We start from the raw sequence: 288,358 nt of genomic DNA, 5'->3' as shown, positions 1-288,358 counted from the left end.
CCGCAGGCAGGGTCGTTGCACCGTGTCCGAACTCCACCGCTCACCAGCATCGTCATCCTCCACGAAGCTCCCGGCCCCTGGCTGCTGTGTTGGTGTGAAGTGCTGAATCATGGCTCCTAGAGTTACCCATCTCCCATCCTTGTCACTTTGCGTGGCAAAATGGACTTTGCAGATGTGATAAGGCTGAGGATTTGGGGCGGGAAGATTTTCCTCGATTACCCAGGAGGGCCCTAGTAGTAACCTCAGGCATTCTTATCAGAGGGAGGTTTGCTAGAGAGGGGAAAGCAGGCAGAATGAAGGCAGAGTGACTTCCTGGAGTCAGCGTGGAGGCAGTCTCCCTCTTCCGTCCCCACGCCAGTGAGCATGGCGGGACTTTCCCCAAATAGGGCCTTAGCCTTGATTGGCCATCGGTCTGACGACAGTGGCCCTTTGCAGGACCCTGCTGGGCCGATCGCAAAGCTTTAGCTCACGTTTTCTCTGCTTGACGTCCTCTTCCACGTATCACCTGGTTTCTCAAGTGTGTCTCAAACACAGCAGTAGTTATAAATGATCTCTGAGGATGCATGGAATCATGGGATTTTATAGCTATATTTTTTTCTATCACAAAGTTCTCCTTTCTTGAGAAAATTCTTCACAAAATGCTCTCTACTGAGTCATTTATATGTAATCTGATTTTGGTCCTATACCTTTTTTTTTTTTTTTTTAGTTTTAGAAAAATTTGATAAATTTTCTGAAGATCTAAATTTTTCCAGGCTAGAGTACATTGAGCTAATTACTGAAAATATTTAATGAAAAAAAGACATTCTCCAAAGCAGGCTTGCAGCATTCTGTTTCCCTATGGTTCTGTAAAAAGACCCATCTCCTCTCCCACTCAGTAAGAGAGAAGCTTCCCACGATTGTAGGGACAACCAGCATCTTAAAATCTTTACCGAATGCGTGGTTTGGAGTCACTGGGAATGTTTTCCATCAGTACTAATGGCAGCCCCGGCCTGGTGGGCCACCCACCCTGAAGATGTGCCTCTGGGAAGGGGTGCAGCCCTTATCTTCCCGGGCATGACAAGCTCCTTCCCTGGGTACTGCTTTTCTTCTGACAGTGAGTGGTTCTGAGCCTCCCCCAAGCACCACGTTCAACAACAGACACACAAAATACTGAGTGAGCTGGGCTGGGAGTAAGAGGCCAGAGCTGGAGTCGGCCTGAGTCTCACCAGTCACTGACCGACGGGCTGGGGAGGAGAGGGACCACAGTGTGAGGAGCTGCAGCCAGGTGGATGGCCGACGCCGAGACAGCAGAGGGGCCGCATGGACTTGGCAGCGGGGAGCAAGCGTGTCCCCTGCGGCCCAGGAGTGCTGGCCTGGGGGCAGCGGGGCTCGGGGAATCCTTGGGATGTATGAACAGGGAACACCCCAGAGCAACCACTGAAGGTCCTCTTGTCTGAAGGTTTAGGCACAGCTGGTTGTCACCACTGCAGAGAGCTTAGGTGGGAAATGATGGATGGAGCCGAGGTCCCAAAGCCACCCACTGTTTCTGGGTCAGGCAGCATGCACCTGACTTACTGAAAAGCTTGGGCAAGTGGCGATCATGATAATAATTCTCTACCTTTCCTACTCTTATAGCCAAAATCTTTCCAAAATACACATTACAATTTCCTGTTTTACACAATGCATGCATGCATGATGAGTCACTTCAGTCATCCGACTCTGTGCAACCCCATGGACTGCAACCCACAAGGCTCCTCTGTGCATGTGGTTCTCAGGCAAGAATACCAGAGTGGGTTGTCATGCTCTCCTTTAGGGAATCTTCCCTAACCGGGGATCAAACCTGCTTCTCTGACATGTACCTGCGTTAAGCCCCACTTTATGCAGCACTATACAGTAATTATAATATACGTATAATGTACAGTAAATATACTAAGGGCTTCCCTCGTGGCTCAGACAGTGAAGAATCAGCCTGCAATGCAGGAGACCTGGGTTCGATCCCTGGGTTGGGAAGATCCCCTGGAGGGGGACATGGCCACCCACTCCTGTATTCTTGCCTGGAGAATCCCTATGGACAGAGGAGCCAGGCAGGCTACAGTCCACGTGGTCACAAACAGTCGGACACGACTGAGTTACTGAGCAGACCACACACAGCACGTATATACCGTGTAAATACAGTTTAGTGGCTGATTCTTTGATATTTGATGACATTGAAGTTCATTAGTTTCATGTTTTAGCTGATCATTTCATTCCAAACATCAGTGATGATAGGAAGCACTGACAGGTGAATGACTTCACTAGCTACAAGTTGCCCTGGATTTTACTTTTATTTTAGGAAAACTCTGATGGAGATAATAAACCTCTTCAGTTCAGTTCAGTTCACTTCAGTCGCTCAGTCGTGTCCGACTCTCTGCGACCCTATGGACTGCAGCAGCCTCCCTGTCCATCACCAACACCTGGAGTTTACTCAAAGTCATGTCCATCGAGTCGGTGATGCCATCCAACCATCTCATCCTTTGTCCTCCCCTTCTCCTCCTGCCTTCAGTCTTTCCTTTCATCTTTCTTTTCATCAGAGTCCTTTCAAATGAATCAGCTCTTCTCATCAGGTGGCCAAAGAATTGGAGTTTCAGCTTAAGCATTAGTCCTTCCAACGAATATTCAGGACTGATCTCCTTTAGGATGGACTGGTTGGATCTCCTTGCAGTCCAAGGGACTCTCAAGAGTCCCAACGCCACAGTTCAAAGGCATCAGTTCTTTGGTGCTCAGTTTTCTTTATAAACCTCTTACAAAGGTTATTCGGTTCTTATATTCACAAAGGAGAGGAAGCTGCCTGTATCAGTCATCGCTTGCTGGTTAAAGACTCACCTCAGTCGGGATTTTGTTTATTTTCAAAGGTGTCCCTTTCTCTCTCAGCCGCACCCCACGGCTCTACCCAGTGGAAAGAAGGAGTGAAAGCCACCTGGTTTCGGCGCATCTGCAGAACTCGCTCTCTTTAAATCAGATGACAGTCTCAGGGAGAGAGTCACACGCACTCACAGATCAGGCAGAAACTGTATACTCCCAGAATAAACTGCTGGAGGGTGGGAGAAGATTTATTGGGCTTCAAGGAAAAAAAGGGAAAATTACGTTATCAAGTGAAGGATCGCAACCCACAAAAAATTGGAGAGCGCAGGACAGGGCCAGCCTCCTCCCCGGGGAGCAGCAAGGCTGGCTGACCCTTTGGATTTCCACGGTCACACATCCCGGACCTTGAGAAGGCTTCACAAGGAGGAAATTCTGGGGGTACTTTTGGGGCTCAGAACTTGGAAAGAGGCTTACCTAAACTCTCCTCCCTGAGGTCTGTGATCATTCCAAAGTAACAGAAGAAAGTTGTCAAGCCAAGGGAACGATTTCAACAGGCACGTCAGTGTTCAGGGTGGACACCATTCATTGCGAAATCTCGGGGACAGATGTGTGATGGAGAATCTGGAAGACCAGAGCCCTGGAAAACTGTGGGAGACTGCTGGTTAGCGTGCTGATTTCACGAATGAAGAACCTGGAGTCAGTGACAGAGCCAGTGCTGGCGGCCAGGTTTGGGATGCACAGGCCTGTGTGCCCCCATCTCGCTGGGCCTGAGGCTCTCAGGCTGATTCAGTGAGTGGATGGACAAGGCTGGCCTGAGGGAAAGCGACAGGGCCTTTGTCCGCTCCATCTGCATCCCTTCCCTGGGCTGCTCATCCCACCTTTCTAAGGAGCAGTCCTGCAGATCAGCACCCGAGCTGTCTGCTCCTCAGCTGAGCGACAGGCAGGCCGCCCAATTTAATCAAGAGCTTCCTGGACCGGGTTCATGGCTCATAAGGGGTCAACGTGCTCTTTGTACAGACACATGCATTATAACAGCTTTAACTGTGTCCTAGAGACAGGACTCCTTAGTGAAGGAACCTCGGGCATCATCACACCACAAAGGAAGTCAATCGATATAGAAATCAACTGACAAAAGATATAGAATGATAAATACTATAATATGTACATGTGGCTTCCCAGGTGGCTTAGTGGCAAAGAACTGCCAGAAGACAGGTTCAATTAGAACACCCAGGTTCGATCCCTGAGTCAGGAAGACCCCCTGGAGAAGGGAGTGGCTATCCACTCCAGTATTGCCTGGAGAATCCCATGGACAGAGGAGCCTGGCGGGCTACAGTCCACAGGGTTACAAAGAGTCAGACACGACTGACTATGCACACACACACACCCACATATTCACTCATATGCTACTTTCTGTAGACCCATATAATGAATCTATTCTGTCCGTGGGAAACGTGAGAGATAATAGTCTATAAATATATAAATATCTCATTAATACATTTATGTTTCCTAACCATATGATGATTCAAGTGTATTTTTATAAATATTTTTTTTCACTTAGCAACAAGTTCTAAATATAAATGTGGGTCTAGACGTGCAATATCATAGTTTTTCCTTACACTTGCAAAGTATTGCACTTTGATTCAGCCTCGTCCCCGCAGTTGGACGGTTTGGTTAGGGTTTCTCAGGCTCCGCACTGCTGGCATTTTGGGCTGGGACTGTCTTGGGTGTGGTGGTACATGGAACAGATCTCTGATCTCAGGCCACTAGAGGCCAGTAGCGGCCCCTTATAGTTGTGACAATTAAAACTGTCTTCAGACATGGCCCCAAATCTGTTAGAGGCAGACGCACCCTGGACAGAGAACCAGTGATGTATGTTTTTTTTTTTCTTCCACCAGCTCTCATTACACAAAGTTGCCTGAACTTCCTTATAGCTGTCTTCCCACCTCTATCCAATTCTATCCAGAGGGTAAATTCCTCAATGCTAAATTACTGTCTCAGAGTAGAAACATCCATCTGAGAACTTTAATATCCTTTTGCCAAATTTCTGTCAAAGTATCTTTTTTTTTTTAAGTTGAAAGCACAACTCTCAGACAAACACACAGGGAACCTGTGTCAAAGATCTCTTTGTCTCATTTAGTGAGACAACCAGCAGGACCCGGAGGCTGGTTCAGAAGGAAGTGAAGCAACGGCGCCCCGAAGCATCTCAAGGACACTGGGGAGGGGGTTATCAGTCATGCACACAAGTACGCTCTGACCTTGGGCTGTAATCCTTCCCAAGGCTACCGGCAGCATTCGTTGCTTTCTGCGCATGTGGACGCTTCCAAGGCTGTGAAATACGGTAATCAACAGATTCATGCGTGCCAGATCAGTTCAGTTGTGTCCTAGTCTTTGAGACCCTTGGGACTGTAGCCCCCCAGGCTCTTCTGTCCACGGGATTCTGCAGGCAAGAATACTGGACTGCAGTGCCATTTCCTCCTCCAGGGGATCTTCCCCGCCCAGGGATCGAGCCTGTGTCTTCTACAGCTCCTGCACTGCAGGTGGATTCTTCACCACTGAGCCACGGGGAAGCCCCAGTCAACAGGTACTAGTAGGCAAACCAAAGGTGCTTTCTCCTAAAGAATCAGGTGGATCTTAGACGACTACTGGCCAAAGTCATCCTTTAACTATTCCTGGTTTCTGATTGTCCTGCTCCTGACGTTGCCTTCCTGCAGGTTTGTAAAATGCGCTCTCATCTCAGTTGACCCAGCTCCCATAACTGTAACCAGCATGAGTAGGTGGGTTCTCAATCTTTTTTTTTTTTTTTTTTTTTACTATATTCAATCATATGGATATCTCATTACTTTCCCCCCGTCTTTATTTCACTACCTTTGAGGTCACATACTGGCCATTCATGATCTAATTTATTTGTCTGTTCAGGTCCTTTGTCCATTTTCCTTTTAGAGAAGTCAAATTTTTCTCATTCGTTTGCAGTCCATCCATCTCTTTAGAATACCAATCATGTGTCTCTTACAAATGCTAGAGATATTTTTCTAAATGTTCCTTTGCCTTTTTGTTTAGTTTCTCCTTATTGCAAAAATGTCTGTAGGGGCTTCCCTGGTGGTTCGGTGGTAAAGAATCCGCCTGTCAGTGAAGGAGATGCAAGTTCGATCTCTGATCCAGGAAGATCCCACAGGCCTCAGAGCAACTAATCCTGTGTGACGCAACTACTGAGCCTGTTCTCTAGAGCTGAGAGCTGCAGCTACTGAAGCCCACGCGCCCTGGAGTCTGTGCTCCCCTGCAGTGAAAGCCGACGCCCTGCAATTAGAGAGTAGCCCCTGCTCCATGCAACTAGAGAAAAGCCCTGGCAGCAACCAAGACCCAGCACAGCCAAAAATAAAGAAATTAAAAAAAAAAATTTTAAGAAATCTATGTATAATTGGATTGATCAGTATTTTTCTTATGATTTAACTCTGGGATTATGTTGAAACATCCTCTCTTAAATGTGGATAAAATAGTTACGCTTAGTACCCACTGGCTCTGCATCTGTGGATTCAACCAACAGTGGATCAAAAACATTTGGGACAGATAGTCCAGAAAGCTCCTAAAAGCAAAACTTAAATTTGCCGCACATGCCGTGGAACGCTTCACATAGCATTTGGTTGTATTTGCAATGATTTTCATGGAATTTACATCGCATTAAGTAGCACAAGTAACCTAGAAACGATTTAAAGTATAGGGGTGCATATGTCTGAAAGATAAAGTGTTAGTCACGCAGTCGTGTCTGACTCTTTGCAACCCCGTGAACTGCAGCCTGCCAGGCTCCCCTGTGCATGGAATTTTCCAGGCAAGAATGCTGGAGTGGGTTGCCATTCCCTCCTCCAGGGGATCTTTCCCATCCAGGGTCCCCTGCATTGCAGGCAGAGTCTTTACCATCTGAGCCACCAGGGCATATGCTTAGGTTATATACAAACACTGTGCCAGTTTTATATAAAAGACTTGAACATCAGGGAAGTTTACTAGCAAGAAAAAATAGTGCAAGAATAAGATTATGGCTCATCTGACTCCCTTTCATAAGGACTGTCGTAATTATCATCGTAAGTATTCTCACAATTATCCTCAGAAGGATTTGCATGGGACGGGGAGTGTCCTGGAACCAGTAATCAAAGGGCATAGTGGGACAGCTGTATTTAACTACACTTTCTTTCAAAAATCTAGCAGCTATTATTTTATATTTAAATTTGTATTCTACTTACAGTTCATTTTAAAATAGGATGAGAGTTGGAGATATAAGATTTCTTCCCCAAAGAGTTAGCCAGATTTCTTGAGTCCAGTTCAGTTCAGTCGCTCAGTCAAGTCCAACTCCTTGTGACCCCATGGACTGCAGCACGCCAGGCTTTCCTGTCCATCACCAACTCCTGGAGATTACTCAAACTCATGTCCATCACGTCGGTGATGCCATCCAAACATCTCATCCTCTGTCACCCCCTTCTTGACTCTAGAAACTTTAACAATTCATTTTTTTTTAAGTTCTATTGCTCATATGTGAAGCCCCCTTACAGGAGGGCCTGTTTATGGACTGTCTATTCTGGCCTCTAGATCTGCCTGTGCCTTGGCCCCAGACCATAAAACAAATCACTGTTGATATATAATAGACTTCTTTATCTGACAGAAAAGGTCTCATTTTAAACATCACAACATTCATTTGCAAATGATAGAGTGTCTACTTGTATGGCATTTAGGTAAGTAAAAAAGCATTCTTTATTTTTCTTCTAAGGACAGTGATTTTTCATTTTCTTATCAAGCTATTTTCCTATTAAAAATATATTTTCTCTTCTTAGTGAAATTTCTTCCTGTGCAATATAAGGCAATGAACCCTGTCTTAAACATTCTTACCAAAGCTCCCTTCCCTATGCCTTATTGTCTGAGAATGTTTAGGCTCAAGGTCATGGTGTGATCAGTCACTCAGTCACATCTAGCTCTTTGCAACCTTACGAACTGTAGCCTGGCCAGATCCCTCTGCCCATGAGATTCTCCAGGCAAGGATACTGGAGTGGGTTGCTGTGCCTTTTCCAGAAGATCTTCTTGACTCAAGGATTGAACACAGATCTCCTGAATTGCAGGCAGGTTCTTTATTTTCTGAGCCACCAAGCTTTAAGATCAGGGTGGGACGTCCAAAATCTGGCCAAGTGAAGGCCCCTGGGCAAAGGAAGGTGTAGACCCTCACATGCCCATGATCACACATAGCACAACCAGACTGCACACAGCACAGGGTCTGTGCATCTCTGTTTACTGCTTATTTGCCTTTATTCATCTCTGAACCAGTTTTCTTCACACTGGGCTCCTCCCTGTCCCCCCTGATTTTTCAGAGTGGCTGGAGGAAAGCGCTTTCTGGAGCAGAAGGGTTGGAAGATGCCTGGTTAAATAAACGACATTGGGCAAATTCCTTCATAGCCAGACTTCTCAGGGCTTTTAATCTGTGAACACTCTGACTCTCTGAGAGCATGATGGTCAGCAGTATTGGCATCTTCTCCAAGCAACAGCCATCAGCACGCCAGTGAACGCCAGCTTTATAAGCTCTGCAGCCCAGGCAAGCCTAGTCCCCTGATATTATAATTTTTCAAGCAAAACTGTAAAAAAAAAAAAAGAAAGAAAGAAATGATATCTCCAAGAGTGAAAATGAAAACAAGTGTAATTAACGATGCTCATTGACAAGAAGGCAACAGGATCCGCTCTATCCTGGAGGCAGTTTCCAGTCTTCCGAGCGGTCTCTGTGCATTCTCTGGGCGGCCCCCCACTCTCCCCCTAAGGGGCTGGAGGACAGGAGCCGTCATCCTTCTCTGCTGAGGTCGTTGACGTCCTGCAGCTGTGCGGTGGGGGCCTGCTCAGGAGTCAGCATCTGAACATCACCCAGCAGATTCCGTCAGCTTTCCTTTGCTGTGTAAAGTCACCAAAAGCTGCTGGAAAGAAAGCAAAAATGTAGTCACTCAGTTGTGTCCAACTCTGTGACCCCATGGACTGTAACCCACGAGGCTCCTCTGTCCATGGGATTCTCCGGGCAAGAATACCAGACTGGGTTGCCATTTCCTATTCCAGGGAATCTTCCTGACCCAGGGATTGAACCCGGCTCTCCTGCATTGCAGACAGATTCTTTACTGTCTTAGCTCATAATCTTGCAGGTCTGAAGGCCATTCTCTGCTCAGGATCCCACCTGATGAAACTGGGCTGTTGGTTGGGCTTCCTTACTTTCCGGAGGCTCAGGGAAGATTATGCTTCCAAGTCATGCAGGCTGTCGGTGGAATTCACTTCCTTATGGCTGTAGGACTGAGGACTCTGGGTCCCAGAAGCCACCCACACTCCCTGCTTTCTGAAGTCCCCGTCCATCTTTAAAGCCAGCAGCAGAGGGACCCCCTCATGCGGGTCCCCTGGTGCTTCCAACCTCTTTCTTCAGGAAGAAACTTATCCCTTGTATGGACTCACCTGATTAGGTCAGGCTCACCCTGGATACTCTCCAGCTCTTGAAGTCAATTTATTTTGGACCTGAATTCCATCAACAAGAGCCAATCACAGCAGTACTTAGGTTACTGTTTGAGTAACTTGCAGCCTATGTGTACACCGCAGGGCTGGGGGGCTGTGGTGGGAACCTGGGGGCTGTTTCAGAACTACCTCCACACTCATTGCCTTCTATTGGGGGTACCAAGACTTTGGCCTTCCCAGGTGGCTCAGTGGTAACGAATCCACCTGCCAATGCAGGAGACGCCAAAGACATGGGTTCGATCCCTGGGTCAGGAAGATCCCTGGAGAAAGAAATGGCAACCTACTCCAGTATTCTTGCCTGGGAAATCCCATGGGCAGAGAAGCCCTCGGCTACAGTCTCTGGGGTCACAAAGAGCCAGACACAACTGAGCATGCACACACATGCACACACCTGGATTGCAGTGGCTTTACACATTTTCTCTGCTACTGAGATGTCCCATGTGTGACCAGGAAGATAAAAATGAGTCAGGAGAGACTTGGCTGCCTGTGTGTGTGCTGAGTTCTGTCTGACTCTCTGTGACCCCATGGACTGTAGCCCACCAGGCTCCTCCGTCCATGGGATTCTCGAGGCAAGAACACTGGGGTGGGTGCCATGCTGTCCTCCAGGGGATCTTCCCAGCCCAGGGATCATGCCCACGGCTCCAGCATCGGCAGGCAGATTCTTTACCACTGAGCCACCTGGGAAGCCTTTGCTCTTGGCTAGGGGTAGTAGAATGCATAGGAAACCCAGAGAGCTGCCCAAGAGGCTGATGCTGACAAACTGGCAGGGTTCTGCCCGTGTCTGGCAGGGTCGCTTTCCCCACAGCTGTTTGGCCCCGTTGTTCTGCAGATGGAAAGAATCTGTGTGGGGGTCCTGAGGCTGCCTTTTCTCTGAATGCTTTAATAAGAGTCTGTTTTAAGCTTTCCTGTTATTTGTTGTTGATGAAAATGCTCAATATATCGGGGCCAATGAAATAATTCACAGCCATGGCACTCATGTCCATTATGGGGGCGTTGATGCAATTCACGTTTTGTTTGCCCTCAGTGATGCTTGGAAAGAAAGCACCCATCCCAACCCCCAAAACAGAGACTTGTTAACACAAGAAGCATCCCATGCTCCAACCCACTTTTCTCCCCAGGCTACAACCTGATCTCCTTTTCTGAGTTCTGGATCTCAAGTTTGTGAAAGTCACTTGGTAAAGTTTTCACAAAGTCTAGCAAGTGAAAGCTTTTAGCCAAACTAGGCTCCTTGGGGTTGGTGATCAGCTGGTCGCAGCTCCCCACTTTCAGCCAGTGTTGGGGGGGGGGGAGTGCTGACCCCGGAAGATGCTACAGCACTATCCCCGCTCCCTTCGCATTCACACCGAGCTCCTCTCTGCAGGAACCTCCAGCTTCCTCATCGGCTGGAGGAAGCTGCCGTTTCCCACTTCAGCATGAGACAAGCTGGGCTCCTGTGGGGCAGACGAGACAAGCCCGGCTTCACGGTGTCCTTGCTCCGGGGCTCCTGATCTGGCCAACCCCTCCGCTCTGGTGTCATTGGTACCACGAGACTGGAGACTGGGGTCGGGCTCTTCCACTCAAGCAGGGCTCACTGATGTCACTGAGCTGCCTGGTTTTAACTTTCCACCACCTCCCAGCTGTCTGTTTAGGAGTGCTGAAAGTCAAGCTCATTCATTCTTTCCACCATTTACTGGTGACCGAAGCAGTTTCATGATCATCTTATGAGGAGGAGAAAGGAATACAGATTGGGAAGAACTGCAGGGTGATGAGAAAGAGGGATTCTAAGCTGGAAGAGAAACGCAAGCTAATAAAAGTGGAACTGAAAACATCAGCTTGTACAATCGCCCTGGTGCTGGGATTGCTTAATGGGGCGGGGTGGGAAATTTAAATTTATCTCATTGCTGAGAGTCCATGAGAAATACAGTTTAGGGAAAGCTGGGGGCATTCCAGGATTTCTCAACAACTTTATCTAGCAGTTCGAAATGTGGGGAGCCGAGTGTGGGGGTGGTTTAAGGGGTTCCGCCATCCCCTTGCCGCTAAAGGAACGTTCCAGCCATGGGACAGGCTGTTGGGGTCTGCGCTGAGTGGTCTGTAGGACTTGCCCAGTCTTCCCTGACGGAGAAAGTAGAAGTGTTCCTGGACCACCTCTAATGCGGTGTCTTGTCCCGTCCACAGACTTCCTGTTTTAGAGGAGAGGTACTGGGTCAGGAGTCGGTCACTGCGGGCGCTTTCCTGCTTGGTTTACCCTTCAGCTGCCCATGTGGGTGTCCCGGGGGCATCTCATCCAGGCAACCCGAGCACAGCTGGAACCTGGCCCGTCTCGGCTGGCAGCTCCCCTCGCTGCAGCCCTCACCCCAGGAGGTGTTTGTGGGTCACTTGCGTCCTCAGCTCCAATGACAGGACGGCCTCTTGGCTTCCCCTCTTCTTCTGACCAGGCTGCTTCCCCTCCCCGCCCCACCCCCAGACCCCAGCATCTCTGCTGTCCTTCTTGCCCTCTGAGACCTGGTGTCCTCACAGGTGCCCAAGGAGTAAGCTTGAAACCTAAAGAATGTCATGTTATACCCCTGCTCACAGTCCCGCAATGGCTCCCCATGATGCTTGAAAGGAAACTTTAATATTCCGATGGCGGGCGGGCCTGTGTGCTTGGAGGCCTGCGTCTTCCTTCTCCTGCTGCTGAGAGCACACGCTCCCTTTCTGTTCACAGACTGGGCTGGGTCCCATCCCACCTGCAGACGTTTCCAGGTCCCGTCCCTCCACCTGCAGCTGCTTCCTCCAGATCACCTCGAGGACTCAGGCATCTGTTCAAGTGTTTGCTCTCCAGGGAGGCTCCCTTCCACCCCTGACTGTAGTGGGGGGCGGGGTGGAGCCTGCAGGAGCCCCTGGAGAAGGCGGCATCTAGTCTGGTACAGGTGGTCCTGCAGAGGTTTGGTGAGAAAATGGTAAGTAACTTCCCTGATGTGTGTGTGCTCGCTCAGTCCCATCCAACTCTTTGCGACCCCATGGCCTGTAGCCCGCCGGGCCCCTCTGCCCACAGGATTTCCCAGGCAAGAACACAGGAGTGGGTTGACATTTCTCCAGGGGCTCTTCCTGACCCAGGGATCAAACCCTTGTGTTCTGCCTTGGCGGGCAGTCTTCACTCCACCTGGGAAGCCCCGACATCCTTTTTACTTCCCTGATACATCAGGAAGTTTACGCACATCTGCCTGAACCCAGGTAGGCCGGTGTTCACTCCCCAGTACCCACGGATGTAAGAGAGCTATGTTGTCCAGTCTGGTCGCCACTGGCCACGTTTGGCTATCGAAACATAAACTTAAACCAGTTAACATAAAATACAATTTCCACTCATCTTCTTGGGCTTCCCTGGTGGCTCAGAGGAGACCTGCGTTCGATCCCTGGGTTGGGAAGATTCCCTGGAGAAGTAAATGACAACTCACTCCAGTATTCTTGTCTGGAGAATCCCATGGACAGAGGAGCCTGGTGGGCTAGAGTTCATGGGGTCCCAAAGAGTCGGGCACGACTGAGTGATTAACACACACACACACACACACACAATTAAATATCCAGTTCCCCCATCACACTGCGCACATTTCATACACTGTATAGTCACATGTGGCTAGTGGTTGCCTATTGTGGACTAAACGGTTTTGTCCCTCCCTGCATGCCTCCACACCCCCCCCCCCCAATTCACATCTTTAAGGTTAACCCACTGGGATGGTATTTTGAGGTGATTATGTAGAGATGAGGTCATGAGGGTGGGGCCCCTGTGATGGGATTAGTGTCCTTGTAAGAGGAAGAAGAGAATTCCTCTTCAAGAAGTTCAGAGTCTTCCAGGGAAGGACAGATGGGTGGATGCCATCTAATTAGCTCTGGGAGATATTGGCTCAGGTGCTGAGGACTTGAGCTGTGCCCAAATCCCGAGGACACAAAGGTCACAGAGATCCTGCCCTCCCTGATTCTGAGATGAGTTTTCAAGATTGAGCAGGAGCTGTCAGGTAAGACTGAGTGTAGAAATGAGGAGTTAACACTACCGAGTGTCCTGGAAGCAAATGTAAGCATCAGAGGACCTCAGGGGGGCATGCAAAGCCCTGAATACTGTGTTCACTGCCTCTCATCCTCTCCCCTTTCCTTAAAGGGAAAGAGCAGAACGCTTTTGTTGTTTGGCAAGATTGAGGTATTCAGATGGTTCCTGACTTACAATGGGTGGTTTGACTTATGATTTTTTGACTGTATGATGGCACAAAATGTCTCTATGCTCAGTAGGAGCCATACTTTGAACTTTGATCTCTTCCCGGGCTGGTGATACATATTGCAGTGCTCTCTTGTGATGTTGGCTGGTCAGGGGCTGTGAGTCATAGCTTCCAGTCGGCCTCAAAATCATGAGGATTGACAACTGATACATTGACAACCATTCTGTGCCCAGATAACTTCCAGCACAGTATTCGATAATTACATGAGACAGTCCACACGTTATTGTAACATAGCCTTTGCGTTAGATGATTTTTCACAATCATCTTTTAGCATATGTGATCTGCTCACGTTTAAGGTAGGCTAGGCTAAGCCATGCTTGGTAGAGAGGAGCAGGGGGCGACAGAGGATGAGATGGTTGGATGGCATCACCGATTATATGGACACGAGTTTGAGCGAGCTCTGGGAGATAGGGAAGGACAGGGAAGCCTGGCGTGCTATAGTTCATGGAGTGGCAAAGAGTCGGACACGACTGATACAACCTAGCATGCATGCAGACATGTGAGTGGGGTGGCAGGGGAGTGGGAGCCGTTAGAATGTAGGAGCTTCTTGGAATCTGTTGAAGAAGGAGGAGGGAGCATGACCAGCTCAGAGATGCTGGAGCTGCTTGCCCTGAGAACGGGCTCGGTACCCAACTCCCAGAGGCATCCGTGCTGCTCACGAGGAGACCAGGACAGCGCATCGTGCTTGTGTGGATCAGACGGCTTCTCCTTGCCCAGCCTGTGGGCATCTTTCACAGCCTGTGGCAGCGGTTCTGCTGCCTCTCCATGTTGGGCTGGAGGTGGTACGCCAGCTGGGCTTCGTGGGGAGGAGATGTTGGCAGTGACACCAACTCTAAATTGATATTAATGTCAGGGTTGCTTTTTATAGTTTCCCTGAAGGATTTAGCAACAATAGACAAGGCAAGCTTTGTGGTACCTGAACTGGAATCAAGTTTGCATTTTTTGGACGCGTATTTAATTTGCTTTTGGCACAGAGTCCCTGTTTTCTTGGGTTTTACATCATTATGAGGTTGCATGGATACTCTCTAACAAAACATCATCTATAATCAAATGAGGCTCACAGAAGAACAAAATGCATGCCAATTCCGACTAATCTTTGCCTTTATGGGAATAGCTGTTTGTATCAATGATTAGCCAAACATCTGTGTCAACACTTCCTGAGGTGGAGATAGAGACATTGTTAATCACCACACTTAGAGTGATATTTCTAGCTCCACAGAGGGGAAAATGCTCATCACAAACAAATGTCTCAACTAACCTCTTTGGAGTAAAATCTACTCTCCTAATTACTTATGGTGATTGAAAGACACAGACATTTGCATGGGATGCATATACATGTGTGTGTGTGTGTGTGTGTGTGTGTGTTGAGCAAATATATTTTGCTTCGTTTCACACTAAACTTTCTAAGAAAATGACCTCTAGTCACTCTTACAGGGTCATTTTAGGGAGAAAGGCATTTTCTTTTCCCCACTGCACAGAGGCAAATGGTCTCAACTACACCTCTAACCCAGGCATCACTCAGCATTTTCTGGGTTGAAAAGAGTGTTCTTTGGGGATGGTTTATGGGATTAAGGATGACAAAAATTCCAATAATTGAATTCACTGTAAAACAGTCGACATCTGCACTTCATCTTTGCACACATACGCAGCAGCTCGAAGTGTTTGTTGTGAGGAGTGTGTTTCTCCTGGTGATCACAAGCACACAGCTGCCAGACAAAGCTTCCCACCGAAGTTCAGGCTGGAACTGTGAGGGCGGGGGCTCTGTGTGAACCGTAGCTGGGGCAGATTGCTGCTCAGTCCCTGAAGTTGTGTCCGACTCGGCAACCCCACGGACCGCAGCACGCCAGGCTTCCCTGTCCCGCACTATCTCCTGGAGTTTGCTCAAACTCATGTCCCTTGAGCTGGTGATGCTATCCGGCCATCTCAGCCTCCCTCCCTCAGTCTTGCCCATCATCAGGGTCTTTCCCAGGGAGTCAGTTCTTCGCATCAGGTGGCCAAAGTATTGGAGCTTCAGCTCTAGCCTCAGTCCTTCCAAAGAATATTCAGGGTTGACTTCCTTTAGGATGGACTGGTCTGATCTCCGTGCAGTCTGAGGGACTCTCAGGAGTCTGGGAGCTGCCTTTTTGCATGCGGGCTTTGCCTCTTGCTGAGGCTGCACTCTGCCAGTGACCTGTGTGTCTGAGTGCGAATTCCTGTCCATGTGTATGATCTATTCTCTCCACTCTGACATCAGTTACTGTCGTCCATCTGCAGAATTGCCACTGCAGGAAGGTATGGCGAGAGATCTGAGCACGTGGGCAGCTGGACAACTTTCTCAAATTTAGAAGCAGCCATAGGTGGAGGTGATGGAAAGGCAGGACACGCTGCCTGGCTTCGCGGGTGAGCCTGATGTCTCTCCTCTCTGTTTTCCTGTGCCAGGGAATTCCATGCCAAGGGGGGTGATTTCTAAGCCATCTGCATCGACTGAAAGTGCCCATTGATGTGGACTCAGCAACTGTCTGTTTTGTCAGCTGCACCCTCTGCAGGCCTGGGAGGCCTCCCTAACCCTCCGAGGAGGCCAACACGAAAACTTTGAGTCATCGGATCAACTCTCTTTAAACCTAGAGACAAATTCCTGGAGTTTAATAAAATGAAGTTTTAAATAAAATGAGCTTTTCCTCTTAAATGTTTGTCCCTATTGAATCTGGCTTCCTCTTAAGACCCTGAACTGTGGTGTGGGAGAGAAGGGGATGGAGAGAGAGGAGCCCTTGCCATTCCAGCCCCTGAGTCCAGGGGATCTTTTGAGTTAACAGCGCTAATTGGACGTAATCCAGTTTCAGATTTGAGCTCACTCTGGACAAGCAGTCTTGTTTCCTCAAGTCTGCTTTTTTGTTTCATAAAAGTTCACGTATGAGGTACGTTGTGTGTGTGTGTGAGTCACTGAGTCATGTCTGACTCTTTGTGACCCCATGGACTGTAGCCCGCCAGGCTCCTCTGTCCATGGGATTCTCCAGCAAGAATACTGGAGTGGGTTGCCATTTCCTTCTCCAAGGGATCTTTCCAACCGAGGGATTGCACCTGCGTCTCCTGCATTGTAGGCGGATTCTTCACCACTGAGCCACCTGGGAAACCCCACGCGGTGTGCTTTCATGCAGCAAAACCAGGGGAAGCTGCTTGAATACATCTCGGGAGAGCCTGTGCAAGGCTTGCAAGTCTCTTCCCAAACTGCTCCTCCCCACTTGGGAGAACGCACTTGGACTGAAATCTTCTTATTTCTAACCGTGGTTGCCTTCAGCTCCTGCTCTTAGCCCAACGCTCTGGGTTTTCTCTCCTTGTGCTCATTAAAAACGTTTAGGTTTTTCTGATTGTCATATTTAACCAGGAAAACCATTTCCTTTACTGAGAGACTGAGAACTGACAGCAGAGGGGACTGGTTTCTGTTTTATTTCAACCTTGGGGAATCTGGAAGCCAGGAGACAGGCTGAGCAGCCCCAGGCCTCTTGCCTGGACGACTGTCCACCGCAGCACCAGCGCCCTAAGTGCCTGCGTTCCTACCTCGGGATGCAAGTGCTAAGCAGAAACTCAGTTCAGGGTCTCACGGAAGCAGGTGTGTGAGTCAGCTCCAAAATGACAAAAGGACAGAAATGTAGCTGGAGAGGATGCTCAAACAGGTTTCCCTGAGACGGACGCACTTGGTGTTTTTCTCAATGGTGTTGTCACCCCTCACACCACCCCCGGTGGTGGGACTCCTGCCCCCAGTCGTATTTGTGACTCCCCTGGATGTCACTGGGCAGCAGCCCCTCCCCATCCCTCTCTAGGAAGGACGGGGTGACTGTGCCCTGTGTCAAAGTGCCCCCCCATTGACTCGTAGCGCCCACCACCCCCTTACTTGGGTCCTCATAAGACGAACCTCAGAAGCCTATATCTAGTGCTCTTTCAGAGTACAGACTTGTTATTGCTTTGAAATTCTTTCTTTGGAAAATGCTATTTATTGCTCACAAACTGGTGGGCATAAGAAAACACAGTATTCTTTTTTTATTTTTAATTAATTAATTTATTTTAATTAGAGGCTAATTACTTTATAATATTGTAGTGATTTTGCCATACATTGACATGAATCAGCCATGGGTGTACATGTGATCCCCATCCTGAACCCACCTCCCTCCCCATCCCATCCCTCAGGGTCGTCCCAGTGCACCAGCCCTGAGCGCCCTGTCTCATGCATTGAACCTGGACTGGTGATCTGTTTCACATATGATAGTATACATGTTTCAATGCGATTCTCTCAGATCACCCCACCCTTGCCTTCTCCCACAGAGTCCGAAAGTCTATTCTTTACATTTGTGTCTATTTTGCTGTCTCACATATAGCTCATCTTTACCATCTTTCTAAATTCCATATATATGCGTTAATATACTATATTGGTGTTTTTCTTTCTGACTTACTTCGCTCTGTATAATAGGCTCCAGTTTGATCTACCTCATTAGAACCGATTCAAATGAATTCTTTTTAATGGCTGAGTAATATTCCATGGTGTATATGTACCACAGCTTCCTTATCCATTCGTCTGCTGATGGGCATCTAGGTTGCTTCCATGTCCTGGCTATTATAAACAGTGCTGCGATGAACATTGGGGTACAAGGGTTTCTTTTAATTCTGGTTTCCTCGGTAAAAACACAGTATCCTTTCTTGCCAAACATGTGGGTTCATTTCAACTTGTGGCAGGAATGTAAATTACTTGCTTTTGAATGAACTGAGATGGCCCTGCCATTTTTAAAGGTGAGGAAATTTTCATTTGGACTCAGTTTGCTATGACAGAAACATAAAATAAGAGTTTATTCAGTTGAGTGTCAAGTAAGAATTCCGTTACTTTGGGAGATTATATTTAAAACCCTGGGACTTTGGAGAAGCCTGGGTGAGCTGGTTGAGGGGAGTTGCCTGTCTGGGAGGGGTGTGTCTGAGCTGATGGCTGGAAATGCAGGGATGAAGAGGTGGAGGGGGTGAGATGGGTGTCTGAGGGAGGGGAAGAGCATTCACGGTGTCTGTATCCACTGTGGCCCGACCCTGATGTCTGTCAGCATCCGTTCAGGAGTCAGCCTGAGGGATCCTGGCCTGTCCTCCAGTCCCATGTGCCGACATCCCTGTAGCTGCTGCAGCGATGCTGTGGGCCCGCATGGTCTCCAGGGCCCCAGGGAGATTTAGCTGCTTCTGTCCTGGGCGTCCTCGGGCTTCCTAGATGGCACCGAGGTAAACAACCTGCCTTCTGATGCAGGAGATGCAAGAGAACGCGACTTCCACCCCTTGATTGGGAGGATCCCCTGGAGAAGGAAATTGCAACCCACTCCAGTATTGTTGCCTGAAAAATTCCATGGACAGAGGAGCCTGGTGGGTTACAGTCCATGGGGTCACAAAGAGTCAGACATGACTGATGACGGAGCACGCAACAAGCAAACAGCTCCTGGGTGTCCTCTGAGGCATCCCCCGAGGGCCCAGACCCGACCCGCTCTCACCCGCGTGCTGTGTGACGCGTGTGCCCGGCTCTCTGTGCTCACCGCTCCGCATCTCTGCTTCTCCTCCAGGCTGGGCTGTGAAGCCTCTGTCTCTGGGTGCCCTTGCATCTACTACAGAGCATAGCACATAGTAGCTGCTTGGCAGGCCTCAGCTAAGAGGATGAAAGGAATCCCAATGAGATGCCTCTTCATCGAGTCTCAAGGAGTCACGTGGTGGAGAGATGTGAGCACACTTATCCCAGAGAAAATTTGTCGACATGAGGACTCGGCATCTCATTAATCCCTTCTTGAAAATAACTGCATATTTTACAATTCACTGACTTTCCCAACCATTTCCTTTTATTAGGCTCTTCTTCTGAGACGGGAACATGACTCACTTCCGGACAGAAGCGATCCGTCCCTTCTTCTGCTGCTTTTTGTCGCCCCGGCCCCCCAGGGGCACTGGCTTCTTTTCATCTCGTGTCTTCTCTGCTCCCCAAGTACAGGGCCACTCACATCTGCTCACACGGCCTCTGCCTGTAATTGTCCTCTTTCTCTTCCACCCAGTCCCTCCCTCCCCCCTCCCACATCCACAAACACTCACATCCCTCTCCCCGGCACTTAGGCCGTCTGACTCCACACTCTCCGGCTAGTACTCCCCCGTTGCAGCTGGAGGGAGCCGGCTCATAGTTTGGGAGAGTAGGTCACCGTGGCTTGTCTACGCAGCTGGGCTTCTGGCAGGGCCCCGGAACCACTGATCCCACCCTCATGGTGGAGCCCTTAGTTTCGTCTCATATCCATTTTCCAGGCTTGCTCACCATCCTAGTAACATGACACATTCACAATCAAGCCCAAACACAAGGCGCCTAGCCCCGTAACCCAGCACCCACTTCCAAATATCTTCCTGCAGGTTCTGTAATCCCGGCGGGGGCCCTGGACTCAGGGAAAAGACCCTCATAGGTGGTGGGAGTGGCTGCCTTGTAACCATGGTAACCAGTGATGACGTGGTCTGGGAACTCAAGCCCGGCTGAGTGCATGGGGCTATTCTTGGGATTATGGGCAGTGCCTGCCACTTCAGGGCAGAGGAGCCTGGCATGCCGGCCTCTTCCTGGCCACACCTGGTGACGGCACTAGACACAACTAATATGAAATTTAATGGGTGAAGCAGGACCCAGAGATTGGGTCCAAACCCGAAGAATGTCCAAGGCATGCCAGAAGGGAGTTGGGGATTAGGTAATAGGGAGGGGAAGGGGATAGTCCACGACTGGACTCTCTGTCCATCTGTGGTCACCAACAGTCATGGTTGGCTGAGGTCGATGTGGAGGCCAGGCCAGAGCTGTCAAAATAACGTCTCTGCTTGAACACAGACCACGTGGGCATGGGGTGTCAGAGCAGAAACTGACTTCCAAGCTAGTCTAGGATTCACAGGGTCAACCAGGGCCCAAGGTCACAGAGAGTTGGGTCCCGTCTCCAAGCTCCCCTTCTTTTCAGTGGCCTTTTTCCTACTTTTAAAAAATGTTTATTTCTTTGGCCCCATCCAGTTTTACTTGTGGCACTCTGGTTCTTTTTTTTTTTAATTGCAAGATATTTAGCTGTGGCACATGGGATCTAGTTCCCCAATTAGGGACTGAACCCAGGCCCCCTGCCCTAGGAGAACAGAATCTTATCCACTAGATAACCAGGGATGTCCCCCTTTTTTTTTTAATTGCCACAGTGCAGACAGGCGAAGTTGATGCAAGGGCCATGCTGGCTGCCCCTCTACGTGCTTCACAGCTGCCCCCCATCAATCTCGGCTGGGGCTGTGATACGGTCTTGTGGCTGCTGGAAACTTCACATTCCAGGGACCCTTCGAAGACAAGAACAATTCATTTGCAGCACCTGAGCACAGTGAGCAGGCAGTCAGCCAAACGCTACTGTGTCTGAGCAGATGCGTGCAGGAGGATCTGCTTAATGCTCCCTGGACCCCCTCCTCTGCCTCCAGCCTGTCAGCTCAGAAGCTGCCCTGCTCTTTTCCGAGTGCATCTGCATGGCCCTCTCAGTTAATCCAGGGGTGGGAACCTGGTCATCTAGGACATGCTGAGTCTTTCCTGAGGGTTTTTGAGCGGGAATTCCCCAATCTGGACGCTGAACCCCAAGAGCCAAGGGCACTCTGGGTGCCAAGTTTTCTGCCCTTTGGAGGAACGGGCTAGGCTCACAGTGGCCCAGTGAGAGAAGCAAGGATGAGGTCCTGAAACTGGGAAGCCGGGCGGCATCTACATCTGGGGATCTACACCCTCTGGGGTTCAGAACCACCACTCCACTTTCAGAGGTTGGCTGTTCGACTCTTGCTTGGATTCCATTGATCAACTATTGATGTTTTGCTTATGCTCATTCAAGGCAAGTTTTCTGTTCTTGCCACCAAAGGAGTTCTATTTAACTAGGAGACTTCAATTCTAGACTCTAAGTACTCATTAAAGAGAACTCTCTTCATAGCATGGAGGTAAACCCAATAGACGTCAACTTTCTTGTTTTAGGTATAAAAGTGGCAGATCCCAGGCTTGGGGCAGAGAAAGTAGAAGATGAACTTGGGACATATTATTGTGTCAGAAAATAAGAAAAATGGTAAAACAAATGAGATGGGTCCTTGGTACAAGGACACAGAGCACAGATGCCACCGGAAGGAGGTCTCAGCAGAAACGTCTGGGTCAGTTTTCACTCTAACACCATAAAGGATGGTGATGGATTTTTTGCAAAAATCCCTGTGTCCATATTAACAATAATTGCTGTTGTTTAGTTTCTAAGCCATGTCTGACTCTTTGCAACCCATGGACTGTAGCATGCCAGGCTCCTTTGTCCATGGAATTCTCCAGAATACTACAGGGCTATGTCCTTCTCCAGGGGGATCTTCCTGACCCAGGAATCAAACCTACATCTCCTTCTTGGCAGATAGATTCTTTACCACTGAGCCACCAGGGAAACACCCAACAATAAATAGACACACAAAATAAGTAGAGGGGAAGATGAACTCTTACCTACTGTGGCATGATCGTTCAGCCGATAAAGTGGAGGGAGAGCTGGGTTGAAAGGTCTTCACTTGGTGGCTGTCACTGCACAAAGTGGTTCAGGCTAGAGTCACCAGTGATGCTCAGGAAGTCATCAATGATGCTCAGATCTCAGGGGCGGGGATGGATTTGGATGAGGAGCAGGATGTTGGCATGTCTTAACCTGCCTCCTCACAGTTACCTTGTTCAAAATCAGGGAAAAGCTAGTAACTGTGGAGTGAGAAATTGGACCACACAATCACTGGCTGAGCAAACCCTGCCTCAGCATGGAGGGCAGACCACACCCTGTGCTCTGGGTGTGATGCATGACATTCAGCGTCCCTCTCAAGGGGGCCGGTCCAGCTCTATGAGAGCAATCATTGGCGCACGGCCCATTCAAGCAAGATGGTTAGGATTCTGAACTGTCTCGGGTGAAAGGGGATTGGAAGATGGGATAACCGGATGCAGGAAATGGTCCTAGAACGGACTCCTTTCCTGGAGGGGGAAATGCCATACACGACATTACAGTAAGAGCTCTGCATACAAACCGCAAGTTGCAAGCTTTCAGAGACGCGCGTGTGCCCCTGCGTGCCAGCTGCTGTGCTGGGATCCTGTACTTCTCAAGGCGCTGTGCGTAAGATTAAAGTGTTTTCTTTATTCTTTGTGTTTGTTTTTCATGTATTATTTATGTGAAAAATATTATAAACCTGTTACCGTACAATACTATATGGCCTTTTGTTATTTTGTACCTAGGCTAAAGTTATTGGACTTACAAACAAATAGGATTTACAAACAAACGTTGCTATCAGAATGGAGCTCATTAGTATGTAGGGGATTGGATTAATTGTTGAAGTTGAAATATAGATAGTGGGCTCGATGAAGCAATTGCACCAGTGTTAAATTCACTGACTTTGATAGCTGTGCTGCTGCTGCCGCTGCTAAGTCGCTTCGGTCGTGTCCGACTCTGTGCGACCCCATAGACGGCAGCCCACCAGGCTCCCCCGTCCCTGGGAGTCTCCAGCAAGAACACTGGAGTGGGCTGCCATTGCCTTCTCCATGATAACTGTACTACAGTTATGCAAAAGCACACCCATTATTAGGGGTAAGAAGCTAGTCTCAGATGGTTCAGAATATATTATATTAATATGTACACATATATTTAAACAGAGAACAAATGCAAAAGCAGATGGGGAAAAATGGATATAAAATTTGATTCTGAGGAAAGGGCACACAAGTCTTCTGGTTCAATTTTTAAAACGTCTTCTCTAATTTCAAAATGATTTCCCAACAACAGCAGCAAAAGTGGTGCAATCTACCCCCCAGGAAGAAACTCCAGCCCGGCAGGGCCAGTGAGTCCGCGGGACACGCCGGGGCTCCCTCAGGCTCCAGATCTGCTGCTTGGTTTGGCAGGGTGGCGACAGGTTGGGCCTGAGGGGTCGCTTTTCTGCCTCCTGCTCGGTGACTTTCATCTTTTCCAGGCTGTTTGTTTCGATTAACCTCCAGGTAGCAGAGGGTGAAAACAGCCCAGCCATGTGCCAACAGGAAGGCTTGGTTCTCCTGCAGCCTCAGAAAAACTGTAAATAAACCAAAACCCAGGGGACATTATTCGATCTGGAAAAGGGTTACTTAAGTATTCCAGGATGTTGGAAACAAAAGATACTTTAAATGCCACAAGGCCTTCAAGAGTGACTTAGAGGATGTAATTCTGCCCAGTATTAGCTGAAATCATTTGGAAGGAAACCACAGCTAAGAACTTAAGCCCTGAATGTAAGAGAAAGAATTAAGGTATCCAGTGTCTTAGACCCCGAGATTTCAGGGATCTTCAGTTTTAAGTGGATGAAAATGGGATCAGCAAACATCTGAGAAGCCCTGAGCTCCTCCCTGTTACTGAGTCCAAGCTCGCTCTGCTCGCCACAGGAGAGGCCAGTGAATCTGAGAGACGAGGTGTTGAGCCAAGGAATTCAACTTCGTTCTGAAAGCTGGCTGACCAAGAAGATGGCAGACTAACCTCTCAAAATGACCATCTGGGATCCGGATGCCAGTCTCTTTCATGGATCAGAGATGGGGGAGGTGAGGAGACAAAGTGAAAAGGCCATTCAATCCTGCCCGTACCTCCTGGAATGGCAAGCCTCAGGCAGGGGGATGTCTTCATTTCCTCCTTCCTGCCATCCACAGGAGGACAGGCTTCTGGACGAGGACACACAGGCAGGGAGGGGCAGGGTGCTCTGAGGCAAACCATTCTGTGTACTAAAATAACAAAAGCAGATGGAGGCACAGATCTCGCAGGGGAGAGTCAGAACTGGCTCTTCCCTGTTACATCATGACCACATCAGCCACTCCTGTGTGCATGCTTCTGCTCCCCCACGGCAGCACGGGGAGCTGAGGGGAACTGTGTCATTGCTCTGTGGCCAGGCTAAAGGCACAACATCAGCCGTTCCCCCAGGGGGGCCCCTCGGCCAGCGGCATCGGCATCAGCCGGGAATCCGGGAGACACCAGCGTCAGGCCCCACGCAGACCTGCCAAGTCCGAGCTCTGGGTGTGTTAACAAGCCCTTGGGTGGTTCTGTGTTCACTGCAGAGTGACAGCCGCTGGGCTCCGGCTCCTTTCCAAGCTTTCATTTCCAGCGGAATGTCAGTTGCTTAAGCAGCCAGGTTTTAATTCAGTTCTATCTCTCTCTGTAAACTTGGGGAGATGAAGTCAAATTCCTGTGCCTTTTGGTAGATTTAGGGAGCTTCTCATTTTCTGTCTTCTTTTTCTTGTTATTTGTTTATTCAAAATCACATCAAACTGGACTTTATCTAATTTGAAGGGGTTTGCTCAACCTTGGAACTTGGATGCGGATGTCAGAAAAGGCTTCGCAAGGCTTGAGGAGCAAAGATACCAAAGTCGACGTCAGAAATTAGAAGCTGTGAGAGAACAAGCTAGCGTTTACCAGTGGGGGGTAGGGGGGAGGAGCTATATGGGTGGGGGACTAAGATGTACAGACCACGATGTATAGAGGGAGGGGACAGATGTACACCTCTGCGGATTCATGCTGCTGTGTGGCGGAAACTGACACATACTGTGAGGCAAGTATCTTGCAAAAACACATGCTAAAAAGAAGCAATAAAGATGTTGTACAGCAGAGGGAAATACAGCCCTTATTTTCTAATAGCTTCATTTTTTAAATTTGAATTTTTATTGGAACATAGTTGATTGACAATGCTATGTTAGTTTCAGGTGTAAAGCACAGTGGGTCACTTATATGTGTACGTGTATCTGACGTTACTTTGTCAACAAAGGTCCATAGAGTCAGAACTATAGTCAAAAAGCATGGTCTTCCCAGTGGTCATGTATGGATGTGAGAGTTGGACCATAAAGAAATCTGAGTGCTGAAGAATTGATACTTTGAACTGTGGTTTGGAGAAGGCTCTTGAGAGTCCCTTGGACGGCAAGGAGATCCAACCAGTCCATCCTAAAGGAGATCAGTCCTGGGTGTTCATTGGAAGGACTGATGCTGAAGCTGAAACTCTAATACTTTGGCCACCTCATGTGAAGAACTGACTCATTAGAAATGACCCTGATGCTGGGAAAGATTGAAGGCAGGAGGAGAAGGGGATGACAGAGGATGAGATGGATGGATGGCATCACCGACTTGTTGGACATGAGTTTGAGCAAGCTTTGGGATATGGTGAAGGACAGGGAAGCCTGGCGTGCTGCAGTCCATGGGGTCTCAAGGAGTCAGGCACAACTGAGCAACTGAACAATGACAACAATTCTTTTTAAAATTCTTTTCCCATTTATGTTATTACAGGGCAGTGAGCAGAGCTCCCTGTGCTATACAATAGGCTCTGTTGGTTATCCATTTTAAATATAGTTTTCTTCTTGTCAATTCCAGACTCATAATGTGTCTCTTCCCAAAATCCCTCCCTCCTGGTAACCATAAAGTCATTCTCCATGTCTGTGAGTCTGTTTCTGCTTTGTAAATAAGTTAATTTGTAATTTTTAAGATATTGTGAATAGAAGCAATATCATATATATTTCTCTTTGTCTGCCTTACATCTCTTAGTATGATAATCTTTAGGTCCATCCATGTCACTGCAAATGGCATTATTTCACTCTTTTTAGTGGCTGAATAATATTCCATCATGCATATGTACCACATCTTCATCAATAACTTTAAATGGAGTGTAGTCTTTAAAAATATTGAATTATTATATTGCACACCTAAAACTAACATACTGTTGCAAGTTAACTATACTTCAATAATAAAATATTAACAGAAAGCAAGTAGCAGCTGTGGAAGTCTTTGCTCCCTTGGCAGGAGGTGAAGAAGCAGTCGCTTCTCATAACATGTGTTCCTATCCCTCATTTTCACCATTGAGTTTCTTCCACCCTAAATGTAAGTGGTGTCTCTTTGCATGGCCTCTGAGCTGGGTCATGTAAGATTCTCCACAGGGAGGGACCAGTCCAGTGCTGTCCAGAGAGGAGTGCAGGTGGGTGGGGAAAGAGAATCCTGCTCTCCTGGAAAAAGCATGGCCAGCTGTTCAATAATCTGCAAAAGACGCTATGAAGAGGTGGAAGAACATGTGAAATTTTTTTCTCCAACTAAAGTTAATCTCCAGCTATAATCCATATTTCAGCGCTAAAGTGATTACTGATGGAAAATTAGTAAAAGAGGAAGCAGAAGGGAAATGAGTTACGGGGCTGAGAAAAGAGGATTCTAGGATCTAAAGAGTTCTGAAACAAGTGGGGTTGGAAGGCCATTGTGTGTATGTGTGAGTGTGCATAAATGTGTGTATGTGTATGTGCATGTTGAATGTATATGCTTGTGTGTATTCAGTATGTACAAGCATGTATGTGTGAGTACGTGTGTGTATATGTATATATGTGTGTGCACGCATGAATGTGTATGCTTGCTTACATGCTTGTGTGTGTTCCGTGTGTACACGTGTGTATGTGCGTGTGTGTATGTGCGTGTGGCTGTGAGAGCATCCATTTGCCGTGTGTGAGTGTGTGTGCACTCTCCTTGTGGCCTTCAGTCAGCAAGAGTCCTGGTGGTTACTCAGGAGTGGCAAGAAGGTGAAGGAGAGAGACGGGGAGGGGAGGGAAGAAAGAGAGGGTGGGACCTGGGTCTCGGGTGTGGTGGGGATGGCTGCGGAGGCTCAGCTGCTGAAGCAACTGAAGCACAGGCTGGAATGCTGCCCAGGCAGGTGGCAAATGTTTTATTTTATTTATTTTATTCTGCTTTTGTAAAGAACTGGCACCTTAGTCTGACAGATATGGTCATGGAAGAAAGCATTTATGATTGTCAGGAGGGCATTGGAGGCCTGGAGGCAGCTGCTATCCTGAATTCTAAACCCAGTGTCCTGCCAGCAGTGCACCTGGGATTACGGCTTCACTGCCCTGAGCCAATTCGTTTATCAATCACTGAGGATTTTAATAAGATTATGACTTCCCTGGTGGCTGAAATGGTAAAGAATCTGCCTGCAACGCAGGAGAGCTGGGTTGGGAAGATCCCCTGGAGGAGGGAAAGACTACCCACTCCAGTATTCTGGCCTGGAGAATTCCATGGACTGTAAAGTCCATGGGGTGGCAAAGAGTCGGACACGACTGAGCGACTTTCACTTTCACTTGTATATAATATATATGCATTATACACATACTAACATTACAATACATATGCCTAGGCAGTGTATTAAAAAGCAGAGACATCACTTTGCTGACAAAGATTTGTATAGTCAAAGCTATCATTTTTCCAACAGTCAACAACAGATGTGAGAGTTGGACCATAGAGAGTGCTGAATGCCAAAGATCTGATGCTTTTGAAATGTGATCCTGGGGAAGACTCTTGAGAGGTCTCTAGACAGCAAGGAAATCAAACCAGTCAATACTAAAGGAAGTCAATCCTGAATATTCATTGGAAGGACTGATGCTAAAGTTGAAGCTCCAACACTTTGGCCACCTATATGAAGAACCGACTCATTGGAAAAGTCCCTGAAGCTGGGAAAGATTGAAGGCAGGAAGAGAAGGGGGTGACAGAGGATGAGATTGTTGGATGGCATCACCGACTCGATGGACATGAGTTTGAGTAGTCTCCGGGAGCTGGTGAAGGACAGGGAGGCCTGGCGTGCTGAAGTCCATGGGATCACAAACAGTCGGACACAACTTGCTGGCTGAACAACAACAACAAATTCTGTGCTACACGCCTGCCTGCTAAGGGGCTTCAGTCGTGTCTGACTCTTTGTGACCCCCTGGACTGCAGCCCACCAGGCTCCCCAGTCCATGGAATTCTCCAGGCAAGAATGCTGGAGTGGGCTGTCATTTCCTTCACCAGGGCATCTTCCCTTCCCAGGTCTTGAACCTGCATCTCTTACGTCTCCTGCACTGGCAGGTGTGTTATTTACCACTAACGCCATCATATTGCTGTATATATGTATTATACATGATGTATGTACATAAGGCGAGAGGAGAAGGGGACGACAGAGGACGAGATGGTTGGATGGCATCACCGACTCGGTGGACATGAGTTTGAGTAAACTCTGGGAGTTGGTGATGGACAGGGAGGCCTGGCGTGCTGCAGTCCATGGGGTCACAAAGAGTTAGATGTGACTGAGCGGCTGAACTGAACTGATGTATTATACTACTGAGTTGCATTCTTGAAAATAATTACTATGGTGAATGTTATGTGAATTTTATCAAAATAAAAATTAAATAACATAAAATAAACCTCAAGAAGTAGCCTTCAGGTGAACCAGGCTCCTCGCCATTTGGGAGAGGACGCCCCCATCTTTGGGGGCATGTTGGAAATTTCCTCACAGATACCTGCCTCTCTTTCCAGGGACCCTCCACTCTTGGCTGAACAAAAACTTTCCTTTTAAGTTGACTTTGGTCTACAGAATATTCTCTGATTTCTGAAAACTAATTCCTGCTTCTTTTTTTTTTTTTTCCAAATCATTCCCTTAGTATGGACCATTCTTTTCCAGCCCCCTGGTGGCTCAGATGGCAAAGCGTCTGCCAGCAATGCAGGAGACCCAGGCTCTATCCCTGGGTCGGGAAGACCCCTGGAGAAGGAAATGGCAATCCACTCCAGTACTCTTGCCTGAAAAATTTCCATGGATGGAGGAGCGTGGTAGGCTACAGTTCATGGGGTCACAAAGAGTCAGACACAGCTGAGCGACTTCACTTTCCAGCCCCAGAAACTACACCCAGGAGTCTTCTACATGGTATTTCAGAAGAGAATGCAGATACTGGGGTCTGTTTCCTGGAACCCAAGTTCAGGAGTTCAGAGGAGACCTGACCTGAAGCCCATCACAGGCTTCTCACAGGTTCCCTGCAGCTGCCTGGGCCTCCTTGAAGGCTCTTCTTTGAGCTCATGTAGAGAAACTGCAACCTCAGCTTTGCTATATTTAAACGGGATAACCATCAAGGCCAACGCAGGAGATGCAAGAGAGACATAGGTTGGATCCCTGGATTGGGAAGATCCCCTGGAGGAGGGCAGGGCAGCCCACTCCAGTGTTCTTGCTGGAGAATCCCGTGGACAGAGGAGCCTGGCGGGCTACAGTCCATGGCGTCGCAAAGAGCCAGACACGACAGAGCACGTAGCAGAGGGAGAAGAGAAACTGTAAACACAGCCTTGCTGTACTTAAAATGGATCACCAGCAAGGACCAGCTACCGTACAACCCAGGGGACTCTGCTCAACATCATGCGGCGGCCTGGATGGGAGGGGAGCTTGGGGGAGGATGGATACGTGTGTATGTATGGCTGAGGTCCTTGGCTGTCCACCTGAAACTGTTACAACCTTGCTGATCAGCTACACTCCAATACGAAATAAAAAGTTGAAAAAATAAAATAAAATGGCACATTCTTGAAAAAAAAAAAAAAAAAAAAAAAAAACTGCTGCTTTTGCAGCAAAACTGCATCCCTGGAGATGAGCTGCCAAACCCTGGCACGTGGGTGCTGGGCTTTTCCAGATAAAGGGGAGGCCTCTTGTCCCCCACCCTCTGGTATGTGATTCTGTGTCTGCGGCCCACTTGGGGGGCATCTCCCCCTCCAGGCTGGAGGTGCAGGTCACTCCCGCCCAGAAGTCTCTGCTTTCTCATCCTTTGGGCTGCGACACCGTCTGACCTCCTGTCCATCCAGACCACTGTGTCTTCCTACTTCCCCATACTGGTTACTCATCTCTGCCGGGGAGAACGCCCCTAACCCATGAGAAGCTGGCCCACCTGTCACTGCTCCCACATGACAATGAGCTCGCTCCCCCTGCAGGAATCCCCTTAATAAAGCCCTCTCCAACCAGTCTGCACTAGTCATTAATCAGATGTTGGGCTGAAGTGGCCTCAGTGGACCATGAAAGAGCTCAGAAAATGGCCACACCGTGGCGTCCTGAAGCCTATCACCTCCCTGCAGTTGGCCCCCGGGAGGACAGGGGTGACCTGCCCGTGGGCCCTGCGACCCAGAGCTGCCCGACACCCGAGGAACCCCAAGGGCCGTGGCTATGGGGGTGGGACGTAGCCCCTGGATGTAGTCACGTAGTCACCCCGTAGGATGGAGGTCCGGAGTCACCCTCTGGGGCGGGCAGGGCTGGCATCTAGCCCAGGGAGCCTGGCAGGGAGAGTGTGCCCAGGGTGCGGGCTGCCTTCAGGGGCTCTTGGACCCCCAGGCGCACCTCTGTCTCTGGGGCTGAAGCCCGAGTTTGGGGATAACACCAGTGAAGAGCTGACCCTCTGGGAGACCGCAGCTTACAGTCTAGACGAGAAGCTGAAGCAATCAGAGGTGCACTCTGAGGTCAGTCTGAGCTGAAGGAGATCCCAGAGAAGCAGCACATACCTTCATTTTCCCTGCGGAGCAATGGAGGCCTGGTTCCTGGTGGTGGAGATGTTAAGGAGAATGAGATCAGAGTCCCAACCTCAGCTCTGGAACAGAGCTCTCTTGTCACCCACCCACATCACCTTGGGAAAGAGGAGAGTTCTCAGGCAAGATTTCATGAGAATATAGAGAAGACCTGAAAGAAAACGTGACTAGTTAGAGACACTACTCAGGGATGTTCTCCTCAAACATGATGTGTCAGGTAAAACAGTTTCGTCTGCAGCGGGCAAAACCCTGACTCAAGTTCACTTCTGCCAAAAGTGGGGAATAGTTTCACGAGGGAAAAGAGTTGCAAAGCCTTCATTTTCTTCAATAATAAAGCAGTGATTGAATCTATGAACCCGTTTCGCAAATGAAATGTCAATGAGCTTGTTGTTACTGTTCTTTAGCTGTTCAGTTGTGTCTGACTCTTGTGACCCGGTGGCCTGCCAGGTTCCTCAATCCATGGGGTTCTCCAGGCAACAGTGCTGGAGTGGGTTATCATTCCCTTCTCCAGGGGATCTTCTCGACCCGGGAACTGAACCCAAGTCTTCTGCATTAGAAGGTGGATACTTCACCGCTGAGCCACCAGGGAAGCCCCCAGTGAGCTACAGAATATTAATTTATTTTAACATTATTATAATTATATATAAGCATAAAATAATGCTATGAATTATTATAAATTTATTATTATAAGTCACTGAAAAGATTTAAAAATTGGGAAAAGTAAAGGCCAAAACAACAAATCCTGACTCTGTCTAGATTCTAATCAGTTCAGCTCAGTCACTCAGTCCAATCCAACTCTTTGCAACCCCATGGACTGCAGAATGCCAGGCCTCCCTGTCTAGCACCAACTACTGGAGTTTACTCAAACTCATGTCCATTGAGTCAGTGAGGCCATCCAACTATCTCAACCTCTGTCATCCCCTTCTCCTCCCGCCTTCAATCTTTCCCAGCATCAGGGTCTTTTCAAATGAGTCAGCTCTTCACATCAGGTGGCCAAAGTACTGGAGTTTCAGCTTCAGCACCAGTCCTTCCAATGAACATTCAGGACTGATTTCCTTTAGGATGGACTGGTTGGATCTCCTGACAGTCCAAGGGACTCTCAAGAGTCTTCTCCAATACCACAGTTCAAAAGCATCAGTTCTTTGGCTCTTAGCTTTCCTTATAGTCCAACTCTCACATCTATACATGACTACTGGAAAAACCATAGCCTTGACCAGATGGACCTTTGTAGGCAAAGTAATGTCTCTGCTTTTTAATATGCTGTCTAGGTTGGTCATAACTTTCTTTCCAAGGAGTAAGCGTCTTTTTATTTCATGGCTGCAGTCACCATCTGCCGTGATTTGGAGCCTCCCAAAATAAAGTCAGCCACTATTCCCCATCTATTTGCCATGAAGTGATGGGACCAGATGCCATGATCTTAGTTATCTGAACACTGAGTTTTAAGCCACTTTTTCACTCTCCTCTTTCACTTTCATCAAGAGGCTTTTTAGTTCTTCTTCACTTTCTGCATAAGGGTGGTGTCATCTGCATATCTGAGGTTATTGATATTTCTCCCCCCGCAATCCTGATTCCAGCTTGTGCTTCCTCCAGCCCAGTGTTTCTTATGATGGCCTCTGCATATAAGTTAAATAAGCAGGGTGACAATATACAGCCTTGACGTACTCCTTTTCCTATTTGGAACCAGTCTGCTGTTCCATGTCCGGTTGTAAGTGTTAATTCTTGACCTGCATACAGAGTTCTCAGGAGGCAGGCCAGGTGGTCTGGTATTCCCATCTCTTTAAGAATTTTCCACAGTTTTTTGTGCTCCACACAGTTCTATTTATAAACATCTCTAAAAAAGTCATTTGCTTTGTTTTTCGAATGAATGTAAATTATACATTGGATAAAACCTAATTAGTCTCATATTACACTTATATAAAGGGAACTACAATAAAATGGTCATTTTAATCTTTTTTGAATTTAAAGGAGATTTTAAGATTTTTTTTTTACTACTGCAAAGGATTATCATCTGAGACTGTTACATAAAACAATGGTTTCAAACAGTCAACCCCAAAACGCGAAAAAGAAGGCAGCTCCCCATTCAGTTGGGATGTGGTGATCCATCATTTTTATGTGAAGTCACGATACAGGGAAGAACAAAATCTGACTGGATGCTGGATCTGTCTCTTTTACTTTAACCTTTGCTTCCTGTGACTTCTGTTCATTCAAAGGATTCTGCTATCTATACATAATGGCCCGCCTCTGGGAGCGGTGCCCCTCTGCCTGAGTGTTAAACCGAAGCGCCTTTGTTCAGAGAGATATCCTGACCGTGTCCACCTGTGTATGCCTGCAAGAAAAAGGAAATTAAGACACCCCCTCCCCAGGGCTGATCATTTCAGGAGGTACGTGCAAGCCTTCTGACTGTTTTACTTTACTTCCTCACCGCCCCCTCTTCTCTTCTCTGAAAGAAGCTGTGAGCCTGCGTGCTCGGTCAAGTCCGACTCTTTGGGACCCCATGGGCTGTGGCCCACCAGGCTCCTCTGTCCGTGGGATTCCCAGGCAAGAATACTGGCGTGGGTTGCCAGGCTCTCCTCCAGGGGATCTTCCTGACCCAGAGATCCAGCTCGAGTCTCTTATGTCTCCTGCATCGACAGGCACGTTCTTTACCACTAGAGACACCTGTGAAGCCCACAACAGAATGTTACCCAGTCATTAAAAAAAAATGAAATAATGTTTTCAGCAACATGAATGGATCTGGAGATTATCATACTAAGTGGAGTAAGGCAGAGGAAGACAAGTATCATATGATACCACTTATATGTGAAAGCTAAAATCATGGTATAAATGGACTTATTCACAAAGTAGAAATAGACTTGAAACAGGGCAGGAACCTGTGGTCCTTGCCCACACACCACGTCCTCTGACTGCCTTTTGTCTGTGGAAAACTTTAGTCAAAGAATAAGGTTAACCAGAAAAGTGAGAAATGCAGAAACAGGGAAACCAGTGAAAGGAGACTAAATAATAAAAATGCAGTCATTAAGCACAGCCAAGGACTTTAGTTCTTTCTCAAGGGCTGCAGATAATCTTCTGAGCCATATCCTGTGAGCCGTCTTACAGATACTGAAATACCAGGTAGAGAAGTTAACTCTATGACGACCAGACTCTGCCCAGGACTTGAGCTCCCACAATTCTGAGAACTGACTGCAAAGAAATGGGGAAGAACGGACCCTGGAACGGAAGATTAACTGTCCCCGAAACAAGCAAGACGATGCTGGTCAGGCCATCGATGACAACTTGAACACGGCTGTTAGGGACGGCTGCTGCTTCTGCATGTAGCCCCCGCTGCTGTCTATAAAAGCCCTTGCCCACTGGTTGCCGGGGCGGGAGTCGAACTTCGGGCAGATGGCCGTCACCCTCCCCCCTTATTTGCCGGCATCTAAAGTAAAGCAAACTTTCCTTTCCACCAATCTGGCTTGTTTATTGGGTTTTAAGTGGTGAGCAACCAGACCCCACCACACACTTTCGATAACAGACTCATAGACACAGAAAACAAACCTGTGGTTATCAAACGTGAAAGGCGGAGAGGAATGAATTAGGAGTTTGGGATTAAAAGATACACACTACTGTATATAGGATAGATAAGCAATAAGAACCAACTGTCCTGCACAGAGAATTACAGTCAATATCTTGTAATAACCTATAATGAAAAAGAATCTGAAACAGTGTATATATATATACACACACACATATATATATATGTGTGTGTGTATATATATGCATAACTGAATCACTTTTCTGTACCCCTGAAACACTGTAAATCAACTGTACTTAAAAAGAGAAGAAAAAACCTTTAAAAAAAAGAGACCCCACAGAGCTCCCTCAACACTTCTGCCCTGTGAAGACACAATGAGAAGACAACCATCTATGAACCATGGAGGATTCCAGCTTCTAGAACTACAAAGAATGCATGTCTTTTGTTAATAACCTATGGTGGTCTGTTAGAGCAGCCTCAATGGAACAAGACACATAGGTAACCCATCTGCCTCGTTTGTCTTCTGGAAATATAGCTACTCACAGAAGAAGCACATTCATATCAGGAAAGAGAGGAGAGTGTATCTGACAGTCACATGACCAGGTTTTCTCCCATCTATTATTTTAATGCCTCTCTCTAGCATGACAGGAACCTGCTAGCCATGATTATAAGGACATCAGCCCAGGTTGCATCTGATCCTACAAAATGATTTTGCTACTGTAACTGAACTGCAGAGCTAAATCCAGGTTTTTAAGAGGCAGCCCAAAACATCAAAAATCTGAAATACTCATTTCATAGCATTCCCCTCCTTTATTTTCTCCTTGGAACATCAGAGGATGTGGAGGAACTTTCTTCTTGATGTGACTTGAAAGGCATTATCGCATTAGTCAGGATAATCAAATGTTTTGTATTGATTAGACATCATGATTCATTTTCCAAGCCTTCTGTCTTTATGTTGACCGGCTGCCTCCCAGGACCCTTCATCCAGACAGACTGTCCTAATTGCAGTTTCTGTGGGCCGTGTTCACTTGACTATTTCTTTCCTGACCTGCAGCAAGACAAGAAGTTGCTTAATGCTGCCTTGGTTATTCTGTGCTTTATGTTTGTGTGTTTTGGGCTGGTTTATGTTGCTTTTAGGTGTGGAACTATTCTCTGTCCAAAAGTGCGCATCTGTGTCGTTACCGGAGGCTATTTACATTTGAAAGAATTTCATGGAGTGGCGTTCACTCCAGGTTTTCAGAAATGCCCTCCTTTTTGTAATTTTATGGCCTCATCTTCAGAAAAAATGATGTTTTCTTTGGTTGGCATTCCCAGGAGATGACAAAGTGAGAGAAATTTGTATCTTTCCAAAGGTAAATGTCTCAGATCTGTGGTTTTGACATACAAGATGGATGATTATGTTTTATATTCTATGAAGAATTAATTATTAGATATTATGATCATAAGTTGTTTCTAAGAAGACACACACAAATACATACAAGTATATTCATGACTGTGGTATCCAACCTCATTGTTGAAGAATTGGGTTTTTGTTTTAAAAATGCACATCTAATTCAGAGATAATTGACAAAGCCTGAGTTAGGAGTGGCATATTCTCTGGGATTCAGTAACACTGGACTTTAATTCATCATTGTAGGAATGATTGTGGAGTTTGGTGAAATAATTTTCATAGAAAAGTAAAATATAATTTGGGGCCTCAAGTTTCTGATAATTGAGTAATTTTAGCCCCTGTGACCTTCACTCCCAGATATTTTGGCCATACTTAACAAAATAAAGCTGATTTGCCAGCAATATCAAGTTTTGAGGATATAATCACCCATCCACCCATTCACTCATCTATCCATCACTTGTGTGTGTATTTATTTTCAAAATGTTGTGAGCTGGGTTCTACTTCTGCTGTGGGGAATAATGCAGAGAATTATGTAACATTAGACACATCCACTTTACCATGACTTCATTCCTTCTGTCAGGTCAGCATTGATTTGTTTTCAAGAGTCAGAGAGAATATGTTTGTGTCAGTCGCCCAGTCATGTCCGACTCTTTGTGACCCATAGCTTGCAGCTCGCCAGGTCCCTCTGTCCAAGAAATTCTCCAGGCAAGAATACTGGAGCAGGTTGCCATTCCTTCTTCCGGGAATCTTCCCCACCCAGGGATCAAACCCGGGTCTCCTGCATTGCAGGCAGATTCTTTGCTGTCTGAGCCAGCAGGGAAGCCACAGAAAGAGCACAGAATCAGAAGAATGGTGGGAAGCTCAGAGAGTAGCTGAAGCTGAGATTACGCCTGGTCAGAAATGGGGGTGCAATGGACTGCCTCGCTTGTACCCCACGATTCACATGTTGAAGCCCTTCTTGCACTGAGACAGCATCTGGAGGTGGGGCCTTTGGGAAGTGATCAGCGTCAGATGAGGTCACGAGGGTGGAGCTTCATGAAGGGGTTGGTGCCCTTTAACCCGCCTGTGATGCAGGAGACCAGGGTTCGATCGCTGGGTTGGGAAGTGCCTCTGCAGAAGGGAATGGCAATCCACTCCAGTATTCTTGCCTAGAGAGTCCTACTGACAGAGAAGCCTGGCGAGCCACAGTCCATGGGGTTGCAAAGAGTCGGACACGACTGAGCAACTAGCACACACATGCACAAACAAAGACGAGGAAAGAAGCTACGGCTCCCTCTGAGGAGCGTGAGGATGCAGGAAGAGGATGGTGCTCTGTAAACCACGAAGAGTGCTCTCGCCAGAACCCACCACGCTGGGACCCTAATCCCACATGTCCAGCTTCCAGAGCTGTGAGGAAGCCCTGTTTGCTGCTTAAGCCACTCACCTCCAGGGCTTTCCTACAGCAGCCCCAGGGACGGAGGCAGGGGTCCCCAAGCAGACTGTCAGAACAGTGTTCTCTTGTTTCAATTAATTTTTATTGCACAGTAGCTTCACATGATGCGCTAGTTTCTGCCGCACCGCTCAATGAATCAGCCGCGTGCATATATATATATATATACCTCTTCCTTGGATTTCCTTCCCATCTAGGTCTCCACAGAGCACCGCAGAGAGCTATATTCGGTGCTATACAGTAGGTTCTCATCAGTTATATATTTCATACAGAGTATCAATAGTGAATATATGTCACTCCTAACCTCCCAGTTCACCCCACCCCCGTTTCCCCACTTGGGGTCCATATGTGTGTTCCCTACATCTGTATCTCTATTCTGCCCGGCAAAAAGTTTCATCTGTACTATCTTCCCAGACCCCACACCTATGTGTTAATCTATTCGCCTCTCTCTCTCTGACTTGCTTCACCCTGTATGACCGTCTCTAAGTCCGCCCACGTCTCTGCGAATGAGACGGTTTCATCCCTGCTCGTGGCTGACTGATGCTCCGTTGCCTCTGTGTGCCTGAACACTGCTTCTCGACAGCCTGACTCTTGCAGTCAGAGCATGATCTGGAAAGAAGGTGTGTGTCTGGACGAATCACTGCTGGTTTCTTATTCCACATGGGCTGTGAGGACCAGCTCACAGTCGTGAGACCGGCAGTGGGTCAGCGGGAGCGGCCGGTGCCTCTGCTGTGGCCAGAGTGGCCACGGGGGCTGGATCTTAGTGATGCCGGCGGCCTTTGAGACAGTCACACAGACCCAGACACTGCGGGTGGTGGTCGCAGTCAGAACAGAGATCTGCTGCGTAACAGATGGACTGCCTGGCCAGATCAGTGCCACCAACACTGTAACTAAACCACAGCAATCAGATGAAGCAATTTGTTTTTTCAAGAAAACAACGACTCAGTCTATGGGCTAAGTCCAATGTTAAGTGCACACCTTAATCCAACAAAGTGTAATATTAGTGGTTTATGACAGGTTATATAGTTCCTTTCAGTGAACCAAAAATCTAAAAGTAAAGGGCACACATATTTCTGGGCTTCACCGGGCAAGCTTTTCTCTTAAGTAATCTAAGATGAAACATAATTTTTAAAGAGCCGTGTCCATGATTTTCTTGATAATGAATAAAGAAATATCACAAACATGCACAACCCCACGACCTTTTTTAACATCAGTGGGGTTTCGTTTGCCATCCTATGACTGATGAGACATATTTGGGGGCACTGATGTGTCATTCCAGGGGGGGCAACCTTGCCAGACTGTGATTATTTACTGAAAACTTACAAGAAGTAAAGACTGCTGGGATGGTCACGAATTTACAAAGGATAGGATCACATGGGAATGGGACTTAACAGGCCGTCCAAAACCAATGTTTAGAAGAGGATAAAGGAAGCCCCAAAATGCAACAGAACACAGGCCCCTTGGCTTTTTCATTAAGATGTTTATACCGGGTGGGACCCCGTTTCCTGTCTTTTGAAGGCAAAGCCTTGGCGCTGCAGAAGGTCATCTTCTTTGGTCTGAGGCAGTCAGTGCCTTTTCTGCTGGTGGGTCTGGGGGACGTGGCCCGTGGCTCCTGCCCACCATACCTTCCGCTCGCCCAGACGTCATGCTGTGTGGATGGAGGAAGGGAGCCCCGTGTCAGTTGTGGGGGCTAGGGGTGGATACGTTAAATACATGTCAGCGGGCCCCCACCTTTTTGGCACCAGGGACTAGTTTCATGGAAGACAATTCTTCCATGGAGTGGGGTGGGTGGGGTGGGTAGGAACGGTTTAGGCTGATTCAAGTGCATTGCATTTACACTGCAGTTTGCTTCTATTTCACTATGTTGTGGTATAATGCAGTCATTGCACAACTCACCATAATGCGGAATCAGCAGGAGGCCTGAGCATGTTTACTTGCAACGACACGGTCCCATCTGGGGGTGGTGGGAGGCAGTGACACCCAAAGCGTGTTGCTTATGTCATCTACGCCATCATTTTGTTTCGGTTGCTGTCACTGCAGAAAACCCAGCTTCACAAAGACAGGATGTTGGAAATAGAAGCAGGCTTTGGGGGATTTTGTGGCACTCTCAGGATATTCCACCGTGACTTTAATCCAGGACGTAGGGAGATTTGAAATTGTCTGAAACATACTTTTAAGGCCACCATTGTTTGCAAACTCATGCGGTAATGTGAGGAAAGGGGAGTGGCTGTAAATACAGTTGGAGCTTTGTCACTTGCCGGCCACTCACCTCCTTCTGCGTGGTCTGATGGCTGGCAGGTTGGGGACCCCTGGTCTATGTGGAGACTTTGAGTCATGGTCAGCCCACAGCCAGCTGACCTCAAGATGTGTCCCCAGCCTTGCAGGAGCCTTGGAGCGCATGGGGACAGGTCCTCCGCTCAGGGCCCAAGAAGCTGCCTTAGACTGGCCCACTCTCCCCCTCCCCAAGAGGAGGCCTGGACTGGGGGTCAGTGAGACCACATCCAGGTCCAACTCTGCCTTTTACTGTTTGAACCATCCTGGGCAAACACACACTCTCTGCCTTGGTTTCCCTGTCAGTCACAGATGGAGGTGATGGAAGGCTCCACCCCCCCTTGCTCATAGGATGGTTTTGAAGATTAAATAAAGAGGTTCAGGTAAACACTCTGTCCAGGGCTGTGTAGCTATAACATGTAATAGGAAAAATAAAGGTTTTCAGTAAGCGGTGCTGGAACCATTGGATATCCATATGCCAAAAAGTGAACATCACATCTTACACATCTTACATCTTGAGGTTTGATATTTGGCGTAGGAGTCCTTTATCAGATGCTTTCGAACTGTGGTGTTGGAGAAGACTCTTGAGAGTCCCTTGGACTGCATGGAGATCAAACCAGTCAATCCTAAAAGAGATCAGTCCTGGGTGTCCATTGGAAGGACTGATGCTGAAGCTGAAGCTCCAATACTTGGCATCTGATAAGAAGAGCTGACTCATTAGAAAAGACTCTGATGCTGGGAAAGATTGAAGGCAGGAGAGAAGGGGACGACAGAGGACGAGATGGTTGGGTGGCATCATTGACTTGATGGACATGAGTTTGAGCAAGCCCCGGGAGATGGTGAAGGACAGGGAAGCCTGGTGTGCTGCAATCCATGGGGTTGCGAAGAGTCAGACACAATTGAGCGGCTGAAGAGCAACAAGACCCTTCCCAGACAGGTGCCGTGGGAGGAATTCCTTTTTGGAGCTAGTGGCCTCCATCACTATCTGTTTTATTTGAAATATCATTGATTTATTGGTTACAGTGTTGTGTGAAGTTCTGCCGTACAGCAAAGTGATTCACTTATACATTATACACACGATCTTTTTTACCCCTTCACTCTTTCACTGGGAGATTCTGTACACTCGACACCAACTGTGCAAGTTCACATTTGAGTGGAGTAGGATTCTCAACGGCACACAGTTGCAATCACAGAATTCCTCTAACAAGATTGGAAGGAGATATACAAAACATTTTAACTGTGATTATTTCCAGCTGGTGGGATCAATGAGGCTATTCCCTCCTTTTTTACCCTCCATTACCTTCTGATCGACCCAGTGTGTGTGATAACTTCCTAATCAGGGAGAAAGTGGAGTGAGCTGCATTTTGGGCACGCTGTCTCAGTCCTGGTGACCAGAGGGAGAACCACAGCCACCCCGGACTGGTGCTGACGGGGAGAGTGGACTCTCAGTGGGATGTGGACTCTCAGTGGGATGTGGACTCTCAGTGGAATGCGGCCATTACCAAAGGTTCAGCGTTGCTCCAAAGAAGTGAGAATTTTGCATTGAAGATTCTCCAAGGAGTCATTTTCCTAATGGGTAGCCAATGAACCTGCTTTCAAGAAAAGCTCTTGCTTTTCTGTTGAGTGAACTGTGAATTCTGCATCCATGCATAACCACTTCACATCTCACTAACGCAATTAAGATGCTCTGGTAACAATTAAAAGTCTACTTGGGCTGTGACGGAAGGAGGACCCTGGGGTCTCTGAACTCAGGCACTGGTTGGCGGTCCTGAGGAAGAGAGAGGGTCCCACACCACACGGAACAGCAGCAGTTCCAGGGCCAGGTCCCCGGAGGGCTCTCCTGGGGCTGGAGCAAGGATTTCAAGACAGCACTGAGAGCAGAATGATTCCAAAGATGCATCAAACCCGCCCCAAAGTGGGCAGGCACTTCTCAGCCCTCTGGGGCGGCTACACTCCGGGAAGGCTCTTCCTTCTAATGACACTTCATGGACATGGGTGTTCCTCCAGGCGAAGTGATGTAAAGGGCCCCCGGAGGACTCCCGTCCTGCCCTGGGCTCTTCAGTCACTCAGCGCTGTCCGTGATACTCTGTGACCTTGAGAGAATGTCCTAGAGGGAGAGGATGGGGCCTGTGTCAGCTTCACTGGAGTGGCGACAACAGAGGGTATTCAGAAGTGTTGCCCTCCACTTAACTATGTAAAGTCAGCCCTTCTCCCCTGTGTCCAGTGGTCTGGTCTAATGTGCCCATTAAGGCCACTGTCTGGATCACCTGTCCACTGACATAAGTGGGATGTTGAAGTCCACGGCCGTTACTGTGTTACTGCCAATTTTCCCCTTTCTGCCTGTTGTGCGGTGCTCTGCTTCGTTGCTCAGTTGCGTCTTTGGGACCCCACGGACTGTAGCCCACCAGGCACCTCGGTCTATGGGGAGTCTCTAGGCATGAATGCTGAAGTGGGTTGTCATGCCCTCCCCCAGAGGATCTTCCCAGCCCAGGGATCAAACCCACGTCTCCTGCATTTCAGGCAGATTCTTCACTGTCTGAGCCACCAGGAAAGCCCTTATGCCTGTTAGCATTTCCTTCATTTATTTGGGTGCTCCTGTACTGGGTGAATATATCTTAATGAGTGTGATATCCTCTTCTGGTATTGATCTCCCAGCATTATATAAAACCCTTCTTTATCCTTTATTGTAGACTTTGCTTCAAAATCTGCTTTGTCTGATATGAGTACTGCTACCCCAGCCTTCTTTAGAGGGCTCACCGGCTCCCATTGGAGAGTTGCAATCACTGATGACTGTGACATCCTTTCTTTACTGATATGGCAGGAAGTAGTCCACGTCTCACTGCCTACCTGGAGACAGCATCTGATGCTGCAGATTAAGGACGCTGTCTTAGGAGACTGCCCGCCCCCCCACATACTTGAGATGCCAAACACAAGTCCAGGTTTTCAGCTGTGATTCTGATTGATGGCCGTGTACTGAACCCTCTTTGGGTTTAATTTATTTGCTCGAGGGGCTCACAGAACTCAGAGGAACGGTTTGATGACTGGTTTGCCAGGTTACTATGGAAGGCTAGGACTCAGGAAGGGCTGGATAGAGGAGACGCAGCGGGCGAGGTCTGGGCAGGGCTCGGAGCTCCCACACCCGCTCCAGGAACCGATCGCCCCAGTCTCCGTGTGACCCCCTCCTGGACGCTGTCTGAGCCCCGTCCTTTTAGGTTTATATGGAGTTTTCATTATGTAGGCCAGACTGACTTAATCAGTGGCTGTTGGTGACTGATTCAACCTCCAGCCTCTCCCCTTCCTCAGAGATCAGGAAGCGGGGCTGAAAGCTCCAACCTTCCTATCACATTGTTGGATCCCCTGACAACCAGCCCCCGACCTCAGGCTACTTAGGGGTTTTCCAAAAGTCATCTCACTGACAAAAGACACATTTATTGCTCTCATCACTTAGGAAATTCCAAGGGTTTTAGGAGCTCTGTGCCAGAGTCAGGATGAAGACCAAATACACATTTCTTCTTGTTAATCAAAATATCACAGTTTTAGTTAGAATGTTGTTGTGTTACTTGCTCAGTCGTGCCCAACTCTTTGTGACCCCATGGACTGCAGCCTACCAGGCTCCTCCGTCCATGAGATTTTCCAGGCAAGGATGCTGGAGTGGGTTACCATTTCCTTCTCCAGTTTAAGATTATCCAAGTATTTAAAACTTTAGTCTCAGACCAAAAAAAGAGAAAAATTTGAGGAAGTTTTGAAATGATGTTAATTTCTTAGTCCCATCATTAAGAGACAACATTAGGTGCAGTGATTATTACTGGGGTCAACATCAGACCCAGTGGCTGGTTCCCCAGTGGCTGAGCGGTAAAGAATCTGCCTGCAACGCAGCAGCTACAGGAGATGTGCGTTTGGTCCCTGGGTTGAGAAGATCCCCTGGAGGAGGGCACGGCAACCCACTCCAGTATTCTTGCCTGGAGAATCCCATGGACAGAGGGGCCTGGCGGGCTACATACAGTCCATAGGGTAGGGTCACCAAGGGCTGGACACAAAGGAAGCAACTGAGCATGCACAGAATGTCAGATTGAGGTTCACATCTAGGGTGAAAGCAGAGAAGTCTAAGGATGTGAGAGTCCCTCCATGAGCAAGGGTATGAGATAAATGAAATTAAGTTTTAAAGAAAACTTCATGAGAGCTTATGAGAGTCACTAAGGTGTGTTGCTGAGGAAAAAGTGCACAGTTTAAAAGTTGATGATTACGTTTCATCTGGTGGACACACTGGAGACCCAGGGCTTCCCTGCTGGCTCTCAGCAGCGAAGAATCCACCTGCCAAGCAGGAGACTCGGCTTTGATCCCTGGATGGAGAAGGTCCCTTGGAGGAGGAAATGGCAAACCCACTCCAGTACTCTTGCCTGAAAAGTCCCATGGACAGAGGAGCCTGGTGGGCTACAGTTCATCAAGAGTCAGACACACCTGAACGACTCAACAGGAATAACACCTGAGACCTTAAGACTAGGAGATAGCCTTTCAGGCTCTAAGGGACTGTTCTGAAGAGGTAAGGGAGTGGCCAGGAGGAAGTGAAGTGAAGTTGCTCAGTTGTATCCGACTCTTTGTGACCCCACCCCCTCTGCCATGGACTGTAGCCCGCCAGGCTCCTTTGTCCACGGCATTCTCCAGGCAAGAGTACTGGTGTAGGTTGCCATCTCCTTCTTCAGGGGATCTTTCCAACCCAGGGATCGAACCTGGGTCTCCTGCGTTGCAGGCAGACTCTTTACTGTTTGAGCCACTAGGGAATCCCAGGGTATAGAGGAGTTTTTGCAAAAACAAACAATCAAAAAACAGGTAGTTGATCAAGAGATTCCCAATAAAAGGAAATAACCAGATATCTCAAGTTAACGAATGCAGAGCTTTCCTATGTATGAGTAGATGCAGAATCATTCCGCGGATGGGCACCTTAGCTCTCTAGGGCCAGCATCCTGCTTTTCTGCATCCTGAATCTCCTCCGGGTGCACAGCCGGGGGCGGCTGCAGTGGCTGCTGGCTTGATGGTCCCCCACCTTTTGTTTACTGACACAGCAGGTGGCATTCATCCACCCCAAGTGTTAAGGTAATACTGTGGATATGATGGGCTGCTGGCAGGCGGCCAAAGGAGATTTAAAGGCTGTCCACATTTCCCATCACGATTTCTTCCAAAGTAATTTTTGGGGGTGGGACCCAAGCTGGGTGTAGAACTCACGTTTTCGGGGTCTCCCCCGCCTTCTGCATTCCCTTGCTGTTCCTTCTGTCAGTTGAACCCTGGCTTCCTTTGGAGAGCTCACCCGTTTCCTTGGCATGCCATCATGCTTGGGCAGGTCTTCATGGACAAAGACCTCCTTCTCACCAGGTACCGGGGTTGTGCCTGGATGAAACTCCTGGGGGCTTACCTCAATGTCTGCCCTTGAAAGGGGCCATTGGAGGATTTGCCGCCCTTCCCCAGAACAGCCCTGGTGAGATGGGGACGCCACTGGGGTGTTGGGAGCACAGGCCCCACAGCAGGCACAGCAAACAGCCTCTCAACCTTGCTGGGTGGGCCGTCACAACCACAGGAAGAGAGGGAAACTGAGTCACACCTGGGAGCACAATTGAGGCTGATTCTACAGTGACAGATAACTGGCCCATCACTCCATTTGGGGAGAATGGGAAGAAATGCCATTGACTTAGCATGCATGTATGCAACCCACTCCAGTGTTCTTGCCTGGAGCATCTTGTGGATAGAGGAGCCTGGCAGGCTACAGTCCAAGGGGGCTGCAAAGAGATGGACATGACCGAGTGACTGACACTTTTTCACTTTTTCAAAAGGTATGCTTTGCAAATGTGAGGCCAGAATGGTGAGGTGAGCCAGACACAGAATTGCAGTTTGACCCCCGAGGGGCTCTGGGGGCTGTCACAATGCCCCGTGTGCCTCGGGGAGAATTGCTGCATTGGGGGGAGGTCTGCAAGGCTGAGCTTGAGTCCTGAGGGAACGAGACTGGACTTCACGTGAGAAGGGCTTGTTCCTGTGATTCCTTGGACTTTCTGTGTTCGGAGGAGGTGTGGGGGACAGCGGCCCAGGGCACGGCTCTCACCAGGCCCTCCACCTACAGCGTCCCTGCCCGCCTGGAGGGTGCCGCTCCGGTGTGCAGTGGCCTCGATGGAAGCCTGCGGGGCGCAGCTGTGGGGAGACGGTCTCCCCGCTGAGCTGTTGGGAACAGAGTGGGAGGCACCTAGAACTGCGCTGACTGGGGTCTTCTTGGCCCAGGTGGGCAGCATCCTGCAGGTGTATCCTCTCCGATACACTGGTGTGAGTCCATGCAGACCTTTATGTCACTTTCCAGATGTTTGAAGTGTTTCACAGTTGTTGTTCAGTTGCCAAGTTGTGTCCGACTCTTTGCGACTCCATGGACTGCAGCATGCCAGGACTCCCTGTCCTTCACCTTCTCCTAGAGTTTGCTCAAACTTATGTCCATTGAGTCGGTGATGCCACCCAACCATCTCATCCTCTGTCGCCCCCCTTTCCTCCCATCTTCAATCTTTCCCAGCATCAGGGTCTTTTCCATTGAGTCAGCTCTTTGCATCAGGTAAACTTTGAAAAAACGAGCTGAAGAGAAAGAAGCAAAAGCCAGAGCAGAGGAAATGGGACTGAGCTCCTCCAACTTTGAGGACCGGCCACGTGCGGGGGAGACAAAGGCCCCTGGGTGGGGACAGCAGCAGCCGGAACTCCGGGAGAGGTCAGCTGAGGACAGAGAGCAGCTGCCGGGGAGGCAGGAAGCCGCAGAGAGAAAGGGGACACTTTCTAAACACCTGATTCTCCTCTGTTTGCAAGGCCTCGTAGACAATGGTTCAAATTTACAGAAAAAGTCATCAATGAGCTTTGAGATGATTTCCTTTCCACGTCACTCTATAAAGAGATTTCCGTAGGAGAGACTTGTAGGAGCAAAGTGAGCCAGCACATCTTGGTGCCCACAGCGCGGGTTAGAACCAAAGGGTGCCCGCCTGGTGAATCCGCAGAGAGAGGCTGGGATGTCTGTCCACCAGGGGCGGAATGCCCAGGGCGGGCAGCTCCCCAGTCAGGTGGTGTATCCTCCCGTGAGGGATGAGTCACTGCACGCCCCTGGGGGCAGCAGAGAAGGGCAAAGAAAGCGCCCAGTGGCCCTGGGGCCCCGACCCCCGCCCAGGTTCAGCCCCCAGACTCAGCTCCCGCAGGGAGAGGGCTGGACAAGCGCCCCAGGGCCGTTTTCCTTACCCGGCTGCATGAACGAGCCCTGAGGCGCTTACAGCCCAGACGGAAGCATTCGGTGCTGATTCACACGTTTCTTTCAGCCTGGGGAGTCCACTTGTCACTCATCTGACAAGGGCCCTAGCTTGTCGCTGGGATCTCAGAACAAAGCGCCTGAGAAAGTGTACAGGCTTGGGAACTGTGGACACCAATAGGAAAAAAAAAAACAAAACAAACCTGCTTCAAAGCAACCATGGGCGACTCTGACTCCGTCACTCAGGGCAGTATGTTCCCCTGGAAACTCAAAAGGCCACCATTAAGCAAAGCTTGGGAAAAAATGAATCACTCCTCTGAGATGCAAGGAAATGTCGAAAAATCCTTCCCTCACGGGTGCCCTGGAGCCTGCGGGCATCCCTTCCCACTCCTCTCTCCCCCTCACCCCCAAACTCTAGCGTTCACCCCGCTGGAGGTGCCCGGGAGCCCAGGAAAGACCCCGAGTCCCAGTGAGGCGTTGGCTCACTCGCCCTCTGTCTGAGGTTTTTCTTTGCGGCATTTGCACCTACCGCGGGTGCATCCAGTCTGCCTGCGGCACCAGCACAGCGTGCTAGGAAAGACCTTCCCAGCAGGGGACACGTGGGACTGGAAACTCCGAGAGAGAAAGCGCTGCCTCTTACAATGCATTCAAAGGGGAAGATTCCTGAAAAAAGCCCCAAACCAAAAAAAGAAGAAAAGAACGACCAAGCAACTCAGAGTCAGGCATTTGGTTGTGTCCAGATTCTTCTGCTAGGCTTCCCTGGGGGCTCAGCTGGTAAAGAATCTGCCCACAATGCAGGAGACCCTGATTCGATCCCCGGGTTGGGAAGATCCCCTGGAGAAGGGAAAGGCTACCCACTCCAGTATTCTGGCCTGGAGGACTCCACAGACAGTTCATGGGGTGGTAAAGAGTCAGACATGACTGAGCGCTTTTCAGTTCTGTAGATTCTTCTTCCAGCTCTCAGTTCTCTCAAAAGGAAAATCAGGGGCTCATGTGTTCACTGAAGTCTCTCCCAACTACAGACAATTTTTTAAGGTCTTAATCTAATCTAGTTTTGTCCACTATTTTGTCCTTCTCATGGTCATGCTCAGCCACGTCCTGCTCTTGGCGACCCCATGGACTGTAGCCCACCAGACTCCTCTGTCCATGGGGTTCTCCAGGCAAGAACACTGGAGGGGGTTGCCAGTCCCTTCTCCAGTGCACCTTCCCAACCCAGGGGTTGAACCCAGGTCTCAGGCATTGCAGATGGATTCTTTTTTTTAATTTATTTATTTTAATTGGAGGCTAATTACTTTACAATATTGTAGTGGTTTTTGCCATATATTGAGGTGGATTCTTTACCGTTTGAGCCACCAGGGAAGTCCTTAAACACGGCTGCCTCAGATCAAGTTCAACCATTATATGAAGGAGACCAAGATCAGCAAATCATGGGTTGTTCTAGGACCCAGGAGGCTCCTGCAGAGGCAGTTCATAAACCATGCTTGCATTTATTCTTGCTCCCAGCCTGCTTTAGCAAAAACGGAATCATTCTGGTGGGAACAGACATCGGTGAAACGAGGGCTTCACACTCCAAGCACGTAGGATGCAGGAAAAGCATCATCCCCAGAGTGGAAGACAGTCAGGAGTGGAGGGCCTGGCCGATCAGAGCGCGTGGTTTAGAGAAAGGTGCTCAGACACGTGTCCTCACGTGAAGACTACTGCGAACCCAACAAAAGTTCTCCCCACTGGAGACTCGGCCCTGGAGCCAGCACTCTGTGATGTCTGAGAGGCAGAAGAAAACCACCCACCCAATATGTGTGGACACCAACCAGTGAATAGACTTAAGTTTCAATCATCAACCACTGTACTACTTCGAAAGGCATATGTGGGAACAGCACCCTTTCACATTATATGAGCTAATCAAGGAGAAGACATTCTTTCCTTTGGTTTCCCTGGTGGCTCAGATGGTAAAGAGTCTATCTGCAATGCGGGAGACCCAGGTTCGGTCCCTGGGTTGGAAAGATCCCCTTGAGAAAGACATGGCACCCCACTCCAGTATTCTTGCCTGGAAAATCCCATGGATGGAGGAAGGTAGTTTACAGTTCTTGGGGTCACAAAGAGTTGGACACGACTGAGCGACTTCACTTCTTACTTCTTAAAATTGAGATGATGCCTTTCAGCGCTAGGATGCCGCCTTTGAGGGAAGTGCTTACAGTGCAGTGGATACAGACCCCTGCTCGGTGCCAGCTGACTCGTCTGCGAGGTGTGTGCTAACGCTCTGCCCTCCACTCCAGCGGGGCTCCCTGCTGGGCTCCCTGAGCCCCCACTAAACAGCCCAGTCTCTCCGGGAACGGACACTTCAGGCAAGCAGCCCGGAGCTCCTCGGGGCGTGGGAGGGAGCAACCCAGCACCCCCATTTCATCACCCACAGAGCCCAGAAACGCAGGAACTGATGGGGCTCCCCGCAGGAGACCACCGGGGAAGCGCCTGGAAAACGCCTCTCTTCTGCTCGGTGAGGGGGCGCAGGGAAGGGCCTGCTTCTTGGAAAGCAGCCCCTGGGAAAGAACACATTAAACAGCTGAAAGCCTCTCTAGCACTAAGCTTTCTACCAGGAAACATTTAGGATTTCTCCCGCTTCCACAGGCATGTTTCCATCTTTTGCTTATGCTCCCTCTCTGTCACGACTCGCACAGATGGATGCTCTAAAGCTTAGGGCATGGAGCTTCGGGTCAGCAGTGCTCAACCTGCAGTGTTGGGTTCCTGTGTTTTCATGCTGAGATTAGACAGGCCAGGCTGCCAGTAGCTTCTTAGGAAGAGCTAGCTCCTTTGGTTACCTGTCTCTTAGGGGCCAGAAGAAATATCAATAGCCTCAGATATGCAGATGATACCATTCTAATGGCAGAAAGTGAAGGGGAACTAAGGCACCTCTTAATGAGGGTGAAAGAGAAGAGTGAAAAAGCTGGCTTGAAATTCAACATTAAAAAAATGAAGATTGTGGCATCTTATTCCATCAGTTCATGGGAAACAGAAGGGGGAAAAGTGGAAGTAGTGACAGATTTTATTTTCTTGGACTCCAAAATCACCTTGGATGGTGACTGTAGCCATGAAATTAATAGACACTTGCTCCCTGGGAGGAAAATGATCACAAAATGAGACAGTGTATTAAAAAGCAGAGACATCACTTTAGCAACAAAGGTCCATATAGTCAAAGCTATGGTTTATTTCTGTAGTCATGTACGGATGTGAGAGTTGGACCATAAAGAAGGCCGAGACAAAGAATTGATGCTTTCATGTTGTGTTGCTAGAGAAGACTCTTGAGAGTCCCTTGCAGACTCTTGCAGTCCAAGGGACTGCAAGGAGATCAAACCAATCAATCCTAAAGGAAATCAACCCTGAATATTCATTGGAAGGACTGATGCTGAAGCTGAAGGTCCAATCCTTTGGCCACCTGATGTGAAGAACTGACTCATTGGAAAAGACCCTGATGCTGGGAAAGATTGAAGGCAAAGGAGAAGGGGATGACAGAGGATGGGATGGTTAGATAGCATCACCTACTCAATGGACATGAGTTTGAGCAAGCCCTGGAAGATGGTGAGGGACAGGGAAGCCTGGTGTGCAGCAGTCCATGGGGTTGCAAAGAGACAGAGATGGCTTAGTGACTGAGCAACAACAGATGATATGAAAGCAGTGAATTTAATATGTTTCTCTCCCCACCACTTGGAATCTTCTAGGGTCCTTCCCTTGTTTCAGAAGCCCTAAAAAATGAATAATCTATTTTCTAAAATAAAGGTCTATTTATGTAAGTCTATGTAGATCTGTAGAGATTTTGAAGATTTTTAAAATAATAAATATAGGATTACAAAATTAACAGCTAAGGGCATCTGGGGAAAAGAACAATGAGCATAAAAAGGAGTGAAACCAGGGTTCTGAAATGAGTGGTTTATTAGACATAGGTTCCCAATTTTATTCAGTAGAAAAATTAGCAGAACAAACCATGAATGTTTACCAGTTATAGTGCCTATAAAGTTAAAAAAAAAAAAGGGCTTCCCGGTTGGCTTAGTGGAAAAGAATTTGCCTGCCAATGCAAGAGACAGAAGAGATGGGTTTGATCCCTGGGTCTGGAGAGCCCCTGGAGGAGGAAATGGTAGCCCACTCCAGTACTCCTAACTGGGAAATTCTGGGACAGAGGACCCTGGCGGCCAAAGTCCATGACTGAACAAGCATGCACGTTGTACCCAGAGCATGACTGTTCTATTTCAGTAAGTTCACTCTTTCTTCAGATATTTTGGAGACGTCTGCCACTTTCTATTCACGTGCTCTGAGTAGACCTCGTGATTACTACCCACCTTGTAGGAGGTGAGCCTGGCACATTTCACCTGTGCTCTATCTGAATCACTGCTATCCTGTTTCAGAAAGTGGAGAAGGTGGACGAATCCAGGGAGCGACTGATCGTTTGTGTGGTCTGCAGACTGCTGAGCAAAGCCAGAGAACATTGGTCAGAAAGAAACAACGGGGCAGATGAAGGGCACTGGGCAAGGAGTGTCTGATTCTTTGATATTAAATGAGCAACTTGAAGTATACATCGATTACAAGTTAATGTGCGTTACGGTGATAATTTCCTATCCATTGGCTGATCTCGCTACCATCCTCCTGAGATATTGCTGCCACTGTGGTGTACGTGTTTGCTTAAAACGATTTTCTTCTCCTTCCTGTCAAAAGTCAGTGAGTAAAAGGGATGGGAGGAATGGGTGGGTGAAGCGTCAAGTGTGATTAAATGCCAGCGTTTGGTTTTAACTGCCAAGGCCCCCAGCTTGGCCTCAGAAAAGCAAACTAAACCCACTCCAGGAATCACTGCGTATTAAGGAGAAACTGCAGCCTCCGGGGGCCAATGGGATCCAGTCTGTGACAATGCAGGGCTTTAAGGCTGTTGCATTGGAAAGAACAAGGCTTGGGGTTTTCCAGGGCAGGATGTGTGGGTTGAATTGCTTTTTATTTGATTCTATCTTAATTTCCTGACTATGCAGGCAACAGCGGTGAGCCCTGAGGGCCGGGGGTGGGAGGAGCAGAGCTGCGGTTGGGTCCCGATGCACTCAGAGAATTACAGAAGGTGGGGGCCGGGCGCTGAGGGAGGTCGTTTGTGGAACCGAGCTGGATCTGTGTCTAGCAGCGAGGCACGGAAGGGTCAGCTCCATGCTCAGGGCTGAGGCCACTTGACACGTTACGTCCAGGTGGCTGGAAAATGCTTTCTGTTTTCAGGCTGGGCTGGCCTTCCACTGGGAGGCCTTTGTTCTGCAGTTTGTATTAATACTGGGAAGGAAGGACCTTGAGGGGCTCAGGCGTGGATGTGTGATGATTTAAGACATTCTCCATTGCCGTGTGATCCAGCAATCCCCCTCGTGGGCGAGTATTCAGACAAAACTCTAATTCAAAAAGGTGCAAGGACCTTAGTGTGCATTGCAGCGATGCTTACAATGGTGAAGACAAACAACCCAAGTGTCCCTCAGCAGATGGGTGGATAAAGAAGATGTGGTACATAAACATGATGGAATATTATTCAGCTAAACAAAGGATGAAGTAATGCCATCTGCAGCAACATGGATAGACCTAGAGAGTATCATACTGAGTGAAGTAAGTCAGACAGAGAGATAAACGTATCGTTTCTATGTGGAACCTGAAGTATGACACAAATGAATGTGTCTATAAAACAGAAATAGACTCACAGGCATAGAGAAGAGACTTGTGAGGGCCAAGGGGGCCGGGCAGAGGAGGAATGGCGTGGGAGGCTGGGCTTAGCAGATTAAACTCGTACACAAAGGATGGATAGGCAACAAGATCCCAGTGAATAGCACAGGAACTATATTCAATATCCTCTGATAAACTATGATGGAAAAGAACACCAAAAAGGATGTAGAGATAGGTGTAACTGAATCACTTTGCTGTACTGCAGAAGTTATCACAATGGTGTCAATCAACTACATTGCAGTTGAGAAAGAAAGAGAGACTCCAAGAAGAAGGATCAGTCCCTTTAGGAGGTTCCAACTCCAGAGTGGCAGATACAGCATGCGTCAGTGTGCGCTGACCCCGAATCCCACACCGCGTGTCACAGCCCCGCCGCACGCCGGGCAAGGGACAGTCAGCAGGGTCATCTCGCAGCGGATGTGGCCACGGGCGGCGGGGCCGGAAGGGGAGAAGGCGGAAGTCCTCTTGCGGTGGATGCGGTCCTCTCGCGGTGGATGCGGTCATCTCGCGGTGGATGCGGTCATCTCGCGCGGATGCGGCCACAGGCAGTGGGGTCGGGAAGGGGAGAAGGCGGAAGTCCTCTTGCGGTGGATGCGGTCCTCTCGCGGTGGATGCGGTCATCTCGCGGTGGATGCGGTCATCTCGCGCGGATGCGGCCACAGGCAGTGGGGTCGGGAAGGGGAGAAGGCGGAAGTCCTCTTGCAGCGGATGCGGTCATCTCGCAGCGGATGCGGCCACAGGCGGCGGGGCCGGAAGGGGAGAAGGCGGAAGTCCTCTGCAGAAGGGTGACTGGCAGGAAGCGGGCATCGAAAGGCGTGGAGCCGCCACGGCCCTTGACCTACAGCCACACTCGACTACATCACACACTCACACACACACACACACTCACACACACACACACACACACACACACACACGCACACACGAGTGAACCCCGAGAAGGCAGGCGCTTCGTAAGGAAGAAGACACGGGGGGAAGGCTCAGGAGTCTCCTTAAATACACAGCGAGACACTTTCCATTCTGCCTGAAGTACGGGGCTTCTCTACCATGTCAGGCATTAATCTCCTGGGATTACTGAGGAAGTAATGAAATGAACTGACTTGCGTTCTGTAATGTTTTCCCTCCTCTTCTTTCCCTCCTTGAGAATCGCGGATCATCACTGAAGTCATCAGAAGCTGAAGAAAATTAAACTCTTGGAAGAAAACATAAACATACATTTTTCATGACCTTGGATCAGACACTAGTTCCTTAGATATGACACCAAAAGCACAAACAACAAAATTAAAAAACAAACAAACATAAATTGAACTTCATCAAAATTAACTTTTTCCTATTTCTTTTTATTTTTTAAATTATGAAAGTATGCTAACACATTTATGAGAGACTTGGAAAGTATAGAATAAAGCTACATTTAGTTCTACTAGATATTACAATTATTTTTAAGTGGATAAATTAAGATTTTTAGTTGGAGTTTAAATATCAAATTCTCAAAAATTAATAGAATGAACATACAGGAAAGTAGAAAGATACAATAGACCTGAAAAGCGCCAGGAACCAATTCAACATAATTAAGATTTATACAATTTTCACACAACAGTAGAATACAAATTCAAGTTCCCATGGACTACGAACTAGGAGACACTAGAACATATCCAGGGACATAAACAACATGCAAACATTCATAGTCTACAGGTATTTAAATCATAGGAGTCTGCTCTCATCACTGTGGAATCATGTTAGAAAACAACATCAAAAAAAATTTTAAAATAACCCATATATTTTCAAGTGCAATGTGACATTTACCAAGAGATCCCTTTGACTTAGCCACTGACAGCCTCAGTAAAGTTAGAAGGCTGAAAAATCACTGAGGGTGATTGCAGAGAAGAAAGTATTTACATGAGAAATTAACACCAAAGATTAACTTTTGTTCTTTAAAGGACACCATTGAGAAGGAGAAAACACAACTCTCACAATAGTAGAAAGTATGTATAAATTATGTGTCTGATAAGAGGTTTATATCCTCATACATAAAGATTTCTTATAATTCAAGAATAAAGAAACAAATAGCTAAGTTAAAAATGGGCAAAGGACTTGTATCCATTTATCCAAATCAAGTACACAAATGTTCCACGGGCGTATTCAAAGATATGCACATCATCAGTCATGAGAAAATGCAAGTCAAAACCATACTGAGAAGTGACTGCACATCCATTAGTATGGCTAACATAAAAAGAAAGAAGATAACCTTTGCTGGTGCGGATGTGACTATGGAGCCCTTAAACATTGCTGGTGGGCTTGTTAAAATGGTGCAAGTTCTTTGGAAAAGCGATTGGCATATTAGTTCCTCAACATATTAGACAGAGCGTCACCTGAGGACCTAGCTCTCTACTCCTAGCTCCAAACCTGCGAGAGATGGAAACACACGTCCACACAAAATCTTGTGCACAATTGTTCATAGTAGTATTATTCACAATGATAAAAATAAAAACAACCCAAACCTCCATCAATTGATGAATGGATAAACACAAGGTGGCATCTCTATTACCTGCAACAAGAAGGAATAACGCAGTGATGCACGCTATGATGAGGACGGACCTAGAAAAGGTGATGCTGAGTAAGAGCAGTCAGACACGACGGCCACAGAGGCAAGATTCCTTTTATAGGAAGTGGAGTCAAAGTCATACAGACAGGAAGTAAACGAGTGGCTGCCAGGAGCTGAGGACTCGACTGCGACTAGCATGGGATTCCTTTGAGGATGACAAGAGTATCCGGGAATTAAACAGCGGTGGCGGTGGCTCAGCTGTGTGACTGTATGAAAAACCGCTGAACCGTACACTTCAAAAGGATACGTTTCATCATATGGAAATTATGTCTTAATTGTTTTTTTAAAAGAGCAAAGAGGAAGGAGGCATAAGGCATGCACGAACTGTTTGTGAACAAGACAGTGGGAGTCATATTTAAAAGCCAAAGCTTTGGATCATCAAATATTTCAGCTCCCAAAGTAAACTTTTTGGGGTGTTATGGGTGATGGGTCGGTGCGTACGGCTCAGTTGAACCGGTGGGTGGATGGGCGATACATGGAGTAGGGCATGGAGTGTGGGGTGGGCCTGGCCCAACTCTTTAGGGTTTCAAGCCCAAGACCATGAGAGATCCAGCCCCACCTGGGGGTCCTGGACCTACTGCTCAATCCCAGCCTTTGACGGGTCAAGCAGCAAACAGGTGAGCCTCTCCCCACCCTCTTCTCCTCCCGACCCTTCCCCAGTACAGACCCCACCCATTAGCTGGTCCCTGTGACTGCAGGGGGCTCCTCTTGTATTTTCTTTAATTTCGGTTCAGTTCAGTCGCTCAGTCGTGTCCAGCTCTTTGTGACCCCATGGACTGCAGCACGCCAGGCCTCCCTGTCCATCACCAAGGCCTGGAGTTTACTCAAACTCATATCCATTCAGTCGGTGATGCCATCCAACCATCTCATCCTCTGTCGTCCCCTTTTCCTCCCACCTTCAATCTTTCCCAACATCAGGGCCTTTTCAAATGAGTCAGTTCTTCACATCAGGTGGCCAAGGTATTGGAGTTTCAGCTTCAACATCAGTCCTTCCAATGAACACCCAGGACTTGATGGACTGGTTGGATCTCCTTGCAGTCCAGGGGACTCTCAAGAGTCTTCTCCAACACCACAGTTCAAAAGCATCAATTCTTTTCCGCTCAGTTTTCTTTACAGTCCAACTCTTGCATCCATACATGGCTACTGGAAAAACCAAAGCCTTGACTTTAATTTGCTTACTGTTTTTGGCTGTGTGGGGTCTTCCTTGCTGTCCACGGGCTTTCTCTAGCTTCGGCGAGTGGGGGCCACTCTCTGTGGCATCCTGGAGGCTTCCCTCGCTGCAGTTCCACGGTTCTAGAGCACAGGCTCAGCAGTTGTGGTACCCGGGCTTAGCTGCCCTGTGGCATGTGGAATCTTTCAGGATCGGGCAGGGATTGAACCCATGTCCCCTGCATTGGCAGGCGGTTTCTTAAGCACTGGACCACCAGGGAAGTCCTGACTCCTCTTTGCATATGCATGTTGTGGGTGGGTGTCCGCACCCTTTCACTGCAAAGATACTTAGAGTCTCAGGATGACTCTGCCCCACAGATTCATAACGTTGGTCTGGGATGTGAACTCCAGTTTCCAGTTCTGCAGAATGGCTAGCATTCCTTGAAATTCCTCGAAACGCTCCAGTCATCGTGAAGGACTGACTATGCCGATAGAGATGGACACCCTTGTTTCTAGGCACGGAGTGGGACCCCCTAGCCGGCATCTGGGCCTGACAAGCCCCCACCCAGGCTGTGGCGAAGATAGAGTTCCATCTGCAATGGATTTTGCAGATGCCTGAAGATAAATCAATCCGAGTCCATGAGGAGAAAAAGAAAGGCAAGGGTGATCCGCTGGCCGTGTGGGGCTGTGGGGGAGCCCCAGGCCATGTGGACGTTGAGTCATGCTGAGATGAGTAATGCTAAGAGGAAACAAATGTATGGCGGGTTCCGTGAGCGGCGGGGAGGCCAGGCCTGCCCCTGGGACAGAAGGGGCTGGGAGGTCTGGGAAAAGCGCGCGGATGTTTAGCATCAGCTTTCCTGGGATTCCCTCAACACTAATTACAACCGCCTTGCTATGTAGCATCACAATAAATTTTCCTAAGTGGACTGATTATTTGCCCTTGAGGTCCTGCCCACATCTCTCACCTCCCACGCCAAGAATTTGGTTCTCTGGAGACGCATGCGTCTTTGTTCTGGCCTCAAGTCCTTCTAGGAGAGAGGAAAGTCCCAGGATGGAGCTGCCAAAGTTAATCCGCTTGACCACTAATTGTCTGAATACAAAGAAAGAGGCACTGTGAAAGCTGTTTCACGAATTTGGACTGTTTAGACACTCTGCTTGAACGTTTGGGGATTAATCATGAAACACAGCAATTAACACTAAAAGAGGCCCTGCCCTAGGAATGGCTTAATAACTTTGAGGAGGAAAGAAACTGATGTGATAGTAGATTTGCCCTTGAGTTCTCAACTCAACTCTGGGAAGCGGCTTAAAGAAATCTCCCAGGAAAAGTGAAGGGGGAATTTGGACCGCTTACTTTCAGGTCTTGGGCTTGCCAAATCAAGGAGGGAACGTGGGTGCACAGCCACCTCTGGGTGGGGAGAGAGCTTCTCTGGTTACTGAGCGCTAAGCCAGGGGGAGCCAAGGCTCTCAGGAGCCTGGAGGTGGGGGGAGAGCAGCTACCGGGGGACCACTTGCTGACTGATGCTGCCCGGGAATCCTGAAGGAGACAGGCTGCAGAAGACAGTCCCAGGCTGGCCCGGGTCCCCACAGTCGCTGGCGTTCTCTGCCTGATGAACCTGGTTCTTTCTTGACTTCTTACACAAGGGTGATGATTATTAGGCTCATAAATAGATTTCTCCAGGAGGAGAGAACTAAAACTTCCTCTCACGAAGTCTAGTGTCTTGGTGACCCTCCAGCCTGGGCTGAGCCATTATGAACAGGGACACACACATTTCTGTGTGAACACGTATCCCGTTCTCTCCTAAGAGAGAGAATGTATGCCTACACACACGTTAGAAGCAGAGCTGCCGGCTTGCACGGCGGTTCTGTGTTCAACATTTTCCAGGAGCCACCAAAGGAGTTTATCTCATCAGCAAGAGCCGAGGGTTCTAATTCATGGTTGGATGGCATCACTGGCTCCATGGACACGGCTGTGAGCAAACGCTGGGAAATAGTGGAGGACAGGGAAGCCTGGTGTGCTGCAGCCCATGGGGTCGCAAAGAGTCAGACACGACTGAGTGACATCCTCACCAGCATTGGTTATTTTGTGAGTCATTCTTTCTTCTTTCCTTTCTCTCAGAGCCATCCGAGTGAGTATGATGACCTCTCTCATTGCGGTTTCACTTCTCTCCCTGAAGACTGCTGTCCCACTGACAGAGCGGTATGTCCAAGCACACACACATGTTTCCTCTCTGCTGGGTGAGTGCCCAATCCCTGCCCCCACCAAACAAATTTGCAAGAAAACTGGAAACTATTTGGAAGATAGTCTTTGTTCTTCCACTCCGTACATGTGTGTCCATTGATGGTGTTTCTGGTCCTTTCATTTCTGGCAAAAAAGGGCCTCTACTGAGGAAGGGCTCTGTCTTCATGAAAAATGCCTTCCTCATGAAAAGCACCTTCCTCAGTAAGAGTGTGCATGTCTAAATCAGTGCGTGTCTTGCATTCAGGCTCAGTCGTGTCTGACTCTTCATGACTGTAACCTGAGAGCCTTCTCTGTCCACGGGATTTCCCAGGCAAGAACACTGGAGTGGGTTGCCATTTCCTTCTCCAGACAGAAGACTGGGACTAAGATAAAAACAATCACCACTGTCACAGAACGCCCTCCTGTTGTGGAGAGAAGGGCCACAGGAGGAGTGATGCTGTAGTTTCATCTCTTAAAGTTGAAGAACATCTCACTTGTTACATGCTGTACCCTCAGATAGGATGATAATGGAAGAATGTGTTTGCTTTCAAATTGTTCCTGCAGGCTGCTCCTTCTTGATGAACTTCTGGCAATGAACCAGAACCTGAATGCCTACCTGACTGTGAATCTCTGAAGATATCACACTTTTTTTCCTTCCTGTTGTCTTTTTCTCGTTTAAATCTGCCAAGAGTTGATTAGAGGCTAGGTGAATAAACAGCACTCATTTTAGATTATGTTGTTCATAGTTTTTGAGGTTAGGGGAAGAGAATAAAAAATAACTGGGTTGGTTTTTTTTGCAAATCTTACAGTGTTCTCCGATCTTCCCACCCAGACACGCACAGGTAAGTATGTGTGTGAGAGAGAAAGAGAGAAAGAAGGGGAGAATGAATGAATCTCTGGTGCCTCTTTGTTTTCTGAGGAGGACCGCAGCCCTGTGGGACTGTCCCGTGACCTCTTCTAACCTTAACTATCACCTCCCCCCGCCTGTCCCTCCATCTCCAAATACAGCCACCCTGGGGGTCAGCATGAATTTGAGGGGGACACAATTCAGTCCATAGCCAGCAGGGAGCTGGAGGAGGGGGTTTCGGGGTGTCCTAGGGTCTAGGAGCAACCCTGAAGGGTATAGAATGTGACGAAGTGCAGCGCTCCCCAGGACGACTGCGCTCGGCCAGAAAGTAGGGGGGAGACCTAGAGCCGCGCAGATTTGGCCCTTTTCCCCTCAGGCCCGCCCGAGTCACAGTGGGGCGCGGAGGCGCTCCCGGCTGCAGACAGACCTACAGGAGCCCGTCTGCGGGTGCAGGAGGAGTGCCCTGGGGCGGGCGGCTCTGAGACCTTCCGATCCCTGCCGGTAGGCATTTGCTGCTTGGAGGTGACCCGCGAGCGAGTGGCGGGCGTGGTAGGGATGGACACAGAGGCGTGCTGGGGAGGCACGGACTCAGCAGGCAGGCGCGCTCACCGCCTGGCGGGCCCTGGTTTCCCCCGGGAAGCCTGGCACCCTCCTCGGCTCCTGAGAAGACGGTGGTGGACAGGCGCCCGCGCAAAGCGGCAAAGCTCGCTCCCCCAACCTTTCAGGCTCCTCCTGGCAGGCGCATTGCCCCTCCCAGCCGCAGGGCACACGGGATTCAGGTTGTTTGGCTCTGCACGCCGCCGCAGACCCCCGGCTGGGATGTCAGCTGCCGGGGTCAGCTGTCCAACTGGGAGTCAGAAGCAGAGACCCCAGCCACTGAGGCTCGGGGCCGGGTGTGACCCGGGGGAGCCCTGGGCGGCCGTGCTCAGGCCTGTGACCACAGAGGCGGCCCGGCAGGCGGCTGTCAGGGCGAGCCCGGCAGGCAGGCGGGCCGGGGACGTTCCTGCTGGAGGCCCTGGCAGGAGGCGCCTCGGCCTGCTTCTTGGTGTCCTCCTTCGCCGGGTGGGCAGGCGGCCCTGGACCCCCTGATCTGTAGAGGTGGGTTCTGCTCGGCCCACCTCCAGAGCCAGTGAGTGCAGACTGTAGGTGTGAGGGTTTCCACGCATGCGTGTCGGCTTGGTGCTTCGGTCGTGCCTGACTCTTTGCGACCCTGTGGTCTGTAGCCCACCAGGCTTCTCTGTCCGTGGGATTCTCCAGGCGAGAATACTGGAGTGGATTGCCAGGTCCTCCTCCAGGGGATCTTCCTGACCCAGGCATCACGCCCGGGTCTCTTATGTCTCCTGCATTGGCTGGTGGGTTCTTTACCACCAGTGCCACCTGGGACGCCCCATATATATGGAGATATGCGTGTATCTACATGTATAACTTCTTTCACAGATTCTTTTACACTACAGTTAATTGCAAAATACTGAATATAGTTTTCCATGCTATACAGTAGGATTGTGTTGTCTATTTGGTACATAGTAGTTTGTATCTGGCAATCTGACACTCATAATTTATACCCCCCCCAAAAAAGTCAGTTTTCTATGTCTGTGACTTTATCTCTTTTGTAAATAAGCTCATTTGTATCATTTTTTTAGATACCACATATAAGTGATATCATGATATTTGTCTTTCTCTGACTCACTTCATTTAGTATGACAATCTTTAGGTTTATCCATGGTGCTGCAAATGGCATTATTTCACTTTTTATGGCTGAATAATAGTCCAGTGTATCTGTCTGTGTATTGTTGTTCAGTAGATAAATCATGTCCGACTCTTTGTGACCCCATGAATCGCAGCACGCCAGGCCTCCCTGTCCATCACCAGCTCCTGGAGCTTGCTCAAACTCGTGTCCATTGAGTCAGTGATGCCATCCAAACATCTCATCCTCTGTTGCCCCCTTCTCCTCCTGCCCTCAATCTTTCCCAGCATCAGGGTCTTGTCCAAATGAGACCACGTCTTCTTTATCCATTCATATGTCAATGGACACTAGGTTACTTCATGCCTTGAGTATTATAAATAATGCTGCTACCAGCATTGGGTGCATGTATGGATGTGATTAACATTTCAACCAGTGGGCTTTGAGTAAAGCCCATCACCCCCATAATGGGGTGGGCCTCACCCCATCAGTTGAAGGGTCCCAGAGTAACAAGCAGCGTTTCCCTGAGAAGCAGGAGTTTGGCCCCAAGACTGTACGGTAGAGACCCTGCCTCAGTTTCCAGCCTCCTGCCCTGCAGAACTGAGGCCCAAGGCTGCAGCCTCAACCCTCGCCTGGACTCCTGGAGCGCTCCCCGCCCTACAGGTGTGTGAACCGCCGGCAGCTGTGTGAGTCAGTCCCTGAAAGCAACCCCCCTCCACAGCCTACAGTGCCTGTCTCTAAACCACGCTGACTAATAAAGCAGGCTGAAGTGAAAGTCGCTCAGTCGTGTCCAACTCGTTGCAACCCTGTGGACTGTAGCCTGCCGGTCTGTCCCTGGAATTCTCCAGGCAAGAACACTGGAGTGGGTTGCCATTCCACTCTCTGGGGGGTCTTCCTGGGTCTCCCGCATAGCAGGCAGATTCCTTACCGTCTGAGCCACCGGGGAAGCCCAATGAAGCAGGGGGCGCCTTTTAACTGATTGTGGCGTCTCTAGGGGGGCTGCACCTCCCCTTGCAGATTGCAGGGGCAGAGAAAACCTGGTCCCTGGGCAGGGGGCCCCTGTGGCCCTGCCCCCTGGCGCTGATCGCCACCACCCCCGTCACCAGCCGTCCTCCCTGGAGCCGCCTCCCTCAGGGCACTGTCTCCTCGGACTGGTGCTAGCACTTTCTACCAGATTCTCAGCCCCATTTCTGCCTCTCTGAGGCCAGGTTCCCGGTTCTGTGCCTGTCCCCCGCATTTCTGAGTAAACCTCACAAAGAATCACAGCTGTTCAGGAGCACGCTGCACAATATAAAATTTATTATAAAACTTCAGCAAATATAAATATCCAGGCGCCATCTGGAATGGAGACCACACGGCAGAAAAGGGTTGAAATCTGGGGTGGGGGGAGGTTGGAGGCTCCCCTGCTGTGTAGCCTGTCACCTGGAAATCCTTGGCCTCCCTTCTGAGTGGATGTTACGAAAACAACCAAAATTTACAGGAAAAAAAACTGAAAACCCTGCAGCACATAAGAGCGAACCCGAGTGGGCCAGTCACAGCCCACAGCGCTTGGTGTAAACCCGTGGAGGCTCTAATTCGGGCCCAGCCTGTCATCCTGCCCCTTGAAGAGACAAGCATTCAGGGATGCGTTTAAATAGGAACACTCACTTGTAAATAACTGAGAAAGAGAAAAAAGGTAACGTAGGAGAATTCTCTCCTCCTTCCAACAGGCCTGAAAAGGACAGAAGCACCATAGTGGGGATTTCCTTTCCCATTTCCAGAGGCCAGGCGCCCCATCAGGATGGAGACCAGCTCACCCGCCGGGGCCCCCGGGGTCCCTGTGCAGAGAAACCGCCGCTGGGGCGGGCACGGCCGGGGGACGCAGCCCAAGGGGCTGACCCCGCCTCCCGAAGCGGTGGTCTCCAGGTGGCAGCTGGGCCGGCCCTCCTTCTCATTCCGGGCCGGCCTGCTTTGCCAGAGCTCGGCGGTTCAGGGCGAGCAGGTTGGGGAGCTCTGCCCTGACTCCACGCCTCCTCCCCACCAAGCGTGTGCCTGTGTGCCCGGGGTGAACACACACACGTGCGCGCACACACAGGCACACACGCAGTCCGGTCCAGGAGCTCCGCATGGGTTTTTCTTCTCCCGGCCTCCGTCTTCCTGGGACGCCTGCCGGTGGAGAGCCCACACGGCCAGCTGGTGCTGGCGACGGGCCCCGCGCCCGCCAGCTCACAGGTTGGACGTGGAGCAGGTCTTGCAGCACTGCTGGCCGTAGAAGCGGTGGCTGCACACGCCGTGCTGGGGCACCAGGGCGCACCAGTGGGAGCGGTCCCCGCAGGAGGCGCCTGAAAGCCAGCAGCCCCGCGTCAGGCACCGGCCGCCACCCGCGGAGACCCCGGGAATCAAGGCAAGCCTGCCGCCGCCCTGCAGCTGCTCCGCAGGGAGGGCAGCACTGCAGGTCACGCGGACCACGCGGGTCGTGCTGTTTTCACAAGACCTTTCTTGGCAGGTTCCTGCAAAGCTGGCATCTTCTGCTTTTCATGCTAAATACCCCCACGAAACCACTCAGCCACCCGAGACAACGGGTCTTCTGCGGACTGGACTCCAGTTGTCAGGTCCCTGACTGAAGCAGACCACTCACTCTCCTCCAGCCCCATTTTCTCCTCCAGAAACCTCGATAGACAGATAGACAGACAGACAGACAGACAGACAGACAGACAGGGCACGGTGCTGCAAGTCCACAAGGCACTCTGGGTGTGTGCATAGGGATCGCGTTTACTGAGCAGCCAAGGAGCAGCTGGAGGAGAAGGGGACAACAGAGGATGAGATGGCTGGATGGCATCACCAACTCGATGGGCATGAGTTCGAGTAAACTCCGGGAGTTGGTGATGGACAGGGAGGCCTGGCGTGCTGCGATTCATGGGGTCACAAAGAATCAGACATGACTGAGCGACTGAACTGGGCTGAAGGAAATCCCACGACAGAGAAGCCTAGCATGCTGCAGTCCCCGGGGTTGCAGAAGAGTGGGACGCGACTTGGCGACTGAACATCAACAACAACAGAATATGCTGGAGTCTTGTTTAACTTGGGGGCAAAAGGCTCCTTTACTCAAAACGGCCTTCCCTGAATGCAGACAGCAGCACGGAAACACAAGAGGCAAATGTGCCTGCTGAGAGCCAAATGGCTCTCCCAGCCACCTGTGTCGTTTCTGGGGAGGACGGCGTGAGCAGTGAGCGGTCTGCTCCATGGGCCTCTTCGTGGGGAAAACTGGTGGAGGTGGAGAGAGGACAGGTGGATCGGACACAAGACGCTCTAACCCGCGGGGACCCCCAGTTGCTCAGCCCTCTTAGCAACCACTCCAGAAACCCAACAGCCCCACCCAAATGGCCAAGGTCAAACCTCGGGGTGTGGGGGGTGGGTGCTCCGACACTCACCTTTCTTCTCTGCGATGGGGCAGAAGTGGGTGTTGCAGGCCTGGGAGATGGCGGGCTTCTGCAGCACGGAGCAGCCCACGGCAGGCCGGCCCCCCGCCAGGCACTGCACGGACCGCGTCTGCACGCCGCCCCCGCAGCTAGCCGTGCACTGCGGGAGACACGAGCCGCCGTCACGCTGGGCCACCCGGCCACCCAGCCACCCCTTCCTACGGGCGGTCCCCTCCTCCCAGCTCCTCAAGGCGGTCTCTCTCTCTCTCTCTCTCTCTCTCTCTCTCTCTCTCGACCGGGGTGGGGGCTAAACACAAGCTGCATATTTCCCAGGTATGGACACTGGGAAGACGGGCCCAGGAGTCTGAGTATTCTTGAATCATCAAGGGCTCGATGGACACACAAAAAGCGGCACATATCTGGGGATACAGGCTGCGGGTCCGTTACGAGATGCCCTCACAAGCCAGCCTTTCTGGTGCTCCTGACTCGGAAAAGCTTGACAAGCCAGTCCCCCCACAGAGGCGCGATGACTCTCACCTCTCCCGACCCCAAGTTTTGCAGGGACTCCAGATGCCTGGGTGTGGCCACCCCCTCCCCGGAGCGTCGCATCCCTACACTTGGGCCCCGCACTCCGAGGCTCAGAGCACAGCGGAGCCAGGGAGAGGCAGCTTGCTCAGGCTGGTCCTCACTGGCCAGCCGGGCACATACCCCAGAGACCACGGCAGTGGGTCCCCTGGAGACCCACTGCCGGTAAGAAACCGGGAGAGATGTGAGCGATCGGAGACGGAAGGGCCCCGAACCTGCAGCCATGAATCTGCCCAGAAAGAAAGCGGCTCACAGTCTAGACCGAGTTCTGTCTAGCTCATGGCATTGCTCACACAAGGCTGGGTGTCCAAGAAAGCTGTTAGGTGGGAGAGGAGCCCCTGCAGAAAGATGGGGGCAGAGAACGATCTGGAGATCCTGGTGTGCGGTGGGCTGCGTTAAACAGTCGCGTTAACACATGAGGATAAAGCTCTGCTGATTAGGAGACACACACACATAACTCAGGCTGCCGCCAAGATGTACGGACAAGACCAATGCTGGGATCCCCCTGGAGCAGAGGCCCGGGGCTGGTCTTCCACGGCCGAAACCGCCCACGGCCAGACTCTGAGGACCCGCTGCAGACAGGGCCCGGGGAGGTGGTTTTAGACCCCTCGGGAGAGAGACGCAGTGATGGGGTCAGTAGAACATCTTGGTGTGCCCCTCGACAGAGGAGAGGAGCTGGAAACAGAGTCCCCAGAGGTCATAAGCTGAAGGAATCGTTCTTTCTTCTTTTTTCCCTCTTTTGGGAAAGGACGTCTGGGCCGCTGGAGAGAGAAAACCCAGGGCTTTTTGCTGATGAGCATGTGGGTTTGGAATCCACCATGCGAGGCTGAGCCCTGCTCTTCAAAGCCAACACTGGCGAACGCCGTCAGGGCTCCGTTCAGGGCAGGACACCAGCAGCCAGGAGGAGACAGCGCCGCAGGCGGACTTGTGACCCGTCGTCAGGCCCGCCCCGCATCGAGACAGCTGTCTTCCGCAGGCTGTGTCATCTCTGAGCTTTCCAGCAGAACCGTGCTCCAGGCCTCGGGGGCCTCTGACCCGGGTCCCAGGCGCTCCCTCAGGCCCTGTCCCGGGCTGGGAACTCACTCGGGGAGACGAGGTTGAACCTCTCTGCCTCTGTGTTGAATTTCTTTCATCACCAGTGGCAGGGGCAGACTGCCACTCGCCTTTTATTTTTATTTTTTTCCACATTAAAACGTGAGTTTTAATTTAAAAAACTGTTTTCTGTAAATATAGTTATATCAACCTCTGTGCCCACAACTTGGGTTCAGATATAAACAGATATGATACATGCAGGTGTTACCTGTACCACAGAACAAAATCAGCTCAAGAATCAACTCTTGCTAAAGATACGTCCCATCAAGGTCCTGCTGTGTAGCACAGGGAACCATATTGAATATCCCGTGTTGAACCATGCTTGCACACTTAGTCACTCAGTCATGTCTGATTCTTTGTGACCCCATGGACTGTAGCCCGCCAGGCTCTGTCCATGGGATGCTCAGGCAAGGATACTCGAGTGGGTTGCCATTCCCTTCTCCAGGGGATCTTAAGGGATGGAACCCAGGTCCTCTGCATTGTAGGCGGATTCTTTACCATCTGAGCCACCAGGGAAACCCCTGATAAGCCATAATGGAAAGTAAAATAAAAAAGAATATATATATATATATATATATATATATATATATATGCATGTAACCTAGTCACTATGCTGGACAGCAGAGACTGACATTGTAAATCAGCTGATTTACTTTGATAAAAAAAAATTAAAAACAAAGAAACCAAGAGATCTGACCAGCATTTTGTGTCCCTTGGTGCCGAGCGGCTTGATTCTTTCTGTCATCGGTTCTTTGATGCACAGACGGGGATCACTGTCCTCCCCTTCCTGGGCCCAGGTCCAGGCTCCAGACGCTGAACGGTGAACACAAGCCCTCACCTTCCCTGGGGCACTTTCCGAAGTCGCCCCTCCAAGCACGGTTTCTGGCCTGGCAGCTCCGGCGGCGGCTGGGAGCCCGTCGGCACCCCTGCCTTCCCCAGGCCCCGGCTCGGCGTCCACACGGAACCCACAGTTACACAGGCAGCATGGAGCGGGGCCCTGCCGGCCACTGGCCTCTCTCAGTCCATGGACCTGCCCCGGCCACCCCGCCCTGATCACCTCTCATCTTTCAGTGTTTCATTGTCCCTGTTCCGGCCTCAGAGAAAACGTGGATGCCGCTGTACGCTGTGGGGGGGCAGGAAATTCTGTGTCTGTCTGCCGAGGGGCGAGGGGGGTCCCTCCAGCCCCCGGGGTGGGTGGTTGCAGAGCAGAGACCTCCTCTCTGGAGAGCGTGTGACCCCCTGGATGCAAAGTCCCAGGGACCCAAGTGAGTGAAGTCAGGGCTGCTGGGTGAGGCCTCGCCAAGCAGGGCCACGGAGGCCAACAGAAGCTGTACTCATCTGATTACAGACTTATCCGTCTTCCCGCAGTTGCAGGAATAACCTGTCCGGGGACAGAGCCCATCCAGGCTCAGGACACCTTTCCGCCCCAAGATTTCCCACGGCCGGAGGGCGCAGAGCCTCGGGCCCAAGAGCTCACGGCAAACGCGGCCTTAGCGTCATTCTTGCCTGACGTCGTGGAACATAGCAGATGAGTCACCCTGGATGAGATCTTCAAGCAACTTACGATGAAAATGATTTATTAGACAGGCTGGATGCTTTAGGCTGGTGCAAACCATGCCAGAAGTATTTTTAGATTCTAGGTTTGGGTTTAAATTAAACAATGGCAAACTTTGTTTTTCTTTTTCTAAATTTGCCTGAGGTCTCCCAGTTGAGCAGAGTGGGGTAAACGCTGGCCAGATTCACTCTCAGGAGCTTCGGTCTCCCCTCCCCGTGGACAGAGGGATGACGGTCTTGGGGAACCACCAGGCCTTGTGTCTGAGCCACGTTCTCAAGGGACAGAGAGAGCGAAGCACTTGCCCCAGGAACCACTCGACGCAGCCTCTTGGCTTGCCCGTCCCTTCCTCTTGCCGGAAAGCCTGCGCACTCAGAGGACAATTAAAGGGAAAATTGTGTGGCCGGAGATACTTTTGACCTACTTAAAACAGGAAAGGCTTGAAAAGGATACGGTCCCAATGTCCTGTGGTCTAGTATTTTAAATGAAACAATTTCTAATACCATTTGGGGAGGAGTTCGTGTATTTCTAAATGAAAAAGCAACGTCAGATTTGAAGATGTGCGTGCTAAGTCACTTCAGTTGTGTTCAACTCTTTGCCACTCCATGGACCTCAGCCCGCCAGGCTCCTCTGTCCGTGGGGATTCTCTAGGCAAGAATACTGGAGTGGGCTGCCATGGCCCCTCTCCAGAGGATCTTCCCCACCCAGGGACTGAACCCGTGTCTCCTATGTCTCCTGCACTGGCAGGTGGGTTCTTTACTGCTCGCACCACCTGGGAAGCCCCAGGTTTGAAGGTGAGCAGAACCAAAGGCAAAAACACAACGAGACAGCAGTGTGCAGAGTGGGTGGCAAGCAAGAACAGCCTTTGGGGGTTTAAAGATGCTGCCGCTCTACAGGGTCTGGCAACAGGGCGCACAATCCCGACGACAGTGACACCAGCATCCCCAGACAAGGGTGAAGTCCGTGCTGGAGCGGAAAGTTCTCCAGACAAGGACCAGACCTGGCTGCCCTGGGCACGCACGGATTTGCTTTTCACCTGAAATTCCACTCCCTGAACACTCAGCACGGAGCATGCGCCTTGGTAGACACCGGGGACTGTATGTATAAAACATGCATGCACGTATGTAAATGCACACACGTGTCAATGTGGAGACTACACCGCAAGACAGCAGGACACTCGCCCCAGAGCGCCAGTCTGGATGGCTGTGTATCGACTGCATCCGCTTTCAGGCGGCTCACGTCAGCGGGGCCAGCCTTGACCTCTGACGAGGCCGCAGTACGGACATTGCACGATCCTGGGACAGGAGGCGCGATTCTCCACTCCTGAGTCTGCTTTCTATCCTTGCTTCCTTTTCAGCACAGGGCGCCTGGGAAGGCCGAGGATGCGGGACGTGCTTCCCGGGAGGGCAGTCACTACCTGGGCAGGGAAGACAGTCACCTGCAGCCGCTCGGGTCATTCCTATGGCACCAGCCACGGAGCACGCCTTCTGGGAAGTGATTTGGAAAGAGACGAAGACTCCTGAAAGTTCCTTTGAAAGTGATGGGGAACAGACATCCGCCTGTGGTCCCCGGGGTCAGCCTCTGGAATCAACGTAGATCCCGCTTGCTGGTCCCGAGAGAGCTTCTGCGATGGGGGCGTCCTGGGGGCCTGGTGCCCCGTGGATCCCATATACTTGATAGGACTCCACCTCGGAGGTCCTGGAGTCAGTGTTACCTGATGCGGTTAAGAGAGCTGGCTGGCCAAGGTGGGAGCACAGAAGTTTGTGGCCATCCCCGCTATCGGGTTCACTTGCTTTCTCTGTTTTCTTGATGTGGGCCATTTCTAAAGTCCCTACCGAGTTTATTACAATATTGCTTCTGCTTTATGTTTTGTTGTTTTGGCCGTGAGGCATGTGAGATCTTCGCTCCAGGGATTGAACCCGCACCTCCTGCATTGGAAGGCCAAGTCCTAACCACTGGACCACCAGGGAAGTGGCGGTTTGCTTCTTAAAAACTGACCATCCAGACCCAAGTGCCTATGAAGACACTGGGCTCTGAGCTGCTCTTGTGCTGCCCTCGCCCACACAGAGGACAACAGGACAGGCAGAGAGGGCTTCGAGGAGCCCAAAGCTGGAAGCAGGGCCGGGAGGAGGCTGGGTCAACTGTAGTGAGCGCAGAATTCTTCCCTTACAGCCGCAGGGGACGCGGGAGGAGGAGGGAGCCGGGGACACGGAGACCCCGGGACAGACCCCGCAGCCCCTCTTGACCTGGGCTGGCCGAGCCCGGGGACTAGGCAGGTCACAGCCATTCTGGGGGCTCAACCCCCATCCTCATTTGCTCGGCTTTGCAGTTGACCCCGAACAGACTTACAATCACCTGTTTCTTCCAGATCTCGTGTTTCTTCCTCACCCACACTCACCTCTGGGGAGTTCAGCCCCGCTTTTACCCAAACCGTTACATCTTCTCACCCTCCCAGGGTGAAGGTTTAGAACAACCACGCTGTGCCGTGCGCTCAGCCGTGGCCGACTCTCGCGACCCCAGGGACTGCAGCCCGCCAGGCTCCTCTGTCCATGGGATTCTCCAGGCAAGAACACTGGAGCGGGTTGCCATTTCCTTCTCCAGGGGATCTTCCCAGTCCAGAGATCGAACCTACCAATCCTCCATCTCCTGCACTGGCAGGCTGGTTCTTCACCACTAGCGCCACCCGGGAAGCCCTAGAACAATCACAAGTGCCCTAAAAGGTTGAGTAACATGTGGAGATCACCCTCTGGAGGCCCACCCAAACCCCAACCCCCAGAAACCCAACACCACACAGGCTCTGGAGGGAAGGGCCTGAAGCTGGCTCCGTGGGCCTGGGGGCTACACTGTGGCAGAAACCTTCCCCCCAAGGCAGCCAGCAACACTGAGGAGGGGCTCCACCCGCCCCCCTTCGTCCCTACCTGAGACCAGGGTGAGGCAAACCAGCCGGCCCGCGGGGGTCCTGCAGCAGCGAACGCGGGGCGCTTGGGGCAGGGGAACGGGGCACAGGCACGCTGCAGCTCCAGCTGGGGCTGCGGCAGGTGCAGGCACTTCTTGGAGGCCAGCTCACGGTACTTCCCAGACACGTACTTCTCAGCACACTTTAAGAACCTTTTCTGGGTTCCTCTTTCACAGGTAACAGAACACTGGAAAGAAGACAACCAAGGATGTGTGTGAAAGGCATGTCTCCCTGAGTGATGGCCGTCTCTTTCACAAAATCGTTGAGTGGAGATGCCTCCTGATTACATTAGCCTGAACACTGATAGGAAAACAACAGAGTGAGGAGGATGAGAGATCTCTCCAAGAAAACTAGAGATACCAGGGGAACATTCATGCAAAGATGGGCTCAATAAAGGACAGAAGTGGTATGGACCTAACAGAAGCAGAAGATGTTAAGAAGAGGTGGCAAGAATACACAGAACTGTACAAAAAAGATCTTCACAACCCACATAATCACGATGGTGTGATCACTCACCTAGAGCCAGACATCCTGGAATGTGAAGTCAAGTGGGCCTTAGGAAGCATCACTACGAACAAAGTTAGTGGAGGTGATGGAATTCCAATTGAGTTATTTCAAATCCTAAAAGATGATGCTGGGAAGGTGCTGCACTCAATATGCCAGCAAATTTGGAAAACTCAGCAGTGACCACAGGACTGGAAAAGGTCAGTTTTCATTCAAATCCCTAAGAAGGGCAATGCCAAAGAATGCTCAAACTACTGCACAATTGCACTCATTTCACATGCTAGTAAAGTAATGCTCAAAATTCGCCAAGCCAGGCTTCAGCAATACATGGACCGTGAACTTCCAGATGTTCAAGCTGGTTTTAGAAAAGGCAGAGGAACCAGAGATCAAATTGCCAACATTCGCTGGATCATCGAAAAAGCAAGAGTTCCAGAAAAACATCTATTTCTGCTTTATTGACTATACCAAAGCCGTTGACTATGTGGATCACAATAAACTGTGGAAAATTCTGAAAGAGATGGGAATACCAGACCACCTGACCTGCCTCTTGAGAAATCTGTACGCAGGTCAGGAAGCAACAGTTAGAACTGGACATGGAACAACAGAGTGGTTCCAAATAGGAAAAGGAGTACATCAAGGCTGTATATTGTCACCCTGCTTATTTAACTTATATGCAATAGAGTACATCATGAGAAATGCTGGGCTGGAGGATGCACAAGCTGGAATCAAGATTGCTGGGAGAAATATAAAACACCTCAGATATGAAGATGACACCACCCTTATGGCAGAAAGTGAAGAAGAACTAAAGAGCCTCTTAAAGAAAGTGAAAGAGGAGAGTGAAAAAGTTGGCTTAAAGCTCAACATTCAGAAAACAAAGATCATGGCATTCAGTCCCATCACTTCATGACAAATAGACGGAGAAACAGTGGAAACAGTGGCAGACTTAATTTGTTGAAGGCTCCAAAATTACTGCAGATGGTGACTGCAGCCATGAAATAAAAAGATGCTTTCTCCTTAGAAGAAAATTTATGACCAACCTAGACAGCATACTAAAAAGCAGAGACATTACTTTGTCAACAAAGATCCATCTAGTCAAGGCTATGGTTTTTCCAGTAGTCATGTATAGATGTGAGAGTTGGACTATAAAGAAAGCTGAGTGCCAAAGAATTGATGCTTTTGAAATGTGGTGTTGCAGAAGACTCTGAGAGTCCCTTGGACTGCGAGGAGATCCAACCAGATCATCCTAAAGGAAATCTGTCCTGAATGTTCATTAGAATGACTGATGTTGAAGTTGAAACTCTAATACTTTGGCCACCTGATGTGAAGAGCTGACTCATTTGAAAAGACCCTGATGCTGGGAAAGACTGAAGGTGGGAGGAGAAGGTGATGACAGAGGATGAGATGGTTGGATGGCATCATCTACTCAATGGATATGAGTTTGAGTAAACTCCAGGCCTTGGTGATGGACAGGGAGGCCTGGTGTGCTGCAGTCCATGGGGTCACGAAGAGTTGGACACGACTGAGCAACTGAACTAAACTGAACATTTAAGGGGACGACATGGTTGGATGGCATCACCAACTCGATGGACATGAGTTTGAGCAAGCTTCGGGTTATGGTGAAGTGCAGGGAAGCCTGGTGTGCTGCAGTCTATGGGGTTGCAAGGAGTCAGACACGACCTAGCGACTGAACAACAGTCAGTGAAATTTATGGGACCTCGGCATTTTAAAATGGTGTTAACAGTATCTGCAATAAAAAAAGAAGATCTTGAGGTCTAGCACTATACACATAAGTTGGGGCAGGGCAATTACAAACCACGAAGGGAGTAATTCCGGAGCTATTGCTTCACTGGGAAATGAAGACGCTGGGGTGTAACCGATACCAGAATGCACTGGAACCTAGTGCACAAGGATGTCAGGTAAACCGCAGAGCTCCTCAGATTCACACACCCAACAGCAGCGTGATGCTGGCCTAGCACCGGGGCAGGCGGGGGAGACCCAGGGCTTCCATCTTCCCCGGGAAGCTGAGTGCTGCCCCGGACAGAGCACCGCAGGCTCATTCGCTCCCACCAGACGTGCTCTGAGCCGGGCTGTCGCTGCAGCCTCACCCTCTCGCATGGACAGCGGGGCCCTGGGCCGACCTGTGGCCGGGCGCGGCTGCAGCTTCGGGACACACAGGGATGACACAGAAGGCCGGGCAGAGCTGCACAGGCTCGGGGGTCACAGGGCAGGTCCCAGGGCTGGCATCGCTGCCGCAGGCTGGCATGTCTGCAGGTCCCATCCAGAGGAGGCTGGGTGCCCGGCGTTCCGGCCTTGCACTCAGGGTCAGGCCTGGCTTTGGGGTGTGCCTGGTGGGTCCTGCTCCCAGAACAGAGCTGGAGGGCTCCTCTGGGGGCTCGCTGGGGCCAAGCCTGAGAGCAGCTCTGGGGTGTGATGAGTGTGTGCGTGCACGCCCGGATGTGTCAGATAGTTAGGACAAGGGATTTCCACCTGGACACCTTCCAGACACTGTGTGTGTTAGCCGCTCAGTCATGTCTGACCCTTGGTGACCCCATGGACTGTAGCCCACCAGGCTCCTCTGTCCATGGGACTCTGCAGGCAAGAATACTGGAGTGGGTTGCCATGCCCTGTGCCAGGGGATCTTCCCGACCCAGGGATTGAACCCGGTCTCCTGCATCGCAGGCGGGTTCTTTACCACCGTGCCACCTTGGAAGCCCTTTCTAGGCAGACCAAGTTGCTTCCTTCCTAAGGACTCAGCCTCCAGAGATACAAATAAAATCAAATGTCCCCTAATGACTGAGTGATTCAGTCGTCTAGACACTGATGCCCTTGGTTCCAGGAGTTCTTCCTTAGCAGCAGCAGGCTTCACGCAGTAGTGATGCTGTTTTTATTTTTCAGGGGCAGACAAGTGCTGTCTCATTTGGGATAAATGTCCTGCCTGGCACACCATCACTTTATAGAGTCATTCCTGCCCCCTGGACCGGACACCACTGGCGGCCCGGGTGGGGATGGGACCTCGAGTCTGTCTCTGAGGTCCAGGGATCAGGGGGCCTTCATTCCCCAGTTCCTATGGAAACCAGCTGTGTGGGCTCCGTACATGCATGCGTCTCAGGACGCGCTGTCTGCTCCTGCAGTCACCCCCCTGCCCCACCACCTAGGCACGTCCTGGGAAATGGCTGCAGCTGCTCAGGGTGAGGTGGGTCCCCCACCCCACAGTCAGCGGGAAGAACACTCCCCACCCCGGTCGGCAACTGTTCGCCCACGCATCCACTCCACACCGAGGGAGGGATGATTGTGTGGGTGACCTGGGTGGGGTGCTCCACGGATGTGATACACAAGCCAGAGGACATGCAAGGAGTGGAGGCTGGGCATGGGGCTGAATACCAGGGGCAGTGGGACCGGAGACTTAGAGGAACGGAGCGGAAGCAGAGGAACCCAGCAAGGAGGGGTGGCCCCTAGGTGGAAGGTGGTCGACCCAGTTCCACCTGGACCCGGCACGCCTACCTACCTGGGACCAATGCGTCTACCTGGGACTAGGTACACCTACCTTGAGCCAATGCATCTACCTGGGACCTGGCACAGTCCCCTGGGAAGGTGCCCCCACCTGGGACCCAGCACACCCCCCTGGGAAGGTGCCCCCACCTGGGACCCGGCACACCCCCCTGGGAAGGTGCCCCCACCTGGCCCTGGCACACCCACCTGGGACCAGGCGGACACGAGCCACTGCAGCTTCTTGTGCTTGTGGCAGCGCCTGAGCAGACAGGCCTCGTGAGTCCTGGGCTTGGGCTCCGCGGTGCAGACGGCGTCCGGCAGCAGCTGCGCCCTGGCCGAGGGGTTGGTGCTCTTACAGGCCACCGACCTCTTCCGCCAGCCCTTCCCGCAGGTCCGCGAGCACTGCGCGCCGGGAGAGCAGAGTGTCGGCTCCCTCGAGGGGGGCTGGGACGGAGGTGGGGCTCCAGCCCTGAGCCCCGAGGCTGGGGGAGACTCCAGCTGCCCCCACACCCCTCACTGCACAGGAGGGCCCCCTTCACCCACCCCGTGCCAGCCCCCCACCCCGCTTACCTCCGCCCAGGGCCCGGTGCTCCACGCCGGGGGGCAGCTCTGAGGCTGGCAGGCCTGTCGGCTCGCGGGGGCGGGCTGTGGACACAGGCTGGCCGGGACCCGCTCCGATCTGTAGTGCGCGCGCCGCGTGCACTGGACTGCCCGGCTCTGCGTGCCCCCTCCGCACGTGCGGCTGCAGGCGCTCCAGTTCCCCGCCGACCAGCTGGGGGCACAGGGGACCCCACGGTGAGGGGCGTCACCCGGCGCACCTTCCCACCTGCGGTCTCCACCGCAGTCCTTTGCAGTCCCGCCTGCGTCTCCCAGGGCCCCGCCCCTTCTAACCTCCCGATTAGTGCTCCTGACGTCAGGCCCCCCCTCCCCTGGCTGTCAGGTTCCCCGCCCCCAGCCTTTTCCTAAAAGGAAAATTTCAGACATATACAAAAATAAAGGCCCTCCGTGTCCCTCTCCACCCAGTCTCAAAGATGATCAGTTTATGTCCCCGATCCCTATAGCATTTTGAAGCAAATTCTAGACATACTAATATTTCAATATACACCTCTAAAAGATAAGGAGTCTTAGGTTTTTCAGCCTAATTATATTGTGGCATTTGAAAATTTTAACAATAATCCCTTAACATCATTAAATATTCAGTGTTTCCAATTATGTTGTCCCTTTCAAAATTCGGCTCCCCTGGTGGCTCAGCAGATAAAGGGCCTGCCTGCCATGCAGGAGGCACAGGAGACACGGGTTCAATCCCCGGGTCGGGAAGATCCCCTGGAGCAGGAAATGGCAACCTGCTCCAGTGTTCTTGCCTGGAGTAAGTATTCCATGGACAGAGGAGCCTTGTGAGCCTCAGTCCACCGGGCCGCAAAGAGCTGGACATGAATGAGTGACTAGAACTTTCTCAAAATTTAATCTGCTTGTTGGAGTCAGAATCCAAATAAAGCTCCTGCATTTAATTGGTTGATGTGTCTTTTTTTTTTGTTTAGTCCCATAGGTTCTCTGAAATTTCATTTCGTTTTCTCTTTGTTACAGAACGACAGACAGATGGCTCACCTCACTACATCTCTACAGCTCTCCTTTTTTTTTTTTTTTTTCTGACTACAGGACTTTGCAAGCTACATCTCTGTGTATCACTTAGAAGGCTCTCTGTCCTCTGCCCTTCTTGCAATTAAGCTGTTGGATCTAAAGACTTTGTCATATTTGGGGGTTTTTGTTTTGTGGCCACAGACACTCTGAAATAGCACCGATCCTGGGGGTCCAAGCCCCCCCGATTTGCTGAACAAAACCACCAGCATGCGTCCTCAAGTTCTCAAAGGGGTCTGCGACCCAAATCATGGTCGAGCCTGTCTTTGGGTTTCTGTGTAAGGTCTAAGGACCAAGGAGGCGATGGAGGGAGGAGAGGGGAATGGATGATACTTGCTGGATCGGGAGGGGGGAGCGGCTCCACCCGGGACGGGCCAGCACTGGCACTGGGGCACCCGGGCTGAGCCGCACTGTGACATGGGATGGCACCTGCGTATCGGTAAGCAAGGATGCCACAGCTGTCCGTGATTCCGGCCCTCCCACGTGAATTTCCGAGTGAGGCCGACCAGCGGCCCCACTGCCTACACGAGGAACTTAAGGTTGTCAGGGTCATCAGCAGTTCCAGCCCTCCAGTGTGAGCCAGAAGGCCCTGAGGGAATTCAAGAGAGAGAAAAATGTCTCCTTAAATATGCAGGGTGCTGGCCCCAGATAGCCGAGATGCATATGACAGGAATGACTTCAATGATCCCAGACTCTCGCATCTTCCCATGCATAGAAGAACGCTAAATTCCTTAACTTGGTATCTGATTTTCCTTACTTAATAATCTTTGATGTTCAGACTGCCTGCCCTCCTTGTTGCAAACTGGTGTATAGCCTGACTCCCCCTCCCGCCTCCTTGGAGCAGTTTTCTCAGGGTCACTGAGATGCCATCTCCCGAGCTTCGAATCCTTAACATTCCCGCTAAATAACTCTCTACTTTCAGGTTGTGACTGTATTTTTTTTAGTCAACAGAACCATGATATGTTTACTTAGCTTTGTTTGTAGAAGCTTTGAGCTAGATTATGCCAAAGTATTTCTCATGAACAGACTCTATTATCTTTCTAAGAAAATTATTTAAAAACTGTAATGAAAAGTTTTATGCATATAGTAATAAACTATGTCAGGTTTGTAAGAAATGTTCCATATCAACTTCAGAAATGCTTCCACTTTTCAGTGTTAACAAGATTGTTGTTGTTTAGTCGCTTGACTGTGTCTGAAACCCGGGCTTTGGGCTCCTGACTGCATTGATTCTGCATCTGAAGGCTGTTCATTGCTTTTCTGTTTTTTTATGTTTCCTCCCACTTCTTAACGTTTGCCTCTCAACCCCGCAGCCTCATAAACTCTAATTGGTCAACCCCAGGGCTGCGGAGGTGTCTTGGCTGCTCCCAGGCTTTTCACCTGCCTGTGTTAAGTCCTCGGTCTCCACCATCTTAAGCTGTTCCCGTGGGGTTGGTCCATGCTCCGACCTCCTCTTAGCTGCATACCATTAAAAATGGTCCTGTGCAAAAATCGTTCTCATGGCATCTGGAGATGCCAAGTGCCTGCTTTGTTTCACAGGCATAGCTCCAGGGAAGTGTCCTGACTGCAGCTCAGGAAAGAGTCAAAATGCAGTAGCAAGCTTCTATGCTGGTGTCTGAGGGTCCATCGAGCAGAACGAGGCATGTCGGGCAGCTGATGAGCGGCCATACCTGTCCTGCTGTGGTCTGGGTTTTCAAGTCCACCAGCTGGAACAGAGCAGGCGGCTGGTATGACTCACATCAGTCGGGCGTCCCAGGCAGGGCCTGGAGCACTTGGCCACCCGGCCCCCACGGTGCTGCCCCCAGCCGAGGGGTCACCCGGCAGGACTCACCCTGCAGCTCTCAGAGCTGCCTGCACAAGTGGTGGAGCTTACAGTCGTTACTCAACAGTTTGGGCAGGGTTCCCTGGCACCATCTGCTCCGTATTCAATATCACTAATTGTCAACAGTCAGGAGCTGCTTCTCATAAAATGACTTTTGCCTTCCCATTAAAAAACAGCAACATTTTGGTTTTGGTTATTTAATATTTCCTCTGAAAATGCAACAAGGGTATTTGAAAATGCAAATTCTCAGCAAGAGTATTTGGTTTAGTGCAGTACGCTGTCGTGAAGCACTCCCCAGGCAGACTCAGGGCTGTGACCGCCTTTCAGACTCAGAGGTCACCCATGACGGGGACCAGACCTGTGGCTCACGGCCGAGCCCCACGTACATGGTCAGCTCAGGGCGGTCACAGAGTCAGCGTCAGAAACCGCTAACTTCGTTTTACAGTTGGGTTTCAGGGTCTCTTCCTGCTCCCGTCAAAGTTTTGAGACGAAGCACCCTGCCTATCCCCCTTTCAGGAGTAACTCCTGACCCGTCAGTGGAGTGGCCTTTCATAACTCAATAAGCACAAGGAGTGTCAGAACCCGGTTTCCAGAGTGAACCTAGAGAAGGCCGAGTTCTCAGCTGGATTTAGCTCCAGGGAGGTGTGAGCCGGACAGGGCAGAGGAGAGCATGCGAACACAGCTCCAGTTACAAAGTGGCCCCGCGGCGGTCAGGACTTTCACAACTGGGGTCCCTCACTTCCTTCGGGAAGGATGCTCTCAGTCACATGGCCCGCTTTTACTTTGTGACACGATCTTTAAAATCCTCTGTGACTACAGACATGGACGTTCACACGCCCCATACTCAGTGGCCTGGGACTGTGATAGCTGCCATTGTGGCCCAGTGGGCATTGTGTGGGTTTTGAAGACAGAAGGATCTTGTTTTCATGGGAAATTACAGCCACGTCACACGAGCAGCTGATTTGAGGTTTACCACACTTTTCATCTACACAGACTTGTCGACTTAAAAAACATTCCCCACCTAAGAAGCTGAGAGTTATGTTTCATTCAGTGGGAATTTTTAAGACCTAAGTCCAGGAGGCAGTATCTCAGGGAACCCTGAGGGGAGGCATCAGGTTACACAGAAGTTCTGCAACAAAGGGCAGGTAGTCTGAACATCAAAAGAATATTGTTGAAGAAAACCAGATATCTCAAGTTAAGGAGTTTAGTGTTTTTCTATATGTGGGAAGGAGCAAGAGTCTGGGCTCATTAAATTGTTCCTTTCATATGCCATTGGGGCAAGTAACCCGCGTTTTCACATCCCTAACTCCCCTGGAACTCACTGTGGGGAGTAGCCGCTGCCTGACGGCTGCTAGATCACAGGGATTCTCCTTGCTGAGCGCCCCTCAGACTCCCCGGCTCACACTGGAGGGCTGCCGTCGATGATGATGATGACACCCTTGTTGACTGATATTGCGGGAAGTACGCCACTGCTTTCAAGGTAACAATGCACATCCACAATAAACAGACCCCAGTTTGAAAAATCTGCCTTAGCCACAGGAAGAGAATGTCCTCGAACACGTTAACTTAAAGAGAGCAGACAGACTGGGAGCTGAAAGCCCAGTAGCTGAGATCAGAGGACTCGGGGTGATGAAGAGGGAGAGAAGCTGATTCCCGAGCCAATCTGGCCGCTGGCCACACATGGGCTGTTCTCTGGCCGGGCCCATCTGCTGAGTCAGGAATTACTGGTCTCTGTCAGAGGATGTTTCAATATCAGAGGGTGCCAGCTATATTCCAGGCCAGGTCCGAGGCAGAAGTCCAGTGCTGAAAGGGCCAATGATCTCGGTAGCCAATTGTGCAAGTGAGCGGTGTCAGAGGCCAGCGCTGTTGGACACACAGCTTGCACTCTGCACGCGTGCCCTGATGCCTGGAGCAAGTCCTCCTGAAGTGCAGCGGTAAGTACATTAGAAGTGACAGCAACACGCCAAACACACACGCACGTCTTCCACCATGTGTTGGCAGGGATGTGCTAGACTGGCTGTCTGCTGGATGTATTCTTCCAGAAGCAATGCTGGAGAAAGGCCTCCATGGTCGCCCCAGAACTGAAAGTCCGTTACTGATGACTGGCTGGCAAGGATGGGGGCCAGACTTCAGGAAACTGGGCACCTGGATCAAGAAGCCAGGCTCTGGGAAGCTGGCAGCTTAACAGTGACTTCATTTTGTTCAGTCTCAAAAGGCAAACTCCTTTGTTCAATGTGAAAGTGAAGGAGAGATTTATAATGAGTCATGCACAGGACTGAATTTTTTCATCGTTAAAGGCAGCATTTCTTTGCTGACTCACATGGAGCCAAACTGCAGGACCTCAAAACCTCCCCATAAAGGAGGTTCAGTGGGTGTTAATTTTATGGACTGTGAGAAGCCAAAGATATGGAGATTTTTATTATTCAGGGATTGATGTGCTATTTTTACTGAACTTTCCTGTCTCACTCCCCTGTCATCAAATGTTATCTTAAGAAGAATCAGTAAGATCTACAGAGCTTCGTTTACATGGGGGAGGCACGGGAAATGGAATTATGAGGCCAAAGAAACCTACCTCGCTGTTCTAGACAGCCTTGATAATTCCCTGTTTCAGCAAAAACCCTTCATCTGGAGGTTTTTTTCTCTGTAGACCACAGAGGGTGTGTGCATCCCATTAACTCAAATGAAAAACCCCAGCTCATAAAAGGTGAGTGGGAAATGCTTAGATTCCGAGTGACAGTGAAGGGCTGCTTCTTTGCAGGGCTGCCCCCTCTAGCCAGTTTCCATGGGAAACGGGAAGAAAGAGGCTGGGTTAGAGTTGGGAAGGGATTCAGAAATGGTCTGCTTTTCCAGCTGTATCTTATGGATGGGGAAATGGCACCTCAAGAAGCAAAGGGTCATGGAGGGAGTGGATAATGCAAACAGAATGCAGCTCAGGACTCCCCCAGGGCTGCCCTTCAACTCATCCTTGCTCTGCTGGGAAGAGTGAGCATCTTCCCATCGTGAGACGCCAACGTGGGAAGGCAGCCCCCTCCCACTCCTCTTCACCCCACTCAGCACCCAACCATCGAGTCAGTTCTGTGTCACAAACACCTCTTGTTGGCGGTACCTCCCTCCACACTCACAGGGTTTGCGCCCCAATCCTTGTGCCCCAGGGTGACCCCAAGGGGCTGAGAGGACTGCCACTCAGCCCGGGGCTGAGACAGTGTTTTCTAAACCACAGCTGCCTGGCAGGGCTTTCAACCATCCACACGTACCTGGTCTCTCCTCCGCTCTGCAGGAATCACAAATCTGCGGTGGAGAGTCAGAAATCTGAATTTTTGCAAAGCCTTCCTTCCCAGTCCAGGGAAGCAGGGCATTGTAAAAGCCCTGGAGATGACCAAGGAACAGGACATCTGCCCACGAGGGCAGTTCAGGGCTCTGGCTCCTGCAGGTGGTAACTGCCCTCGCTCCCACTTGTATTAAAGTGGTCCTGATGCTATTTTTAATGATTATGAGAACTCAGAGGTGCCAATAAAACATCAGGGGCAAAGCCTGGTGAGCAGGTTCCTCTCCAGGAGGCCATTGACCCTCACTCCCCATCACAGGAAATCAGAAAAGCCCACCCAGGCAACCCCATCGCCTGGCAGCTCCCATGCCCCGGCCACCCCAGCTTCAAGGAGCAGCCCCGCCTGTAAACACTCTTCTCTGGAGCTGGCATCTGGCCCCAGACTCAGCGACTGAGCCCCTAGGGGGCTGGCACATCATGTGGGCTTGGGCTCCTTCTGGAAGAAAGACTTCTCAGACCCAAAGGGTCAGAGCAGCTGGGTTGGAACAGAGCTGCTCCTGTGCGGCCCTTCTGACCTCAAAATGAAGCACTGAGAGAAGTAAAGGCAGACATGCCCAGTGTTGACACGCTTCCGATCCTCCCAAACAACCCAAGCTGACAGCTGGGAGGCCCCATGGAAATGCACACTTCTCTTAGGCACTGTCCACTTTAAAATGCACAATGTGCGAAGTGAGGAGACAGCACCTCAATGGCTCTGAGAAATTGCTCCAGAGAGGTTGGGGGGGCGGTGGTTGGGGCGGCCAGGAAAGTCAGTACACATGTGATTTTGGTGAAGGAAGAGTTCATGCAATTCAGCACATATTTCTCCAGAACGTTTCTGCTAGTCTCATGAAGCTTTTGCTAATCACGAGAAGCAGTTTTCACCATGAAGGATTTTGGTGCTTTTCTAGATACGGGGAGATACAAAAATTTGGCTCACAAAACTGGCTGCTGAAAGTATCTAACTCTCTAAGACCTGCCTCCAGTGTTGCCCCGAGCACAGGGTGCCTCATGTCTGCCCTCCACCCTGAACTCCTTGCGGCTTCCCTGGCGGCTTAGATAGTAAAGGAGGGAGATGTGGGCTCCATCCCTGGGTCAGGAAGATCCCCTGGAGAAGGGAATCGTAACCCACTCCAGTATTCTAGCCTGGAGAATCCCCATGGACAGAGGAGCCTGGTGGGCTACAGTCCATGGGGTTACAAAGAATGGGACATGACTGAGTGACTAACACACCGAACTCCTTTCCAGGGGTGTTGAAAGTCAGTAGCTGTAGCAGTACATGATTTAATCCTTGTAGAGATACTCAACATTCAGAAAACAAGATCATGGCATCCGGTCCTATCACTTCATGGCAAATAAATGGGGAAACAGTGGAAACAGGGAAAGGCTTTACTTTCCTGGGCTCCAAAATCACTGCAGATGGTGACTGTATCTATAAAATTAAAGGATGTTTGCTCCTTGGAAGAAAAGCTATGACCAATCTAGCAGCATATTAAAAAGCAGAGACATTACTTTGCCAACAGAGGTCCATCTAGTCAAGGGCATGGTTTTTCCAGTGGTCATGTATGGATGTGAGAGTTGGACTATAAAGAAAGCTGAGCACTGAAGAATTGATGTTTTTGAACTGTGGTGTTGGAGAAGACTCTTGAGAGTCCCTTGGACTGCAAGGAGATCCAACCAGTCCATCCTAAAGGAGCTCAGTCCTGGGTGTTTATTGGAAGGACTATGTTGAAGCTGAAACTCCAATACTTTGGCCACCTGATGTGAAGAGCTGACTCATTGGAAAAGACCCTGATGCTGGGAAAGACTGAGGGCAGGAGGAGAAGGGGGGGATGACAGAGGATGAGATGGCTGGATGGCATCACTGACTCAATGGGCATGAGTCTGAGTAAACTCCAGGAGTTAGTGATGGACAGGGAGGCCTGGCGTGCTGCGGTTCATGGGGTCGCAGAGTTGGACACGACTGAGTGACTGAACTGAACTGAGAGATACATGGCAAGTGCCAATCTGTGTCTGGCAGGATGGATGCTTGTGACATTAGGTGTATTCATAGCTGGGGACACTATTTAGGTTATAGACACCCATTTTCTACCACCCTGCCCCCTCAGTAGACAGCTGGCTTTCTACTGGGCAAGACCAATATAACTTCTGACATGAGACTCCTTCAAAGTCTTCCCCCAAGAGGACAGAACAGTGGGCGCCTCCTCCGTCAGCATCTGTCCTGGGGACGCTGGCTGTCGGTTCTGTTCTTCTCTGAACACAGACGCCCTCTGGATGGGTGCCTCCCTCTCACTGATTCATTTCCAGCATTGGGAGCAGCTCCCTGCTCTATGCTGAACTGACCCGTCAGATTCTTGGACGTCTTTTCTGCCTTGGCAAAACGGCCGGGCCGCTGCCTACGCCATGCTGAGCGCTGGGTGGGGTGAAGGGCCAGCCGTGCCCCAGGCTGTCAGCATCCTTCCCTGACACCCGGTGACACCTGGCCACACAGGAGCCAGCGGAGCCCGCCCTCAGGGCTGCCTCTGCCAGCTGAACTTGGAATCGGAATTATGTAATATAATGAGGCTTGGTGTCACTGGATGAAACATGAGCTTGGAGAAGGAGAAGCCTGTCTCTATGAACACTGAGTTGAATCTTTGGAATGACTCAGTAGAGACCCGTCATTAAATGGAACTGCTCTCAGCTTAGGTGTGGCTCAGAGAAAAATAAAGCCTGGAGAAATCATGAAAGATTTAAGATGATTTTGCACCCGGGTGAATGGGACAGGTTTCAAGTTTTTTCCTTCAAAAAACTTAAACAGCACATCACAGGTAGGGGCATATTTTATGCAAATAATCAACTTAGACCTTTAACAGGCAGATTCCTACCCAAATAAGCTTTGGCTATAACAGAAGGAGTCAGTAAATGGATGAACATTTCCATATTTTAAGTGAAAATACAGGTTCAAGGCATATGTGTACCTATGTATTTTTAGAAGAGCTTCCCTTATTTACCATTTTCATCAGTGGACTAAATGCGGGACACTCTCACCCTCTGTCTGATGAGAACCCTAACTCCCCCCAGGAAGCGTCTCACCTGCAGAGCCCTCTGCATCTCCACCACAGGACACTCCCACCTGGGGTGTGATGGGAACTCAGAGCCAGCTTCCCCACTGCGTCCCCTCTGCCCTGCATGCCCACTTCAGGGGGTGGAACCCCTCCTGGCTTCTGTCCTCTAGCTCTTCCCATGTCTCCCCCAGTCATAGATTCTATTTCCCGATTCTCCAGCAAAGCTGCTCCTTCTTGATTGTGCGTGCGTTTGTGCTAAATCGGTTTAGTCGTGTCCGACTCTTTGTGACCCCATGGACTGCAGTCAGCTAGGTTCCTCTGTCCATGGGATTCTCCAGGCAAGAATACTGGGGTGGGTAGCCATTTCCTTCTCCAGGGGATCTTCCTGACCCAGGAATCGAACCCACGTCTCTTACATCTCCTGCATTGGCAGGTGGGTTCTTCACCACTAGCACCACATGGCAAGCCCCTCTGACCAAATCCAGGTCTACGGTGGTTCATTTTATGTGTCAACTTGACTGGGTCATGGTACCCAGATATTTGCTCAAATATAATTCCAGGTGTTTCTGGGGAGGTGTTTTTTTTTTTCAGATGAGGTTAGCATTTAACTCAGGAAGTTCTGAGTGAAGTAGATCATCCCCATAACGTGGGTGGGCCTCACTCAATCAGTTGAAGTCCTTAATAGAAAAATACTGAGGTTCCCCCGAAGAAGAGAATATTCTACCAGCAGACAATCTCTGAACTTGAACCATGGCACTGACCCTCCCCTGGGTCTCCAGATTTTGGACCTGCCGGCCTCCACAATTACATGGGTCAATTTCTTAAAATCTCTCCACATACACACACACACACGTGCGCACACACACACATACACACACACGCGTGCGCACACACACATGCACACACACGCACACACACACCCCCTACTGGTTCCGTCTCTCTGAGAACCTGGCCTGGTGATCTTTGTCATTTCTCATTTGAATTGCCTCTGCATTGGCCTCCTTGCTCCTGGGTTTGGTGTGATAAAAGTCAGCCTCCAGCCTGCTACCAGGAAGTTAGTTTCAGTGCTAATATGAATGGGCCCCTTCACTACCTACCTTTCCAGTTCTGTTTCCTGGGATACATGGTTCACCACCCAGATGACCCTGCCGCATCACTGGGCTCTTTGCCTTCCTCCTCAGATACTTAAGATTTGGCAAAGTACTAGGTGCAGAGTACAAGGTGTAGCGTACAAGGTGCAGAGTACTAGGCACAGGATACTAGATGCAGAATACTAGGCTCCCAGTACTAGGTGTAGAGTACTAGGTGCACAGTACAAGGTGCAGATTGCTAGGTTAGAGTACTAGGCTCCCAGTATTAGATGCAGTGTACAAGGTGCAGAGTACTAAGCTCCATCTTAATGCAGGGTAACTCCTCCACTCCATCCTCCACCTTCCCTCTCCTTACCTGGTAGGTGAGGTCATTCACATACAGTCCAGCTGGCTCTATAAATACAGCCTATCTATTCAACATACAAGCAAAGAAGGAAAAAACATTTCCTTACTGCATCAACTGTATTTCATATGTACTTTTTGACAGTCAATGAGAAGCTGATAAGGACATACTAGTAAATATGAATTTTTAAAAAGTGAAAAAAAACCCCAAAGACATGCCCATTAATTTTGTTGCATTACTTCTAAGTGATTTTCTAATTATGGGTAAAGATCATGTACTCAAGAGATCATGCTGCTGAAAGTAAAAGAATTGCTGCTCAGAAAAGAATTATTGAGAAACGTTAGAGCTAAGTTCTAAAAATGGTGCTGGGGGAAGAATGAGGGAATATGGAAAGCAATGGTAACCTAATATATTTATTTACATCTGGAGAAAGGAAAAATGGAAACTATCTCAACTATACTCAGCTGGATTAGAGACACAGGAAAGGCCCTGTGCAGATTTTCCCATCTGTCCAGGTGCTTCTCACCTGAAAACAGAGCAAACAAAAACATAAATGGTTGTTTGTGAAGGAACATGGTGGTCTGGTTATACACTGTGAAGGTTTAGTTCCATCTTGAAACCAGTGCAACATTGTAAAGCAATTATCATAAAAAAAAAAAAAAAACAACAACAAAGAAACAAACCCTGGAAAAGAACCTGATGCTAGGAAAGAATAAAGGTAAAAGGAGAAGAAAGGAATTCAGTCCTGAATGTTCATTGGAAGGACTGATGCTGAAGCTGAAACTCCAATACTTTGGCCACCTGATGTGAAGAGCTGACTCATTTGAAAAGACCCTGATGCTGGGAAAGATTGAAGGTGGGAGGAGAAGGGGACAACAGAGGATGAGATGATTGGATGGCATCACTGACTCAATGGATATGAGTTTGAGTAAACTCTGGGAGTTGGTGATGGACAGGGAGGCCTGGCATGCTACAGTCCATGGGGTCTCAAAGAGTCAGACACGACTGAAGCAACTTAGCATGCATGCATGGATTATGCTGCTGCAATAACATGAAGGCTTCTTTTTCCCTAAAAGAGTGTGGCAGATAATAGAGATGACATTTTCTATTCAGGTACTCTTTTTGCTGAAAAAAAGCTTTAATCTAGCCCAGGAGTTGGCAAACATTTCCCTAAGGGCCAGATAGTAGTAGACAGTAGGTATTTTAGACTGGTGGCCACACGATTGCAAGTCCTCCACCTCGCTGAGGCGGGGAGAAAGCAGCCAGAGGCTGGACATGAGGACGGGCAGGGAGTGTCCCAATAAAACTTTATTCACAGAATCAGGAGGTGGGCTTCACGTGGCCCTGGGGCCGCAGTGTGCCAGCCCCAGATGTATCTGTTCCACTTGGTAAGATGAGGACTGAACATGGCTGCAGACACCAGGAATCACTGGGTGTCTGTACAACAGCCAGGATGGCTTTATGACGTCACTGTGTCAGGGTTTAGATGCAGCCTGAGTGCAGCCAAAGCAGATTACTGGGTGGAGTGGGTGGACACACTGCCTCATCGTGGGGGACCGATGTCAACAACACAACAGTGACAAGAACAGCCAGCCCCACACAACAGATCTTGAAGTTCTAGCAAAAAGAGCTGCAAATAAGACAGGGAATCAAACGCAAAGCATGTGACTTCAGTACAGGGGGGCAGGGGGCAGACCGTGGGCTCCTTGAAGGGACGGCCAGGCTGGGCTCTGAGAGCCCAGACAGCTGAGAGCTCCTGACTGTCCTGCGGTCCCGCGAGCTGGGGGCTGGTCCTCATTCCGGCTCCTGCAGGACGGGGTGAGCTCCGGAAGGCCCCACCAGCGGTGTGGGCCAGGGTTCGAGCCCAGGGTCCAGCCTGCAGGCGGGGCGCCCCCTGGCTCCCTTCCTATGCTTCCATGTTGCCCGCTTTGTGCCCTGCGCTCTCCTAAATGCTTGTGTGGATTAATCCCCTCACAGCCCCATCCGTCTAACAAGCCCAGGGAGCTGTCCGCAGAATTCTCATTTTACAGACGAGGAAACCGAGGCCCAGAAGCGGCAGAGCCTGGATGCAGCCCCTTAGGCTCTGGACAGTCAAGGTCACACAGCTGGGAAGCAGCAGGGCGGGAGGGAACGGGGGAGAGCCGCGCTCTCGGCCGCCCTGCGTTCTGCTGCTCAGGGCGTCCGGGCTTCTGCAAGGTGGGCCTTTTAGCTGGGGAATCGAATGAGGCCATTATTCAAGGTGGCTTAGCTCTAAACCAGCCCGGGATAAAGGCAGATATTGGGGGGGGGGCATTATACATCTTAAGTGGGTAGTTAAAAATTTTATGTGTATTTCTTTCACATACACGTAAGTGTGGAATTCACTAGTCAAGCTAAACAGTGTTATTTCTACTTTGTGGATAATCACCATACAGAGCACTGTTTTTTCAAAAGTGCATAATGACTCAGAATTGAATCAGTGCTACCGTTTCTCCAGTAGTCACGTATAGATGCGAGAGCTGGACCCTAAGGAAGGCTGAGTGCCAAAGAATTGATACTTTCCAACTGTGGTGCCAGAGAAGACTCTTGAGAGTCCACTGGACTGCAAGTAGATCGAATTAGCCCATCCTAAAGGAAATCAACCCTGAATATTCATTGGAGGGGTTGATGCTGAAGCTGAAGCTCCAATCCTTTGGTCACCTGATGCAAAGAGTTGACACCCTGGAAAAGTCTTTGATGCTGGGGATGACTGAGGGCAGGAGGAGAAGGGGGTGACAGAGGATGAAATGGTTGGATGGCATCACTGACTCGATGGACCTGAGTTTGAGCAAACTCCGGGAGATGGTGAGGACAGGGAAACCTGGCGTGCTGCGGTCCATGGGGTGGCAGAGTCAGACAAGACTGAGCGACTGAGCAACAACAATAACAGAAAATACTCAGGTACATGCTCTTTCCAAATAGTTTACTCCTCAGTCACCATGACATCCAGATTTTCTGTAACATCTGAAATATCTCTTCCTGCCTCTCAGGAAAATCTGTTTAGTGATGTCCTAGGGGAAAGCCTAAAAGGAATTTAAACATTTCAAAACTGGCTTAGCTTCAATTTTCTTTCTTTGAAAATGGATGACCTTCCCAGAGGAGAAGACTTAATTCATCTCTCAAGGTGCAAAATGTGATTTAAGCCATGGAAGATTCACCAAGAACCTCGCGGAGACTCACTTTCTCCAGATCCCTGTTTTCCTTGGAAGGAACGGCAGTTTCTTGTTCTAATACAGAAGGTGAACTGTCTCCACTGTGACTTCTTCCGTTTATGAGGAGGATTTTAAAAATGACGGCATCACTCCTATAGTTTTGGGCTTTGCTGGTATTTTTGCCGTAGGGTCTGTTGGATCTTCACTCCCAGATAAACACTTTGCAATGATCTTCTGCAGACACACGAGTCGGTTTCCTGAGAATGCTTTCCAGGTGGCCTCGTCCAGCACATCTGGGGGTGTGAGCCAGACCACAGCCATTCAGTCCCCAAGGATTCTGCCCTTGACCGGGACGAGGGGCCGGAGGGGTCTGGGCCAAGGCGGATCAGTCACTTAGGGCCATCATCAGAGGGTTTTATGTACCAGGGCTGCCAGGAATGGATATAAATCCAATGGGTTTTAAGAGAGAAACCAAAGAAGCAGATCGAAGTCATATTGCACACAGAGCAAGTCTGCAATCAAACTGACACCATCGATGAAATCAATGTCAACATCCTGCTCAGAGCATCAATCACACGCTTTGCTGGAAGGTAGCAAGAGACAGTGAGAACGTTACGGTCACAGGGTCACACAACCTCAGTCCACGATGGAGCCACAGAGCTTCCTGAGTGGCGGGGGTCGTTGCTGTGTAGTTCCTAAATTGTCTGACTCTTCGTGATCCCATGGGTTGTAGGCCAACAGGCTCCTCTGTCTTGGAATCTCCAGGCAGGAATGCTGCAGTGGGTTGCCATTTCCTTCTCCAGGGCATCTTCCTGACACGGGAATTGAACACACGTCTCCTGCTTGGCAGGCAGATCCTTTACCACTGAGCCACACTACTAAACAAAACTGGTAATCTCAACTCCTTCCTTAAAAAAAAATTATGAGAGCAGTAATGACAACTGACTGACCCCTGGGAATGTGAAGCATAAACCTACACAGAGGTTTGGGGTAAAGAATTTAACAGTAAAGGACGGAAATGACAGCAGACGCACGAATATTTACTGCAGTTTCCACAAAGTGACGGCAGGGTTTCTACAGTGATTTCAAAGAATCTCCAAGTTTGATGTGTTAAACTGTCAAACGGCTTCCAGACTGAGGTCCAGGTGTGAAGGCGCCCCACGCCAAGATGAGGCTTCTGACCACGGGAGGCTATTAGGCTGAGTGCCAGCCAAGAACATGTGGGTAACATTTGATGCTGGGGTCTTCTTTCTCCACAGGGCGGGAACCGTTCCATTCTCCGCAGGAAACAGACTTCTCACTGCAGTACTTTGAGGAGATTAATCGGATCCAGGAAATGAACACGTAAGAGAATGTAGAACAATATTTACGTAACCTCCTGGCTCCTGTCCCCAGGGAACTACTTTCTTAAGTTGCATTCATTCTTCTTCAAGACACTGAAGGTCACTTATTTCTGATTTTCTTACCAAGTCTTAGGTACTCATTGGTTGAACTGCGACTCATCAGCTGGGTTTCATGTATTTGTAAACTCTGAAAGGTTGTAACACTTTAAGGAATGTTTAGTTAAGTAACAATGCTGGCTATTTAGTTACTAAGTAATTAGTTAAATGCTGTTTTATTCCTCGGAATCAATTTCCTAATCTAAATGTCATATGAAACATTACAAAACTTATCACAGGATCCATGTTGTAAATGTTATATTCCTCTGTTGTTGTTTAGTCAATGAGTTGTGTCCGACTCTTTTGTGATTCCATGAACTGTAGCCCACCAGGCTCCTCTGTCCACATGATTTCCCAGATGAGAACACTGGAGTGGGTTGCCACTTCCTTCTCCAGGGGATCTTCCCAACCCAGGGATTAAATCCATGTCTTCTGCATTGGCAGGAGGATTCTTTACCCCTGAGCCATCAGGGAAGCCCCTACATTCATTCATCTACTGCTCTTAAAAGTGTTGATGCTCAGAGACTAAGGCGGTGTGAAAAGGCGTGTGTCCATACTATCCTGCTATCACATTTAATGATATATGCTGTATTGCAATTACCATGCTTGATCAGCCTATGCTACAAAAGAGCCTAATAACTCAATGCTACTTAACATTATCTATATAGACAAAAGGAAGCCCTCTATTTTATGTTTAAAAGGTTTCACATATGCTCAATATTCTTACAACAGGTTGAGGCAGAGAGAAACCCCACATGTAAAGACTTCATTCTCTAACTCGGCTGGTTTAAATGACTCAAATTGGGATAGCAGCCAAGCAGTGTAGCATTTATGATAATTTATTCCAAAATATCATATGCAGAACATGGAAACGACGTCTGGGCAGTTTAGACAGTACGATGATGTCTCTCTTTAACTGCCCGTATGATGTAAGGTCTACATCTGCACAAGTAGCCATGAGAGAATTGCCTCAGTGTCCACAGACATGGGATGGAAATCAGGGGAAAATCCGCTTCTTTGAACTAAATAAAGGACCTCCTGAGGAACAGCGAGTTAAAGGCATCAAAAAGTGCTGAGGTCAGTACGGCTCACTGTGCATCCCCATCTAACAGGCGTGGAGTGACATCTGACAGGCTGTGCAAATTTTCATTGTCCTAGAGAAACCAATAAATTTTCCAAGTCCTGAACAATCTATAGCCAGATGATTTGCGCTGATGAATCCAATGCCCAAATCCCACTAGTCTACCGGGTTCCAACAATACTAGTGATGATGGGGCGGTGGTTTAGTCACTAAGTCGTGTCCGACTCTTTGCGACCCCGTGGACTGCAGCCTGCCAGGTTCCTCTGTCTGTAGGATTCTCCAGGCAAGGATATTGGCCATTTCCTCCTCCAGGGGATCTTCCCAACCCAGGGGTTGAACCTGAGTCTATGATAGCTAGTATTCAATGAGGAGCTTTAGCTATATTAACTCTTTAATTCTCAAAACAAATTTATATTGCAGGTGTGCTTATCATGCCCACTTCAGAGAGGAGAAACTGAGGTGCAGAAATACTAGCTTAAGTGTTGAGGATATGTGGGGGCATATGATGGAGCCGGGACCCCAGAGCTGTGACTGACGCTCGCGATTCCGAAGCCATCCAGACAGATGTCACAAACACAGGTGACAGCATGGTTAGCCACCCACTCTGGCGAAGAAGTGAAGTGAAAGGCGCTCAGTCGTGTCCAAGTCTTTGTGACCTCATGGACTACACAGTCCATGGGATTCTCCAGGCCTGAATACTGGAGTGGGCAGCCTTTCCCTTCACCAGGGGATCTTCCCAACCCAGGGAGTGATCCCAGGTCTCCCACACTGCAGGCAGATCCTTTACCAGCTGAGCCACCAGGGAGGCCCACCCATCCTGGAGAAACCCCTCACAAACGTCTTTGCTGCAATCAGGATGGTGACCTTGTCTGTACAGCTGTGTGCGTGTTCAGTCACTCAGTCGTGTCCAACTCTTTGCAAACCATGGACTGTAGCCCGCCAGGCTCCTCTGTCCATGGGAGTCTCCAAGCAAGAAAACTGGAGTGGGTAGCCATTCCCTTCGCTGGGGGATCTTCCTGACCCAGGGAAGGAACTAATCTCTTCTGTCTCCTACACCGGCAGGCAGGTTCTATTGTTGATCAATAGACTGGATTTTGAGTCAATGACTTTGATAATCACAGGTGGGCCACCCAACTATTTGATGAGTATGAAAATTCTTTGAAAATTTGATAAAAAGCACATTTCCCTGAAACCTTCCTTGGTTAATTAAAAAAAAAAAATTGTACTGGAGATTTTGGGAAAGACAGTGCAAGTGAGGTAGCATAGAGATTCCTTTTCTCCAAAGCAAATAAATGGCTGAGAAGTTGTGAACATATGAAAAGAATCAAAACAGAGGGATTACTCACATTGCACATCATCCATATTTGCTCCATAAAGCCCTTGGGAAAAGTACACCACAGGAACAAGGCCAGGCAGAAGGAGATCAGCTCCATTTGGGGATGTAAAGGACTGTGATGCAAATCCCTCAGTCAGAAATGAGCTGAGAAAAAGGAACTTTATATGGAACCTAGGTGGCAACCCTCTTTCCATCAAATGCACATGCAGAAGAGATACACAGCATTCAGGAAAAAAAATAAAGAAAATCAAGTATTCTGAAAGAAGATTTACTCATCAAAAACAATTTTACAAAATAGAGCTACACCGTCAGGGAACTTAGAAGCAAGGAAGAGGTAAGACGACAGAGGATGTGAAAGGCAGCTAGGAGAGAAGCACAGAAGGAAGCTCCCAGATGGGTAAGGAGTTCCCAGGTGGCACAGCTGGTAAAGATACACCTGCCAATGCAGGAGATACAATAGGTGTGGGTTCAGTTCCTGGCTCAGGAAGGTCCCTCGGGGTAGGAAACGCAACCCACTCCAGTGTTCTGGCCTGGTAAATTCCACGGACAGAGGCACCCGGTGGGTTACAGTCCATGGGGATGTAAAGAGTCGGACATGACTGAGCACGCACTTTTTAAAAAGGAAATTCATGATTTAATTATCCTAATTGAAAACTCTCTTAGGACATATTCCTGCTGACCAGGAAAACACTGAAACTGCTAAACTCACGAATGAGAAAGCTACTGCATAAAGAAAAGACTGGTGAGGCCGCTCTGTTCGTTGTTCAGTTGCTAAGTCGTGTCCGAGTCTTTGTGTTCCCAGGGACTGCGGCACGCCAGGCTTGCCTGTCCTCCATTATCTCTGAGTTTGCTCAGACCCATGTCCATTGAGTCGGTGATGCCATCCAACCATCTCATCCTCCGTCATCCCCTTCTCCTCCTGTCCTCAATCTTTCCCAGCATCAGGGTCTCTTCCAATGAGTTGCCACTGGATCCATTTAAACAGACAGTTTCACCTAAACAACTGTGGTCACAATTGTAGCACAGAATTAATGTTCTATAATTATTGAAGTGATAGTGGTGCATGATATAAAAATATAATAATAACACTAAAGCCAAATGGAAATGAGAAACCTGCAAGCAATTGCAACAAAGATTAAAGCCTGAAGTGTGAATAGCAGAGAATGAAAGAAATAGAAATGTACTAATCACCTTATTTTGCCAAATAGGGCTTAATTATACAGATTTACATAAATATAAATATTTATAAATATACAAATATTTAATATTTATTTAATATAAATTTATATAAACCTATATATATAAATAGCTTTAATTCGTGAAGTTGATAAATCAAAAAAGAATGGCCTAAGTATATGATTTTAAACAGTACAGGCATCTAAAGTAGACTGAGAAATATACTGTATGTTTTCTAAATAAAAAGAGGGGTGAAAAGGCCATAAGTCTAAAATTGGAAAAGTAACTTCTCTGGTAGCTCAGCCGGTAAAGAATCCGCCTGCAATGCAGGAGACCTGGGTTTGATCCCTGGGTTGGGACGATCCCCTGGAGAAGGGAAAGGTACCCACTCCAGTATTTTGGTCTGGAGAATTCCATGGACTGTATAGTCCAAGGGCTCACAAAGAGTTGGACATGACTGAGCGACTTTCAACAGTAGAGAAATATTAAATAAATAAAAATAGGAAGCAAACAGATGAAATAACTACCAGATTTTATCTATTAGAAGCAGCACACAAATAAAATCCCAGACTAATGTTATGAAATGTATGAAAATCACAAAGCAATCTATATAATTAAAGCATACACAGCGATGGCTGGAGTGGCTGATGGGAGAGCAGGGGTCCCAGGCCTCGTTCATCTCAGGCTGGAGAATGAGACGTGTTTTTCTTTCCCTCACAGATTTAACATCACAAGTGTTCACTTGTTTGAATGATGAAAATGCATCCTAGTTCAAGTGTCCTCCAGTGACTTGGGGGCTGACACGGCATCACTTCCATAAACCCTCAGAACTTCAGCCGACACTCACAGAGTGTGATCCCTTGGTCCCTGTGAGTTTCCATCTTTTGCCTGTAAAGCCCAGATCCGTGTGTGTAGAGAGGGCCAACATTCTTGACCCAAGGGATAGTCACCGAGATGCTACGGCTATAAATCCTAAGGTGACCGTGTCCTGTGGGCTTCCTTGGAGGTGGGGTGGGGATAGGAAGTCGGCTCTACCAAGCGCTGCATGCAGAACCTCACAAACTTCATAAAACAGACTTGTCAGCTTCTTCTCTTAAACCCCTCCACGTCTGCCATAAAACTGCTATGTCAGGAACAAAAGGCACTGGCCAAAATTCAGTGTCTCCTGAGACAACAGAAACAAGCGGTGTTTCCAAAAGACAAACAAAGAGAAACACAATGGACAGCTTTTATCAAGTGAAGAACCAGTGCTTACTTGTAAAAATGTGGATACAGCCCAGTAGGGATCAGGAAAAAAGAAAGAACATATTTTAGTATTATTCAGAAAGCAAATGCCATTGAAATTAAAGTGGGGGTGGAGGTGAACAATAGGTCTAAATAGTAGAAAAGGAAGTCAGCATTATCACCATGACTTTATTAATATAATATTAAAATATGTTTACTACTGAAAACTTAAAAGATATAAAATTTTAGTGCCAGGTTACAAAGTTATTATTTTGTTATAGAAAAGAATAGCTAAGTAAAATATAATGGCATAAAATTATGGAATATTCAGGAAAACAAAATATATTTACTTCTGGAAATAAATCTATGAACTATTCTTAAAGAACCCAACGACTAAATGGAGTGATGAAGGAAAAAACCTTGCTTCCTGATAGGTAGCTTCTATATTTTCAAGATTCCAATTTTCAACTAATTAGGTTTAAAGTAACCCAATAATGGAAAATAACCCCAGTTGAAATGTCAAAAGAATTCCTTTATATTCTTTAACTTGACAACATGAAAACAAAATTCATCTGGAAAAAAGAATCCAAGAAAAGCCAGGAAAGTTCTAAGAAAGACAAGTGGTGAGTAAAATGCTACAGGCATCACACAGTGAGATTCTGGCACAGAAGGATAAACCAGTGAAACCAAACAGCCCTGGAGCCGGCCAAGCAATTACAGCCATGGACATGCATCGTTCCATGTCACTGGTGTGAGGTATGGATGTGAGAGCTGGGCTATAAAGAAAGCTGAGTGCTGAAGAATTGATGCTTTCTCTCATCCTCTTCAGGAGTAGGATCTGAGGGTGACTCCAGTTCTGAATATTCATTGGAAGGTCTGATGCTGAAGCTCCAATACTTAGGCCACCTGATGTGAAGAACTGACTCACTGGAAAAGACCCTGATGCTGAGAAAGATTGAGGGCAGGAGAAGAAGGGGATGACAGAGCACCAGATGTTTGGATGGCATCCCTGACTCGATGGACATGAGTTTGAGCCAGCTCCGGGAGTTGGTGATGGACAGGGAAGCCTGGCATGCTGCAGTCCATGGGGTCACAAAAAGAGCTGGACATGACTGAGCGACTGGACTGAACTGAGAGTATGAAAAACTTTCTGTGTTGTATGAATAAGATTTTACTGAAAACACAAACTTCATTGAATATAAATTTAAAAATATCATGTGATCGTTATAAGAAATGTATCTGATGAGGTCCTACAGCAAATTTTCCCAAATGATAATCTAGAGAGCAAGGGTTATATGCTGATCAACCAAACAGTTCATCATTCAAACTAGGACACTTCGGAGGGTAAAAGAGTGCTGCTACTTACAGTAGGATGGCAGGAGCTGGATAGCTGCGGATAAACGGGAACCGCTCTGGGCAATTGGAACCTGTGGGACTTCTAACTTCTGTGTCACACACACACACAGAGAAAACCAGTGAAGACAAGGAGTTGTGAGTACAGTTTCACACTGACTCACTCACATACAACAGCTGTCAGCTTGACTGAACTGCTTCCTTGATCATCTTCTTGTGTATACTCTCCAAAGCCCATCTGCATCAGTCTGCACATCTAAACCCTGGGGATGGTAACAGTATCCAGATAATAACTGAGGCTATTCTGAGGATTGATGACTTAATCTCTCATTTCAGGGAGCACTAGACTCTTGCCAGGTAGTATGATGTTATCATTATCATCATCACCATCATCGGGGAGATCTAGGTTTGGTGGGGCCTGAAGCTTACATAATTGAGGTCAACTCCTGTAAGGAGGGTAACATCAACACTGGGAAAGCAGATGGGGTCGAGAGGAGCCTTCCAGCCTCTGCTCTGGGGGCCCCACACAACCCTCCTAACCACTAACATCCCCTCAGTGACACTGCGCCTGGGTCCCTTGGGCATTTGTACTCCTCTTTGGAAAGTGATGTAGCGGTGAATACCACTGGTTATAAGCATCTGAAGAGGCATTTTCTACCATGATTCAGCCCTTACAAGTCACACAGTGGGGAAAAGGGCAGAGTGACCAGCTGCTCGGGTTGGCCTGGAACTGAGAGGGTTCCCCAGACAAGGGACTTTTGAAGTCAGGACCGTCTGGGCCATTTGGGCTGTGCTGATCACTGTAGGGATAACTTACCTTCTTTTCTTCTCAATACAGAGCTGACTTAACCATAGGCACGTGCAGAAATTTCCAATAATTTTCCTGCATATTCCCATCGCCTCGCTTCCCCTTACCGCCGCCAATAGCACAGCACTCTGCCCGTTTCGTTGTCTTACGACCGTTCAGCTGTCAATCCAACGACAGCAAACAGATGCCTCTAGTGGGACGTGGTGAACCAAGTCCGTGCGTTCACCTCTGTTGCCTCCCCCGCTGCTAGTGAAGGAAGGAGGTTTCTCTGCAGAGGCTGACGTGGGAGAACCAGGGGGCTGTTAGAATGGGAGGCTCTGAGACCCCCGGCCCAGGGCCCTTCTCTGCCCGCCCCTGACGCCTATGCATCTGTTCACAGGACCCACGGAAGAAACAGATGATTCCGGGGTAACCTCTGGCAAGCGACAGAGCTGCTGAAGAACCCGGTCTCAGCCCGGAGACTGTCTAACGAGCGTCCCGATGCTGGGACAAAGGGGGGTTGCGAGGTATCGGAGGGAGATGTCAGCACAAAAGCGAAGGAGAACCCCCCACCACACGACTGTTAGAGGGGAGCAACACAGAGGGGGTGGGGCCTGTGGGTAAGGGGGGCGCGGGGGCAGGGAGGGAGAGGGGGGCGGGACGTGAAGAGAGAGAGAGAAAGAAAAATAACGGAAGGGCAGCAATGTATAATTTTTTTTTCTTTTTCATAGAATTTTCGAAAAGAAAGAAGAATGTTTTAAGAGAGGGAACGATCAAAAACAGAAGAAGAAAAAAAAAGTGTGTGTCAGGTATTTAACAACAAGCGAAACTGTCTACAGCAGAAAACTTCAAAGGTAAAATCTTAAACATCTCCTAGAACAACAAGAGAAAGAGACGGGCATTTGAAAAGAAAACGAGCACATTAAAATCCAAGTCTAATGTGTCAAGAGTTCAGAAGGCAAGAATGTGCAGAATGAAGGGGGAGGTGATTAAACCCTTTTTTCCCCCCTAAACTGAAAGGGCCCATATGGGCTTAACAAACAAATGAGGATAGGACAACATGAAAGCAGATGGGAAAGTTGGGAATAAACAAAGACCCCAGCGATTTTATAAAAGGAGAGGTAAACATAAAAAAAACACAAAATACCCCGTTTCCAAGTAAAAGACTGAGAAGCCAATAGCAGCAGACTTCTCAGCAGGTGCAGGGGAAGGAAGAGGGTGATGTCATGCCCATAAAACTCCAAGTGAGCGTGACCTCCACCCCTGAATTCTCCTCACAAACTCTGTCATCCTGAAGCCTCAGAAAGTTCAACCCCCCCGAACACTTTCTCAGACAGTAGAAATACAGTGCCAGCCGACAGAGACAGACAATGGCCTGGCTCATCGACGTGGTAGAGAGAGAAGGGGTGTCCAGGATGACGGGCTGGACTAGAGGCGCTGGCACTGGTTCCCCCAGTGCCCAGGCCCCAGGATGAGTTCCCTGGGGAGAAGAGACTGCTCGGCATGTTTAACCAAGCGAGAGGCACGGGACAGACCTGGGACACCCTCGCCTCCGATAAACCCTGTCCACGCTTGCTCACTGAGGTCTGCCCGACACCCTGACCCTTCTGCTCCCAAGGCTCCAATCTCCTCTGCCTTGCTCTATTTTTTCCTTTATATCCACGGTTCTTATCACCTTCTAAACATGCCATTGTTTCAAAAATACACTATGTTTACTATTGACTGTCTCTTCCCCACTAAACTTCCCAAGACTTGGACCTTTATCCTGTTGATACATGCCAAGTACCCGGCACAGAGCAGACACTCAACATGTATTGGTTAAATGAATTCATGAATATGAATTGTTTTAAGGGTTTATGTAAAAAAAAATTCAGGCAATCATTAGCTTTTTAGAAAATACAACTTTGTATACAAAAGGATACAGAATCAGGATGTTCTGCTTAACAGAGAATAATAAGTAACGATGTCAACAATGAATCCCAATGAGGGATATAACCTTACTGGAAGGAAGGATGGAGGTAAAAGAACTTGGTGTGAAGACAGAGCTTAGTGATGTGAGTCATACAAAATGATGCTGAAGAGCCACAGCCTCCCCTGTGATGGATCAGAGGGTGATCTCCAGACCAACACAAAGGAAGATGATGACTACACACAATACTGAGAAACGCTGGAACAGAGCCCAGAAGAGAACCGAGGAAATGGAACTGTGCCTCCTGTTCAGTGGGGCTGGGTGGGTGGGGCAGGGAGCGTGGCCTCTCAGAGTGAGCTTTTAAAAAAATCAATTAAAATAATGGATGTAAGAAACAAAAACCAAGGTTTACTGCAAAAGCTGAGTTTTGAGAACTTAAGTGAATTATTCTCTTCAGTCCTCTTTTTTATTGTTAGATGTAATAAATGCATGAAAATGGTTAAAAATGCCAATAGTTGGAATTCTGTTTGACGCAGAAATAAAAGAAGGCTGCTATCACATGGCGGGTGGAGGCACGAGGGGGAACACGTGTGTATTCCTATGCTGCGTGGGAGCCAGACGAATCTAAGCGTTCAAGGAGACTGCAGTCTTCATGACAATTACATTCCTGGTGACCACAGTCAGAAGCATATTAGTCATTTGTCCTCTTTCAGGTCTTTGGCCCTGAACTAACATGGAACCTGTTAGTTCTAACACGGAAATCAAACTGAACACAGAAGTTTTTATTCTGTCATGTGGTCCTATTTCATCCCGCAACACCATTTCTTTGTTGAAATGAAGTCCTGTCTTGAAAGGGGTATTTTAATTGAAAATGTAGTTGACCTAAACAAATATATATGAGGATCTCTTTGACTCTGGGAATACTGTTTAAAAATTATGCATGTCTTTAAAATGCATGAATCATAAGTAATATTTATTAGAAATTATAAATAAAATTGGGACTGCTGAAGCAGGAACATTGTCAAAATAAGATGAAAAATAATATAAGATTCAATGATGACATTCATACTTGTTACAATATCTTATAGCCACATGCTAAAATTAATGACTATATCTTCTTTTTTCCTGAGACTTTAATGTTATAAGGTCACCACAGCTGGTGAATATCCTTAGCCAAATCATGTGGCTTGTAGATGACTTTGGAATGACAAGACATCAAAAGTCCATCAAAACTAACCTGAATTCTTAAGAAAATTCTATGTGAACTGCAAAATAAATGATTAAACTCCTGTATCAAATTCTAGTCAATTAGTTTGGCTGTCCTCTTAAGCTAAAACTGTTTCAAGGTTACATGAGATCACTATACTCATTTGCTCAATTTTCCTAGTCCTAGAAGGTCAGTGATTTTTTTCTTTTTAATTTAGTGAAAGTAAGTTTAAGGTGGTGGGGGTCAGGTGGGGTGGGTGAGGAAAGCAGGCAAAAAGGAGAAGGATTATGATTGGGGGGGAAGAATTTTTTTATTCCAAAATAATTCGGGTAGCTTTTCAGGGAGCAGAAAAGTGCTATGTCACACTTTACCACGTGGTATCATCTTGTAAGTTTGGTCTGAAACCTTAAAGAACCATATGGGGCCTCTATAAGTCAGAAGCCCACCCTCTGCAGAGGTTGCTATGGAGACAGATGTGAAGCTGCGCATCAGGCCAGCCTGGAGTGCAGACTTTCTAAGGGGGTGGAGGGGCGCAGCCCTTAGGAGGGCGACAGGGAGATCCACCTTTGCCTTCTTCCACTCCCTCCCCTTTGACCTGCTCAGTTTGGACTTGTGGGTTCATCTTTAGGGAAGAAATAAAGGCCAGATTCCCTCCTGCCCTTCCCAGGTTCATGCTGACTTCTGTATCTGGGAGCGCAGGGTAGGTTGCACATTACCTCTGAAGAGAAGGTTCAGGGATTTGTCTGATGCTATGGCCTTGGACTTTTCATACATTAAAACACAATAAGGAGACAGGCTTGTTAAGGGCTTCCCAGGTGGTGCTAGAGGTAAGGAACCTGTCTGCCAATGCAGGAGACTCAAGAGAAGCGGAGAAGGCAATGGCACCCCACTCCAGTACTCTTGCCTGGAAAATCCCATGGACAGAGGAGTCTGGCAGTCTTCAGTCCATAGGGTCGCTAAGAGTTGGACACGACTGAGCGACTTCACTTTCACTTTTCACTTTTGTGCATTGGACAAGGAAATGAAAACCCACTCCAGTGTTCTTGCCTGGAGAATCCCAGGGACGGGGGAGCCTGGTGGGCTGCCATCTATGGGGTCGCCTGGAGTCAGACATGACTGAAGCAACTTAGCAGCAGCAGCAGCAAGAGAAGCAGATTTGATCCCTGGGTGGGGAAGACCCCTGGAGAAGGGAATGGCACCCACTCCAGTGTTCTTGCCTGGAGAATCCCGCAGACAGAGGAGCCTGGCGGGCTGTAGTCCATGGGGCTGCAAAGAGTTTGGACACGACTGAGCGACTAATGCTTTCACCTTCTCGGATTTATTTTTTTCCTTTTCATCCTCATTCTTGTTGAGCTAACTCTGACCACCACACCTGTGCCCATGACCTGTGTGACTGGGCTCAGCGTAGGACCTGCAGGCCCAGCGGGCGCTCAGGAGAGTGCCCACCTGACTCACGGGGCTGGTCAGGGCCCTGCCCGTCTCGCCCTCTCCTTCCCGTCAAGGCCGCAGGCTGCCTTCCCAACTCCCAGGTGGTGGAACGGAGCAGGACCCTACGGGGCCCTCCCAGGACAAATGCCCCACCTCCTCTTCCTGACTCTCGGCTTATACAAAAACCTGAGCCCAAGAGTAAATTTCATCAGAGAAGTGACAAAAATCCTGAAGCAAAGACCAAAAAAGACAAGATAATACTGATAACAGTTTAAGCATTAAACGAAGTCGAGGACCTTTAGCTCCTCCTCAGGGCTGGATAATGTTTTAGATCGTATACTTTGAGCTGCTGTGTAGAGGCAAAATCGCCACCGAGTGGAAAGAGTTAACGACCTGATGATCAGACTAGCCATGGTATAAGCTGCTCCATCTTGCACGATTCCAAGAGCTGGGAACAAACCACCGCAGGAACTGAAGAGGAACTGTACTTAAAACAACCAAGAGGACACTGGTCAGACCACAGGTGACCAACCTCCAGGGTGACTGTCCAGAGCCGAGCGCACCGTGCGGCATGGGGCCCCCTCCCTCCTGTGCGCCCCCGAAACGCCCCCTTTAGAGCCCTTCCCCTGACCGGCTGTGGGGCGCTGGTCTTTGGACGTGGGTCCACCTTCTTTCCAGGTTGCCGGCCTCCTGAATGAAGCAAACTTTCCTTTGTACTAACACTTGTCTCTGGAGCGTTGGCTTTCAAGCGGCGAGCAGCCAGACTTGAGGTCAGTAACAGAAACGCTTAGCTTTTTTTTTCTTCCCGTGGGAAAAACAAAAGCAATGTGGAAGGAACTCTCTCAGCGTTGGTGCCACTCGCCTGGGCGTGTCCCTGCTCCTGCCGAGGGCCCACCCTCACAGCTGCTGCCTGTCCCCGCCCTGATCGCTCCCAAAGCCGCGGGCTCAGCGCACCAGCTCCCCTACGGGAAGGCGGGAAGCGGCTGCCCCTTGGGTTTGTGGCCATGTCCAGGTGAGTTCCTTCTGTCCTTTACGGCGAGGTTCACCAGGGACGGCCATTCTCACCTGCTCTGCTCTCTCGCCTCTTGGGAAATCCCAGGTCTCTGCTCACCCCCCGCCCCCACTGGGCATGCTCACGTGGTGCGGATGATCCAAAGCTTCCTAGATTTTACCTGACGCTGGAGGAGCAGGAGGCAGAGGCCCTGCCTCCCAGGCGGTGCGCGCTTGGACCCCGCCGCTTTCCACAGGAGCCTGTTATCTGCCCCCTCACCCTCCTTAGAGAACGCACCCAGAGAACCCCAGCAAGACTGCATGGCCGATCTGTAAGGGGTTCACTCCAGTGTGAGGCCTGCCACAGTGCTTAGTTTTTTCTATAAATCCCTTATTTCGGAGAGCTTCATAATAATCATGTGTGGCCAACCTGAAGATGTTTTTGAAGTTACGCTAATTTATGTGGCTGTCTGTGTTATTTATCTTTATCAAAAAGCAATGATGTGAAAGAAGGAGAGAAGGTAGGATTTCCTACAGTAGAGGCCATAAAAGAGTAGAAAGAGAATTGTACAAATTCATTAGAGAAGAGAACAGGCATGAAGCAATCAGACGCAAAAATGATGGAAGACTCAAATCCTAAATCCTGACCTAGATTTATTAATAATACATGAGCAGCCACATCTCACATAGACAGGCTAAGCTTGTAGGTAAAAGATATGCTTGATTTGATAAAGTCAAAATTCAACAGAAAATTATTTACTCAAGGTGAAGAGAAACCTAATAACAGAGCTATTTAAAAATAAAGAGAATGAAGAAATGTAAGGCAGGCCAAAAACAAGTAAAGGTAGCCTAGTGCAATAAAGTCAATGAAAAAAAAACAGATCATCCACTAAAGCGATATTAGGAATATTGGGAAAAAACAGTATTAGGAATAAGCTTGTTCAATATAAAGAACAATTCATGCAGAAACTAGACCCCTACCTAACAACATAAAGTAGAATTTTAATGTTAACTACAAAGCAAAATTAATAGCAGAAACTGAAAAAATAAACAATCCTAATGTGAGATTTTAAAGTGTTTCTCTCAGAAACAGACATACGAGATGGAACATATTTGAATAAAGAAGAAGCCTGATCTGTCATATAAATAACCCTAATACAACACAAAACACACATTCCTTCATTCCCACAGAAAATATTTGTAAAAACTCCCATGCCTAAGGCAGAACGGAAATCTTGGAAATGCTAAAAATGACATACTTTTTAACTCTTTCTTTGATCTTAATGTAGTAACATCTGAAATAACAAAAAATTCACCCTGAAGCCTTAATAAATTTAGAAATGCAAAACCACAATCATTGTAAGTAATTCACGGATCAGACAGTGAAACAGTGGTGTCTAACCTTACTCAAAAAACAACATACCGAGTCCTCTCAGAAAGATGTGACTCTGAGTGAAGCTTCAGTTTTCAACAAATATTTCCAGAAGGCCTGATTAGGACACTTGCAGTGACTATACACGTGTACATATAGATTTTTAGTAAAGTCTACTTTATTTATCTATAGATCTACCTACCTATGTTGAGAACGATTGAGGGCAGGAGGAGAAGGGAGTGACACAGAATGAGATGCTTGGATGGCATCACTGAATCCACGGACATGAGTTTGAGCAAGCTCCGGGAGCACAAAGGACAGGGAAGCCTGGCGTACTTCAGTCCATGGGGTCACAGAGTCTGACATGACTTACCTACTGAACAGCAACCTGCCTACTTTCCAAGTGTCACCTATCTATCCACCTTTCCATCATCTGTGTATTCTATTTGTCTATTCGTAGGTTTCATTTTCCTTTTTATTCCAACATATTTGAAGCATGTGCTATCATCTGTATTATTAGGACACTTGTTGAATTTTAGTTCATCATATTGAGGTCTTGAGACCAGAATAATAAAAGTATTATGAACATTATAGGTAGTATTTAGCCTTTGTAAGTAAGTTCCAAGTAAGTTCCCTGAAATATAAAAGTATTCCCAAAGTGCCTTTCTGAGTTCCTTCTGAGAGAACTCTGAACAAAGTGCCTTTGTTCACATGGATAAATATACAAAACAACAAAATACACACACACATATACTGACACACAAACATGCACCAAAACAAAATAAGTAAAAAGCAAGACAAATAAGCAGACCAAAAAAAAAAAAAAATTACGGAACTACATAAGGCAGATTTCTGGTGTGAAATGATGAATCCAGATCTAAACAGTTAGCTCACTTCTACATCCCCACTTCTGGAATGATTTTTCCATGTTAATATTTCAGTGACCAAGGAAACAAGTCAAGTCAGCCTTGATTAGGACCAGTCTGTCCATATTTGTAACTTGGTTTTCATTACGGGTTGACCATAACAAACGTCACTATGATGGTTTTCATTATGGATGCGTTGTAACAAACACCTTTATGAGCCTGAATGTATTCTAACTTCATTGTTTTGGTTCAGTAACATCTTTATTGGGGGAGATACAGCAAGACACCCACTTTTACACTGAGATACTGTCACATCTAGGAAATGACACAGTCACCTAGTCAAGTCACGATGCTCAGCCTTCACACTTTACACCGAATGGTTCTCCAAAGACTGTCAAGTACAGGGATGGCCTAACGCTTTTGGTTTCTCTGGTTAGAAGGAGACAGCTAGATGCTTTTTCAGTGGGGGGCGCGGCGGCGGGAGAACAAGGTCTCTAAAGAAGAGGACGGGCCCTTCAGGGAGGCGGCGTCTGCGGGTATGAGCTGTGTGTAGCGCCAGGTTCCCTGACTTAGTCCCAGAAGAACCGCAGAGGGAACTGTGGCACCCGGAGGACGCGGGCTCTGCAAAACTCCCCTCACTGTGACTTCACGTATCCGCAAGTGCTCTGAAGTTTGGCAAAGCGGATGCTCATCCCGCAAGTGGAAAGAAAACAGGAGATAATGGTACCAAGTATCCTATGTCCTTCACGTCCACCACTGTCATGTCACCAGAAAAGTCCATGATTTGAAAAGAGACAGATAGAAAGAATAGACTTGTGGACACAGTGAGGGAAGGACAGGGTGGGACGACTTGAGAGAGAACCATGGAAACACAGACATCACCAAACGCAGAATGGATAGCCGTGGGAATTTGCTCTATGATGCAGGAGCTCAAACCCGGTGCTCCGTGACCACCTAGAGGGGAGGGATGGGGTGGGAGGTGGGAGGGAGGCTCAAGAGGGAGGGGCCATACCTCTGCTTGTATGGCAGGAACCAACACAATATTGTAAAACAATTATCGCCCAATTAAAAATAAATAAATGTATATAAAAACAAACAAAAAATAAATAACACTAAACAGGGAAAAAGAAAATAAATGAAGCTGTGCTCCAAACTCAAGGGTGACGTGTAACTGATTTACTAAAAGAAGGAACACTCCAGTACGATTCCCAAGGCTTCCAGAAAATGCTGCTGAAACAGGAGTTGGGCTAGGGGAAGGGCTGGCTCTGCCACTTGTGGAATCCAGTGCAAGGTGCGAAACCACGAGGGATTTCAAGCTGGCGGCCTTGGAGAATGAAACCAAGTGGGGAATGTTTTCAGCACAGGGCCCTGAGCCAGGGGGCAGGGAACACGCCCAGGAAGCCGGTCCTGCAGCTAGCTTATTCCCAGTCACTCTCATAATTAAATGAACTGAAATGCTTCCTTAACATCCTGGGAGTTAAGCCCTTTCACATGTATGGACCACCTCAGTGACCAGGGTCCTTTTCATACCCTGGGTAACCTGTACATTACTGGGCGCTAATATTTTCAAGGCTTAAACCGACGTTGCTGTTGCTCAGTTGCTCAACTGTGTCTGATTCTTCGTGACTCCATGGACTGCAGCATGCCAGGCGCCTTCACCATCTCCCAGAGTGTGTTCAAACTCAGGCCCATGGAGTCAGTGATGCCATCCACCCATCTCATCTTCTGTTGCTCCCTTCTCCTGCCCTCAGTCTTCCTCAGCATCAGTGACTTATCCATTGTGTTGGCTCTTCACATCAGGTGGCCAAAATATTGGAGCTTCAGCTTCAACATCAGTTCTTCCAATGAATATTCAGGGTTGCTTTCCTTTAGGATGGACTGGTTTGATCTCCTTGCTGTCCAAAGGACTCTCAAGACTTTCCTCCAGCACCACAGTTGGAAAGCATCAGTTCTTCTGGTGCTCAGCCTTCTTTATTGCAGGACAAGTGTTACTGCCCCTCTCCTGTCCCTGGCAGGTTGCTGTAAGATCATTAGCTCTTCATGATCACTATGACATGACGTTCCCCTGCTGCGTCTCCTCCCTCATTTCTACCAAATGGACGCAGTCACCCTCCGCTGGATCTCGGTTGTAAAAGACACGGTTCTGCTGATGGGTTTGTAGGAGTCAGCAAAGTGTAGACACAAACAACAGGACCATCCAAAGCCCAAGCGGGAGGAACGCAGAGAGGGGCTCCGTTTGTGCGGGGCGGAGGTACCGAAGGACAAGACGCTTTATCTACACCCTCCCTCTGCATCCCTGGAAGAAAACTGCGGAGAGAGGCGCATCCGGTTACCATCTGGAAAGCATTTCCTCTCGGTCCACCTTCAGCCGGTTGACCAGGAAGGCGTGCAGTGAGCGCCTGTGCTTGGAAAACCAGAGCGGTCAGAGGAACGACAGGAAGAGCCGCTCCATTTGATAAACTGAGAAATCGAGAGGAAATACATATCCGTGTGATTTATGGTTCATGTATCAAAAGCAAGCCATGAAAATGCCTGATCCTCGCTCAAATGAGTTGGGGGAGCGCCATGCGCAGCCGTCCGCGGGGCCGGGGGAGCCTCCTTCCAGGCGCGCGGAGGCGGCGGCAGGGGGCCTCGCTCGGTCCCAGCGGAGCGGCGCGAAGTGCTGATGCTCCATCACCGGGCCCGGGTGCTCCCGCTGGCCCCCACCTCGCAGACATTTGAGATCATCTTCCTCCAGGCTGGGAGGCTCCCGGACTCCCGGCTCTCTGCCCGCGGAGATGTATGACCTGGGCTTGCACCCGACCTGGGCTCGCACCTGGGGCCCTTGTGCGCCCTAGACGCGGCGGTGCGCACGTGTGGATGGAGACCGATGGGGGGCGGTGGGGGGAGGCGAGGGGCTCCCACCAGCAGGGCTGTTTTTTGGTTCACGTCAGTTAAAAAGACGACCTGTGATTAAGATGTTTTATCCCCCCCTACCCCCACCCGCCTCCGCGCCCGCGCCCCCCGCGGTCAACCAAAGACGGTGGGAGGGCCATGGGTGGATGCCTTGCAGGAGGCAGCCTAGTGAGAAAGACACAGGCTCTCCCAAGGGTAAATGTAAAGTTTGGGTGTGCCGCTCACTTAATCTGGAAGGAAAAACTGGCAGTATTCTGGGCAAGAAAGAAATGTATCTTACATTTCAGAGGACAACAGAACAACTTTAAAATTAAGATCTATTTTCCCAATTCAGTTGGGAATAGACAGTGCACAAGGATGGATGCATGTAACATAGGTTCGCTCTTCTGTGTTTGTCAGTGATCGTTCTGCTTCACAGACTAAGTAAATAACTAATGCGGACTTGTTTCTTATTTCTGGGAAAAAAGGGAAAGAGCCAAGATTTAGTGAGCGTTTTAGCACATGTCCTGGACCGAGTGAGAGCTTTTACATGGATTCCCTCAACACATCCTTGACCTGCACTGCCCTGATTAGTACAGGTGAGGGTGCTAATGTAGTAAAGTATAATATAATATATATAATAAATATGATATATACAATAATATGTCCCTGTGCTAAGTCGTGTCCGACTCTTTGCCACCCCGTGGGCTGTCGCCTTCCAGGCTCTTCTGTGCATGGGATTCTCCAGGCAAGGAGGGAGGTATTCATTTCCTCCTCCAGGGGATCTTCCTGACCCAGGGTTCGAACCTGTGTCTTTTGTGTCTCCTGCCCTGCCATGCGGATTCTTTACCACTGTGTCACCTGGGAAGCCCCCAAAGACCCTGCTTTCTGCTTTTGGGGCGAAGTTCAGCAAAGCCAGCTACTGCGGGTCTTTAACATCGAGACGCGTGAGACCACACATGACGTGGTGAGTGCCTTGGCTGTCTGAAGGGCCTAGTGAGCTTCCCCTCTGTAAATACGTCACTCGGATGCTTTTGACCGCCCCTCGGTGATGATGAAGCCAGGGAGACGCAGACAGACCGTGGATGAGCCTGGGGGGGTGGCAGCTGGGGAAGGCCCTCGGCTGCCCCCCTGGGCTCCTGCCGCGCCCAAGTCAGGGGGCCGGGGCATTCTCGAGGAGCGTGTCGGGGCAGCAGTCCTGGGGACGGGTGGCCGAGATGACCGAGGCCCGCTGCCACACGCGTGCAGGGTCCACTCTCCCCGGACAGCCGAGACAGGCCTCGCCGCAGGCTCTCCTAAAATGTTTCACTCGGTAAGGAAATGAAACACCAGGGACGGCATGGAGGCTGAGTGGGAAAGAGCTCCCTTGCCCACGGCCCGCTGCCCCTCCTGCAGCCTGAGCTGAAAGAGCCGAACAAGCGCCGTCCACTCCGAGGCCTTCCGCGCCGCGGCCCAGCCTGGCCAGGCCCGCCCCCACCGAGCGCACTTTCTGTGGCTCACCCTTTCAGGCAGCTCCTGTTCCTCTCGCTTCTGCCGTCATGGACTGAATGGCCGCGGTCGGCACTTCTAGTCCCCCGACCCAGGAGCCCCAAGGACCGGGCGTTACACCTGCAAACCTGACGCCCGCTCAGAGGGACGCGGCAGCTCTTACCTGGGGGGACAGGCAGACAGCTTGCAGGGCGTGACCCCCGTGACCGGCCGGGCCTCGGGGCTGCAGAAGGAGGCGTTCACCGGGACGCGCAGGTCTCTGTAGCAGCCTGCTCTCGTGGTCGTCTGCCCTGTGAGAGAGAGGGAGGCGCGGTGAAGACTCATAGACACGTCCCGTGGTAGAAGCAGGAGAGCTAATGACGACGTCTCCGGAAACTGTTCTCCTGTGTGTTATTAGCCTGCTTTGCATGCATGACATTTGGCTGACTGTGATATTCCACTTCTCTGATCTGTCCTGGTGACTTTTTATTAGTGGATTTCATCAGTTCTATCTTCCCCCTGCATTAAAAATATATATTTATTTTTACTTTTGGCTGCATGCAGCGTCTTCATTGTGGCGTGTGGCCTCCAGAGTCTGTGGGCTCAGAGGTTGCTGTGGACGGGCTTAGTTGCCCCGAGACATCTCAGATCCGGACCAGGAATTGAACCTGTGTCCCCTGCATTGGAAGGCAGATTCCTAACCACTGGACCACAAGAGAAGTACCCCACCCCTACCTACATTTTAACATCTTTAAATGTGTGCCTCGATATTGGTGCCAACTTATGTTTGGTGAAACAATCTGCCCCCCATCGCATCTTAGCTCCGACGTCCCCAGGCTGGCCTCCTGGACTCACAGAGCTGGCCATCTGACAGATACACAATCCTTAGACATGCATTCAGCGCAGGCTTCCTGAAGGCCCTTCTCCCGGCGTCTGTGGTCGCTGTGTAGTCAAGGGATCAGTCTTGTAAGCCCCTGAATCCCCTCCCATGCCTTGCTCCGAGTCCACTGTTTAACTGAAACCACTTATATTTCCTTCACACACACACACACACACTCACGCTGCTCCCAGATTAAAAGCCCGCTCTTCTCTCGTTAAACTGGAGACCTCCTGGCCTTGTTTTCCAGCCCTGCTGCCTCTCTCTTGTGCCGACATCTCCCCTGGTCCTCTGACCCCCAGAGCCCACCCACAGCTGTGTCTGTACGTGGAAATTGGTCTTCAACCGCTGTCCCCGACACACCTGGTGGAAGTCCTGTCATCCCTCTTCAGCAGGCCCACACCCCGTCCTCCGACCCAGCACCTTCCCGTGCTCAGAGGTTCTCGGACTCGAGTGTACACCTGAATCCTCTCGTTAGCTTAAACGCAGACTCCCAGCCACTTTTAGAGCCTCGGATCAGGCAGGCCTGGGGGAGTCCTGAGAATGTAAGTTTCTAAGACGTGCTCACATGTCCAGGAGCTGCTGCCCCGAGGACCACACTCCCAGGACTGCTGCTCTAGGAACTATCAGAAGCTGCCACTTTAATGTCTCCTGTTACACCGGAGTGATATAGTAAAAGATGAATGCTTGGTCTCTGTCCCTGGTTCTTGGAACAGCTCCCAGAACCTTTGGAGTCTCTTTGTGAGCCCCTGAGCAGACTGGTTGGTGGGGGCGGGGGAAGCCCTGCAAGCTTATGGATGGAGCTGGTCCCCAGAAAGGCGGAGGCGTGATTAGAGGGTTTGCAGCCCAACCCCGGACCTCTGGGGAGAGGAGACGGGCTGGAGATTTAGTTCAATTACCAATAGCCAACGATTTAATAGTCCTGCCTGTGTAATAAAATCTCTATGGAAACCTGTAAATAACAGGATTCAGAAAGCTTCCAGGATGATCTCTCTCTCAACTGCTTCAGTTGTGTCTGACTCTTTGCAACCCCATGGGCTGTAGCCCACCAGGCTTCTCTGTCCATGACATTCTCCAGTCAAGAACACTGGAGTGGGTTGCCGTGAACTCCAGCATCTCATCCTCTGTCGTCCCCTTCTCCTCCTGCCCTCAGTCGTTCCCAGCATCAGGGTCTTTTCAGTGAGTCACCTCCTTGCATCAGGTGGCCAAAGTATTGCAGGTGCAGTTTCAGCACCAGTCCTTTCAATGAATATTCAGGGTTGATTTCCTTTAGGATTGACTGTTTTGATCTCCTTGCAGTCAAGGGACTCTCAAGAGTCTTCCTCAGCACCACAATTCAAAAGCATCAATTCTTCAGTGCTCAACCTACTTTATGGCCCAACTCTCACATCTGTACATGACTACTGGAGAAACCGTAGCTTTGACTAGATGGACCTTTGTTGGCAAAGTGATGTCTCTGCTTTTAAATACGCTCTCTAGGTTTGACATAGCTTTCCTTCCAAGGAGCAAGCATCTTTTAATTTCAGGGTTATAGTCACCATCCACAGTGATTTTCGAGCTGAAGAAAATAAAATCTGTCACTGTTTCTACTTTTTCTCCATCTATTTGCCATGAGTTGACAGGAAGAGATGCTATGATCTTCCTTTTCTGAATGCTAAGTTTTAAGCCAGATTTTTCGCTCCTTTTTTTCACCCTTATCAAGAGGCTCTTTAGTTCCTCTTCACTTTTGGCCATTAAAGTGGTACCATCTGCATATGAGGTTATTAATTTTTCTCCAGGCAATTTCTAGCTTGTGATTCATCCAGTCTGCCATTTCGCATGATGTACTCTCCATGTAAGTTAAATAAACGGGGTGACAATATACTGCCTTGACATACTCCTTTCCCTATTTTGAACCAGTCCTTTGTTCCACGTCCTTTGTTCCATGTTGCTTCTTGATCGGCAGACAGGTTTCTCAAGAGACAGGTAAGGTGATCGGATACTTTTATCTCTTTCAGAATTTTCCACAGTTTGTTGTGATCCACACAGTCAAAGACTTTAGCATAGTTGATGAAGCAGATGTTTTTCTGGAATCCCCTTGCTTTTTCTATGAGCCAACGGATGTTGGCAATTTGATCTTTGGTTCCTCTGCCTTTTCTAAATCCAGCTTGTACATCTGGAAGTTCTCAGTTCACATACTGCTGAAGTCTAGCTTGAAGGATTCTGAGCATAACCTTACTAACATGTGAAATGAGCACAATTTTATGGCAGTTTGAACATTCTTTGGCACTGCCCTTCTCTGGGATTGGACTGAAAGCTGATCTTTTCCAGTCCTGTTGCTACTGCTGAGTTTTACAAATTTGCTGGCATTTTGAGTGCAGTACTTCAGCTGCATCATCTTTAAGGATTTGAAATAGCTCAGCTGGAATTCTATCACCTCCATTAGCTTTATTTGTAATAATGCTTCATAAGGCCCCATTGACTTCACACTCCAGGATGTCTGGGTCTAGGTAAGTGATCATACCATCATGGTTATCTGGGTCATTAAGACCTTTTTTGTATAGTTTTTCTGTGTATTCTTCCCATCTCTTCTTAATCTCTTCTGTTTATGTTATTTTTAAGACCTCCTCAGACAACCACTTTGCCTTCTTGCATTTCTTTTTATGTGAAGCTAGTGACAAAGTGTGCCTGAGATATATAAACACTCTGTGTGTTTGCTTACTTGCTCAGTTGTGTCCGACTCTTTGCAACTGAATGGACTGTAGCCCGTCAAGCTCCTTTGTCCATGGGGATTCTCCAGGTAAGAATACTGGAGTGGGTTGCCATATCTTCCTCCAGGGGAACTTCCCAACCCAGAGATCGAACCCAGGTCTCCCGCATGGCAGGTGGATTCTTTCCCGTCTGAGCCACCAGGGAAGCTCAAGAATACTGGAGTGGGTAGCCTATCCCTTCTCCAGGGGATCTTCCAGACCCAGGAATCCAACTGGGGCCTCCTGCACTACAGATGGTGGACTCTTTACCACTTAGATCAAATTTCCAGAGGACAGAGAGTGCAGCCTGCATGGATTAATTTACTCCCACGCTTGTTAAGTGGTTTTTCAGCGACTGACCGATTTAATTAAATTCAGTAACTTCTGACATCCCAGTCACCTCTCCTTGTCCAGGTGTTCCAAATCTGCTGATTCAACCAATTACAGATGGAAAAAACCTGGGGGAAATATTCCAGAAAGTTCTAAAAAAAGAAACCTGCATTTGCCATGTGCCAGCACCTATTTATATAACATTTCCCTTGTATTTACAATTATTTGTGTATCATTTTGGGCTTCCCTGGTGGCTCAGAAGATAAAGAGTCCACCTGCAATGCATGAGACCCTGGTTCAATCCCTGGGTCAGGAAGATCCCGTCAGGGAGGGCCTGGCAACCCACTCTAGTGTTCTTGCCTGGAGAATCCCAAGGACAGAGGAGCCTGGCGGGCTACCATCCATGGGGTCACAAAGGGTCAGACACAGCTAAGCGACTAACACTTTCATGTTCACACACATAGCATTTACATTACATTAGGTATTATAAGTAATCTAGAGATAATTTTTAAAGTATTTGGGGGGGCTGTGCACTGTTTATTTGCAAACACTACTCTAGTTTATTGATATATTTGGTATCTGTGGAGTATCCTGGAACCAATAAGAGTGACGACTAGTGAGTTAAGGTGCTGTGTGCTCAGTCGCTCACTCGTGTCTGACTCTCTGTGACCCCGTGGACTGCAGCCCGCCACATTCCTCTGTCCACGGGATTCTTCAGGCAAGAATACTGGAGAAGGTTGCCATGTCCTGCCCCAGGGGATCTTCCCAACCCAGGGATCGAACCTGGGTCTCCTGCATTGTAGGCAGATTCTTTACCACTGAGCCACCAGGGAAACCCAGTGAGTTAACAATGCTCGACAAGAAATCATCAAAATATAGCTATATAGGTATATTCCTTTTTTTAATTTATTTTTTTTATTGAAGGATAATTGCTTTACAGAATTTTGTTGCTTTCTATCAAATCTCAACATGAATCTATAGGTATATTCTACAGTACTTGGGAAGAACTGGCCACAATCTGGATAATTCACCCATGTATCAATGCAGACATGAAATCTGAATCAATATTTTATGAACCTACTTTTCCACTTGCTAACAGGGAATAAGAGATTAAGTCAGAAAAAAGAAACACACATCACTCTAAGGCTGTTCTGTAGAGAATCTTGTGAACTCTCTTAAATTAAGGTAAATAATCGTAATGACAAAATTTATAGGAGGACATACTGAACAAGAGTACCATTTTTTAAAACTGTTGGAGGTCAGTTCTAGTGAGTAGAGAAGGAAAATTAAACTTTTCTCTTCAGTTACATGACCACTTAAAAGTCCATTTTTAAATTTTCTAACCAAAGTCTTCTGGCATTTTTTGTGTGACTCTATGAATAATGGCTTTGGTTTGGTTTCCAGTTTTGAGTCTGAATACGTGACATTCATGTGACATGTGACATTCTTATGCTCAAGTCTTAACAAAGAGTCAGGCCAAATGATCCTGATGAGCAGGGTACAGGCTCTCAGTCAAGCAAACAGGAAATTGCTTTGCTTTGAAACAGAAACAGAAGTGTACTACATTAACATATTCACTTTTCCTTCTTGGTGGAGATGTTTGTCTGACTTTGGTGCCAGTCAAGTCCCCCAAGTTTTTACCTATTGATTGGATAAGAGGGAAATCTAGATCTAGTCACACTCCTGGATTATTTTAGTAACCACGTGATAGGGAAAATATAACCTAAAGGGAATTTGCTCAACACATTTCTAAGTTCGGACTCGGCCAGTTGCTTTTTCAAGCTGGTGACATTGGAGACTTCTCACTTTTCTTAGCGGGGGCATTACTGGCCTTTTAGGTGAAAACATTATTTGCTGTGTAGCATGGTTGTGATGTTGTAAAATGTTTAGCATCCCTGCGTCCTGCCCACTAGGTGCCAGTAACAACCCACGGCAACTAACGTGCCTGCACACATGTCCACACGCGCCTTCTACGGAGCACTGCAGCCTTGGGTTGAGAGCGCTGATAGACCACAAGCAGATAAGGAAGAAAATATACGCTTCGGAAAAAAGAAAGGGAAAATGTAAAGTGTTGTTTGGAAATCTTTAGTAATTCCTAGAAACAAGATCAAAACAGGAGAGTGGTCATCAGGTTCACAGCAAAATTCATTTAAGAAAAGGACAATGACAGAAATGCTATAAAACAGAATTTATGGTGTGTAGCTCAAAGTAAGATCCAGAGGGTATTTCACGGCCTTAAATACTTACACTGATAAAGATAGGTAAGAATGGAAATGCGTGAATCTAACACTTCATTATGGTATTAGAAAAAAGGACAGCTCAAGGGCTTCCCTGGGGGCTCAGCTGGTAAAGAATCCACCCACAATGCGGGAGACCTGGGGTCAATCCCTGGGTTGGGAGGGTACCCTGGAGAAGGGAAAGGCTACCCACTCCAGTACTACGACCTGGAGAATTCCACGGACTGTATAGTCCATAGGGTCGCAAAGAGTCGGACATGACTGAGCAGCTTTCACTTTTACTTTTAAGGAAGCAGAAAGAAGGAATTGATATAGATTGGAACAGAAGTTAATATATTAGAAAATGAACAGACATCAATATATTTGGATACAGACAAACATGTGAAGCAGATGTCAGTATGTCAGGAGAGAGAAAATGGTTAATCCAGAAGCTGATATTTTGGAGAGGATGTTATCCTCAAGCATAACAACCTACAACTCAGCTCACCCCCCTCTTTCTCACTCTTCCCTGGATTACAGGGGCTCCACGCAGGCACTGCTACCTCTACATCTCTTCTCTGTGAGGCTGCCGGACAGACCCCATCACTGAGATGCTTGAGCACGTGATGTGGTCAGAGCCACAGCATCACGTCCCTGGCAGCAGGGATCTAAAACGTGGGCTCTGGCAGATGTGAAGTCTGCTGTAGTCTCCAGACATTCTTCTGGGAATCACCTACTCCAGTGCTGGCTTACCTCTAATCCTCGCCAGGAATTTCTGGAATGTTCAACACATCCCACCTCTTTAATAGCCAGAGCAACTCTGAGACCTAAATGGATCTCTCTTTGACTTTTACTTCCACAACTTTTCCAACTATTTTGTAAACATATGACCCTTTATAGTAAATACCTTCCTAGGATACCTAGGATGGATTCTGTTTTCCTGGCTCAACTGTCACTGACATACTAACTTAATGAAAAAACAAACAATAAGCACAAATATACAAAACAAGAAATTAGAGTAAGGAAATAGCCACAAGTAGAATAAACAACTGGAAAAGACCCTGATGATGGGAAAGATTGAGGGCAGGAGGAGAAGGGGACGACAGAGGATGAGATGGTTGGATGGCATCATTGACTCAATGGACATGAGTTTGGGCAAGCTCTGGGAGATAGTGAAGGACAAGGAAGCCTGGTGTGCTAAATCCATGACCCCATGTCCAACTCACAAAGAGTTGGACACAACTGAGTGACTGAGCGACAAGAAGAAAAAAAAAATCAGAGTACTTTGTTCAAATATATTAAAATATTATTTAAAATCCTAAAGAAAAAAATGGTTTTAATTAGTAAGGCTACTCTCAAAAGAGGTAAATAATCTAATTAATCTAATTACCATAAATATTATTTAAAAAATCAGAGATCTAATGCCTGAAAAGGTATCAGATTCAAGTGCTTCAAAGAAATTCTACCAAATGTAGTAGATGCAAGTGCTATTTAAATCATTCCAGAGCAGACAAAATAGGAAAGATTTCCAACATTTAAAAATTTAGTATATTTTAGGATGCAAAGGAAAATTGTATTAATAACTCAATATTGATATATTTTCACCCTGTTCATTTAACTTACATAGCAGAGCACAATTATGCTAACTGCAGGGCTGGATGAATCACAAGCTGGAGTCAAGATTGCTGGGAAAAATATCAACTTAAGATATGCAGGTGATACCACTCTATTGGCAGAAAGTGAAGAGTAACTAAAGAGCCTCTTGATGATCATGAAAGAGGAGAATGAAAAAGCTGGCTTAAAACTCAACATTCAAAAAACTAAGATCATAGCATCCAGTCCCATCACTTCATGGCAAATAGAAGGAGAAAAAGTGGAAGCAGTAACAGATTTTATTTTCTTGAGCTCCAAAATCACTGCAGCATGAAATTAAAAGATGCTTGCTCCTTGGAAGTGAAACTATTACAAACCTTAACAGTATATTAAAAAGCAAGGACATCATTTTGCTGATAAAGTCCTATATAGTCAAAGTTATGGTTTTTCCAGCAGTCACGTACAGATGTGAAAGTTGGACCATAAAAGAAGGCTGAGCACTGAAGAATTGATGCTTTCAAATCATGGTGCTGGAGATGACTCTTGAGAGTCTTTTGGACTGCAAGGAGATCAAACCAGTCAATCCTAAAGGAAATCAACTCTTGGATATTCGTTGGAAGGATTAATGCTGAAGCTGAAGCTCTAGTACTTGGGCTCCAGTGATATGAAGAGCTAACTCATTGGAAAAGACCCTGATTCTGGGGAAGACTGAGGGCAGGAGGAGAAGAGGGTGGCAGAGGATGAAATGGTTAGATGGCATCATCGACACAACAGACATGAATTTGAGAAAACTCTGAGAGATTGTTGAAGACAGAGAGGAGCCTGGCATGCTGCAGTCCACTGGGTCTCAAAGATTCAGACACGATTTAGCACCTGAACAACAACAACCCTTAGAAATACTAATGCAAAAAAAACAAAATAAAACAGGACAGAATCAAGTAGTACCTTGGGGGAAGAAAGACATCAAATAATAATTCCCAGTAGGAATATAAGAACGATTTAGTGTTAGGAAAATTGGTGAATATATTTCACCATTTTAATGGATTAAAGAGTAAACATAAAGTTTATCACAAATGTAATACATTTCAGCATGTGATAAATTCTGCCTCAGTTTTGACAAAAATGTTTACAAAATTGACAATTGATTAATCAATATATCTGTATATTTGCATGAGTATACATGTGTGCATATCTATATCTATGTATCTAGATAGACAGATGTAGGTATTTACATGTTTCTTAAACCTAGAAAACAGCATTATGGTAAACACTATAAACATTCCCATTAAGGTTTAAGTGAAGTGAAGTCGCTCAGCCATGTCCGCCTCTTTGCGAACCCATGGACTGTAGCCCACCAGGCTCCTCCATCCATGGAATTTTCCAGGCAAGAATACTGGAGTGGGTTGCCATTTCCTTCTCCAGAAGACCTTCCCAACCCAGGGACTGAACCTGTGTCTCCTGCATTGTAGGCAGACGCTTCACTGTCTGAGCCACCAGGGAAGCCCAGACTATAGGCTAGGACCATTAAGGTTAGGAATAAGAAAAACACATCACCATGCAGAAGACCTGGGCTCGATGTCCAGGGAAGATCCCCTGGAGAAGGGAAAGGCTACCCGCTCCAGTATTCTGGCCTGGAGAATTCCATGGATTTTATAGTCCATGGGGTCGCAAAGAGTTGGACACGACTGAACGACTTTGATCATTATCATTGATCATATCATCATTTTAGTTAAGGCCATAAGGAGATACTGGCTCACACAATTAGATAAGATAAAATAAGGGCTACAAACATTGTCGTCGGGAGAAACTTCAGGAGAAACTTCACTAGATATCTAGAAAACTCAAGAGAGTAGATGTGAAGATAAGTCTGTTGATTGTTGGAGGAGGGGAGGAAAGAGCAGACTCTTGGGTACCTAGCGAAAACAAAGCGTGGACATAGACCGAACTCAGAAGCAAAGAGAAAACAACGCCTGCTGCTGAGAAGAAGTTGCTCTGATGAGAGAGCCGGTGTCACTAGTGTGAGACAGAAGAGCACAGAGATTTGTGTCAAAAGACCCTCATGAGTAAGTGATGATGGGCCAAGACCTGAGTGCAAACCAGCCCCCCAGGGGAGGAGATGGAGACGCAGCTCCTGGGCTTGTGGTCCACCTGCATGCAGGAAGTCAAAGGACAGGACCAGTGACAAGAACCTGCTTATAAAGGAAGGAGGCAAATGGGCAAGACGGACGTCAGAAATCAAGAGCACAGAAGGTTGGAAGGAATCGGGTGAACTGTGCTCAGGGCTTTGGGGAGGTCGGGAGGAGGGGGCTGAGGAAGGGCTTCTGATGTCGTGACAGGGTGGTGGTCACGGCTAGAAGCGTCTCATATAGGAAACCACGAGGCCGTAAGGATGAGCAGCACGGGCTCCTGGTTGGCAGTGGGGCAGGAAGTGGAGGTTATTCTCAAGGTAAGAGAGAGAAAAAGGAAAGAATGGGAGACTGATGGGAAGGCTGAGGAAATCTGAGCCCATTCAGGGGAAGACGGTGGGGCAGGGAAGAGGGACTTGAAAGGGAGAAAGGGTGCGTTTCAGTGCTAAGAAATCTGTGTGATGAGGTCACGGGTGAAAGTGGAGTATTCAGGTTGGGGAAGGGGGAACATCTCCCTGGGGCAGAAGACGCAGAAGGAATGAGTTGAGCAAAATTCTGTTGTGGTTGGTGGGAACCAGCTGACGTTTACATTGGGCTTAACCCTCCCCACACGGGGGATGGAAATCGCCCACGTGTATGTGCAGAAGCAAGCTGGCGTACAGACATATTGAACCTATTACAGCAGGACTCCACAATGGGTCTGGCTTCCAATCTACTAGGGCAGTTAAAGCGCTACCTTTAATCTATAATCTATAAAGCTCAGCAGGGCTTGAGCTCGGTTAGCAGGCACGGCTTCCCTCCTCTTACAAAATCACCATGATTAAAAGCATATGGAGAGGGGCTGCTAATGGTCCCCAGACTCGCTTCCTGGGTGTGTTCCAGGAAATTTCTTGTCTTCAGTTCTCCCACCCATCCACTGTTGTTATTGTTGTTGTTCAGTCGCTAAGTCGCATCTGACTCTTTGCGACCCCATGGACTGCAGCACGCCAGGCTCCTCTGTCCTCCACTTCTTCCAGAGATTGCTCAAATTAGTGTCCATTGAGTCAGTGATGCTATCTAACAGTTCCATCTTCTGTTGTCCCCTTCTCCTTTTACCTTCCATCTTTCCCAGCATCAGGGTCTTTTCCAATGAATCGGCTCTTCCCATCAGATGGCCAAAGTATTGGAGTTTCAGCTACAGCATCAGTCCTTCCAATGAATATTCAGGGTTCATTTTCTTTAGGATTGACTGATTTGATTTCCTTGCTGTCCAAAAGACTCTCAAGAGTCTTCTCCAGCACCACAATTCAAAAGCATCAATTCTTTGGTGCTTAACCTTCTTTATGGTCCAACTCTCACATCTGTACATGACTACTGGAAAAACCATAGCTTTGACTAGACCAACCTTTTTGTTGGCAAAGTGATGGTTTTGCTTTTTAATATACTGTCTAGTTTGTCATAGCTTTTTTTCCATATTTGGAAGCATCTTTTAATTTTGTGGCTGCAGTCACAGTCCTCAGTGATTTTGGAGCCCAAGAAAATAAAATCTGTCACTGCTTCTACTTTTTCTCCCTCTATTTCCCAGAAAGTGATGGGACCAGATGCCATGATCTTAGTTTTTGGAATGTTGAGCTTCAAGTCAGCTTTTTCATCCCACTAAGCCTGTCTTAACTCACCTCTCAAGGAGCATTAAAGCATGGACCTTTGACCATCACAGTCCCTGGTGGGAAATCTTCTGACTGACATCTAAAAATTAACTGTAGTGTTCAGTGAAGTTGTTGCTCTTCTTTTAGAACCAGTTCCTCTTGGGGAAGTGGGCATCCCTTGGTATTCCTGAATACCAAGGACTCCACAGATGCCTCTGAGGCTGCTGGGGCCCTGAGCAGGGGAGAAGCCCTAGCCAGTGGAGTCCACGTACAGTATGTGTGTAGAGAAGTCCTCTCGGCAGACACACAATTGGAAGTGACTCCCTAAGCCAGGGGTTCTCAATGTGCTCCACCACGAGAAGCTCCTAGTACACACAGTTTGTTGGCCCATCCTTTTCACTGCGACTTCTGACCTAGCAGGTCTGGGGGGCGCCCAGCAGTTTGCATCTGTAACAGATTCTCAAGTGATGCTGATGATGCTGGCCTGGGGCCTACAATTCCCACAGCAGCTCAGTGCCTTTTGCCTGTGATTCTGCAGAAAGTGACCTTAAGCTGGGAGGCAGCCCAGTTTTGTGAGTGTGAAATCAGAATCTTTCATAATCTCTTATGTCAGTCCCATGCTACCATTCAAACTCTGCATCCACAAGTGAACAAATCTGTGCGTGTGGTTGTCCATACATATTTGAGGCAAGGTTGTCCCAGGAGAAGCCATCTTAGTCTTCCAGGAGTGAACCCTTCCAGCTGTGTGGGTATAAGTCGTGCAGTCAAGTCTGACAGTTTGTGACCCCGTGGACCGTAGCCCGCCAGGCTCCTCTGTCCATGGGATTCTCCAGGCAAGAATACTGGAGTCAGTTGCCATTCCCTTCTCCAGGAGATCTTCCCGAACTGGGCTCAAACCTTATGTCTCGCATTGCAGACAGATTCTTTACCACCTGAGTCGAGTTCGGCGTTTACCTGGACCTAAAGTTCTCGGTTCTTGGGGCAGGGCAGGCTACGGCCTGCAAACTGTCAAGGTCAGATGCTAAGCCTGGGTAGAGAAAGGGAAACCAGAAGCCCCACACGACAGGTTTCGGGGCCAGGGGAATAACTGGGGCACTCAGCACAGGTGCTGAGTGCTCTGCAAGCCCGGGACCGCCCGTGTGGACAGGACCACGTGCCGCCTTATCACAGGGTGTGCCGGGGCTGAGTCCACGCGGGGAGCCGGGCCCGCCCGGGAAAGGCACACTCCACCCAGGGGGCTGGGCAATCAGCCTGAGGGGCCCCCAAGCGCTGCCCACAGGCCACTGCCCCTTCCAGGCGGGAAAAGGGCCAGGCCCCACTTTGCCCACTCGCCGTGGCGGCTACCAGCCTGCATGCCCTGTAGCACAGAGGCACGCTGCGGGCACCTGTCCAAGTGTGCCTGTCCCGCACATGCCTGCCCACACGAGTGTGCAGAAGACGGCAGCACAATTCAAAACGGGGAGGAACGTGGTCATCACCCTTGCCTGGGGCCACGGGACTCGTGTCATTGTGGAATTTCCTCTGGCTTTAAGAGTTTAGTAACCCAAACAGTGCAATTTCTTAAGCAAAGCTGTAACACTAATGGAAGAGAAGAGAAGCTGACATTTACTTGGCTGACGGAGTGTGAGAGCTTTACAGGTTTTTCTCTCCTCTAATCCTTAAAGGAGCCCTATGTGGTTGATTACATGATTATCCTACTTTATAGATGGGCTCACTAGCGTGTAAAAGGCTTAAGGAGCTCACAAGGTCACCTGTCTTAAAGGGCCAGAACTTGATCTCTGGCAGTCTGGCCAAACCCCCTGCTGCATCTTCCAGCCTCGGTGTGACGGGTCCCCTGCTGGCCTGGTCTTTCTATCCAATGTGACGGGTACACGTGGCAATTGTAACCTCTTGTTTGATTTTTGCTTGAGAAGGAAGGAGATTTATAACAGTTTCTAATTTCAGAACCCGTCACACACTGGAGGGCAATTTCTTACACTCTGTTTCACGGGGAGCGGAGTATAAGGCTAGAAGTAATGAAATCTGAATTCTAAGCCATCCACTTTCAGGCACGCTCCCTCTTTCACGCACAGCAGCAGGAGTACGAGCATCATAAGGAGGCCCTGGGGACGCCGCCATGGAGGGGAGGTGGCCGGCTGACCCTGCGTCATCATTTCCACCTGTGCCCTCGCGTGTTTATAAATCAAAAAGTGGTCGAGGTCTTGCACTCATCCTCCAACAAAGCAATGCTCGGTGCCTAGGCTGTGTGGACTCTGAGCACATAGCAGCTGATAACACACAGGAAACATCACCAACCGACCACCACCCCAGACCGCTCCATCACCGTCACCGAGTCACAACCACAGAGACACGCAGCGGCCAGTGCACACGTCAGGTGTGATCGAGCCGTGAAGACAAACATCTGGGCGTGGAGGCTGAGGGTGGCCCTGCTTTGGGGTGGCAGGGACAGTGGCCTGGCCTGCTTCCTGAGCGCCTCCTAGAGCTGATCATTGGTGAGCAGAGCAAAGCCCGTCAGAGGTGCAGAGAAACTACAAAAGCCCTTCCTCAGAACCAAGGGACGTTCAATGCATCAAGAAAGCTTACAAAATTGAAACCAGTGCAACAGACAAGAAAACTTACAAAATTGAAACCAGCGCAACAGAAGAAATCAAAACCAAAGAAAAAAACATCCTGTCATCGGTCAACACGAGAGTGTGTTGGAATCACGAGATGTGAGGACTCATCATACAAATTCTTTCCTCTGCGGGACACTTTTCCACGTCCATGCAGAGATCAGCCTGGGAGCCTACAGAAAAAATAATCCTTTCAGTCCCACTACAGTCATTCACCTCTATTCCTGCATTTTCAAGAGAACCATAGCCAATGTCTCTGCATTTTCACCAAGATTAAGTCAGATGAAGAATAAGGCAGGCTGCCGGTCAGCGCTCAGATGGAGAAACTCAGGCAGACTGTCAGTCAGCATTCTTACCACCCAAGGGCTTCTCAGGCTGCAGGCACTCCCGCTTCATGCGGACAGACACAGGTGAGTGGATGAAACATTACCTGCCAGGTGCTCATGGGACGGGCCTGCTGCTGCGGCTAAGTCACTCCAGTCGTGTCCGACTCTGTGTGACCCCATAGATGGCAGCCCACCAGGCTCCCCCGTCCCTGGGATTCTCCAGGCAAGAACACTGGAGCGGGTTGCCATTTCCTTCTCCAACGCATCAAAGTGAAAAGTGAAAGTGAAGTCGCTCAGTCGTGTCTGACTCTGCGACTCCATGGACTGCAGCCCACCAGGCTCCTCCATCCATGGGATTTTCCAGGCGAGAGTACTGGAGTGGGGTGCCATTGCCTTCTCCAATGGGATGGGCCAGTGACACCCAAATCCTAGACTATTAAAATGGAAATAGCAAGGCTCAGCTACCTTCCACATTCTCTTCATTGAACTCATGTCCTTAGGGACACTCAGGCGTCAGAGAGCAGACGGCACACACCAGCACCACATCCCTGGGTGAAGAGCATCACGGCAGGTCCTGACAGATGGGAGGTAGTTGCTTATGGATATGCGTGCTCAGTCGCTTCAGTCGTGTCCAGCTCTCTGTGGCCCCAAGGAGCGTAGCCCAGCAGGCTCCTCTGTCCATGGGATTTCTCCAGCAAGAATCCTGGAGTGGGTTGCTGTTTCCTCCTCCAGGGGGATCTTCCCGACCCAGGGACCGAACCCTTGCCTCCTGTATCTCGGGCACTGCCAGGCAGATTCTTTACCACTGAGCCCCCTGGGAAGCCCTGGATATGAGGATAGGAAAACACTCCTGACTCGGGTCTCTGGTCGAGTCAGAGCACTTGAGTTGATCTGAGATTTTCATAGAGATTCAGCCTGGGAACACTCTGCTTTATCCCACATGAAAATGTTCAGAAATCTAAAAGTCCAGCCATGCACCAAGGGATGCTGAATTCTTTTTTTTTTCTTGGGATGCTGAATTCTGGAGGTCAAATCTGCTTGTGTGTGGTAGGGATGCTTGAGGTTCTAACGTAAAATTAATTTTCCATATAAACAAAATAGATGTAAAGGTGAATTTAAATGTTTCTTTTGTTTTCTAGCATCTAAATATCCAGGGAAAATAAAAATATAGACAGCCATATGCCCAATGGTATTTAGGGTTTCTGGGTTCTATTTCTACACTAGGTTTTAGATAATTACGTTTTCAGATGAGTTTCACGTGGCATGAGGTCTCATCAGCCACCTGGCTGAATGTTTACAGAGACTCAGGTCTCATTTCTCTGACTGAGGGCATAGCTGTAAAGCAATTTCTCAACTGTACTTACAATCTCTCAACAATTTGTCAGAAAGAAAAATCTGCAAGTCCATAGGAATGTTAGAATCAAGCTGGCCAACCTTCTAAAATGATCCATATTAATAGATAAGAGAGAAGCAGAGTTAAAATTCAAAGAATAAATAAAAACAGACAGAATAATCCTTTAACTGGGAAAAACCCAAAGCTGAACTCTGGCCATGGAAGGTGGTGAGTTTAATGAGCAAAGTGATGAAGCTCTATCTTAATCTTTTTACCGAAACCAGCTCTGGCCAGTTCTTTGGAAATCATTTTAGAATCTTCATACTTTGCCAAAGTATCTGGAAGAAGAGTATTCAGTCTTAAAGACGGTGATTATATCAAAGAATCCCTAAGTTTTCAGTCATTCTAATGATAGAATGATTTCCAGCTGTTCCCAAAAGTCTTAGCTTTCTTTTATAAAGGCAAGGAAGCCAATCCTGTAAGCAAAACTACCCAGGAAACTGGAAGATATTCCACAAACAAAGCACATGCTTTCACGAGAAGCATGCATCAAGTCTAGGGCAAGCGCTAGATACTGTATGGACATGTGGTGTCTGTGTGCAGAAGAACCTTGAAGGCGGAAGAGGGTTGGTAGCTCCAGGAAAGCAGAGTAGGTGAACTCCTGGGAGCTGACCTCAGAGTCTAAGTTATTCCCGTTTGTCCCTGAGTGGCAGCTTTCCCGGCATGATCACACCAGGCTTATGGCATCCGAATGGGCACCCGAGCTTGGAGCATGGTGATGACTGCCATTTATGGATGGCCCGTGACATCCTCGTGTCTGTTCTGACTGACAAGAAACTGGCCCAATATCTGAGTTCCCTGACAGCACTGGCCGGTCCAAAATGACAGCAGGACACGCCGCTCATCTTGTTGTTGGCGGGCATTCCCCATCTTTAAGGTTCCAAGTTTGGTTAGCTGAGACATGGGCAGCAGGACTTGAAATCCACACAAGCGCGTGCATGCACATACACACACACACACACACACACACACACACACACGGCAGTAGGATGGAGGGAGGCGGTCATGACCACCTGACCACCATGGACGTGTGTGAGGGACTAGACCTTGGACAGGTCCCAGTGCCCCAGAGGAGGGGGCTTTGCAGGACTGGGAGACTCTGAGAAAGGGAAGAATTCCTGCTCCTTGGGATGAGCTGGGCTTCTTCATCTTACCCTGCACCTTGAAGGGTGCTCCAAGAGATGGATGGGGTGGACATCACACATGGCCCCTGAGGACAAAGGTCCCTGTCCAGGGATGAATGTTATGTTCCTCTCCTCTGCTTTTCTGGTGGGTAAGAGTGCTCAAGGGAGGATGCGTTTTGCAACTTCTCAGGGTCTCGGGTAAAGACACAGAAGTGGTTCCATCAATTTGGCTCAAAGGTGACCCAACACAGGGAGGAAACAGCCAGAATCATTTCAGCTGATCTCTGGGACCTAGAAGGACAAGGTCAAGCCTTCAAAGTTTAAAAAAGTAAAAAGGATGTTTACTTTAAGACTCAAAGCAGGTGAGGATGTTCTAAATGCATGGATGGGGAAGATCTAATTGGAAGTAGTTCCTGTGAAAAAGATGATTTTTAGCCAGTTAGAGGAAGAATATGAACAGCTGATGTTCAAAAGCTGTTCCAGGTCTCCACCTCTGACTACTACAGAAGCTCAAAATGCGGCTAACCCGGCACCCTCTGTGCCAGGCTCCTGGGACTCTGAGCTCTCATGCACCCTGCACATGGCAGCTTGTGGTCTTGCAGGTTACACATGTGGACATGCAGACTGCATGTTTTTGGGGACAGGGCCAGTCTACATGATTCCTCTTTACAGACTCAGAACTCGGTGTGGAGTCTTACACATTTAAGGAAGAACAAAAATGCCCCATACCATAGAGGTTCAGTTCAGTTCAGTCATTCAGTCGTGTCTGACTCTTTGTGACCCCATGGACTGCAGCACGCCAGGCCTCCCTGTCCATCCCCAACTCCTGGAGTTTGCTCAAACTCATGTCCACTGAGTTGGTGATGCCATCCAACCATCTCATCCTCTGTCATCCCCTTTTCCTCCTGCCTTCAATCTTTCCCAGCATCAGGGTCTTTTCCAGTGAGTCAGTTCTTTGCATCAGGTATCTTATAGAGGTACCATGTTTCAATTAGCCATATTGCTAGTAAGTCACTCAATACTTTTTAAGTAAAGAAACAATTACATTATGGGGCTTCCCTGGTGACTCAGATGTAAAGAATCTGCCTGCCAAAGCAGGAGACATCAGTTCGATCCCTGCTCTGGGAAGATCCCTTGGAGAAAGAAATGGCAACCCACTCCAGGACTTTTGCCTGGGAAATCCCCATGGGCAAAAGAGCCCAGTGAGCTACAGCCCATGGGGTCACACAAGAGTTGGACATGACTTAGCAACTGAACAAGAAAAATCACACTGGTGCTTCGTCATCCAGTTCAGAGACAGAGAAGAGTAAGCAAAGGTCTCTACTTTTTCCCCACTTGATGTAAAAAAGTTTGAGGTTCAGACTGATACTCAAAAACATTTGCTGACTGGACAGTGAATGGATAAATGAATGAATGGTTTCATATCAACAAAACAAAGGCAAGGTTCCCAATACGTAATTTTATTCTATTTTCTAAACCTCATCACTAAAATTAAATTTTAAGCCCTAGAAATATCTGCAGATGATGATGAGAACATTGCTGGAAAAGTGTGAGAGAGCTTGATTTACAAGTCAGTCTTAGGATTCGTCTGAGGAATGCTAACTGTAAATCAGAGGAGTTATTCCCATTTGAAAAAATGATCATCCCCAGATACTGCATGATACATATCAGAGAGATTAAATGTAACTATAAGCCAAGCTGCAGTCCATGGGGTCACAAAGAGTCGGACACGACTCAGCGACTGAACTGATAAGCCAAATGTGAATAAGCCTTTTCATGTGAAAGTAAAGCAGTGGTTTGAAATTCATTACTGTTTGAAATACACTGAGCCAACGGAGTCACCGAGGTTGATTTTTAAAAACCGCAGCATACGTAACTGTGAGGAATAGCTGATGCCCTTACACTGTAAACAAGAGTGTGGTGAAGCCATTCCCGTGTCTGAAAGTCCCTGTCTTAGAGTCACACGTAATCGGCTAACCTGCATCCACTCCTCAAACACTCTCGGCTTAGCATCACCCCCTCATCGGTGCCCCAGTGAGAGTCCAGCCAAGGCACTACTACAAGCAGGATTACTGAAATAAAATCCCATGGTTATGTCACAAAAGTGAGTGGAAAGGAAAAAAAAATGAACAGAGGACGCTGTCAGAAAAGATGGGAGGCATGGCCTGCCTTGTGCCTGCCAGGAAATCTCGATTTCTAAAGAGAACTGGCCCGTGAGAACAGGTCAGGGATGGGACCGTCCTTTCTTTACAGAGGCCAGGTGATGTTTCCAGAATGAAACCAGGGCTGGGGGCTTTCCTAGGGGTCTCTTCCCTGTTCACTCGTTCACTGGCTGTTTCCCCAGCTTGTAGACGTTAAAGTCACAGGAAGAAAACTCAGTAAAGCATGCTTCAAGAGTTTCCAATCTAGGTTACGAAGAGGCCTAGGCAAGTGGAAATCTTCAAAACGTAAAATATGATGCCAATAAAACAAAACCTAGACCTGAACCTGATCTGGCTGCCTCCAGGTGGGGTGTTTCTATTTTTAAGCCCTGCTGAGGAAGGAAATCCGTCCTGAAGATTCATTGGAAGGACTGATGCTGAAGCTGAAACTCCAATTCTTTGGCCACCTGCTTCGAAGAACTGACTCATTGGAAAAGACCCTGACGCTGGGAAAGATTGAAGGCAAGAGGAGAAGGGACGACAGAAGATGAGATGGTTGGATGGCGTCACCAACTCAATGCATATGAGTTTGGGTAAACTCCGGGAGTTGGTGATGGACAGGGAGGCCTGGCCTGCCACAGTCCATGGGGTCACAAAGTGTCGGTCATGACTGAGCGATTGAACTTTATTAACTGAGGGTTTCCACAAGACCAGGCAAATGACAGGACACGGTAGGTGCCCAGTTAACTACAATGTGTGTTTCTTATTTTTATCTTGTTTGTACAGAAAATAGGATAATCCTGGGGGATGCAAGAGAGGAAAGAGAGAAGGGAAGGAGAAGCTGTGGTCCTCTCCTTTTAGGAAAATATGGGAGGGTCCACTTCCAGGCAATAGCATTTAATCAGTGACATTTCCTTAAACCCACGTACTTATGCTCTATTAATCTATGACAAAATAGGCAAGAGTACATATGGAGAAAAAATGATTTCTTCAATAAGTGGTTCTGGGAAAACTGGACAGCTATAGTTTTCCAAGGTAAGAGAATGAAATTAGAACATTCTCTAACACATATACAAATATAAAGTCAAAATGGACTAAAGACCTAAATGTAAGACCAGATACTGCAAAACTCCTAGAATAAAACACAGGCAGGACAACCTTTGACATAAATTGCACCAATATTTTCTGGATCTGTTTCCTAGAGTAATGCAAATAAAAATAAAAATTAACAAATCGGACCTAAATAAACTTAAAAGCTTCTGCAGCAAAGGAAACCCTAACTAAAACGAAATGACAACCTGTAGAATGGGGGAAATATCTGGAAACCAAGCAGCCAATAAGGGATTAGTTTCCAAAATATACAAACAGCTCATACAACACAATGTCAAAGAAACAAACAACCCAATCAAAAGGTGGGGAGAAGATCTAAACAGACACTTTTACAGAGAAGATATACAGATGGCCCGAAAGTACATGAAAAGATGCTCAATACTGCTAACTACTAGAGAAATGCAAATCAAAACTACAATGAGGTATTACCTCACACTGGTCAAAATGGCCATCATCAGAAAGTCTACAAAAAATAACGCTGGAGAGGGTGTGGGAATATAAATTGGTGCAGCTACTACGGAGAACAGTAAGGAGGTTCCTTAAAAAAACTAAAAGCAGAGTTACACAAGCTCCCACTCCTGGGCGTATCCAGATAAAACTAATTCAAGACGATACGTGCACCCACTGTCCACGGCAGCACTGCTTACAACAGTCAAGCCACCGCGGCGACCGAAGGCGAACGGGTAAAGGTACGGCATCTCGACACAATGGAGTATTACTCAGCCTTAAAAGAATGAAATAATGGCATTTGCAGCTACAGGGATGAACCTAGGGGTGATATACTAAGTAACTCAGAAAGAGAAAGACCAATACCATATGGTCAGTTACATGTGGCGTCTAAATAAAACGCTACAAACGAACTTATTTACAAAACAGAAAGAGACTCACAGACATAGAGAACAAAGTCGCCGCTCCCAGAGAGGGAAGGGGAGGAGAGAAGAGTGAGGAGTCTGGGGTTAACAGATACACACACTATACACAGGTAGATAATCAGCAGGCAAAGTCAATAGCACAGCATACGCAGTTATAAACACATGCACAGTATTCAGACGCATACATGTTATTCATATGTATATATATTTATATAAAACACTGAATCACTTCGCTGTCCACCTGAAACCAACACAAAATCGCAAATTAACTATACTTCAATTAAAAAAAAATTAAGATGCTCTTGATTAGGCCCTGAGTCTTGGGAGCTGCACGGCCTTGACATTTCCACCGAAGACTGTATAAAAGAGCCGCATCCTACACAGGTGATGATAAAGGATGGGGTTCCACATCCCTCCCAGCTGTTGAATTGAGAAAGCTTGATTTCCCATGAATTCTCCATCGAAGTTAAAAATAAACACCCACTCACTGACTCGATAACACAGTTCTTTAGGCAAATCATTAGGGGAAGGGTTTTGGGCTGATTTCCTCTAGAAACCTCAATGTGAGAACTACTCCTGAGGGGTACTCTGGAGATATGCACGTGTGCTGAGCATCTGCTGGAGTGTTTCAGGCTACTGAGACGGGCCACGTGGTCGGAGCTGAGGAAACCCAGCGTCCTCTGCATGCCTGGCTCTCCCAGGGAAGACACGGAGAGAAGCGCTGATGAAACACTCAGGGACCTGCCGTCCTTACAGATGCTGCCGCGTGACCCACTGTACTGTTTGCCACATGAAAATCTACAAGGACGCATCTGAAAACTGTCCTTACACAAACAGAAGGCTTTGGGGTTTATTATTTTAATCAAACACTGCTAGATAATCCTAAGTAGGAACAGATAAAATCAAATGCACCCAATAGGGAGCAGAGAGTCACAGGGAATGGCTGTAAGATCAGAAGAGAAAGGGAAGGGGAATAAATGGGATTAGAGAGTAATAACCAAATCACACATGGGATGCCCATGAGTACGGCCTGTTTTGCTTTATTTCCCGAATGGAGTAAAGTGACAGCTGGTGTGGGTCCCTCAGCAGAGTAGGACACCCCACATTTTCTCTGGTTGCCTTTAGGGTCATTTGCTGCTAGCCTGCATTACAGAAAGGGATTCTATTTTACCTTAGAAAGCTCCTAAACATCCCACCCTCAGGTGGGAGGGGGGATCGGGATGGGGAATACGTGTAACTATATGGCTGATTCATGTCAATGTATGACAAAACCCACTGAAATGTTGTAAAGTGATTGGCCTCCAACTAATAAAATAATATTTAAAAAAATGAATAAATAAATAAAAAATAAAAAAAATAAAAATAAAAGAATCATTAGCACACACACACACACACACACACACACACACAAAAAAAAGAAAGCTCCTAAACATCAGAATTTAAATAGGACATGAACACTTTATTTTTAATGAGAAGAATAAATACATATCGAGTACATGGCCTTAACTTTTCAGACTGTTATTTTTTAATTGTTCAATTTTCCTGTGTTTCTTTCCACTCATTGATTTAAAGCAATTATTAAGAAGACATGAGTTCACTTTTTTCCTTATTAATTCATTATATTCTTACTTTATAAAATTCTCATTTGTGTCTTATTATACTTAAATATATGGGCTTCCCTTGTAGCTCAGCTGGTAAAGAATCTGACGGCAATGCAGGAGACCCCAGTTCAATTCCTGGGTCGGGAAGATCCGCTGGAGAAGGGATAGGCTACCCACTCCAGTATTCTTGGACTTCCCTGGTGGCTCAGACGGTAAAGAATCCCCCTGCAATGCGGGAGATCTGGGTTTGATCCCTGGGTTGGGAAGATTCCCTGGAAGAGGGCATGGTAACCCACTGCAATATTCTTGTCTGGAAAAGTCCACGGACAGGGGATCCTAGTGGGCTACAGTCCACGGGGTCGTGAAGAGCGGGACACGGCCGAGCGACTAAGCACACAGTGCATACTTAAATTTACAGTACTGTCTAGATTAGCTTCTTAATCATTAAAACCTGGGATGTACAAGCTGAAAGCCATTTGTCCATATGGAAACATGTCTGTTTTTCAGTATCAGGTAGAACTTATACTTTGTTTCTAAAATTTGGAAGTATTTATTCTCCACCCTTTCCCTGATAGCACAAAGTGGCTCTAGCTAAAAATATCTCTCCAGTGAACTAGCTTCTTCAACTTAGTCATGGGATGAAAACTCTTAAGGTATTAAGATGACAAACTCATCTACCGTCAAATGAAATTCTTCTTTTTGACATGTTGCTTTTTGTCATTTTTACTGAATGTTTCATGCAATTCTCATAATTTCTTAGTGAATTTAGGCATATGACTTTATAGCAAATTTCTTTCCAATAAAATGTTTGAACAAGACCATTTGATAAAGGGCTTCCCTCGTAGCTCATTACTGAGAGTAAAGAATCTGTCTGCAATGCAGGAGATCCAAGCTCGATCTCTGGGTTGGGAAGATCCCCTGGGGATGGAAATGGCAACCCACTCTGGTATTCTTGCCTAGAGAATCCCATGCTCAGGGAAGCCTGACAGGCTACCATCCATGGGGTCACAAGAGTTGGACATAACTTAGCGATAACACCACCACCATTTAATAAAAATATCCTCACTCTCTATCACTCATTTCCACAAACGTTTCTATTTCTCATCATTAACAAGAAATATATAATAATTTGAGTGGCTTTCGTCTGAATAATCTCAAATAACAAAATTACCTTTTAAAAAATCTTATACTAGACAAAAAGCAGAATCCAATTCACTAAACTTTAAAGGCACACGTGGACACGGCTGAATTAGAAAAGGGAGCCCACGTTCTCAAGGGACAGTTGGGACCACTGCTCAGACACTCTGCCTCTGGAAGAGTTAAGGAACCCTGGGCTCTTCATCAGCGCAAGATGAGGGCTGCTGTAGCATGATGGGGACCAGGGCGTGTGACGGAGACCAGGGCATGATGGGGACCAGGGCATGTGACGGGGACCAGGGCATGTGACGGGGACCAGGGCGTGTGATGGGAACCAGGGCATGTGACGGAGACCAGGGCATGATGGGGACCAGGGCATGTGACGGGGACCAGTGCGTGTGATGGGGACCAGGGAGTGTGGCGGGGACCAGGGCATGTGATGGGGACCAGGGCGTGTTAAGAAGACCAGGGCATGATGGGGACCAGGGCATGTGATGGGAACCAGGGCGTGTTAAGAAGACCAGGGCATGATGGGGACCAGGGCATGTGATGGGAACCAGGGCGTGTTAAGAAGACCAGGGCATGATGGGGACCAGGGCATGTGATGGGGACCAGGGCGTGTTAAGAAGACCAGGGCTAGGTGTTGAAGACCATAGCAGTGTGTCCCATGGCCCGAAGATGCCTGGCACCTCTGTACCCATCACCAGGTCAACGGTGGGACGTGACTTACCTCCTCCACAGGAGACAGAGCACTCAGAGCGGATGGTTGCCCACGTGTAGCTGGGCTGGGCTCCAAGCTTCTTTTCAACCCCCAACCTTGGCATGGAGTATTCCCAGGAAATGCCTGGGTTCCTTCCCTGAAACAGAAGCTACAAAATAAAAAAGGGAAAGAGAAAATGAGTTATAGCAGGACCCATGTAGAGTAGGTAACTTGGGATTCCCTGATGACTCAGTTGGTAAAGAATCTGCCAGGAGTGTAGGAGACCTGGGTTCGATCCCTGGGCTGGGAAGATCCCCTGGAGGAGGGCATGGCAACCCACTCCAGTATTCTTGCCTGGAGAACCCCCAGAGACAGAGGAGCCTGGTGGGCTATAGTCCATGGGGTCACAGAGAGTCAGACACGACCGAGCAACTAAGCACAACACAGAACCAACATATAGAAGGTAACTTGGTTTAAGCTCCTGAAACATTAGTTATGTCAATAAAATGATGATGGTAATATTACACTAGACTCAAATACATCTATAAAAGCACACAGACGTCTGATTCCTTTGCTGTATGCAGTATCCCCTGCATAGTCTGTGCCAGCTAACAAAGGCATCTGGTTCTTTCCCTGGGTGTTTCTTGGTGAGCGAGCCCCAGCCATCCTCCCCAGCTGAGCAAATCAGAAAGTTGTACCTAAAAAGCACTTTCACAATTCGTAGTGAGTTCTAAACAACCAACAATTGAGTGCATCTCATCTCTGCAGGATGGAAGCTAACTCGGAGTCCTTCCTCCGGTGACAGGATGCAGAAATGTTCTGCCTACTGACATGTCCCATGTGGGCCCAGGAGGAAAGATGCCCTCTCAGGCTGGGCACACCTGTGAGCCACACGTAGCACACGGATTCGCACTTGAACTCTTCACCTCCCAGCTGGAAACCTGACCACATGGACAATTACATTTTCTTCTTAAAGGTATCTGATTCCTTGATCTCGATGAGAGGCTTTTTTGGGGGGGAACCTCACCATTAGCCTGTTACTAGAAACCCCGTTTCTGAAGCCTTCGCTGCTTCTTAATGGGAGGGTCCAGTTGGATGACGTCGCTGGACCTTCCCTGACTCCCCAGCAACACAGTCCCATCCCCGACAACACAGCTCGAGTCTAGCTGGGGAAGATGCTGTAGGACGGGGATAAGCCCCGGACAGGTGGCCGCACTGCAGGCCTTAGATCTGCTCTCCCACTTGACATCCTAAATTAGGAAATGGGTTCCCAGTAAGCCTCGATCACTTTCAACACTGACCTGAGTGTGAAAGCTAAAAGGGGCTTCCCAGGTAAAGAACCTGCCTGCCAATGCAGGAGATGAGGCTCAATCCCTGAGTCAGGAAGATCCCCTGGAGGAGGAAATGGCAACCCACTCCAGTACTCTTGCCTGGGAAATCCCATGGACAGAGAGCCTGGTGGGCTAGAGTCCACGGGGTCCCACTGAATCAGACACGACTGGGCACACATGCGCATTAAAGCTAAAAGCCTCGGATGATGGGAGAGAAATAACCAAGGCAGGAATCCAGGGTGAACACGTCTATAAAGGGGAGGCGGGAGCAGTCCCAGGTCGAGAGGGGAGACGGAGGTGGGACGTGTGGAGATGAGGCATCTCTCAGGACGACGCAAGGACGGCAGGATGCAGCTGCCAGGCCCACGCTGCAGGTGGGGGGCACCTGGGGGCTCACAGCTGCATGCACAGGTGCGGGCTGAGGGGGCAACTTCTGAACCAAGTTTTTCCTTTAAATGTGCACAGAAATGTAAAGACGTACAAAATTAGCGTGTCTGCTGTGTGTTGCCACCATCTGCCTGGTCCCAGGGGGACAAGTTACGTTGTTAGAAGTTGCTCACGCGTATCTCATGGGCCTGTGCCATATTGGGCAGGACACAGAGGGGCTTGTGTGGGAGCCGAGTGTGGAGCCCCCTGCCTGGCGGTGGGTTCTCACCTCACTCCCGTTTCCACGGCCCTAAACACAGGCACAGACAGAGCCACCCACAGCAGCCGCTTCTCACAGCCGCAGAGCTTACAGGAGAGCAGCAGGCTTAGGTCACAATCCACTAATAAACATGGAAAACCCAGGACTGCATGATGTGTGTCCTTACACATCTCATCACGCGTCTAGAGACGAAAGATGAGCGGTCCACTGGCCCACTCAGTCTGCAAGGATTAGTCTTGTTTCCGAGACACTATCTAACTGCAAACAATTTTCTGTGGATGTGATATTTCGCCAACATAGCCTTGAACCTACAAGAATGCCCCAAGACCCCTCTGTCCGAGCCCTGAGAGTAAGAGGCTGGGGTTTACCTCCACGATCAGGGTTTCATTGGTTGGTCCGGGAGAGGTTAAGCTCTCAGGCTCCTTGTGGGAACGTCTGTAGTCAAAGGTGGTTCCTGAAAACTTGTACTGGCCGGGCCAGTCCACCGCCCAGCGTCCGTTCAGGTAGTACTTCTTGAGTGCATTTCGCACGGAAATGTAGGAGGTAGATACATTCGTTTCATAGATGCGGATGCTCCGGGCTCCGGAGGGAATGGTGACCACCTGGTAATACTCTGAGCAGAGGAAACCGGAGGGGAGAGGGCGGTGTTTCAGCAGTGCAGGGCCAACCCCAGTGCCCTCGGCCCTCCGTGACCAGCCCTTGGGGATCAGAGTTTGGAAACTGGAGGTCTAGTTTGGCCATCCAGTTCCATGAATCCTATAAAAGAGTTTTTTTAATTGGAGCAGAGCTATTGTAATATTCATGGTTTCTAAGAATCGCTTTAATTGAAATAACCCAGCAACCGCTTCTAACCAAAACAGAAGGTCTGAGAAGCAAAGCAGGCCAGGAGTCACATAGGGCTCTCAGGATCCTGCCTACCGGCTATTCTCACTACACCCCACTCCTTCCCACCGAGGGTCCCTTTCCGTCTCTGCTCAGCGGGCGGGCGGACCCCGCGGGCGGACTCACGGTTGGCGCGGTGCTGCTTGGCGTAGAGGCCCTTGTGCGTCGTGCAACTGGAGTTATCGCCCCGGCACACGCCACAGGCATCTTCCGTAGCATCGGACCCCAGGATGTCGTCACATCCCACTTTCTGTGGGACCCACGAGGTCACGGGTCGTTCATGAAAGAAAAGACAACAGGAACGAAGTCACAAACCGTTTCCCGGAGAGCTGAAAAGTTTCACCAACACGGGAGAGTTAACAAATATTTATTGGATACCCAGTATGTGCACTGTGAGACTGTCAGGCTATGCTTCCGTCCAGAGGAGGCCTTCTCGTGGCAAACACAGCCTGTCATCCTTGGCATTGCTACTCGCCTGTCCTGTCTGAAACCCTGAATTACATCTATCGGATTGTCTTGTGGGAGACGTGGGTAAATTTCAGCCCAATGTGAAGCATTAAGCACAAATGACAAGCGAAGTGGCGTCACGAGGGTCCACTGGAATTCACCTCGTGCTTCTGAATTCTCTTGTGTAGAGACAAAGAAGGAATGTAGACCATGGGACAATTATTCCCAGCTGTAAATTATAGCATGTTTGGCTACGGTCTTAGAATTTTAGCTGCTCTTTATAGATTCTATGACGCTTGCTAGTCTTACATTTCCTAACAAAGGATATAGGCTACCTAGGTTAAAAAAAAAATCCATTCAGAAATGAAGTAACCAGGGTCCACAATCCCTTGTTTGAAATCCCAGGGCCAGATGCACTTCAGAACTCAGGGTTCTTGGACTGCAGGAAGGTAACTAGCGTATTATACATAAGATGTGGGGACATCGATGATGTTTCTAAAACACACACTGAGTGGGATAAACATAACTGAAGACAGTCTCATCAGTTCAAGGCAGCTTTGCAAACAAATTCAAGTTACCTTATATTTTACAGCCAAATAAACTGTCCATTTTGCAGCTCTTTGGATTTTAGAATTACAAATAAGGGATTGTGACACTGTATCACTAAGAATGCATGAAAACAATGAGATATTTAGCAAATTGACTGGTAATCAGACATGGTGGGTGGAGACTGAGCATTTTAAAACTGAAAGAGATCTGAACAGTGTGTGTGTGAGCGTGTGTGTGAGTGTGTGTGTAAGAGTGTGTGTGTGTCAGTGAGCGTGTGTGTGTGTGTGTGTGTGTGTGTGTGTGTTAGTCACTCAGTTGTGTCTGCCTCTGCGATCTTGTGGACTGTAGCCTGCTGGGCTCCTCTGTCCATGGGGTTCTCCAGGCAAGAATACTGGAGTGGGTTGCCATTCCCGTCTCCTGGGGATCTTCCCCACCCAGGGATGCAACCCAGGTCTCCCGCATTGCAGGCGGATTCTTTACCGTTTGAGCCCCCAGGGAAGCCCTGTGTGTGTGCTGCTTTAGTCTAACCTCAGAGTGCTGGTTCAACTTTACCGCAGCCACGGTTTACACTTTTAGAGAAAAGCAGATCTGGGACCAAGGTCTTTGGACTCCACTGAATACAGATATTGAGTCACTTCCCTGAAAAGCCCGGTATTTGTCATTGTACACAGTCCCCTCCCTTTGTTTATTAATGTAACGGAACGCTCCCCACATCTCACTTCTGCGCGTGGTGAGAAGCTCAGAGCTTTGGGTCCACGCAGCAGCCCTCTTTCCCAGCCCGCGCCCTGAGTCCCCTCCAGCAGAAGTGAGGCTGTGATCTCCCCGAGACCCCGCCAGAGCGATGCAGGGGCCCCTGGTTCTAAGCTGTCCCTGGCTTCACTCACTCTGATGCCACCGCCGGGTGACTGCCGTCTGATGCTGTGACTCTGCCGGTCTGCAGTCACAGTGCCTTCCACGGGGTCGTGAGGATGAAACCACCCGAGTCTTCCTGCAGCAAACGGCCCTTTGCGAGCTCCTCCTCCTCCACTCACCACCCTCGCATCCCCCAGCTCCTGCCTGCCTCCTTCTCTGACCACCGAACCGCTCCTGCAGCCTGTGATTCCCGCACCACCGGCTTCCCCTCCCCGCTGCCCCCACGCCCCTCTTCCGGACCTAGCTCCCCTCCCCAGCAGCCCTGCGTTTCCGAGTTTCCTGGGTCCTCAGAGAAGCAGCTTGCCCTCCCGCTGAGCTCTGCACACACCTCCACTGCCAAACGGCCTCCTCCTGTGTTCATCTGGCTTTCTCTCCCTCTGGGCTGTGACCAGGAGGGAAAGGGTGTGGTTTTAGGTGTCTGGTCTCCCTAGCCCCTTACAGGATGCCTGGCACAAAGCGGACTGTTGGGAGATGTTTGTTGAACGAATGAAGGATCATTATTACCTCACATATCCCATCTATACAAACATTACGGCTATCCTCCGAGCATGGAGTCCCATCTGTGACTTTATTTGACAAAGAAAAGAAGAAATCAAATCCTTCTGCGATACAGTAGAGTTTGCAGAAGTCCTGATCTTAAAAAGAAATACACACACAAACACAAATAAAAAAGATACTTAAGCTCTGATCACTTTTTGCTCTAAATGTTATAGACTTTTTTTTTCTTTTTTTGCCCATAAAAACTCCCACACAATAATACATAGCAAAGACATTTTAAAAATTGCCTCTTTCAGCTTTGTTTTCCCCTTCATTTTTAAATTATTTTTTAAAGCTTCACTACTAATTTTTACTCTACTGTGTCCTTTATTGATCCTTGTTCTATACACAGTGGTTGGCACATAGCAGGCATTCAATAAACATTTGTTGACTTGAACTACATTCCTGTTCAACTATTTTACTAGTATGATTAACTGATCTGTGTATAAATGCAAAAAATCACTACCATTTTGCAGCAATATACAAAATTCTTACAAATAAAGTACAATAAAATGATTTAAATGGTCACAAAATTTCTTAATAGCTACTACATTTACTAAAACACATAGTATTTTTAAACTGATAAAGGGAATAACTTTTGGATGAACTCTCCAAAGAATATTGGTATTTCTTAATAAATATAATGAATTGCCAAAAATATTGTCACATGGAGAATACAGATCTCATTATGTACTTAAGATTGGAAGATCAAGTTCACACCCTCTCTCAGTAATCCATTTCAAGGATTTATGATTTATATGGCTAATATAAACTTTTGTAGAAATTTTTTTCCTTTTGTTCTCTTCTCAGTAAAGAAGGGAACAGTTGATAACAAATCTTTATCTGCCTTAAGAGTTTTCATTGACCCAGTGCCCATATACAAATGTGTTATTGTGCAGGATAAGAGAACTGACTGAATAATTCTAAGAATTAAATTTAATATGTGTTTCCATGATCAATGAATGTATTTATTCAAGACTAGGAAAACCAGAAATAGCACACAGATTTTTTGACCCTGATCTCAAAGTTCTTTCTCCTTTATTCTCCTGCCTACTTGTTTCTCACTGGCTTAATTTTTACTGAGTTTGGAAGTAATAACCCAACAAAAAAGGCTTTGTGTAAAACTGCTTCTATTTTTCTTCCAGAATTTACTGATTTCATAAACCTCTCACCATGATAATATTACATATATTGAGATAGTTAAAGTAAGTGCCAGGTGAGATAAGGCCCAACTTATGTATTCCCCACGTATTTCCTGATAATATTCTCAACTCCAAAGAACACGATGATTAGGTGTTCTTTGAATTTATTCTCAAATTATACTACTTGAGTTACTGAGTTCAAGTTATTATAATGATAAGAATAATGCATATTTTTCTCCACCTGGAGAGTAAAATCTTATATACAGTACAAATAAACTTCTTGGTTTCTAAGTTATAGATCAAACCTTTCCAGATACAGTATACTATCTGATTTTCCAAAAGATAACGGACATTTTTCTTTAATTTTTCAGCTAATCATTCAATGGGCGATATCGCCATCAACTACTGTGACTTGTAATTTTAAAGAATTGATTCATTATCAATAAATCATCTACTTTGAGTGTTTTATCACTTCTTTAAAGATTTCACAGTATTTTGCACAGACTCACTCTCTAGCTTGCTGTTTTTCTGAGCACACAACTCCTCAGGTTTAGATAAGATGCCTCGGGGCAGGTAGAACAGACCTAACAACCAGAACAGAACCTGTGACTGGCCTCACAATATTTGGTCTACCTGGATCCACTCTACAGACCATGCAGTTCTTTAAAGAGTGAAGAAGCCTTGGCTGCTGCCAGAAGGCATGATTTGAGATTTACCTTCCACGCGGGTGTACGGCTTCCACTTGTAGAACCATCCTCGGAACCGTTTGCCGTTGAACTCGGCGCACTGCTGGGTGCGAAAGTCGACGCTGTTGTGGGGACATGTGTGACTGTTGCAAAGTTTCAGAGTTCGCGTGGGGCCCACACAAAACTTGCCTCCATGCGATGGTCTGGAATGCAGAGTTCACGGTTAGAAACTTGCCTTTGGACAGCTACTCACCGCTCCCTTGAATCGGGCTTGTTAGGGAGCAGGAGCAGGTAATGTTAAGGTATTGACTGTCACGAGTCAAGGAGAGCGCCTTTCTAAGAAGTCCCTTGCACTTCTCACATACTTACAATACTGGTAGTAGTGTTTTCCTTTCTTATTGGGTGTATCACTTGCAACATTGACATAACAGGTTAGAACTTTGAAAGTGAGTGGCATGTATTTGCTCATCTCCCTGCAGGAGGCAGGTGAGCACCTCGGTTCTCTGAATTCTAAAAAGCAGAGCATGACTAAGGAAGGCAGTGGTGAAAAAGCAGAGATGAGCCTGAAACTCAACTGCTTCACTTTCCAATGGCCGCTTCTTTCCACTCCCAGCTTCCTTGTGACAAGGCCAGGACATCAGATGGGGACGGGATGAGCAGTCATCCTCCACCCCCTTCACCCCTAGAACTCAGGCAGGCACCCCAGAAGGGGAGCATCCTGCTGAAGCAGGAGACCAACTGGGTCTCAGGCATTAAAGACAGGACTAACAGAAATCATTTTACTCAGATCAACATAAATTAAACAAACAAAGGTGTGCAATGAGGACTGAACAGCCCTTTTGCTTCACTGCACTGAGGCCTGCTGCTAACATCCTTGTCTGCTACAGAAGACACAATGAAACCACGCACTGTGCAGGGAAATCTATGAAAAGCCGAGGCTTTGTTTTCCTCACTTGAAAAAACTGTTCTTACTGGTTCTCATTCATTTGTGCTCTCTATACTTTTCTTATGACTTATTTCCATAATTTAGGCAGAAACTTGGTAGTAGACATGATTACAATTGAGTTCCTGAATATTGCTGCTGGGTCTGTTACTTTTGGGGCTTCCCTGGTGGCTCAGCGGTAAAGAATTTGCCTGCCAATGCAGGAGATGTGGGTTCAACTCCTGGGTTGGGAAGATCCCCTTGAGAAGGAAATGGCAACCCACTGCGGTATTTTTGCCTGGGAAGTCCCCCGGAGGAGCCTGCTAGGTCCATGGGGCTGCAAAGGGTTATACCTGACTGAGAAGCTGAGCAGGGTGCAATGTTTCTTCTGCTGTGTCAGGTAGTTATGGGCACCCTAAATTATACCACAGAGACATCACTCTACAATAAATGCCTGAGTGCAAGGGCTTTCTGACTTAGAATTCTCCTGCAGTGATACGCGAAGTACAGAATTATTTTCACCGAGCTTCCTTCCATGTACTCGTTTGGGAGGTTTGTCACAGAGAGATGGCTCGCTGGTGAGGAGGAGGTCTGAGCGCTCACCTGGGGTTTGTGCAGAGTCTGTCCCTGTGCGACACCCCTCCTCCGCAGGTCCTGGAGCAAGGGGACCAGGGAGACCAGTCTGACCAGTGACCGTGAGTGGGCTTGGGGCCTTCGTCACCGTATTTCACACACTGCCCTCCGCGGCACCACTGAAAATTAAACCAAAAACAAAAGCAGGGATATGACTGTGGGTGGAGACTGGCTTCATCACTACAGCAATGCTCAGCCCTGGGAACTTGGTAATATAAGCAGACATCAGTCTCCTACCCTCAGGAGCACATAATGAAAATATATTTAAAGATACTTCTTTTTTTCTTTTAATTGAAGTGTAGCTGTTTTATAAGGTTGTGTTAGATTCTGCGGTACCACAGTGTGACTCAGCCACATGTATACATACATCCCCTCCTTCTTCAGCTTCCTTCCCAGACCGGCCCCACCCCAGCCCTCTAGGTCCTCACGGAACGTCAAGCTGAGCGCCCCGTGTCATACGGCAGCTTCCCACCCCTGCCTATTTCACACACGGTTGTGTCTATATGTCAATGCTGCTCTTCTTTTTTTCTTTCCAAAGTCAGCCTTGTTCTGTAAATCCACATGCAGGGAAGATACACAGAAAACTAATTTTCAGATGTCTGTCTGAGCTGCTGGAATCTCGCACGTGTAGTCCAGTTTTGTTGCAGGAACATGCAGTCCAACTGTTCACCTCTCAGGGGTGTGAACTCTAACCTTCCCTGGCAACAACACGCTCTTCATCTCTTGCTGTCAGAAGAGACTGACTGTCGGACAGAAAAGTCCAGCTGGAGGGTCTGTGTGTCTCAACACCTTGTCATTTCCGTCCAGCGCTTCATGCTTTTGCTCCGAAGCACCTGGGCTGGGGGCCTGGAGGCTTTAAATGATGCCTGTCAGAGGTCACACAGCTTTCCGAGGACATGAAACAACCCACACAGGGCTCCACCTGTCCCAGTGAGGCCGGAGATGCTATCAGCTCCCCTTTCTCCAGAGAAGTGCCCACTGATGTTATTCTGCTAAAGTCCACATGCAAGTGCACGTTTCTTCACTTGCACCACGTGCAAAAGCTACACAAGATACAGCGTTGCCAGCGTGTCAGTTTTCTCACTGGGCACAATCGGCATTCTGATGGCAAGCGCTGTGTAGGAGACTATAAAATAATAGTTTTAAGGGAGCAAAAACAATCTATCAATATTCATATGGTCGCTGAAAACAGTTTATGATTCCTTGTAGTACTTGGTGTCTACTGGATACATTCTCTTTAAGATGCAGAAAGCGCTGGGTTTTAAAGTCACTTGGATAATTCCTCTGTCATGGTCATGGGTAAGCCAATACCTTGACTTAAAGCCTAAATGAGACTTGTTTAGGTTAAATTATTTCATTTTGCTTGGGATGTTTATAAATTACTTTAAAAAACTTGATCTAGTTTTATTTTAAAATGACATAAAGGGTTTACATGACATACAAGTTTGTTTTAAAATGACATAAAGAATCAAATTGCCAACATCCATTGGATCATAGAAAAAGCAAGAGAATTCCAGAAAAACATCTACTTCTGCTTAATTGACTATGCTAAAGCCTTTGACTGTGTGGATCACAACAAACTGTGGACAACCTTCAAGATATGGGAATACCAGACCATCTTACTTGTCTCCTGAGAAAGCTGTGTGCAGGTCAAGAAGCAACAGTTAGAACCAGACATGAAACTACAGACTGGTTCCAAATTGGGAAAGGAGTACATCAAGACTGTATATTGTCACTCTGCTTATTTAACTTATATGCAGAGTACATCATGTGAAATGCCAGGCTGGATGAAGCACAAACTGGAATCAAGATTGTCAAGAGAAATATCAATAACTTCAGATATGCAGATGACACGACCCTTATGGCAGAATGTGAAGAACTAAAGAACCACTTGATGAAAGTGAAAAAAGAGGGCAAAAAAGCTGGCTTAAAACTCAACATTCAAAAAATGAAGATCATGGGCATCCAGTCCCATCATCTCATGGCAAATAGATGGGGAAACAATGGAAACAGTGATAGACTTTCTTTTCTTGGGCTCCAAAATCACTGCAGATGGTGACTCCAGCCATGAAATTAAAAGACACTTGCTCCTTGGAAGAAAAGTTATGAAAAACCTAGACAGCATATTAAAAAGCAGAGACATTATTTTTTCAACAAAGATCCATAGAATCAAAACTATGATTTTTCCAGTAGTCAGGCATGGATGTGAGTGTTGGACTATAAAGAAGGCTGAGCAGTAAAGAATTGATGCTTTTGAACTGTGGTGTTAGAGAAGACTCTTGAGAGTCCCTTGGACTGCAAGGAGATCAAATCAGTTCATCCTAAAGGAAATCAGTCCTGAATATTCACTGGAAGGACTGATGCTGAAGCTGAATCTCCAATCCTTTGGCCACATGATGCAAAGAGCCAACTCATTGGAAAAGACCCTGATGCTGGGAAAGATTGAAGGCGGGAGGAGAAGCGGACGACAGAGGATGAGATGGTTGGATGGCATCACGAACTCAATGAACATGAGTTTAAGCATGCTCTGGAAGATGGTGAAGGACAGAGAAGCCTGGTGTGGTGCAGTCCATGGAGTTGCAAAGAGTCAGACACGACAGAGGAACTGAGCAACAAAGGGTTTAGGTAATGTTTTCCTGAAAGTTGGAGTTTATTCTTTTATTTTTTGACATAAGCAAATAATTTAGATTAATCATTCCTTTTCTTTCATAAGTGACCCCATGTTATTCACATCTTTCTCCATTCTATTTTTTCATTTAACACTATATTCTGCAGTTCATTCCACAGAAGAAGGTAGACACATCCTTCACTCCTTTGTTGCAGCAACAAAACATTCCATTAAGTGTATTTCCAATCCATTTCCTTTGGATGAACACTTGCATCATTTCCAGTCTTTTGCTTTGATAATCTGCTTCAATAATTGTATTGCAAAAACCAGCATCTTTTTTGCTGTTTTTGTCAGAGTGTGCTCTTGTGAGATTGAAGTGCAGTTGATTTACAATGCTGTGCTGGTTTCAGGCGTATGGCAAAGTGATTCAGCTATACTTACTTAAATATGAATTTTTTTCAGATTCTTTCCCCTTATGGGTTATTATACAATATTGAATATAGCTCCCTGTGCTATAAAGTAGGTCCTTGCTGTCTTTTACATATAGTGATGTGTATCTATTATCATTCTCTCTGGATATATGGCCAAGATTATCCTTAAATGACTATTCTTAAAAATTATTTTTAAAAAGTTATTCTTTGTGACTTTGAGGAGAAACCACTACATCTTCTCCCAAGGAAGTTGCATGTAGACACACAAACATAAACATGCATGCACACAATTTTGAGCATAATTTCCCACAGGTTGCAGACCCGTGCAGTTGGTGAGTGAGGTGGTCAGGGTGAGATCCTTATGTTAAATAGACACACAAAATGTCTGCAGAAGCACTGGTTATATTTCTAAGAACCATCCCATTTGCTCACAGTTTCATATTTTACCGATGACTTGAAAGAAGGCTTTCTCTTGGGCAGTGTGATGTCACCGTGAAGCACACATCCTGTGGTGATGCTGACCACAGAATCCACTGTCACTCTGAAACCCAGTATGGATGGGAAAGCAGCATAATGGGTCATGAAAACTGATGCTGTGGAGGTGAAAACGAGCCCCACATATCGGCTCAGCCAGGTGCCTGACCTGGGCATGGACTTAGGTGCCCCAAGCCTGCCCAGCCTCCTCTGAGCATCAGGGATGATGGAAACCACTAGACCGGGTTGTTCCAGGAACCCAAGGTAATGGCCCAGTCCTTGTACCAAAAGTCATCACAAAGTGAGAGCTGGTTTAATTTTACATTAGGCATTGCTGAAGAATTGGAATCTGCTTTGGCGTGCATCCAGGCTGTGGTCCTCATCCCCTTGCTATGGATTTCTCATGGCGTGAGCACAGAGAACCCAGTGTCTTTTTCCTGGAAGAGTTATTGGGTTTCTAGTGGGGGCTATCATATGTTTACCCTCTGGATGCTTGTGGGGATACAATGTATATAACGCTCCAAAGATGACACTTGCCACTAAAAGATGTGGTGACCACTGATCAGGCACACCAGCGTGCATGTCCAGCCAGAACCTCGGTCTTGTAGCCGGTGGAGGGGAACAGGCTCCCATTCAGGAGAGAGATGCACAGAAGCGGAAGAGCTGCTGTCAGTTACCTAGAACACACCCACCGCTCTGGAATACCCCAAAGTGCTGGGACACTGACTTTTGGTAATGCTGGCTTCTCAGTCAGGACACCTCACGGACACCTGTGGACCAGTGATGCACAAAGACACACAACGAACACCAGAGGAACTTTCACAGGGGCCTCTGATGCTTGTCCCACCCTGCCACTGGGCACCCGTGTCATTCTAGGCAGAACACTTGATGCCGTGCAATTCGTAAGGATCCATTCTAGGTTAGTATGCGCTAATTCTTTTCAATTTGAAGGAAAAAGCTCTATTTGGAAACATAATGAAAAAAATAAATACCAGTGAAAATCAGCAACAGAGGAGGAGATGGTTGGATGCCATCACTGACTCAATGGACATCAGTTTAAGCAAACTCCAGGAGATAGTGAAAGATAGGGGAGCCTGGGGTGTACAGCAGTCCATGGGGTCCCAAAGAGTCAGACACAACTTAGCTACTGAATAACAACAACTATGCTTTCAAGGTAAACAGAATGCAATGATAATACAGGGGCAGCACCACAGTTACTACATCATCCCAGAAAAATAGTAGATTTTAAAGAAAGCAGGCTGCCTGGAGAGCCATGCCATACAGGTGTAAACCATCACCAGGGCAACAAAGGAGGGCTGCCAATCTTTCAAGAAATCAGCATAATTCTGAAAACTATCAAATTTGCAATCAAGTATGTGCAGGGAGTTGTGATCACCTGCAGCTTAAAGCTCATATAAATTCCCTGGTTAAAGTGTCAGTCACTCAGTCGTGTCTAACTCCTTGGGACCCCATGGACTAGAGCCCAGCAGGCTCCTCCATTCATGGAATTCTCCAGGCAAGAATACTGTAGTGGGTAGCCATTTCCTTCTTCAGGGGATCTTCCTGACCAATGATAGAACCTGGGTCTCCTGCACCATGGGCAGATTCTTTACCATCGAAGCCACCAGGGAAGCCCCAATTCCCTGGTATCCTGTGACAACTGGTATTTCTACATTGCAGAACCTCAGCAAATGCATTTCCTCTTTTGACAAACTGCCGTTGTTCAGTCATGTCTGACTCTTTGTGACCCCATGGACTGCAGCATTCCAGGCTTTCCTGTCTCTCACCATCTCCCTGAGTTTGCTCAAGTTCATGTCCACTGAATGCCATCCAACCATTTTATCCTCTGTCACTCTCTGCTCCTTCTGCCTTTTGAGAAACTAAAAGCATTCTTATTAGACTCTTTTGTTGTGGATTAATTTATTGCTGTCTATATCACTAGACAGATTTAAATATCAATCTCACCCTTGGAAAGTCTGACAATAAAGCATATTAACACGCGTAAGATGAATGGTTGCTAGGTGCTATTCTTAAGCAAATTTACCTCATTTCTCTTCATTTTCTCAGTCAGTATTACAATAATTTAACCCGAAAGCATGTTAACATTGTTTCTTAATACTTTAAACCCTTTCTCTCTGTACTGCCATTTATATATGTTAAAAGTTTAGCAAGGTTTACTTTAGACTTTAAATGTACTAGATCAATAATATTCAGGCATATGTTTCTCTTTTGTACTTGTTAGCATCACAAATAAGTTCAGACACATAGAATGAAAATGGTTATGGTGACAATTTGGTTCTGACATATTTCTATCTTTATCAATAGTTTTTATAGTCTGAAAAATACAATTGCAGCTTAAATGAAAAGAATTAAAATATCACTTTTGAGTGTTAAGAAAATTTAATTTTCAGTTTTAATGACAGAATTCTCATTGTCTCCCAGTCAGTAAATAAACTTGCCATCTTATGAATTTCCTCTTTTCCCCAGGACAGCATCTTATTTTTACAGGAGCAATAGTCAAAAGGGTCTGTTCCACAGTCTTCAATGGATGCTCTGAGGCTTTGTCAGAACTACTGAACACTAGTTATTTGTATGATTATAAGGTAGTTGAGAGTTTAACATCCCCCCTCATTAAACAGAATCAGCCATCACTTGCTGCCTGACATCAGTGTCTAGTGATTGTAGGTATCTCATCAATGCATCACTAAAAGAGTGAGAAGGGGAGTCCTCTTCATAGAATTAATATAAATTAAGCAATCTTTTGGCATATCATAGATATGATCATATAGATCAGGAAGACAGGCTTAGAAATAGGAAGACCAAAAGGAGGAAGGATACATGGCTGAAAGGCTGACATCTGAATATGATGTCTGCACCTAAGACAAGTTTCTTACCATGTCACGCCCGCAGGTAGTGCCTTCTGCAGCTGGCATAAATTTAGTCTCACATTTCCTTCCAATCCGGTGGCACCACAGGGCTTTACAGATATCCTGAAGTGGAAAGAAGGTCATTAGTATTACAAATGGTTCACACAGCTGTGATAAAATGTTGTCGTTGTTTAGTTGCTAAGTCGTGTGTGACTCTTTTGCAACCCCATGGACTGTAGCCTGCCAGGGTCCTGAGTCCATGGAATCATCCAGGTAAGAATACTAGAGTGAGTTGCCATTTCCTCCTTCAGGGGATCATCCTAACCCAGGGATCAAATCTTCACCTCTTGCTTTGGCAGGTGGGCTCTTTACCACTGAGATACCCGGAAAGCCCAGTGTTACTGAAAAATTTAAGGGAAAACAACTGATATAAATTAAAAGCTAATGTCTACTCAAGAGTAGATATACATGGTAGACTAAGGACCCAGAAGTCTCATGTTCTAGACACTGTCCAACTTCATTCTATCCCCAAAACTCTATTTCTATTTATTCATCATACATTTAACAAAAGTATACTTTTTAAATTAAAAATAAAATATGCTTAATCCAGATATTGAAGAAAATTACAAATAATTAAAAATTAATAAATTAAAAACCAATAACACATAACATTTTACAAGTTGCTCTTGCTCCTACCTTTCACTAACCTCTGCAACTCTGAATCCTCATTTCCATGTTAAAGATGGCTATGAAACTTGCTGACATGTCCATTTCTCTAGCCAGTCATCCATTCATTCATTTACCCACCCAGCCACCATCCCCAAATCTTTGATGAAGGCCTAGAATGTGCCAGGTATTTAGCTAGGCATGAGGTTCCTTAAGCAATATGACCAGACCTACTCCCTCAAGAATGGTCTTAGAGGGGGTAGCTCTGGTGTAAATCGACATAGGTGCACACGGGAAGAAGTTCCCCTGGTACAAGGGAAAGAACATGGTGCAGGGCAGGCTTGCCAGGAGAAAAGAGCGTCACCTGAAGGACCCAGGAAAGCAGTGGGAGATGGACACATGAGTGAAATCTTCAGATCAAGTCTGGCCCTTTCTGAAGAGAAGGAATGAAGGGGTCATGCAAAGGAAGATGAGAAAGAACAATGGTATGTGCAGAGGAAGGAAGCCCAGGACGTTTGAATCGTCAGCAAAATAAAACAAGATCTGAAGTTTAATCACAATAAAAAGCCTCTCCAACTGTAAGAAATTATTTATGCTTTTAGATCCAAAGGATCATCTTCGTGATAGGTAGACCGTCGGGCTCATGAAATGGTGGGACCTCCAGGAAAGCTGGTGGCGGCCGCAGTATACATGATGAAAACTTTCTTAAATGACCTGTACAACTGTTCTGAATACTTGAACCAGTACTGCACTATTTCCCAAGACATTTATAATATCTGCATCTACAGGGTGCTTCATGTTATAAAGAAAATGCAACACAGCAAAACCTCCACTTGGTTGTGTCTGAAAGATGGCATTTCATGGCGTCTGTGCCTCTACTTCCTGTTCCAGATGGCATTTCATGGCGTCTGTGCCTCTATTTCTTGTTCCAGGTGGCGCCTCAGGGCGTCCGTGCCTCTACTTCCTGTTTCAGATGGCGCCTCAGGGCGTCCGTGCCTCTACTTCCTGTTTCAGATGGCGCCTCAGGGCGTCCGTGCCTCTACTTCCTGGTTCAGATGGCGCCTCAGGGCGTCTGTGCTTCTACTTCTTGTTTCAACCATGCTAGAGATGAGGTCACACGGGGCTTTCTGCATTGTATGGGTGACCGCTTAAAAGATTTCCCTTTTAGCAATCCATATGGATTTTACCTTCACAAAACTTAATTCTCAAATCTCCATACATTTATTCATTATATATTTAAAAGTTAATGTATTTGTTAAAGACACACACAGCCTCCCCGCCCCCCACCCCGCCTCCCGGCTTGTATCTCTCTCACTGAAAAGCCAGCTTTTCATGCTTTAATTGGGATATCACTTCATTGCTTTTGTTTTGAGCTGCTCATAGTATCTTCCTGTGGTTGCAGTCACTGTACCATTTTCTCTGGCGCCTGACAGAATCATGAAGTGCTACGGGGCAATCCTACCATGCCTGGTGGGGAGTGCCGTGCCTGGCCCTCACGACGTCAATCACCGTGCTACACCAGGGGCCTCTGTTCTCGCCAGAACGGTGTTTAGAGAGCAGAGCCATAAGGAGACCTAAAGGCACCCATGAAATCAGGGGCAGGGTGTCTGCAAGTCTCCAGAGAGGCAAGTGGGACGCGCCCTTTGCATGGATGATGTCGTGACAGAAACCCAGGGTACAAGTAGAACTTCCTTAAAACCAGAACTTGTGGGCCTAGGCTCAGGGTCTGGGTGGAAATGTGACCAGTCACACGCAGACTGCAGACAGTGGGGCAGGGGAGGGTACCTGCCCTGCAGTGACCGGCTGATGCAGGCGGCTGGGCGAGGACAAGCAAGGGAAGAACACGCAGACGGGTGAATGAACGATAGGGAATGGTTCGCCCCTGTGGCTGGGTTAGCAGGAGATGGACACAGAGGCCCAGGGGAGGGTTTGGGCTTCCGAGAAGGTATCTGGTGTGGACTGGGCAGGCAGAACCCGGGTATCCTCCTTGTATACAGCTGCCGATCAGCTTGTCCCGGGGGCCGCATGAGGGGTCCCCCCTCAGGGCTTGGCACCCCACAGGCACCAAACTCATGCCAGTGACTTTCTCAATTCCGATCCTGAGGAGATGTGAGCTCAGTCCCAGCTCCCAGCCTGGTTCATGGCTGCGGCCGGAGGGAGCCAGTGCTACTAATTCCTGGGACAGTTTCGGAGATGATGGAAGAGGGTAAAATAAATGGGGCTTTAAAATGTTAAATTATTTTTATGCTTCTGTCATCGATACCTGGAATGGTGCTTAGCACCTGGCTGGCTTTCAATAAATGTTTTGTGAGTGAGTCAAACATCTGTTAGTTTGTTTCTGTGGAAACCTTGGACAGAGTGAGCAGAAACTTCTTTAGTGTAAAATGATCATAACAGTGATCAGTGGATTGTGATCATGAAAACATCTAAATGATTTAGGAGGGTAACATTATGATATGAAAATACTACACTGAGACAACTGCTAAAAGTAATTTCATAATCTTCTTACATGATAGTTTTGGGTAACATTCTGCAGAATATAGACATAGAGATGGAAGATACTAATGAAAGTGACAGTTTTTTAAGTAAGAAGCTCTCACATAGGAGGATGCTGGTGGCAGTCAGCTCACCACTAAATCATATGATGTGTCTACTTCAGCCTGTGCCATTTATGCCATCTGTGTATTTCAGCCCCATCCTTCAAACTGCTCCATCCCCAATTCTAGGCCCCCAGGTAGAAATAAATCAAGAGTTACAAAAGCCTTGAGATATATAATTCATGTTACTGTGTTCTAACATTTCAAAAAGTATTCAAGGCTTTGGTGTCTTTATAGATGTAAATGCTGGCCACTTAATAACAACGTGACATTCTATCCTGGAAAACAAATAGAAACCTTAGTATCTCAAATGATGTTTATTTTGTTATCTAAACAACTCAAATCCAATTATTCCCTCTTGGTTTTATCATATTTTGACTTTACTGCTAACTTCTGGATTAAGTACAAGGGTGGTATTAAACTACCATTGTGATCGTTACATTCTTAATAAAACTTTAGGGTCCTCTTGGAACAAAGATACTATTAAATCATGGTTCCAGGGATAGGAATTTGGAATGCAGTAAGTGCTGGATGGGGTGGGCAGGCACGGGGAGGAGGGGCGTCCCAATTTACCAACAGTACTCAGGACACTAAGGTGAGCAAATTTCCAATTCTCTCGTGCTGCAGTTCAGATTGTAGGTTTAGGACACCAAGCAATGCTGATGAAGCAGAGTAGGAACTTAACAAAGACACAGTGTTCAAAATAACTAAAAATGGTATAGATGATCCTGTTGGCAAAGCATAGATAGAAGGAACAAACGAATGGACACCGAAGGGGGAAGGAGGGCTGAATGAACTGGGAGACTGGGACCGACACATTTACATTACTGGTCCTGAGCGAGCATACGCTCACTTTCATAAAATAGGTAACTAGTGAGAACCTGCTGTACAGTGAGAGCTCTGCTCAATGCTCTGTGTTGACTGAAATGGGGGAGAAATAAAAAAAGAGAGAGAGGATATGTGTAAACATTCAGGTGGTTCACTTTGTTGCACAGTAGAAAGAACACAACATTGAAGCAACTACTGTTGTTGGTCAGTTGCCCAGTTGAGTCCAACTCTTTACGACCCCATGGACAGCAGCATGCCAGGCCTCTCTGTCCCGCACCATCTCCCAAAGTTTGCCCAAGTTCATGTCCATTGCATCAGTGATGCCATCCAGCCATCTCATCCTCTGAAGCCCTCTTTTCCTTCTGCCCTCAATCTTTCCCAGCATCAGGGACTTTTTCAAGGAGTCAGCTATATCCCAAGTTTTTTTGTTTGTTTGTTTAAAAAGGTGAACAGGAAAAAAAAGAAGAAGAAGAATGCTTAGGCCCATGTAAAGAGTTCACTCTTTTACCTTTGCTGCTAAGGAACACTCTCTTTAACAAAGGCTCTCACTTGCTGTTCCGTCCCGTAATTTACGAGTTATCCTATCAGTAATACTGACTTGTGCGTGCCCATGTGCTCAGTAGCTCAGCTGTGTCTGACTCTCTGTGATCCCATGGACTGCAGCCCACCAGATTCCTCTGTCCATGAGATTTTCCGGGCAAGAATACTGGGTTGTCATTTCCTTCTCCAGGGGATCCTCGCAACCCAGGGATCATATTCGTGTCTTTCGTGCCTCCTGCATTGGCAGGCGGATTCTTTACCACTTGATTAAGTTTAGTATCACAACCTAACATTCCAAATAAAATAAACATTTTCAGATGATTGGATTTGTTTTAGCATGTCCACATCATGAATAAAGTGCTATCAGATTCATTTTCTCCAACTGTTAGTATTAGACTTCCTCAAAAATATATACTAAAAATTCATATACAAATAATGTTATAATAGGATACATAATTTATTGCAATTATTTTTTTTTTCAAGCAGTGGTGCATTTGTATCACCAGTTCTGATTATCAATATACAAGTCATCAGTGGATCAAGAAAGCCATGACCATCTATGTGTGTGTATTTATACACGAGTATGTACACACCCATATATACACACCAAACACATATCCATTCATCCAAGAGAAGAATGCATATGTATTCACATCATCTCTTAAGTTTCCAAACTAAATAGCATTTGGTACTTAAAAGAGGTTTAAGCCTGTCTAAAATATCTTCCATCCATCTGTCACCCTTCCCTGCAAATTTGTACTGAGTGGGTCTTAAGTGCCAAGGGTGGGTTTATACACTGAGTAGTTTCTCTGTTATTTATTATTTTATACTCTACCATCAGAAAAGTTCCAGATCTTTACATTTCAACTTAATCAAATAGACTCATTCTTATAAGATTTCAGCATGAGGTCATTTGAAAAATTAAATTTATGAAAATTTCCTGAGATGCTTCAATTCATATGGAATATATAGAATCTAATTGTCACTCTGTATCTAAAGTTGAGATTCTTTATAGTAGAGGGTTTGGCCACATGAGTAGAATTTAACTTCTAAAAAGAAAACTATGTCAATTTTATCTTTATTAAAAAACAATTTCACATCATAGGGAATGATGTCACAATACTGACTTTGATGGATTTTTTTTTCAAAAGGTACTTTATTGTTTATGGTGAAGTAACTGGTACTAGGGTTACTTTTCTACATTTAAAAACTATAAAAGTGGCTAATTGTTTCAGACTCTTGCAACAAGCAATGCAGTACCTAGTTCTCAAGAGAAGGGGAATTTATCAGGTGAGTGCCACCTCTGCCCAGCTCCCTGCCTGGGTACATTTTGCTGACCATGGTATAGAAATGTGGATCCTATGCAGACAATAGCAGTCTCGCCGAAGTGAGAGTGCAGAGATCCAAGTTGGGGCTGCAGAAGTAGCTAGAATTTGTGGGACAATGACCAGAAAGGAAAAAGCTAAACTGCATAGGGAACCCTGAGGATTTCCTGCAGGTCCTCATCTGAGGGGTTAATGGCTGACAACACAGGATGAGGCTCCAAGCAGCCTGGCAGAGTGCAGCGTCTCTGAGCCAAAAGCTGATAAGTGTTGGAAGATTGGACATACACAGCTCTGGGAAGGAGCAGGGTTCTGGCCCACACAGTGTGGAGAACCACAGCGAGCATCTGGGCGTCCAGTGGAAAGCCCAAAGTCCATGTCTCATGAGTAAGAACCACAAGCTGTCTAATAGGTAGAGTACGTATTGTGCCTTAGAGCCAAGGAAAACCAGAATAGATGAGCCCTAAGGAAGAATAATGGTGGCTAAGACGGTAAGGAATCTGCCTGCAATACGGGAGACTCAGGTTCAGTTCCTGGGTCTGGAAGATCCCCTGGAGAAGGAAATTGCTACCTACTCCAGTATCCTTGCCTGGAGAATCCCATGAACAGAGGTGCCTGGTGGGCTACAGTCCATGGGGTCACAAAGAGTCAGGTACAACTGAGTGACTAAAAAAAAAAGGAATAATAAAACAAAGGCTCGGGGGATCAAAAGAATTCACCTACTATAACAATGTGATATAAATATACATAATATAAAATAACAATATATCATAATATATAATTGTAACACATGTAATATGTTATAATATATTCAAAAAATGGACATAAGTGAACAAATGGGATATTCTCTAGAGAAATACAGACTATGAAAAAGAACCAAATGGTGGTTCTAGTATGAAACTTAACCCAAATGCATAGCTTGATGAATTGTCTAAATAAATGATTAGAAACGTTAGAAGAAAGATACAAATGATGACAAACTTATATTAGAAACAGCTGAGTTCAGATGAAAATGGAACTATATCTTTAAAGGGTCTAAAGGGAAAAAAAGGAACAAAGAATGAACTGTTTAGAATTTTATATTCAGAAAAAACTGTTCTTCAAAACTGAGGGTAAATTAATGACATTTTTCAGATAAAGAAAACCCGAGATACTTTATGGCCACAAATTTGTGCTACAGAAATGCTAAAGGAAGTTCTTCAGGCCCTAAGGAAATGACACAATTTGAAACTGATCTATAAGAAAGCATGAATAATAAATGGCAATTGTGTGGGTTAACATAAAAAATGACTCTATTTGATTTAAAAATAATCCATTATTTTAAAACAAAGATTGTAACAGTGCCATGTGGCTCATAGCTTGCAAAAGAAATAAAATACATCATGACAATAGTACAAAGTGTGAAAGAAGGAGACATGGACTCATTTGTTGTAAAGATCCTGCATTTTGCATAAAGCGACACGATGCTAATTCTACATAGGTTGCAAATTAAAGATGCAGCTTTAGAGCAACCACTAAAAGTACACGTAAAAGATAGCTAAAAAGCAAATGGTTCAAAAAAATAGAATTTTTTAAAAGACATTTAATCCCAAAGAAAACAGAAACAAACAAGGAATGAGAACAGGAAACAAATAGCAAAATGGGATATTTAAATCCACTATGTCAGTAACTGTTCGTCGCTCAGTTGAGTCCGACTCTTTGTGACCCCACGACCCTCAGTCATGTCTGACTCTTTGTGACCCCAAAAGAAAACAGAAACGAAAAAGAAATGAGAACAGGACACAAATAGCAAAATGGGAGATTTAAATCCACTATGTCAATAATTGTTGTGCTTAGCCGCTCAGTCATGTCCCACTCATTGTGACTCCGTGGATTATAGCCCACCGGCTCCTCTGTCCATGGGGATTCTTCAGGCAAGAACACTGGAGTGGGCTGCCATGCCCTCTTCCAGGAGATCTTCCCAACCCAGGGATCAAACTCAGGTCTCCTGCATTGCAGGTGGATTCTTTACCATCTGAGCCACCAGGCAAGTCCCATGTCAATAATTACATTAAACATAAATGGATTAAACATTCCAGTGAAAGACTAGAAACTGTTCAACTGGATACAAAAGCAATATCAAACTAAAGGATACAACAGAGACATGTTACATCAAACCACAAAGAAACGGGCAGTAAAAGAATGGGGAAAATATCATGCAGAGTATTCTTAAATAAACTGATGTCGCTGCATTAGCAAAAGTAGAATTCAAGAAAAGTGACATTACCAAAAGTAAAATAAAGTTATTGCATATTAATGAAAGGATCAGGAAGACATAAATCCAAAACTTGTATACACCTAAAAACCTAGCTTCAAAATACACAAAGCAAAAACTGATAGAACTAATGGGAAAAACAGAAAAATATATAATCTTTGTTAAAGGTTTTAACACTCATCTCTGAAATCATTACATACCAAGTAACATATATTGCAGAGGCTACAGAAGCTATAAATAATATTGTCAAACAAACTAACACAATCTCTTACCAAGCAAGGACCAGGAAGGAACCTCAGTTTGATAAAAAGTTACTAGGTAAAAATTTAATTGTACACCTAAAACAAATGCATTTCCCTACATGTAAATATTTTCTCAGTAATAGAAAGATGTCTGGAGAAGGAAATGGCAACACATCCCAGTACTCTTGCCTGGGAAATCCCATGGATAGAGGAGCCTGGCGGGCTACAAAAGGGTCGGACATGACTTAATGACTAAACAACAACGACGATAGAAAGACATGCTGCACTGAACTTCTCCCCTGTATTTTCCACACAGCACTGGTTTACCACGATGATAGCCCATGGCCTCAGCAAATCGGTGTGGAAACCAGGAGTATGCCGTAGAACACTCCACCTTTGAAAGAAAATGTTAGATGTGGGCTTCTTTTCCTTAGCAAACAGAAGAGTAACACACAAATTCTCATGGATCTTACATATTCCTCCAACTGAAAAAGCAGCACTGGGAGTACCGTGCTGATGCTCTCTGATTTACTATTCTGGTTCCAAGCTGAGATTACCCAGCTGAGGAGATAAACATCCAGTTCTGGCGCACAGCTGTAACTGACTCTGCGGGGAGACCTACTTGAGTTTAGAAGAAAGAAGATGATCATGTTGGATTTAAATTGGGCACATTCCCAGCGTGTTCTGAAATGTTGGAGATTTCTGGAGGACTATATATTTTTGTCCACTTTTCTTTTGATTTTATTATAAACTAGGATAAAAGAAAACTCTTGTGACACCATGGACTGTAGCCTGTCTGGCTCCTCTGTCCATGGGATTTCCCAGGCAAGAATACTGGAGTGGGTTGCTATTTCCCTCTCCTGGGGATCTATCTGACCCAGGGATCAACCCCAGGTCTCCTGCATCGGCAGGTGGATTCTTTATGGACTGAGCCGCCAGGGAAGCCCTCAAAATAGCTACTTTCATTCAATTTATGGGTGGCTTTGCTAGCAGTTTAGTAGAGCGAGTTATGAAATCTCCATTTTCCCTTGTCTAGCAAGAGCACATGTCTCTGAGTTATATGGGGAATTTATGTGAGAAAACCACTCTGCTGTGTCCCCGGTGTCAGTGGACTACTATGAAAGGCTTCTCTAGAAATACTTCATTTGAGGAATTTAATAATCAGAAGTCATCAGATAGGCTACTGCCTTATGGTAAATTCTGTCTCTGTCTGAGGAAGGTTGCGGGGGGCGGGGTGCCGCGGGGGCAGTGAGCACAGTTCCTTAAACACCATTTGAAAAGAATGCAGTGCATTCATTTGCCAACTTGCACCAACCAAGAGTTCTCCCTGAACTCCCACATGATGAATCAGAAGGAATTGACCCCAGAGGACAAGTCAGTACTCGAGAGAAAACTGATACCTACCACAGCATCCACGGTCATCTTCGCCAGTAAAACATGTGTTTCCTGTTATACAGGGCCAGCCCTAACACACAGGATTTGACATTTGGTAGGTACCCAATAAACGCCGCATGCATCAATGTCAGCTTCACCGAATCAAACGGTTTTATGAAGCATTCCGCATGGAGCACTTGCCAACAATCGCTTGCCTTTTTGAAATCCAGCATGCAGAGCTTGGCTTTCTCTCCAAACTGCCACTTGCACTGCGTGTTCGCGTCATATAACTCTCCGGGCAGCCTCTCCGGGTACTTGTACTCCTTCACGGGCTTTGGCCGGTCAGCAAGGCAGGTAGCCTGGGCGGTGCTGAAACACAGAGGAGCTGCTGGTGAGGCCAGGGTAACCAAAGGGGTCCATGCAATCAGGCCTTTTATTCCCCCTCATGAAAACCTACAACATGCCTCGTGCAAAGAAGAGGAGACATGCTGTTTTTTTTTTCTTGAGGTCAAAATAAAACATTTATCATCGTATTTCAATACAGGGGCCACACTTTCTAAAGCTGTTCATAATCTAGGTCACCTTTTCCGGGGAGGCCATTTGCTCTTCATGGGACCTCTCACTTAGCATGGGGAAAGTGAGAAGAAATGGTACAACCAGATGTTCAAGGCGAGGAGCTCCTATAACAGACACCGTCTAAAGTACACTCCTTGCCAAGAACAATAAAAAGATGAAGTGAGCATTGTTAACAGCTGAAACGCGATCAACCAGTTTCAAAGGTTGTGATTTTTTTCTTCCTTCCTTTCCTGCACAATAGCTTCCAGCTTCCACATGGAACTTCTGCCATAATTTCCATCAGAAATGAAAAAGTTAATAGCAAACAAACAAAAATAAAACACCTCTGTAATCACAACAAATTCCACAGCAGTATGTCACCTTAGGCACCTCCCAACTTTCCTTTGTGGGGTTGTTCACCTTGAGGGGAATCTTTACCTCACCCTACTCACCCAAAAGTAACAATCTGTTCTCTGCTTCTGTTTGATTTTCTTTTCAACATCCCACAGTTCGTGAAATCATACAGTGTCTGTCTGTCTCCGAGTCATTTCACTCATTTCATAATGCCCTCAAAATTCATCTACACTGCCACACATGATAGAACTTCCTTCTTTTTTATGGCTGAATGATATTCCACCATGTGCATATGTACATACAGACACAGTGCATATATGAGCTTCCCGGGTGGCATCAGTGGTAAAGAATTCGCCTGTCAGAGCAGGAGACACAGGAGACTTGGGTTCGATCCCTGGGTTAGGAAGATTCCTGGAGGAGGAAATGATGACCCAGCCCAGTATTTTTGCCTGGAGAATCCCATGGACAGAGGAGCCTGGCAGGCTAAAGTCCATGAGGTCGCAGAGAGTCAGACACTACTTAGCGACTAAACACACACACACACACACACACACACACACACACCAGTGCATATATACATACAAATGTCACATATACATTATATGTATCAAATCCTCTTTACTCTTTCATCCACTGAAGGACACTCAGGCTGTTTCCATGACGTGGCCATTGTGATGTGCTCCAGATCATGACCTAGGGAGAAGTTACACTGGAGTGTGTGTGCTAAGTCGCTCCAGTCACGTCCAACTCTGTGACCCTATGGACTGTTGCCCCCCAGGCTGTAAAATGTTATTGAGCTTATAATTTTGTACACATATATTATATATGTGTTCAAGCACAGCAAAAAATAACATTAATGAAGAATATTAGGCCCAGCCAGAGGTTCTATAAGGAAATTTCAAAGTCCTTTTCCCCACTGTGACTCATGAACCATAACGGGTTAAAGACCTCCAGAGATTTTTTTTACCTTCACCACCTCTTCTTCCAAGAGAGGACACGGGCCCTCAGAAAGGGCTACCTACTTGCCACGCTCAAGGCCTCCCAGGCTTACACGGAAAAGTCCAGGTTGGCACATGAGCTGATTCCCTGGCTGATCTACGGTAAAGTGCTCGTCCTTCCATCTCACAAAAACTACACTTAGCCGTGACTCGAGGGTTTGTTTCTGTTAAGATCAATATTAAACAGCAGGGCAAGATGCAAACTATGTCTTATTTCTCTTATGCCCCCAAACAGACTCTTTCTGGCCAAATCAAATTTTCTCATCCACAGGGTGGTCTGGGGCATGGCAGGGCATCTGTGCCCCTTTAAACTCCTGCTTTCCCGCAATGACCTTTCTCATATATGGATGTAGATTATGTGATGAGAGGGCTTCCCTTGTGACTCAGACAGTAAAGAATCTGCCTGCAATGCAGGAGACCTGGGTCTCCGACCTGGGTCGGGAAGGTTCACTGGAGAAGGGAATGGCACCCCACTCCAGTATTCTTGCCTGGAGCATCCCATGGACAGAGGAGCCTGGAGAGCTACAGTCCCTGGGGTTGTAAAGAGTTGGATACAACTGAACAAATGTTTCAGTACAGTTTAGTTCTGTGATGAGAGGGGAGGCATGTTCTCTGATCAGCAGTTCATGATTCAAACTTTCAGAGTAAATTGAAGATGAGCCCATGTTGCCATTAAGTTTAAAATAATGAGCTAAAATTTCCCTAAGTCCTAGGCCTCCCAGATACAGACATGAGTAAATGTGATGAGGTCTATCTGTCTGCAGGAAGTGACATACGTCTTTACTGATGAGGCTGAGGAATTTACTATAAACACATATCTACTAAGTATAGAGAAAAGTCATGCTGACAACTTCAGACCAATTGAGTCCCCTTATTATATATAATTTTTCTGTATACCCAATGCTAAACTGCTAATAAAGGAAAGCAGATTCATCTTTGAAAAGTTGGTCACTTATCCTTACTCACTGTTGGGATCACATCCAAATTGCTGACTAACTGGTGGAGAATATAACAGTGTTTTGATTACTTGAAAGTTAGGGAGTCAGCAAACATGTAAAAGAAGATGGATTCAGGTTCATTAAGCCAGTGAAAAGTCAGGGTGAAACACTGTGGACACACTCAGTTCACAACCAGACATCTCAAGTACTAAGAATCTCAAGAGTGAATTTGACAATGAGAGACTTTCTTGGAAAACTTGATCTTTCAAGAAAACACATTTCTGAGCATGAAAAAAATCTCGCATTTTTCTTATTACATGGTCCAAAGAAATTAGTAAACTCTCTGAAAACCACTATTTATTACTGCATGGCTAGAGAAGAGTTTTACTAAGTGGCACAAAAATCAATAAGCATGCTTCAGCATGCATGTGACCATGCCAGTATCACTGAACAAAACGACTTTGGACTCCAGACCCTTACCAGTCATTCTCAGAGTCACATTTTGATTTGACGATTACACCCATGATTAGTGTCATGGAGAGAATTATTCTCTCAGCCTAAGACTGCTCTCTTTCCATGAGTTCTTCTATATTTCTTGGCAGTTTAAAACCCGGACTCTTTCATGAAGCTGATTTTCACTGCAAGCCCACACTTTGCATCCCTGATGCCTGGGCTTTTCAGGTTTTCAGAGCATATTTCAAAAAATTTATAAAGTTTGCATATCTTCATCAAGACCAGTATGATAAAAAAAGAAGTAAATTTTTAAGAATGTAAAATTTATACAAAAGATTTTAGATACAAAAACATTTAAAATTTTCCTTGGCAATACACTTCTTTGTTAGAGAAAGCAGAATCCTTCACACACACACACACACACCCCTAAAAATTTGAGCAGCTGCATGAAGCAGCTAAAAAGAATGCTTACAATCCCCAACTTGACTCCAAGAGAACACTGTAGAGGGGAAAGCGAAGGCTGAAAGGACCCATGGTGTCATGTCAGCTGAAGAAGAGGGTGAATGCTGCCTTTTTGGTAACAGGAATTTTAAAAAGAGATCCTAGAATATACATTCCTAGAATACAGGTTTGTATTACAGGATACAGATTTGCTATTGTTGTTGGTTAGTCACTTGGTCCTGTATGACTTTTAGAACCCCATGGCCTGCAGCCCGCCAGGCTCCTCTGTCCGTGGGATTCTCCAGGCGAGAATACTGGAGTGGGTTGCCATGCCTGCTTCCAGGAGATCTTACCCACCCAGGGATCGAACCCAGGTCTTCTGTGTTGTCAGGCAGGCTCTTTACCACTGAGCCACCAGGGAAGCCCAGGATACAGAGGCCATCCACCAAGTTCTCACCCTGCCAGGGTGGCAGAGGATATGGGAAGCAGCCACCATTCCTTCAGGCGGTAAAATGGACTGTCTTACTGCGGCCGATACGGCTGTGAGGAAGGACCACAGCTGCAGGCTGGCGGTCAGGATGCGACTCAGAAGGTGTGCTATGAGGTCTGGAGAAGCGATGGAAAAGGCAGAAGGAAAGGGAAGCTGGCCACTGGCTTGCTGTCGCAGGTGGCCGTGGGAAGTTGTCCATCAGATGATAAACAACACACGGGGATCACAACCAAAAGAAAAACACCTGTGACCCCTGCCCAAATGGTGGTCAGGAAACAAGACGAATTAATTTTGTGCAACAGAAAAAAAAAAAATCGAACCAGGATCTCCTGCATTGCAGGCAGATTCTTCACCAGCTGAGTTACCCGGGAGGCCCTTATAAATGTATGTAGCTATGTAAATCTACAATTATGTTTATATACACACATACACAGTTTTATATTTTTAAAGAATTCTGTGCTAGTAAAACTTTGCTTACCTTGAAATACTGGTAGTTTGCCCTATTTTCTTGTGTTGGTTTCTAGAAACATCTTAGCCCAATTTTAAGCTTCAACGTCACAGCTGAAGGCTGTCCTTTATAATCTATATGAGCTAAATTGCTTCAGTTGTGTCCCACTCTTTGTGACCCTATGAACTGCAGCCCGCCAGGCTCCTCTGTCCATGGGACTCTGCAGGCAAGAATACTGGAGTGGTCTGCCACTTCCTCTCCCAGGGGATCTTCCCCACCCAGGGACTGAGCCCGCATCTCTTCTGTCTCCCGCACTGGCAGGCGGGTTCCTTACCACGAGTGCCACCTGGGAAGCCCTAGGATCTATATATTTGTATGTTTCCCCTGGTCTTCTTTCATTTGTTTTCTCTCTCTGACTTTCAAGTCTACTAATTTTTTTCTTGTGATAATCTGCTACAAATTCTTAAGGTGGTTTCATGTGTTAAGTTTTCCCCAAGAATATATAATTGAAATAAGAGTGATGATTCTCACGCTCTCTTTGATGAAGCTCAGACATGTGAATGTGTTTAAAGAGACCGAAGCAGCCCACTTCACTCCTGTTTCCTGCCAGCAAGCGAGTATCTTGAAAATAAGGAAGCATGCTCTCTGCATATCCTTTATAACGGGGGTGCCCAACCCCCGGGGCGCAGAGCGCTCACGTTCCGCGGCCGCTTAGGAGGCTGGCCGCACAGCAGGTGGGGGGCGGCGGGTACACCTGAGTCTGGGGACCGCTCCGATGGGACTCGGCGGGCCCAGCCATGAAGGTCAGAGGCACCGGGAGACACACAGCCAGCCGAAGGGCTCGTACCTTAGAAACCTGTGCAGGTACTGGCGGCTGCAGGGGGACCAGGAGAAGACGCCGTTGCGTCCTGCCAACGTGGGGGACATTATGTTGCCTTCCGACTTCTTGCACACGTTCCCCTCTCCGTCGTGGACCATGCCGAAGCTGCGGGAGAGAAACGGGTCTTTCAGAGCAAAGAACAGGGTCAGCGATCGCACTCGCTCACACCAACACAGGCCAGCTCTGGGGGGACCCCTTCTCCTGTGTGCTAGGCAGGCCGGCAAGGGTCCTCACAAACAAACCAGGGAGAACACCCACGTGGTCATGGACGCTTCCGGGAGAAACTACCATCTGCGCAGCTGTTGAAAGTGCCTACCCTCAAAACATAGCCCACGGCCAGGTAACTGTGAAGGGCCGACATTTCAGTTATGAAAGAGCATTTCCAGTGGGGGGTGTGCATGTGGGCTCGGGCACTCAGTTGTGTCTGACTCTTTCAGACCCCATGGACGGTAATCCACCAGGCTCCTCTGTCCACGGGATTTCCCGGGCAAGAGTACTGGAGTGGGTTGCCATCCCCTTCTCTGGGGGATCTTTCCAACCCAGGGATTGAACCCAGGTCTCCTGCATTGCAGGCAGGTCTTTTGCAGATGTCCAAAACCCAAAATGCCAAGAGTGCATCCTTATTGTCACTTGAGAAAACTGCAGCCTTGAGCTTGTAAGAATCCCATTGATAGCTGCTACCTATGGCCATTAAAGAAGCTGCTGCTTCTTAACTTCCTAAAGCTAGTCCTGTAGGATTGCCTCAGGTTGCCATCTTCATCCACCTCTGAAGAGCACACCTTGCTGCACTGGGAAGGAAGCCTGGGGGACTTGGGAGCTCCATGACCTTGAAGACTTCCCATCGGGGTGGATACATTCTTCGAAAGTCAAGCCATTTTTGGCCTTTAGTTTCTGGTACCCACCCGATCAGGCTGCCCTGGTAGCTCAGCTGGTAAGGAATCTGCCTGCAGTGCAGAAGACCCCAGTTCTATTCCTGGGTTGGAAAGATGCCCTGGAGGAGGGTATGGCAACACACCCCGCGTTCTTGCCTGGAGAATCCCACGGACAGACGAGTGTGGCAGGCGACAGTCCATGGTACTGCAAAGAGTTGGATGCAACTGAGCAACTTAGCACCGCACCCACCCAATCACTGTCTGGAGTCCCAGAGGGCAGTTCTGAGTGAGTGGGGTACAGAAGGAAAGGGGAGGGGAGAGAGGGAGGACGCACAGAGGGATGGGTGGTTCCTGGACCCACGCAGGCTTTCCTCTGCCGAGCACCCATGGTGAATGGGGGGAGGAGCTAGGAGACAGCAACACATGGGAGGTGGGCTCCAAGGGGGGCCAGGGAATCTGCGCTTGTGGCAGAGGCTGAAGACTCAACTGTTTTCCTTAGAGCTGTTTAATAATATGAGGAAAAAGAACAGCTCCCATTTGTAAGCACATTTTTCAGGTAGGATATTAAGCACATTAAGTATTATTTTCTCACTACAGGTCTACAAGGTAGACATACTATTTGCAATGACAGCAAGACAGAAGACTGGAGACAGACTGGTCCAGGGTCAGAGCTGGGACTGGAAACCAATATTCTTGAAGTCAGAGCCTGGGCAGGACCTGTGCAAGAGCGTAACCTGAGCGTGGCTGAAGGGTGGGTCCAAGGAGACCTGCCGCACAAACACTGCAAAACGCCCGCTCAGCACCAAGGGGGACGTACGTGTAACCATCCTGGCCTCCTCCCATCCTCTGAAATTCTATTAAACGCACTCAGTCAAGGCAACGGTAACCATACGGCAGAGGGGATGTGCCCCAGAAACGGAGGATTCAGGCGTCATCCACGAGGAGGCTGCCTCGGGGAGGAAGTGATGAAGATTAAATAGTAAAGTACCCTCCCCTGGATGGCCCTTGACTCGAATATGAAGAAGACACATTAGGGTCCAGCAAGTGCCCTAGATGAAACTGCTACCAATTCTGCCTTCATTTCTAAGGAACTCAAAGCCACAGTATCCCACGTCTAGGGACACCTTGGTATTAAACATCTTCATCAGAGGCATTTTCAATGATTCTCAGGCTTGTCTGAGCATCAGAATATCTGAGAAATGTACCACACACTGGCTCCCCAGAGTCCACCTGGTAGAGTTTTGATTTAGTAACACTGGGGATTGTTGTTGAGTCACTCAGTCATGTCTGACTCTCTGTGACCCCATGGACTGCAGCACGCCAGGCTTCCCTGGAGTTTGCTCAAACTCTTGTCCATTGAGCCGATGATGCCATCCAACCATCCCATCCTCTGTCGTCCCCTTCTCCTCCTGCCCTCAGTCTTCCCCAGCATCAGGGTCTTTTCCAATGAGTTGACTCTTCGCATCAGGTGGCCAAAGTATTGGAGCTTCAGCATCAGACCTTCCAATGAATATTCAGGGCTGATCTCCTTGAGGATTGACTGGACCTCTTTGCTCTCCAAGGGACTCTCAGGAGCCTTCTCCAGCACGACAATTCGAAAGCATCAATTCTTTAACGGTCAGCCTTATTTATGGTCCAACTCTCACATCCATCCATAACTACTGGAAAACCAAAGCTTTGACTATATGGACCTCTGTCAGCAAAGTGATGTCTCTGCTTTTATAATATGCTGCCTAGGTTTGTCATAGGTTTATTCTTTACCATCTGAGCCACCAGGGAAGCCCAAGTCGGGGGTTAGGTTCTGGTGTTTGGGTGAATCCTGACAAAATGATTCTGATACACACCCCAACTCCAGCACAACTATGTTTCAGGTTGTTCTTCGAAGCAGTACAAAGCCAAAATTGCACTGAGGCGGCGTGGGGGGTCAGCCTGGTAGCCCAAAAGTAGCTCCCAATAATCACAGCTGATATTAACATTAGTAAAGTCATGGAAGAGTGAATAGGGCACATTTTGAAGATAAGGCTGGTATTTGGCAGCTAAGAAATAGAATTATTATTCAAGTTGTACATGCCAGATTTTTTTTTTTAGCTTCCATGACTCACAGTACTTTATTCCAAGTGGTTACTATGCTATATTTTAAAACAATACATATTTCCTCTTTCTTATGTACTAGCTTATAAGTTTCTAGAGAACAGAAGGTCTTCTTAACTGTGCTCAGAGACCCAGTGCTAGTGGACTTTCTAGCTCATAACAGGCGCTCCAATGATGTTTGTTGAATGAACAAGAAACAACCTTCCAGCTATAACACCAACTCAAATACCCAAATGTAAACATCATTTCAGATTAAACTGGGCTTGAGAATTATATTCAGCGTCACATGCTTTTAATGTCTTCTACAGAATTTTCTTGAGTTATCCAATTACATCAGCTAGTATTTCTTTATTACTAAGGATACACCCAGGCTTCCCAGGTGGCGCTAGTGGTAAAGATCCTGCCAATGCAGACTTAAGAGACACAGGTTCGATCCCTGGGACAGGAAGATCCCCTGGAGGAGGGCATGGCAACCCACTCCAGTATTCTTGCCGGGAGAATCCCATGGACCGAAGCCTGGTGAGCTATGGTCCATTGGGTCACAAAGGGTCGGACATGACTGAAGTGACTTTGGCATGCGTGCACGAAATGATATACCCAGGATGAACAGTCAAGCATTTTTAGAGGCTGCATCAATATTTCAGGCCAATCAGACAGGGGAAAACCCTTCAAAAGTAACGATGGGGCAAAGTCATCTGGAAAGTAAACCACACGCTGGCTGTGATGATGGCACCATAGGTAGGACTTGTCCAGACTCTGATGCAGGCTTTTCAAGAAGCGAACCCATCCTCCCTGAGAGACAGGAAGCCGGCATGGGGACATCAGTCAGGTGGGACTCTGGAAGCCAGGGCAGGTCAGGTAACCTGGAAGAACATGAGCTGTGGCAGTGGGGGAACCTCTGGGCAGGGTCTTGGCCCTGTCATTCACAAGTGGTTTGATGTGGAGCTAATTTTTCAAGTCCCTGAGTCTCAGTTTTCTCACCTATAAAATGGTAAAATAAAACTTCCCTCTTAAACTGTTCAGCATATCTGGCACCATGCATGTCAAAAAAGGAAAATTCAAAACATCTCTTTCCCTGATTCACATGTGGTCTTGATCAAATCTCTCGACATCCAGATGCCAGATATCACTTGCATACATAACTTTGGGGTGTGTGTGTATGTGAGAGGGTGCTAATGAGGAGGCAGTTCAGCCAAAGGTCAATGGGTTTCAAATACTTTTGGTCACAGAAACAAAAAATCTTAAGAGGAATGACAATATATGAAATTGATAAGAAATGTTCCAACCTGCTGAGGCTCCTGGGGGACAGTCTGACAATCACCACACCAGGTGATCTTTAAGCAGCCATTGCTTTGATACTCTTTAGACCCTTGAGATCACCCAGTGCCTCCCTGACCCAGCTAGGGGCTCAGGCTGATGGCAGAGAACAGCCACAGATCAGTGAGGTGCACACGTCACCATCCAATGCTTGGAAGGGCATCTAATATCACCAGCTAGGGGTGGCTGAGCCGAATGGTATCCGTGCACCAATTCTGTTTCTTTCCAAAAGACTTCCCTGGTCTTCCTTGCATGTCTTGCCATGCCTGCAGCCCTCACTGCTTGACCTCTCACAGGCCATGTCTATCTTATCTTGCTTTAGGCTTTTGGAGGGGATGGATCACTAGTCGGTTTGTAGAATCCTACACAATGGTCTGCTGGCAGAATGCAAATTGTGTCTGGTGAATGGATCAGAGCATGCATGTGTGTGCACAGTCACGTCTGACTCTCTGTGACTCCACGGACTGTAGCCCATCAGGCTCCTCTGTTCAAGGGATTCTCCAGGCAAGAGTACTGGAGTGGGTTGCCATGCCCTCCTCCAGGGGATCTTCCCAACCAAGGATTGAACCTACATCTCCTGTGTTGGCAGGCAGGTTCTTTACCAACAGGGAAGTCCCCATATGGGTCAGTAAATAGTGGAAAAAACAGGGGGGCAGGATAATGGCTTACGCATACTCTTGAGCTCAGTATGTTTAATATTGCCTTGATGGTCTGAAATGATCATGAAAACTATGGATTTAAGCGGACTTCATATACAAGCAATGCTCAGCTCAAATAACAACTCAAATTGCACCAGGTGAGCTCTCCCAGGCTCTAGGGGTTTTGTATACAGAAACCTACGGGCGAAGAGACCAGGCTATTCACCCTGGTCACTGTCAGGCTGCCAGAGAACCAAAGGGTATCTGGGATCTGAGTTCCAGGGCCCTGCGCATCGAATGGCATGACTTCTTTTGACAAATGAAAATTTTTCAAATGGATTCATGCCCAGATGACACATTCTCCAAAATGTGTAGTTGAGCCCTCGTGCGTCTGCGCCAATTCTTCAACAGCTGCATGGAGCAAACCTCCCACGCTGTGTGTGACGAGTGACTCAGCACAACCAGGAAGCCCACCCTGCACCAGACCTGGCTCAGCTGCATGCTCGAAAGGGGCAGGCACGTCCTCATTTCCAGCTCCAGTCTCCCTTCTCCCCTTCCCAACACAGATCCAAACAGAAGTTCCTGGCAATTCCCATTTCTAGGTCAGATTCCCCAGTAGAAATCACAAGATGCCTTGAGATTAAAAAAGAACTGAACTTGGCAGAAAAAACGGGCTGGACATGAACTGAGTCTTTTTTTGGAGTAAAAGGTTAAGAATCTATGGTTGAAAGGCTCTATGCTGTGTATAATGTAAATGTATTACAATTACATTATCCACTGTAATAATAAACCTGAATGATGAGGTCCTCTGAATATAAACCAAACTTCACCTGTGAAACAGGACTTGAAAGCATCCTGTTTCACAGGTGAAGTTTGGCATCACAGACTCAAGGGATATGAGTTTGGGTAAACTCCGGGAGTTTGTGATAGACAGGGAGGCCTGGCATGCTGCAGTCCATAGGATCACAAAGAGTCAGACACGACTGAGCGACTGCACTGAACTGAAATGTAACTGCTGCAGAAATGTAAAATTACTTCTTAGCTCTTTAGGCACAGAACTCAGAAACTGACTCTGCTTGGAGTTTCCTGTCAAGGATAAGGTGAAAGCATGCGGTTGGATCCCTGAATTAAACCTGTGACTACTTCTTCAAGTAGTAGCAGCTATTAAACGAATAAACTGAATAACTGGGTTTGTTTTTTCTCCTGAAAGGCATGACGCTGGCTTTCTGAGTCTTCCCTGCCACGACCCCCTCATTGGATGCAGCTGCCACAGTGAATGATGCGTCAGTAATATGCCTCCTTACGTATGGACATGGAGGGGGAATGAGGGGTGAGATAACTGGGAAATTGAGATCGACAGATACACACTACTGATCACTGTTGTGTTCAGTTTCTAAATGGTGTCTGAATCTTTGTGACCCCACGGACTGTAACCCACCAGGCTCCTCTGTCCGTGGGATTCTCCAGGCAAGAATCCTGGAGTGGGTTGCCATTTCCTATTCCAAGGGAACATCCCAACCCAGAGATTAAACCCATGTCTCCTTCATTGCAGGCAGATTCTTGTGAGCCATCAGGTCACTGACACAGATGCAAATTTCCATTCATTACATGCACGACCCTATTCCGAATAACCAGAGACAGGGCTACCATTGCAGGCTGTTTGCTATGGCAGCTGGCACATGCCTTTCCTGTGCACACCTCCCACTGTACTTCCAATTTCCTCAATATGATCAGAAGCTGTTTCACTGGTTACATGAAACACTCAGAGCTCCCAGCCCCTCCGCCTCTTGCACAGTGGTCTCAAGCAGCAGGTGCTGGAGAAGGAGCTGCTCATTTTCCGGGGTCAGTTCTATTAGGAGTGGGATCTCTGCACCACATCTCTAAGAGTTCCTTTCCTTCCTCCCATCTATATCTCCATTTGCAAACAAAAACACTTTTCTCTTGTTTGGAAGAAATTCTTTTTTCACCTACACTGAGGCCTAGTGACAAAAGGAATAATAGCTGGCTTCTAAGAAAAAGGGGCTTCCCAGGTGGAAGGTGAAAAAACCCCACTGACCCATGCAGGAGACACGGGTTTGATGCCTGGGTCAGAAAGATCCCCTGGAGAAGGGCATGGCAACCCACTCCAGTATTCTTGCCTAGAGAATCTTATGGACAGAGGAGCCTGGTGGGTTACAGCCCATGAGGTCACAGTCAGACATGACTGAAGTGACTTAGCACAGATGTACCCACTCTAGGAAAAAAAATAAAAGCAAACACTGTTGCTTGTTGATGTGGAAGACAGGGAGTCTTGACTTGGATGCACAGAGTTGAATTTAGTTAAATTCACCAGCTGCGGCTGCCAGGACTGCCAGGGCCTGGATCTCAACAGCTTATCTAATGCTGGTTTGTACAGCCCTCGACGACTCAAATATTTCTTACCTTGATTGTTTAATTAAATTCAGGTATGGTTCAGAGGACAGCAAGGGCCCCGTGTCATAAAAATAATGAGAGTTTTTGAAGTTTAACTCCAGAAGCCCATTTACAATTATGATTTAATTGAAAGCTTTGTAAAGTGTAGCTGCAATTTTCTAGGCACTGAAAAAGTCAATCATTACCTGTAATGATGAAGGGATCAGTAATAAGATATAAAGCTTCACTTTGAGGTCATCAGTTCACACATAGCCTAAGTCTGCAGGGTCTCTGTGAGATCCTATTAAAAGCAGGCACACATGTGTCCACACACACACACTCATACACACACACACACACAGGTGCTTTGAACAGGTTAGGATGACACGAGTGGCCTCAGTCCAATTTCTAACTGGATGGAGAAGTCAGCTTTACAAAAACCAAATGACAAACAAAGTCTTTTGCAAATTTTGTGATTAGCAAAATCAATGAGGATGAAAAGTAAAGCTAGAAAAAATTGTAACTCCTGGCTGTGCATTTTCTAGAAGCTTCAAGTACAATTTCAATCCAGAAGAAAACCATTTGTGCTATTATTGCTGATGCTCATATAAACAAGGCAATTGCAGAAAGTCAGTAAGTGAGCCCCATTGAGTTAAAAAAAGTTTTAAGTAGATGGTGCCCCAAAGTGAGGCAACCTATAGATTCTAAGCGTAAGAAAGCTTGTTTAAGAATAACAGCTATTAGAAACAATCAACAGAAGTGTTTCATTTTTACAGGAATAAAGGTAAGCTTCTCACTTTAAAAGATATCGCTAATGACAAGCCACCCATCACTGAGAATTGCTTGTCCATTCATCTGTCAAGGCCCTGGGCTCCCCACTCACCCTGTGGCTGCTTCAATTCACAACCAAAAATAGTGGGCACGTGGGGATGTGGGAAGTCAACCAGCTCCCACCAGACTGCATCTCTTGTCCTGTCTGCGTTCCCCAAACCCTGCACACCAGCCACGACCCATCTCTACAGATGATCATTGTGACATCAGAACACAAACTGTTACGTGGGGTCCTCCTGCAGGAGCTAAGCAGGGAATGCAACCAGCCCACAGGACCAAGTTCAAAACAGAGGACGAAGAAGCAGGGACAGACAGACGGGCCTGCAGTCTGGCCGTACGCACATGTGTGAGCAGGCACGGATGAAGAGAGGGAGCAAGGGGCAAGCGCGTGGATCACCACCGCTTGAGACCATGCACAGTGAGGCACTCAAACGGAATAGACGCACCTACGTGAGCGTCTCCTACGGTCCACGGCATTCCTGCTGGAATCTCCCTTACGGACGTGACCTACCCATCACCATCTCGAGACAAACATCCGGTCCAGAGAGGACCCCAGGCTCCGCCCCCCCCCCCCCGCCCCCAGGGAGATGCACTCACTTGTGTCCAGACTCGTGGGCGATGGTGAAGGCCAGTCCGAGACCCGTGTCCTCGTTAATCGTGCAGCTGCGGTACTTACTGCACATGCCACTGATGGGCGCGAATCCTACGGGACAAACATGAAAAGAGCATACAGGCGCAGCGCTGCAGGAAAGTAAAGACGGGGCAGAGCACACGCGTGTGTTTACCTCTGTCCTTCAGAGGCGCTGGGCTCTCGTCTTTGTCGGGTGAAATGTGAAACAGGAAACCCTGTAAAGGCCCTGAATAACGTGGGAAAGGGGTGTTGGTTCTCTCTTTGTGGAAACAGCCCACAGTGCTACGTCATGTTCAAGTTACAGGGGGCAAGGGGGCAACATCAAAGAGGGAGTCCCCTGCTGAAGGAGGAGAGTTTCAGCTTTCTTCCTACAAACATCTATGTCCTCAGAGGCCCGAGACAAAGTGCTCTGGAGAGTGGGTGTCGGTGGTCCTCAAGGGCACACCAGGGTGGAGGACCTGCCAGGATGGGGGCGGGGTTCACAGGACTCAGCATCTGTCCTGCTCATGGGTGTAATTTAATGTGGATAAAGAGCACAGTGTGGAATCAGCAGCGGGAATAAGCACATGGGGAAATGCCCGGGGGAAGCCAGGCACGAGATTCCAGGGCCTTCTCCGCAGTGGCCTCTCACAAAAGGACTTACTTCCCCCGACAAGAGGAATGAGGCCGACCAGGGGTGCTCAGCGGAGACCCAGGTCCAGGTGTTGGTTGGGGACTGGCCACAGAGCACCTCTGCCTGCTGTGGGCCCCGGTTCCAGGCCCCCAGCAGGAAAGCAGGCGTCCAGGTCAGCCTCACTGAGTGTACAGTGTAGGCCCAGTGGGCCAGGCTCTCCAGGTGGGGGCCGGGAACCCTGCTGGGTCCCCAGGCGACGCAGGGATGCAGGCGGCCGCGGGCCCACTTTGCGTGCAGGCCTTTCTGGGAACAAGGAGTCAGGACTGACCTCTATCAAACCCAGCCTCCTTTGAATGTTTTTGTAATAAAGAGACTTGTTCCCCAAGACTTTGGAAAGAAACAAAGAAGAAAAGAAACAAAAAAGAAAAAAACAAAAAACAAATGTCCAGGAGCACCTCTGTCAGTAGCACCATTTGCAAGAAAACCCCCTCTTGGACGTTACCCCCACTGTAACCTTTAACTTGAACATTACTTAGAACTGTGGACTGTTTTCCACGAAGAGAGAACAAACACCCTGCTCCCACATTATTTAGGGCCCTTTGTATGATTGTCCAAGGGTTTCCTGTTTCATATTTCACTGTTTGGAAAAGGATAAAAAAACTTGTATTATAAAGTACCACCAAGATACACTAAGCCCTTTAAACATGCTAAAAATGGCTAAGATGGAGATATTTATAGAGAAACAGAAAAATGAAGACCACAATATTATTGCAGTTTCTCTATAAATATTCATAAACATTTTTCTTTCCTATAATGAGAGACCCACTTGGACCTCTTGATCCCATTCTCACAATTAGAGGAAGAAATGGAAGAAGCTGTTTCTCAAATTAGAAGAGACAGGACTTCTTGAATCGGTGAGCCCTTTCCTTGGGAGAGAAGTGATTTCGGTGACGACAAGCGTGCTTCTGCAGCCGCAGCGCTTACGCAGGGAGCGCATCTGTTTGCTACGACGGCGCTCAGCAGCAGCTGCCACCTACGGGTCCAGGAGGGAGGTGAGAACCCTCCGTGCCCCGGGCTGCTGATGGTGCATGGCACACGCGAGTCTGTCAAAGCCCCAGCCGAGGGTCTTACCCAAGGTGTCACAGGGCTCATTCTTCCAGGAGCATATGTCCAGGCCGGTGAGTAAGATGGCGTGGTCATGGCGAGCCCCATCTTTCCCCATCAGTCCAGACTGCCACTGGCAGAAGCTGCTCAAGCTGTGGTCCGCATGATGGCTTATCACCAGCCCTGGCTACGTGGGAGGGCGCCCGAGAGCCCGGGATAACAGGAAGAAAGCATGTCAAGCAATTGCATTGGCACTGTCATCACCGCAAACTAGCATTGATTGGATTTCAATAACGTGGGTGAATCTGAATGGCAGACAAACTAATTTATCCATTTCACGTGTTAAAATGCAAAGGAGGGTGTTGTCTATAAAACCTGTAGAGTCAGTGTAGACACTCATGTTCCTTTCTCGAGTTCTGTACAGAGCAGCGTGGATGCATTCGATCACTGAACACATTTCGAGGACCCAAGAGACATTACTCCTGTGTGTGTAACTCTTCTAAGAGTCATTACAGTGTTAAACTAGGTCACTTTTCCACAGAGGCACCATGTTGTAAGAAGAGGCTGCTCAACTGACAAAGCTTTTTATTTCTAGAAAGAAATTTCTTTAATCTCTAGAAAGCTTTATTTGTTTATTTCTAGAAAACAGCCTGGAATTAGGAGGAAACTATACAGATGACGTTCAGCCTCCTCCATGTATTGCTGTTGCTGTTCAGTAGCTAAGTCATGTTTGACTCTTTTGTGACCTGAAGGACTATATCCCACCAGGCTCCTCTGTCCAGGGGGCTTCCCAGGCAAGAATCCTGGAGTAAGTTGCCATTTCCTCCTCCAGGGGATCTTCCCAACCTAGGGATCAAACTCGCATCTCCTGCATTGGCAGGCAGATTCTTTTCCACTGAGCCACCATGGTATATGTACCAGTTCTAACAGATCTAATCGATCAGCAGTGAAAGATCAGAATGAAGGTCACCTAAACTCTTGGAAAATGAAGAATTGGGGGGCTGGTAAGAATATCTCTCAAAGCTGGCAGATTATTTAAATCTATAGGTATGATATGTTTTCCTATGGATGGTCAGAGAAAACCAGTTTAAACAACTCCATTTCAGGACAACAACTTGTTTAAAGCTTTCCTGACCCGAGTGTTGGGCTGGAACTGTGTCTCAGTCACTAACACATTTTCCCCTTCGGTGTTTGTTGTGTTTTCCCAGAGGGCCAAATGCACCCAAGCTTAATGCTGCACACCAACCCTGGGACATGCCTTGCATTCTTCAGCCGGTGGTTTCCAGGAAAACTGCATTAATTAAAGTTAACACAGGTGTATGATCAAACGATAACCTCGCTTATTCTTTGCTGCTTGGATGAATTCCAAGGTGAAACGTTTTAATGCAGAGAATAATTAACCTGTCACCTGGGAATCCCTCGTCCAGAAGCCCCCTCTGCAGACACACAGGAGAGGCAGTGGCGTTGTACCTTGCTGACTATTCAGTCCAGAAACACGCCTGCCCCTGCACACCCCGCCTGCACGGAAAGAGGGCCGCAGCCCAGAGCCTGCAAAGCTGAAGGCATCTGAGATCTTATCAAGGGTCTCAGAGTTCATCTAACAATTTTGTTTCATAAACAAGACAACCATGGCTAACAGGAGACTCTGCTGAAACACCAGAACTGGAGACTGGGTGCCTGACTAGGATCCGGGGTTCACTCCCTGACGTCCAGTCAACGACCAGTTCGGGGCAAAATAGAACCGAGAGCCCTTTATGGCTTAGACACTCCCCCTCGCTTCTGCCACAAGATGCCCACCTGAGCCCTTATTGTGAACGGACGTGCACCTCTGTGTATCCACCCAGGGGTTCTGAAATGAAGGTGTCAGAGAATCTTTTACCCACTGCTCCCAAGATCCAGCATAATTTGGAGGTTTGGGCGCAATGAGAGAAATGTGCCTGCCATCCTAGACTCTGTAAGAATGAAATCCTGAGACTGAAGGCAGTGAAGGTGGGCGTCAGCGGCCGGGGGGGAACAGAGTAAAGCACGCAGGGCCGCCGGCTCGGCTGAGCCTCTGGCTACGGGGTGGTGTTCGTCTCCTAACAAAAGACCCCACCTCCATCCTCAGGGCTCACAGTGGCTGAGGACCAGGCCTGCACTTCGTATTCCTAGTGTATTTCCCACCCAGGTATTTACAGTAGTTCTTCTTGGGACTTCCACGGTGGTCCAGTGGCTAAAACTTCATGCTCTCAATGCAAGGGACCTAGGTTCAGTCTCTGGTCAGGGATCTAAATCCCTCACGCCACCACTAAAGAACCCCGAACGCTGCAATGAAGATCAAAGACTAAGCATCTCAACTAAGACCAGTGTGGCCAAATAAATAAATATACATCTATATATTTTAAAGTTACTTTCCCTTTCCATTTTCTTATTTAGCCAAGCAAAAGAGTATGTCTTACTACTCCGCACAAAAATCACAAACAAAAGTCAAATAAGCATTATGGGAACTGACAAGAAACTCACTGTTTTAGACACACAATATCAGAACATTTCTGTCCTCAAAGGGAAAGAGAAGGAAAGAATCCAAAGAGAATTATATTTAGGAAAACAAATAGCTATCTTGCAGTTATTTTTCCGAGGGGGGGAAAGCTGCTGGTACCAAAGATAGGATACCTGTTCCTCTTCCAGAAGAATCAGAGCGACAATGGCAATATTGATGTTCCCTCCTATTGTTCCGTCTTTGAATAAAGCAGACACCTGGGAAAGACAGGCAATTCATGTCAGTCCCTATAGGGTCACCCTTTCCCCCAGCCCTTAGCCTGGAGTTCACAGTTGAAAGCCAATTCCGTGTTCTCCACTGATAGAGCAACGTTCGGTTTCTCACACTGCTAGACACGCAGGGATGTGAAGTGCAAGTGGGAAAGTGCAAGTGTTAGTCACTCAGTCGTGTCTGAGTCTTTGTGACCCCATGGACTGTAGTCCACCAGGCTCCTCTGTCCATGGGACTCTCCAGGCAAGAGTACTAGAGTGGGTAGCCTTTCCCTTCTCCAGGGGATCTTCCCAAACCAGGGATTGAACCCAGGTCTCCTGCATGGCAGGCGGATTCTTTACCATCTGAGCCAACAGGGAACCCAAGACACACAGGTATGGGAACATCTAATCTCACCAACTGTTGGGTCCTTCCTGTTGGCGCCTGGAAGTAAAACAATGAAGTCTGGGGAGGCAGGTCCCACGTGTATCAAACACCAGTGAAGGCTCACAAGGCCCCGGTTGGTAAGTGTCCTCGTTAGAATACAGGGAAGTTTCTTTTTAACTTACAGTGATGATCCACAGGGGAGCACTCCCCAAGCTGTCCTAGCGAGAGATTCCAGAAGCATAAGAGAAGTTCTTGGGAAAAGACCAAGAGGATACAAGAAAGAGAAAGAAATCAATGTAGAAAGAAGGTCATCAAGGGGAGATGCAGACATTAGAGATGAAGGTCACAGGCGTAGAAACGAGTGATCAGAGTGGCATTTGAGGTGATGAGTGAGGACAAGTCAACGGTCCCGGGAAGCTCCAGGGAGTTGATTTGGCACCAAGATGTGGAAATGCAGGAAAAGCTCAACAGAACAGAGGCGATGTTTGGAAATGTCAGAGACCTGCAGTGGCGGGTGCCTCCGGGTCACCACCTCCCTCAGTCCCCCGGGAGATAGGAAACCACGCGGGTCTGGCCGCCAAAAACGAGGACAGTGAGAGCAGCCATGACGAATCACGGCAAACTGAATCATATTTAGGGGTACTCTGTCTATTGGGATGTGAAACATATGCTTCAAATACTGTCATCACAACTATTTAAAAAATGCACTTTGATGGCCCCAAATTTTGTCTTGTTACGCAGATTCCACTTAGGTGGTATGGGGCTTAGACACCACTCACCACACTTTAGTAAAGACTAGAGCTTCCAAGCAGAGATGAAGCCAGACACATTTTTATCTGCAGTGACATTAAAAAAAATTTCTTTTATTGGTGTATAGTTGCTTTACAGTGTTGTGTGAGCTGCTGCTGTGCAGTGAAGGGAGCCAGTTACATGTAATACATGTATTATATGTATTATATGTATGCATTGTTTGTTATTGCTGTCGGGTCACAGAGTCGTGTCTGACTGTCATCCCATGGACTGCCAGGCTCCTCCGTCTGTGGGATTTCCCAGGCAAGAATACTGGAGTGGGTTTCCATTTCTTTCTGCAAGGGATCTTCCCGACCCAGGGACTGAACCTGTATCTTCTGAACTGACAGGTGGACTCCTTACTACTGAGCCACCAGGGAAACCCCATGTGCACATATATCCCCTTGTTTTTGGATTTCCTTCCAATTTAGGTCACCTCTGCAGTGACATTCTAATTGGTGTACTGCTTCTTGTTCTTGTAGATAGAATAATGTATATTTTATATTCATATTCCTAAAAAGATGAGCATTTCTATGTGCTGTGCTAAGTCACTCAGTCGTGTCCAACCCTTTATGAACCCCTGGACTGTAGTCCGTCAAGCTCCTCTGTCCATGGGGACTCTCCAGGCAAGAATACTGAAGTGGGTTGCCATGCCCTCCTCCAGGGGATCTTCCCAACTCAAGGATCAAACCCGGGTCTCCCGAATTATGGGAGGATTCTTTACCATCTGAGCCACCAAGGAAGATGGGCATTTCTATACGGCCATCTAATATCACACATATATAACGCCAATGGGCAGACTTACTGCACTCAAGTATTAGCATCCTCTTGGAGATTTCTGATAAGTGGAGACATCATAAAGTTGAAATATGTTACTGGCTTACAGAGAGGGCCAAATTGTTCATCCTCCAAATTTTATTCTCTGAAGGACTGAAAATGGCTTTTCTGATTGGAGCATAGTAGAAGTGAAGGCGCTATCACGGATAAAGTATTTCTTGTGTATAAAACATAAATCCACAAGTAAAAGCAGGAGGTAAACACACACACATGCACACACCATGAGGTAGAATTACACAGACGACTCAAAGAGAAGGACATGCCTACCATGTTGAGTATTGTCAGCACGTAGGTGGTGATGTTTTCATGGCCGTGGTTTTGCATCATTTTTTTGTCAACCACAACCAGCGTCTCCACGTTCAGCTCTTCGTTCCTATGGGACTTCAGAAGGGATCGCTTGTGCCTTACACATGATTTATACTCATCGGGCAAAATGAAAAGATCTTCTTTGGGAGGCTTGGGCGTGTCTACAGGGGGGTGATCGGAGAGGAAATAAAAGAAAAGTCATCACATGAAACCAGTGGCAGAGCTAAAGAAAATGGATTTTAAAAATGAATGTTCATGAAATGAACCATAAAACCCTTAAAACTGTGACTTGAAATGTGTTAAGGTGGAACACTACATTTAAATAAAGTTTGCATAGCCTAGATGTCATAGAATTCATTGTTATATTGACTTTTGTATAAATTTCTCCTGATTTAAAACAAAATGATCTGTATAGTCAAAGCTGTGCTTTTTCCGGTAGTTATATGCAGATGTTAGATTTGGACCATAAAGAACGCTAAGCACCAAAGAATTGATGCTTTCAAACTGTGGTATTGGAGAAGACTCTTGAGAGTCCCTTGGACAGCAAGGAGATCAAACCAGTCAATCCTAAAGGAAATCAGTCCTGAATATTCATAGAAAGGACTGATGCTGAAGTTGAAGCTCCAATACTTCGGCCATGTGGCGCGAAGAGCTGACTCACTGGAAAAAACCCTGATGCTGGGAAAGACTGAAGCAGGAGGAGAAGGGGACAACAGAGGATGAGATGGCTGGATGGCATCACTGCCTCAATGGACATGATTTTGAGCACACTCTGGGAGTTGGTGATGGACAGGGAAGCCTGGTGTGCTGCAGTCCATGGGGTCACAAAGGGGTGAACCCGACTGAGCAACTCGACAACAAAAAGAAAAAGATCACTTTTGCTTTGAAGCGCTGGTGCCTAAAAGCAAGATGTTCCAAGATTGTGAACATGAGGGTATGTGCAACAGGGCTCTGAAAAGAAGTCAATGACAGAGCAATAAAACTAATGATTACAAAAAGAAGCGCTGTCTTACATGGTGTTCTTATTTGAAGACTTTTAATGACCTAAGAGGTTTGAAAGTTGATTCCCGGGTCTGGACACACAGCTGGATTGTCTGTAGTATTTCCAGTGGGTTATAAACACACAGGCGGATTGTCTGTTGTATTTCCAGTAGGTTATAAATGCTCCAGACAGATCTACTGTAGAGCTGAATTTCCTCGAAAGTATTATAAATATTTACCTAATCTAACTGGAAGACAAAATAGACTTGGTCCTCTTGGAGCAAGCTGTTTAAAAATAGTTTTGGCTTTGATAATCAGGAAGTTGACACTATGCTAAAAACGGTCAGGTTTGGTGGATGCCTCAGAAAATGTGGTTAGAATTGCTCCGTGTGAAAGAATCCACATATTTAGGTGGCACTAATCAAAAGCTATGCCAGCTCTGCTCATACGCATCAAAACAGAAGACGCTGTTTTGATTGACTGATAGATCCACTGCATTTTATCTCTCTTTGCTAAAATATTTGCAAACTTAAAAGAACTCTTGGGAGGATAACAGTTACACTGGCTTACAGTTTAATAAGCACTCATCATGTGCCATTTGCATTGACGCAGTTTACACTGATGTGGTCTCCCCCGTAAGAGATGTCTATGTATAACCCGCTCACTGTCTACACCAGCCATGGGTAGGAGTGAGGCCACCAAGGCACGGGAGATGAACATCACTTTCTCTAAATCCCTCCCTAGAAGGCCTTGAGAATGGATTTCAGATCTGGCAGTATGGTCCCAGGGCCCTTAGTCTTAATTTCCGTAAGTACAGGGTACAAGCGGAGATGGGAACCCAGCAGCTCCCCAGGCCCTCAGTACTGGAAAGAGGCAGGAGCACCGAGGTGGTGGTCTCACTGGCCTGGGGTCTGACAAGCCCCTCAAAACAAGTCACCTGCTCAATACAGTCCCACAGCGTCTCCCGCCACACGTGAGTCCCAGCTTAAAACCCACCCGCAATGCATCAGCTAGAAGCAGCAAGCTACCGTTTGAGCCTGAGGTTCAGAGTCATGATTGATTTTTGGCAAATCAGCCTGCTTCTCTCTGCCCTTTTCAACAGAGAGAGATAGCTAAACACACAGGAAAGTGAAAGGATTAGCTGCTTGGTCGTGTCCGACTCTTCATGACCCTGTGGTTTGCCCATGGAATTCTCTAGGCAAGAATCCTGGAGTGGGTTGCTATTTCCTTCTCCAGGGAATCTTCTCCACCCACGGGTAGAACCTGGGTCTCCTGTATTGCAGGCAGATTCTTTACCGTCTGAGCCACCAGGGAAGCCTAAACACGCAGGAAAATCCCCCATCTCCTGAACAGAGACTCTAGGGAAGAACCTTTGTAGGTGTACACCCCGCTGAGACAGAAGGTGGAGATTCCTCCAGGGAAGCCCCAAGCCTCATGGACAGTGTGGGAATGTCCTGTCCCACGCTGTCAGCTAAGGGGGCCCTGAGGGTTAAGTGCTCAGCCTGGAGGGATGCGCGTCACTTCCGCTAGGTGTGGTCCCAGGTGCTCTGGGGGCTGGGCACAGAACCACGGCGTGCCCTGCATGAGAGGGCAGGGATGGCAAGTCAACAGCGCCAGGTCAACCACTGATGTCGCCCACCAGTGAGAGGTATTTTCTGCCACTTTTTTTTCTAGTTTTATTATGAAAGCATAGTGCTTTTCAGGTCTACTATAGCCTTCTACTTCTCTGTATATTCATTCTATTAATTTTTGAGAGTTTGATTTTGAAACTCCAACTAAAAATCTTCATCTACTTAAAAAAAATAACTGTAATATATAGTGGAACTACATGTAACCTTTTTTTTTTTTGTATTTTCCAAGACTCCTGTAAATGAGTTATCATACTTTTATAATTAAAAAAAATTAAGATTAAAAAATAGAAAAAAATGGCTACATTTTCCCATTTTCCAACTGCAAGTCTCATTGTATAATTTAGTGTCTTATTCAGCTATCTCCCTCTCACCAACCAGACTCCACTACTGAGGTTTTGAAATGCCTCTGGAGGCAAATTCATCGGCACACGTGCACACAAACGCACGCGCACAGACAGCCACACCAAACAGAACAATCGTACTTCCCTGCATGCCCAGGTGCACTGCCTTTGAGCTACGGGCCTGAATGACTCTGTTCACTCCTGATAAGAATGAAAGGGTCACATTCATTCCAGAAGGGTCAGCATTGCTGGATTGCTCAGAAACACTGAAACATCTGTGTCGGGCCCTGGCGCGGCCTGTCAAAGAGGTGTGGACAGCCCTGTCCACCTCTCCTGCCTGGATCCAGGTGCTTAGTCATCTTCCTGTTTCTGACACATGGAGTCAGTCCTGCTCTGACCACACCCTCACCGGGAGCCCCGCCAGCACCTTCCTGGCCCTGACCTTGTCTGTGCCTGACTCCCGCCTCTCTGTCTGCTCCAACTGGTCTCACCCCGCCCTGACTTGCCTGGCCCCGCCCCTGACCTGCCTGGCCCCGCCCCGCCTACCTGGCCCCGCCATTGGTCTGTCTGGCCACGCCCCTGACCTGCCTGGCCCCGCCCCCGGCCCACCTGGCCCCGCCATTGGTCTGTCTGGACGTGCCGCTGACCTGCCTGGCCCCGCCCCAGCCTACCTGGCCCCGCCATTGGTCTGTCTGGCCCCGCCCCTGACCTGCCTGGCCCCGCCCCCGGCCTGCCTGGCCCCGCCATTGGTCTGTCTGGCCACGCCCCCCACCTCCACCCTGTCTGCGCAGACTCAGGAAGCCATCGCTGGTCAATGTGCGCTGCTCTGACGCTCACTCAGCTGGACTTCCCTGACCTTCTCACCCTCCTGTTCGCTCTGCTTGTGCTCAACACTGTTCTTCCTGCTGCCTCCCCTAAGACCCAGCCCGCTCTTGGTCAGTTTGGGATGACATTTTTGAGACGGTCTGAATGTAGTCTGAGACTGATTTGCAGGACGCGCGTTCAGCTGAGACATGGGTGCGAACAGGTCAGCCACTCCTGTTCTTCTGTCATAGACGCCAAGTGATCCTGGGTCACCCTCTCTTCTCTGCAGCATGTTATGGAGCCCCTGCATGTCCCCACGCGTATGAGAGGGTGCTGGCCCAGCGGCCAACGAAACTAAGCAGCAGAGAAGGGTGGGCTTCCAGAAGCGCCTTGGGGAAGGTTTGCTGTTAATAAATAAAGCCATGCTTGGGGGGAAAGCTGAAGCAAATGAGGACAACTCCAGAAAACACTGAACTCCTATTCCTGAGTCTGTGAGAACTTCCTACATAAAATGTAAATATCATTTCTCTTCCTAAATGTTCATGACACAAACAAAGAGGACTTCGAAAAAGCTTTGGTGAAAAAATGTAGGTAAATTACACCATGCATCCTGTGTCTTCTGACATGACGAGTGAAGTATACAAATCTGCCTAGGGATAAATCACCTCAGTGGGAAAAGCATGTCAGGTTTAACAAATCTAGACCTCAAAAATATAGTTACTGGGTAGACACACCAAGATTCTTTTGAAGATGTCTGGTGGAGGAGTCTACATTTATGGGAATCATATCATTCAGTCTGCCCAGGGAACAGTTCTTAAAATTAAAAAAAAAAATCTACCTTTATCCATATGCCATGGAAAGATGTTTTATCCTAAACATCCAGACGATGGGTTCTCTTTGGAATCATCACTTAGGATTAGCAAAGGTGGTCAATAAATTTCACCTCGAGGACAGACTACTTTGAAGAAAATTAAAAATACTCCAGTGTCTTACTTAACGTCCTAATTGTTAAATTAAAAAAAAGAATCGTCCTTACATACATTTCTTGCGTCTTCCGCAGAAATGCTGCTTCTGTGGGTGCCCGAAGCTGAAGCCGTGTGGGGATTGATCTTCGTGGTGGAAGAGATGGTGGCCTTCCAGCCCCCACTTTTTCTCCATCATCGCGACCCGCTGGGACCCCAGGGCCGGTGGCTCGGTGGATCTCTTGTACAGGATGTGGGAGGGAGGCCTGCCCCCCGTGGAGTCCCTGGGGCTCCCTGCCAGGTGTGCAGGGAGGGGCTTCAGGAAGTAGTCCGCCTCCTGGGTTCTTATCATGCCTGACTGCAGAAGAGAGAGGGAGAAAGAAAGGTGCAACGCTGCTTTATCATCTGCTCACAAACACGCTGTTCCCTCCAGGGAGAACCTTGGAATGGGAAATGGCAACCCACCCCAGTGTTCTTGATTGGAAAATTCCATGGACAGAGGAGCCTGGACGGCTATGGTCCCTGGGGTCGCAAAGAGTCAGAGAAACACACACACTACACACACACGGTTCCCTCCAGGGAGAACCCACGTGCAAAAGGGTCACATAGGGGGCTGAGAATTAGGGGACGAGGGGTCCACTCCTGAGCCCTTTCCACCCCATCTTTTCAGGGACAGTGGTGTGGAGGTCAAAGGACTTGACCCTTGGAGGAGAGAGAGAGCACACAGCAGACCAAGGTCAGGTCCTTCACTGGAAAAAAATGGAGAAGAACACACAGCCATGGATAGTAATATGGTACGGGCTGGGGTAGGTGGGGGAGCTCCCAAATAAAGACATAAAGTTATAATCTAAATATAGTCTGCTGTTTTCTTCTAGTTTTATGCACTGTTTATTGAAGAAGACCTTCTTGTCTCTCCTTGCTATTCTTTGGAACTCTTCATGTAGTTGGATAAAACTCCCCCCTTTTCCCTTGCTTTTTGCATCTCTTCTCTAGAAGAAAACAACAGAACAGGAAAGTTAGAGCTCTCTTCAGGAAAATTTGAGATATCAAGGGACCATTTCACCCAAAGATGGGCTCAATAAAGGACAGAAACAATAGAGACCTAGTAGATGCTGAAGAGATCAAGAAAAGATGGAAAGAATACACAGACAAGCTGTTCAAAAAAGATCTTAATGAACCAGACTATTATGATGGTGTGGTCAGTCACCCAGAGCCAGACATTCTGAAGTGTGAAGTCAAGTGGGTCTTAGGAAAAACTGCTGCTAATAAAGTTAGTGGATGCAATGGAATTCCAGTAGAACTATTTAAAACCCTAAATGATGATGCCATCAAGGTGTTGCATTCATTGTCAGGAAATCTGGAAAGCCCAATAGTGGCCACAGGACTGGAAAAGGTCAATCCTCATCCCAGTTCCCAAGAAGGGTAGTACTAAATAATGTTCTAATCACCAGACAATTGCACCCATCTCCCTTGCTAGTAAGGCCGTGCTTAAAATCTTGCATACTAGGCTTCAGCATTATGCAGACCAAGAACTTCCAGATGTCCAAGTTGGGTTTAGAAAAGGCAGAGGAACCAGAGATCAAATTGCCAATATTCACTGAATCAAAAAGAAAGCAAGGGAATTCCAGAAAAATATCTACCTGTGTTTCACTGACTACACTAAAGCCTTTGACTGTGTGGATCATAACAAACTGTGGAAAGCTCTTAAAGAGATGGTAATACCAGGCCATCTTACCTGTCTCCTGAGAAACCTGTATGCAGGTCAAGAAGCAACAGTGAGAACGATGTATGGAACAATTGATCAATTCAGGATTGAGAAAGGAGTATGACAGGGCTGTCTGCTGTCACCTGTTTCTTTAACCTATACGCTGGAAATCATGAGCACATCATGAGAAATGCCGGCTGGATGAGTTACAAGCTGGAATCAAGACAGGTGTGAGAAATGTCACCAACCTCAGATATGCGGATGATACCACTCTAAAGGCAGAAAGCGAAGAGGAACTAAAGAGCCTCTATATGAGGGAGGAGAGTAAAAGGGTAGGTTTAAAACTAAATATTAAAAAACTAAGGTCATGCCACCCAACCCCATTATTGCATGGCAAATAGAAGGGGGAAATGTGGAAGTAGTGACAGATTCCCTCTCCTTGGGCTCCAAGATCACTGTGGGCGGTGACCGCAGCCATGAAATCAGAAGACGACTGTTTCTTGGCAGGAAAGTGATGACAAACCCAGACAGTGTGCTGAGAAGCACAGACATTACTCTGCAGACGAAGGTCTGTATAGTCAAGGCTAATGGTCTGCCCAATGGTCATGTACGGTTGTGACAGCTGGACCATAAAGAAGGCAGAACGCCAAAGAATTGATGCCATTGAACTGTGCTGCTGAAGACTCCTGAGAGTCCCTTGGAAGCAAGGAGGTCAAACCAGTCAGTCTCAAGGGAAATCAATCCTGAATACTTATTGGAAGGACTGATAATGAAGCTGAAGCTGAAGCTCCAGTATTTCGGTCACCTGATGAGAACAGGTGACTCACTGGAAAAGTTCCTGATGCTGGGAAAGATTGAGGGCAGAAGGAGAAGAGGGCGACAGAGGATGAGATGGCTGGAGGGCATCACCAATGCAATGGACATGAACTTGGGCAAACTTTGGGAGATGGTGAGGGATGGGGAGGCCTGGCGTGCTGCAGTCAGTCCATGGGGTTGCAAAGAGTCAGATGTGACTGGGAAACTGAATGAACGAACAGATATAGTCAGCAGCAAAACTCTATTCAAACCTGGATATGATATGATGCTTTCTATAAAAGTGTAACAATGAAATTAATCCAGTAGGAAGCAAAAAGGAATCATTTAGGGAATTGGGGAGATCTTTCTAAACAAGGTAATTAGGAAATAGAAAAGAATTGATTATAAAAGTTAAAAAAAAAAAAAAAAGGACAGTATAACAGAAAATGAAGCACAATGACAGAAGTATCTTAAGAGAGAGAAAACAGAGAGACCACCTTTTACGTTTTTGAGTGACAAGGACTTTCAAAGTTGATAACTGTTGGGAGGAATGAGAACAAACTGGTAGTGTGACCCCAGGAAAGGGTGAACTGGGGCCCCACCTGGCATATCTATCAAGATTGAAAATGTATAATTTGATTCCAGAATTTTAACCCTTTGGAATTCTTGTTAAATTTATTTTTAATTGAAGGACAATTGTTTACAATATTGCAGTAGTTTCTGCCATACAGCAACCTGCATCAGCCACAGGCATACTTGGTCCCCTCCCTCCAGAACCTCCCTCCCACCTCCCACTCCAGCCCACCCCTCTTAGGTTGTCACAGAGCACGGGGTTTGAGCTTGTGTGATACAGCAAACTCCCACCAGCTATCTGTTTTACATATGGTCTTGTATATGTTTCAGTGCTACTCTCTATTCTTCCCTAGAGCCTATTACACAGGGTGAAGTAAGTCAGAAAGAGAAAAAGCAGCTATCGTATATTGCCAAATGCATCCAGCAGGCACTGCCCCAGTATTGATACATACTTGTGAATGTATAATTTAGTCATTGTTTATAATCATTTAAAGGTACAGACAAAACAAATTAATAACAAAAATAAGAAATAGTGTTTATCAGTTAGTTCAGAGTGATTGTTAAGGTATATTTCTGTATTTGGAGAGTATATAGCCATTTTAAAAGGCCAGTTAATTACGTTCTGATGAAAATCTTAGTAAACACTTTTGTGTGAGCCCCTAAGACTATGGCCAACATTTCCTATCTTACACCTTATTTATCACAGACATTCTGGAAGGTTGGCATCACTGTGCTCTTCCTTCTATGGACAAGGAAATACAGAGTCTGGCTTACTAAATAACATATTCAAGGTAATTTGGGAAAGTATGAGGATTTGATCAAAATCAAAGTAAGTTCAAAACCTGTATACTGTAATGTTAACACATATATATGGAATTTAGAAAGATGGTAACGATAACCCTATATGCAAAACAGAAAAAGAGACACAGAAGTACAGAACAGACTTTTGAACTCTGTGGGAGAAGGTGAGGGTGGGATGTTTCGAAAGAACAGCATGTATATTATCTATGGTGAAACAGATCACCAGCCCAGGTGGGATGCATGAGTCAAGTGCTCGGGCCTGGTGGGCTGGGAAGACCCAGAGGAATCGGGTGGAGAGGGAGGTGGGAGGGGGGGATCGGGATGGGGAATACGTGTAACTCCATGGCTGATTCATATCAGTGTATGACAAAACCCACTGAAAAATAAAAAAATTTTTAAAAATTAAAAAAAAAATAAAGAAGACAATGGGACAAAAAAAAAAAAAAAAAAAAAAAAAACCCTGTAAGGTTTATGCTTATAACGTAGGATTCCCAGAAGTTGTTAAATTTTTTTAAAGTGTATGCTGCTATTGCTGCTGCTACTAAGTCACGTCAGTCGTGTCCAACTCTGTGCGACCCCATAGACGGTAGCCCATCAGGCTCCTCTGTTCCTGGGATCCTCCAGGCAAGAATACTGGAGTGGATTGCCATTTCCTTCTTCAGTGCATGAAAGTGAAAACTGAAAGTGAAGTCGCCCAGTCATGTCCGACTCTCCGTGACTCCATGAACTGTAGCCCACCAGGCTCCTCCGTCCATGGGATCCTCCAAGCAAGAGTACTGAGTGGGCGGCATTGCCTTCTCCTTTAAAGTGTGTAATAAAGTGTTTAGTGTGATTCCAAATGTGTTCATTTTTTTTAAGTGTACATCTCCACTTAAAGTATTTTCCTAAAAGGGCTAATGAAAAATTGCCGAAGCTGGTTGTGTTCAGGGAGAGAAAATCAAGGAGGAGGGATGTAGGAAGAAAATTTCACATCCATTTTTACACCTTTAGGCACTACTCAAGTTTGTAAAATCTGTGCGCATCATTACCTTAAAAATATCAATAGCATTGCTGGATCTGGGATGACAGATGAGATTTTTAAATCCTTATGAGTGTTTTTAAATACCTTTATAATTTTAGAATACAGTTAACTATTCCTACAGAACTATTAAGGTATCACTCAGCATTCTCCAATATAGCATTATAAGAGTGCTGATATTTCCCTAATTATTTTCATAATTCAGCCCGTGATTAGACACTTACCAGGTACTCAGAGACACTGGTGCTTGGGTGCCTGTTCTCGGTGAGCCTCTGAGGGCTGACCCTCATCTGGGGGGACCCAGTGCCCATCACCGCCCACCAAACTCAGTTCTGTGGGTGCTGAGCTGTCCCGCACGGGTCTGAGTGTTTGCACAGGGTGGGATGACAGGCACGGAGAAGCCCTTCTCGGATCGAGGGAAAGTGTCAAATGCAGCTCTCGGGGACGGGGGTGGGGTGGGCACAAAAGAGAGGGGACAGCAGGCTTATCGTGCACTCAGGGGAAGCCCTGGCCACAGGGGTCCTGCAGGTGGGGCCGGGGGAGACCAGATCCTGCGTGCGTGCTTGGTCGCTCAGTCGTGTCTGACTTTGTGACCCCGTGGTCTGGAGCCCGCCAGGCTCCTCTGTCCATGGAATTCTCCAGGCAAGAGTGCTGGAGTGGGCTGCCATTTCCTCCCCAGGGGAAGAGAAGGTTAACAGCGGTAAACCATCCGTGAAGCCATCAGCACTGGGGGGTAGACCTCCCAGGGCAGAAACGCCAGCCTGCAGGGAAAGGTGAAATCCTTGGAATGGATGCTGCAGATCCAGGTGGTGGAGGAGGAGGGGGAGCAGGCTGCCACTGGTGCTCTAGGTAGATGCCCAGGAAACCTTTTTGGCTAAGCACTCTACCAACTAAACTAGACCAGACAGTACTTTAACATCTGCAGTGCTATCAAGGAAAAGTCAAGTATGGGATTATATAAAACTGGAGCCAGCCAGGTTTCATCCTGTTGGCAATTAAATTAACTCAGGAATAGCATGAGCAGTCATGGGTGTGTTCAGCTTTGTGTGATAACATACCCACAGGGGTTTCCACACTTGCAACTAGTCAAAGTGTTACATTAAAAAACAGTAATTATTTTTCCTTAAAAAACCCTTTCCCAATATGCAAACAATGTCTTACTCTTCAAATCACCCTGAAAACATGAACGGCTCCTGTGGGTTCTCTAGAGTCAATGATGTCCAGCATCTCTGATTCAAGCCCGGATGAACTTACAGAGAACAGAGAGATGAATGAATCTGACACTCATTATTCGATTCTAACATTAAGATCTTTGTGCCTTTGGAAGAGTTACTCATTCCCTCTGTGCTGTTTTGTCCTCTAGGGAGTAGATAGAAAGACAGCCACTTGCCATGAGTTTGTAAGACTTAACACTAATATATACTTAAGTACATTACTGAATGTCGAGTTGTGTTTGTGACCCCATGGACTATAAGGTCCATGTAATTCTCCAGGCTGGAATACCGGAGTGGGTAGCCTTTCCCTTCTCCAGGCGATCTTCCCAACCCAGGGACCGAACCCAGGTCTCCCGCATTGCAGGCAGATTCTTTACCAGCTGAGCCACAAGGAAAACCCACTGGGAAGACCCAGAGGGATGGGATGGGGAGGGAGGTGGGAGGGGGGATCAGGTTGGGGAACACATGTAGATCCAAGGCTGCTTCATGTCAATGTATGGCAAAACCCACTACAATATTGTAAAGTGATTAGCCTCCAACGAATAAAAATAAATGATAAAAAAATACATAAAATAAAATAAAAAAAGATCTGCTGCATAAATGAAGCACAGACTGCAGATGCCATGCTTCCCTGATGATCTGTGGTCCCCTCGGATACCGCGGGGTTTCTGGTGAATGGCTCACTCTGCAGCACAAGATCGCTCTGAAGCCTGTGTGTGGCTGTACCCAACACCGCCATCACCCCAAACACACCTCAGCTCCTGGCTTGCTGCATCGGCCTTTCTGGCTTCCTCCCCTAAAACACCGGGTTCTGTGACTGCTGTTCCAGATTCAAACCCGTCTCCTTTTTCCCCTGGGTTCATCCTGGGTGGCCCAGAGGACCAGACTGTCAGGCAAGAGTGACCTCCACTCCTGCACCTGGAGGACTTCTGAATGTTCACTAACCAAGTATTCAAGGGTTCATGCTTGTTTCACTTATAATTCAGTCTGAGGTACAGTATTCTGTATTTAAATAACTCCCACGTTCATTAACTACATAGGATAAAATAACTGATAACACTGATATTTTGATATTCCTCGATAATCAATACACAACGAAAAATACAAGAGGAAAAGTGACTCCACTGTCTTGTTGCTTTATTAGTTTGCAAGCTTATTTAAATGATTACGTAAATAGTGGAAGATTAATGTTTTCTTCTTATCAAAGCTTTTCTTCACTGAATCAAGAATATTTACTTGGAGGCTCATAAAATGTCTGGTATACACCTGCCCCCAGTCACCACTGGGAGGTCAGCTGGGTGGATTATTAACCAGGCTTCAGAAAAGGCCAGTATCCCCCAGACATCACAGGGGAGCTCCCCAGATGCCTGTGTCTCTCATCGCCAGCTCTGTAAATCATTTGACACTGGGAAACTCAACACCAGTATTGCATTTATAAGACGAGGAAGAGCAAGTGCCTTGTCAGTGACGAGAACGTGCAGCTCCTCAGACTCACAGACACAAACAACAAAGCTGTGGTTTGTCTACAAGAAAGTGGACAACCAGTGACTGGGAGGGGCGATGTGAGGGTAGAGGGTTAAGAGATACAACTGTTACAAAATAAGCTTTGAGGATATACTCTGCAACATGGGGAATACATCCAACATTCTATAATAGCTGTAAATGGAGTATAAACTTTAAAAATTGGGAATCACTATACTGCACACTTATATTGCATAGCAACTATATTTCAATGAAAAGAAAATAAAAATTAAAAGAAAAAGAAAAACGCTGCTTCTGAGCAATGTGAGTAAAGAAAATGCCGAAGCTTGAAAGTAGGGTGTTTACTGTGTTACATTTGTTGCTATTCACCCTTAAAGGTTGATAGGCCTTTATTTAAGTGCGCTTCCCAGTTAGCTCAAATGGTAAAGAATACACCTGCAATGCAGAGACCTAGGTTTGATCCCTGGGTTGGGAAGATCCCCTGGAGGAGGGCATGACAACCCACTCCAGTATTCCTGCCTGGAGAATCCCAGGGACAGAGAAGCCTGGTGGGCTGCAGCCCATGGGTCGAAGAGAGTCAGCCATGAGTGAGTGAACTAACACACACACAGACCTTATTAAGGTATATCTCTTTAGAAAAGTTGTCTGTAAAAGTTGTATGAGTCAAACAATAAAGTGTGAATTAGGAAGCAATGAGCCTAGGGGGGCAGTGGACATGGTGGCGTCGTGTAAGGGAATCCCCACTGACCTGGGTCCAAGCTTGTCTGGGGTGACACCACGTGCCCTTTTCACGAGAGCTAGCTATCAGTCAACACAGGGGAAAAGCGATCTAGCTCATTAGAAGAAACACACATTTCAATTCTAGTTCATTTCACTTTTTGCTCAACTTCTTTGTCATTTCTCCAAAAATGTGATTTGTCTGGCAACTATTCTACTCATTCTAGTCTTCTTAGTGATGTTTCTAAAGCACAAGACAGATGCAGCTTTTATAGACCTTTCACACTCACCGTGTCTCGAGCACCATCTATGTGGCTGCTACTGCACTAGGTTGTTGCTTTATTTATTATCTTATTCTAACAACAAACATACAAAGTGAGAATACAATTCCCATTTAAAGGAATGGGACACTAAAGACATTTGCCCAAGACTGTAAAGCTAGGACGTGGGGTAGCTAAGAGTAAAACTGAGTCTGAGTAACTCAGATTTACACGCCACTGTCAGCATACCATGTTACTTCTCTACCACCATGTAACCCAGAGAGTAATACCAATGATGGTGGTCACTAAGAGTGAACTTGACTTAGTTGTAAACGTATATTGCAAACCCTAGAGCTAAAAAAGTGTTTTTTTTAAGTATAACTGATATGCTAAAGAAAGATATAAAATATGATTATAAAATGCTAAATTAAAATCACAAATGGCAGAAAAACAGTTGAAGGCAAAATATGAATAATGAACCAACGAAACAGTAGAAAACTGTAACATATATAGTAGATATTAATTCAGTTACATCCACTTTGACTGTCAATGGTTCAATGCACCACTTAAAATACAGAGATTGTCACAGGTCAGAAAACATGACCCAACTATATGTTGTCTACAAGAAACCCATTTTAAATATAAAAAGACACTTATAAATGAACAGTAAATGGATACAAAAATGTATCTTGATGACACTAATCAAAAAAAAAAAAAAAGCAAGAGTAAGTATATTAATTTCAGAAAGAGCAGACTTCAAAATAAGAAAGTTACTAGAAACTAAGAGGGAAATTAAATAATGATAAAGGAGTCAGCACTCCGAGAAGATACAATTTTTTAATACATGTGTACTTAACAACTTAACTACATGAAGCCAAGTCTGAGAGAACTGAAAGGAGAAGCAGATGAATGCATTATGGTAGTTGGAGACTTTATCACTCCTTTTTCAGAAATGGGCAGATTCAGCAGGCAGAAAATCATTAAGGGCATAGATGAACTCAACGATGCTGTCAGTCAACTGGATACAAACGACATCTACAGATAGGAAGCTGTCAGGCTTCCCTGGTGGCGCAGTGACAAAGAATCCACCTGCAATGCACAAGATGTGGGCTTAATCGATCCCTGGGTTAGAAAGATCCACTGAAGAAGGAAGTGGCAACCCACTCCGGTATTCTTGCTTAAGAAATCCCATGGACAGAGGAGCCTGGGGGACTACAGTCCATGGAGCTGCAAGAGAGCCGGACACACCTTACCAGCTAAGCAGCGACATAGATCACTTCATCTGACATCAGAATACACTTCTTTCTCAAACTCATTGAAGACGTCCATCCAGACAGACCATATTTTGGGCCATAAAACACACTTCAACAAATTTAAAAGAATGGCAATTATACAATGTCTATTCTCAAACCACAACAGAATTACATTAGAAATCAATACAAAAAGTAACTGGAAAATTCTTAAATAAGTAGAAATTAGACTACAAACTTGTGAATAACACATGGATCACAAAGAAATTCAAGAAAAATTTTAAAATATTTTGGACTAAATTGAAATGAAAACGCAATTTATCAAAATTTGTAGGTTGTAATGAAATGCTAAAAGGGTAATTTATGATACTGAATGCAGACATCAGAAAAGAAGGAAATTCTAAAACCAATAATTTAGGTTTCTGGCACAGGAAACTAGAAAAAGAAAAGTGAATTAAGTGCAATGCAAGAAGAATAAAAGAAATAATAAGAATTAGAGCATAAATCAATAAAATAGAAAATAGGAAATCAATAGAGGTAGATCAAAGAAACCACGAACTGATTCTTTAAAAATCAGATGTTCTCATGTTGCACTTAGAGAAATTAGAAGTTCTAAATGCCTTCCTCTAAAAAACAATAAAGAAAATAAACCAACCAAGTATTAACCCAAAAGGTTTTTAAAATGCAATGAATGGCTACCTAGAAACCAGAAAAAAACTTATAAAAAATAAATTCAGAATAAATGAATCAGTAACTACTAAAAGAATGTGGTTATTAAATTGAAAAAACCTAATAAAGTCAAGATCTGGTTTTTTGGATCAAAATGGGTGTACCTCATGAAAAAACAATGAATATGAAAAAAGTTAAGAACATAGATAAAGCTAACAGGCCATGGCAGTTATTTAAAAAAGCAGATCAAATCTCTCTTGGAGCTTAAATGTTATTGACGTGTGTAGTCTTATTTTTCATTAGCAAATTCTGGGGTTCAGCTTTCAATTTTATGACCTCTCTCAGGTCAATATAGTACAAGGATTTTAATCTCTGCTAGAGGAAAACTTCTAGATATGTGCTCTTCCAAGTGGTGGCCACTAATTTTAATTAACATTGAAGAAAATTAAAAATTCACTCCTCAAGCTGCCCAACAGTCAAGTTTAAACATTTTAATATTGATTCAAGTTTAAAAGGTAGTCTTGCCTTTTCTCCACACCCTCTCCAGCATTTATTGCTTGTAGACTTGAGGAAACTAGATCTGAAAGAGACACGTGCACCCCAATGTTTATCGCAGCACTGTTTATAATAGCCAAGACATGGAAGCAACCTAGATGCCCATCAGCAGATGAATGGATAAGGAAGCTGTGGTACATATACACCATGGAATATTACTCAGCCATTAAAAAGAACTCATTGGAATCAGTTCTAATGAGATGGATGAAACTGGAGCCCATTATACAGAGTGAAGTAAGCCAGAAAGATAAACATCAATACAGTATACTAATGCCTATATGTGGAATTTAAAAAGATGGTAACGATAACCCTATATGCAAAACAGAAAAAGAGACACAGATGTACAGAACAGACTTTTGGACTCTGTGGGAGAAGAAGAGGGTGGGATGTTCAGAGAGAACAGCATTGAAACAAGTATACTATCAAGGGTGAAACAGATCACCAGCGCAGGTTGGATGCATGAGACAAGTGCTCAGGGCTGGTGCACTGGGAAGACCCAGAGGGATGGGATGGGCAGGGAGGTGGGAGGGGGGATCGGGATGGGGAACACATGTAAATCCATGGCTGATTCATGTCAATGTATGGCAGAAACCACTACAATATTGTAAAGCAATTAGCCTCCAACTAATAAAAATAAATGAAGAAAAAAAAAGGTAGTCTTGCCATTGCTCAATAGCCACATGTGACTAGCTGCTCCCATACTGGACATCACAGATAATAATATCATGGCACAAAGTTTTATGGAAGAACACCGCTCCAGAACGACCAGTAATTAACAAATCTTGGGGGCTTCCTTCTTAAGACTGGCTTCCTAATTCGTGAGAGTTGGCCACAGTGCTCGTCTGTAATAAGTAGTACATATCACATAATCAGGAGCATTCTTATAAATCACATCCACTAGCATCTTTATAAAAGTGTGCCAGCTACAAATCAGAACATGCTGTCCTAGGCTGATGCTTAGTAAGACTGCCTTTGGTTGACACAAAAATATCTGAACTAAAAACAGCTCAAACTTAAACTCTCAGATCCTGTGTTTCTCTGTACATCCCCAAGACATAAAAAGAAATGTTTATGCAAATAGTCATCTAGTCAAGGCAATGAATACATTGCTGCTACCTAATGTAATCAAAACACCATGGATTAAACACTCCAACAGATTCAGTTACAGAGTTGTGCAACATTTAGACATGAATTTGATCCTGTAGTGGAGGAAATTCACAGATCCTTTAATCCAAGAAATGTACAATATTGTATATTCATTCATTCATATAATGCATTCATTTAATTAATTCATTCAATTAATTGCATATTATGAATTGGGCACTCTCTTGTCTTAAAGAGATGGGAATACCAGACCACCTTACCTGCCTCCTGAGAAACCTGTGTGCTGGTCAAGAAGCAACAGTTAGAACCAGACATGGAAGAACAGACTGGTTCCAAATTGGGAAAGGAGCATGTCAAGGCTGTATATTATCACTCTGCTTATTTAACTTATTTTCAGAGTACATCCTGCAAAATGCTGGGCAGGATGAAGCACAGACTAGAATCAAGATTTCAGGGAGAAATATTAGTAACTTCAGATATGCAGATGACACCACCCTTATGGCAGAAAGCAAAGAGGAACTAAAAAGCCTCTTGATGAAAGTGAAAGAGGAGAGTGAAAAGGAAAACCTGGCTTAAAACTCAACATTCAAAAAACTCAGATCATGGCATCTGGTCCCATCACTTCATGGCAAGTGGATGGGGAAACAGTGGAAACAGTGACAGATTTTATTTTTTTGGTTTCCAAAATCACTGGAGATGGTGACTGTAGCCATGAAATCAAAAGACTCTTGCTCCTTGGAAGAAAATTTATGACAAACCTAGACAGCATATTAAAAAGTGGAGATGTTACTTTGTCAACAAAGGTCTGTCTAGTCAAAGCTGTGGCTTTTCCAGTTGTCATGTATGGATGTGAGAATTGGACCATAAAGAAGGCTGAGCACCAAAGAATTGATGTTTTTGGACTATGGTGTTGGAGAAGACTCTTGAGAGTCCCTTGGACTGCAAGGAGATCAAACCAGTCCATCCTAAAGGAAATCAGTCCTGAATGTTCACTGGAAGGACTGATGCTGAAGCTGAAGCTCCAATACTTTGGCCATCTGGTTCAAAGAGCTGACTCATTAGAAAAGACCCTGTTGCTGGGAAAGATTGAAGGCGGGAGAAGTAGGGGACGACAGAGGATGAGATGGTTGGATGGCATCATGGACTCAATGGACACGAGTTTGAATAAGCTCTGGGAGATGGTGAAGGACAGGGAAGTCTGGCATGTTGCGGTCCATGGGGCCGCAAAGAGTTGGACATGACCGAGCGACTGAACAACGGCTCTCTTGTCAATTCAGATACAACAATGAACAAAACAGACAAATACAGCTCCCCTTGTGAAACTTAGATTCCATCATGGGCTAGGAGTTGCAGGACATATAATAAACAAAATGAATGACAAAACTAAATGTTAAACTATAAGCTCATAGAAGATGACATAGGAGAAACTAGATGACCTTGTCTGGCAGTGACTTTTTAGACCCAATGCTGAAAAGATCCATGAAAGAGGGAATTGATAAGCTGGACTTCACTGACATTTAAATTTTCTGCTCTGGGAAAGATACTGTTAAAAGAATGAGAAGAAAAGCCACAACTGAGGGAAAATAATGTGCAAAAGACATACCTGTCCTTCAGTAGGTTAGTGAATAAATAAACTCTAATGCATCTAGGCAATGAAATATAACTCAGCACACTAAAAAATGAGCTATCAAACCATGAAAAGGCAGGGAGAAATCTTAAATACATATTACTAAGTGAAAGATGTCAGTCTGAAAAGGCTACCCACTGTACGATGCCAACGATATGACACTTTGGAAAAGACAAAACTATAGAAACATTAAGAGAAAACCAGTAGTAACCAAGGGTTAGTGGAGCAGAAAGTATGATGAGGCAGAACACAGAGGCCTTTTAAGGCCGTGAAACTATTTTATATGACATTGAAGAAGACTCTTGAGAGGCCCTCGGACTGCAAGGAGATCAAACCAGTCAATCCTAAAGGAAATCAGTCCTGAATACTCATTGGAAGGACTGAAGCTCTAATCCTTTGGCCACCGGATGTGAAGAGTGTACTCATTGGAAAAGACTGATGCTGGGACAGATTGAGGGCAGGAGGAGAAGGGGACGACAGAGAATGAGATGGTTGGATGGCATCACTGACTCAATGGACCTGAATTTGAGCAAGCCCTGGGAGATAGTGAAGAACAGGGAAGCCCGGTGTGCTGCAGTTCATGGGGTCACAGATGGCTGGATATGCCTGAGCGACTGAGCGGCAACAAAGATGATGAATACACATCATCGCATCTGTCTGTGTGTGGGTGTGTGCATGCTCAGTGTCTGACTCTATGCAACCCCACGGACTGTGGCCCACCAGGCTCCTCTGTCCACGGGATTCTCCAGGCAAGAACACTGGACTGGGTTGCCATTTCCTTTTCCAAGGATCTTCCCGACCCAGGGATCGAACCTGAGTCTCCTGCATTGGCAGGTGGATTCAATACCACTGAGCCACCTGGGAAGCCCATACATGTCTTTATACGTTTATCCAAACCCAGAGAACGTACATCACCAACAGTGAACCATAGCATAAACCATGTGTTTTGGCGATTATCAGATGTCAACAGAGGCTCAGCAGTTCTAACAAATGTACCACCTGGTGCGGGATGTTGACAATGCGGGTTGTGGTGCATGTGTGGGGGCAGGGTGTGTATGGGAACTCTGTGGACTCCATTTTGCTGCATTCTGCTAAAATTGCTCTGAAAATAAACACTATTAAGACATAACTCAGAATGAAGAACACCAGGGGTGTAGGAGAGGGAGTTTCAGTCTTAGACAGGGTAGCCAGGAAGGTCTCATTGAGAAGGTGCATTTCAGCCAAGCCGTGATGGGCAAGGAGTCCACTGTGAGGGTTCCAGGGGGAAGGCTGCAGGCCCGGCAGAGGAGAGAGCCACTCCAACGGGTCTGTGACCCGACGCGGCATCAGCCAATGCTATGTTCGTTGCAAAACATCCACACGTGATAGACTCACCGATGAACAATGTTAATAATAATTCAGCAGGGCCTTGCTTGGATTGCATAGACCCTCGAGGAGGCCTCTTGCGTCCCATCAGAAAGAGGGGACACACGAAGATCCTTCTGGCATTTCCACCTCCACCTTCTCCCGTTGAGGGCCACGCTTACCGCCTGCCACTTCTGCTTCTGCCCTCCTTCGAAGATGTTCTCTGCTTGTTTGGAGGAAAGAAGACGCATCAGCTGGATCATTGACTACATACAATGCTGCAGTCACATGCTCCGATTTGAGAGTACAGTCCTGGAGCCTCCTGCCTCTGGCCTGTGTCGATTTCCTTCCAGGTGATGCTCCTGCCGCCTGCCCTGGGCTCAGGACCCTCTGCTGCACCTGCCATCCTGCAGTCTCAGCAGTACCTGGGCTCCCTCTGGCCTCAGAGTCTGGGCGCCCACTTGTCCTGCTTCCTACGTACACCTCCACAGACCTCTTCCAGTCTGGTTCTTCCTCACCTCTCAGTCTGGTGTGACAAGGGGAGGTGTGGAGACTTGCTCGCCATGGTGTCACTCTTAAGGCCAGGTATTAAACCCAGCCTTGTGATACGTGCTGCAGTGATGCAATGGCCAGTGGTCACCACTGAGGTCCAAGCTCGGGTTCAAGTCCTGACTTGCCTCTCTTCCCAGGGCAAGCATGTGTATGTGAATGTGTTTACTTGTGTGTGTCCTGAGGGTTCCAGAGTGAGTTGTTCAATCATGTCTGACTCTTTGCAACCCCATGAACTGTAGCCCACCAGGCTCCTCAGTCCATGAAATTCTCCAGGCAAGAATACTAGAGTGGGTAGCCATTCCCCTCTCTTAAGGGATCTTCCTGACCCAGGAATCGAACCAAGATTTCCTGCATTGGCAGGTGGATTCTTTACCAGCTGAGCCTTCTGAGATCTAGTTCCTATCTTTGCAAATACAGGACAATATCCACAGCTATTTCCCAAGTTGACTGTGCAGATTAAATCTATACACTTCAGAGGTGGCCAGGCTTCCCTTGTGGCTCAGCTGGTAAAGAATCCACCTGCAAGGCGGGAGTCCTGGGTTTGATCCCTGGGTTTGGAAGATCTCCTGGAGAAGGAAAAGGCTACCCACTTCAGTATTCTGGCCTGGAGAATTCTGTGGGCTGTTTAGTCCATGGAGTCGCGAAGAGCTGGACACGACTGAATGGCTTTCACTTCACTTCACTTCAAAGGTGGCCAAAAAACAGTAGTTTAATGACGTCCATCAAGATCCCAGCGGATACCGTGGCAGAATGAGGGCAGCACCTCACCTGGAAAGCTGCAGAGAGAGGAGGCAGCTTGGGAAAGAAAGACCGACAGGCCAAGGGCAGCTGGGGAGGGCCCCAGCAGAGCCGGTCAGCCAAGGCCGCAGTCAGGGCAGAGCAGTCGCCGGAGTCGCGAGGCGGGGTGGGCACACATGTTTCTCATCAGAGGCCCTGGGGCCCCGGGGTGTTGTCACCTGGATCCCCGAGCCACTGCTGAAATCAGCCCAGTTTTCCCGCACACACTCAATCTGTCCCAGTGGATGATCTGGGCACCACCCCCCACCCGACAGCGGCAGGCTGCTAGCTCTGGGAGACTTTTGTTATGAGCTCATCAAGCTGACACTTAGCTCATGAATCAGCTGGTTTTTCTATTTAATTGGCAGCTGGGGAATCTCCCTTCCCCGCGGGTCTCGGTGTTGATATCCAGTCTCCCACAACAGTGCCCTTTAAGCTCCGGGTTCCAGGACTGTGACGTCATGCTTCTCTGAGCGTGTGAAGCCCCTGCAGTGTGTCCCATTCTCTGACCCCCTGGGCTGCAGCCCGCCAGGCTCCTCTGCCCATGGGATTCTCCAGGCAAGAATCCTGGGGTGGGTTGCCACGCCCTCCTCCCGGCGATCTTCCCAACCCAGGGATGGAACCTGCGTCTCTTATGTCTCCTACACTGGCAGGTGGGTTCTTTACCCCTCGTGCCCCCTGCAAAGGCTTAATCATCTTAATATCGATGCCATTCTGCCTGTCATGCTGTTGCCTCTGTCCCAGGGACTGGGATACCATCTTCTTACCCGTAATCCTCAGAACAGAATTGCAAGGGAGGGATCGGCAGCTACATTTCTGCAGACAAAGAAACAGGGATGGATGCTCAGAACCCAAACATCCGTCAACCAGTGAATGGATGAACAAGATGCGGTGCGTCCTTACAATGGAACACCGTTGGCAATGAAAAGGGATGCAGTGTGAATAGACACGGATGACTCCCACAGTGTGCGGAGTGAAGGAAGCTGTACCGTACTGTGTGAATCCATCTCTCTGAGATGCCCAGACGAGGCTAAGCCACGGAGGCAGGAAGCAGCCTGTGGTTGCCGGGCAGGGTGGGAGCAGGGAGATGCTGCCGCCACAAGGGCTCTTTCCTGGGTGAAGCGAATGGTTTAAAAATGAATCACAGCGATGGTTGCACAACCCTGCCTACTGACTGAAACACCGCTGAACTGTGCACTTGAGCAGTGAGGTTTTCTCAAGTGAATTCTGCCTGGGTGAGGCTCTCAGAGGGACTTCCCTGGGGGTTCACTGGTAAAGAATCCGCCTGCCAATGCAGGAGACACGAAATCGAGCCCCGGGTAGGGAAGATCCCCCAGAGGAAAAACTGGCAATGCACTCCAGCATTCTTGCCTGGGAGGCCCCATGGACAGAGAGGCCTGGTGGGCGGCAGTCCTGGGGTCGCAAAAGAAGTTGGACACACGTAGCAACTGGACAACAACAACAAAACATCCAGAAAATCAAACAACCTGAGGCCCCAGCAGCGCGGCCTGAATGAGGGCAGCGGCCAGCGTGCTGGGCTCCAGCCGGCCTTTCCTTCCAGACCTGGGGCCTCCTGGGTGCACGCGGAAGTCATCAGAGACGTGCCCTCGCCACCAACCCGCCTGACAACCAGCACAGCGCGGGCTTCACGGCCCTCCAAGGGGGCAGATCCCTCACGAGCGATCACAGAGGCAGCCAGTGAAGCTGAGAGACTCAGGAAGCCCAGGGGCCAGGAGCCGGCCCGGGCGGGAGCTGTATTCCCCGCCATCCACGTGGGGCATCACATGACTGAATGCAAAGCCTCTGTCCACTCCACTTCAGCATGTTCACGAACTCTGTCACTAAAGCTGATGAAGACTGGAGATGAGTTCTTCACCTGGCTCCTCCCCGCTGCCCCAGGACTGGGCAAAGCGCAAGGCAGGGGCATGAGCTTTTCATCTGAGGGGTCCCTGCTTCGGACACACGACAGGAACTTCATGTGCATCCCCCGAGAGGGCACTGGGTGGGGAGGGGACCGCTTATGCAGACTGCGAATCCAGCCGGGACTCCAGAGCCTGTCCACGGGTATCCTCTGAGAAGCCCGTGGAAACCCACGCTCCCCGTCCCTGCCCCGGGTTCGGGATCAGCAGGTCTGGGTGGGGGTTGTGACAACGTGCAAGACGAGACACACCGGCGTGACCCCGGGACACAGCCGTTCTCTGTGTCTCCAAGGCCAGGGCGGGAACACCCCACACTCACCTGGCGCCTTTCACTTTCCAGCCCTGCGCTGGGGGAGCAGGACCAGCGAGGCCCCGGTGGGGTCAGACAGTTTTGTCAGATGTCTACTGCCTACTGAACAGCATGCCAGGACACAGCTGAACTTCACAAGAAGCTTTGTGTGACTAGGCTTTCTTGTTTGCAAGCAAGCTGACCTCAGACTTGCTTGCTGTCAGAATCAGTATGGCCCCACACTGGCTTTTGTAATGTAGGGCCTGGGATGGTCATCTGTACCAACACTGTGTTTGACACAACTTCTGTGACACATGTAACCTTCCAGGCAGTTTCTTTAAATATCCGTCACTATGGATACCAAATTCGACCATTCACAAATTCCAGCCTCAGTCATATATATGACTGCACATACTCTCACACACATGTCAGAATCCCCAGGGGGTTAGAAAAGTTAGACCCGTCCTGTTTCCAGAATGTTAACTCAAATTGCATGATCATTATAATGTGGCAATGCATATTTGAAATGGCCTGTTTTAGAATGCCTTCTTTTAAAAGCATTTTCCCTGACTGCTTCTTTGGTTTTAAAACAGTTAACAATTACAAACAGGAATACATTTCAATTTTAAAAGATTCAAATTTAGTTAAAAAAAATTTCATCTATGAAATAGAATCTGCACGTAACCAAACTAACAAGTTATACCTTGAGGTTTGTACTCTGTTCCACTATCTTGAATTTTAAAAACAAATAAAAATTCTAAGTGGTCACATAAGAATAATAGACTAGAACTAACATGTGCTACATATTGCTACGTTAAACGATTGGAAATAAACAATAACTGCACCATGATGTGTAAAAACAAAATAGAATACCTTCTTACAAAGCTACTATCAAGAACCTATTAGGCAAATAACACTTCCTTTTTTTTTTTTTTTTTTTTTGTAGAAATTCCCTGATAGCTCAGTTAGTAAAGAATTTGCCTGCAACGCAGGAGACCCTGGTTTGATTCCTGGGTCGGGAAGATCCACTGGAGAAGGGAGAGGCTACCCACTCCAGTATTCTAGGGCTTCCCTTGTGGCTCAGCTTAAGAATCCGCCTGCAATGTAGGAAACCTGGGTTCAATCCCTGGGTTGTGAAGATCCCCTGGAGAAGTGAAAGGCTACCCGCTCCAGTATTCTAGCCTGGAGAATATATAATCCTGTATAGTCCATGGGGTCGCAAAGAGTTGGACACAATGGAGTGGCTTTGAAGCACTGAACACACTAAGGCAAAATCAGTCCATACGAATCTAGGGGTATTCCACACAGCACCTTCTCAAGGAGAATGCTCAGTGCAGAAAACGTGGACAGATCCAGCACTTCCAGAGAGGCAAAACAACAACAACAACAAAGAAACAAGACAAACAGCAACGAATAAGGAAAAAGAAACCAGGTCAAGGCTGGTCCCTTCCCGTGATTCACAGCTCGTCTCACTAGTGGCAGGTTACCTTTGCCGACCAGTGAGGAAAGGATTCAGTTCCCATGATGGCTCAGGGGAAAATCTTCAAATTAACCTGGGACGGCCCCGCCCTCCTCTCCTACAGCCACAAGAACAGCCCAGCAACGCAGGCTGAGCCTGCGGTCCTGAGAGCGGCAAACGGCTATCCCAGACCACGCAGACGTACTGTTTGCCTTAACTGGGTTTACTGCTGCCTTAGCCTCCTCCACACTCACAGTTCAGTTCTGTCAGCCACCAAAGAGCACCCCAAACAGACGAGCGCCACCTACATTACTCCTCCCGTAACTGCTTGTGCTCAATAAATGTTAACCACGATTCAGCGATTCAGTCCCGTCTCTGGGAACCCAGCAGGGGGTATCATGGCTCAGCTGGACCTTCACACGCTTGGGAGTATTTTGCATCTATTTTAGAGCAAATGTATCCTTAGAGAACTTGTCAAATAGCTGATGGTGGATGGGGATCATCCAGCTGCCTTGAACAATGTATTAGCCAGTAACTCTGTGGGGCCTTGACTCATTGACCTCTGGCATTTTCACATAAGTCATGCCCATAAAGCAATGACTGTTAAAGACTGAGACCCAGCCCCAGGTGACTGGTTCTTCTACAGGTCAGCATCCGAAACCCTTGGGGGTGGTCCCTATGGGAACACTCAAAATCCATGGGTCAAGCTCTGCAAAAGGGTAAGATATCGCTCAGATACTATGATTACATATTATGAATAACATATAGATAAGAGCTAGAAATACAGAGGATGATCAGTACATAAGAACTCCATGTCTCTGATCAGTTCATAGACTTGGTATTAACACCAAGTTGGTATTAAGACTTGGTATTAATACTGGCAACTCTTGGGCCAGTAAAGTTATTCACACTCATGTTATCTCCAAAAGTATAACCCAGTCTGAAAGGACAGTTTTTAAAAAAATTAGTATGAAATAAAAGTGGAAGTGAAAGTTGCTCAGTTATGTTCAACTCTTTGTGACCCCATGAACTATACAGTCCATGGAATTCTCCAGGTCAGAATACTGGAGTAGGTAGCCCTTCCTTTTTTCAGGGGATCTTCCCCAACCCAGGGATCGAACCTGGGTCTCCCAGATTGCAGGCGGATTCTTTACCAGCTGAACCACCAGGGAAATTAGTATATATGAGTATGTATGTGTGTATTCAATGGACAAGGATGATTCCTGACAAGATACGTATTTATTTTATTTGCACAATAAATTAAAAAAGAGAATGCCTGTGACCAGTTCTCAGTTTTCAGCAGGTGAGACACTCATTTCTCTCGGTCAGTCTGTTACAGTTATGCTCACAGTACTCCCTGAGGCTGCCTTTTTGTCAGTTCTCTACATGCATTTTCAGCTCAACCACCTGGAAAGGAAATAATGCTATTACACGATGCTGTTGTGTCCATAAGAAAGGCACAGTGAGTTAGGCTGAAACACAGGGCCCAGCCACTATTTATGACTAGAAATCAATAGCCTTTCTTGATTAGTTTTGGATTAAACATGCTTTAAATTATGGTCTCTGTCATCTGTCTTTATGGTCTTCCATCACTAAATAATACAATCGTGTGAGTTGTAACCACTAGAATGCTAAAGGACACAGAAGCCCCCTAAGTTCTCCACAAGAATTATGCCATCTCAGCAAGGTGCTGCAGAACTGCACGGCTGTCCTCCATGCAGACATCAAAGTGATTAAATGCACGGGTTTTGCATATCTAAGTTCTTCTTCTGGTGTCCAACCATCGGCTGACTCCAAGGAAAAAAGGAAGAATGTCCTTGGAGGAGACAGGGAGTGAGGGGTGGGGACAGTTCACCATTTGTTCTCGGGGCCAATGAACTCTGGCTTGGAATCCAGACTCTGTCCCTCATAGGATGGCAGCTTTGGGCAGGCTGAAAACTCTGTCTGATCCTTGATTCCTCTTATTCACAATGGGAATAGAGATCCTTCTTGTATTGTTACTATAATATACAAGAGCAATGCAATGAATCTGATTGCAGAACTACCTGGCCTGGAAATAAAGCAAGTGCTCATTTTAATGCCAATATCCCTCCCTATATTAATGAGCACATTTTCATGCTATTTGAAACTATTCAAAATGCCTCATCGATATATACTATATATAACACACATGCTCCTATGGTGAAAAAGTTGAATGCACCTGGACTTCTCTGCAATGGAAATCTGCCTGCAATGCAAGAGACCTTGGTTAAATTCCTCAGTTGGGAAGATCCCATGGAGAAGGGCATGGCAACCCACTCCAGTATTCCTGCCTGGAGAATCCCCATGGACAGAGGAGCCTGGTGGGCTGCAGTTCATGGGGTTGCAAAGAGTCGGACACAACTGAATGACTAAGCACACATACCACGTTTGCTCCATAACGACCAAAAATGGGGCATAGATTACAAGCAGGACTTTTCAAAATGATGGCACACTGGTACCCAGGTACACTGAACATTAGAAGAATTTTATGTTCAGATTTCCCCCCAAAACTGTGGTCCAGAAGTTGGAGGAGAGCAATCAATAGATTGAAAGATGGTTAGTTAGCATCACTGACTCAATAGACATGAGTTGGAGCAAATTCCAAGAGATAGTGAAGGACAACTATGCCCAACCTAGACAGCATATTAAAAAGCAGAGACATTACTTTGCTGACAAAGGTCCGTCTGGTCAAGGCTGTGTTTTTTCCAGCAGTCATGTATGGATGTGAGAGTTGGACTATAAAGAAAGCTGAGCACTGAAGAATTGATGCTTTTGAACTGTGGTGTTGGAGAAGACTCTTGAGAATCCCTTGAACTGTAAGGAGATCCAACCAGTCCATCCTAAAGGAGATCAGTCCTGGGTGTTCATTGGAAGGACTGAAGCTGAAGCTGAAACTCCAGTACTTTGGCCACCTGAAGAGAAGAGCTGACAAATTGGAGAAGACCCTAATTCTGGGGAAGATTGAAGGCAGGAGGAAAGGGGACAACAGAGAATGAGATAATTGGATGGCATCACCAACTCAATGGACATGAGTTTGGGTAAACTCCAGGAGTTGGTGATGGACAGGGAGGCCTGGCGTGCTGCAGTCCATGGGGTTGCAAAGTGTCGGACACGACTGAGCGACTGAACTGAACTGAACTGAGTGAAGGACAGGGCAGCCTGGCGTGCTGCTGTCTGCAGGGTCACAAAGATTTGGACGGGATTTAGCAACTGAGCAACAAAACTGAAATAGGAAGAACGTGAGTTAAACAGCTTTCCCATGAAATCATCACACGTCCCCCGTTTGTCTGTTGACAAGGGACAGTGGAACCACCATTTCCCAAGAACCACAAAAGTGAAAAAGGTCAAAGCTTAAGAATGTGTCTGCTTTCCTATGATAGAAACAGTATTACCAGAGCCTATCCATCTGGGCAAGAGCTGGAAATGTGGGATGTGAGATTACTAATATAAAAAAAAAAAGCAGTGGAAAAAACATGTGAATGAAAGATGATGAAAACACCACAGGAATTTGAAAAGTTAGCGCAACATAAAAGGAATTCTCTAACCATTTTCCAACTAAACATGATGGCAACAGTGAACAGAATCTTCTGATACATCTGTCTCTATACCTGATATATACAAGAGCAAATTATCTACCATGCTTATGGATCCCACAACCTTATCCACACACACATCATATCTATCGTGTGTCATGGCCCCTCCATGCCCTGAAGAGCACGGACCGGCCAAATCTTTGACAAAGCAGAGATGAAAGGGCTTGAAACCAGAGAAAGGAGAAGTTGGTTGGGGTGGACTTTGAAACCAAGATCAAACAAAGTGCATGAGATAAAGGAGAAATCTGAACCATTAATAATTGCAAATAAGAGAGTTAATCTGCAAACTACACAGTGGAACACGATACAAGGTCATAGTGTAATTAATATTCTTGACCTTCATAGTTGGAAATTAATGTTGGATAGAATGGATGTTAGCTCCTGATTTTGTTTTAGTATACAGTATATAGTATATACGTAGACAATAATATAAGTAACATACTTGGATCCATGTGACTGAGGAATGCCACTCAACAACCGAATTTTTTTAAATTTATTTTTTAATTGAAGGATACTTGCTTTACAGAATTTTGTTGCTTTTTGTCAAACCTCAACATGAATCAGCCATAGGTATACATATATCCCCGCCCTTCTGAACCTCCCTCCCATCTCCCTCCCCACTCCACCCCTCTAGGGTGATACAGAGCCCCTGTTTGAATTTCCTGAGCCACACAGCAAATTCCCACTGGCTATCTGTTTTGCATATGGTAATGAATTTTAAGTGATGGGCTTTTAAGAGATTTTTGTGGTTAAATTGCAATCTGTAAAACTGTCAAACTGTTCTTACTAATATATTCACATTGTAAGACGGAAGTGGCCAAACCACTTCACACACGTGTGCTCCTTCACATGTACACAGGCTTAGGGTTCTGGGCACCTGGCCTTTCTGATGAGGCTGAAGCTGGGTTTGCCCATCCTCACAGTGCGAGTGCACTCCTGTGACACAGGCCTGGGGTGAAGTTGGGGTTTGGCTTTGTTCAGTTTTTAAAGTTTTAAATCAATGTGGAGAGTATTTTCATTACTTTGAAACAAAACTTGCTATCCCCATAAAGCCTCTGCACCAATCACAGCTTGGGGGCTGTAGTCATTTTAAGCTTTTAGATGTAGGTCACTTTCAAATATATGGGCATAGGTCATTCCTCTACAATTCTCATACACAAAGCACCTCCAGTTCTTCCTCCAATAGAGAAAGCTGTGATGCATGTACTATTAAATCTTCACAGAGGGTTGTGTATGCGTGCATGTGTGTGTGTGTGTATGTATGTTTAGTCACTCAGTCATATCTGACTCTTTTTGCAACCCCATGAACTATAGCCCCCAGGCTCCTCTGTCCCTGGAATTCTCTAGGCAAGAATACTGGAGTAGGCTGCCTTTCCCTTCTCCAGGGGATCTTCCCAATGCAGGAGTTGAACCCGCAGCTCCTGCTGCATCTTCTGCAATGCAGGCATATTCTTTACTGCTGAGTCACTGGGTTAATAACAGCAAACTTGAAAGTGTTGGGGATTAATAACCTCAATTTTATTAGAATATGCAGCAAATAAGCTATTCCCCAGTGGACAACATACTGGATTTTTGGAGCTAGAGGTAGGAAATTATGATTGATATTAAATTCAGAAAAGTTTTTAATTAGGAAACATGTAACTATGGTATGTATCAACATTAAATATTCAGAGTATGTTACCAAGTGGTTAAGAAAAGGTCAGATTATATTATTGACTTTCTTAAGAACATATAACAACTTTTGTTTCCATATATGCCATGATTACACAGCACAGTACTTATACATTTAAACATTTACCCTTTATTCTCCAAAGTCTTCCATGCATACGTGTACATTTCAACTAGACATAGATGGGTGCTATAAAATGTCTTAGCTTCTCTTTTGGCTTATTATTATGCAATCCATCACTTTTTATTTTATTACCTAATGATGACCTGCAAAGGGAATAGTCAAAACTCCCCCAGCTTCAGTTAGAGATAATCTCTGCAAATAAAACAAGGTTTACAGCTCCTTTGGCTGCTTCAGGGAGATACAAAGCCAAGATGTCAGCTATTCTGGGCACTTTTCTCATTTATGAGACCTTGTAAGCACAAAGGAATCTCCCAGGTGTTAGGAAAGGACTGCTTTCTTTCAAATGTGTGGAAATAAGCAATGCTTCTAAAAAGTGCATAAACAGCTCCCTGGGATTTTACACTGCTTGTTTAAATGATGTCTTTTAATCATCCTAAGTGCTTTCAGTAAATCACCTAAGAAGTTTTAGTGTATTCTAATCCGATCCTAATCCTATTCCCATGCCATCTGTAGGCCTTCTCTGAAGGTCGGTGGAACTTCTTTCTGTGTTCTTTAATACCACTTGAATTTGCTTGCCTGACAGTGTATGCAGTCATATTCTAATGCGATGTTTTTGCATCTTGTTCTTATACTTTAACAAACTATTTTGGAGATCTTTTCATGTTCAGTTCAGTTGCTCAGTCATGTCCTACTCTTTGCGACTCCATGGACTATAGCACACTAGGCCTCCCTGTCCATCACCAACTCCCGGAGTTTACCCAAACTCATCTCCATTGAGTTGGTGATGCCATCCAACCATCTCATCCTCTGTCGTCCCCTTCTCCTCCCAGCTTCAATCCTTCCTGGCATTAAGATCTTTTCCAGTGAGTCAGCTCTTCATATCAGGTGGCCAAAGTACTGGAGTTTCAGCTTCAACGTTAGTCCTTCTAATGAACACATATGTGTTCATAGGTCCATCCATGTCTCTACAAATAACCCACTTTCACTCCTTTTTCTGACTGAGTAATATTCCATTTTATATATTGCAGGGCAGGAATAGAGACACAGACATAGAGAACAGATGAGTGGACTCGGGAGAGGGGGAATGAATTGGAAGATTGGGATTAACATATGTGTGCTGCCCTGTGTAAAACAGGGGAGCTAGTGGGAACCCAAAAGGCAGAGAGCTCCGCTCAGTGATCCATGGTGACCTAGAAGGCTGGGATGGCAGGGGAAGTTCAAGGGGAGGGGATATATATATACATAGAGATGATTCACTTTGTTGTAGAGCAGAAACTAACACACCATTGTAAAGCAGCTATATACCCTAATTTACAAACTTAGGTAGATATTTATGTCCTAACATGAAAATCACCATGGATGGTGACTGCAGCCATGAAATTGAAAGACACTTACTTCTTGGAGAGAAAGTTATGACCAACCTAGACAGCATATTAAAAAGCAGAGACATTACTTTGCTGACAAAGGTCCATCTAGTCAAGGCTATGGTTTTTCCAGTAGTCACGTATGGATGTAAAAGTTGGACTATAAAGAAAGCTGAGTGCTGAAGAATTGATGCTTTTGAACTGTGGTGTTGGAGAAGACTCTTAAGAGTCCCTTGGACTGCAAGGAGGTCCAATCAGTCCATCCTAAAGGAGATCAGTCCTGGGTGTTCATTGGAAAGACTGATGATGCTGAAGCTGAAACTCCAATACTTTGGCTCCGGATGTGAAAAGCTGACTCATTTGAAAAGACCCTGATGCTGGGAAAGATTGAAGGCAGGAGGAGAAAGAATTGACAGAGGATGAGATGGTTGGATGGCATCACCGACTCAATGGAGATGAGTTTGGGTGAACTCCAGGAGTTGGTGATGGACAGGGAAGCCTGGCTTGCTGTGGTCCAAGCGGTCACAAAGAGTTGGACATGACTGAGTGACTGAACTGAACTGAACTGGATGGATCTAGAGTCTGTTATACAGAGTGAAGTTAAGTCAGAAAGAGAGAAATAAGTATTGTATGTTAACACATATATGTGTAATCTAGAAAAATGGTGTAGATGAACCTATTTGTAGGGCAAGAATAGAGATGCAGATTTAATTATGTTTTTATTTGCATTCATAGTTTAGTAATGCGTGTTACTGAGAAGAACAGGTACTTGCTCAACTCCTAGTGGGAGTCCTCTGGAAATGCCTTTTCTAGATATGTTGTCTCACTAATTCTCATGCACCCCTATGAGGTCAGAGTTGTCTATAAATTAAAGAAACTGAAGGAAAGTGGTGAACCATTTGGCTAGTAGTAAGGGAAGTTAGATTTGAACAAGACTTGTGTTATTTCAAAGGCTATGTTTTTCATTAGATTTCCCATTTGCTTATCTTAAGAAGTCATTCTACTCTGTTTCTTATTTCAATGTCTGTCTAAGTAAGTATCGTCCTTCATGTGTGAAGAGTTCATGATTTTCCCTCCACTGCAGCTCTGAAAAACTACCACAGCCCTAAAATTGTAGCTTCTCCAAAATGTTTGTTGACTAGCTTGGTTCTAAATAAAACAGTTACTTAATATTTATCTTAACTAACTAAACAAAGTAAAAATGGAGAATGTCTTATTTTATGAGAAGTGTCAGTTTCTCATCCCTGAAAGTTAGTATAGAATAAATTTGCTGCATCACATTTTGTGAATGATTCATGATGAGAAGAATGTAATTTCTCAGAAACTGTCATGTGCAATAGGCAATTCTCCTTGGTCATAAGCTTGGTAATCAAGGAAGACAGACATCCAAGAGACTGAGACACAGGAATCACAGTGTCTTTATGCTCACGTAGGAAGGTAAAAAAGGCTAAGAGGTGAACATGTGCCACTGAGTTTCTTAAACCATTTTTTACATAAATTATATCATATTTTCTTGTTTAAGTATATAGCAATGCTTCTTATTTAGGATTTGCTTAGAGATACTCCATCATTAGAAAAATCATTCATATAGTTAGGCCTGTAAAGTGCTCACTCACAGATTGCGTTTTCTGAAACTTCATGAATGTGAATAGCACTTGTTCTTTTCTTTTCTGCTGTGGGAACACGCTCCCAGGCCTCAACAGAAAGGCTTCAACCTGAGTGGTGCCTGGGAAATGCATGCCTTCCCAACTCAACTAAGTTGTTTCTAAAAAGAGTTTTTTACAGTCACCGTACCTTCTCTCTGGAAACAGGAACTTTCTCCAATATAGCTAGAACTAGGATCCTCCATCCACCCATCCATCCATCCACCCATCTACTCAGCCCACCTCTCCTCTACTAGTTCCTTCCAAGGTCCAGGATCACTGCTGGGTGCTCTGATCTTTGAGGCATACTGATGGGTAGTGCTACCCTTAGGGTGCTGACTATCTACTGAGAAAGGTGGGTAAATGCTAAACTGGTAACCAAAATAAGAATTAAATTGAGATCATTCTTTTCAAAGAGAAAAATAAAATGAGTCATGAAGGTATTACAAGAGAACTTCCCCTGGTCTGGAGCATCAAAGAAATAGGACTTCTGCAAAAGTCTTTCCAACTGATGCCTAAAGAACAAAGAACACTTAACTGGAGGAAGAAGGATGAGAATTGTGCTCCAGGCAGAAAGAACAGCATTTGCAAAGGCCCTGAACAGATGAGAAGCTCAGCCTTATTATGAAAGAAATAAACTGATGTCACTCGAGCCTGGAGAGCTTCCCCTATGGGGTAAAATTGCAGGAAAGTGCAGACTCGAAGGACATCTTCAGTCATATTGAGGATGTGGGTTTCCCCAGAGTGCTGTGGGAATATGTGTAAGGGAATGAAAAATAGGAATGGCTCTTTTCAACCTCCACTTAGGCTGCTAGAAGTAAGAAAATGGTAGGGATGCAAATAGTTGGCTTCAACTTTCATAGAACCATCTCTGACCCCTCCTTCTCCATGTCTGTTCATGGTTCCCAGAGCCCAAACTGAACTACCTTGCATGGAGGCCCTGACTACTTCTGAAGCCCAATCAAACTTAAGAATATTCTTTCAAAATGCTCTCATGCGCAAACTTAAATGTAGGCTTACCTATATTTAAGTTTACATAAGGGACAGCCCCTGCTTTTTCACCTAAGAGAAAAAGATAGAATGCATTCACATGAAAGTTTAAACTATAATAAAATGAAATAACTCTAAGGTTATCAAGGCAAATATTTTCCTCAGACTTTACATACTGAAAGAAATCACCAGTTACTTAAACTACATGTCACTTTACATGTCTTACTCCAAATTTCTAATGTCTTAAGGGATGGAGCTGTAACTATTCAGTGACAGAAAATTTGAAAAACTGGATATTATCTGTCACTGCCTGCTGAAGCTATTATTTTAGTGTGTGTACGTGTGTACGTGTGTGTGCACCTGTGTGCATACACTCCCTCAGTCGTATCTGACTCTTTGCGACCCCATGGACTGTAGATCACCAAGATCCTCGGGTCCATAGGATTTTCAAGGCAAGATTACTGGAGTGGGTTGTCATTTCCTACTACAGATTATTTCAGTACTGTTTTTTAAACTAAAGGCAGCCAGTCATTTTAACATGACTGTAAATCTGGTAGCAGCTTGTATTTTTTGTTTAGATTTTGTTTCAATAACTTTTGTTTCAAAACTGGTAATTTTTAATATATTGGCAGTTCATACCTCACTGGACATGCTCCTTCACTGTCAATTAACTATACAAAAAAAAAATCCTACCTACATTTCTTTAGATTGTAAGTTTTAATGAGATATTATAGTTTTCCTATAATTTCACAGAAATAGAGAAAATGAAATTAGCACTAATTTTACTACTAATTTAAAATATGGAGTTACTTAATGTCTTTAAAATGCATGTTATTCTTAGAAAATTAAGAACAAGTGCATGAGTAGAGAAAAATATGTGCAATAAAGGACAAAGAATGAATGCTGTTATTAAACAAAGAAAAAAAAAACAGCAAAAATGACACGTACTTGGGATAATTGGAAACTGGAGTAGAAATAGAAAAGCAAATACTAATACAGTTGAGCTCTGAGGCTCAGGGAACCTGAGAGTGGGGTGGGATTACTGAGAATGGCTGTTGTCCAGAATGAGCAAAGACGAGATCCACTGAGTGTATAAATTCACTTTGATACAGAGTCTGACCTCAGGCCTGTAGATGATGACACCCCAATGTCTCCTTCAGAAGTGGTTTAGAGTAACCAGACTCACAGACACTGCACACACACACACACACACACACACACACACACACACACACACACATACGAGCCCTGAGTGCCAACTTAATCTTGTGTAGTAAGCAAGGAAATAACACTTCCAGTGACTGAGGAAACTCACAATGTGATACTTCCTTCCCCAGGCAAGCAACACATGGGACTTAATTTTAATCAAGTCAGGAAGAAGGGCAAGAACAGCCCATCTTAGGAGAGAAATGTCCGCATGCAGGGGTCTCACAGCACCACCCTTTTACAGGAATATGCCTGCCACCAGGCCTCAGGAGGTCTATTTCTTGAGGTCCAGCCTTTCCCCTAAATAGGGCTGGGATGTTCCTACTATGTTTTGTTTTTCCTCCCCCACACCTCTTCCGACCAGTGCCTGTGCAAGTGATTTTTGCAAAGCACCACAATTTCCCTTTCTCCATTAAAAATAATTTGTTCACTGAATACATTTTTATTGAGGGCTTTAATATGTGTTGGGCACTATTGAAAGTGCTGAGGATAAAGCAAGAAAAAGTTGGACTATAAATCCCTCCTCTACCCTCAATACTTAGCACAGATGCCTACTTTGTATTAAGAAACCATTCTCACTTTCTATCCCCTTTCAAACTCTGCTTTGTGATACTGAAGCTGGAACTCTACGAATTCCATTTCAGTGCTCCCCCTGTTCTTTCTCTGCTCACCTCTAATAATAGCCAACACAAGAGGGATTGCACAGAACCAGGAACGTGGAAGAACTTGTTCCTTTCTGCCCATCTACTTCCTGTCTGCACCCTGTGAACTTCCTGTCTGCTCCCAACTGACTTCCTGCCTGCTGCCTGTGGACTTGTGGACTCCCTATCTGCTCCTCATGGACTTCCTGTCTACCACTTACTGACTTCCTGCCTGGTTCCCGTGGACTTCCTGTCTACCCAGTAGACTTCCTATCTGTTCCTTGAGGACTTCCTGTCCACCCCCTGTAGACTTCTATCTGCCCAACACAGACTTCCTGTCTGCTTCCTGTTCCTATCCGCTTGGCTTCATCCCGGCAGTGGCAGTTGAGTCTAGTAATAGCAGCTTATAGCAGTGTACAGGTGACTTAGAAACCCAGCTGCAAGGTGACCCCTCCCAGTCCTAGCACCAGTGGGCCAAGTCCTCCTACTCAGGGCTTTGAGCCCAGCTCCAAGCATCTACATTTTAATGACCCTAACTTCTTCCTCAGTCCCTCAACTTTAGGTCCAGTAACTGCTTCCTGCACTTGCTGTGCTGTGATGTCTGGGTATTTCCTTTTCTGTTTTCAGTTTTTTAATATCCAGTTAATGCACTGTATTAATTCTCTATTTTCAATTAGTTTATGTGGTTTGTGTCCCCGAACCAGGATATAATTAATATTGATAATGATAAATCTCAGTAGAAAAATAAATCAGGGAAGGGGATAGGAAGTACATGTGAAAGAAGAATAGGCAATTTAGATGGTGGTGGTGGGGATCAGGGGGGTCCTCTTGTTGAAAGTGATATTTAAGAAGAAAAATGTTACATGTGAGTTATGCAGGTACAATCAGACTGCTCTGGTTAAACCTCAGGCAAAGCAGGATCACACTTTATAGATCTTGCCTTCATCCAACCTCCTTTTTATATTCTCTCTGGCCTGGACTTTCTCTGAAATAGTCACTCTCTAAAAAGTAGGTTTCATGTCCTTTGGAAAATCCCAGACATGAATCATCCCTGAGAAGGATCACATCCTTGCTCCTCCAAGGGATCATAAGGCTGTTCTCAGGTTGAACTTTGCCTCATAGAAAATCCTGGTCATACTGGTTGTGGAGATGAGCACCATTCCAGTGATCCTCACAGTAAATATTGTATTGGCCACAGAGAGTGTCCATATGGGAGCTGCCATACAGGGGAGCACTTACTTCCAACAAAAGGACATCAGGAGTACCAAACACTAACCAGAACTGAGCATCCCACTCTGTCCTCTCCCCATGCTACCTGCCCCAGATCTCCAGAACAAGGATCACTTGCTTTATCTTTAACATCTCTGGCATATATTCCAACATAGAAAGTCTTCAATTGACTCCTCCTTGTAATGAAAACTAATAGGACCCAATTTTGTTACAGTGAAAGCATCCCGGGATGGAGAATCTAAAGACAAACATCCTAGACCTTCCTAAACCTTACCTGCCTTTGTAATATTGACCAAGTTATTTCATGTCTTTGAATCTCAGGTTCATCACTTGAAAAGTAAGGGAAATTGAATACAATCAAACTTTTATACTTAAATTTCTCTAAACATCTCATTTTTTTGGTTTGTTTATAATGAATGGTAACCTGGTAGAAAAATCTGGTCACATCAAGTATATGCATGTTCAGTTGCTCAGCCGTGCCCGACTATTTTGTGACCCCATGCATTGTAGCCCGCCAGGCTCCTCTGTCCATGGAATTTTCCAGGCAAGAATACTGGAGTGGGTTGCCATTTCCTACTCCAGGGGATCTTCCTGACCCAGGAATCGAACCCACATCTCTTGTGTCCCTGCATTGGCAGGTGAATTCTTTACCACTAGCACCACCTGGGAAGCCCCACATCAAGTATATTATAAATGCTACTTTATTGTTACTCACTCAGCCATGTCTGACCATTTGCCATAGCATGGACTGTAGCCCGCAAGGCTCCTCTGTCCATGGGATTCTCCAGGCAAGAATACTGGAGTGGGTTGCCATTTCCTTCTCCAGGGGATCTTCCCAACTCAGGGATTGAACCTGGGTCTCCCGCATTGCAAGCAGATTCTTTACCTTATGAGCCACAAGGTAAGCCCAAGAGTTACTCTGACCTTGTTGTAATAATAACATACATTCCATTCTGTCAAGTTAAAGATTTGCATTATATTTAATCTTAAGTAATTAGCAGAAATTTATGTAATGATTCAGTACATTAAGTTCCCCATACCCACCTTTTAAATCTCATAATAATCAATACTCAGGTCATACTTCACCCAAAAAGTTTATTTTCTCTACAACTTTCCTACATGCCTCCTAAAGCAGACCTATTTTCAACTGGTATGCCATCACTGGTCTTCTCAGATAGTGACATTTTTCTTTTAAAACTCATATTAGCTCTGCTAACCATCTCCTGTGTTGGTCCTCCCTTTCTGCTCCTGTTTTACTTTCCTGGCTCAAGAACATTTTTCAAAGTCAGTTGCAAATTTGGCAACATTTCAGACAGTTACTAGGATTTATTGGGTGCATTAGGAAAACCCTCAATGACTAGATTTTCCAGAGAATCCCTAGAGTTTGTGTCTGGAAATGAAACGTCATACAGTTCAAACAAGGGCCCCAAGTAAGTCTCCAAGCAAGTGAGGGAATTTGCAAACTGAACTAAGAACTGTGGCATTTACAAGGTTTGCAATACTACTGAAAACAAGAAAATAATTAGATTTTAGGAGAAGTGGTATGTATCCTATGCATTAACACCTTAACAAACTACACAAGAGGAGCTAAAGTTCTTCCAAAGATTTTGTGCCAAGGAGAAATGATAGATTGAACACTTTTTTTTTGTAAAGTACTAGTCCAGGCATATGTTTCCCTGGTGGCTCAGCAGTAAAGAATCCAAGTGCAGTGCACAAGACGCAGGTTCAATCCCTGGGTCAGGAAGATCCCCTGGAGGAGGGCATGGCAGTCCACTCCTGGAGAATCCCATGGACAAAGGAGCCTGGCAGGCTATGGTCCATGGGGTCGCAAAGAGTTGGACATGACTTGGTGACAGAGCACAATCCAAGCATAGGACTGGCATAAGACCCTTTGAGAAAATCTAATTCTGTTATATACAACAGAAGATAGTTCCAAAGAAAGCTCATTTAAAGTACTGACAATGAAAGTTTTTAAAAATAACCTGTTAGAAATCTTATTGATTAGACCATTTCTAAAAAGCTGTGCTTCAAAAGAAAAGGAAAATTCAGATTATTTGACATTAGTCACTAAAGAAAATCATTTTATATTTATTCATATCTCAAAATAGAGGTTGAGAAGATGAAATATTTTTGTTTGTGAATGTGAAATACAATTATTCATTGCAAGAAAAAAAGGGAAATCAGTGTTAATGGGAACTTTGGAAAAACAAAGATGAACAAAACAGTATCTCTTCAAGGACTCACAGTCTGGTATAAAAAAAAAAACCTATAAATAAATAATTGTGGAATGAATCCATGTTTTTGTATATAAGGGCCTAATATATTACAAATCACCCACTAAATTAAGAGAGGGCTTGATACCGAGGAAGGTGGCCTTGAGGTGGAAACCAAAGGAGAACATCCTTACACTTCAGAGTATTCACTGATGATGCAATGGAATCCACATAAACAGCCTTGTAGGTCCCTGTGGTGCAACAGTGACCTCATGATCAGGGGAAGTAAGACAGCCCTGTGAGTTCAAGTGCTGGTTCTGAAGTCACTCAGCTTAGGTCAAAATCCCATTCTTTAAAGAATTACCTTGGGAATCATCTGTAGAAAGGCGATAACAAAATACCTTTGGGCAGGGCTTTGCAAAATATGTTCATAATAGCATCCAACAGAGACTGACTTCCAGAATGGCTGTGTAAGGGATGCAGAAGATTCTCTCTCAAGTGAGACAACCATTTGCCTGGTGAAAATAACACACACACACACACACACACACACACACACACACACACACACACACACACACCACTGAAAGTCTCTAGAAATTGTCCTAAGGGCATAAAAAGTGGAAAATCTCTTCTCATATAGATTATCACAGACTACAGAGTAGAATTCCCAGTACTATACAGCAGGTCTTTGTTGATTACCTATCTTGTATGTATATAGTAGCGTGTGTGTGTTCATCCAAGGCTTATGATTCACCTCTCCCATACTCTAATAAAAAATAAAGTGGAGGACTTCCCTGATGGTCTAGTGGCTAAGACTCCATGCTCCCAATGCAAGGGGCCTGGGTTAGATCCCTGGTCAGGGAACTAGGTCCCACACGCCACAACTGAGAGTCCGAATGCCACAACAAAGATCAAAGATTACAAGTGCCACAACTAAGACTCAGTACAGCCAAATAAGTGAATAAATAAATATATTTTTTAAAGAGTGGAAAATCATCTATTGACTTAAATTTAGTAAATCTGTAAAAGAATGATAAAATTGGGTGGCATTTGAGCCCATGGTGTAGTCACATATTACCTTTTCCCCTGCTCAATGTGACCATGCTTCCTATGGCCTAACACCCACTCTAGGGCTATATTTTAAAGTCAGGAGAAACATCCCACCCTCGCCTTCTCCCACAGAGTCCAAAATTCTGTTCTGTACATCTGTGTCTCTTTTTCTGTTTTGCATATAGGGTTATGGTTACCATCTTTGGGATTTTTCGAGAGAACAGCATCGAAACATGTATATTATCTAGGGTGAAACAGATCACCAGCCCAGGCTGGATGCATGAGACAAGTGCTCGGGCCTGATGCACTGGGAAGACCCAGAGGAACTGGGTGGAGAGGGAGGTGGGAGGGGGGATTGGGATGGGGAATACATGTAAATCCATGGCTGATTCATGTCAATGTATGACAAAACCCACTGAAATGTTGTAAAGTGATTGGCCTCCAACTAATAAAATAATATTTAAAAAAGAAAAAAAAAAAAAATAAATGAAAAAAATAAAAAAAAAATAAAGTGAAGGGACCAGAAAAAAAAAAAAACACTCAGGAGAAACAAGGCACCAGCACAATCAAACCCCATACCCACCAGAGATGCTCAGAGGGCTCAAACAAGACCTTGTGCCACCAGGATCCAGGGACTCCGCAGAGGCTGAGCCACTGCCTGCGGGGAGCGTCTGCGTGTCTCCGTCAGAGGCTTGCGTCAGCAGTGGCCTGCCACCGGGACAGGTGCTGTGGCTGCAGCAGACCTGGGAGGCATGGCGTGGGAGATCCACCACAGCCACCAGGCAGGCAACCCACAAACTGGAGAACAATTATACCAAGGAAGTCCTCGCAATGCTGCAAAAGTTCAAGGGCCCACAGCACACTTACCAACCTGGGGATCCATCAAAGGCAGTGAGAACCCCCAGGGAATGTGACTTTGAAGGCCACTTAATTACAGAGCTTCAACAGGACTGGGGAAACAGACTCTTGATTCAGTTCAGTTCAGTCGCTCAGTCGTGTCTGACTCATTGTGACCCCATGGACTGCAGCACGCCAGGTCTCCCTGTCCATCACCAACTCCCGGAGCTTACTCAAACTCATGTCCATTGAGTCGATGATGCCATTCAACCATCTCATTCTCTGTCATCCCCTTCTCCTCCTGCCTTCATTCTTTCCCAGCATCAGGATCTTGGTGGGCACAAACAAAACCCTGCTCCTTGGAAGAAAACCTTTGCCATACCTAGACAGTATATTAAAAAGCAGAGACATTACTTTGCCAACAAAGGTCTAGTATAAGGTATAGTCAAAGCTATGGTTTTCCCCATAGTCATCTATGGATGTGAGAGCTTGACCATAAAGAAAGTTGAATGCCAAAGAATTGAAGTTTTTGAATTGTGTTGTTGGAGAAGATTCTTGCGAGTCCCTTGGACAGCAAGGAGATGAAACCAGCCAACTTCAAAGGAAATCAACTCTGAATACTCATTGGAAGGCCTGATGCTGAAGCTGAATCTCCAATCCTTTGGCCACCTGATGTGAAGACCCAACTCATTTGAAAAGACCCTGATGCTGGGAAAAATTGAAGGCAGGAGAAGGATACAAGAGAGGACGAGATGGTTGGGTGACCTCACTGACTCAATGGACATGAGTTTGAGTAAGCCCTGGGAGATGGTGAGGGAGAGGGAGGCCTGGCAGGCTGCAGTCCAGGGGTTGCACACAGTTGGACACAACTGAGCGGCTGAACAACAACAATGTGAAACAAGGCACATTGTGAGTGTGTGTGTTAGTGTGTGTGTGTGAGTGTGAGAGTGTGTGTGTGAGTGTGTGTGTGTGTGTTAGTGTGTGTGTGAGTGTGAGTGAGTGTGAATGTGTGTGTGTGAGTGTTTGTGTGTGAGAGTGTCTGTGTGTGTGAGTGTGTGTGAGTATGTGAGTGTGTGTGTGTGAGAGTGTGTGTGTGAGAGTGTGTGAGTGTGTGAGTGTGTGTGTGTGAGTGTGTGTGTGTATGAGTGTGTGAGTGTGAGACAGTGTGTGAGTGTGTGTGTGTGTGTGTGTGTGAGAGTGTGTGTGTGTGAGTGTGTGTGTTTACATGTATATATGTATATGTATATATATTTGGCCATACCACATGGCATGTGGAATCTTAGTTTCCCAACCAGGGATCAGATCTCTGTCCTTTGTATTTTAAGTGTGGAGTCTTAACCACTGGAATGCTAGGGAGGCCCCCACCACAGTTCTATGTTGCAGAAACTCTATTAAGGACAGGCATGGGCATGCAAGCTGATTTGCCTTCTGCTAACCAACCCCCACCACTCCCCAAGACAGGGAAGCCTGGTATGCTGTGTTCCACGGGGTCGCAAAGAGTTGGACATGACTGAGCCACTGAACTGAAAAAACCCCTGATCACAGGATGGAAGCTCTACACCAGGCTCAGCAGGCTGAGAATAACAGATCCTGGAATACCTCCAACCTGGAACCTTTGTAAAGTAGGGGTTTCAAGCTGGGAACCAAAGTAGGGACAACTAGGAGCTACTAGTAGCATCCAGAGCTGCTCTCAGGGACAGGGGTGTCACTTTGGAAGGAGAAGGATATATCAGTTCCAGATCCTTTACAGGCACACAGATTTTTCCCAAGAGGAAAAACAAGTTCTAGGAACAAGAACTCACTTTAAAGGAATGATTCTATTTGGAACAGACTGTGTGCAAGTTATGCCTAACAGCATTATAAAAAATAATGGGTATTCTTGTTGCACGCAATTAAGAGAAAGCTGATTGCTCCACGGTACATATACCAATAAATGAAACAGTACCCCAACTGGAAGTTTAGCAGAGATTCAGGGAAAAAGACAAGAGGATTCTTCCTACTGTTGGAGTAATCTCAGTAACTGGCCGCATCCTAGTCCTGCAAAGCTCTTCCATAATCTAATTAGACTGTGGAGCAATTCAAGACCAAGCATGCTATTAAAAAGAATGCAAAAAAATCACCTAGCAGTTAATGTAGGCTAAGAGCTGGGTGTGATACCAATAGAGGCAGATTAGCACAGGCTTTCAGAAAGATTGTGCACATGCCCTAACCCTGCACTCTCTGAGAAGCCTCACTGGAGGCTGCATGTTGCAAAGAAAACAGACTTCACTGCTCTAGTCACTGAACAACCAAGAAAGAAAGCAACAGCAACAGTCACTTGAGTGGTGGCATATGGTCAGTCTCAGAATACTGAGAGTTGCTAAAATACATTATCTATAATGCTCAGTATTCAGCAAAGAAATTATGAGACACAAAAATAAACAGAAAAGTGTGACCCATACACAGGAAAAGAAAGAAGACATAGAAACTGCTTCTAAGGGGATCTAAGTGTTTCACTTAGTAGACAAACACTCCAAAGCCACTGTTATAAATATGTTTAAAGAACCAAAGGAAACCATGTCAAAAGTATTAAAGCGAGGCCTAACAGCAACATCTCATAAAATACAGAATAAAAGAAATTATAAAAAGAAGCAAATTGAAGTTGAAACGTACACTATCCAAATAAAAATTTTACTACTGAAGCTAATAGATTTGAACTGCTAGCAGAGAAAGCTAGCAGTTTCAGTAAGCTTGGTGATCAGTCAATCAAGATTACACATCTGAGGAGCACAGAGGAAAATGAACGAAGAAAAATGATGGAATCTCAGAGAAAAGTGCTACATCATTAAACACACCAATATATGAAGAGCAAGAGTACCAAAGGAGAGGAAAGAAAGGAGCAGAAAAACATAGTTGAGAAAACAATGGTCAGATACTTTTCAAATTGAGGAAAAATATTAATATGAATATTCAGGGAGTTCATATAATTCTGAGAAGGATAAACTCAACCATATGCACATCTATACACAGCATAGTAATGTTGAAAGACAAAGACCCATTGAGAGCAGCAACAAGAGCAAAAACCCAATGCTTTATGAGTAACAAAACTACAACGAGATAAACAGAAGACTTCTTAACAGAAACAATGACAGCCAGATGGCAGTAGGATGGAATATTCAAATGCTGATGGAAAAACACACAACAAACAACAAAAAGCAAAAACTGTCAACCGATACTCTCTACCTAGCAAATCAAAACCTCTGCAAGATGCCACTTCATATCCACTCGGACGTCTCTAAGAAGAAAAGATGGATAAGAATAAACATTTTCCAGAATGTGGAGAAACTGGAACACGTATACATTGCTGGATAGATGCAAAATGGTGCAGCTACTGTGAAAAATGGTTCAGAATCTGCTAAAATATTAAGCACAGAATTCCCATATGATCTAGCAATTGCACTTCCAGGTATATACTCAAGAGATGAAAACTTATGTCTACACAAAAGCTTGTACACTAATATTTATAGCAACACCATTCACAAAACCAAAGAAAATGCAAACAATGCCTATCAACTGATAGACATCAAAATAAAAAGTGGCATATGTATACAAAAGATTATTTACCAACAAAAATAATGAAACCTTTAAACATGTTACAACATGGATGAACCTTGAATACTGTATACTAGATGAAAGAAGTTAGTCACAAAAGACCACATATCTTATGCTTCCAGTTATCAGAAATGTACAGAGCAGGCTAATCTATAAACACAGAATGTTAGATTAGGTGCCTACAACTGACTGATGAAGGTTTCAGAGAAATGAGAGGGACTGGACTATACAAAATTTATTTTTAGGATGATGTAAATGTCTCAGATTGTGGTGATGTTTACATAAGTCAGGGAATATACTAAAAAAACATCAAACTATACATTTTCAAGGGGTGAAACTCTATTGACATATAAATGATATTTTAATAAAGGTGTTACAGATAGTACCTATCTCTGAGAGTTATCATTAGGCTGATTGAGATAACAAATCGAAAGCTATCAGGCAAGTCTTTGGCAAATGACATTTAATAAGTTATTATTGTTCCTTCTGCTACTGTCACGGTCATCATTGCTTCTTATACTGTAATTAGCCCCATAACTCTATCCATTATTTAACAAATGTTGAAGAGAACCTACTGTGTAACACACATTTATGTGCGTGTGATTAGTAATCTGAACAGTTTTCTGATCTCATTTGGTAGAGACATAAGCACAGCAGATACTATTTTTTTTATTACTCTTTTATAGCAAAATGAGTCAATATATGCTTGGCAACACCAGAATGATACTAGAAGTCATTTTAAGGCTTACAGATCTTATTCAGTTACTATACTTGAGCTTCATATACAAATATTAACTCCAAATACTCATTGATGGTGTTACCAAGGATCCATGAGCTTGACTGATGTTCACGATCTTCCCTCAGACTGCTTGTTACTCCTCCATTCACAAGCATCACACTTCATTTCTACAATAAGGATTCAGCTCGCACAATACTTCCTCCAGAAGACTACCCTGGCACTGCTGCCCCTCACCAGTGTAGAGCTAGGCGTCTTCATTTCAGTTCTCCTAACACCCATATCTGTCCTTATTTTATCACTCTACAGCAAATTAACTATCTCCCAATTCTCTCATCAGACAATGCACTCCTTGGACCCAACTCTGATAGGCTCTGGCAAGGCACACTTCTGAAGCACATTCACTATTCACAGACAATTAAAAACAAAATGTTCATTTTGGTTTCGTCTTTCTTCTTTAAGAATATGTACTTACTATAAATCAGAACCACACTCCTGATTCCCATCAAATTGCTGCGTTATCTAGAAACCCAGTAAAAAAGGGCTTAACTGATATCCACCTGGACCTTTAATTAGAACCCGAAAGAACCAAGAATAACAATAATAACAAAAAGGCACCATCATGTAATGTAAAAGGTATGCTATTTTTCTGCATGTGTTAACAGATTTGAAAGAGGAGGGATGGGGTAACCATCAATCAAGGAAGGATATCACAGACTTGGCAGCAATTCGTGGGGTATCTCCATTCAATAAATATATTATCTGGCTAAAGACAGAGGACTTCTTAACCCTCCTTTTTTCTTCCCTAAAATGCCTTTGATTTGTCCTATCATATGGTAAATGCCCCTGAAATGCACACTTATAAGTCTAATTGAGGTCATGTATGCAGTGACCCTCTATGAACAAAATATCACTTCAGTTGGCATCAAGGTATTTGGAAGATTAATAGTAAAAGCACACAGCTTTCTATTCCAGTCACCAAAATATTAAATTCCAATGCTTATTATGCAGAGGAGTCTTTTTTCGGTTCCTTTAACTTTATCTTTGATGTAGCTGTCATTTACAGCTTTTGGTGTTAACTCCCATTGAGTTCAAAGAGAGCCAGAAATCTCAAGCTGCTGCCAACCAACTCTATTCATGGGACAGACTCCAGGGCATAGCTCAGCCATCATGGAAAAGCCTTGGCTCACAAGACCCAGGCATCCATGAGCCTGCACCCCTGCTGGGTTTGTAGGGAGCAAGCGCCTTACTCAGCCTCCACAAGCAAATTCAAGGGTGCTGTGAAGGGCGTGGCGCACCTCCCTACCACAAAGATGGCTCCCATGTCTGGTCTGAGCCTTTGCTGAAGAAAGCCAAGGAATCTTCCTTTAGAGCCTTACATGAAGAGGTATAGCTCTTTTATTAAGGAAGGTCTATGCTTCTCGAGAGAACAATGGAAGAAACTGACCACACCATCTTCACGCTTAACAAGTGTGCCAAGTCACCACCATCCTACCCCTGACAATTCCCCACTGTATCCGTTCTCAAACCAAAAGTCTTTCCAAAGATGGTAGTCATGAGGCTAGACCACACCAAAGTCTCCCTAAAAAGCAGAATGCTAATTTTTTTAAAAAATTTCACAGAACATAGCATTTTCACATATTTAGTATTTCAAGGAATTAGTTATGAATGCCCCTTCAGCATCTAGTATTCACGTACATGCACACAAAATCCTTACAAGATGTAGATTCCGAATTCTCTTTCCAAACAGGGAAAGGAATAAGACAGGCTTAGATGATTTTCTGGAGATGTAAGAAATGTTCAAAAATCTGCTTGCCAAACATGATCAAGACCTTATTGCTTCAACAACACATTTTTTTCAGCTTGCTACGTATGTCATGTTTCCCTGATCTGTGTCTGACTAATTAGCTTGTGTCCAAGAATTTAAGCATCTTCTAAGCTTTTGTCTTCTAAAATAGAAATATGTTAAGAAAAGTAAAAGGCAAGCCATTAAGATTTCAGCTTACGTCAGCCTGAGGGCTTCACATACCTTTTCAAGTTGACCTGATGCTCCTAACTCTGGGTTTGGAGCAAAGAGGACCACCTACAGTATCGAAGATGTTTAATGTCTAATTTAGATATTAGGCTTCCCTGGTGGCTCAGATATTAAGGACAAGAAGAAAACACCAGTAGCATCTCTAGCCCAGTAAGACCAGCACTGGCCTGCCATGGACTCATCACTATGTTTGAAATGAATGCTCAAATCTGTAAATACATCACCAACATCAGAATGGCAGAAATAAGGCACTTTCAAGCACTAGATCAAATATCCACATGGCCAATCAGTTGAATACCATTGTTCTATTCAAAATTAAGACATTCCTCCAGTGCTAGTAAGTGACCAACATGTTTAAGGAACCAATAAGTCAGAACCAATAACCCCAAAGAAATCACAGCCTTCAGACTTGGCCATACGTTCTTATGTACAGTTTTCAAGCTGCAGTGCTCTGCCTCACTCACTGCAGAACAACAACGACGGAAGTCAGGACCTTCACGCTGCTTCCAAGCGGGGAAAGGAAGCAACCCAGCATACTTTAGAAAGTACCACTTCGCAGTTTTTCCTCCTGCTTTGGCAAATCAAAGAAGTCTGCACTGCAATGGTGGAAGAACAACCCAAAGTACAAGGCAAATCTTGTCACTTGTCCCCTTTTCCATGTCCCCATGACTGCATGACCAGTGGCATGAGCTGTACTCACCAATCCTTTGCAGGTCGAAAGAGCCACTGAGGAATTTTTGTGGGATCGCAAGGAGCCTTGATAAAAACAGAAGTCCTCGGGTGGGAAAGCCTGCACCGATTTCGTGCCCCTCTTTCCCAAAGTCTGGATGAGAAATCCAGGCGCCACCAGCTTGCTGGAGGCTTTCAGATCCAGATGGAAGTCATGCCTGAAGCCTTTCAGCCGAAGGTGCAGAGAGTCATCTCCGAGCGGGGCCAGAGCCCTTTTCCTCCTCTGGGGGTGCGTGATTTCATGGGACACGTAGTTGCCCTTGTGGTCAACCTCGTAGGGAGACACCAGCTCATAGTCTGAAATCAAGAGAGGATGTGTGGCTGAGTAATTGCAAAGTTCCGAAAAGGATCAGGAAGTCTTCAAATATAATTTACACTGGATGGTATTTTCACCCAGCAAGAAAGATGGTGGTAATGTCAACTCTCACCTGTTCAAATCAAAACTGAATGCATAAAGTCAGAGTTTAAAGGGGAAATCTTAAAAAGGCGCCTTTGGGGAAGTCACTGTTCTCCCTATAACGTGATATTACCAATTCAGCAATTGCTATGACTAGCAAGCAATCACTAGGAGAAATAGTATGAACCAAATGCAGCTAAGAATGGGCTTTCTGGATCACTAGAGTAATTATAAAAAGTAATCATTTTTATAGCTTTAAACATTCATTCAGATGTCTTTTACCAACATCTTCACTCCACTGATAAGAAATTTTAGCTTAAAAATACTGATAATTTTTCAGAAAACAGTTAACAAGACTCATGTCCAACTCTTTGCTACCCTATGGACTGTCGCCCACCAGACTCATCTGTCCATGGGATTCTCCAGGCAAGCATACTGGAGTGGGTAGCCATTCCCTTCTTTGGGGGATCTTCTATCCCAGTGTTCACTGCAGCACTATACAATAGCCAGGACATGGAAGCAACCTGGAAGTCCATTGACAGATGAATGGATAAAGAAGATATGGTATATATACATACAATGGGATATTGCTCAGCTATAAAAAGGAAGGTATTTGAGTCAGTTCTTGTGAGGTGGATGAACCTAAAGCCTGCTATACAGAATGAAGTAAGTCAGAAAGATAAAAACAAGCATCGCTTATTTTTCATTGCTCAGCTCAGAATTCTCTCTTTCATCCCCACCATTACGCATCATCTCTGCCACTGAAAGTTCAGGGAGAGGTTGTTTCTGGGCAGTGGGACAGAATGTGGACCACAGACATGGGGTGGGCTTCCCACCAGGGGTCATATCTTCCTGCACTGCCATGCTCTAAGCTTGAACCTGGGCTTTTAGACCATGTGAAGGTAGATTTGCCAAAGTCAGACATGCTCATTCCTGTCCAACTCTTGGTGGCTGCTTGGACTATAGTCCACCAGGCTTCCTACAGAAGTGGTATTTGGTCATTTGGTGAACAGTACTAGCTAGGTTCTTCTGTATATTCTTGCCACCTCTTCTTAATATCCTCTGTTTCTGTTTGGTCCATACCATTTCTGTCCTTTTATTGTACCCATCATTACATGAAATTCTCCTTAGTATCTCTAATTTTCTTGAAGAGCTCTCTAATCTTTTCCATTCTATTGCTTTCCCTTATTTCTTTGCATTGATCACTCAGGAAGGCAGTGGTCAATGCCTTTGGTAAAGAAGAACTATTAAAAAAAGATATTAACGACCCAGATAACCACGATGTGATCATAGTGTGATCATTCACCTAGAGTCAGAAATCCTGGAGTGCAAAATTAAGTCGACCTTAGGAAGCATCACTATGAACAAAGCTAGTGGAGGTGATGGAATTTCAGTTGAGCTATTTCAAATGCTAAAAGATGATGCTGTGAAAGTGCTGCACTCAATGTGTCAGCAAATTTGGAAAACACGGCAGTGACCACAGGACTGGAAAAGGCCAGTATTCATTCCAATCCCAAAGAAAGGCAATGCCAAAGAATGCTCAAACTACCACACAATTGCACTCATCTCGCATGCTAGTAAAGTAATGCTCAAAATTCTCCAAGCCAGGCTTCAGCAATATGTGAACTGAGAACTTCCAGATGTTCAAGCTGGATTTAGAAAAGGCGGAGGAACCAGTGATCAAATTGCCAGCATCTGTTGGATCACAGAAAAAGCAAAAGAGTTCCAGAAAAACATCTTCTTCCGTTTCATTGACTATACTTAAGCCTTTGACTGTGTGGATCACAATAAACTGCAGCAAATTCTTAAAGAGATGGGAATACCAGACCACTTACCTGCCTCCTGAGAAACCTGTATGCAGGTCAAGAAGCAACAGCTAGAACCAGACATGGAACAACAGACTGGTTCCACATTGGGAAAGGAGTATGTCAAAGCTGGATATTGTCATCCTGTTTATTTAACTTCTATGCAAAGTACATCATGTGAAATTCCAGGCTGGATGAAGCACAAGCTAGAATCAAGATTGTTGGGATAAATTATCAATAACCTCAGATATGCAGATGACACCACCCTTGTGGCAGAAAGAGAAGAAGAACTAAAGAGCCTCTTGATGAAGGTGAAAGAGGAGAGTGAAAAAGTTGACTTAAAACTCAACATTCAAAAAACTAAGATCATGGCATCTGGTCCAATCACTTCATGGCAAATAGATGGGGAAACAGTGGAAACAGTGGCTGACTTTGCTTTCTTGGATTCCAAAATCAGTGGAGATCGTGACTGCAGCCATGAAATTAAAAGATGCTTGCTCCTTGGATGAAAAGTTATGACAAACCCATACAGCATATTAAAAAGCAGAGCTATTACTTTGCCAACAAAGTTCCGTCTAGTCAAAGCTACGCTTTTTCCAGTAGTCATATATAGATGTGAAAGTTGGACCATAAAGAAAGCTGAGCACCGAAGAACTGATGCTTTTGAACTGTGGTGTTGGAAAATACCCTTGGGAGTGCCCTGGACTATAAGGAGATCAAACCAGTCAATCCTAAAGGAAACCAACCCTGACTTCATTGGAAGGACTGAAGCTGAAACTCCAATCCTTTGGCCACCTGAGGTGAAGAGCCAACTCATTAGAAAGGACAGCAATGCTGGGAAAGATTGAAGGCAAGAGAAGGGGACGACAGAGGGTGAGATGGCATCACCGACTCAATGGACATGAGTTTGAGCAAGCTCTGGGAGATGGTGAAGGGCAGGGGATCCTGGCATGGTACAGTTCAGGGGCGTCCCAAAGAGTCAGACACAACTGAGAGACTGAACAACCGCTAGCTAGGTGGTACTAGTGGTCAAGAACTGGCCTGCAATGCAAGAGACACGGGTTCAATCCCTGAGTCAAGAAGATCTCCTGGAGGCAGAAATGGCAACCCACTTCAGTATCCTTGCCTAGAAAACCCCATGGACAGAGGAGCCTGGAGGGCTACAGTCCATGGGGTCATACAAGAGTCGGACACAGTGAGCACCGCCTGCACACACATGGGAACAGTACTCGAGTAATCCTTTTTCTGGATAAAGAAATTTTCCTTTACAACCAAAGCTCTTCTGGTAGAGGCACTTGCCCACAAGTCCCTGGGCCGTCCTGGCAGGTATCTGAAGGGTTACACTGGACCAGAGAGAGTGGGTAGCAGCCAGTGGATGATCACAGAAGCAAGTGTTTGCTTTGGGCGAGGCAGAGCAGGTGGGGATGGTAAGGGCTGCCCAGAGCCCCTGGCGATGAGTTCTTCAGCAAGGTGAGGGGCAGGGGCCTGGCGCCCAGCCCATAACCGAAGGCTTGGCCATGGCCTATTTGAGCCCAGACTTCCGGCTTCCTCGGGTCAAGGGCTTTGATGTCAACCCCTGGAGGGCTACTCCGGGACTCACACACCTGGCCCTTTGTCCAGGTAAGTGGTGATCTGGGGCCCATACAGATCAGACAGTCAGCAGGTGCTGGCTGGCAACTGGACAACCAAACTTTGCAATATGTATCAAAGCAGGGCCCTGGTGTCTAGTAAGGGAAAATGCACTGTGATTATTTCATATTTTACTTAGGAAAACAAGAGAGTAAAACAAACCTGCTTAAATTCCATGCAATAATTTTAAAAGGGGAGGAAACAAATGAGGCATTAACATCCTGGTATAACTGTGTGATCACAGTCACCAAGTCGTGTCCGCCTGCGACCCCATGCACTGCAGCACGCCATGCCACCCTGTCACTCCCCATCTCCCGAGTGTGCCAAAGCTCATGTCCACTGAAGCATGATGCCTTTCAATCATCTCATCCTCTGTCACCCCTTCTCCTCCCGCCTTCAATCTTGCCCAGCATCAGGGTCTTTTCTAATGAGTTAGTTCTTCGAATCAGGCAGCCAAAGTATTGGAATTTCAGCTTCAGCATCAGTCCTTCCATGAGTATTCAGGGTTGATTTCCTTAAGGATGGACTGGTTGGATCTCCTTGCAGTCCAAGCGACTCTCAAGAGTCTTCTCCAAAGCCACAGTTCAAAAGCATCAATTTTTCAGCGCTCAGATTTCTTTATGGTCCAACTCTCACATCTGTACATGACTACTGGAAAGACCATAGCCTTGACAATATGGACCTTTGTCGGGCAAAGTGACAGCTTTGCTTTTTAATACACTGTCCACTGGAGGAGGGAATGGCAAACCAACCCAGTAAATTTGCCATGAGAACCCCATGAACTGTATAAAAAAGAAGTCTGTCCCTTGCCACTCCTAAAAACAGGGAAAAGCTCTTGCTCATGTAGCTGCGTTTCCCCCAGCCCCCTTCCTCATCCAGCTTTCTGGGCTCAGGGGGAAAGCTAGTGTGACGTGGTTGTGTTAACACCTTTCTTCCTGCCCTATGAGCCCTCGGGGAGTCTCCACCTCACACCCGCCTGTTTCCATCCCGACAGCGGCTCTGGAATGAGGACAAAGCCTGGGGACCGTTCCAAACCCTGGTAACGAGCAGATTTATTGCACATAAAAAGGTGATTACCATTCAAAAAATCAGATTGTTCCCAGATGACATAAAGTCATATTCTTCTGACCTTCACTTTGGAGGACATACAGTCTTTATCCTTTATGGGGAAGGGGGACCTATCACAACTCTTTTTCAAAGTAACTTTTAAGCCTCTTTTACAGAAACACACACAGCATTCTGCTGATACATCGTTCACGACCAGTTATGATGGGGGTGGGGGGGGGAAGGCCTGGTGGAAAGCATTTGCCAATTCCCGTGGTATAGATACTCCCACCGAGGCTTATGTCAGTTACCCACGTGACATCACTGAATGTGGAGTTCAGAGGTCTGCATGGTAGCACACCGTTAGAAAGTATTTCCACCATACAGAGGCGAGGTTGCTGTCGTTCAGCCGCTGAATCATATCTGAGTCTTTGTGGTCCTATGAACTGTAGCACGCCTGGCCTCCCAGCCCCTCACCATCTCCCAGAGTTCACCCAAGTTCACTGAATCAGTGATGACACCCAGAGAAGGTGAGGATGGTAAGGCACTACTCAGAGGCAACACAGGCACACACTGTCAAGAGGAGAAATAACAGCGAAACATTTAAAGAATTGTGAAGTGACGAGCTTTCAGAGTCTTAGTTTTGTTTTCTTTTTAAATTTTATGTTACTTTGTTCATCTATTTTCTGGATCTCAGTACCTGGACCAGGGGTCGAACCCAAGCCCCTGCAGTAGAAGCTAACCCCTGGTGCCCCAGAGAAGTCCTAATCTTCTTTTGAACATGAATGATTTCCCTGCAAGTTTCTTTAGATTTTCAACAAACCAGCTCACAAAATTCCTGATGAGGTTAAGGGTCGGCTCTGGAGACCCAGCGCGTGCTCACGCAGTACACTGGCTCCCACCACCACGGAACCGCTCACGGTCACCAATCACAGTCCCTTCCAGGGATGAAGGGGAACAGGAGTGAAGTCTGAGTCCAGTGGCTCTCGGCGGGGGTGCTACCCCCACCCCACCCCCAGGAGATGCTGGGGACTTCTGGGGACACTTTGGTTTTCACAAAGCAGAAGGAGATGGCAGTGGGGATATAGTGGGTGAGTCCAACAAGGTTGGTACATATTTTTCCACGCACAGGACAGGCTGTCACAACGAAAGATCTAGAGCATCTCCACGGTGGAGAAACCCTGACTCCTCTAATCAAGCAGCAGTCCTCCGCGTCAAATACGCACTGTCAGTTCTGTGTAGATGACCGTGAAGAGGCTCATAGCTAAAGAATTCCATGAATGAACAAAGTAAGCAGAGCTTCTCCCCCCGTGCACTTACCACTGCTCCGAGAGAAGGTAATATATTGTTGGTGTAAAATGACAATTTCAAACTAACTCTCAAGCTGAAGGTTTAAAATTATAATCCCCAAACTACTGGCTTGTGAAATCAAGAAAAAAACAAAATTAGTGAGCTTCCTAATCCTTTAGAATCCCTGACATAAGACCTCAGCCCTACCGAGGCGTTTTAAAGGAGAAGAAATACACACACAGTTGCTGCAGTTGGCACCCTGACCAACTCGATTTCAAGAGCGGTTTTTGACTAAGCACCAAGTCCTGGGAGACTCCAGTTTCAGACGGAGTGCATGATACGTGGACCACTGGTGAGTGTACACGGTGCACCCGGTACCAGCTTTGGAGAACGGATTTTGCTTGTTGAGTCCTAACTACATGTTCCGTGCATCACACCCATAGCTTGTCATCAGCCACGGTGGGAGCATTTGGCCCATGGGAGCCAGGAAACCTGACAAACCAGAGCCTCCAAGAATCTGTTGTTAAACAGTTACCAGCACACCGCTGGGCAAACCTGCCCTGTCTCATGTTATGTGAATGTGTGACTATAAATCAATATGAACAATGAATGCGCACACACCGGCACAGGTCTCTCTTGTTCAACAAAACAAAATTCTAAAAACTTCCCACCCTTGACCTGGAAGCTTAGCTTACTCTAGATTTTGAAGAGTTATTAATAACAAGCTCGTGCTATATCTTTGGGGATTTCCTGGTGGCTCAGATGGTAAAGAATCTGGCCACAGTGCAGGAGACCTGGCTTCAATCCCTCGGCCAGGAAGACAGTGGGAGAAAGGAATGGCTGTTGTCTTTGCTCTGAAAAAGAGCTGCTATCATTATCACAAAGGTTAATTTGTAGAAAAAACATTCAAGTCTCCTCCTAAGGAAAAGCAATGCTGAATCAGCCAAAAGGAAACGGGTGCACCGAATGTCTGAAAATAGAATTTATCTCAATGAACTTATCTACTGTTGCTCACAGAATATATGGGGTTCTCTTCTAACTGCATAATTACACCCAGGGACATTGACTACAGAGGTTAAAAATATGTGTTAAACACACCTTTTGGCCAAATGAGCTATTTCAAAGCCAACTGTGGGTTTTGAAAGAAAAGAAAGTGTTAGTCACTCAGTCATGTTCGACTCTTTGTGAAGCCACGGACTATAGCCAGTCAGGCTCCTCCATCCATGCGATTCTCCGGGCAAGAACACTGGAGTGGGTTGCCATTCCATTCTCCAAGGCATCTTCCTGACCCAGGGATCAAACCCGGGTCTCCTGCATTGCAGGCAGATTCTTTACCATCTGAGCCACCAGGCTTTGAAGGCGTCCCAGACATCTAGCAGTCAACAAACCCAAGCATCGCATGAAGTCTATCCCATCTCTGCCATCCTATGTTGAAAGAGGTCACTGCTGAGCACAAGGAGTCTTTCTCTGATCTTGTGCAAACTTTCCACTGAAACTCACTCTCTCAATTCCGCCATCTACAACTGAGGACCTAAAACACCTACACAGTGGGAGACGAGGGGGTGGCGTGTCCACTGGGCTAGAGCCTCACTGATGATGGCTCCCACCCTCCCCATGAGGTTCTGACCAAGCCAGCTAAAGGGTTGTTTTGGGAACTCTGGGCTTGTGACCCCAGCTGAGGGGTCAGGTGGTCAGAGCCACGTGCCCCCCAGGCTGGAGTCCAGTTCGCAGGATGCTCCTCCAGGGAGAAGGGCCCGCTTGGGCAGGACGTCTTGGGTTCTCCTCCTGGAAGCGATTCTCTATCTCTAAAGCTCTTACCTCCCAGAAAACCCCGTAAATGTTAGGAAACACTCTGAAAATTCTCCTGAGACCTTCAGGAGTTCTCATGATTCTAGAAAGCTAGAATTTTTTTTAAAAAATCTTTCTTTTTAAGTGGGGAAAGACGCCTAACTACAGTATAAGTCGTTGCATACTAGAAGGAAAGGTAAGAGAAACACAGGACAAGGACGAGCCCAAAAAGGTGAGCTTGAAATAACTTTGGCAAATACAAAAATGTTTTCTATCATTTACGTCTAGCGCCCTCTGGTGGATTCGGAAAAGGTCCTACGTTCCCACATCTCATTTATCACTTTACAGACTCTTACAGGAGGAATCTCAATAATAAATGCATACAATTCAATGATTGCCTGTATGGAGTTTTACTAAGAAGCTACATTCAGGAGTTCTGAATTATTCACTCAATTTTTAGGTTTACTGAAAAAATATGATGGGATAATCAAACCTGATTCTTCCTCTATAAGTCACTAACAACATTTGAGATGGCGATTTATTCTTGGAATCGATGCAGAGTATTCACATTCAGCAACTGCCAGCGGGCTGCGTTCGGAGGAAAAGCCAGCTAGCAACTGACATTAAACACCTGCTTTCTCATCTACCCGAAGGCAGGTCAGGACAGGGAGGTCTCTCCCCTGACATATGAAATAATAAATGCCACTTGTGAGAAGAGAAAGTACAACCACACACTGTACAAAATTCTGACCTGCTTTTATGTCAAAACAAGGCACTGGACTTGGACAAGGCTCTTATGACGTCACAAAACACTGATGACCCGTTCCGCCAGCTCTCTGGGAGCATCCTTTTTGATGCTAAGATGGTAAGTACTGAGCAACACTGCTGTCTTTTTGTCTCCTGATCTGGCTTCCCAGGTGACTCCGTGGTAAAGAACCCACCTGCCCATGCCGGAGACCTGAGCTCCATCCCTGGGTCCGGAAGACCCCTGCAGAGGGAACTGGCAACCCACTCCAGCATTCCTGCCTGGAGAGTCCCATGGACGGAGGGGCCTGGCGGGCTACAGTCCACCAGGGGCACAGAGTCGGACACGCCTGAGCAGGCAGGCAGGCAGGGTATACATGCCCAGTAGAGGGACTGCTGGGTCAGATGGTGGTTCTGGTTTCTAGCTTTCTGGCAGCGAAGGGCGTTCGTTGTAAAAGGCCAGAAGGGGAACAGGTGGGGAGGGGACGAGGGGATGGAGAAAGGCATTATAAGCTTTGTAATTGCTTTGGTGTCTGCATTAATATAACTTCTAGGTTATTTTCCCCTTCTATTTCACCTAAATACATTCCCTTGCTTTCTTCCCTAATACTTATGGTAATAACGCTGGTAAATTGCATCTGTTTTACTGGGAAATATAAATATTGCTGAAAGTTGACTCAGCGGTGCTCGCTGGCGAAGCACCGCAGCGTCTTAGAGGGAATCCCGAGCCTTCCCTCTTAGAGGGAAACCAGCCTTGGGGAGTTTACAAGCTGCTGCGCGGAAAAGGTTCGGACCCCCCACCCCCCCACGCGGACTTACCGCCCTTTTCCCCCCAGCCCGGCCACTCCGCGGGTCCAGGAGGACGCCGGACGCTCGGGCTCTCCGGCGAGGCCGCTGCGGGTCCCACGGCGCAAGCAGGTGCCTGCGGGAAAACAGCGGCGAGACCCCGGTGAGACTCGGCTGCGCGAGGGGGGCTCCGGGGAACCCCGCCCCGGCCGCCGGGGCCCGCCTGCACACCCACCTGCGCCAGCAGCAGCACCCAGAGCGCCGCGCGGCCGAGGACCCGCACGGCCCAGCCGCCCCGCGCGCCCCGCGCCCGCCGCCCGCGCGGCGCCGCCGCGGGGAGAACGCACGGCTCCATCCAGGGGCGCTCAGAGGGGCCCGGCGCCGCGGGAGGCTCCCCAGCCCGGCGGCCCTGCAAAGCGGGCACCGAGGACCAGCCCGGCCGGCGCGCAGCACGGTGTCCCGCGGTGGATGCGCCGCCCGCGCCGGGGTTATTACTGCGGCTCCGCGCCGCGCGGGGGGCGGAGTGGCGGCCGCGAGGGCGGCGGGGGCGGCGGGGGCGGCGGCGGAGCGCCCGCCCGCACCGTGGGAGAGACGGGGAGGGCAGGAGAGGGGAGGGGACGGGGAGAGGCAGGAGAGAGCGCGGCGGGGTGGGGCGCGAGGAGAGGAGGACCCGGGAGAAGCCGCGCGCTCCCGGGCTCGCAGTCGGCGCGCCTGGCCGGCCGGCCCGTGGACACGCGGGTGGCCGGGGCGGGGGGACCCGGGGCGGGGGCGGTGAGCCGCTTGGGGCCACCCGCCCGGAGCGCTCGGGTCTGCAGTCCGCGGCTGGACAAGGCTCGCACCTCGTGGCGCGGCGCCTGGGCGCTTCCCGGGCCCCACTCCCGAGAGCCGGGCTTGCGCATCCGGAGGCCGGCACCTGCCACCCGCCGGCATGCAGCGGGACAGCGCCCCCTGGTCCTTCCCTCCCGCCTCGTGGCGCCTTCGGGTGTGAAACACGAGTGCCCAGACCTTCTGGCCGATGCGCGCGTCTGAGAGCAGAGGACGCGAACGGGCGTCGCCCGCCGGTCCGGGAGTCGCCGCGGGTGGGGGAAGCTCCGGCGTCCGTCCCGTCGGCCCTGGGAGGTGCCGGGGCTCCCGGCTCCGGGGGTCCTGGCCGCCGCGGACTGGCCTTGCTCCGCGCGCCTGTCCCGGTGCCGCTGGGGCCCTACGTGCAGCCGATAAGAGCGGCTTTGGCTTCGCGGGTGGGTAGGGGCCCGGGCCAGTTTCTGCGCTGTAGTGTCAGTCGCGCTAGGAGGCTGAGGACGCGCGGCCACCCGGCCGCCTACCAGTCCATCCCGGGTTCTACACCTGCTGATGGCCCTGTGTGTGAACGCACGTGTGCGTTTGAACGTGAGCGCACACGTCCCTGCGCGGGGTGTACGTGGATGTGCATTAGTACCGGTGTCTGTCCTTCCCCCGCGTCCACCGCCGTGCCTGTGTGCGCGCTGGAGCCTGAGCGCGCCGAGTCCCCGGCGCGTGTCCTGCCTGTGACCCCTCTGTTCTGCTCACTGATGCTGGCCTCCTAGACCTCTTAGCTCCCGGGGGTCTCCGGAGTCTGTGCCTGCTTCGTGCCCCAGGGCCCATTCAGTTAAGCCCGTCTTGGCCGGTTTGTGCACATTTTGGAGAGGAAATTGGTGGCAGTGGTCTCTGGACCCCTTTGCTCGGCTCGCCCTGAGCCCGTGGCTGCCTCTGACTTCTGGCAGCCCGGCGGTGCAGGCTTGCTGGGCAGACACGAAGCACCCTCGGGCTGTGAAGGGCCGACTCTGCCTCCATCTCTCGGTCTCTTTCTCCCCTCTTCCTCATATTCATTTATTTGAAAACACTCTTTAGAAGTGGGAGAAATTTTACAAAAAGTCTTGCACTGGGAAATGGGCTTATGCCCCTCCCCGCCCCCTCCCCCAAGAAATTCCTAACTAGTGTCTACCTCAGCCAGTCCTCCTGGGGCTCACCGGGGCTGGCAAAGGTTCTGCAGGAGGCAGAGTCCCTTTGTCCTAAGGACTGGGCATTGCTCGCTTGGTAAATGGAGGATCTCTAATTATCGCTAATTGTGTCAAAGGTAACATGCAAGGGCATCAGGTTTTCCAAGTCTAACTACCATCACGTGAGCACACCCATGGCTCTCTTTCTGTAAGTTCATCAGATGGAATGAAAGAAGAATGGCCAGTAAAAAAGGATTCACTTTTGGAATTCTTTTATTCCCCTTTTGGAATACAACCAAAATCCATCTTTCCTGTCGTGAAGAAGTGATGGCGATATCCTTTACATTGATGAAGGTTTTCCAGGTGTTTTAGCCCCTCACTGAATCCAGTGCTCATCCTAGATGACACAGATGAAGGGCATGCACCGGCCTGGGGGCGAGGTAGGGGGCTGAGAGGAAGGGGTTGGATGGACTGGGTAGAGAAGGGTCATAGAACACATGGAGCCCATTTGTGATTTATAATAAGATGTATGTATTTGGTCTCTTCCAATTTCTGGCGCAGAGCTCCCCAAATTTGGAATTTCCTGAGTGCTGAGAGCGATGAAGTTACCTTTCAGTATGTTAGTGTGGTGGCTTTACACCCAACGGGAGACCAGTTGCCCAGGGATCAAATCCTGTGTTTGCGCTATGCTGAGTTGCTCGGTGGCATCTGACTCTCTGTGACCCCTTGGACTATAACCGGCCAGAAGCTGCCATAATTCCGAGAATTGTCCCCAAAGACATGGGAACCAATAGGCCCCGGAGCTGAAGATTAACCATACCTAAAACAATGAAGATGATGCTGACCAGACCACTGGTGACCAGTTTCAAGATGACTGTCTGAGCTGACTGTGCTGTTTCTGCACATAGTCCCCTTCTGTCCAGAAAACCTCTTGCCCCATTGGTTCCTAGTGGTGGGGAGGGAGCCAGCATTTGGACAGATGTCCACCCCACCCCACCTACAGCTGCCCGAATCAGAAGTAAAGCATCTTTCCTTTCCACCAGCCCGGCCTGTTTATCGGTTTTTGGGCAGTGAGGAGCCCGACCCCAGCACACACCTCTCGGTACCCTGACTGGTAAATGCTGGCCGTCTTGCCTGTCCAGGCGGGTGTCCTGTGTTTAGCTTTCCTATAGCCCTGGGCCAGGGGTCCCGCCTCAGGAATGGAGAGAAGGGGAGGTGAGGAAGCAGTGTGCAGACTTCCTTTTCAGGTTTTGTTTTCTGGACTGTGGTAACTTTGTAAAATTAACTGGAAAGACTTCCAAGTGATTTCCTTGCTCTGGAACATTTGGAACACGTGGCAGTTTTCTGGGCCTCCCAAGTATGCTGAATCATTCTAGAACATAAGCGTTTTCATTCCCAGTGTTTTTTCCATCTCTGCCTCCGGAATTCACCTGACATGTACCCTATCTGGGCTTTCTGGGTGGCGCACGTGGTAAAGAGCCCACCTGTCAATACAGCAGACGTAAGAGATGCAGGTTTGACCCCTGGGTCGGGAAGATCCCCTGGAGGAGGGCATGCGACCCTCTCCAGCGTTCTTACCTGGAGAATCCGGACAGAGGAGCCCGGTGGGCTACAGTCCCTGGGGCTGCAGAGTGGGACATGACTGAACAACTAAGCATAGCAGGGTGTTTAGCGTTAAGATAGGTCAGTATAGAGCTTAGGTAACTCTGATGTTACAAAATGACAAAAACCATTATTGAAAAATAAAAGGTATGTTTGTGTGTATGTCTAAGTAAGGTTGATAAAAATTCTACTCTACAGGTGAGATGACTATACTCTAACATACACTGCTTTCTTTGTAACTGGATATCAGGGACTTAAGGTAAAATCCTTTTGAAAAAGTGAAAGTAAATACTGGTGATAAAAATAATAAGACGTGGGAAGAGAAAAGTAAAGACATGTTTAGCATTTAGAAAATAAAGAGATTTTGAATATTTAGAGAACAGCAACAGAAAAATAAAAATCAGACTTAGGTGTGACAACCCAAGATATAAAAAAAAAATCAGTACACATGATAAATTAAATTTGCTTATTATAAAACAAGATCTTAGATTTTGTTATGGAAGTAAAATTCGGTCATGTACTCTTAAATGTACACATGTACTGCAAAGGAAAACTGAAGAGCTGAATGAATTGTTATTTTCATATTAAATTATTTATCAGGTAAAATGGAGAATGCCAAAATAAGATGCTAGATGTGTTTCCTATCCTATAGGAGACTTCACTTTCCCATCTGTGTAATGGACATGATAAAAATAGAACCTACTCCAAAAGGTTAGTATGAGGACAGAATAAGTGAATGTTTACAGAGAACTTAGAACAATGCCTGGAATGTAGAAACTGATATGTAAGTTTAACAGCACTTTAACTTAAATGCATTTTAGTGCACATGAATGAAAAACAATGCGTATTATTTTAAAAAATAGAACAAATAAGAAAAAAAGAAAACAGTTGGCAGAATCAGACGAGTGTAGAGCAAATTCAACATGAGCATCAACATTCCCCTTGCTCCAACCGTTGCGTCCAAGCCCAGTTGATTTACATGTGAAATAGTTGCAGTGATCCTTCCAGAATAAAGATTGCATCTCTTGAACAGAGTTCAGTATTTCTGCAGCCCCAAGACCAAGAATTGCACAGCAAATCTGATGTGACAAATTGGATTCCTTTTTCCCATATCACGTCTCATTTGTGAAGATTTGGATAACTGGAAAAAACTGCGCATCTGACTCACACAAACTATGGGGAAAGAGAATCCAGTCTTTCTCTTTGCTAAAGGATCTGGGCAAAGTCTGGATAATTCTCAGAGATGAAGAATGCCATCTATAATGTTGTGAACACCACAGTTTGTGTTTAACTTAATGCCCTGGGTCAGATTCAAGTGGGAAACCTTGTCTTGGACAACTAATTAACATCATGATTCTGTGATTGAGCAATTTTAGTTCAGCTGTCTCATTCTATCTTCATGAGATGAAAAAAAAATACAACTTCTCAAGCTACAAAATTTCAAATCAGTAACCACATGACACTATTTTACAGATAAGAGACCAGAGTATTTATTGGTACTTTATTAAGGTTGCTTTTATGAACAAAAACAGCTGTGGGTCTGTAAAGTCACTAAGATACAAAACTTTCCATTAATTCCTGATAACTGAGTAATCCTATGTTTGGGGAAATTTGGATTTGCAATGATTACTTCTTAATAATGCAAATAAAATCTTCTCACTTGCTGGCTTTCTTTACCCGTTCCCTCGAAAGAACCAATGAGTTTGGTTAATGTCTCTAAAATATCTTTGAGTCACACCTCCGATGTGATAGGAAAGATTGAGGGGGGGAAGAGAAGAAGGGGGTGGCAGAAGATGAAGTGGTTAGATAGCATCACCGATTCAATGGACATGAGTTTGAGCAAACCCCAATAGATAGTGAGGGACAGAGAAGCCTGGCATGGTGCAGTTTGTAGGGTCGCAAGGAGTCGGACATAGCTTAGCAACTCAGCAAAAACGAAAACAACTGGTGTGATAAATGTACAAATCTGATGGCATCCTTCAGCAAAATTTGAGATTCAAAAATAAACTTGATACATAATAACAACAAAGAATTAAATCAATAGAAATGCAGATTATGCTTTTTCAAACTGCCTTTAACATTCAGTAGCCCCTCTTAGCAGGGACAGGCATGGGTTTAGACACTGGAAAGTCAGTTTGTAGAAAGAAAGCACTGTTCTTACATTCTCCTGTCCGTTCATGTCTGAAGGTGTGCTCACAAGCGCCTTTTTCTGGTGGCTCAGCTGGTAAAGAACCCGCCTGCAATGCAGGAGACCCGGGTTCAATTCCTGGGTCAAGAAGATCCCCTGGAGAAGGGGAAGGCTACCCACTCCAGTATTTTTGGGCTTTCCTTGTGGCTCAGCTGGTAAAGAATCCGCCTGTCATGCGGGAGACCTGGGTTCGATCCCTGGGTTGGGAAGATCCCCTGGAAAAGGGAAAGGCTACCCACTCCAGTATTCCGGCCTGGAGAATTCCATGGACTGAATAGTCCATGGGGTCCCAAAGAGTTGGACACGACTGAGTGACTTTCCCTTCCGCCTTCTCTGCTTGTCAGGCTGTATTCTCTTCTCTCTTTTCCTCTACCTGCTATCACATCCTCTGTTTGCAGGGCCTTGGTTATTGATCACCTTTCCCCTGGAATGCCTTGTTCATTTCCACATCTCCCCCACCCAGAGGGACCCAGAATGCTGTAGGGTTCGACACCTGTTAGTTACCTGGATGGTGGAACATATCTACCTTTGAGTTTCTTTTACCTTTATAATTCTCAGGAGAAATCATAATTCTCACTCTCCCGGACAGTCATAGAAGAGCTGGTATCTTTGACTCCATCCTGCAAACCTCCAAACTCTGCCTCAGTGATGGGCGGAAAGTACAAGCTTCCCAAGGGTGTTTCAGCATGCCAATTGTTGGAAGAAGGACATTATTTTTGTGCTTAGAGATGGAGTGGCTAGCATGATGAAGTTATCTCCCCAGGTGGAACTGATTAACTGTGGACACTTAATTTCCTCTCTCTCGTCCATACGCCCTGCAGTTGAGTACAGAGAGGAGAATCTGAACCCGCATTTTAGAACACAAAGCAGATTTAAACCTTTCAATTCAAAATCTCCCCTCATATTTTAAAAGATTTGGGCTTCTTCTTCGTCGTGCTTCAAGTCTAGATGAGGAAGGAGGGGAAGGTTGATCAGATTCCAGGAAAGGATCTGAACCAGCGAGGTTCAGCGGCTGGTAGACCCCAGGGTCGCCTGGCAAGGGGACACGGGTGCACAGAGCTGGACCACATGGACGTCAGATCAACTTAGAGCCACGTGGCAAAGCCGGGACCGCGGTGGCTCCAGGCCTGCAGTGGAGACTCAGAGCCAGAACTGAGCGCAAAGGCCCATCGACAGGTCGGAGCACAGGGCCGTTGAGGTGGAGGAGACAGCCCTGAGTGTTTCTGCCCTTTGAGACGCTCTGGCACTCAGCAGCTCCTCCTCCTCCCGTCATCTGCTTCCTGCTCTGTGTAGGTTGTGTGGTTTTTGATACAACTGCCAACAAGCTGGGGCTCATTCTCCTCGGTAAGATGGGTTTGCAATTCCATAAGGAGATCTCCCTCCCCAGTTCAGTTCAGTCACTCAGTCGTGTCTGACTTTTTGCTACCCCATGGACTGCAGCACGCCCAGCCTCCCTGTCCCATCACCAACTCCCGGAGTTTACTCAAACTCATGCCCGTTGAGTCAGTGATGCCATCCAACCGTCTCATCCTCTGTTGTCCCCTTCTCCTCCTGCCCTCAATCTTTCCCAGCATCAGGGTCTTTTCCAATGAGCCAATTCTTCCCATGAGGTGGCCAAAATACTGGAGTTTCAGCTTCAGCATCAGTCCTTCCAATGAACACCCAGGACTGATCTCCTTTAGGATGGACTGGTTGGATCTCCTTGCAGTCCAAGGGACTCTCAAGAGTCTTCTCCAACACCACAATACAAAAGCATCAATTCTTCGGTGCTCAGCTTTCTTCACAGTCCAACTCTGACATCCATACATGACCACTGGAAAAACCATAGCCCTGACTAGATGGACCTTTGTTGGCAAAGTAATGTCTCTGCTTTTTAATATCCGTCCCTAGATTCATCTCCAAATGCTGCCTCGAGTCACAGAGCACACGCAAACATGGATGTGGTTCACAAGCATCCCTGCCCCAAAAGAGCCCGCTATGTTTATAAAGGTCAGATGTGGACTTGATCGCGTTTCCCAGCCAGTCCAGGTTTGCCTTTCCTTAGGAGTCCATGGAAAGTAGCAGCGGCTAGTTTCTGCTATGATGAGCTTTGGGTTAAGAGAGAGGCAGTTAAAAGAGAGAGTCTGCCTCTACTGGGGAGAAACCTTCCAGAAGGAGCTTGGTTACGGCTGCTCATAGCTTGTAGCTGAAGGAAGTCAGGAACAATGGGCGAAGGGCGTCTCGGGTCTCACCCAGACCCTTTAATTGGCGTCCAGCCCCCGCACTCACCGGCACCATCCGAAACACCAGGCTCTGACCCGCATGTGACTCCCAGGCTCAAGTCTAAGTCATCTGTCTTAACTCCCAGCCTGTTCCTGTGGCTCCTGACCCCGATCAGGCTGGGCCCCCGCAAGCAGCCCCATGTGATCACCTTCATGCCCCTCTTTGCTCCCTGAACATGCCCTCTCTGACTCCCAGCAGCAGTCACCCCCCGACTGTGAGGTCCAGGATGACTCACAAGCCTGCCCGAGCCCCAAACCAACCCCCCACCCCAGCCCCTGGCTTCATTCCATCACCTGTCGCCTGCTGCCAGGCCAGGCTCAGAACCTGGAGCTTTAGGGGAACCTCCACTGACCCGAGCTCCCCTGATGGCTCAGACGGTAAAGCGTCTGCCTACAGTGTGGGAGACCCGGGTTCAATCCCTGGGTCGGGAAGGTCTCCTGAAGATGGAAATGGCAGCCCACTCCAGTATTCTTGCCTGGAAAATCCCATGGATGGAGGAACCTGGTAGGTTACCGTCCGTGGGGTCGCAAAGAGTCAAAGAGTCGGACATGACTGAGCGACTTCACTTTCTTTCTTTCTTTCTTTCTTTCTTTCCACCGACCGGATCATCCTTTCTCCTTCCAGGCTCCGGGCTCGGGTCTCAGAGGAAGATTGAGGGAGATTCAAAGTTAGGTTTCTTTTCCAGCCTGGGTGCGTGTGAATGGGGGGTGAGTGGACTTGATTCATCCTTACCTGCAGAGTCTGACTCATAAACACACTCACATATACACTCATCCTCAGAGGATGTTCTGGGAAACCCCAGCCCCCCACCAATACAGAGATAGAGCCCTCTGGTGTCCCCCACCAAGAGACAGAGTCCCTGCCCCTTTCATATCTATGGAAAATCTGAATCTGGAAAAGGAACCCCCAAGGAGTCCAGAGAACCCCAGGGTGCTCTCTGTAACCCAGCAGCATCAACACCAGAGGGGGAGTCTGAGAGTGAGGGGTCTCAGAGGAGGCAAACAGGCAGGGAGGGCCGGCCACACCCCCTGATGTCTGGACCCCTGTCCCCGAGGGGCCCCTTGGTGACACTGGCGGGGAGCCAGTGGCCTGGCGCGGCCTCTGCAGGAATTTGAGAGCCCTGATCAGGGAGGGAAGTCGGTGGTCAGCCCCTGCAGATCACCTCTGAGCCCAGGGAGCAGATGTAGAAATTCTGAGTTCAGCTGATGAGACCGTCCAGGGCTTGAGGCTGAAAAGTGCCGGCCGAGTGGACCGAGCAGCCGGGGACCTGAAACGTGACATGCGTGCTGAGTGGGGACACACCGTCCACGTGAGCGCAGAGAAGGCATCCGAGGACAGCGGCCACCGGAGCCGCGGGTTAGACGTGAGAGCCGAGTTCTCGGTGGGGAAAAGGGCTCTCCTAAGGGAACTCTGAGCGCCGGGCTGTGATCATCGAGAAGCAGAGCGTGGGCCTCGGTGTGGCCTCGGCTCTGTGGTGCAAGCAGGAAGGATTCAGGGTTTGAACCAGAAGAGTTGCTGTACCCCGGAAGGGGATAAGCACCTTTCCCGGGCTGGTGGGGAAACCGGAGGGGAGGCCTGGTGGTCAGAGGGGCAGGGGGGAGTCTGTCCTTGGGGGGCGGCTCGTGTTCTGAGGTGCCAGGGCTTCTCCGGCAGCTTAGTCAATAAAGGATCCGCCTGCGAGGTCTGCAGTGCGGCAGACTCGGGTTTGATCCCCGGGTCGGGAAGATCCCCTGGAGGAGGGCATGGCAACCCACCCCAGTACTCTTGCCTGGGGAATCCCGTGGACGGAGGAGCCTGGTGGGCTACAGTCCACGGGGTCGCAAAGGGTCAGACACGACTGAATGACTTCACTTTCTTTCTTTCCCAACACACCTATGATGCAGGTCGAGAGTTCAGCCTGGCTTTGTGTTCTTCTTTTGTCCCTGCTATCAGCTAGGCGAAATGAGGGCTTGTAGCCAAAGTGAACTCAGGTTCAAAGGAAAAGGAAAGGCACATTTGTTCTGTGCATTTTGGTTATTTCCACTCATTTTAAACGTGCCATGCAGAAGTCCAGCTGACAAGAGGGTGCTGGGGACACAGCCCCTGGACACCCTTGGGCCCCTTGACCCCCATTCCAGGGACCTTCAGGCATTCAGCCTGGGTGCTCCCGACCATGGGCGGGGCCAGAGCGGGAGAGCCCTGTTCTGGCTCCAGCCCGGGCCTGGCCCAGGAGATGGTTGGTGGGGCTCAGGCCCTCCGTGGTTGTCTATGCGGCCTCTGTGGACTTCTTTTTCTGGAATAATCCTTTGTATCCATGGAGTATTAAAAGACATGGTGGGGAGGTGTGCGACTTGGCTGCTCACTGACACTTTTTCCTTTTCCACCTTAGCTCCTCTTTCTGGTCTCTGTTGATTTCCCAGAGCACAGACTTGAAAAAGGAACGTTCCCAAGGATACCCATTTGGACGTTGCTTGCTTTTCGGTACAGTAAAGACGGGTTGTGAAAACGTGGTCTGTGGAAATGCCTTTCTTCTTGGGGACCCTAGCCCTTGGGTATGAGCTCTCTGCTTGCAACAACTTGCAGAGTTGGCATATAACAAAATAATTCCCTCCACCCTGCCAAGGGGCTGAGCCGTGGTTTGCTGGTGAGGATGAAATGCTTGCTGGGACTTGGTGTCTTTCAACAGATCTTTTCTAGAATTTTGTAACATGCTTCTGCTGCCATCTGCTCAGCTTGCCAAGTGAGTTAAATATAGGGTTGGCCAAAAAGTTCAAGTTTTCTGTAACATCTTACGGAAAACCCCAAACGAACTTTTTGTCCAGCCCAATATAAAGAGGGGCTGCCCTTTCTCCTCTGTGTCCTCTGTAACAGTATCCCTATCTCTTGGCAACAAATGCAGTCCTCTTAGAGTGAACCGTTTCCCTGGGGTCATAACTGTCCCATATGGGAGTCTCTGTTGTATAAATTCTACCCCCCGAATTGCTTTTATTTTTTTGGTGTCCAGTTCATCAGCCATCTTAAAATTTTACTTTAGTTTCTAGAGTAAAAGGAACTTCACATTACTCAGTGAATAGTTGCAAGTAAGTAATTTCTAGAGTTGGAATATCACACATTTACCCTAGATTATTGTTGTGCTGTAGTCTTTAAGGTCTAATGTCATTTCTATTTTGTTTATTTTAAAATTAATTAATCTATTTTTGACTGCACTAGGTCTTCATTGCGGCCTGCGGGCCTCTCTAGCTGTGGCTAGCAGAGGCTTAGTTGACCCATGACTGGTGGAATCTTAGTTCCCTGACCAGGGATCAAACCCAAGTCCCCAGCATTGGAAGGTGGATTCTTAACCACTGGCTTACCGGGTAAGTCCTGAATGAAGGTTTCAAAATCTAATGATTTCGCATAAGTCAATATATTTTAAATTTCTCTGGAAATACTTTAAAAAATGTTTAACATCATTTTAAAGAGTTTAAATAAAATTTTTGTAAATTTGGTGTCTTTGTTTTTTTTATTGTGAAACCCTGACAGACAAAAGTCAGCTTGTGAATGCAGCATATTTGAAGGAACGTTACTTAATTTCCCAGCCAACCTGGAAACCTGATGGTAGCAATGATAAAAACTTCTTTAACCCAGATTGTTAAACCCACAAAATAATCATCTGAAATTAACTGGTTGGCCCTTAAAGTGAAAATATTAGTCACTCAGTCATGCCCAACTCTTTGCAACCCTATGGACTGTAGCTCGCCAAGCATCTCTGTCCAGGGGATTCTCCAAGCAAGAATACTGGAGTGGGTTGCCATGCCCTCCTCCAGGGGATCTTCCCAACCCAGGGATCAAACCTGCGTCTCCTCTTTCTCCTGCATGGTGGGTGGGTTCTTTACCCTAGTGCCATGGGAAGCCCATGATTGTATATAGTAAGTCATGAAGCTTGGTTTGTGGACAGATGGGCCCTGCTCCTTCTTATGGGGTAGGCTTCACTTCTAGAACAGAGAATGATCTAGATTGCTCTCTTCTTGTTTACAGTCTGTCTCTTCCATGTGTTCGTGTGTTCTTTGGGTCCAATTTCCTCTTCCAGGAAAGTGAGCTTGGGTGCTGACCTGGGCTGAAAAACACTGGCTTCCAGGAATCTGGTGTTGGGTCTAGGGTGACAGAGGAACTTTCTCTGTAGGCTTTATTGGGTCAGATGCAAGATATGATCAGAGGGGGAAGAAATTAATCCTGAAGAGAAGCCTAGCTGGATCCAAGGCCCTGGGGCCCCGGAGGGCTCTGCCAGGTGCTCTTGGAAAGGAAGCCCAACCTTGTCCATGAATTAGCAAAGAAGCAGCATGAAGGACCCCAAGCAATCTTAAAGGCCCAGGCCAGGGGCGCCATTAACATTGGTCAGCCGAGTGCATAAGCCAACACGTGTATGCTTGTTGATGTAGGGAGGCTTTACCTAACAGAGTGAGCTGCCTGAGGAAATTCACAGCATCCTGGGTAAAAGTTCAGAAAACAAAATTCTGTCTGTGTTCTGTTCTACCCACCTGATGGCTAGAGGGACAACTGATATCCGTCTAGCAATTGCAAAGTGAAACACTGGATATGGGCCAAAGGCAGATTTTGTAAAAGTTCTTTTTGAATTTCATGAGAAGCTAAGCATTTGTTCCACCTGGTCAGCACATACTTTGTTTTGGTATCGCCTCAAAAGTCAAATGAACCCTTGACTGCAAAGGCTGGGCTCTCTTCTCTGTGTTAGAAGGCTAGTGGTCTGGAGCAAGATTTTTCAAAAATTGCTCTTAGTGAGCATAGCCTCGATGAAGGGGGCTGGGGAAGTGACAGCCACAGGACACCAATAAGTTGCTTCAGCTGTGTCCGACTCTTTGTGACCCCATGGACTGTGGCCCACCAGGCTCCTCTGTCCATGGGATTTCCAAGGCAAGAAGACTGGAGTGGGTTGCCATTTCCTCCTCCAGGGGATCTTCCCAACCCAGAGATTGAACTCAAGTCTCCTGCATCTTCTCTGTTTCCTGCATTGCAGGCGGCTTCTTTACCATTAGCACCACCTGGGAAGCCCAAGTGTCTCTTAAAGGACTGAGCACAATAAATGCCCTTCATAAGGGGAAGAGTCTATATTGTTGCAGAGAAGAAGCCCATTCTGACCCCATGATGGAACTGTTTCTTTAACTTGCTTTTCGTGACTTCTGCTATTATGATCATACAGAAAGGCCTGCCTCAGAGGACGCTGCCCCTCCGCCTGACTGTTAAGCTAAACTGCCTCTGTCAGAACCTTGCCCGCCTGTGGATGGCAGGCATGGAGAAACTAACACAGCCCCCGCTTGCCATTCTAGACGTTTGCAGGATTAATGACTTTTTCACTTTGCTTCCTCACCTCCCCGCATCTCTGATCTAACAAAAGAATCTGGCACCCAGACCCCGATAAGATGGTTATTTTGAGGCACTAGCCTGCCGTCTTCTCGGTCAGCTGCTTTCCGAATAAAGCCGTTTTCCTTTGCCTCAACACCTCTTCTCTCGGGTTCAGTGCCCTGTCGTGCCGTGAGCAGAGCAGACCGAGCTTGCACTCGGTAACCAAATGCCACCCCTTTATTCCCCTGAAGCCAAATGCAGTTCCAGCCCAGTGCCTTCCGTTTGAGCTCACGTTCCCCCTCCAGCACAGAAACAAGAACGAGCTAGTCCCGCATGCCTGGGGAGCATTGCCCGGGCAGAGGCAGTACCACTGAGGTGGACTGTGTCTTGCTTGTTCCACAGGCCTTGCGTCTCATCCGTACAGGGTATGGTTGGGGCACCAGCTCTGCGTGGGATGGTTTGCATAGGAAGAGCCTGCTTGCAAGGGCTGGCCCTGTAAGGGGCAATCTCTCTAGGGTTAGCAAGGCTTAAATGTATTTTTAAAATGGCATTGTGGTTGACTTACATTGCTGTGTTAGTTTCAGGGGTACAGCAGAATAATTCAGTTACACATGTGTTTGTGTCTGTGTTCTTTTAAAAAATTCTTTTCCATTATAATTTCTTGCAAGACACTGAATATAGTTCCCTGTGCTATACAATAGGACTTTTTTTTTTCATTTATTTTTATTGGTTGGAGGCTAATTACTTTAAAATATTGTAGTGGGTTTTGTCATACATTGACATGAATCAGCCATGGATTTACAAGTATTCCCCATCCCGATCCCCCCTCCCACCTCCCTCTCCACCCGATTCCTCTGGGTCCTCCCAGTGCACCAGGCCTGAGCACTTGTCTCATGCATCCAGCCTGGGCTGGTGATCTGTTTCACCCTAGATAATATACAAGTTTCGATGCTGTTCTCTCGAAACATCCCACCCTCGCCTTCTCCCACAGAGTCCAAAAGTCTGTTCTGTACATCTGTGTCTCTTTTTCTGTCTTGCATATAGGGTTATCATTACCATCTTTCTAAATTCCATATATATGTGTTAGTATGCTTTTGCACAACAAAGGAAACTATAAGCAAGGTGAAAAGACAGCCCTCAGATTGGGAGAAAATAATAGCAAATGAAGCAACAGACCTCTTTTTTTTTTTTTTAATCTATTTTATATATAGGAGTGTATATCTGTTAATCCAATATTCCCAGTTTATCCTTCCCTTACTTCCCCTTTGGTAACCATAAGTTTGTGAGTCTATTTTTGTTTTGTAAATAAGTTCATTTGTATTAAAATTTCCACATATAAGTGATATCATGACATTTGTCTTTGAGTTACTTCACTTACTGTGATAATCTCTATGTCCGTCCATGCTGCTGCAAATGGAATTATTTCATTCTTTTTCATGGCTGAGTAATATTCCATTATATATACACACACATATATGTATACATATATACATAAATTGATACATAAATTGAACATGCATACTTTGTCTCCAGACTTCCCTGGTGACTCAGATGGTAAAGCGTCTACCTACAATGAGGGAGACCCAGGTTCAATCCCTGGGTTGGGAAAATCCTCTGAAGAAGGAAATGGCAACCCACTCCAGTACTCTTGCCTGGAAAATCCCATGGACAGAGGAGCGTGGTAGGCCTATAGTTCATGGGGTCGCAAAGAGTTAGAAATGACTGAGCAACTTCACTTCGTCTGCAAGACTCATCATTGCCCTGTCGATCATCTATTAGTAATCCTCCAGCGTGTTGAATCTCTGAAGAAAACCTCACAAAATGCGAGAGCATTAGTAAATCAAATAAGAACTGAAGGATGAACACTTCTACCTTTCCTGCGTGCATGTGTACTCAGTCACATCCTACTCTTTGCCACCCCATGGATGGCAGCTCACCAGGCTCTTCAGTCCATGGAATTTTCCAGGCAAGAATACTGGAGTGGTTTGCCATTTCCTACTCCTGGGAATCTTCCTGAGGGATAGAACCCATGTCTCCTGCTTTGGTAGGTGGGTTCTTTACCACTAGCACCTCCTGGGAAGCTCACCTTTCCTTCACCTGGCATTTATTTCCATGTCCTTAGTTTTAGCACCACCTAGAAAAAACCAATAGAAGGCAATGGCACCCCACTCCAGTACTCTTGCCTGGAAAATCCCATGGACAGAGGAGCCTGGTGGGCTGCAGTCCATGGGGTCGTGAAGAGTTGGATACGGCTGAGCGACTTCACTTTCACTTTTCACTTTCATGCGTTGGAGAAGGAAATGGCAGCCCACTCCAGTGTTCTTGCCTGGAGGATCCCAGGGATGGTGGAGCCTGGTGGGCTGCCATTTAAAGGGTCGCACAGAGTCAGACACGACTGCAGTGACTTAGCAGCAGCAGCAGAAAAAGCCAATAATAATTCGATTACAATGTGAGCACTTGAAGCTTTTCTGATTAAGCAGATTCGGACATGAAATGTACAACCTGTTTATTTTACAACTGTGGGTGTGAGTATGGGCTTCCCTGGTGGCTCAGATGGTAAAGAATATGTCTGCAATGCAGGAGATCTGGGTTCCATCCTTGGGTTGGGAAGGTCCTCTAGAGAAGGGAATGTCTACCCACTCCAGTCTTCTTGCCTGGAGAATCTCATGGACAGGCGAGCCTGGCAGGCTACAGTCCATGGGGTCTCAAAGAGTCAGACACGACGGGTGAGCATGCATTCTTACTAAATTTACTCCCTTTTGGGCATTGGGAAAATGGCCTGAGCTCGATGGCAGGGCTCACATCCCTGAGATAAATTTCAGGAGACAGATGCAGAGGCAGGGACCCAGAAAGCCACAAGCCTCTGGGAAGTTGGCCACAGCTTGGCTGCAAACCAATCTTTCAGATTAGATTTGCAGATGCCTCTGTTCCTCAGTGGGGGGATAATGGACAATTTGTCCAGTATGTGTTAATCTAATGATCTATCTCCATTTAACAACTTCAAAGCAAAATAAACACAAGACACTCATTAATACTTACAAGTGGGGCGTAAACCTAGCCAGGCGATTTGAACACCGAGGCTTGACTACAAGCTGCTTTTGGAAGGTGGTTGTCCCTGCTCTGACTTGACCTAACCCTGAGATATCGTTCAGCTTTCCTCTCTGAGCACAGGATTTCAGGAATAAGTCCAGCAGCAGCGTTCGGGGGAATTGCCCAGGAAACAGGGCTAGGAGGCCAAAGGGCGTGTTTTCAGATTAGAGCGCAGTTACTAGGGTGGTCCGCTTGCTGTGCTGTTGGACACAGTGAGTTTTGTGTAAATGTCTCAATACAGACACATCAGGTCAGTTCAGTGACTCTTAGTTCCCGTTTCACACAGAGGAAAACCTAAAAATCCAAAGCCAGAGGGCATCAGGCCACTTGTTTCAGAAGCAAACTAAACTAGCCCTTGAACTCAGATCTTCTAATTTCATTTTATCATGATTCAAACCAGTCCATCCTAAAGGAAATCAACCCTGAATATTCATTGGAAGAACTTATGTTGAAGCTGAAGTTCCAATACTTTGGCCACTTGATAGCAAAGAGCCGACTCACTGGAAAAGATCCTGGTGCTGGGAAAGTTCGGTTCAATTCAGTTGCTCAGTCATGTCTGACTCTTTGTGACTCCCTGGACCACAGCACGCCAGGTCTCCCTGTCCATCACCAACTCTTAGAATTTACTCAAACTCATGTCCACTGAGTCAGTGATGCCATCCAACCATCTCATCCTCTGTCTTCCCCTTCTCCTCTTGCCTTCAATCTTTCCCAGCATCAGGGTCTTTTCCAACGAGTCAGTTCTTCACATCAGATGGCCAAAGTATTGGAGTTTCAGCTTCAGCATCAGTCCTTCCAATGAATATTCAGGACTGATTTCCTTTAGGATTGACCAGTTTGATTTCCTAGCAGTCCAAAGGACTCTCAAGAGTTTTCTCCAACACCACAGTTCAAAAGCATCAATTCTTCAGTGCTCAGCTTTCTTTATAGTCCAACTTTCACATTTGTACATGATTACTGGAAAAAACATAGCCTTGACTAGATGGACCTTTTTTGGCAAAGTAATGTCTCTGCTTTTTAACATGCCGTCTAGGTTGGTCATAGCTTTTCTCCCAAAGAGTAAGCGTCTTTTAATTTCATGGCTGAAGTCACCATCTGCAGTGATTTTGGAGCCCCCAAAAATAAAGTTTGCCACTGTTTTCCCATCTATTTGCCATGAAGTGATGCTAGGCAAGATTGAGGGCAAAAGGAGAAAGGGGAGACAGAGAATGAGTTGGTTAGATGGCATCACTGACTCAATGGACATGGATTTGCTCAAACTCTGGGAGATAGTAGAGGAACACGGAAGCCTGGCGTGCTGCAGTTCGTGGGGTTACAAAGAGTCAGACATGACTGAGGGACTGAACAGCAACAACAGGATTCACTCTCAGAAAGAGTTTGAATCTCAGTGATGCCAAAGAGCAAGAGATGAAAAATAAAGAGAAAACCTCCCTGGGAGAAAGCTACTCAGAAAGGCACACATCCTGGTCCTCAGCCGCCTGTCCTGTGCCCGCAGGTGATTCGGGGACTCTGTCAGACCTCAGGCTCTCTCCTCTCCCTCCACCCCCTTTGGGATGAAAAGCCATCATATTCTCACATCCTCCCACTTGAGGGAGAAAATAAAAATGAGCATGTGCTTCTCATCACCTTGTTGACTTCCATTGTCTCTCTTCAAGGTCATTGGGGAGAAAGAAACTGTTTGTAAACAGCAGACATAATAGTAGGAATTTTAATCTATCAAGTGACCTTACTTTTATAACCAACTTATAAGCCTGGCAAGAAAACTTAATCAGAAAATAAAGGGTCTTAGTGATTAAAGCATTTAATGAACATTCCCAGACATCAGTTTAAAACTCGACTTTATACCAGATCATTTCCTTTTTCTCGTGAGTCCACTACTTGGTCACATAAAGAATGGTTGTTCTTTATCACAACACAAGAAAAGCAAAACTTGCTTGTCTATGTTTTTGATCTATTAAGCATAATCGACATAACATCCAGTGGTACTTTCAAGATTTCCAAGCAGATTCTGAGTTCTTTCCAGAGTAATTTAACTTGCATCCACATTTTCTGGCTTCAATCAACTCCCTTGTCACAAACGACTCTTGATTATTTTAGACAGTCATTCATGCCTCCAAAACTGAATGTCTGTTATATCTTCCCCCCTTCAGTTCTGACTCATTATAAAGATGTGAAATAGCATCCCATCACTCCCTCCCAAATTTCTACCAGACAGCAAATGTAATAAGGATAATGGGAAGAAAACTGCGTTGTCACCAACAAAGGGGAACCAAACAAAGATGCTACCCTGAGGAGCCGCTGGTGGCTCAGATGGTAAAGAATCCGCCTGCGATGTGAGAGTCCCAGGTTCGCTCCCTGGGTCAGGAATGTGCCAAGAAGGGAATGGCTACCCACTCCAGTACTCTTGCCTGGAGAATCCCACGGACAGAGGAGCCTGGTGGGCTACAGTCCACGGGGTCGCAAAGAGTCAGACACGACTGAGCAACTCACACTTTGGTTTTCACAGACAGGAAACTTGGAAGTGTTTCTGCAGGGAAGTCAAGGCAGGGCAGGTTCGAGATGGCAGCCCACCAACCGGGAAAGGGTCTCCGAGGAACACGGGGGGCTGGGAGGGCGGGGTGGGCGCTGGGCTGAGGACTAGAGCGGCGGGACAGTGATGGAGGGACATATGCCTGGAGCCTACAGTCACTACCTCCACCCTCACTACCTCCACCCAGGAGCTGGAGGCGGGGGGCTGGGTGCCAGGGAAGGGTGGGGGACCCCTGGGGCAGGCGACAGGGGGCAACAGGGTGGGGGGCCCTCTCCCTGAACAGGGGCCATCCTGCCCTCTTCTGGAAGTCCTGCATAGACGTGCTCCAGTCTCTCGATCTAACTCCTTTTTCTATCTTACTATGAAATCACTTTACTCCCAGTTTAGCTTCCATTTCTGTTTATTGCTTTTCATTTTGTTTTTAATTTTTGTTTGTTTGTTTGTTTGCTCTGGGCTTAATCTGAAGAAAGTTCTTCAGCACGACTACTCAATATATTAACTCTGTTTGTAGTCAGTTGAGACTCCCTCCTGTTGTCTAGTTCCTAAGTCGTGTCCGACCCTTTGTGACCCCATGGACCGTAGCATGCCAGGCTTCCCTGTCCTTCACTGTCTCCCTGAGCTTGCTTAAACTCAACTCCACTGAGTCAGTGATACCATCCAACCATCTCATCCTCCAAGCTATTGCTAATTTTTGTTTTAATAATTACAGTTTTTTTTTTTTCAACTCCAAGCTTTGTATTTTACACACAGGTTTGGCAGAAACCCCTGGTGAGGATTTTCTTTAGAGAATTATTCACTATTTAGATGGTTTATAACCTCAATTGGAACTTATTCCTTCAGTCATTAAAGCTTCAAAGACTTATTAGTTTCCATTCATTTAAAAAGAAAACCTACCATGACTAACGTTTGGAAAAATATTCCCACTTTCAGCTTGGGCCCCACTGAGTAACTGACATGCTGATAAGATAAAGTGAAGGTCAAGTTTATGAGCTAAAGTGCTGTCTTATGTACGGAGAAAGCAGCAGGTAGAGATCAAACTTTGGTGTGAGTTTGCAATTCTGAATTGCTTGCTAAAGGAACTAGGGCAAGTCATGTTGCTTGGAACCAATATCCTAATCTCTACATGAGAATAATCCCTTTTTTACTCCTTTTTACACTGCTGATTGTGAAAATTACAAAGTGATATTAGTCAAACTGAACCACACTGAAAACTATTAAGTGATTATAGTATGATCCTATTGATAGTCGCAGTGTTCTGTAGTTCTACTACGGATTTTTATATCACGGATTCCCTTGATTCAACTTTATCAGTGACAGAAAAGAAGATGGCAGGGATAAAAAGGGATGAATTTAAGTCAGTTGAACTGAGGTGGCTGAACCTAGAGCCTGTTATGGGGAGTGAAGTAAGTCAGAAACAGAAAAGCAAACGTCATATATTAATGCATATATATGAAATCCAGAAAAACAGTTCCGATGAACCTATTGGCAGGGCAGGAATAGACACAGATGCAGAGAATGGTCATGTAGACCCAATGCAGGAAAGAGAGAGGGTGGGATGAAAGGAGAAAGAAACACTGACATACATCCATTATCACATGCAGGACTGATGGCTAGCGGAAAGTCGCTGTTTAGCGCTGGGAGCTCAGCCTGGGGCCCTGTTATGACCTAGACGGGTGGGATGGGGGGAAAGGAGGAGGGAGGTTCAAGAGGGAAGGGGTGTGTGTGTATATATGTCCCTGGTGGCTCAGATGGTGAAGAATCTGCCTGCAGTGCCGGAGAAGTGAAGTGAAGTGAGAGTCGCTCAGTCGTGTCTGACTCTTCGCGACCCCATGGACTATACAGTCCATGGAATTCTCCAGGCCAGAATACTGGAGTGGGTAACCTTTCCCTTCTGCAGAGGATCTTCCCAACCCAGGGATCAAACCCAGGTCTCCCATATTGCAGGCAGACTCTTTACCAGCTGAGCCACAAGGGAAGCCTATTCCCAGGTTCAATTCCTGGGCCGGGAAGATCCCCTGGTGAAGGAAATGGCAACTCAGCCCAGTATTCTTGCCTAGAAAATTCTGTGGACAGAGGATCCTGGTGGGCTACAGTTCAAAGATCAGACGTGACTGCGCAACTAACAGAACAGACCATATATACGTGAATCGGCCAATTCATGTTGTTGTATGGCAGAAGGCAACATAACACTGAAAAGCAATTATCCTCCAATTAAAATAAATTAAAAAAAAAAAAAAAAGGTGGCAGGAGAGCTGGTCGAGAAACAGGCAGAAGGAGGAAAGGGAGAGGGCAGAAGAAGCTCAGCCTCGTGGTCTCACCCACAGCTCCCTTCAGCCTGGGGCTCAGTTGCTCTTTTTAGAAAGCAGAGGATTCTGAAAGATTTTTGCCAAAAATGATGGACCACAGCAGCAAGGGCCAAGCTGGTTCTGGGGGCAGCTCCCAGACCCGTCCCAGTGGCCACAAGCAGGAAATCAGCAGGTATCGGTTAATGGCACCAGCAATAAAATATTTTATGCTGAGACTCTCAACATAAAATCTGTCTCTGGGGAGACAGCTGATGAGAAGCTAGACCTATAAAAACCACATTAGCTAATCCATCATTGGCTTTGAAACAGTAGTAATGAAAAGTGGCAACTAACTTTGGTTGGAAGGCACGATAAGGTGGCTTGACTATATCTCCAGGGACTCTTACATCAGCCAAGTCTGCCGCATCTGTCTCCCGCTCAGCTAAGCACGCGCTTCACGTTAACTCCATTTCACAGGTGGAGGAGGGCTTGGCAACCCACTCCAGTGTCCTTGCCTGGAGAATCCCATGAACAGAGGAGCCTGGTGGGCTACAACCATGGGGTCACAAAAGAGTCGGACATCACTTAGCAACTAAACAACATCAACAAACCCAGTAACTCAGAAACATAAAAGGAATTTGAATTGCATGATAAATGTCACCTTGTGATGACTTAAATATTCTATTCTTGTCATAAAAAGAATGAATAGAGTTGAGCCAGCAAATTGTCGTCTCTTCTCCCTGAGTAACACGGCCCTGATTTCTATTCTCATTTGGGCGTGTGGCCACCCTGAACAGAGATTCGTTTCCTAGTTTCCTGTGAAGCTCAGAGAGGTCAGGAGAGCTGGCTGGCAGAATGTCAGCACCGTTGGCATGTTCTCCTTCCAGGGCATGGCCTCAGAGAAGGGTGTGCTCCTCCCTGCCTCCATCCTGCTGGCTGGAACGTGGATGCAATGACTGGAGCTCCGGTGATGATCTTGGACACAGAGACAGCGCCATGCTGCATCCAAGGATGGGTGGCAGTCAGATGGCAAGAGCCTTTCAAAATCCCCTGCAGTCCCCCAGCTCCCCACTGGCTGCCCAGACTCCTCTTCTAAGTGAGAGAAACACATGTTAATCCTGTTTCACCCAAACCTACCTGTTGGAGCAAGTAGTATTCCTTCTGTTGTGCCCAGCTCTTTGCAACCCCATGGATTGTAGCCCGCCAGGCTCCTCTGTCCATGGGATTCTTCAGGCAAGAATACTGGAGTGGGTTGCCATGCCCTCCTCCAGGAGATCTTCCTGGTCCAGGGATCGAACCCAGGTCTCTTGCATTGCAAGTGGATTTTTTTTTTTTACTGCCTGAGCTACCAGGGAAGCCTACTCATTGGAGGTAATGAGGGACTGTTCTGTATGTCACTCCCAGGTTAGGAGACTGACTCAGGTCCAGAGTGACACCTAGTTCTCCAGGCAAGAATACTGGAGCGGGTTGCCATGCCCTCCTCCAGGGGATCTTTCCCACCCAGGGATCAAACCCGCATCTCTTACATCTCCTGCACTGGCTGGAGGGTTCTTTACCACTAGTGCCACCTGGGAAGCCCTGAACTAATGATTAAATTAAAAGCACTATATTTTTCTTCATTTTTGTTAGCATTCATATGTAAATGGCATTTTATTAACTGATGAGTTTCTCATTGTTTGTTGCCATAATCAAAGAGCTGGTTTGAATGACCTCCTTTGCTGGGCATCAGGATATGACAGTTATTTTTCTGGGGCACAAAACACTAGGGTGTGAGTACTCAGCCTGCAGATAAAAGCACCTGTTCCCAGTGGACACAGTTACACTGAATACAACGTCTCCATCCAGCCTGTGGTCATGTGGAAGGGACCCTAGGGGTGTAAGGCAGATACAGGCAAAGAAAGCGCCACTCCCTCTCCTGTGATGACCCGCACTAAAGCTGGGAAGATTGAGGGCAGGAGGAGAAGGGGAAAGAAGGAAGAGATGGTTGAATGGCACCGCCGACTCAATGGACATGAGTTTGACCAAGCTCTGGGAGATGGGTGAGGACAGGGAAGCCTGGCGTGCTGCAGTCCATGGCTCACAAAGAGTCGGACACAACTGAGCAACTGAATGACTCGATCATGTGAAGTTTCTTCCTTCTGGTTTTGGTTGGAGAACACCATGTCCCCCAAGCCCTGTGTTACCCACCCGCCCACCTCTGCACCTGGGTTAATGCTTCACCCTTCATGTGACTTCCTCCTGACCCCCGTGGAATTTCCCAGTGTTCCAGTGACCGCCTTCATCACTCAGTAACTGGGGGTTAACACAGAACACACTGCCATAGCCCCTCAGAATTCTTCTTATATCACGTTGGGAATTCAATTTTCCTTTGACCGAAAGATTAATGGTTTATCTGTGCTGACTCCATAACCCCAATAGGGGCAGTGAAGCTCCGAGGAGTTTGGCTAAGGTTCTGGGACAGAGTAGCTCTTCCAGGTTCTGAGAGTGGCAAGAGAGCCCAAATGGAGGGTGAGGACACCCCGTCTGAGTCGGTGGGGGGCTCCCCACGTGGACACACTGGAGCACGTACCACGTGGGGAGGCAGAGGAGACCCTGCCCGTGTCTGCTGGGCTCGCTGCAGACTCCCTGTGTTCTCAGGAACACCATTGTCTAAACCACGGAACTGTCGTGAGGGAGAAGAGCTGAAGCGTATGGTGCAAAGATAGTTTACACAGCTACTGAAACACAAATGCAAGAGCAGCCTGCTCGGCCGCCCCTGGCTGGCACCGCCCGCCTTTCTGCTCATCGCACGGGGCACAGATGCCTGTTCCTGGGCACAGGGCCCCGGACTGCCCTCCTGCACGCCTGCCTGATCTGCGGACTCTCAACGCCAGCCACCTCCAGCTCTTGAACACTGGAGGCTTTCCGGTCTGATATTTCCTTTCAACCAGGCTCCTGGTTAAAGGTGCACCAGATTCTACTTCAGGCATTTGCCCGTTATAGGGGAAAACACTTTCCATTGAATGTGATGCTGTGAAGCAAGTCTGGCTATTTGGAGCAAGTCTGGCTGTGGGCCGCAAGCAGGAGTGCGGCTGGGGTTCAGAAACAGTCCTCTCGGTCCTAGAAGACCCCCGTGTGTGGTCCTGTGTTCTCTGCCCCCAAGCGCGGCTGCTCAGAACAGGTAAGGAACAGCCTGGGGAGCCAGAGAGCCTCATCGCTGGCCACGTGGCTTGTCAGAGCACTAAGAAAACTGCACTCCCCTCCCCCCCATTTATTTTAAATCTCCAGTGACCACTGACAGCCCTGTGGCACCTGCTTTGCGCCAGAGGCTCTCTTGATCAGCCGATTTAATCGCTGTCACCTCAGTGGTGTTGGAGCTGGGGAGAATCCCCACTTTGCAAAGGAGGACATGGGGACCCAGAAGCGTGAAGCTAAACCATGGCCCAGGTGGGGATTTGACCTGGTCATCTGGCTTCAGCATCCTGCTGCCAGCACCATCCTTCCGTCAGGGGCTCGTCACCCACTGCGGGCAGCAGAGCTGTGATTGTCTGACCGACTGGACTCACGTGTGGGCCTAGATGACCCCCAGGCTGCTGGGCACCAGGAAACAACTGTCTTGACAAGAGTGACTCCATCAGGATTTGCAGCGGTGACTGCCCACTCGCTGCACACCTCTCTAGACAACTGGCTCTCTGAGAACCTATGTCCTGACCTCCCAAGCCCAGTGAGCACTGGCGGCCTTTTTGGTATGAAGTGGGTCCTGAATAATTAATGGTTTTGCCAAACACAGGACTTGCGCTCCCCACCCCCACACTATGCATGCCCGGTGCTCAGTCGCTGAGTCGTGTCTGACTCTTTTGCGACCTTACGCACTATAGGCCCCCAGGCTCCTCTGTCCATGGGATTCTCTAGGCAAGGATACTGGAGTGGGTTGCCATTTCCTCCTCCAGGGGATCTTCCCCACCTAGGGATCGAACCTGGGTCTCCTGCATTGGCAGGTGGATTCTTTACCACTGAGTCATCTCAGAAATCTTTCCCCCATGATATGAAACCCAGGTCTCCGGCATTGCAGCTGGATTCTTACCAGCCGAGCCATAAGGGAAGCCCAAGAAATGAGGAAATACAACAAAATCACCACATTTACAGTCTGATCTCCTTTCCATGCATTAAAAATGAGACTAAGGCTGCCAATCTAAACATCAACACAGTTGTTTCATATTTTTGCATTTTCTTTTTTTTCTTTTTTTTGGCTGGCCAGCAGGGCCTGCAGGATCTTAGTTCACTGACCAGGGATCAAACCCAAGGCCTTTGTAGTGGAAGCATTAAGTCTTAGACACTGGGCCCCCAGGGAGACCTCTGTGCGTTTTCTTTTGACAGCATACGCCGCCTCTGCCATTCCTGGTCAAAGTTCCCCGTTCTGGGGCCAACGTGAGGAGTGACTAGCTGCGAGTTGGTTGTGGTACCTGTGCGTGAGGTCATGGCTGATTTTGTTGCTGGGCTGCCCCCCGCATTTGATTTTTGAGCCCTCTGATCAAACTTTGTCATGTGCATTCATTTCATTGTCTTTTGCATGCCATTTTCAGATTGTCTCAGATTTTAAAAAAAGCATATTGGGGTTTTTAATCTTTGTGTGGGGGTTTTAATCTAAGCAGTCAAGTTTTACTCCACCTGAGAACATCTCCCAGGGCCCAGCCTCTGAACGTTTGTCCCTGGGCGTCTTCACTATGTTAGGGAAGTGGGACTCTGACTCCATATTCAATCTGCTTCTTTTAATCTTTGTACTCTACTGGTTTTGCTTCAAGTTAAGAATCTTGCCTATAGGCAGAACTATACGGGATAGCCCATTCTCCCATTCCCAAGGCTTTGACTCCATGTTCATCTGCTTCTTTTACTTTAATCTTTGTACTCTCCTGGTTTTGCTTCAAGTTAAGAATGTTTCCTATAGGCAGAAATATACAGATAGCCCATTTTCCCATTCATAAGGCTTTGACCTTTAAGTGTATAACACTTTTCTGCTCATATAGACATACAAAGTTGCAGACAGAGAATACTTTCCATCTTGTTGGAGGTTTATGGGAAGGTGATGACTTGACCTACCTACTTAGCTGCAAGAACACAGTATTCCAGTACCAATGTGTTTGAAACAACCAACCACATCTCTCCCTCAACTGACCTTTAAAAATGCTTTGCTGAACCCTGTAGGGGGTTCAGGGTTTTGGGGGCACAAGCATCTGTTCTCCTTGACCCTGTGATAAACCTTTCTCTGCTCCAGACTTAGACAGTTTGTTTGGCCTCACTGTTCGTCATGCACATGAACTTGTCTTCAGTAATATTTCATGATGAAGGAATATGTGACCAAGTCCATCTCAGAAAAGCACAGTGCAACTTAGCTTGCAGGTTTCCTCTGCAGATAACTCCCAGAGCCTTTAACGGGCTAAGGGGTAGGGGATCGGATGGGATGAGTCAGGAGGGAGGGCTGACCACGTGGAACCCAGGGCAAGAGACAAAAAGGGAGGCGGGGAGGCAGCGGAGGAGGGACCCTGGGCTGGGGTCCAGGCAGCTCCTTTTAGTGCAGAGTCTATTCTCCACTTGACCGCTTTAGAAAACAGCCCTCCAGGTATGACATGGCCATCGAGCAGAATCTTCATGTACCCACACATGTTGTCTCTCAGTTCATAGCAGAGAATGAACCTGACTCCTTATTGAATCTATTCCTTCAGCTCTGACTTTTGGTCAGTTGCCTGTGCTTTAGTCACACTACCTTTTGTAAGAGTGTTCTCTATATTCTGAAAGACACAGGACAGCCCTTTCCCAAGTCTCTCATCTTTTAAAGTGTAACACTTTTTCAGCTTAAAAAGTTGCATAACAGAAAATAACATTTGTCTTGGAGGCTTTCAGGAACTTTGCGCCCAGACCTACCTGAGCGGCTGCAAGTACGAAAGATTCAAGCAGCAAGAAGTTTGCCACAACCAAGCACTCTCCTTCCCCTTTTAGTGTGAAAGAAGCCTGCGTTCTAAGGCACCCAAGATGCTTCTTTCTTTAAGGATGCTAGCATCTTTAAGGATGCTTTCTTTAAGTCCACCATCTTCTTGGTCTGCTGGCTTTCTCAATGAAGTTGCTATTTCTTATCCCAGCAGCTTGTCTCTTGATTTATTGGTCTGTTGTGTGGTGAGCCTGGACTCGGTAACAAGTTGTTTTGGATAAAGGATGTGAGGTGATGAAAAATTCTTGAAGTTTGATGAGCTGCATTTTGGAGAATGTAGTCTCCTTTTAAGGGGCACAGAAAGAAAAAACAATGTGATCTCCACATGTCAGTGAAAGAGTAGCAAGATCAGGGTAGCAAGAGAGGGCGAATAGGATTCAGGTAAGAAGACGCATAAGGAAGATGATGCTGGAAACTCTGATGTGAAAAGCCATGCCTTCCCAGGGCTGCACCTGGAAGGCCCATGAAGGAATATGAGAGTGAAAGTGATGGATAACATTTAGATGCCTACATATTTTCTAAATATTTTACTTTAGATTGCCCACTCTGCAAGAATGTCTTTTGTTGTCTAATAATCCCTCCTCATTTCTTCCTTCTCTCTGGCACCACTGCTTCTTTCCCTGGGGTACCAGCTTTGAGGTGAAGGGTTCATGGTTTTTTCCAACAGCAAGTCCCTAATACAGAAGACACCAGCGTGAGGAGGGCGTCCCAGGCTGGTAAATAGCCAGTCATCACAACCTTCTCTAGGTTTCTCATAAATCCATCAGTTCAGGTCAGTGGCTCAGTCCTGTCTCTTGGTGACCCCATGGACTGCAGCATGCCAGGCCTCCCTGTTCATCACCAACTCCCGGAGTTTGCTCAAACTCATGTCCATTGAGTCGGTGATGTCATCCGACCATCTCATCCTCTGTCATTGCCTTCTCTTGCCTTCAGTCCTTCTCAACATCAGGGTCTTTTCTAATGAGTCAATTCTTCACAAAATCCATACTTCATGTTAAAAATAAAATGCCAGCATGGGCATCAGGCAGAGTGGCAATCTGGAAGTTAACTTGCTACATCTCTGGAGAAGAGAAAGAGAAGAACAGGAGCAGAAGATCCCTGTGGCCTAACAGGGGAGAAAGAGGGCAGAATTCAGAGGAGACAAGGGGAAGCTGTGCAATGCATGTGCGTGTGTGCACACCTGCACACACACACACACACACACACACACACACACTCTTAAACTCCTAGGTTTAGAAGGCCATGCTGTCACAATGACAAGAAGACTATTTAGTTCCAAGATACTGGGAGACAAATGCTTTCCAAGAAAAAGTAAAAATTCCTTATGGGTGTATACAATTCTCAGGCCTCAAAATTTCTTCTGCTTTCAGGAAACTGTGTCTGAAAACGGGATTCTAACGCCAGCCACCGTGCAGCCTGACAAGGACTTCCAGGCCGGCCTCGGGACAGACCAGAGTCACAGAGCCCTGGGCTGCACACGAAGGCGGTTTCCTGCCTCTGGTGGCATCCTTCCCCTCTGCAGAGCCGTTCTTCCCGAGGGCAGTTTTGTCTCGGCCAGGCCTATGGGGTGAGGAGGACTTCCGGTGGGCAAGGGGTGTTGGCGGCGTGGGACAGTGCCGAAAGCAGCTGCCAAGCAACCAAGTCGTAACAACCAGCAAGGAGTCGTTGCCGGAATGCTCAGGGCGCTTGTGGAGTAGGACGAGGGGCTTTGCATTCTGTTCCTCCAGCCCCGAGATTCCTGCACACGCCCCCTGGCATTCCGGAAGTGCTCAGGGCTGCTCCCCAAATAGTAGAATGAATAGCTTTCCCCACCATCATCTCCACTTCAGCCAGGCTTTCTGACTGCACAAGTGTCATCCTTCCCCAGTACTTTCTCTTTATATTTTTATTTTTTGTTGCTTATCCTTACTGTGGATTTTTCCAGCTAGTTTTATGGATATTTCTATTTGATACCCATAATATAGTCAAGTCAAAGAGTTTGCTCCCTCAGACCTCATCTTCATCCTTCTCTACTGGGGAGCAAATGCTCCAAGTTGATTTCGGAATCCCAGGTCTGGGTTCTGGGGGTGGATGCAGGACTCCTCGAGGGGTGCGTGTCTGGGTGGGTCCCCTGTGGGAGGGACAGTGCAGAGATGTCACCGTCCCTGGGCACCGACTGCAAACACAGTGACACTTGGAACAGAAATTCCGTTGAGGACAAGCGATCGGGGCCCACAGAGACTTCAAAAGGAAAGAAGTGAGAGGAAAGGGAAAGTCGCTCAGTCATGTCTGACTCTTTGAGACCCCATGAATCCATGGGGTTCTCCAGGCCAGAATACTGGAGTGGGTACCCACTCCCTTCTCCAGGGCAACTTCCCAACCCAGGGATCGAACCCACGTCTCTCTCCTGCATTATAGGCAGATTCTTTACCAGCTGAGCCACCAGGCAAGACTGAGACGTCAAAATAAAGTGTGAAATGTGGGATTTTCTAGAACGTCACATCCTATTTCCACTGTGCTAGAGTTTTTAAAAAGTACATATGTTAACAGTGTTTTGAAATTCTTTCTCATGACTCCAGTTAAACAGGATGAAGATTCATTCAATGAGCACACCTTTCTACATTCTGCATGGCTGTTTTACTCCGTGAATGATCGCATACACCGCTTCTAACGTTATTTCTGATGTTACACCTCCTAGAGCTCCACTTTTTACCACAGGTTGAAGAGCTCACAGGTTGCACAGCAGGAAGCGGGCTTACAGGGTGGTCCACAATGGAAACGACCACGAGTGAAAGGAGAGTTCAAAGTGATGAAAAGATTTTCAGAGAAGGTCAGCGCTTTGCAAAAATAGTGAGATGAATTTTATATGACATTTACTCAGAGTGGATGATTTATTTGAGGCTTTTGTTCATGTTAATGGACATTCTTTTTCCTTTCTCTTCTTTTTTATAAAAAAAAATTTAATTGGAGGATAATTGCTTTACAATATTGTGTTGGTCTCTGCCATACATCAACAAGAACCAGCCATAGGCACACATGTATCCCCTCCCTCCCACTACCCACCCCATCCCGCCGCATCCCCAGGTTGTCACAGAGCCTGGATCTGAGCTCCCTGTGTTGTACTGAAAATTCCCACTGGCTACCTAATTCTTCATATCAGTCAGTCAGCTTAGTCACTCAGTCGTGTCCGAATCTTTGTGACCCCAAGAACCGCAGCACGCCAGGCCTCCCTGTCCATCACCAACTCCTGGAGTTCACCCAAACCCATGTCCATTGAGTCAGTGATGCCATCCAGCCATCTCCAGCCATCTCATCCTCTGTTGTCCCCTTCTCCTCCTGCCCTCAATCTTTCCCAGCATCGGGGTCTTTTCCAGTGAGTCAGCTCTTCGAATCAGGTGGCCACAGTATTGGAGTTTCAGCTTCAACATCAGTCCTTCCAATGAACACCCAGGACTGATTTCCTTTAGGATGGACATAAGTGATGTATATGTTCCAGTGTTATGCTCTCCAATCACCCCACCCTATCCTTCCCCCATTGTATCCAAAGTCTATTCTTAGAGCATTTTGAGGTTTATAGAACATTTACATGGGAGGAACAGAGATTTCCCATATACTCTCTTACTCTCACAGTTTGCCCTTTTGTTCTTAACAATGTGAACTAGTGTGGTACATGTCTTGTCACTGGTGAACCAAAGCTGATGGTTTAATTTTAATAAAACCCCTGACTCTAGCCTTTCCTCATCACTGAGATCAGTGCGGAGAATCTGACTTAGAAAATGCAGCCGAGCCCACCAGCCTCGTCCACATCTATGGAAATGATGCGAGAGGATGAGATGGTTGGATGGCATCACGGACACAATGGGCATGAGTTTGAGCAAGCTCCAGGAGAAGGTGAAAGTCACGGAAGCCTGGGCTGCTGCAGTCCATGGGGAGGGTGGACACCACTGAGCAACTGAACAATGACAACAACCTTGTGTCTGGGACATTCCTTCCGTTAAATGCTTATTGCAGATCAAAACCCGCTGGGCTTGCCTGCAGGCAGTAGATATAGCCCTCTAATCTCTGTCCATGTCAGAAGCTCCCAAGCTCCACTTCCAGGACGGGAGCTACGGGGAGGAGCAGGAGGACTCTCTTTCTTATTGCTTCTATGTCCCCAGCAAGGGGCATTTGTGTGAATCTGCGGAGGCAGCTAAAATTCAGTGGGAAAGAGTATAAATCATTTCATGAATGTATTTAGGGGCTTTTTTTTTTTTTTTAAACAAAAATGTGTATCTTGAAACGTGGCCAATTCAACCCAGCAGAACTGCTGACTGCTGAAAATTCGTGCCTGGTGCTCACAGTCTATGGGCTCCGATTGCTGAAAATGCAGTTTTATTCATTTAAGTACCCTTACCCATGAATGTGAATGGAGAGAAAATGGCAAAATGGGAGATGTTTGGCAGGTTTGCTAATACACTGGTTTTCCTTTTCTCAGATTCAATAGCATCATGCCTGTCAGTTAAAACGTCCTCAGTTGTCTCCGAGGATGGATGAAAGGGAGAGTCGGAAATCAGGGGAGTGAGACCTGCAGGGCCGGGGGTGTGGGGGAGACCTTCCAGCCCCAGTCTGCTGCTCAGCTGGGGACCTTGACTGAGCCCAGAGTCCACGTCTGCTTGAAGGGCTTTCCCAGCTCTACAGACAGCAAATCTGCATCAGTGCCATAGCTCACATACACACAGTGTGTGTCGGGAACACACGTTTTCTTATAGCTGAATAAAATCAGCTCCAGGTAGCATCTGTTCATCTGATCAGAAAATCACTGATCGCCCTTAGTATTTGCTCTATGGTGGATACCACAACAGGCACCCCTCTTGTACAATTTCCACGGTGCTTCTGCGGCTTCTTTCTGGGGTGGGATGGTTTTAGGGGGGCTGGACACTGACGCTTTTTTTTTTAATTTTTAAAAATTTATTGGCATAGAGTTGATTTACTACATTGTGTTAATTTTTGCTATTCACACATATACATATATCAACTCTTTTTTAAGATTCTTTTGCCATATAGGCCCTTACAGAGTACTGAGCATTGGTCCCTGTGCTATACAGGAGGTTCTGACATGTCTATTTTATATACAGGAGTGTGTATGTCAGTCCCAGTTCCCAGTTTTCCCCTGCACCCCCTTGCATCCTAGTCCAGGAGGGATCTTAGTTCCTAGACCAAGGATCAAACCTCGTCCTCTGCAGTGGGAGCATGGACTCGTAGCCACTGGACTACCAGGGGATTCCTGGTCACTGATGCTCTTGAAGCTTCATCTACCATTTAACTCTTAAAGGTGTCACAAGAGCAAACCATTTCTTCTCTTAGTTGCCAATATTTCAGTCGGGGCACCTGTGAACAAAGGGTATTTCCTGAGATTTTCTTGAGGAAAGAAAAGAGAATTAGAGTTGTGCCAGGCAACTTGGGGTCCTTATCTGCCTCTTTAGAAAATATATAAGTAGTTCTCTCTCTTCTCATCTCCTTAATCAGTGATTCTCAGCCCTGGATGGGTGTTAGAATGACCCTGGGAATTTAAACACTTCCAGTGACACCATTTGGGACAAGGCCAACTCAACCAGGATCTCAGGGCAGGGTGTGTGTATGTGTGTGAGCTCTTTTCTCTTGGAAGGGCAGGGGCTGTGTCTGCTTTGGTATCTGTAGGCTCCTCTGGGGGTTCTAGTGGGTGGTTCAGCCTGAGAACAACTCCCTGTAGGATGCCCACTTCTTGGGCCTTTTCAGTTATTTTCCCACAGTCCATCCTGTTACAATTTGCTTTCTTATTTATTTATTTAGGCTGTCTTTGTTGCAGCACGCAAACTCCTAGTTGCAGCCTGTGGGATCCGGTTCCCTGAGCAGGGTTTGAACCTGGGCCCCTGCATTAGGTGTGCAGAGTCTTAGCCGCTGAACCATGGCGGAAGACCCTGCAATTGACTTTCTAAGGCAGCGATTCTCAAAGCAGGGTCCCCTGATGAGCAGCAGCAATGCCCATTCCCGGCCCCGCCCAGCTCTGCTGACTCAGGTCCTCTTTGGTGGCGGGGGAGGGGGGGCGGTTTCACGCACTCTCCAGGTGATGTCTGGGCGTTGAGGTCTGGGAACCACCCATCTGAGGCATCTGCTCTCCCCTCTCCCAGCACGACGTAAACTTCCCATCTTCAGCTTCATCCTGGTGGGCTTCAGGTGTTGATCTGAATGTCCCTGCAACCGTGTCAAACAGGAAACCAAGGCTTCTCTCTCCCCATGTCTACTTAGCTCTGGATGTTCTTCACCAGGATTCTGGACATTCCTGCTCGAGATCTGACAGTTCCCTTCCTCTCCGCCTTCTTCCTCTTCCCGGGACCTGTGTGTCCCCGGGTCTGGGCGCTTCTCCTCCACTGTTGCCCCAGCCTTGGCGTTCTTTGCTCATCCCTCTTCCATGGACACGGCAGAAGTCCTCCTGTGGAGTACCGGGGCCGTTTCCCTCCCTCTTGCCCACTCTTTTTATCATGCTATGCCTCCAGAATAACTCCTGGGTCCCACCTGACCCCTCTGCCTTCACTGCATACCGCAAGCAAACGAACCCATCAGTTCCTCCGAATTAGTACAAGATGCAACTCTTGCACCCCCATCTGCCTAGTGACACTTGGCCACACCGAACTCCTCTCTGTGGCCCCCGCCACAGACCCTGGGTTGCTGGGGGTGTGAATGGCCTCTGGGCCTCCTGCCTGCATGTCTCTGGTCCACTCCTCTGGACACACCGATTTCACTATTGTCCGCCCTTCACGAGTCAGCTGAACCATGACTATGTCCCACCTGGAAGTAATCTCTCATTTGAATGCCTTTAGCACTTTCCTTGCAACATTTGCAACCCTGGGCATATTAGCAAGAGTCTCATGTTTTACAGAAATCGAGGTACACTCAGAAAAGCTCCGTCTCTGTTTTCACTAGGGTCTCCTCCATGGATCAAGCGCTGGGCCCTTTCTCTTTGTCCTTGGACTGACTCCCCCTTCTTTAATCCCCAGCTTGCTTTGTCTGCCTGGGGTTGGCCATGTCAGTCAAATACCTTATCTGGTTCTCTCCAAGTGGAGTTTCTTCTGCTTTCTCTGATCTTCTTAATGATCTTAACTGTATCCTTCAAGATGCATTTGACACTCCTCTCATCAGCTCCCATATTTATCGTTTGCTCAGATGTGTGGTTTGACTTTCCCTCTTGTCTTCTTGTCACCAGAAGAGAGAGTTTCCTTGCCATTTCATGCCTGCTAAATGTGTAGCAAACACAGGCCGGAACAAGTCCTCCACTGAGCGGAGTCCTTTCCCTGGGCTCCCCAGCTCTGAGTGCTGGATCTTAACACAAGGGGCAGGTGAGTCCCAGACACAGACAGTCAGGAGGTGCACCCATAGCTCTGCATGGACAAGGTCATTGCTATGGACAGCTTGACACAAACTTAGGTACTTCTGGAAGCATCTACTTGGGCTTTAAGAAAGATCAGCTTCATGCCTCTATATGGGCTTCCCAGGTGGTGCGAGTGGTAAAGAAGCTGCCTGCCAATGCAGGAGACATAAGAGACACTGGTTCGATCCCTGGGTGGGGACGATCCCCTAGAGAAGGAAATGGCAACCCACTCCAGTATTCTTGCCTGGAGAATCCTGTGGACAGAAGAGCCTGGTGGGCTACAGTCCACGGGGTTGCAAAGAGTCAGACAGGACTGGAGCGACTTAAAATACGTGCCTCTATATGGGTATAAGCCCCTCCCAGCAGCCTCTATTTTTACACCTGCCCAGGTGAGGGTGTGCAAGGGACTAGTCTCCCCTGCGTGCCAGGAGACACATGCTGAGTTCTGGCCCCAGGACAGCACCTGGCAGGAGCTCCTGCAGCTGAGAAAACCCCAGCAAGAGGACAGTGGGGGACGGACCTGAGTCTCCACTCCAGGGGGCAAGATCTGCCGTCTGACCATTCCCTTCCAAGACCCAGGGAGGAACCGATGTACAGCTCTCTAACAATATGGCTCAACACAGCTCCGATCTGCTTTTCCCGCTAGTTGTTAATGACCTCTTACATACTCTGGAGGGGGTGAGTTCACGGTCCCACACTGAGTTTGTCCCTGCCTGCACTGCAGGTGGTCCAGCATCTCTCTTCCAGATGTGGCCTTGGTGAGACACCCTCCTCCGCTCCCACACCTCCGTGCCCAGTGACCTCTGCTGCTCTCCAATCTCTCCTTCTGCTCAACTCTGCAGTGTGACATGCTGATCCAGCATGTGCCTCTGGGGGTGTGCATGCACGCATGTGCACACACGACCGGGCAAATTTTTTTTCAGATCTGGCATTTTCACTTGATCGATATTAAAATATAGATTGACCTAGAGATACTAAGTGAAGTAAGTCAGAGGGAAAGACAGATAACATAGGATAATATTTACATGGGGAATCTTTAAAAATAGGTAAAAATAAACTTATTTACAAAGCAGAAGCAGACTCAGAGGCATAGAGAACAAACTTAGGGCTATCAAAGGGGACAGGAAGGGGGAGGGATATATTGGGAGGTTGGCAATAAGAAGTACAAACTATATATAAAATAGATATTCAGCAAAGGCCCACTGCATAGCACAGGAAACTCTGCTCAGTATTATGTAATAACTTAAATGAGGATATGCAGATGACACCACCCTTATGGTAGAAAGAGAAGAAGAACTAAAGAGCCTTTTGATGAAAGTGAAAGAGGAGAGTGAAAAAGTTGACTTAAAACTTAACATTAAGAACACTAAGATCATGGCATCTGGTCCTGTCACTTCATGACAAATAGATGGGGAAACAGTAGAAACAGTGGCTGACTTTATTTTTCTGGGATCCAAAATCACTGCAAATGGTGACTACAACCATGAAATTAAATGACGTTTACTCCTTGGAAAGAAAGTCATGAGCAACCTAGACAGCATATTAAAAAGCAGAGACATCACTTTGTCAACAAAGGTCCATCTAGTCAAAGCTATGGTTTTCCCAGTAGTCATGTGTGGATGTGAGAGTTGGACTATAAAGGAAGCTGAGTGCCGAAGAATCGATGCTTTTGAACTATGGTATTGGAGAAGACTCTTGAGAGTCCCTTGGACTGCAAGGAGATCCAACCAGCCCATCCTAAAGGAGATCAGTCCTGTGTGTTCATTGGAAGGACTGATGCTGAAGCTGAAGCTCCAATACTTTGTCCACCTGATGCGAAGAGCTGACTCATTTGAGAAGACCTTGATGTTGGGAAAGATTGAGGGCAGGAGGAGAAGGGAGATGACAGAGAATGAGGTGACTGGATGGCATCACCGACTCAATGGACATGGGTTTGGGTGGACTCCGGGAGCTGATAATGGACAGGGAGGCCTGGTGTGCTGTGGTTCATGGGGTCACAAAGAGTCAGACACGACTGAGCGACTGAACTGAACTGAGAAAAGAATTTTTAAAAAGAATAGATGTATGTATATGTGCGGCTTCCCAGGTGGCGCTAGTGGTAAAGAACCCACCTGCCAATGCAGGAGTCGCAAGAGATGCTGGTTTGATCCCTGGGTCAGGAAGATCTCCTGGAAATGGCAACCCACTCCAGTGTTCTTGCCTGGAGAATCCCATGGACAGAGGAGCCTGGCGGGCTACAGTCCATGGGGTTGCAAAGAGTTGGACACGACTGAGTGACTTAGCACGCATGCACATGTATATATACTTATAGGTGAATCACTTCGTTGTACTTCTGACACTAACACAAATTGTAAATCTATTATACTCCAGTATCAAATAAACATTTTTAAAAATTAAAAGAAGATTCTGCCAGTTTTGTTCCCAGGACAGTTTTACATCCTCTGTCAAGCTTTTCAAAAGATTTGCTATCAAGGAAAACTGCTGCCCACTTTGTAGCTCCCTGAAGCTTCTGTTGTTTATTTATTTTAAGTTTAACAACCCAGAGCACGATCCTCTCTGCATTTTCTGCCTGACCAGTCTTCCAGGGCCGAGGAGGGTCCCGGGGGAGCCAGAGATCAGGCTCTTCTTTCCCAAAGCCCCACTTGCTGGTCTTCAGATGTCCAGTAATTTCAGTCTGTCTCTAGAAGTTATCAGGGCAGAATGCCAGCTACTGCTGATCTAAAGCTAAGGTCTTTGTCAAACCCTAGGACATTTCTTAAGTATGTCAACTAATATTTATTGCTGGTATGTTTCTAATTCAGTTTCTTTAAATATGACCCAAAGTCGCTAGTGTTGAATGAAGCAAAATTCTGTATTAAATTGAATTTAAATTAAAATGTTCAGTTTACTCATAATTAACAATCATGTTTATTTATTAATATCACCTTACTTTAAATCGTTAGATCAGACTTCCAAGTTTATCCCCATGCTGATTTTCACAAAAGGTTAGGAAGAGTTCGGGGAAGTATATAAAAAACCTAATCAAACTTCCCCGGTGGCACAGGTGATAAAGAATCTGCCTGCAATGCAGACCTGGGTTTGGTCCCTGAATGGGGAAGGTCCCCTGGATAAGGGAATGACTAGCCACTCCAGTAATTCTTGCCTGGAGAATCCCATGGATAGAAGTAGTCTGGTGGTCTACAATCCATGGGATTGCAAAGAGTTGGACATGACTAAGCCACTAAGCTTATCTAAGATGAAGACATTCTTTGTAGCCAAAGAAATCCAACTTTTCTACTTCTGCTCATTCATTTGTTCACAATAATACACAGTTTTAAAATAAACTCTTTAAAAGTACATTAGTAATCATATATATATACATATATATAAAACTTCTCAAAATGATCTTGTCAGTTTCTGCCTTTAGCTTTCACACTCTGGAATGTGTCCTTCAGAAGCCAAGTGACTCCTTGTAGGTTTAGGCGCCTGAAATGGGGTACACATTTCCTGAGTTGCAATGCTGATTAATACATGTTAATCGGGTCAGAACCAAAAAGAACTCCCTGCCCCTTGCTGTGTCAACAGAGATCTTCGGTGATTAATCTGAACCATTTGAAATTTTGTAAGTAAAAAAGCCGAATCTCAACAGTTTCAAATGTTTATTTTTTTTGTAATTTATTTTTAATTAAAGGGTGACAGCTTTACAGTAGCTAGGACTCGGAAGCAACCCACGTCCAGCGGCGGTTTCATCTGCTTTAACCGCACATGTGCGTCGGCACGCACGCGTTTTTATGGGACATCTTTCGGGCGAGTTTTCCGAAGCCTTGCCAAATGGGGGAATCCTCATTTGTCCCTTTCCTTCATAGGCGGTGTTTAAAATTTGAGGTACACAGCTTGACTGCGGTTCATGAAAATAATTGAAAATATCCTTCACGCACGTTGCCCAGAAATTACCTGGAGAGAGGCTATAGAGACAGAGTCCCTGGGCAAGCCCCCGCCCCTCAGGGTCCCCACACCGAGCTCTTCTCTTTCTCAGCCTCAAGCCCCCCCAAGCCCTGCTTCCCGAGTTCTCAGGGCTCAGCCTGAGCCCGCTGGTCCGTGGCTTGCAGCTCAGATTTTCCCCACTTCTAGGACACAGCCTGGCAATGTGTGTGTGTGTGTGTGTGTTTAAGTCCTTTTGGCCTCATCCCAGGAAACTACTTGCTTCTTTGCCCCTGGCCCCATCTCAGGGGGACCCTTGCTCTTCTCCAGCCTTTTGGGAAACGTCCTGGGCACAGGGAACTTCCGCTGCCCCAGCTTCGTGTGGTCTCAGAGCTGTGCTTTGCGGCACACACATATATATAATATAATATAATATATTATATATATATAAAGAATATAAAGAGTAAAGAGTCTGCTTGAAATGCAGGAGGCCAAGTTTCGATCCCTGGGTCGGGAAAATCCCCTGGAGGAGGAAATGGCAACCCACTCCAGTATTCTTGCCTGGGAAATCCCATGGATGGAGGAGCCTGGCAGACTACAATCTATGGAATCGCAAAGAGTCAGACACGACTTGGTGACTGACTCACACACACACACACACACACACACACACACACACACACACATCTCTCACATCTTCTTTATCCATACATCTTCTTGATATTTTAAAATTGCTTTTTACAGCTTTTCAAAAACCATTGGTGGTTTAGAATTGCCAGTTATATAGTGATGTTCAGATGATTAGATAGTCAAGTGAAACATCTCTTCAACTCTTTTCTCTCTCATTCCATATCAGAGCAATATGAAATGCCCAGTCTACTGATATTTGCTTGGGGTTTTGTAAAACTCCGAGTGATCTATAATTAGTTTATATGTAAGAATCCCCAACAGATATGTATCTCATGGAATTATTTTTTATCGAACCAGCAGGAATGAACTTGAGGCAGTTATTGTTTAACTCTCCCTTAAAATGCAGGGCTGGCTTTGGAGTGGTGTTGGCTGCTTTGCAGTGACCACGCGCGCATGGATCTGTGTCCTGTGGAGTTTCTGTCCACCCAACTCTGCTCAGCCAGTGTTTCCACCTCACCTCCCCTGCCCTGGATGCACACGCAGCATCTCAGGCTGTGTAGACGCAGACGTTGTCTCCACAGCATCAGTAAGTGTCTATTCCCAGGTAGCACAGTGGTAAATAATCCACTTGCCAATCCAGGAGATCCAGGAGACATGGATTCAGTCCCTGGGGCAGGAAGGTCTCCTGGAGTAGGAAATGCCAGCCCACTCCAGTGTTCTTGCCTGGGAAACCCCATGGACAGAGGAGCATGGCAGGCTACAGTCCATGGGGTTGCAGAGAGCTGGACACGACTAGGTGAGTAAGCACGCATGCACTCACCCTTTGTATTTCACCCTATGTGGAAGGCCAGGGTCGATTTCAGATTCCTGAAGAATGGAGACCTGGTGTTCTCTGAGAGATGATCATAGTAGGTCAAAAAAGCCAGACAGAGAAAGACTAATATCATATGTTATCACTCTATATGTGAAATCTTAAAAAATGATACAAATGAACTTATTCATAAAACAGAAATAGACCCACAGGTTATTTAATAGACTCTAAGGTTACCCAAGGGCTAAAGGGAGGGATTAATTAAAAGTTTGGGATTAACATATATATGTATTAACATATATACTACTATACATAAATTAGATAAGCAACAAGGATCCACTGTACAGCACAGGGAACTATACTCAATATTTTGTAATTATATATATATATAATATAACTGAATAACTTTGCTGTACATTAGAAACTAACACAACATTGCAAACCAACTACTCTTCAGTAAAAGAATGAAAGAGCCGTCCTAAAAACCCACATATCATTTTGGAAGAATGAGAAACCCTCCAAATACAACAGCATGTGTGGGGCAAGAATTGCTTGTGTTTCAGGAACAGAAACCCTCTGTGATTGTCAAGAGCTTGGTCCACCGTTGAGCAGGATAAGCTACTGACTCTCCCTGATGGTGTAGCCAGAGCGCTGTTTCATCGGAGCCCTGAGGCTTCCTGCATGTGACCTGCATCTCAGAGTAACGGAGGGGTCAGCACGGCATGAGGTCCCTGCACAGCCAAGCCGGCGGATCCCGCTCAGAGCCCACACTCACCGGGGGCAAGCGTCTGGCCGTGGACCAGTCACAATGAGCCAGCAGAAGGAGAATGGAGCTGAGTCTTTGTCCAGGAAAAAGGTATGTTTTTGAATCATAACAAAAGAGTTTTGTAAGATCAGCCTCAGTCTAAGTTCTATATAAATTATGTGTGCGTGCTTGCTAAGTCGATTCAGTTGTGTCTGACTCTTTGCGACCCTATGGACTGTAGCCCGCCAGGCTCCTCCGTCCATGGGATTTCCCAGGCCAGAATACTGGAGTGGGTTTCCATTGCCTCCTCCAGGGAATCTTCCTGACCCAGGGATCAAACCCCGCTTCTCCTACATCTCCTGCATTGACAGGCAAATTCTTTACTGCTAAACTACTGGGGAAGCCCTGATATAAATGATCATAGCATATACAATCAGGGGATTTCACTCCACTTAAATCATGTATAGGGGAAAGGCATGAAACAGTCCTCAAATATTATTAAGGTAAATATTAATATCATACAGACTTCTTTAAAAATATGTAAACTTTGTCATATGGGCCTGGAGAATCACTTCGAGACTAATAATATTCCAGGAAATACATCTCTGCTTATTCTGAGCAGCAGACATAACCTGAGTTACTAATCTCAGCCGCTATGACTGGCCAGCTGCGAGATCATAACAGGCGCCTGTGGGCATGTCTTAAGCAAAAGTCTCTTGGTTTGAAGGTTTGAAGTACTCCTTCTGGACTGTCCAGTCAAGCTCAGCCATCATTTCTAGAAAGACCTCTGGAAGGACACTCTCCCATACTTCTACAAGACTGTTTCCCTGCCATGAGAATGCAAATAAGAGACTCAATAGGAAACCTCGTTTAAATGATTATTGGAACTTAAATGACTTGATCTATTAAGAATGTAACCTGTTTGTCCCAAACAATCCCTGCAATCTACAAAGTTAAAAGTGGGAGATGCTATGGCCTCTGGATTTCTGCAATGGCTCAGCGGGTAAAGACTCCTCCTGCAATGCAGGGGAGACAGGAAACTCGGGTCAGGAATATCCTCTGGTGAAGGAAATGGCCAACCACTCCAGTGTTCTTGCCTGGAGAATTCCATGAACAGAGGAACCCCGTGGGCTACAGCCCATGGGGATGCAAAGAATCGGACATGACTGAGCAACTGAGCAAGTCATGTGGCCAAATGTGAACCAAATGTCAACATTTATTCTACATCGGGATGTGAAACTTTGGTGAACTCCCATTTCTCCCCAATCCAGGTACATTGTATCTTGATTCTCCATTTGCTCACAACTCACACACGCTACACAGTGTATTTTGTTTTTACAAGAGGTAGATAAACGGACACCAAGCATTGTAAAAGGAGGATCACAGCCAAAGCAGCAATGACTGCAGTAGCCAAACATGAAGCATACTGTGTCATACTGTGTCGTAAAACTGACATTCAGGCCAGTAATCCTCCTTTCTAGCAACTCCTTTATTTTGCAGTGGAAATTGATGTATATAATTTTTGCACCTGAACTGCTGTGGAATTCCTAATCCCGTTTTCCTTCCTATCCCTCCCTTCCCCTCCCTCTTCTCCATCCGTTGCTTCCTTGCACGCACTGGCTGTCCGGTAGGAGGCGGGAACACTGCTGGGATGAGGGACGCTGAAGGAGCCATGCTGTGTGCAGGAGGGAGCAGGGTGACTGAGTCAGATCCCGGGCGGCACAGGGAAGAGGGGATTTCTTCTGCTTGGTTCTGGGGCATCTCTGGAAGGTTTCAAGAGTCTGTGAGAGAGGGAGAGTGAAGTTGCTCAGTCATGTCCAACTCCTTCAGACCCCATGGACTGCAGCCTACCAGAGTCCTCCTTCCATGGGATTCTCCAGGCAAGAACACTGGAGTGGGCTGCCATTTCCTTCTCCTGGGGATCTTCCCGACTCAGGGATCGAACCCAGGTCTCCCGCATTGCAGGCAGACACTTTACCATCTGAGCCACCAGGGAAGCCCCAAGAGTCTGTACTGTTTGATTATCAGAATTAAGATCTCACCAGTTGGAGAGGGCACAGAAAGCCAGAAACATGAGTGAGAGGTGCAGAGAAAGACTGAAAAAACAGGTACTTTCTGGTGTGACCTGTGCATGAGATGGCTGCGGTGGAGTTCGTTTTCAGCTCACAGCTTGAGGTTAGGTTTTGAAGGAATTTGAGGGTTATGCGTTCAATTTGCAATCAATTGAAATTTATTTTGAAGAGACTAGGGACATTTCATATTTTCAAGGAAGGGAATTGTATGAACTGATCTATGTTTTCTAGAGGCAACTCCAATAGTAAGGTTGGGAACCGATCAGGGGAGACGTGTCTAGAAGCTTCGTTATTTTCTTTTCAATATTTTGTTCTGTCCAGTTAGGCTGGTTTTTGTCTCTAGTGTGAGGTAGTAGGCAAGATTCATGTTGTTGGTTTGTTTTTTTTTTTTTCTTTTTCCTATATAGATGTTGGATTCACCAGTACTAGCTATGGAAATGATCGCGCTTTTCACACTGAGTTCACTGCATATCAGTGGTAGATTACCTATGCTAGGATCCCAGGGAAAGTCTCCTCTGTATCCACTCATTGGCTCTAGAACATCTATTCCTTCCAGTTTGAACTCAGCCCCATGACTTATGTTGACCAATTAGACATGCATAAAGAACATCAAAGCACATGTGAATTTTCACATGCCCTCTGACATGATTATGCCTGCTCTCTTTTGAATCCTCTGAACTTACCACGATGGCATGCATGCTGGGATGGAGGATATGAGGGACCCACGGCTGAGATCCCAGTCATGTTAGCCCTCATAGACCAACAAGAGCCAGCTGACCCCAGACATGCAAGGCATCCCAGACTCCATCAGCAAAGGCACTGACAGGAGCTGCAGCTGACCAGGGTGCTTGGAAAAACCATCCAGCTGACCATGGACACAGAGCAGTAATACATGTGCACGCTTTAAGGCACTGCCTGTCAGGGTGGTTTGTAAAACAAATTCATCATTGATAATAGGGAGCTAATGCAGACATTGCTACTTCAAAGTAGGGGGGTGCTGCAACAAAAATAGAAAATAACCATCATTGCACTGGGGCTGGGTGGTGGGTCAAGACTGGACAAATGGATGGGGACTTTTCAGGATGCTGGAACTTTGGTGGCCCATGTTATTGGTGGTGGTACAGTTTGTAAAATCATGGTGGGTGGTATCTTAGAAACAGCAAATGTACTAAATAAACTTTTGGATTTGAACAATCATATTTTGAGGCAGGATGCTGAATGTTCGACTGGCTATTATTAGCTAAGTAAAGAGCTAAGATAAGAACATAGCATTTTACAGGTAGAATTTAGAGAAAATATGAAAGAAGCGAAATTTTCAGCATTGGCATATAAAACTATTTCTCATCTCCAGTATTTCCATCTGGTGAAATAATCTCTGGCTAAGTTCTCAGCATCATACATCTTCTCAGGTATGTACAAATTTTACCTACCATAGAACATTAATCAAATTGAGAAATGTAACAAGGATATCCACTAATCCATAGTTTACCTTCAAATTTTAGTAATTTTTCCAGTAATATTTGTTGCACTTACTTTTTTTTATACTCCAGGATCTAATTCAGAATCCCACATCACATTTAATTGCCATGTCTATTTAGTCTCTCTTAATTAAGAAAATGTACTGAGTACTTCTGTCTTCTATGATTTCGACTTCAAGATACAGCTGTGTTATTTTGTGCAGTGTCTCTCAATGTGGGCTTGTTGCATGCTTCCTCATAATTGATTTCAAGTTATGCTTTCATTCATAAATATTTTAAAAAATGATGTTTTCTTCACAGGGCATTATATCTGTAGACAGAGGATATCAGTTTGTCTCATTATTAGGCCTATTAACTCAGATTACTTTGCTAAGATTGTGTTTGGTGAACACCTTGTAAAGTTAATGTTCCATTTGTAATTAACAAGTAATTTTGCATCTACACACACATCTACTGTTTATCAAATGTTCAGTGGTCAGTTTTTGTACCTAAAGAACTCAGCTTGAATCAATTATTGCCATAGTGACATTCTTCTTTCTTCACCAGGCATAATGCTGGTCAGTGTTGGTGGTTATACATAAATGAATGGTAGATTGTTAAAAAAAAAAAATCATGAGAACAAATCATAAACTAGTAGAGACACTCTGAGCGTGTCCCAGAGGCATCCTCTAAGGTGATGCAGTCAGGAGTGGCACCTGCCTCACACCATGGGATTTCTGTGGCAGGAAGCCACACTGCCCTGCTCAGCCCAGCCTCTGCAGAGAGCCCTGTGGTGCTTGGCGTGGATGCCAGGGCCGGACCTGGTGGGCAGGCCTCTACCCTTCCCCTCGCCACCCTGGAATCCACAAGACACCTGCTTTCTATATGTTCTGGTTTCTGGATAGAAGCCACGTTCGAGTTTGTCCAAACAGACTGATGGGTGGAGCCAAGGTCACAAGCCTGCAGCATAGCTGCAAGGGAGTCTGGCATCCAAGTCCTAGTTTCTTGCCTGTGAGACAAGAACACCAACCACAAATGAGGGATTCTCCCACATCTGTACGGGAACATATGGAAGACTTTTTTAAATGATTAACTTAAGCAGCATCTTTCTTTTCTTTCTTATTTTTCTAATACAACTTTCTACCAGAATAAAGCACTTTCTTCATTCTTTTTTCTCTCTTTAATGTTATCCATGCTTTTAATAATTGTGGCTCACTCTAAATTGTGTAACAATGTTTGAAACCATTTAGGATCTCTGTAATTTTCAACAGTAGGATAAAAAGCATGCTGTGTTTTAGCAGGCCTCCTCGTTCTGTTCCTGTTATCTAGAATTTCAGTGCCAGCTCTTTAACCACAAAAATCAAATTTAGACTCATAATTAATTATAGTATCACATGTATGTTACCAAGGTCTTAGATGAGCAAGGTTTCTGTATTCCCACTCCATGCCTCTGCTTACACTTTTCTTCTTTTTATTATGTTTAATCTCTTCTTCAATTGTAGGATGTTTGTCAACTGGCTTAGAATTTAAAATTGAAAATGTCTTTATTATATTGTATGGGCTTCCCCGGTGGCTCAGGGGTAAAGAATCCACCTGCAATCCAGATGATGCTGCAGGAACCACAAGTTTGATCCCTGGGTCAGGAAGATCTCCTGGAGGAGAATTTCACTGGCAATGCACTCCAGTATTCTTGCCTGGGAAATCCCACGGACAGAGGAGCCTGGCAGGCTACAGTCCATGGGGGCTGCAAAATCACCAGACATGACAGAGTGACTAAACAGCATTGCTATATCATAAATTTGAAAGGCCATGGATCAACATATAATTCAGTGCTGATCTTTCCCCCTTAAGCACTTTCAAGTTATTATTCCAATTCTTTCTTTATCAATTTAACCAATGAGAAGCCTGCTATTAGTCTAACAGATATTTCTTTTTATTTAAAAACTTTCTGAAAACTTTTATATTTTTTCTCTGCTTTGCTGTTTTAAATTTCCCTGCCTTACGATCCTATGTGAATTTTCTTTCTCTCAACTCATTCTGATATCAGATTGAGTTTCTCATAGAAGATACAAGGCTTTTATTAAATGGGAAAATGTTTCAGTTGTCAGCCCTTAGACTATTGTTGCTACCGAGAGTTTGTTGGAGTCTTTCAGTATATCTCTTTAAGTGTCTCTTAGTTTTCTTTGACTTTTCTTTTAATCCCTTCTTAATAAATTCCTCAGTCTTATCTTACTACCCAGTAATCCTCTGGGGAAGCTCAACTTTATCTTGTTTTTCACTCTTATTTTCACTTTGACTATCTTCACTTTTGTTATAGTATCTATGCCAATGGTTAAGAAAGATTCATTCACTCAGATTCAGATACTCTTGTAGTTCATGTATCGAGGGACGCTTTCAGTATGACTTCACTGAGTATCTGTTGGCACTGTAATCTGTGTTAGGGAAGACCATTTCATATTTTTGTTAGGTTAGGAAACGGACCAATTTTTCTTTACTTAAATATTTTTATTATCTTAGTTCAAGATAAGAAAAACTTGGTCAATTAATAACTTAAGTCTCAAGCTATCACTCTTAGCAAACACTGAATTAACTTTCAGTAACTGGCTCTTAGTAGAAATCAAAGACTTTCTTTCTGATTCTAACTCCTTGTTTGTGGGCATATGATGCTTTCCTCCGTGGGTTACATGGTCAAACCTGCCCCATTAATTATCCCACAATGGAAAAATTCAGGCTACATATAACTGTTCTTTTCTTTTTCAATTCATACACTGGAAATAATAACTATTCTTTTTTGATAGCTGGCTGGGGCTAAGTCATCCTAAAAGCCTACTTTTCTTCCCTTTCTTCCTTTTTCCTTTCCCCGTTCTTCCCTTTCCTCCTTTTTCCCACCTTTTCCACATGTTTGCAATCTGCCCCATGCTGGATGCTGGCAATCCTCACAACAAAATACCTGGCCTTTGACTTCCAGGTCTTCAGATTCTCTTGAGGAGCAGATTTAGGTAAGATTCTAACCATGGCATGGACATGAATTTGGGCAAACTCCAGGAGACAGTGAAAGACAGAGGAGGCTGATGTGCTGCAGTCTTGGTGCTGTGAAGAGCCTGACATGACTTAGTGACTGAAAAACAGCAACAAAAAGCAACTAACATGGCAGAGCGCCTTGCATTATCAGGGCTGGGGTGATAACGGAAGTCGTCAACTGTAAAACCTCTCGGTGAATCAAAGAAACTTTGCAGAGCAGCTGAAGTTTGATGTGAAGCGTTAACGTGTATGCTGCTGGGGTTCAGTCGCTCAGTCGTGTCTAACTCCTTGCGACTCCATGGACTGCAGCACGCCAGGCTTCCCTGTCCTTCACCATCTCCTGGAGCTTGCTCAAACTCATGTCCATTGAGCCAGTGATGCCATCCAACCATCTCACCCTCTGTTGTTCCCTTCTCCTCCTGCCCTCAATCTTTCCCAGCATCAGGGTCTTTTCAACTGGGTCATTTCTTCCCATCAGGTGGCCAAAGGATTGGAGCTTCAGCATCAGTCCTTCCAATGAATATTCAGGACTGATTTCCTTTAGGATTGACTGATTTGATCTCCTTGCAGTCCAAGGGACTCTCAGAGTATTCTCCAACACCACGGTTCAAAAGCATCAATTCTTTGATGCTCAGCCTTCTTTGTAGTCCAACTCTCACATCCATACATGACTACTGGAAAAAACCATAGTTTTGTTTTACAGACCTTTGTTGGCAAAGGAATGTCTCTGCTTTTTAATATGCTATCTAGATTGGTCATAGCTTTTTTTCCAAAGAGCAAGAGTCATTTAATTTTGTGGTTGCAGTTACCATCTGCAGTGTTTTGGAACCCAAGGAAAGAAAGTCTCTCACTGTTTCCATTGTTTCCCCATCTATTTGCCATGAAGTGATGGGACCAGATGCCATGATTTTCATTTTTTGAATGTTGAATTTTAAGCCAGCTTTTTCATTCTCTTCTTTCACCTTCATCAAGAGGCTCTTTAGTTCCTCTTCATTTATGGCCATAAAGGTGGTGTCATCTGCATTTCTGAGGTTACTGATATTTCTCCTGGCAATCTTGATTCCAGCTTATGCTTCCTCCAGCCCAGGGTTTCTCATGATGTACTCTGCATATAAGTTAAATAAGAGGGTGACAATATAGAGCCTTGTTGTACTCCTTTCCCGATTTTGAACCAGTCTGTTGTTCCGTGTCCAGTTCTAATTGTTGCTTCTTGACCTGAATACAGGTTTCTCAGGAGGCAGGTAAGGTGGTCTGGTATTCCCATCTCTTGAAGAATTTGCCACAGCTTGTTGTGATCCATGCCATCAAAGGCTTTAGCGTAGACAATGAAGCAGAAGTAGATGTTTTTCTGGAATCCCCTTGCTTTTTCTATGATCCAACAGATGCGGGCAATTTGATCTCTGGTTCTTCTGCCTTTTCTAAATCCAGCTTGAATATCTGGAAGTTCTTGGTTCATATACTGTTGAAGCCTGGACTTGAAGAATTTTGACCTTTACTTTGCTAGCATGTGAAATGAGTGCAATTGCACAGTAATTTGAACATTCTTCAGCATTAACTTTTTTGGGGATTGGAATGAAAACTGACCTTTTCCAGTCCTGTGGCCACTGCTGAGTTTTCCAAATTTGCTGGCATATTGAGTGCAGCACTTTCACAGAATCATCTTTTAGGATTTGAGATAACTCAACTGGAATTCCTTCACCTCCACTAGCTTTGTTCGTAGTGATGCTTCCTAAGGCCCACTTGCCTTTGGACTCCAGGATGTCTGGCTCTAGGTGAGTGATCACACTATCGGGGCTATCTGGGTCATAAAGATCATTTTTTGTACAGTTCTTCTGTGTATTCTTGCCACCTCTTCTTAATATCTTCTGCTTCTGTTAGGTCCATAGGTTTCTGTCATTTATTGTGTCTATTTTTGTGTGAAATATCCCCTTGCTGTCTCTAATTTTCCTGAAGAGATCTCTAGTCTTCCCCATTCTACTGTTTTCCTCTATTTCTTTGCATTGATTTCTGAGGAAGGCTTTCTTATCTCTCCTTGATATCTTTTGGAACTCTGCATTCAAATGGGAATATCTTTCCTTTTCTCCTTTTCCTTTTGCTTCTCTTCTTTTCTCAGCTATTTGAAAGGCCTTCTCAGGCAGTCATTTTGCCTTTTTACATTTCTTTTTCTTGGGGATAGTTTTGATCACCACCTCATGTACAACATTATGAACCTCCATCCATAGTTCTTCAGGCACTCTATCAGATCTAATGCCTTGAATATACTTGTCACCTCCACTGTATAATAGTAAGGGATGTGATTTAGGTCATACCCAAATGGGCTAGTGATTTTCTCTACTTTCTTCAATTTAAGTCTAAATTTTGTAGTAAGGAGTTCATGATCTGCACCACAGTCAGCTCATGATATTATTTATACTGACTGTATAGAGCTTCTCCATCTTTGACTGCAAACAATAAAATCAATCTGATTTAAGTACTGACCATCTGGTGAGGTCCATGTGTAGAGTAATCTCTTGTGTTGTTGGAAGAGGGCATTTCCTCTGACCAGTGCATGGATGGGTGTGTATAGTAGAAATAGCATGTGGGACTGAGTCCTAGCATTAGTAATTGTTAGAGAGAAAGAGAAACTTGATTCAAACCCAGTTCTTCCTCTGATTGGCAAACGCTGAACACATCACTTAACCATTAGAGCTTCAGTTCCCTCACTTGCACATGGGTTGCTAACAGCTGACCCAGTAGAGTTCTGTGGGTCATAAACCAGGGGACACACTCAGACCCTGGCATAGTGCCTGGTAGGGGGAGCCTGCTGAAGATGGGGCAGCCAAGACCTCTGTGTGTTGGGGGATGGCCAGGTCCTGAAGTGAACTAATAGTTGCTCAGTTATGTCCGAATCTTTGCAACCCCATGGTCTATCCCTGGGGTTCTTCAGGCAAGAATACTGGAGTGGGTAGTCATTCCCTTCTCCAGGAGATCTTCCCAACCCAGAGATCAAACCCAGGTCTTCTGCACTGCAGGCAGATTCTTTACTATGTGAGCGACCAGTGAAGCCTTTCTTTTTTCACCATCAAACCACTGACACAGGCCTGACTGTATCTGTCTCGCTGAGGTTGTGCAGGTCACTGGAATAAGAGCATGCCCCCACTTCCAGGCGTTATGCACTGTGTTATGGTCATTGGCTGCCTCTTGTCCAGAAAACTGTAGACGTGCTTGCCAGCAGCCATCATCAGCTCTCAGAAAGCAGGTGCTTCTG

At 46.8% G+C, this 288,358-nt stretch overlaps 1 protein-coding gene and 1 non-coding gene across 2 annotated transcripts; both read right to left on the bottom strand.

Moving 5' to 3' along the window:
• Nucleotides 1–62,348: 62,348 nt before the first annotated feature.
• On the bottom strand, nt 62,349–238,277 carry ADAMTS16 (ADAM metallopeptidase with thrombospondin type 1 motif 16). Its single transcript, XM_065905294.1, has 23 exons — nt 238,146–238,277; nt 237,956–238,058; nt 228,411–228,736; nt 184,734–185,013; nt 179,898–180,097; nt 177,542–177,625; nt 174,917–175,076; nt 173,139–173,244; nt 164,369–164,506; nt 159,060–159,213; nt 149,049–149,144; nt 142,612–142,760; nt 141,117–141,289; nt 139,226–139,356; nt 136,940–137,063; nt 136,300–136,544; nt 133,985–134,123; nt 109,627–109,753; nt 75,095–75,296; nt 74,732–74,926; nt 70,494–70,718; nt 64,359–64,506; nt 62,349–63,269 (listed from the first exon to the last, which is right to left on the bottom strand). Exons 1-23 carry the CDS (start codon nt 238,275–238,277, stop codon nt 63,154–63,156), a joined length of 3,753 nt encoding a protein of 1,250 aa, XP_065761366.1. The 3' UTR covers nt 62,349–63,153.
• TRNAC-ACA (transfer RNA cysteine (anticodon ACA)) lies at nt 114,141–114,211 on the bottom strand. The gene has a single exon. It is a non-coding gene; the product is annotated as a tRNA-Cys (tRNA).
• Nucleotides 238,278–288,358: the final 50,081 nt, after the last annotated feature.

Source organism: Muntiacus reevesi, chromosome 14 (assembly GCF_963930625.1).
Source record: "Muntiacus reevesi chromosome 14, mMunRee1.1, whole genome shotgun sequence".
NCBI lineage: Eukaryota > Metazoa > Chordata > Mammalia > Artiodactyla > Cervidae > Muntiacus > Muntiacus reevesi.
The sequence above is the reverse complement of the archived record's forward strand: the minus strand, read 5'-3'. Positions and strand labels throughout refer to the sequence as shown.

Coding starts and splice junctions, on each gene's coding strand:
- ADAMTS16 (XM_065905294.1), bottom strand. CDS start 238,277: ATGGAGCCGTGCGTTCTCCCCGCGGCGGCGCCGCGCGGGCGGCGGGCG. Junction 149,145..159,059: donor GCATGCTGGATTTCAAAAAG/GCAAGCGATTGT, acceptor TTTCCACTTCAG/GATATCTGTAAAGCCCTGTG. Junction 63,270..64,358: donor CCCCATCGCAGAGAAGAAAG/GTGAGTGTCGGA, acceptor GCTGGCTTTCAG/GCGCCTCCTGCGGGGACCGC.